Source organism: Platalea leucorodia (genome assembly GCF_965183815.1).
Source record: "Platalea leucorodia genome assembly, chromosome: 1".
Lineage (NCBI taxonomy): Eukaryota > Metazoa > Chordata > Aves > Pelecaniformes > Threskiornithidae > Platalea > Platalea leucorodia.
In genome coordinates, this window is record NC_138823.1 from 103782158 (window position 1) to 104058891 (window position 276734).

General features: G+C 42.1%; 1 protein-coding gene across 5 annotated transcripts; it reads left to right on the forward strand.

Moving 5' to 3' along the window:
• The first annotated feature begins 92363 nt into the window (after positions 1-92363).
• On the forward strand, positions 92364-213846 carry CTDP1 (CTD phosphatase subunit 1). Of its 5 annotated transcripts, XM_082322832.1 has the most exons (14): positions 92364-92775; positions 109396-109479; positions 112558-112651; positions 114110-114238; positions 115591-115741; positions 122003-122093; positions 123205-123371; positions 125007-126092; positions 136258-136399; positions 138780-139010; positions 144330-144439; positions 145517-145617; positions 172738-172925; positions 212907-213846. In XM_082322832.1, the coding sequence occupies exons 1-14, from the start codon at positions 92444-92446 to the stop codon at positions 213046-213048; spliced, it is 3048 nt and encodes a 1015-aa protein (XP_082178958.1). In that variant the 5' UTR covers positions 92364-92443; the 3' UTR covers positions 213049-213846. The 5 variants fall into 5 exon arrangements, with proteins under 5 accessions (XP_082178958.1, XP_082178959.1, XP_082178960.1 ...); XM_082322833.1 differs by lacking the exon at positions 144330-144439 and having other exon boundaries at positions 145517-145682; positions 212907-213845; XM_082322834.1 differs by lacking the exon at positions 212907-213846 and having other exon boundaries at positions 145517-145682; positions 172738-172870.
• The last annotated feature ends 62888 nt before the right edge of the window (positions 213847-276734 follow it).

The following is a 276734-nucleotide window of genomic DNA, read 5'->3' on the forward strand; positions in this document are numbered from 1 at the left end:
TTGCTTGGACGACAGTTTCTTTTGCTCTCCCTGGAACTATTTCTGAAATGCGTGGGTTGCTAAGGGTAGGCTTTGGATCTGTGGGCTTCGGTGCGGTAGATACAAGAGACATTTTTGTTAGGCTGGAGGCTTTTGTAGCCCAGCGAGGGGAGGGCTGCCCACAGACTGGCAGAAGGGGATGGCTTGCCACGAGCTGCGTATCTGATGGATCTGTATGATGGATCCCATCTGTATGATGTGTCCTACACTCTGAATCCCCCCGCTGCCCTGCCCCGAAGGAGAAGGGGCGACAGGAGGGTGTCAGCTTAGTCAAAGCTGGGCTGAACACGGGTCTGGGTGTCACCTCACCAGGTGGTGCGTTTGTATGTACCAACAGGTGACACCTGACGGGCAAATCATACAGAAACGCTGGAAAAACCTGAGCTGCTTTGATTTTTCTAGACCAAAGGCAAGTTATGAAGTATATAAGCACAACAGTATGCCTACCACAGCGGTGCTGATTTAGGTAAGCATTTAAACATTTCAAAAATTCGTCAAGGAGACACAAATCTGCATTTAAGCCTTTGTTGAATGAAGACCTCTCTGTGCCTTGGGTTTGTCCTCCTGTGAGTGGAGGGTGAGACACCCTGCTCGCTGTCACACCCGGCTTCCCTGGGGCTGCTACCCAATCCCTCGAAATTTAAGGAGAGGCAGATGCTCCAAGCCCATCAAAACCCAGATACAGCCCAGCTCTTCAGAGGTCGGTCAAAATGCCCGGTCAAAATTTCTCTGCTTCCCTGTCTGGAGGGTGGAAATAGTGATATTTACTCCTCATGTGGACAGCGTGAGCCATATTGTTGGTGAGGTTCCTGGAAAAAGGAAAATACTGAAAACTCAGTCACAAATTCCCTATGTCTCCTGGAGACCATGGCCTGATACTGTACCGAAGCAAAATGTCTGCTCACAAACTGAATTCATCCAAGCAACATACTTTGGTCATCGTGCTACCTGGCTTCCTCCGAGCTTCCTTTCCCTCTTCTTTACACACATCCCCTCCTCAAAGCACAACAGACCCAAACACAGCTACATTAACCACATCTTGACCAGACTTCTTTAGGCAAAAAATAGCCTTTAGCAAACTCCTAGCTGACTCCTTTCATTCATAACCAAAGCAGAAGGTGAATCCCACACATCCATCTGGTACTGTTTGACTAAATAGCCTTGCTGGAGTCATGCCTTTGAGATTTTTCCTTTCCAGCTGAAAATGGCAAATTTCAAGGAGTTAAATTTCTTGGACAGGGCTGTACTGCCTTGAAGCTAAGCTTTCCTTCACCATGTGTGTAATTTTATTGCATTCATCACTGTAAATCTATTGAATTTGTCTCAGTAAAAATAAAACAAAATCCCTCTCATCAAGTATATTACAGAGGAGTGTTAAGGTCAATGGCATAAGATCTTCTTGGTTTCTGTAGCTCTTTTTTAAACAAATGTTCTATCTCATAAGCAGTGACTGGACTGTTCATCAAACTAAAGCGAGTCCCATCTTCCCCACCTTTGCACACGCTTGCCCAATATGGAGGTCAAGTGTTTGCCTGTTTTAATTTGCCCATATTGTTTCCTCTTTCTCAGCAAGTTAATGTTTTTCTTCTTTGAGCCTCTTCCAAAAAAAAAAAAAGGTTTTGATTCTCTTCTTTTCAGGTAGCCAAATAATTTGTTCAGAGCAGATCGGTTACAGATTCTCATACTGTTGGCTTTAATTACAAGCCGTTCTTGATTCCAAAACCAGCTTTTTTTTGGCCAAAGAGACTGTATTTTTGGACCGTGCAAACTCGTGGAGCTTTAACAATTCAAATGGTTGCGTTTTCAGGATGGAAGGCAACTGGTAGTATACCTGGTACTTGCCGTCGCCTGTGGGCACATTAGCTGTTGTCACTTAAACTGAAAAGTTGCTGACCGTAGCGCTTCCTAAGCTACTTTCGGGGACAGGCAACCCACAAGCCACTCTTTGCAGATGTGGCAAATTCATTTTCAGTTGTTTTAGGAAATCCCTTTTTTTTTGAGCTCGGGGAAAGAGTTTCCAAAAATGCCATCAGCATCAGTTTCCAGCACCTCTTTTGAATTAGTTTCGCACCCACAGCTCCTGTACCCAGCCTGTTTCCAGCACCGCTGATGGAGGGCTTCTGGGTCGAAAATAACACAGAGCAAACACCGACAGTGGGTATCGGTGGCAGAGCTGTCCTAGCCCAGGGCTTACTCTCAGCCCGATGGCCAGTTCGCCGACTTGACTTCGCTGGTCCGTAGCTGCTCCAGTGGGAGCAGCTGCCCAGCGGGGCAGTCATGCACCGCACGCGCCTGGTTTAGGCATCTCCCTTGGCCATCCCTCACCCTGCCCGGCTGGGAGGTGGCCCGTACATGCCGCTGGGGCCACCACGTGCCCGTGATGCTGAAGGTGTTTGTAAGCAAGCCCTTGGTGGCCGAATTGAGCGTGGGTCTGCCTCCCCTGGCGTCACTCTCTTGGCTTCCCCACGGCGATTTTTGCCAGCTCCCGGACCGTCCCTCGCCCTCAGATTGGCCGGGATGGGGCACAGGGACTCGCCGGCAGAGAGGCTGTTTGTCTGCCATGCCAGGCGGTCTCAGGAGAACAGACTCTGCATTTTCAGATGCCTTTTTAGGCCCTGCACTGGTGGCATTTACAAACCTGATTCTGGGGTGCAAAATCTCCAACACCACCCATGGTGGGGGGGTCCCAAAATTCAATGCGGTGTTGTTCCCATCCAGCTGGGGGACATTGCAGTGACACCAGTTTCATGGTACTGGGGGAGAACAGAGACCTCTGGGCCTCACTAGAAAATATTTCAGTGCTTGGCAGGAATTTTTTAACTGCAAGGTTTGGGGGTTTTCTGGTCTGGTTTGTTTTGTTTTTTAATAGGAAAAATGACATTTTCTCCAACATGAAATCTTTTGCTCTACTTTTACTTACTTTTTTGGTTCTTTCAATTTTCTGCTTAGAAAATACAAACCACATATTATTTTGGGTCAGGTTGATCCAAACTGCACCTTCTTTCCCCCTTGCCCCTCTCCAAATCTCCAGGCTGGGCCGCTTTCCCAGACGATGGTTCCCCCTCCACCCAAGCAGAGCCGCACAGGCGTCACATGCATACTGCCGCTGCCCAATTTCTTGAATGGTTTCTTTGCAGGAAACTCCTCATGGATCTTTCCTGCCTCCCTGGCCCCCTTCCAGGGCTCCTGCCTGGGCTGAGCTGATCCAGCCCACTGCTCTCATCCTCCTGGCAATCTCTTCTTTTTATTATTTTCTTACCGTAAGCTTCTTGTATATTTTATCCCATAAAACAGATTGGCCCTAGTCAGATGATGACACTAAATTGAGCGCGCACCTTTTAGCATATTGAATGAGTTACTCCTGTGCTTTCCACCCGCCCCACGCACAGGCAGCCACTCCTCTGGTTTTTAACCCCGTCTGCCCCGCTGGCGCACCGGGGTGGCTCCTGTCCAGCGGTGAGCTCCTTGTGAGGTACCGCGCAGCAAGAGGCTGAGGCGCCGGCTGCACACGCAGAGGGGACAGAGTCCATCGCTGGGGATAAGAGGGGCTTTAGCTCAAGGCACCTCGTGAAGGACCTCGCCAGCCGGACGAGCAGTGCCGAGGAAGGGGCACTGAGCCTCTTGCTCTGACCCACAGCAACCGCCCTGCCCTCGACAAGGCTCCACACCCCGCCATGCCTTGTGACAAATCCTTGGCAACCCCATAATGTAGTGGTGGTAATGGTGTTGCAAAAAAAAAAGTGTGTTGGGGGGGTGAAGAGCAGGAGAGGCAGAGGGAGGAGGAGAAGCACCACGTGGCACTAACCTGGCTGCCAGCAAGGCAGCAGAAGCCATGGGCCTTTCCCGCCCAGCGACGTCGCGGGCCGGGCAGGGAGGGGAGACCCACCGCAGCACAGCCCACGGGGCCATGGCTGCACTGCCCCAGCCAGGGGCGAGTGTGGGCCTGGCCAGGCGTGGGCTGAGAACAGCCACACTTCAGCGCACCTGTGGAAACAAACCCTGTGCCAGCGTGCCCCTGGGACGTGCCCCAGGGAGACCGCCCTTCATCCTCCTTCTAGCAGGTGCCAGTCAGAGCGATTAAAGTGGGTTTATGGTGGTTTCTCCATCCAGCAGCATGGGGGAGACAGGGGCGAAGGGGCTCCAGGGCCAAGGCTGCACAGCAGTGGCGGTGCGTGGGAGGGAGCGAACTCTGCCTGACTCCCGGGATGAGTCTGTGCAAGTGGGTGTATGAAAGCTCATCTTCTTTTCTCTTTAACTTTCCAACTGAGCAGTGTGGTCTGGGCAGAGAAGCCGTGGGGGGGGAACCCCAGCACCGTTTCCCTGTCCCTCCTTGTCTTCGGGAGCAAAACCGCCCTTTCAGCAGGGAATTGCCCCTGAAAGCAGGAGGCACGGGGTGTTTTCGGGGTGCTCTGGTGCAGCCGCTCACATGACTCCCGCTGACCTCAGCCATGCAAATGACAGCCCGAGCATCTACATGAAGGCGCAGGCCGGTGTAGGAGTTTCTGGTTCAGTTTTCCCTGCAGTGCACGTTGCCATCGACGCTTTAGAAAGTTGATTTCAAGAGTGGTGAACAAGATCAGAAAACTCTTGCTCTCAATTTAGAAAGTCAGTAGTTTCAGGGTTTAACCCATAGAGTGTGAGCACACGGGTGCAAGCCGGAGGGACGGGGCGGGAGCCAGGTGCTGCTCTCCTCGCAGCGCTCTGTGTCCGCTGAACCACAGCGGTGAAGTACCTGGCCCGTACCGAGGGCCACCTTCATTGCAGATGATCGCTTGGACATCCCTGTGAACGTTCAACAGCAATGATCATCTTGCTTGCATGTAAGGTAGCAGGCACCGGAGACATCTGGCAGTGCTCACAGGCACAGGCTGCCTGGGCATCCCTTGCGGTCAGCCCAGCTTTCAGGGAGCGGGATGCTGCCTTTAGCAGATTAACCCCTTGGTACTGCTGCCAGCCACCGAGAGGGCCAGGAACCGCTGAGTTAGCAGCACGCATCGGTGAAGAAGGCCACCACATAGTAAAGAGCATAATAAAAGTTTAGATCCAGTAAAAAAATTTTGGTCTACACAACCCCTTCTAAAATACGTGGGTGTACCAAAAGATAAAAGTAGAGAAGTAAAACTTATTGCTAAAAATAATAATGGAAAACGATTGCTACATTTGTGGTTCACAGGTATGTGGCCTGTATGAGCTTTATAGGCCTAAAGAATTAAACAGCGTTTGACTGAGTAATAATATTAAATAACTTCTTATATAACACATGTCCCTAAACCATTTTTGTGGCTGAAGTATGCACATTTCTGGTGACTCAAGTACGCTATTTGAGCTCTAAAGCAGTGGTCAAGCACAGTGACGGCACATCACTTATCACTGCTACCTACTGCTCCAGCGGTTGACCTAAAACCCCAACATTTCCTTTCCCCGCAGCCAGGGTTGTGAAGTGTAGGATAACAAACACACCATATGCCGTCTGCTGACGCACTTCAGTCCCGATGCAGATTACAGCACGGTCTTGCAGAGTATCGCTGGGTGATGGAAAACACAGAAAGGCCTTTTCTTTCTAGGCAGATTTTTATCAGCTTAATGTGTCTGAACTGCTGGGGTCGAAAGGAAAGACACTGAGGCAGCCTGACCCTGGGGTTTGTGGTTTTACACGCTAATGCTTTACCCGGATTCTTGTGGCTACCTCAGCCGGGTGTCCCCAGTTTGAGGGCACTTCTCAGAAGAGCAGGAGGGGTACCCGTGTTTGCCTCCCGGTGCAGGGGACCAGTCCTGCCGCCGGCTCCCATGGACACACTGCCGAGTGCGGCTGCAGAACCGGCACGGTCCTGGCAGCTGGCAAGGTACTTGGTCAAAACTCCCTGGTAATTTTTTATCCAAGAAGTCAAGATTTTCAGTCTCTTTGGGCCTTTCTTTAATGTGCTTGGAAGGGCTGACTGCACATAAAGCCTCTCATTTACTAAACCCAGTGAGTCTCGCGACACAGCGCTGGACTGTACTATGTGAAGGCTCTAAATATCTTTGTTTCTAGGATTTTTCATGCTTCACAGCCATGCTTCATAACCATGACGAGGAACAAGTTTAAGCCTCTGTGGTCACACATGCAGTTAATCTGGACCGATACTCAGCTGGAAGATAAACCCAGTCAGTGCCTGGGGTTCCTCTCTCCTCCCGTCTTCTCCCACCGCGGCTGCCTGTAGCTTGGCACACAGACACACTTTGGCAAGGCACCGTGTCAACAGCTTCTCCAGTTCGCTGGCTGTGCTGTCAGCGCTCCGCACGCTTTGCACGCATCCCGGCGAGCTGCTGAGCGTCCAGCCACCCCCAGGCAACCAGAAAGAGCAGAGGAGGGTTTGTACTTCAGGGGGTCCTGGGTGCTGTGGGCATTGAAACCGGTCCTGCAGGGATGGCAATCACAGCATGACGCTGACCCTTGGAGGGCTTTTGGAGCTCCCAGTTGCTTTGTACCTTACTGAGCATGGTAGCATTAGAGGTCCAGGCCTGCATACAGAAATCTTGCCTGCTGCGATGCCGCTCCTCAGCACTGGCCTTCCACATCAGGATGGGAAAAGAGCAGTGTTTTTCATCTCTGTTTTCTGAGTATCCACTTGATATTACTCAACGGAGCTCAGTCAGTGCTCTTCAATAAGTGAAACCACACATCCCAGCATTTCCATATTCTGTCTTATAATACAAGTTGCCACTAGAGACAGTATCAATACTATTTTCAGCTGATGGGAATTTTCCAATTTTTGTTTTCTTCTATAAAATTTTGCATCATAATGCCAAATGTTTAGGTACCATGGGATTTTTTTTCCCCAAAAACTATTTTTTCAATTAGTTAAAGAGCTAGCCAAAAAAATATTGAACTTTGGGGGAGGGGAAAAAAAAAAAAAATCTCCTTTTTCAGCTAGCTCTATTGTTCACATCTTTAATTATTTTCGTCTTTCTGTAGACCACAAATTTTGCCCAGTTAAAAGGAACTGGACTGATTTCGATCTTCTACAAGTGTAACTGTAGTTACTCCTAAATTATGCCAGAATAAGTGAGATCAGAATTGGGCTCAAAATCCTGCTTCTCCAGAGCTTTATGATCAAAGTTATGGTGTGCAAGAAACACTGAGGGGGTCAAGGGAATAGAGGACAACCGGCTTATTGCATTCAAAAAAGGGGTTAGTGAAGTAGCTGCGCTACACCCACTGCACTTTGGCTGCCTTGCATGGTCCTCGGCCCCATCCTGGCTCTTTAGAGAAGGTGAAGTTGCATCACTCTCATCCCAGCTGATTTCCAGGCTCCATCTGGCTGGGTAGTTGGGCCCATAGATGCTGATTACTGGTGCTGCAAAGCCCATCAGCCTTCTGTCCTGACCTGGGACATTTGGCTGAACTTGTGGGCCTGCTCCCGCTGGCCTCCCAATCTGTTCCTCTTCCTTCAGCAGATCGGCGACTTATCTGCATGCCACAGGGAGCACAGTGGTGGCAATCCCATAATTTCCTGCTTCTGCTGGTTTGAACCCTGGAGAGACAAATCTGGAGGGAGAGACACCCTGTCCGCACACTGGGTCTCGGAGGGGTCTGGCTTCTGATGGTGCAAAGCACTGGGGGATGTATGCAAGTGGGGAAACCAGAAGCACCCAGTGAGAGGCTTTGACATAGGCTGCAAGGCAGGCAATAGATGAGTGACAGCTGTGTCACTCAGCAGACAGTAAGGTGAGGGAGACCTCACTGTACAGACCGTCACCAGGCTGTGGAAGACTTTCTCTGGCCAGTGAAGATCACTAGACTGAAGAAGACTTTCTGCTGCCCAAATGGACCAAACTGGTGAGGTCAAGTCCCATCCTTCTGTCGTTGCAGTGTCCCGGACTGCATCCTGGAGGGAACTGAACAGGGCAAAGCGGAAATCTCAGTGCAGGAGCAGTGCTCACATTTGGAAAAATTTGAGCAAAAGTATTTAGTATAAATGCTGCTGTCTCTAGTCACAGTATTGCAAGTTCCTAGACCAGATACTACCCAAGTCTCTGCCACTTGCTCCTGCACATAAATGGGTGCACCTCCTTGGGGGGGTCACGTCTCCTGCCATGAGGAATTGGGCCATTACAGGCTGTTGCCTTCTTCAGCCATCAGGGTCTGATGGAGAGCCAGGCTTGGCTCAGTCCGATCCTGTAGCGTCCGCTAGCTTTATTCCTACTCTGCTAATGCGTGCGGCTTGTGTTGCAAGGAGCTGGGATGCTTCACAACCTAGCAACAATACATATTCACACAGCCTCAAAGAGTCCCAAAGTAATCCTTGTTGAGGCTTTACTCACGGATAGAATAATGATAGAAGATTGAAAAACTAGAAAGGAACATGCCCCAAAATACATCTTGTTTTATTTTCTTTTTTTTTTCTTGTTGTTGCTCTTTATACTTGAGGTTGGTTTGGTTTTGCTCCTTATTTTAGGAAGATACTCTTTGTTAAGTTTTATATGTCTATTTTTTCAGTTATGCTGTGTAAAAATAGAAGTCAGCACTCACTATCAATATTTATGCATGAAGCAATTATTTCAGAAAGCCTGTAGCTACGGCACAATCCTTCTTCTCTATAGTTTCCATTGTGATTTCAAATGGCAAAAGGAAGCTTCACAAGGAGTTTTCTGTCCAGAGTTTCGGACAGGGAATGCACCCGGGTTCCCAGATTTAAAAGAAAGGGGGGGCAATGTTTCAAGTGGCTATGTAGTGAGGAAAACGGAAAAACTAGTATATCAGCCTTGGTTGCGTACAATGTTTACTGCCAAATCGCTGAATTTTTGGTTTAACCCTCCTTTGCTCCCGTGTAGCTGAACTTTACAGACATTACTGAAGCTCCAAGCAGTGCCTTCGTTGCCGGTGGTCTCGACTCCTCCTTGCCCTGCCGATGCCATTAAGCACGGTGGATCCAAGCTTGCCCTGATGGAAATCCCTGAGGCTGCAGGGCCATGACCCAAGCCAGAGCTTGCCCAGCTCAGTTTATGCCGCACTAGATGATACAAACAAAGGCCTCGCTGACTGATGCAACCGAGATGCAATGCCACCACCAACAAAAAGATTACATTCACACTAGGAGTTTTGCTTCACTTTAAATCGCCACCAGAGATTAATTTGGTTTAATAGTTCTTTCATGGCAAAATTTTCAGTATTCTGTTTTTTGAATGTGGGTACCTACATTATCTTTCTGGTCCTGCAGTTTATGGGCTCTATAATAATAGGCACTCGCACATCACTGTTCACTTAAAGTCCTAAACAGAAGACCTGAATATTCTGTTTGAAAATTTGGCTCAGCCTCTCTGAGGATAAATTTAATAATTTAAAAAAAAAATAAGAAAAGAAAGCAGCAGGGGAGGTTTTGGAAGGGCTATGTTACACTAACAGTCATAAAGCAGCCTCTGAAAGCAAGGCAGTGTCTGCCACTGCCAAACAACCGCATTTCATTACTTTGGAACCACGTTTTAGGGCTCAGGCAGCTTGTTTAAATACGTTTATAGTGCCCCACCACCACAGGCAGGCCTGCTGCAGCCTCACCTCAGGTCTCTGTCGTTTCTGTCTGGTGCTGTGGGGCAGCTCCCTTCCAGCCCTGTGCACCGGGCTGCTGCTCATCCCAAGGGATGGTGGAGACCACACACACAAGGATGGCTTTGCCATCCCCTGGAGCAGCAGGGTAGGGCTGCAGCAGGCATCCTCCATCCATTAGCGCACAAATCTGTTGCTAAAGAAGGGAAGTGAGGAACAACTCCTGCAATTAGAAGCGCAGAGGTGATTTTAAGTAGGTAAACTGCCAGATCTGGTGATGTGCCAGGATGGGATTTGGCCAGGACACCACGGCTAACACCTGCACGGATACAAGAAACGCCATGGGATCAATGACTTTGAGCGCTCAGAGCCTCCCGCCTCCTGTGTCGTCTCAAAGCTCTCCCCTCCGACGGCACAGCACTGAGGTGCAATGTCTGGTCTGCAGTTGACACCAGAAACATCATCATTATAGAATATGATTATGAACTGGTCCAGTGAAGACAGCCTGAAAACCGCAACCTAATGAACCTCCAGCCCCACACTGTGCGAAGGCTCTCAGCTGATCCGGGGATGATGGAGACTAATGGAAAACCTCCCCTGCACACTGCCAGGCTCAGCTATCAGGCCAGCTTGGTTACTCTAACATGTGAGCTCTGACAAGCAAGTAGCAAAAAAAAAGAAAGGGCTGACCACAGGCAGATTTCTTCCTAACTGTGTCACTGGTGGGTGCCGTAATTCCAAGCCAGAGGTAGGAGACTGGGTTTGTTTTTACAAGAAACCTGTTGATGGAGAAAAGAAAAATTTGAGGAGAATTTAGCAACTGGCTGAATTTGGCAAATAATTTCAGCTGGAGAAAATAGCTAAAATAGTTCAAACTTGGGGGGGGAGTGGGAGAAGAGAAATTCTGAAAATCTATTATTTGCACAGCTCTCCTCCAGAGAGCTTATATTATACTGCCCGCTACCAGCTGGCCCGAGATTTAGGTTGCCTAATATTTTCCGTTATAAAAGATTCTTTCAACATTTTTATTTTTTTAGAAGCCCTAACACCTCCATTGTTTGCAGCAGGCCCTTATAATTTGGCAGGGACAAAGCCCCTGGGCTAGAGAAGTGCCTTTTCTTTCATCCATGAAATTCCAGTCAGGTTTGGCTGGATGAAAAAAAAAAAAACTGTTAAAAATCACCATTTCCCTTCTCTCTCTTATGTGCCTCAAGAAAATATGCTGGCAGGCCGCCAGCATAGCAAGTGAACGTGAACGTTCTCATTAAATTGAGCCCAGGTTGTCACCAAAGCAGCCGTCCAGACTCTGCTGGGAATGTCTGGGGGCTTCCAGGGCAGCTGCAGCAGCAGGAGAAGAGTTGCGGGAGACCGAGCACCACTCCGAGGAGCTTCCCCAACAGGAGAAGGAGACAGAGAGGGGAAGGAGCTCCTCCTGCTCCTCCTGTCACTGATTTGAAAGGCCTGGCAAGCCAGTCTCTGTGCCTTGGCGCTCCTGCCCCTACTTAAGCTGGGAAGCGTAGAGCCAAGTTCTCGCTCAGCCAGCTGTGAAATAGCAACTGTAAGCCACGCTCCTCTTTCTCCAGCACCTTGCTCTTCTCCTCAGGAAGAGCAATCTTATCCTGCTCTCCCCTAGTGTAATTAACCCTGTGGTCTTAATTGTATCAGTCTGTTCTGCGATGCTGAACAGAGCCTGGGTTTGGTGGTTGTCGGGGGTTTTTTTGCAGCACTGAAGAGGGGATAGCTGTCTTGGAAAAGTTTCTGGCCTGCAGGTTGGAATGGGACCAGCCCAGAAGACTGTGCAGGAAGAGACGAGAGCCCAGGAGCCAGACTTACTAGGGAGGCAGCTTCCAAACGGTGGTCAGGAAATAGAAATGGGACCATGTGTACAGAAATGAGCCCAGAGAGCTAAAAGGAGTGGAACGGGAAATGGGAAAATTTGGACATCATTGTGTGGGAGACCTGGTGAAGGCCTGGAAGATCTAAAGTAGCCAATATAATCCACTCCTGGCAGAGGAGACTGTATTATGAAAGTCAACATTGAGTGGAATATAGCAACATGAGCACTAAAGCAGAAAGGAACATAGAAATATATCATTTGGTGGTCCCCTAGTCTAGTTTTTGGCCTCCATGAGTGGCACTGGAAAAGATGGCATAAAGAAACTCTGCAGCCAGCAAATTCCTGCCATTTGTGAAAATCCTAGTTCAATCCTAAATAGCAAGAAAGTGGTTTATGCTGCGGAGTATCAAGTTTTATGAGTCTTCCCAAATCTGTTAGTATTAACTGAAAATTGGATTGAAAGCCAAACATCAGAGTACATCATACAGAAAAAGTTCGGCTTGCCTGTGCAGATCTCTTCATTCCCATAGATGTGTAGCTGTCGAGAGAATCTAGCTGACTTTGCAGGGGAGGTGCTGATCCACAGAAAAGCTGGTAGTGCCCATTTAAAAGGTTTGGTTGCTGCCTGTAGACAACAGGGAGAAAAGAACAGAAGGTCACCTTAGCTCTGTCATCCTGCCCCTGCGCTGTTGGCCATGTGTGCTAGGTTCAGGCATGGTCTGACCCTTTGCTCCATCCAGAGATGGAGTTTGGGTGCTCTTTTAGAAATAAAACTCCACTCTCGCATCTGAACTCGAACAGAGTCAAATCTGTGCCCCGCAAGGGAAAGTGGCAGTTCAAAGATGGGTCTTGGTACTGCTTCCAATTTAAATAGAAAAAGACTGTCTTTTCCCCTTCAGCTGGATATTGTATTAATTAGTACGATAACTTCTGGAGTGCTACTAATAAACCCTACGTTCAACAACTTTGGCAGTAAAAACCATCGAAGCAAACATCAGCAATTCTTGAAGATAGAACATAACTACGAGTACCTGAAGACTCTTTCTTTGGATTGCAGGAGTGGGATAACTTGTCAGGAATGAGTAAATTGGAATCAAATATGTCTAGAATTCAGACTAGCTAAAGACGGAATAATCAAAACCATCAAAGCTTGGTGCATAATGGTTTGAGACAAGTGGTCCGGCAAATATTGTTCTAATATCATCTTAACCACAAGGGCTGCTCAGATGTGTTTCTTGAAGACGTTTAAGTTAGCAAAGAGTACTTATCATTAATCTTTTATAATGGCTTTTGGGAGCCACAGTTCATTTAAACATTTTACATTTTTATTACTTATGTATGCAGGGCAGCAATTAAAGCTGTCGTGGTCATATAATGAAGACTAATGAAAGCAAGATGAAGGCAGGTTTTCATTTTCTGTCAACCTGAATATCCATCTGCTTCTGCCATCTCCCTGCCCCCTCCCCCCAAAATATTTTTTTTTTCTTTGCTTGAAAGCCAGCTCCTCGATCCCTAGGTATTTAACCAAACACCCTCACAACTGTCCGGGATGAACTATGAAAACTAAGTGATCTTTTCTTTTCTTACATGGAAGTATATCTGTTGGTAATCAGACAAGTACTGTAAAAGGCTCAGTCTTCCTCAATGCAAGTAAATGTGAGTGATGCAATAACAACATCTTTATGGTATGTTTTCTTGGCCACTGTGAAGTAATAGTTTTGGAGGGGAGACAGGGATTAGTCACCCCACAATTAGTCATTCTGCAGTGTAGCTTGATACTTGAGAGATCTGTATTTCAGAAATGCGGTTCTGCAACCATAGGTCCTATTTTCAAGTGCTTTCTGCTTTCTCCCTCTTTTAATTGGGAAGAGCTTGTAGAAAGAAAAAAGAGCCACTCTGTGCTTCTGCGCTCGTGTGTCTCTATTTCATCTTCATACACACTTCACTTTCCCTTTCTTGGGAGCTTGCTGTCCACAGCGGCTTTCCCTCACCGGGCTTGCTTCTGCTGCTAGCAGAGCCTCCGTCCTAGCTTGTCTAAGGGAGAGCCCATCAGCCTGGCGAGTTATCCTAATGCTAGTGCTGCAAAGGAGGGGGCCGAACATGTAGGGCCAATGCTCCCATGTGTCTCCAGTAGCCTGGGAGCCCAAGAGGGGCCGGTGCTCCTCAGCAGTTGGCGAGGTGCGGAGGGGCTCCCGGCCGCTGCAGCCCGCATGCCTGGAGGGAGCTGTCTGGGGAGTGAGCCGTCAGCTGGGGCACCAGGAGGCACCTCCTTCCCAAAGGCAATTTACTGCTTTGGAAATAGTTAAGGACAGAGATAACTGAACTAGAAGGCTCCTCTTTCGTAACAGTCAGAAATTTTGCTACAGAAAATCGGTTCCCTTTAACTGGAATTCTTCTGCGTCAAAAAGGCAATGCAGATGTTTTAAAGTGTTAATCATAAATATCAGGGGAGAAGGAGCTTAATGGCAGAGCTCCCGATGAGTAATGACTTAATGTTTGGCCTCAAATATTTCAGCTGGTAAGATGTTGCATACTTCACTGATCTGTACATGGCAGCTCCCAGCTGTCTCAACCATTTTGTTTTTGGAGTGAGTAGTTGCAGTCTCGCCCGTGTGTCACAGAAAGTGTGCTACGTAGCCGGGTTTGCACTAAGCACATGTTTGTCACTGATCCAGGCACCTAGACTGGATCTAGTCCTCTCCTCATAAAATGGCTTGTTGCATCGAATCTCCCCACCACAGCAAGAACCTGGATCTTCTTTCCAACCAACCTTCCTCCCAGCTCCTTGGTATTTCTCTGTTGCCAAACTCTCGTCTCCCGAATGTATTCCATGCATACCAAAGCCCGCTTGAAATTTGGCACTGAGAGCCTTTCATAATTCTGCTTGCGCTGGTATAAATAGAGTTAATATCTTCTTGTTTCAGACACGTTGTTGTCATTATTACTTACCAGCCCAAACTCCAAACACGAAAATCAAATCTGGCAAAAGAAATACAGAGAGAGTCATGGGCCAAATTGATTTGACTTAAAACAGCATTGAAACAGATGAAATACTGTGTTTCATTTGGAAAAACAGCAGCTGTGTCTGTAGAGTAACTACTGTGCTTCTCCAAAGGGTTTTTCCCACATGCAGGGCCAAACTCAACCAAATGTAGCTTGGAGTTAGAAGGTAAAGCTCCCATGAAATTCCTGGATCAAATTGGTTGAAGATGTAAACAGGGTTGCTTGATTTGAAGTCAGCCAAAAGTGGTATGCGTTGCACCAACTATGGGAATTCAGCGTAACATCTCTGCTGATGGCAGTCAAGAACTAAGTAGAAAAACTCCAGCCCAGAGGGCACCAGCTAAAGACAGAGCCTTACTCCTCTACCCTTTCCTCTCTGGCTATAAGCAGATGCCAAGGTCTGTACTCTGCAGGATAGCAATCATCATAATTTGCAATGATTTAATATTAAAATGTCAGCACCGAAGTGCAAGGAATTCTGTTTCTCCCCAGTCCCAGTTTGTGGTAGCTATACACAGCTGGCATCTTCCCACAGCCCCGGTATGGCATAGGCCTCATACCAAATGAGCGCAAACACGCTACGATTACAAACTAAACTGTTTGCTGGTATACTGGAGGGCCCTGCTTGGTGCAAGCGTGCTGCATAGTCATCTTTTCACCCGTGATGTGGTTTAAAAGCTAAGCTAACCTGAAACAAAACTCTCTGAGCTGACCTAGGAGAATTGGTAGCTGTGTCTGTAACTCAGCCGGGAGTGTGGTTCTGTGGTGCTGTCCCTGGAAGCAAAGTCCCTCAGAGCAAGCGCGATTCAGACGTGCTCTCAGTGACACCTATACAAATGCTACCAGGGTCGGAGCAAGCACTTCCATGCCATTGTAACGGAAGCAGCATCTGAATTGATGGTTATCTTAATTGTGTTCTAAATTTTAAATCCTGGAGGTTTCTCTGAGAATGGAATAGCTAAAATAGCTTGTAGATCCCAAAGGTGAAGTTCCATTTCTTTTTGCTTCGCTGGTGGGTTTTGTGCTTCAGAGGGAAGGGGAGAAGGCAGTTTTCTGATGACACTCATAGACCTTGTTTCCCTTTACTCAACAGGGTGTGCGTGGCACGCCTGCGCTCCTGAAGTTGAACACTGCACTCAGCTGTCGTAGAGTCAAAAAATGAGGCATATCCTTGAGGCAGCTCCAGTCCTTTTACACAGGAATGATGCGGGGGAGAAAATCAAGGCAGATGCAATTAGTGAAAATCAGAAACTGGAGTGCGGCTTCTCTCTCCGGCTGTGTTCGTGCAGGGCTTAGCACAAACAAAGCAGCCTTGGACTCCTTACAGCCTAACAGAAGGAAGATCACTACAAGCACCAGGTATTTCTGTTAGCGGGAAGCCTGGTAAATGCTCTTTCTGTGCCAGCAACACCTCCTGTTGGCAGGCTTACTTGGCAGGCTCCAGGCACTGAAGCAAACATGCTCTCTGTTTTGTGAGAGTCACCAAAGTGGGCTTATTCCTGTCATGCCTCTCAAGAGAGTCTGAGGAGCCAGTTGTGGCCCTTCAATGTGAGGGAATGAAGTGGCCAAAAACATGGAACTGCCTGAAAAAGAGTTGCCCCTTAGTTATGCCAAGCAATATGGAAATAATTTCAGAGTGGGTTGTGTTTCACTTTTTTTTTTTTTTTTATAATCTCACTATATTTTAAGTCTGGGGTTTGATTTGCATTTAATTTTTTTCATAATCTCAGTGTACATTAAAAGAACAGAGATTTAGTACAGTGTAAAAGGGAGAGCGGGGAGCAGAAGACAGGATGCGAGAAGCCTAGGAGAAGCGGCCAGTTGGCCACTCAGTGGTACCCAGAGGGATCACAGGAGCATTCAGGCTGGAAGGGACCACGGGAGGTCTCTAGCCCAATCTCCTGCTCCCACCTGGGTTAGCCCTGAGATGGAGCTTACACTGTCTTCTGGGCTACCCCGAGCCCAGAGCAGAGAGAGGCAGGCTACCTGTCACAAAGCTGCTTCAAGAGGAATAACCCATGGCGTACAAGATCAACCCACCGGCATGCCATTGGGCGTGGGGACCTACCCTTTTCTTCCTGGCTTTTCTAGGGTCTGGCATGCCATGGGCTAAGAGGATTTAAGTTAGCCAGTTTTCAAGTAGCGCAAGGGAAGAGGGGTTGTTCCCCCACACCGAGAGCAGCTGGTGGTGAGCTGTGCTCCCTCTCACCTCACTCATGGCCATGCCCTCTGAGGAGGACCCGGACGAGGTGGCAGTGGAAGCTGCCATCAGCGCTCTTCCTTCAAGCACAAGTAAGAGCACTGAGGGCTTGTGCAGCCAGCAACATCCTTGGTGTGCCTGGCTTATGACAACCAGGTCTTCTTTAGAGCAAACCCAGTGGTGGTAAATCCATGCACATACCATTCTACCTTCTCCTTGTTGCTGCCTCCTCTCCCTTTTAATGCGTGAGTAAACAGAGGCACTTAAAACCCAGGTGACTTGCTTGAGATGGTCTATCCCAGTGGAAACACAGGGCCTATACCCAGCTGTCAGCAGATCCCTGCACAGAGCATCACAGAGACCGGGACGGCCATGGAAGTTATTCCAGGGGGCACTGCACAGGCTGGGACGGGTGCTCCCACAGTGCGGCATCCCTCCTCCGCCTTGCCTGGATCCGGCCTGGCTCTCCTCTGCCCGACCTGCCCCTTTGCCAGCGGCTGCCCAAAGCCAATGGACTGGAGCAGGAGTCACTCCGGCGCTGCTGCACCCAAAAATGGGTTATAGCTGTGATATACTCAACTTTGCCTTAGAGTTTGTTTGGGAAGGGTGGGAATTGGGCACGCACAAAAGAGACAGAGGCAAAAAAAACCCCTAGAAAAATAAACTGCAGACAATATCTCATTGATACAGTGGCTGGGGCTGGCACTGTAATTCAGGCGACACACAGAGGAGGGAGGAAAGCCCTGGCCCTCGGAGTAGCCTGCTATTTTCACTGGTACTGCAGGTGCTTCCCCACCTCCAGGCATCACCAGAGCCGACCAGCAAGGGCCACGAGGGCGTTTTTGCTTCTGCTGCTTTGCCTGCTCTCTCATTACGGTGAGACCGCGTTGCCACCCCTGTGCTGCTGCCGGCTGCTGGGGTGCTGCGGAGGGAGGCTCGGGACCGTGCTGCAAGCGCACCCCTGTGTCCAGACCTTACCCGAAGGGCTGGGCCGGCAGCCGCAGCCGCAGCCGCCCGAGCGGGGCCGTACGCACAGCTGGCTCCTGCGCCTGTTGAGTCACCCCACTGGCTACTTCTTTCTTGTTGCTTTAGCTAAATCAGGCGATCTGCCCTGCCCTCACAGGGCTACTTGGCAGCCGCTGAGGAGCCTGGCCCATGCCAGCCGTCGAGGGGCTTTGCTTGCTCTTGGGCTGGAGTTGCTACAGTCAAGAGAACGAGCGAAGCGCACACGAGGAGAACTGCAGCCTTGTATATCTGTCACATAAAACTCGGAGCCCCCAGTCTGGCTTTCTATCAATTATTAGCCTGCTGCTAAAAGAAGAAAACAGATTTCATAAGTGTGTTTCTGTTCCACACACCAGACAGATAGTCTGGCTAAATGATTTACGGGTGTGAGTTAGTGCGTGTGTATGTGTATATGCGCATATGGTTCAAATCCTATAAAGCAGAGTCCTGCCTGTGTGTGCGTGTGTGTGTATTTAATGCTTTATATGGTACATCATTCCTTTTTCGTGTGTGTCTGTCTGGTTTTCTTGGGCAGCGCCAGTTAAATTTCTTTTTCTTTTTTTTTTTCCCCTTTTTTTTTCATTTCACATGAATTGTGCGGTGGAAGCCAAGAGTGTCTGCCAACTCTGCTGTCCCAAAAATAAAAGTTGACACTCTTCTCCTAGAAACAGTTATCTCCCCAGTGTAGTCGTGGTCAGACACACCCACACCCATCCCTTTCTTGAAACTGAGGCCGAATTTAATAATGTGCTTGGCCACTTTTATTTCTGACTTAAAATGTCAAAGATTGAAAGACCTTTTTTTAAGAATGCAGAGGATTAAAGCGATCCCAGGACACAGCACTTACTATTGTAAGTGTGCACGGAGGAGCAGACTGCTCTCCTCCGTGCTGGCAGCTGGGAACAGCGCTGCAGAAGCCAAGGGCAAAGGTGGAAGCAGGGATAGGAGAGTCACCCCACCTTCTCTCCAAGTTAAAATTCCTCTCTTCTCTCATCTGTACATGGGGACATGTACAATGGGCGGGTACAATTTTCAGATTTCCTTGGATTTTCCATTTTGGTTTTTGAGGTTTGGGGCGCCTCCTCTTTCCACACCCCTAGTTTACTCAGAGAAAGTAAACAAACTTTGATTTCACCCCGATGATAAGTGCCACAAACAGAGTCTGAGGAGGGAAAGCTGCTCGGCTGTGAAGCCAGTTCACGTCCCTGCCTACCAGAATAGCAGGGAGGGGTTGGTAAGAGTCATGCAGGACACGTCGTCCACTCTTAAGTTATACTTGCCCTGTGCAACTTGTTTTCTAAGTCACTTGGCAGAAAAGTAGCTATTCAGTGTTGCTGCCATAGGTATTTCAGAAATGGTGCTTTTAGGAAGAGGTGGCAATAGCCCGTGGAAATGTCCAGTTCAGATAGGAAAACATAACTTAGAAAATGAATGGACAATCTGTTTTCCCGCATCACGCCCATTTCCACCTGTACAATACCTAGACAGCAAGTGAGGTTCTTTTAAAGCAACAGTAAGTCATGAATGCAAAGTGACTTTTACCACTGCTGTTGTGAAAAGCCATGACAAAATATATTCCTTCTTGGCTTACAGAGACAAAATATATTCCTTCTTGGCTTGCAGAAGACCCACATTTATTTCTTTCAGTTTAGGTGTAGTAGTTTCAAGCCCCCATAACATGAAGACTCTTAGGCTATGCTAAATAGCCAGTTCTGATTTTTATCTCTGTGAGTTCAAGCTGGTTGGGTATTTTTAAGCTTCCAGGCTTGAATAGTTCTCACTTACAGGAGTTGTTCCATGTGGTCAGAGCTGTGAGTGGTTTGAAACCAGAGGTCAGATGGAAAAGGGCTGACGTGATGATTGAAGAACATTTTATGTTTTTCACTGTCCAGGTGATTGCCAGCTGGGTGAGACCATTGGATGTAGAAGTCACCGACAACAGAGATTTGTCAGTCTAAGTACCTGAGGAGGGTCTTGCGATCCTTCACGATGGGTATCATCTAGTGGGGTGGTTGGTTCATTGCCTTTGGAGAAAAGGAGGTGTGTGTTTAAGCCTTTGGGGACAGCAATTAGTTCAGCATCAATGTCAGGATTTTTTTTTTACCGAGTGAGCATGTGAGAACAAAGGTCCAGAGCAAAGGGATGTCTTTTGTTACCCTACAAAGCAATATTTTCGGCACTGTAGGTGCCATCAGAAGATGTGCTTTAGCTCTTGTGCCTGTGCTCGGCCTTTGCAAAGGTAACATTAAGCATGTTGGATTGGCATTACTAATATGTTTTTGCAAACAGACAGGAATTGTGTTATGAATTTGTAAAAGTCAAATACCACGTTAGTCTTGGCACACTTAGAAACCTGGATAAATTAACCTTCTCAATCATGGAAGACTTGCATATTTTGTACAAGAAGCAGCGTGGATTCAAGGCAGCTCTCTGCCTAACTGCCTGTTTTGAGGACTGGTTGAACTGATCCGCCTGAGTTGTAAATTATCAGATTCCAGATATCAGATTGTGAAAATCAAGAGAGATCCAAGTTGAGATGAATACTGCAGTTTGACTGTAGACCAAGTGTCCTTTTAGCCATGCATCTATGCTCTGAGCTGCTGTCTGAAAATGTCTTTCTTTTTCCCTTTACAATAAACCTGGGCTTCTAACTGTGGTTCTGCACGGCACTCAAATTAGATGTCTGGAGGAAATGGTATGAGTAGTAGTCCGAATGTGTGACTCTGCATATGACTGTATAGCACAGCATCTTGCCTGTAGTGGATAATAACTGCTCATCTTTCCCATTTCCTTAATATCTTATTCACGTTTCGTAGACATTAAATATGTAGCATTTTTGAAGGGGGGTGTTTTCTTCCTCAGAACATGTTTGTTTTTAATGAAAGTGGTAAACATTGTGCTGAATGGGTCTGTTCATCATGGCTGGACTGTATCACAGATAGGGTTAGGGAGACCCCATGAGTATTTAGAGCGTGAGGATCAGTAAGCAGAATCTGAATCAAACTTTCAGTCCCTGAGAGATTTTCTGTGGCATTTTCCTGTGAAAGGTGTCCAATAGTGCTTTTATTTGGAGGTATGACTGTCTTTATATACCAACCCATCTGCATATTGATGTGGTTAGAAGGAGTATGGGCATTACCTTTGAGACCTAGCCCAACACCTAGAAGACTTCAAGTTGGTTTCCTGCTCTGGGGAATCTCTGGCAGTTTGATTACTCTCTCTACACTGTTTCTGTCCATCAGAGGACAACTGCATGAAATATGTTAAAGGCTGTGATTCTGAAGGTCAGCCAGGTTGTTGTCTAACTTCTCAGCACAAAACGTTGAAGAGAGGGCAGTAGGCATCTGAATGTGGCATCCCCCTTTCTGAGGTGGATAGCTAGGGCAGATAACCTGGTTGTGCCAGGAGGTCACAATAAAATAGAAATCAGTGATGTTAAAAGCTTTAGTGTTGTGGAAAGAATAGGCCTAGGCTAGCACTGGAGTCATAGAAATAGACTTGTACAGATAATAGTACCAACAAGCTGCGGTACCTCTTAGGTGAAGGCAGGCCTCTTGGACCAGCCACCCTCCAGTAACTGAACCTGGCTTACACTATGGGCTGGTGGTGAAAGATGATGAGTTATGAGCTTAGCCTGAGCAGGAGAGTCCATGCTATCAGTACAGTGAATTAGCTTCCCTTTGAGAGCTATATCAGAGTCAATGAGGTTGACTTTTTTGCAAGTTGACAATTTTGCAAGTTGCAATGTTCGCCCTTAACTTCAGGAAGCCTTTATCTAAGCAAGGAGGGAAGGCCACAATAATCAAAGTAGAGGTAATGCATAGGGAAACCCGCAATACTTGGAAAACAACTTGTTTAAAAGCAGTTTGAATACTGTGATACTGAGCTAACGCTTCATCCCTGTGCACTTAGGAGATGATTGCTGAGCTGCCTGCAGGGACTAACGCAAGAAACCACACTGGTGGGTGGGGTGGGGTGGTGGAGAATCGCCATGAGCTGAAGCTGAGGTCTGCCCTAGCAGTGCCGTGAGCACCTGCCTGCAAGGACGTGGGAATTCAGCAGATATGGGCTACTATGAGGGCCCAAGAGTTGATACAAAGGGTAGCCAGAGGAAAGCCGATTGCAATGCAAAATAATGCATGTGTTTTATTAATCCTGCAAAACCGAGGAGCTGCCTAGGATAGAGACCAATTGCTGGTGTCTCTCTCCCGGCATTTTATCTGTTAATAACTATTCACTTACAGAGTGATATAAAGCACTCCTGTAATGAAAACTGATCCGCATGGAAGGAGAGACTGCTGCTGAGTTGTGATAGCATCTCTTTTAAGGAGGAACTTTCTCTCCAGTTTGCAAATGCTAAAGATGCAAGCTTTCCAGTGTGTGTACGCCATATGACAAGCTGTTTTGTCACTGGGCTTCCCACTGAAGGTATTTTTGGAGATGGGCAGGTACTTACCAAAGATGTAGCCTTGTGTTGGTTTCTCATGATGTCTCATGAAGTGGTTAGTGAACCTGAAATTTTAGATTCACTAACTAATCATGCAGTTTATGGCTCTGGTGATCTGAATGAAGAACGGCATACGTGTGAGAAACTGAAAAACATGTGTCACTTCACCACTAAAATCCAGTGACTGGGGGAAAAGCCACAGTAAATGCTGAAGCCATGCTGAGACAGAGAAAGAGAAGGAAATAGAAAGCTCTCCAAAAATGGCAGTAGTTACACACTTATTTCACAAGGTATATATATGAAGATATGTATGTGTGTAATATACCTTGGCAACAAATCCTTTTGTATATGGAAGGTCTGCCTTGGAAACTATCAAATATCAATCTTTTCTCAGGAGCATACCTGGAAAAAGGGAGAAATGCAACTTCTAAAAATTGACAGAAATTGTGTATGCATCTAAGTTTCTAAGGATGATTGTCCCCTACAGCTACTTATTTTAACAGTCTGCATCAGGGTGCTGTGGAGTAAGGAAGATGTTTTCCTCCCATTTTTATAACTATTTTGTACTCAGATAAATACAAAGCCAGTCTGCAGCTTTAATACAAAGCTGATACAAGGTGAAATACTAATAAAAACCAATATCAGACTAATTTTTTTTAAAGTAAATATACACAGCCAGCACTTTGGGTTGCCATTTTTTTATTGTTACTGCACAGTAAAATCCAGCAAAGTTTGCATTCACAATCAGAATTACTTTCTAATGGGGTTGAATGCTGTGGCCCCTGCAGCTGCACAGCACCAGGTCATGTGGGGTGCACGTTCCTTGTCTAATAGCGTGGGCTATATATGCAAGGCTGCAAGATGGACATCCCTCTTAGTGACCTGTCTTTCAGCCATATTAAACATATTTTTTCTTTCCAGTTTCAATATTTTAATGAATTTTTGACTCACAGCAACAATCTTCATTTAAAAAAAAAAAAATTAGAAGGCAAAAAGTAGTAGATAAATCTAATCCGGGATTATCCCACCCATTCCTGAGTTGTGCTCTCAGGAGCTCAGTGTGTGCTCTTTGCTAATCAAACAAATTTGAGTCATAAGAACTCCCACTCACTCTCTTGCTGCTTTTTCTTTCTAGTGTCCCTAACATAAACAACAACAAGGGAGCACCTAAGTAACAGCAGGGGGTAAGTGCTGGGAGAGAACATTGCAGTGGAACAGGTATAGAAAAAGAAAATGCCTTTTTCTGAAGAATTCTAGTTTGGATGTGATCCTTGTGCCTCTTAGATCAGCACGAATCAAGAGAAGAGGCTCTTAGCATCATAATGTTGTATGCTATTGTACAGAACTTCAGGGTGATAAAAAAATCTCACACTTTATCTTTTTATTTGCATCTATCACAGACACAAGGAGAGTGGTTGAGGGTATCTGGGAATTGTTGCTTCCTTTCAGTGGGTTGCTAGGAAGTAGCAAGAATAAAGCTTTCCAAAGTTTAAGTTAGCTTTGTCCCCTTGGGGACCCAGTATGAATTTTATAAAAGGAGAGAAGGTTAGTTTCTGTTTGTTTTCAAGAGAGAAAGGAAATTAGAGAACTGAAAGAAAACCTAGGTGAGACTTGAAGCTACATGTTAAATGCAAGTGAAGTATCGAGGGCTGCTGACCAGACTGAGCCTACTCCCGCTACGGAACTGGTCTCCAAGGAGCTGCCACAGGTCAAGACGGCTGCTGTGGTGGAGGCCATGAGAGTCATGATTCACACGAAGGGAATGTGAGGTAAGTCGGTTATTCTTTGAGAGTTTCACAATGGCAAAGAATGGGAACCAATATACTGGCCAAGAAAACAGGCAACAATGGGTAAGAGTATAAACACGTAGGGCAGACGTATAGGGGGCAGGCAGCCAACAAAGAGGAAGGAAGAAGCTAAAATAAGCCGATGAATGAACAGACAGGAAATATTTAGCAGTGAAAGAGATAACGAGTGACTTAGAGCGAAATAAGAGGAAAGAGTTACAAGGTTAAATCTATAAAATAATACAGTGGTTATTTAGGGGAAAATTTTCTGATGTCTTGCTGCAAACAGAAAGGACAGAACAAAGCAGCACAGGGGAAGTGCTGTAAAAGTACTGGCAAACAGACAGCAGTGGCACCTTGCCCCAGCAAAGACTAGCCAACCTCTCTTGAACTCTGGCTTATCTTGAGCCATCCCCCCGATGCTTTATGCCCCCTCTCACCTGGCTTGCAAAATGCATGCTGTGTTTCTGGAGTCTTTCGAGCACCTCTTTGCTGCCTCGGGTCTAAATCACCTCTTGCCTGTACTTTGTATAGGGCATACCCTGTGCTCCGTACTCTGCTTTGGGGTTCCGGCAGGGAAGGCTGCTGGGGCTGGTAGATTTGTGTTCAGGTGATGTTCACGCAGAGGCGGACAGAAACAACTACCCAGCCTTAGCAAAGTAAAAAGGAGGTGAAAAAGCAGATGAGGCTACTGAGGAAAAATACTGACTGTTTCAAGCAGATCAGGCTATTTCAACTGCAGTAGTAGAGCATATCCAAACCCAGTTTGGTATCTCTTCTTGGGCTGGGAAGAAGTAACAGCAGCTCCTTGTCTCTAAGCCCCTGTAATGCCTCCAGTCCTGCGCTTTCCTCCCCTATGGATGCTATGGGCTGGTGGAACCATCCTGTAGGCTGGATTCAGGCAGATCAGAGAGAAAAAGAATAATCTGAAAGGCCTGTTTTTACAGGTTAGTAAATAAGGTAATGAACTTTTATAGTGGAAGAGAGCCACAATTCTAGGCAAAATTGCATGTTATAAAGCCTTTTTTTTTTAGACAACTTAATAGAAGAAACAGCTGGGTCTACACAGAACTCTATTATTTTAGCATAAGGCAATTCATGCAAATATGGGAGGGGGGTGTGTCTCTGTATGATTGGCCTCCCCCCTCTTTCTGCATTCCTTCACATTGACTTGAGTTCCAGATTTGAATAAACTTGAACTCATAAAATCTTTAAATGGTTAGGATCTGCATGTTGAATTTGTAGCATCCTGAAATTAAGTTCCGCATTGTTCTAGTTTTTTTGGATGTGGCTTTTTTGGACAGCCACATTTTGGGGAGATACCAGAAAATCATCAGTCTGAGAAAACTACTCATCCATCAAAGAGGAACATACGTTATCACACTAAGAAATAGGGGATGAAGATGCTCCAGGACAGCTTCCTTATTCAAAATTAGAAATAAGGAAGTGGAAAAGGAAAAATTAATGACTCTGCTTTGCTCAGCACAACACCATGATTTGAGTGCAGTGCCTGACTTTGCTCTGTTACCCTGAGAAATTCAGTGTGATCACAGCGTAAAAGTGGTAGGACCAAAATAAGACCTGTATAGTTCTCACACATGTTCCCATCTCACAAAGCCTTTTGTGTGGGACTGGCAGTGTGCTCAGTATTATTACCCAAAATACAAAGGCAGGCACTGATTTTTGGAGCTTACTGTTTAAATGCAAGCAGTTCTTTCTAGATTAAAATGAAAACCCAGAATAAGATGTATGTCGTTATGGGAGCTTCTTCTAGTCTTGTGCTTTCTGATTGCCTAGGGACAGGAGAAATCCCTGGCCAGGCTGCACAGGGTGCAGAAGGCCTGACATCTGTCTGAGACTGAATCTAGTTAGCCTGGGCAGTAAGAGTGATGAAGACTACCCCATAACCCAGCAATCAAAAAATCAAGGTCTGTGGGGCTCCGTGGTCCCGAGGAAGGTGCTGTGTTGTAGGAAGGTGCTGTGTTGTAGGAAGGTGCTGATGCTTTTGCCAGCATGTCTTAACTGCTGCTGTTATGTACAACTGCCAGACTAAAGCTATCACAGATATGTCTATCCACGCTGCAATCACACCTTCTTTTTGTCGCGTAGGCAAGCACTTGGATACCCTCTGTAACTGGTGGCAGTCTTCCAGCTAACAACGGCGTCTGGACTCTCTGCAGTACTACCTGCTGAGGTGTTTTCTACAACATGCCACTTCTTTCTTTACCCTTACTCCTGGCTCTTTCGCTTCTGACAGAGCTTGGCAAGCAGCCCCGTGGCCATTTTCTGCACTGAACATGTGCCAGAGGAAACCCGCTTGGATAAGGACTGGTACATTTTGACCGAAAGCAAGGTTGTGAGTCCCAATGGATATTCTTTTTTCATGTGTTTGTTAGCATCATTGCTTTTCCTATTTTTGCTGTATGAAATAGTTTTCTGTCCTTGACCAATACAGCGAGGTATTATTCATAAGCTTTTCTTACAAGTCCCTACTTTTTTATGGAGGACATCTGAATTCCCGTCATTAAACTTCCTTTGTTCCTTGCAAAACAATATAGCAAAATCTGTATGGCAAAGACTTGAATGTATTTGAAGTAATGCCTTCTCATTTGCTTGGGTTTCTAAAAGTTAATTGTTAAAAAATGGGTTTGATAGTAAATGGGTTTTAACGATAAGGTGCTTTGAAAAAAAACAATTCACAACTGCCAGGCCAGCTTGGTCAATCCTTGCCTACATCTGGACAGTACTTCATGTAGTGGGGTGCCAGCTTGAGACCTCCAGATGCTCCTCTGCAAGAAACAGTGCTAACAGTATTTAGTTGCAGCATAAGAAAAACAATGCGAATCACCCTTTTGATGAGTTACATATTGGTATCAAAGATCAAAATGACTAATTTTTTCATAAATGAATAGAAGAGTTGCTGTTTCCATTTTCTTTTTTTCAGATCAAAGCTGTTCTTAAAATCTCTGAGCCCACAGCGTGCAGTTTTTAAACTTTCATTTTCTTGTTTTCTTTTAAGAGATTCAGCTAGCAGACCCTTGGCCATATCAGCCATGTTTATGGACAGCGATATTTGCTTAAGAAACGGTGTCATTGCCGTACCTTGTGAAGTGATGATAAACATCCTGAACTTGTACACAGAAAAAGGTCAAAGATCAAACAGATTTCCTCACCAGGGAATTCTCCTGTAAAACACAATGATCCTGTTGTTTGCATGGTAACACGGGAGTTACGAACTGCAGACGATGATGACGTGGACTGGACTGAGAGATTTTGAAAGACACGTTTAAGATGTTGGATCTTTCCAAGACAAGAAGGTTGTTGCCTTGTCACGGTGGCCCCCAGGTTTAGTCCTTCTCGTGACAATGGGGTGAAAGGTGTGTGAAATGAATACGTGCTACTGGCCTAGGTCAGACAGCAGTGGAACAGTTCAGCTGGGTGACATATAATCTGAAGGAGGCTCTCCTCCGCCTCGCAGAATAAGAGCTACTTTCAGACAAAAGAAACTTCACCTCTAATGGTGTTACGCAGATGGCAGTGACTATAACCATTAAACAAACTAACGGCAAGTGCTGGGCTGTGTCTGTGTGCATTCACTTCAGCGCTTGCTTCCCTTTTGCTGACTTGATTGCCTTCAGCTAGCTGTTGCTCAGACGGGGGAACATGTAAAGTGAGACCAGCTGAGTGTGCAGACGGCGTTGAGGCGTTCCAGGGGAGCAGTTAACGTTAGTGTCTTCATAAGATTTCCAAGTTCCACTCAGCCTGGAGTTTGCATTTATTTTTGGGATGGAGTCAGCACTGGCTGGTTGGACAACTTCATTGTCAAATTAAACGTTAGTCCAAAACAACATTAATATTACTTAGTTCTGCTGCTCTGCTGACTGTTGTGTAGCCCACACAATCTGAGGTATGAGCTGCCTTTGCCTGTATCAGGAAAATTAATTTTTCAAGCAAGACAAAAATGTTACTTGCCCTATAAAAAAAAAAAAAAAATGAAGCCAGGATGTTTCTGTTTGTGTCTGCTTGGTGTTCGTGCTGTCTTTTGCTGTTCTCCAACACTTGTTCATCTGGCATTCTCATTATATCAAGGCACCATCCTATGAATATATACCAAGTGACAGCTATCTCCTCTGGAGCTGAAAATCAAAATTATTACATGATGTAACAAGTCGGTGTGATAAATGAGTAGAGGGAGTGGAAGAGAAATGATGAGGCTAGCAGTGACAGGAAACAGAGCTATATAGGCCGTGTGTAAAATTTGCAACTTTGCAGTACGTGTCAGGTTTGTTTCTCTAAGATACAAAAAGAGGAAAAAGATTGATGGTGTCAGTAGTTCCTGCTGGCCACCTGCTTCACTGCTGTGTTGAAAAGGTGAAGGTACATTCCTTTTATACATCAGGGTGCATTTTATGCTTTCTGTAACAAAGCATACCATGGTATTTTGCACAATTGCATTTTCTGTTTAGTTATAAGAAAATGAATCTGAGAAAATGGAGTAGAAGTCATGGATCCTTGAGCACTACGAGCCTCCTAATTTTGTAGTTAACAAATGACTAGCATGTTGCTTTGCATTTCCCTTATAAATATTTTCCAAAGGAGTGCTATCTCTTGACTAGACCATCTTGTGACCATTAACAGGGAACAGAGAAAACAGTGCTGAGTGCTGGGCTTGGATGAACGCCTGCCAGAACCAGCAGTACAGCAACACACAACACCTCTGCTCAGACTTTAAAGCAAACATCAGACTAAATAATCCATCTTTCAGGGGTGGGATAGTGGTTCAGCTGACAGTTACATGACAGAAAATGACAGAACATATACACAAGTACATATAATATAACTTTGTTTGTGTGAGGGGGGCCGAGGCAGAGATCAGACTGCCATTTTCTCAGGGAAATCTAACCATATATCAGAATATAATTTTGCTTGCATTTGCAGGGAACAGGAGTCTGTCTTTCCAAAAGAAACCGTAGGTCCTGGTTGTAAGGAGAGCAGGGAGCAGGACGGAGGGATGAGGCAGGGCCCCCTGAGGAAGGCCAGCGGCACCGTGCCCCAGACAGGCAGCTCTTTGCAGCCAATAGCTAAAATGCCTTCACTGAGTACATCGCAGGGACTGCCGGCTACGCCAACAGTGGGGACTAACCTGGGGATATGTAGCTCGAAGGGCACAACTCTCTGTTCCCCCAAGCTAGAGTGCCTCTGAAGCAGAGGGTCACACCATGCGCCCATCTCTTTCATTCAAGCAAAAAGGAGGAACCATAAACACTCTGGCCAGCAAAGTGGCCTCAGGGAATGTCTATGAAAAAAGCTGGAAAGTATGATTTCTAAAATGAGAAGTCTGATCCAGTCTTACACCGGTTAGGGTTAGGGGTTAGGGTTAGGGTTAGACACTTCTAGATTTGCTTTCACGGAGGATTAGGGTTAGGGTTTAAGGTTGGGGAAGTTAGGGTTAGGGCTAGGAGTTAGGTTTAGGGTTTATGGTTAAGCTTAGGGTTATAGTCATTAAGGTTAGGGTTAGGGTTTTAGTTAGGGTCAGGGTTTACAATTATGGTTAGGGTTTAGGCTTAGGGTTAGGTTTAGGGTTACAGTCATTAAGGTTAGTGTTAGGGTTATTAGGGTTAGTGTTAGGTTTAGCGTTATAGTCATTGAGGTCTGGGTTCGGATTTAGTGTTAGGGTTAGCTTTAGGGATAGGGTCAGGATTAGGTTAGGCTTATAGTCATTGAGGTTAGGGTTACAGTTTAGGGTTAGGGTTAGCTTTAGGGATTGGGTTTGGATTAGAGTTATAGTCACTAAGTTTAGTGTTAGGGTTAGGGTTAACATTAGGGTTAGGGTTATCATCATTAAGCTTAGGGTTAGGGTTAGACACTTCTAGAATTGCTTTCATTTTGGTTAGGCTTAGGGTTTGGGTTTAGGGTTTAGGATTAGGGTTAATGTTTAGTGTGTGGGTAATTAGATTTAGGACTTAGTGTTGGGTTTAAGGTTCTGGTTAGTGTTAACATTAGGCTTTGGTTTAGCATTAGGGTTAGTGCTAGGTGTTAGGGTTAGTGCTAGGTGTTAGGGTTACCCTTAGTGTTATAGCTATTAAAGTTAAGGTTAGGGTTAGGGTTTAGGGGTAGGGTTAGGTTTATTAGGTTGAGGGTTAGGGTTAGAGTTTAGTGTTCTGATTTGGGTTAGGGGTCAGAATCAGGCTTAGGGTTATAGTCATTAATGTTAGGGTTGGGGTTAGGGTTAGGAGTTAGGGTTAGTGGTTATGATTAGTCTTACGGTTATAGTAACTAAACTTAGGGTTAGGGTCAGGGTCAGGGTTTGGATTATTATGGTTATGGTTATTAGATTTAGGGTTAAGGTTAGGGTTTAGGGTTACAGTTAGGGCTACGTGTTCATGTATATGTTATGGTTATAGTCATTGAGGGTTAGGATCAGGATTAGGGTTTAGTGTTAGGATTTAGGGTTAGTGTTATAGTCACTAAGATTAGGGATTTTAGGTTTAGTGTTAGGCTTAGGGTTTAGGGTTAGCATTGGACATAGGCGTTAGGGCTTAGGGCTTAGGGTTAGCCTTAGGGTTATAGTCATTAAGTTTAGGGTTATGTTTATGGTTAGTGTTGGGGCTAGGGTTGGGTTAGGCTTACGATCATGAGTGTTAGGGTTAGACACTTCTTGATTTGCTTTCACATAGGACTGCTTAAGTTTCTGGACTCCTCTTTTATTATCTTATGTATTTTTGCACTACTGGAATTCTTTAAACAGTAGTTTATCTATTCCTTCTAGACCTCCTTGACCTCCTTGTCATCCCCATTATTGTCTTCTCTATTTTTAACGTGAACCATGCAGCCCAGGCTGCATGAGGGCTGTTTTGTTGTTGTACGTTTATATTCGATGAAGAGCTGCCTGCTCTACATACGAAGCGCGTGGTTCCTCATTCTTCCCATCATTTGACAAATTTTTCAGGATCTGGGAAATTTGTCAGTTTTTAACTGCTGTTGTAGCTTAGTCATTGGTTTGTGGTAGCACCTAACGGCCTCTGCATTAGGGCCTTGCTGTGTGAGGCACTGCACAAACACAGAGTAAGAGGAGCTGCCTGTCCCGAAGAGCCGAGGAAATCGGGCAAAGAAAGGCCAGGTGCAGGAAGAAATGTCACAGAGCGGTAAAGCAATCGTCCCGCAGGCGCAGCGCCCTGGGCAGCGCGAGGATTAAGAGCCGGCTTTCCTGACGCCAGGGCTCTACCCGGTGGGCCCTTCTGCAGGGGCGAGGTAACGGCCCTTGGAAGAAGAAACTTCTGAACCTCCAGATGAAAGGAGCAGCTGTTTACCAGTGATGCAGGACGTGGATTCAGTGCGGTGCTTTTCCTCACATGCCTCCTATTAATTTCTAATTAATTACATGCCATTAATTTCTTTTGCGCTTGGATGGAGTGATGTCCATGCATCGCAGAAATCTTTTTCTTCGTCTTTTTTTTTTTTTTAATCTTTCTCAAGAATGAAGCCTCTGTGGTAGAAATGACGTCTTGTGCGTAAAACAAAGCGAGTGGCTCAGAAGATGAAATGTTCGCCCCTAGGATCTTCCCCCCACACGTCGCAGCACATGTCCTCCTCGGAAGGGTTTCTCCTGGCACTCCACCTGAGGGGCTCTCCATTTCCTGACCAAACACCACATGGAAAATTAAACTTCACAGAAAATATATATAAAATCCAACACCTCTCTATAACAAGCTATATGGAGTGGCCAGATATTAAGTCGTTAATTCTTACCACCGTTTAATACACAGTGTATAATTACCACTACATAATACTGTACAGCACACGATTCTTTTAATGTACTGATCAAATTGTAATTTATTTCACTTTTTTTTCCTTACCTGTTCTGGGTCCTCCCTCCCACTTCCTTCTGACAATAGCTCTCTTTTCTCTCTCTGCCTTGCTTTCTGTGCAGTAACATGTGAGTTACGCAGCCCTGTCCCTGCAGTGTGTACAAGATTTCCTTAAGCTTACCAGAAGATGTACCTGGGACCAACTTAACTCAGAAGCACCGATATTGTTTTTCTGCCTCAGACCCCTGCGCAGGGCAGCCCTCCTACGTTCAGCCTAAGCATGGCCCCAGATCTCGCTCTGTGGGGGAGAGAGGAATGGGCAATAATGTGGAACAAAGTATAAAAAAAAAAAGTTACTTCTTCAGTTTCTTTTTGCTGTAAAATCTATTCACCTTTACAAGCTTGTGCATCTGGATGTATTCAAATGCGTGTATGCATACATGTGTATATGCATATATATATATATACATAGACGCATACACCTCGATACACGTAGCTTTTTAAAGGTTACTGCGTACTGAGTAAATGCCGCCTTCCTCCCTCCCTGTTTTTAAAGCCGTGTTTCAGATTCATTAGGAATCTGACCACGCTGATAAATGACACGTCACTGAAGGGCATTTGGTGAATTTTCTGCCGCAACAGGAGGATCGGAGCTGGCTACTTTTTTGTGCAGGGCTACTTCTGGAGAGTAAAGGAAAACAAAAGTGCTCGTGTGGGGAGGAGGAAAGGGGAACCCGGAGCAGCAAGACCTCCGTGTCTCACCGTGGCTAGCACGTGCCGGTGCCGCTAGCTCCGGGTGGTCGGCACCCCGCCTGCCGGGGGAAGGAGGGACGCCGGCCCCCAGCCCCGGCAGGAGGCGGCCGCTGCAGGCCCCAGCGCCACTGCCTCTCGTTTTGCTTTCGCCCAAGACTTTCTCCAGCCTCCCTTTTTACAGCTTTACGTAAACTCTGGGGTCCTGCCGGATGAAAGTGCTCTCTGTTTCGCAGCGGAGCTGTGGCTTTTGGATTTTACAGCCCCAAAATTACTTCACGATGATCCAGAGCACACATCACAGCCCAGAAACCACACGGGAGCTGTGCTGGTAAAGGAAGCTGAGAGTTGCTGAAGTAGCCAGACTGAAATTTATAACCGTGACCTGGGCCTTGTCAGGCCTTTACGACACCGTGTAAAGTGAATTGCTGCTTAGTCACCAATTTGCTTGGCAAGATTGGCTGGATTAGGAAATACATAAAAGGTCAGACAGTAGGAGTTTGTCTAGACATCCTATTTTGGATTATATGCTCTACATGTTTCTGTGGCAACCCCTGCAAAACATTCATATTTTAGCAATATTTTTGAAGGCTCCTTTTCTGTAATGAGCTACCGAAGCTTTTGTGAGCAAAATTAACTTGTTTCTCTACCGCCCGCGGGCCGGCGGCTGCCCAGCTACACCCTTTTAGGAAGCGCAGGGGAGCCACCTCGGCCGGGCGGCTGCCAGGCTGCCGGAGCACCGGCACCGCCGTCTTCCTCACGAAGGCAGAGGCCGTGCCACGGGGGCAGCCGGCGACCCGGGGAGGCCTGCGGACCCGCCGTCGGCGAGGGAGCTGAGAGATAGGGACCGCACGCTTCCCCACAGCTGCCAGATCACGCTCCATCACCCTTCACCATCCCAGGCTCCACGCTGACCTTTCCAGCAGCAGAGGGATGGGGGGGCACAGAAGAAACAGATAGATACTACCTCAGGTTCTCTGCTTGCAAGCAGCATGCTGAGCTCTGTGAATAAAAGAAGCAGCACCATCACTTGCCACCTGCAGCCGAGTCCACCAAGATTTGAGCTGGGCTGCTCGGAAGTTTTAACAAAGGCAAATGCAAAAAAAGCAAAGTATCGTAGTGAGAGAGGAAAACCAGCCAGCCAGGCAAAAACGGGCTCCATAACCAGGTTTTTTTACTTCCATGACATTATTGTTATTTATTCCCTTCCATCCCATCCCTCGTGCAAGTGAAAAGTGGGAACAATTTCAAATTTAGATCTCTGGAATTCTTTCTCTCGGCTCTTAAACTGGGGGGAAAAAAAAAAGAAAAAGTGAACTCCAGGAGTTTCAATGACACTAATTGGATTTGGCTGGGCTTTCTAGGTTGAATCAAATAGATGCCAATTTAAACTAAATAGAATGTACTAAGAAAGATTTTATGGAAACCAAGGGCAGATTTACTTTGTCTACTCAAGTAAAAATTAATGAATAAATAAACACTCCAGACAGCGCTTTTGACCAGGTTCATTAAAGTAAGCACATGCTTTAACTTTATGATTCCTATCATCTGATACCTAGAAAACTGGCTTTCAAATTCATTCCTGAAAGGGCTGGTATTTATTAGGACTGGTCAGTTTTCTTTCCTTTTCCTCGTAATTATCTTCTGAATAAATAGTACTGTGAAAGGGGTTTTGCATTGCTGTCTGCTGACATAGCCAGCACCTGGAGCCACGGTGGTGCTAATTCAGCAGTGCGGCAGACGTTCCTCTGAGAATATCATGCACCTTCCTTGGGCAGTGCTCTTCCTCACCTGCCTCCAAACCCTTCAGAAAAGTGGGTATCATTATCCCCACTCTGCAGATGAGGAACAGCTGGAGGAAAGCAGGGCTTAGAGAAATAAGCAGACAGTTTCGAGAAGGTGGGGAGTATTTGCGGTTTCCCTGATGCTCTTGGGGTGAGAGTGCTGCTTCTGTCACTGCTGGCTTTTCATACGTGTGTTGAGAAGGTGTGTAATTAGTTTACTTTGTAAATTAAACTGTAAAATACTGTACTGGGTTATAGCTGGAGTAGACTGAGTTGCTGAACCGAGCAAGATTTCTGAAGTAAGAGTGGAGGATAATAGCTGCTGTGCTGATACCCTTTGAATTTGAAACCTAATGCTCCGGCACTTCCCAGGCAAAGTGAGTCAACATGTATTCGTGGTTGTCTCTGGCACAGGCAGAGGGATTGCACATGAATTTGGGGAGTGTAGCAACAACCCCAGGGCTGAGGGTGTGTGCACTGATGTATGTACTTACATGTATCAGATTCTATGCTCTAAAATAATTGCAGGCAGATGCATATTTCATGGCCTACCTGTTCACCAAGGCTCCCAGCTGACAGCCTGTGAGTCAAATAATGTGAAACTGAAACATGCAGTGGAAGGGAAGTTCCAGGTTTGACCAAGCAAACACCTCTCTGGTCCTAAATTGTTTTCAGCCACCTTCCTTTGGTCATACTTCCTCAGTGATTTGCCTATAAAATGAGCTTTTATTTAATGTTTTGAAATACGGTGTTAATAAGAAGGCTATAGAACCACATCAGATATTTCTGAATTCCAGCACAAATCTGTTATCTATTATTATTATTATTATTATTACGCAAACAGCCCTGTTTAGGCAAAGGAGCGTTGCAATACAATTTGCCAAATGAGTAACAGGTCTCTGCCCTAAGGAGCTTACAGTCTCAAGGCAATTTTGGCAAGGTTTTCAAAGGTGCTGCATACCCACAGTTTACAGTGACTTCAATGAGAACCTGGGAGTACAATGACAACTTTGAAAATCATGCCAAATATAAATAATTACTTTTTTTTCCTTCTTTGATATCTGGAAGTCACTCGTAACTTTTTAATTACAAACATATTATCAAATTTTATTGTTTGACTTGCTCAGCCCCATCTCCCCCTTTCAGGACTGATCTTCATTTGGTTGATAGACATTTACCATTTCTTCCCCTACAAAGTCAAAGGAGCCTGATTGTCCTCCTAGGGATGGCTAGCCACCACTAGGGAAAATCCTACTAAATGTAGCAGCTATTGGGGTGAGCTACATTCCTGTATTTATAGGTGAATATAACTGGAAGGTTGTCTATTACTTGTAAAGGATAAATTGAGGGGACAGATTTCACTGATGTTTACAAATATGAGGGGCAAGTAGATCTGATATTTTAGATCTGTGAGAGTACACAGAAGTCTCAGAGTGTAGGGAAAGGAGGTTTTGATAGGTGCTTGTGCATAGTGGGGAGGATATTTTTAAGCAGTTTTTAAAAACAGGCTTTCTGTCAAGCTAATACCTTCAAAATGCTAGGGCAATATAATCTGTAGCAAAATATATCATTAAATTTAAAATTTAAGCAAGTTACATGCAGCTTATAATGTCTTCCACTATTTATAAAGATAGCTGGATGTAGGGCATGCACTGTGTATTGTGGATGACCTCTGATCTCTCCCTAATGAACCGTGCAAGGCAGTATATATTTCTAAAGTGGGGTAAAGGGAATTAGCAGATTATGCCTAGATTAAGAGGAAAGGTTGTTTTATTTTTCTGGGGACTCGGATGACGTTACTATCACTCTGCTATAGGACTCCATATTCTTCACTCTGCTATAGGACTCCATATTCTTCACTCTGCTATAGGACTCCATATTCTTCACTCTTTTACTTTAAAACTGGGCTATGAAATATCAGCATTTTTATGAAGTAGAAAAGCAAGTGAGAAGATAAATCTATTGATGTGATCTAGGTACTAAGCAGAACAGAAAAGCAATGTAGAACATGTGAAAGGCTTGAAAAATTAAGAAGAAAATTAATTCTGCTTACACAGGGTGAAAAGGTAATTTTAGTCACGCCCAGCTCTTATTTAGTGCTTTTCTCTTGTGGATCTCAAAGTACCTTAGTGAATCAGTGAGTACCACTACCTGATTTATGGATGGGGAAACTGAGGAACAGACGGGGAATTTCACATGCTCAAGGCTGCCCAGTATACCAGCTAGGAATAGCACCAATATCCTCCTGCTGCAGTACTGCATCCGCTTGTATTCACTACAAATGCTGATTCAGCTGAAATCCATGCAAAAGCATTGTTGACTTACCACCAATACTGGCGTGCAAACTACAAACGAAATTAGGTTTCTCTGACCCAAAATATGCCGTGAGAACGGTCTGTTCCCTCTGACCGTGACATCCTCGCTCAAACCTGCCATGAGGCTGGAAAAGGCAACGGGCTCTCTTGACCTGCTCAGCCCTTCCTCCTCTGCAGGTGAACAGAGGCAAAGGGCTTTGCCTCTGCTCCAAACTTTCCATCCCGCTTGCCCTAGAGACTTTCTGTTCCCCTTCAGGAAAACTGCTGGATCGTCTTCCTGGGAGTTTCCCTAGTGCCTGGCATACTGCCAGAGCTACGTTCTTTGGTAATCTCCTCCTCACCTTCACATTATCCACATACATGCATTAATAATGGTAACTATAGTTAAGTATTATCTTATTTTGGCAGCAGTTTTCTGGAAGATAAAATAAGAAATCTAGTGCTTTTGTTGATGTTGCTTATCTCAGTTGCCAAGTCTTCATCTCCTTCTCTTCTCCTTCTTGGGTCTTTTCCAATGTCTGTTTTGCCTCCACATAATTTTCCTTCTTGTTGAATGTTGTACTGTATTAATAATTTTTATTCCTATTTCCCTCTGCCTTTTTCCCTTTCCCACATTTTGTTTCTGTTCATGACCTCCATTCTGTGTCTCTTTCCCACATTCCTCCTTTTCTATCTGGTTCGTCCCAGTCTCCTCAGCCAGAAACAGATCAATCGTGTTGGGAGGTTTGGGGAGTTTCACAGCAAGTGCATGAGCAGCAGTTGGTCAGGCCAAGCGAAGCATATGCATTCAGTGGTTTCTCAGCCGTTTTTCATCTACCGTCTGCTTAGTCGGAGCATATGGAAGAAGGCCCAGCTGCCACATCTGCCGGAGAGGTGTTCTGTAGTCATAAGCGATGAAGACGTGATACAGCTGTCCAGAAACTAAAGTGCCCATGCCTTTTCACCCTGTTTGCCACAGCTGGATCTCACCTCCACTTTCCTTAGAGGTTTAGAAAAAAGTTTCGGGCATGAGCTAGGGCAGGGGTAACTCATTAAATACTTGCAACAACCCTCAAATCAGGTCAGTTTTGTGGCTGAACTAGAAGAACAGCCAGGTCAGCGATGTTTTTGGATTTAATACAGTGAAGCAGACAAACTGTTATAAAATTGCCTATGTTTAAACACTGCTTTGGTGATCATCTTCTGTGTACTTAGAGATACTGCCCAGTCAGTATCACAAAAATATTATTTAATGAAAAATATTAATCACAGAGAGGACACTTGTGTTTTTAATTGCCCCGTCTGAGTCAAAGATATTAAGAACAAAATATGTACGGTTGCCTGCCTTCATACCTAGTTGTCAGTCAATGCAGAAGGGCGCGTATGGCACAGTATCTTGTGACTGCTGTACAAGAGAATGATCACACCAGCATTGGAAACAGCATTCAAGCAATATAAACACCTCAAACTGTGCCTGTTTTGCAGGCAGAGCCAATACGAGCAGAGGATTCACCTGCTCCCCAGGACCGATGCCTCAAGCCCTGAGGCCCTTTTCCCCCCCAGCCTGCAGAAGCGGCCGCCACGGGAAGGATGGGGAGGCAGACGGTGCTTCCCGAGCTGCCGGCTTTTCAAGCACCATCCCGTGCAGATGTGCTCTCAGTGGGGACAGATGCTTAAATTGCCTGGGGCCCTGCCTACCCTGACTCCCATCATCGCTACTGCCAGTGGAAAAGTTGTAGACCAAAAAAAGCTTCATGCAAATAGACTCGTGTTTAAAAGCTTAGTGCCTTCAGCTGTTTCTAACTGAAGCATGTCAAGGTGTAGGAGGGAAACCCTAATGGCTTATGGGGAGCTGGGAAACACCAACTTCCGTGAAATGCCTGTGGCCAGCTTTAAATGTTCTTAGAGGTTTTATTTTTAACTGTTTCAGTAAGTAAGAGATCTCAAGTGGTTGTTTGGAGGATAAGTAAACGAAGTGTTGGTCATTCAATATCAGCTATGTACTTGGCCTCATAATTTTTCTCTTCTCTGTCTGTCAGTTCTTCATCAAGCCACAGAAACCAAACTTTAATCGTTGTCTCTTCCTCCAGACAACATGATTGCTTTTGCAGTTCTCTCTTTGACGAGCTGCCAACAGTGCATTATCATATACGCAGGATCTCACAAGACTTTTAAAAGCTGCATATCATCACAAGCTGTCTTCTTGGTAAGAAATAGTGTAGCGTTTGCTCTACTGAAACAGTAGTTAGCTGTGAGGTATAAATTTCTAGATGATGACTGCAGAGTTTGGATGGTGATGTAAGGGCTGCAGAGAAGGCAGTAACTCTCTGAGAATGCCTGCCCAGGACTCCTCATCACTGAGGAATGGCTAAATATACCATAAATTGCAGGCTGATTGGCTGGAGGAGACTTCAGCTCCTAATTATCTCCCGCTAACGCACACACTGGAATGAGACATCTAACCGAGTTACTATGTTGCACGGGCTATCCTCCAACCCACCTCCTCCCCAACTTTTTTTACATTCTGTTCTTTAATAAAAATGCTTACTGTTTTTCTCCCCCTTCTCAACTTTGCCTTTTTCCATTCTCCTCTCTAACACTCTTTTGAATGGGTCTGCCTGCTGTCTACACCAAGTCACTAAACAGACCACTTCACAGAAGGTTTCCAAAGGGAAACTGCCCATTCTCTTCATCTGATTGGTGAGGTGAAACTTTGGTCCTTGCAACTTCGCTCCAGCCAATAACACATCCGTCCCCCGACACATATACAGATTTAGTATCTGCTTCCTGTCGATGTCCGGCTAAGAGGCAGGTCATCTGGACTGCTGCTTCTGATGATGCACTTCCATGGATTTCAGCTATCTGTAGTGTGCTCAAAGGTTTCTTCTGAGGATAACCTCAGTGCAGTAGAAACATAGTTTTATACAGTTTTCTTTCCATAAAGTGGTTCCATCAGTGGAATTACAGAGAGCACTTCAGGTTTGCTGGATTTAGCTGTTACAAATCAAGGTAATTTGTCTCTTAGAATTTGACAGGATATCCCCTTTTAGAGTCATGTTACTTTCAGTAATTAAAAAAAAACTGAGCGGTTAACTATTGCTTTCAGTAGAGCAGAAGTTTGCTTGCTTTTAAATCTGAAATCTTGCCAATTAAGGTTTCTACTTAACAGTTAATCCCATTCATAATTAGGCTCAACAAAACCCTGGTATATCTTTCCTAGTCATCACACCACCAAAGTCATAGATTGGGATCCAGAAGATAAAAGTAAGCGGGCTATGTAATGGATATTCACAGGTAACTACAGTGCAGAGAAAGGAGTGAGTGCATGGACGAGCTGTCTTTGGAGTAGCGGATATCCAAGTAGCTCTAAGGATGTGGGCTGTTAGCTGTAAGGGCGTGGGCCGTCAGCCACGCACGCTTCGTCAGTCAGACGATGGGGAGCTACCTGCTGCCATCAGTTCCCTGCTGCTGGACTCCGGACTAGGCAGATCAAAGTCAGACGGGCATGGCGCTGACTCCAGGGATGGCCTTGCAGACCACAGAGGCTTGCAGACCGCAGAGGACAGGGTCCCTCCCAGCTCAGACACTGGGGTAGTCGTTCCAGGCTCCCCAGTTCAGGAGCCCACTTTCTGATGCTGAAGTGAGTCGTGTTGGGCAGTTTATCCTCGTTAAGAATGTCTCTCTAATTGGATAAGGGCACAGCCTAAACTGACGAATTAAAACATGGTGCCTAATATTTAGTCAGTTAAAACTAATGATCTGAATTCTGCACCAGTTTCGAACATTTCTTGTTTAACAGGCTTAGGAGACTAAGCCATGTTGTACTATTGGAAATGTTACATCCAGCCATATTTATTACCAAGCCAAGAGCTAAGAAGATAGTGCTGCTGTCTCTTCATCCTCTCAAATCTTTCCATGTACATATTTATTCTGTCACTGTTGGAGTATGTTGACATATGTTAACTAGTGAACCTTAGAAAGAATCAATTATATCAATAATTTCATGTATAAATACTTTCCAGGATCATCAAAATCAAGTTAATAGGTAATGACATGTTGCCTCAATCATGACCTCTCAGGCCTGAAGCCATGTGCTGGATCGGTCACCTCACGCATATTTGGAGTTTGCATAACTGGTACAAATTGATTAAGAAGCAGCATGAGATGGCTCTAGTTTCTTTGAGTGCCAGTTTAGTACCTGTTTCCAGTAATGGAAACATATTGTCAGCTGGGATGGAGCTAGCCTTACAGTTAGCACACAGTCTCCAAGACAGCTTTCTGTCTTCAGTCTTTTCCTGTAACTCTGCTGGTTTGCAGGGGGTGGCAAGTCTGACAGCTCCAGGCCTCCACTGCACCACTTGTGGGGCACTTGGACTCCAAAAATAACGCTACAAAAGTCCTCAAGACATCAGGCAACATGTCTTGAGGACATTCATTCCCCTGTTGTTCTTAAAAATATTGCTGAGGTGAACAATGGCAGCTGAGAAAAGCCTCTGTTTTCTTTTGCTCTTAGCTGATGGGCTCCATTAGCACTCGTGTTAATGTTTTTTGTTTTGCTGCTGTTTAAAAGGAATGCGTAAGGCAAGGATCATTTTAGCGTGCAGCTGGAGCCGTGGCTTCCAGGCGCAAGGTGCAGTGAGTGAGGGCCGTGATGGCACGCATCCTGCCTCTAAGGAGCTTCATTCGTGTGAGCTGCGGCTGTTAATTTGCATTTGCAGGATCAAGCTCTTCATCAGTCTCCCAGTCATTTCACTCGGGTTTTCACAAGTGAGCAGGGGCATTTTATTTTAGAAGAGGAAAATACTGGTAATGGAAAGTGCAAAATATTACTTGGAGGGCAGGGTTTTACCACCTGAAATGGCCTTGGCTCATTTCTTCTTCTTCTTTTTTTTTTTTTTTTTTTTTTTTAAACTTGATGAGAAAGTAGAAAAGGTTGTTCCTTTGAGTGTACTTTATCTTGATGGTTGGCTTTCCACAGAAATTCTCTGCTTTGTTTCATGGTTTTATCTGTGGTTTTGAATGAGTGAAGGAGCAAGAGTTAAAAAAAGTGCTTGGGTTTGAGAAGGATATAAGGCCAAATGTTGTTAGAAAGTTTTTGCCAGATGTCTGCATTCAGTTGTATTTTTTTAACAGAGTTGGTGTATTTTCTTGAAAAATAGGACATAGTTCTACTGGACTCTTTACACTAAAATATTTCAAACCCATTTCACCTAAGAATTCACCGGTTATATATACTTTTAATAAAATGGGCCAATAGAAATGGCCGGTGATTTATGGTAGATTGGTTTCTAGTCCTAGCTGTGACACGGGTAAGTGGGAAATGCTTTGGGAAGAGCTGAGTTAGTTTTCCAAGACAATCTGAAAAAACTAGTTCTGGTATTGCTACCTCCCAGTTATTCACTTACGACCTGGTGAGCGTGACTAGGATGGCACACATAGCAGGAGGAGAGGAGGCGAGGCATTCTTGCCTTATTTCTCTTAAATCAAGAGGTAAGGTGGGATGGATTTCAAGTTGTTATCACCAAGGCATAGTTTGCTGGAAAAACATTTTCATCCGTGATCTAAACTCAGAGCCAAAATTAAAAACTTCTGAAGTAAAGAACAAAAAAATCTCTCGGGATCCTATCAAATGTTTTCTTGGAACCAAGACTGCGAATTAGGCTTCTATTTTGTTCCACTGAAGGTAATGAATAATATTTAATAACCTCCTTATGTTATTGTTGGCCTGCCTCTGGAGGGGTTACCCTGACTGGTCAGTGCGGATAATGGATGTCAGAAAAGGTGCTAGACTATTTGTATATACCTTGGCGAAGATTTTACCATCCCCATTCAAGAGTGATATGGGTCTTTATGAAGTGTACGATTTTACAGCTTCTTTGGAAAAATAATCATTGTTGCTGCATTTAGGACAGATAGAATAAATAATTTGGAAGGTTGTCTACAAGATGCACCCAGGGGAAAAGCTGTTCCTTTAACTGGCAGAGTAGCCTAATCTGGATAGGTTTCCCCTAATTAAGATGGGGTTTCATGTCAGAGGGGTTGGCCACTGCCCCGCCAGCAGGGCTGCAAAGCCCCAGCCTGCCGTTCAGCACTTCCTCTCATCTCCCGTCGCCCTGCACCGTATCCACTGGCCACCGGTCATTCGGGAGCCAGGGGGCAGAGCCATGGTTGTACAGAAGAGCATTAGCTGAGTGCGCAGTCCCAAACAACTGAAAACCGCTCAGTCAGCAGCTGTGCAACCAAACCTCTCGAAGCTCCCTCTCTCTGAACGAACAAATAACACCAATGTCAAGTACCCCACCTCCGCTATTGAAATGGTTGCCTGTAACATAACCAAATGGCAATGTAAACCTCTAAGCAAATTTCAACCTCGGTTACCCCTCTACTGAAATTTTATTTTTATTTACAGGAAACCGAATTAAAGCTGTTCAAATTAAAACAAAATGTCACGATGATTAGCTGGCATATCGCATATTTTTCTTCTTCTGTTTTCTGCAAGTGAGCAAATGCATAGATTCTTTGGATAGCCCAAATGGTGTTTCTTGTCTCGCTATGGAGCTTCTGGGCAGCACATGTGAGGATATGGACCATTCCTGTTCCTTTGAACACTTTCATCCTTTGATTTAGGGCTACTTTCCAAATTTTTGTATCAAAAGGTGCTGAAAAGCGATAGCAAACTGTAACTGGTTTGCCCTCGTTTAGAGGGGACTTCTTATGGCTGTACTGGGGCCTGCTGATCTGTCGTCATATCTCCACAAGGCTGAAACTTTTATTTTTCATCTAAATCTTCGAGAAGGTTCTCTGCATTTCATCATGTTATCTTTTACTTATGTTGACATAAAAAAATTTGCTGTTTCAGTTCCCCAGTTTTTGTTGCTGATCCCCTCGCTACAAGGAGAAGGAAGCCTCTCTCAAGAGTTTCAAGCCTCTCTCTTGCCAGTATCTCCACGTATTCCCCTCCAAGAATCACCCAGCCTTGCAGCTAACAGAGGAATTTGTCCGGGGTCACATTTTTTTTCCTTTTTATTCCAAGCGGAATTTCCACCAGATTTTGCTAGTTTTGTTGTTTAGCGGCCAGAGGTCTCCAGAGCGGTCCTCACCGCCCCACTGGCAGCAGGTCACTCAGACGCCGTGGGATCTGAAGCCAAAGCGACAAAAGTTTCTGCTTTCTGCAAAAAGTTCAGTTGATTGGTTTGGTCAGGTAGAGTCAGTGAGAGCTAAGCACTTTCCCAGCAAGTATTAAGGGTCCTGTAGTTACAACCCTTTATATTTAAACCCTTAGAGGTGGAGCTATGCATGTGTCTCACAAAGCACATGTACAAGTTCGTCGTTGCTCCAAATATCACTGGTGACCGCACAGAAAGATCCAGCTGGGCCCAGGGCTTTACAGCCTGTTTAGTGGCTGGCATTTTTATGGGTACCTGATAAGAATTAGCACTGCGGGGTTTTTATCCAGGAGATAAAAGCCTTTTCCATAGATTTTTGCTTAGCGCTCGCTGGCCCCCTTGTCGAAGCCACCTGCGAGGTCCCCACGAGGGGCGACTCCACCGCCCCGCCGGCCGCGGGGCTCCTTCCAGCCGGCCACAAGCCGCTCTCTGCGTCTGCCAGCCTCCCCGGCCTCCCCGGGCAAAGGAGAAAGGGAAAATAAGAGGGTGTGAATGAGTAGACAGATAATGGCATTAGAAACTCCCTTCTGGCGGTGCATTAAATCTTCCTTAAAAGCTGTGGAGAGCTTCCTGAAAATATGAGCGCTAAAACATATGGCAGGGATGTCAAACCTCAGGCCAGCGAGCCACCATATATCACCCAGGCCAGGTCACTGATCCCGCATCTTTCTCTCAGCCAATCTCTTTCGCCACGGCTGCTCAAAGTTAGAGCGGGAAGAGGCTTAACAAAGTGTTTTGGGCGTCATTCGCTGCCAGCTGCCACCTTTGCAGGGTACCGTAGCCTCTCTGCTGTGATGTGATTAATATACAGGTGTTCCTTCTGACCCATGCTTATTCAGTGCAGAAAAGGGCTCCAGGCTGTAGCCGTAAGGGGCAACATGGCTTGCCACAAGACGACGCGTGGATGTCACTGGTGTACGGCTTGCCCTTGAGTGTCTAGGCCAGAGCTACTTTTTCTGTGAATTGGCAGCAATGGAATAAATGCCCCATAAACAAATCTTTTATTCTTGCAGCTGTAAAATTGCACTGCAGTTCACAGAACTGCAGGGACTACTACGATCTCTTGGTATTATGGTAGTGCTGAAGGGAAGTGCTCATACACAAGCTGAGTAAGAAAGACCGTTCCTTAGCCACAAAGCTTAAACCATCAGCAACTGAGAAGGTAAAACAGGAGACCAAAACAGACAAACAACTAGGCAAGGACTAGAGAATGGAGAAAAAAACCCAGTTGATTAGAAAAACAAAACTGTAATTCACAAAGCAGATGAGGATTTAATCTTTCTGCTTTCCTGATGGTAATAACTTAGAGGTGCACAAATGTGGAAATCGGTTCTTGCGTTGCAAGATCTCTGGGTCTGGTGGGGCAGCTGCAGTTCCTCACCACGCTGTGTCTGGGATGCCTGTGGGGATGGCAAGGAGGCACCCTGGAAAGCCCCTGTTGCTGCTGCGGCAGTGGTGAGGACAGAGCACTGCCCTTTACCCTCTCGGTCTTGCAAACTCACTTCACAAAGAACGTCCTTGCAAGACTGCGGCATGCTGACAGCACTCCGGCCAGGGAGCACCCTGCTCCCTTGCCAAGGAGACTGCTCTTGCAACTTGGTTTAAGCACCGACCCCTCCTTTCCTGACCTTCCTTTTCTGGTCTCTGGATAACTCTTATGGCTCAGTCTTAAGTTACACTGAGTCAGCCCCCGGCATCCCAGATGTGCACAGGCGCTGCACAGCCCAGTTTGTTAGCTCAGTGGACTGCACAACCTGGGAGACCTAATTCATAGTTGTTCTTTGGCTACACCCTTGTGTTCAAAACACATGAATCAGGTCTTGAAAAATCATGGGACTCGCTTAACGATCGTGAGATTTAATAAAAACAAACATGGGTTTCTTTTTATTTGCTTTTTAAAATTATTTCACTTTTATACTTTTAGGTGGCTCTCAGATCAGTGTTCAAAGCTCTTCTCCATACCCATGAGGGCTGCAAGCAAGATGTAAATCCAGGACCTGGAGTTTTAATTAAAAAATTGAATACTGAGAGATTTGGAGTTAAATCAGGAGCACTGGCAGCCTTGAAATCACATTGCTTCACACACCCCAGCCTCACAGCAGTGGTACCTAGTGCCATCTTCAGTGTAAGCAGAGGACCTGGGAAAAGAAAGCTAGGCTGGAACTGGGACCTCTGTTTGATGTCCCTGTTAAAGAGTGCAAGCCAGATCACACTACTGTCAGATCCCCTGCAGGTGCGATGCTGTTCAAAGATTTCTTTCTGACAAATCTACTTTTCTCGCCCAATACTTATTGTCTCTGCAATGCGAAGAAACCATCTAATATCTAAAATGCCATGAACACTGGTGTGATTCCAGGAGAGCTTGTTCCAAATGGGATATAGGAAGAGTAAAATTAATTTGCTTTTGTAGCTTTGTGGGGTGGAGAAGGGCAAGGGCTGTAGTAAAATGACAGTAAAAAAATGTTTTAAAGTGAAGGTCTCCCCTCTCTTTGGATGGACATCTCTACCTAGAGAAAATGAGAGCACTGGAAGTCCCAGTGATCTGGGACTCCTGTGATCCATCACAGGAGTAAGACAGGCTGGCTTGTGAATCACACTCCTGAGGTTCTGTTCAAGTGAAAATTCATCCAGGCCCTCAAATACAGCCTAATTGGAAGGTGGAATTTATGTAAAGCAACTTAATTCGGTCAGACAAGTTTCCTGGAAATTAGAAATGGGTTCAAACTGCCCCGTTGCAAGCCAATTTTTAAACAGTTCAAACTCTGGCCTAGTTGATCATCTTCTCTTTGTCCCCCTTCCTGCCAATCCATTAAAGATTTGGCCTCTGCAAGTGCATTATTAAAGATAGGAGAAAACTGCAAAATGCACATTTGGAACCAGTTTTGGCTTTTGGAAACCCTGATGTACTGAAATACTTAAACTCTCCTTGCTGAATACTTTTCACAAATTTGAGGTTTCTGATGTTGGTCGGAGCCTGGAGTTTGGTGACACAGAAATGTGAGACCTTCGCTTCATTCAGTCTTTGCTATTAAGTTCTTGTGAACAATGGGCAGACCCTGAACTCCTGCCCCTAAAATAGCAAATTTTGTATATTTTGAAGTTTGTAGAGTGATGCAGAAACTAGAGGTGAAAAAATCATTTTTAAGTACAGCCCTAATGTGAGTACAAAGACTGATTAATTCACATGAGGAAAGCAACCTAAGTTGGGTTTGGTGGTTTTTTTTTTCCTGTGGTCATTTCCATAATTGGCTAGAAAATCAGCTCTGATCAAGGAATGTTTTTGTTTGTTTTAACTATGTCCTACTTAATAGAGATGTAATAATTCAAAACAATTACATTAAGGTAATTATATTTTAATAAACATAAGCTTGGCGCTTCAGACTGGAAGTAGAACCTGTACCCTGAGCCAATTAGGAGCTGTGAAATGAATAGGAGACAGTTGATTGCAGTTTGCGGAGTGCATGTATTAAACCAGTAACAAATAATCTATTAATCTTTCTCTAAACATCAACAACATAAAAGAGTTCCTCACCTCAAAGTCGGTTGCATTAAATAATTTCACACGCACAAAATGAGATGCCAGAAATTTGCATGTCGGGATATGATTTATAGCATGAATTAGCTGCTTTTGTGTGATGAAGGGTATAATTAAACTCCAGCGGCAGCGTGTGGCCACAGCGAATGGCTTGGCAGAGCGCTGATCTCTGGAAGCCGGCTCGCAGGGAAAAGGGTTTGTGCTGCTGGTGGCGCGGGCAGGCCAGCGGGACAGCCTGCTCCCTGGGCAGGCTCCTTCCTACCTTTGTCACGCACAAAGGAAACGCGCGGGTTTACCAGGAGTGAGGCGAGCCAGAAGGCACTGTACATGCCCAGCGAGCAAAGCACAATAGCCTTTGTAAAAAACAGCAACATTTCACAAAGCCGTCTGACCCAGACTGTAGAAATATTGCAGGTGAAAAACGTAAAGGGAAGCGGTCGACTCAAAAACGGCGTTACTTTCTGCGCGTGTTATACTTGTGATGCTGGTGTTACCAAACCGGATGATACAGGAAAAGGCTTGTGTATTTTCCTTTGGCGTGCTTTCCTTCTCAGCCCTTTTTCGGCAGCCAGGTCGCCCGGCTCTCCCTGTTGCTTTTATTTCTGATGCAGCAAAGGAGAGAAAAAGCACTTTAAAAGCTGTAATAATGTGAATCTGTAGACTACACAGAGAAAGGGGAAAGGCCAGAGGCACCCGGCATAGGTGTCATTTCAGAAACTGCTTCTCACGTTCCCTCTCTGTTGGGCAGGATCTCTAAAGAGCCGGGAGTCAGCTAGCGGGGCCCCACGCTGGAGCCCCCCGAGCCTGCCAGAGCAACAGTGTACGCAGATAGCCAAGGCTTGTACGTGAAGCTATCAAACGTGATTATTTACAATCTACCTGCTCAAGTCGGTGATTTCTTCATTCATTTAACACCACGCAAGGACACACTGCTGCTATTGCCATTGGTATTTTCAAGATTTTATATGGATTGCTCTTAGCTCAATAAGACAAATGATCTCTTTCATATGGCAGGCAAAACCAAATAGCTTAAGTTTGTTCGTGCTGAATCACAAGCTTCTGATTTATTTGAGAAAAAAAATGAAACAATCTAATATTTTATTGGTCTGGTATACCAATAGAAATATTACTGGCTCTATATATGCAAGCCAATACATTTTCACTGGTAGCACCATTGCAAGTGAAACTTCAAATTCCCTACGTAAGTAACTTTCCTAGTTATACCAGTTCTCTGCCTTCACTTTTTCCTTCTCTAAATCCACATACTTTTGCCTATTTGATTTTCTTTTACTCTCTAATGCCACATGGTCTTTAATGCCTTAGTTAACAACCCTAGCATCTTTTTAGGGTCTCTCTATATCTATTGCCCAAAGGTGTGTTTCAGCAGAGGTGAAGCTGATTTGTAATAATCAAGATTATGGACTGTAATAATTTATGTAATTAATCCATTAACTGGATTCAGTGTATCATAGAGGTTATCAGAGCACTTGTTTTTTGCCTATGTGCCATTGAATGCAACAGGGGCTGGTGGAAGAGCAGTCAGGGATCCAGCAGGTCACCTTCACAGGCCCAAACACTGTTTTATGCTTGAAAGGGTAGCAAGCAAAGCTGGAGAGGGACATCAGTTTTTTGACGCTAGGAAAAATGCATGACATGTATTGCTTAGTTGAAAACCTAGGTTTCAAAAGATTGCTGAATACCTAGAAAACCTCTTTTATGAGATGGAGGTAGAGACACCTGCTGAGGAGTTTTAGAGGGACATGCTGACACATCTTGCAGAGAGATTTGGGGCCCTCTCTAGGGAATGATAAAGCTCCAGGAAAAGGCAGACATGCAAGTAGACTGTACCGATGTGTTGTTACGTATCGCTTTTCTCTCTCGTGTTTTTGTTTTTGAACAGCTCTGGTTTAGAAAGTCAGTCTGGTTTCTTGACTGCCATTGTCACGGCACCTACAACCACAGACGCTGAAGGTAAGTCAGGCTGCTGAGGCCGTCACACATCATGAGAAAGGGGTACAAGCCACGGCCCTGCCTGACGCCAGCTGAAGGGAACAGCCGTAGGTTAAGGTCTGAGCAGATGCAGCTGGAAGGCAGGAGGTGCAGTTAGCCCAGGAGCTGTGACCGAGGCTCTCAATCATAGCCTCAAGTTACTAGCTGACCGGCTTCTGGTATGAGCTGCTGGTGCCTCATGCGAGGAAATGGTTTTGTTAAAAACGGTGGGTTTGAAGGGGTAGCCAAAAACTCCATAACACGGTTTCCAAAAGAGCTGATCTGAGACCAAGAGAGAGAAGGTTTCATTATCAAAATTGTCATGTGTGGTTTCCATCTCTCTCTTTTAGGTATCTGTCATCATTTACTGGTTAAGACTTAATACCTAAAAGAGAGTATAACTCGTCACTCATTGCCAGAGCTCCAAAAGCAAACATGACTGCTCTTTTTTTAACCACAGACAGCAGATCCTTCAGAGCACTTTCCCCAGCACCCTCCTCTCCCCAGCGTCCCTTCTGCAGCGGGGCAGCTGAAGTATCTCCTACCCTAAGGCTAAGCCAAGCCTGCTCGTGCCCAGCAGCAGCGAGCACGGCACAGGGGATCGTGGCCGTGCTGCAACCTCCACGCGAGGCAAGCGCAGGCCAGCGAGCTCCGACAGCACCCTGGGGAAGGCAGGCTCACCCTGCAAAAACAAAAGATTGTTTTTTTTTCCCCTTGCACAAAGGTTCTAATGTATTTTAATCAGACAGCTACACAGATACTTTAGCCCAACAAAACTTTGAATGGCATGGTAAGGCTGTAGGCAATCAGAATTTTATTTCTAGGTCTGTGCAGCCAGTGGTAAGGAACTTACTGCAGCTTGATTTTAAACAGTCCCCAGTCCCCTCTGACTGCAAAATGAGCTAAAGACAAGCCTATTCATAGTTTCTGCTATCCTGCAAGTTCAAACCATGTGGTCAAGAGACTGGAGTCTCATTTAGTTTTTAGTCTCTCACGTGGTTTTCTTCCAGCAACTTAAAGAGGAATTCTTAGCACCCAAAACTGCTAATATCTGACCAAAAAAGCTTCAGACTAACCCAGCGACAACCAGAATCAATGGCTGCTTTCCCAAATATAGCCCTTCATTTCTCAGCAGCTTTAGTTGACCATAGTGATATGGAATAAAAATCTCACTCTGCCTTCTGGGATGTTGAATGGCAAATTGTTTAGGTGGTCAGTTGTGCAGACTCTATAGTGATGAATGCAATAATTGACCATACCCGTTTAGTGTTAGCATAGTGCTGCATCTCATTTCAGTTCCAGAACTTCTGACACTTTATCTTAATTTCGACTGGTCTTTTTTTGCCACTTTACTACTCTTATTATTTACATCAAGTGGATGCTGTGCTCTCTCCCTGCAATACAAACAATTAGTACAGTGCTATATATTTTGCATTTAACTGAGTTCCACATACCTCTAACAAGGCTGCTGATCTCATCCCAGTGCAGTAACCTCCTTGATATGAAATATCATTGGAAGAATGTTTTCCGCCTGAGAGCTGTTCATATATATGAGCTGCTACAACCAATTAAAACATTAAGGAACCTACAGTTGAATAAATATCAGTTAAAATATAAGAAGAACGGAGTGGTAGTTTTCAGCCAGTTTTATGGAAATTCAATAGGTATCCAGAGGTCCAATTACAGGAAACAGTTTTGCAGTATGAAATAAAATTATAAGAAATAGAAAAGTAAATGAGAATGTTATAGGCACCTAGCATGCTTTTGGTCCTGGCATAATGAATTAATTAAGAAGAATCAGTATTAAGTAGTAAAGATGAAATTCTGCTGTGAGTTGCAGCTCTTTGAATCTGGCGTAATTTCATAGACTTCACAGAAATCACACTGGATATAAAAGTGAGAAACACGGAAAACTCTCACCCTGACAAACCAAAATTTATCATCCCTTTGGGCGTAAGGTCCACCTCCCCCTGCCTATTTAGTGCAGTTCAGGGGCCGGTTCGGAAGCCAATGCCCCCAGTTCACAGGGAGCAGCAAGATAAAGGGCAGCATTTTATTTTAAAGGGCAGCTACTTCGGGGTGTCTGAGCAATGAGGCAGCTTCTTTCTTTAGCTCTGTGTTTCGAAAAGAGTGAGGAGGAATTCTGCTGTTCCTCTCCTAGATTCGTTTTGGGCCATACAGCCTCCCTGGCTTTATGCTTCTGCACTTTCCTCTGTTTTCCTGCAGCCAACCGGCCAGCAAGCCCTGTCTGCAGCACGCATGGGACGGGAGCGTCACCCGGCCCCATCTACTTGCTGTTTGCCTCATCAGCGCCCGCCAGCGCTGTTTGCTGTTCAGTCTCCAAGCTGCGCACCTCTAGCGCTGCCAGCCGCGCTTGGTAAAACCTACTGAGCCAGTCATTTAAATACTTGTTAAACAGGAAACTGCTGCTGGAAAGTTGAGTGCTATTTTATATTTAAACAAATAGTGGGAACAGGCATGAGTGTCATTTTGTGATGTAGTGGAAAATTTGAATGACTTGCATTATCCCACAAGTATCCTCTTGAAAACAAACCTGGAAGGCTGTTAAGGACCCTGCTCAAATCTGTAAGCTTTTGCACTGGTAACAGCACCGAAAGGGTTAACTTGCACAGTTCTTTCACTGCAAACGTAGGCGTTAAGGAAAAGTGATGCACACAATGGTGTAGCATTGGTGTTTCCCTTGTGATTGAAGGAAAGTAGTTATTAAGGTCAACCATGCTTATTTTTGGCTGACGTGGAGCCCCTTTCAGCCTGAACTCTCCTAAGGAGTGTACTTAAGGTCAAGAAAGTTGCATATTTTGTGAGTGAAGTAAACAAGGGAAGCAAGAAATGTCGGTGTGTTGAGTACCTCCTTATATTAGCTGTGGAATATTAAGGCTTAAGGTTTTGATTTAGCCTCTGTCTCCTGCAAAGCTGGGCATCAGTATTGTCAGGGATGCCGGCGAGGTCAGCCGCAGCTGTGGTGTCTCCAGAAAGTCTGAGGCATCCAGGGGGATGCCAGGTTACAGAGGCGTGGGAAGCTCGGAGATGCAGCCAAAGCACGCGTGGGTCGGGGTCATTTGGGCCTTCAGATGTTCTGGGAGGGCGTTGCTTCGCACCTGGGTTTTTTGCCAGCTCTTTCCATTCTGCAGGAGGTTTTTGACTCCTCTGCTCTCTTTGCTCATGTTTTGATAGGCCGTCATTTGTAGAAATTGTATCAGCTCTCGGAAGAAGGCAGACCTTCTCCTCCTCTGTCATCCAGTGATGGTGTGATAGCTACCACAGTGACACATGGTCTATTTTCCCCACCGTAGGCTTACTCCTCAACAGTGATGGTCGTGGTAGTTTGCACAGCTGATGGCGCCTGCCAAACTTCACAGCATAGCTGGGAGGGCTTTCCTGGGAATGCATTTGGAGTCATGCATTAGGCTATCATGGAGACACGTATTAAGGTGAAAGAAGGAAAGAGCCATACATTTTTCCCGAGCAACTAAAATGGTTAGCAGCCCTGGTCAGCTTCCCAGATATATCACAATATTTTTCTAGTCGTCATCACACTTCATTCTTCATGCTTTCCTATTTGCCTCTCTCACTTCACGTTGACAAATGCCATGTAAACTATCTTACTATTAATAGAAAAAATATATTATATTTATATATTTACAATGCATATATTGTATAACTTACTCAATTAGCATTTGAATTCTTATTTATAATTTATGCTCCACAAATGAAGATGGTTATTGACAGTCCAATGCCAAGAAAATACTTTCAATTCTAATCATTTTCTCATTACTTTTTCTAATCATTTTCTTTTTGAGCTTAGGCATGCACTGGCATTACAATATTTTGGAAGGATGCCCTTTTTCTTCAGTCTTAAAAATCCTCTCCATTTAACATTTAATACATTCTTGTCTGCCGGCGTGTTAGACTGAGCTCAGAAATGCTTTGCAAACTACAGGCTGAGTTATTTCTTCTGTGAATGCTTTAAAGCACAAAAAATGTTTTTCTGGTCTTGAAAATCTGGCCTGAAAAGCATGCAAAATGATCCTCCGTGCAGCGGGTAAGGTGTTGCAAAAGCTCGTCCGTGGCCAGGTGGCGTCTGTGGCTGCCAGTGGCGTGCTTCCTCCCGGCAGCCCGAGCAAGCGCTGATCCCTTTCCCCTGCGGAGCCCACCCTGATCCCAAGATAGGCAGGTGAGGTAATGCAGCTGCGTTTCATGACTGTGACCCAAGAGGGTGGTGGGTTTGGGTTTTTTTTTTTTTTGTAAGATTTTGCCAAAACAGAAAGTCAGAATTAGCGCGTACAAAACACATCTAAACAATGGAACACATACAAATTAGAGTACCCACCCACAACGCCTAATACATAACCAGTGAGTCATGCCCAGAGCCCAGTGTGAGAAATCTGTGTAGGTGGGTTTTATTTAGTTTTCTTTTTGATTGCAGTTGTGCTTCTCTCTAGCTAATAATTATTGCACTCTGAACTAATAAACATAAGGATCTGAGCTTTCCAACACATCCAAGTGGTAAATATTTCATTTGTTAGACTTAGAATTTGATCCCCGTGGAAATGCAAATGAATTATGTCTTAGGACCCTAAGCCCCTTGCTGCACATTTGAATTCAGGGATTAAAAGTGAGATACTAAACCACTGGGATGAACCCAGTTCAAGGTAGTAGTGACTAAAACAGCCGCCGTTAGCAAGTTATTCAATCACCTGGGCGAAATGTGAAATGAAACGAACAGCGATAGTCTCCTGTGGATAAAAGGACACATCACAAACATCACCAGCAGTACTGGCTTCTTTCTTATTAGGCTCAGCAAAGATGCCAAAGGTTTCAAAGGTGTGGAGCTTGAGCTGCCTTCTCACGCCCAGCGATGGTCCCTCCAGGTCAGGGCTGGGGCTCGCTGGCAGGGCAGCACTGGGAAGCGCGCGGTGCCGCTCCCTCCTCTCTGATCAGCCTCTGATAAACGGGGAGAAGCCCAGTCCACGGAGACATAAACTTGGCACTTTTCCTGAGCGCTGCACTTAGGAAACCAGAATAATGAAAGAGCGCATAGAAGCCTAAGCTGTTTGTAAATGCAATTCGACTTTTAGTGATTTCATTTTCATTATTCTGAGAAACAGATTTTTCTAAGGTCCACGATAATGTATATTTTCATATTATTTAAAACAAGTGAGTTTTCTAACCAGCCTCTGAGGGCCTCAGAAAGTTCCTGTAATTGCCGCTGGGTGTCTTAATGCCATAGACATCTGAGGTTTTCCAGAACATCTAAGTGGACACTGGCTGTAATTTAGTAGCCATGAGTATTGCTTGACATCATTGTTGCAGCAGAAGTTGTAAGAAAGCAATGAAATTCTAAGGTGAGGTTTTTTTTAGGTGCTCATTGCTAGCCTGACTCTGCCACCTCTACTTACTTTTGTTGCCAGCATCAATGGGAAAGTAATTACAACTTTTTAGGACAGTGAGGCACTTTTGAAAATCCTGTCCTTAATTTACTGCTTCTGCAGTGCTTCCACTTAATTTTTCCACTTTCTTCTTTACTTCTAATGTTTCCACATACATTCCCTCCATCTCTACTTTGGTATCATCCTTGCCTTTGATCTTAACGTCTCCAATTTTTTCTTACTGTCTCTCGGGGTATTCTCCCAGGGTTGTTTTCCTGTTGCACTCATTAGTGTCCGTAGACAATAAGGTGACTCATTGTGACCCATCCTCACGTTGTGACAAGCCACAAAAATCAATACTTCCCCGCCTTGGTTGGAGCCTCCTTCTTTTCACATCCTCACTTAACCTTACATTTCTGGGCTTATTTAATTGTTCGTCTGACCATTAACAAAGTCATAGAAAGCAATGCATAACAAAGAAGATTTATTTCTAAAGTAATTCTAAAAGTATAGTTGCTTTCTCAGCCACCACTTATTCCAGGAAACTTCAGTGAATGGATAGACTTGCTCATGTCTACAGTTGCAGCAATTCAGTATTCAATGAGATCAGGCTAAGTTCAGTGTTTTCTGACCTATGGAAATGCTCATGCAAGATACACAGACAGCGTTCAGGACTCCTGCAGTTCATGTTTAAGGTCTTGGTAAGAACAGCCCAGCTTCTCTGCTGGTATGGCAAATGCTGAGTGGTATGAGTCACTTAGACCCTTGACACACTGCAAAAATGCACATTAGAGGGAAACCTTTATTCAGTCTCTTGGATTCGCGCAGCTTTCCTTTCTTCCATCCTGAATAGGAACACAGCCAGGGCTGACTAGTGTTTCCACGCGGTCTCCTGAAGTCATGGTCTAGACTCAGCAGTTTTGGAATGGACCGTAAATTATCCTCTACTACCCAGCCCAAAGCAGACACCACAGCAAGGAACTTGGACACTGGGACTTTTAGTTCCCAATGAGATTTTGGTATTCCAGAAGAACTAAAATTCTTCCAAAGCAGATGTCTTGCATAGCCATAGCTCTGTGCATCCTCAAACATTTTTTCAGAGCATATGAGTTCAATGGAAATCTGATAACTCATTACAAGCTATGGAAGCTCCCTTTCATTTGAACACCTTTCACAACCAGTCTAAACCACTTTCTTCAAATAGCAAATGCATTTTCTTCCCTCATTCCACTCTAAGTGTTGTTTATTTTTCGGTCTTTTCTTGGAGAGAAGTGTCACCTAAAGGAAGATAAACACTTGGCAGCTTTCTCTTAGGCCACGACAGATAGCACTTCTGTGCGCTCGTGCAGCTTGTTTACTCATGACCTGCTATGCTCCGCATATTCAGAGCTCTGTCTGTTGTAAAAGAAAAATAACATCTCTGTTGTACTGAAAAATTTTAATTTTTTTTTTTTTTTTCTACTATTATTTGCCTGAAGAGGAGAAAGTGCTAGTGCTGCCTGGAAATCAGAAAGGTGTAGAACAAAAAACCTCATATGACTACATATGCCAGATGCAGTCCACAAGTAGCTCCGTTATTATTAGTTGTCCTCTCAGTATCCTCTCCCTCTTGTGCATAGAGGAGTGCTTGCATGCACCCGCTTCTCTGAGAACAGCAGGTAATTTAGCCTCCATGGTAGTAATAAGAAGCTCCTCAGCCACTAAGTGGGGACTTATAGTCCCAAGAGTCAATCTCATCTGGAGCACAGTTCTCGTTAAAATGAGGTGATAAGTTTAATGCATGGTGTATTAGACAGAAGAAAAGAAAAAAGTACCTTTTCCCCCACATCCAGTGTTTTCCAACTGACCACAGAAGCAAATGCAGGGAATAGGGCTCGATGAGATTATGGAGTGCTATCAAACTGTTCCAGTGAAGTGTTTTGCAGATGTGCTGAACAAGACTTTCATTGCCATGAGCTGATTATACAGAGTTCACTAGGTTGTTAAGGTTCAGATACTACAAATACAAAAGTTAATGGCATTTTTGCCGTTGATGTACACGGAAACAGAGTAGGCCCCATATTTGCAAACCACATTTTGCTTTCAGTCTGCCCAGCAACATTAGTGGAGTTTGGAAGTGGTATGTCACCTGAATAACGCTCTGTCTGGGTCCAGCCTGGAGGGATGCAATACCTCCGATGCCGGTGTAACGTCACACATGCGAACACTGGTGAGGCACAGAGCCCCAAGCCCAGTAGCGTGGGTCTCACTGATGTGGCATAGCTCCTCAAAACAGCAGCCAGCTAAAAGGAAATAAGCAGCGCCAAGCGCCTGTCCGGACTGCAACGTCTGAAAATTAGGTGTGCAGAAAACGACCCACGGTTTTAGTAATGTCACTAGGGATATGTGATTGAATCCCTCTCTGTGGACAAATACAGCTGCACCATCCATATACATTGTCTGTCCTCTCCCAAATCATCCTCCGACCTCGTGCACCCTCCAAGCCTCTTGTAGGCTGCTCTTCATTCCTGTTCTCACCTGTTACTTTAACTTTCCCAAACCCTGCTTGGAGCCGGTTGTTTCCACTGTGATGACTGCTGGAAGGGGCCAGCACAGCTTTCTTGCCTTCTCTTCACTGCCGCCCCTTTTGCTCCCTCCCAGCTGGCAGGTTTGGCTATATGCATTGCTAAGGCTGTGGGACCACCAAATACCTCCCACACTAGTTCACTGGCAGCAGAACAGATGTCACTCAGGTGTTTCAGCCATTTTAACATTTTCCTAGAGGGAATCCTGTGCTCTCCCACTGTACTCCGTCACTTTCTGTGACAGCTGGATGTCGTTTGTATTTAGTCAGTTTTTTAAATTGCATGAGCTCCCTCAACCAAAGTATTATTATTTAAGTGAAGTAGATTTCCAAAAGGCAGGGACATAAAGTCTAAAAAGTCAAGTAATGTTACTCTGCCGTTCATCACTGTTTAGTGTTTAGGGCTTCTAGGTAGCATAGTAAGTACTACTCAGTCCAGTAGGGTTATTCAGTTTGTGTCTCTCTGGGGCTGTTTTTAGAAGCAGCTGAGCCAAAGCCCAGATCACAGGATCAAGGCAGTGACCTGTCATTCCTGATGTTCAAGGTCAGCATCTGAGCTGGATGACTGGCATCACCAGCTACAAAAAAACCCATATATTCCAGAAGACTTTGGTAAACCAAGATGGTGCTGTTCCTGGTGGTCCCTGCTAGGGAGAGGATGCTGCCTCCTTGTTGTGCTTCTTCCCACCGTCCACAGAAGTCTTTCATTCCGCCAGCGCCAGGAGACAGTCTCAGCTCCAAAATGCTAGAAAAGTTCAGTAAATACAGGTTCACAGCATTGCTCAAGCACATTATTTCAGCGAGATAACACCTTTGAAGCACCCAAACCTGTTCCTTTCCTGATGGGAAAACTATACGGAAATTCTGAGATAAATGTCCTGGATTTTTCAACCTGCTACCCCTACCTGAGAGCAACTGAACTCCCTAATTTAGCCCTGATGGAAGAAAACTGGAGTAAGGCCTTAGGGCACCTGTGCAGGTCTACCAAAAACTTAGTGCCCTTTATAATGTTCCTCCAGCTGTTAGCGATCAGGCTCAGACTTGGCTGGTCCTGCGCAGAGGAACCCCCTACTTCTCTGGTCACCTTCCTTCCTGGATCCAGCCAGGAGATGTTTATTATGAGATGTGGAAAGGGTTGGAATGAGGGAGAGTCTCTGTTTCCCATCTGTAGGAAGACTATCCAGGGCCACTGAGACAGCCAGACCTCGTAGGAGGGAAGGATTGACATTTCCCATCTCTAGGGCAAGAATAGGACTGAATAAGGAAAAGGCACAAACAGAGGTGGGATCACTCAGTGGAAAGGTTTGGTGTCCATTGTCAGTCAAGTGCAGACGAAGAGAAAAATCCTGTCAGCTTTGTGGTCCCAAATCAACATTTCACACTGGGCTACCTCAGCCAGCTACATTTACCCCTATCACGCTGCCACTGCATGAGGTGGCCTACCTCAGTTTGTCCCTTGTCTCTTACAACATCTCAGAAATTTTAGAAAATACAGTGTCTTCCAAGTTTTTTACTGATATAAATATTTTTCTCCTCTTGCAAATTAACTACGTTTCCTGCTGTCTCTCCTACAACCCAAGTTAAAATATGAAACAAATCACAGACGCTTCCTGGAAATTTTAGCTCATGATATGCTCTGAGCTGCGTTTTGTTCTCCACTGGCTACTTCAATGTCATTTGTTCTAGACCATGACTCTCAGGTGGTGGTGAAACATCTTGGATAAAACACCAGGAAAGCTGCATTCTCATCTGTTTTAATTTTTTTTTGTTTGCTTGTTTTCATGACTGCTGCTTTCCGAAATGATTATTCTTCTAACATGATGGGGAGAAATGACAACTTGGGTAACCGCTGAGGACTGAAAGCTTCCTACTTGGGCAGAGCTCCCATTCTACATATTCAGTGGAACTTTATTTAATCATGAAATATAGGCTCAGACCTGCAAAGAAATGTAAATATGGGCTTGATTCTGCAATTAGGGCAAAACTCACATTGGCCTGAGATGAATTTTCACCTACAGAAAAGCTGTAGGGTTTTATTCTGTGTGTAAAACACATACAACAGCCCTTTCTTCCTCCCATTTAATCAAAACTAACACAGTGGTCTGAGTTCCTCTTATCTGCCTGTTCCTTCACCAGAATTCAGACTTTTATATACATTTTTATATATATTTTATACATATTATATATATAATGGAAATACTTTAGACCACCCTAGGTAGACCTCCAGTATTTTACTGATCCTGTAAGAATTACCTATCTCAGAGAAGTTTTGGTTGTTAGAACAAAAATCAGATAAAGCAGCACCGTATAGAAACAGTTGCTAAATAAAAAAGAACGGGTGGTGCCCTGTTCGGCATCCATGCAGCAAGTGACGTGTGATTCATTATTAGCGAGACAAGTAGAGGAGGAGACCGTCATCCCAAGGAGTCTCAGGCTACGGGCTCTGTCACGTGTTTTACTTGCTGCTGCTCCCACTTTCTGCAGGGGTGTGCAACCTCAAGCCCTGGAGGCATTTTGCTCGCGCTATGATGAGGTGACCAAAGTGCCCCAGGAATGCGGAGCAGAGAGTTTCTTCCTGCCGCAGCCCTGCTCGGAGTGTTTTTCTCTCAAAAAATGGTAACCAGCACTTCACGTTAGTGCGTCTGCATGCCAGCAGAAGCATGGAAGTGGGCTTTCTGTGCTATATTGTTTCCTTCTGTGCACCATATAGGAGAATTCAGTCCATCCCCACATTAGATGAAGTGGGCTCATTAAAATTCCTGTTAACATTTATGGTAAACTTCCTACTGATTTTAATGGGATGTGGATCAAGCATGGGAGGCACAAGGATCCAGAACTAGCAGTAATGTGATCATACATTTTTAGTTTCTGTTTATGTGCATGCATATAAATACAAGCCAGCAGAGAGGATTGTTAGTGGCAGCAAATTAGCTCAAGCTTTACTGACAGATGAAATATAGAAGAAGAATCCTGTGGTGATGAGTGTTATTGAAAACTCTAACGCAGGCAGAATGAAAGAAAACAGAAATGTAGAAAAACAAAGTCTTGGTCTGTGCGATTACTGAATATGTGCTAAGAACAACCACAGAGCGCTGGAGACCAGAGCTGACCCAAAGCTGAGGAGCAAAAAACACAGAGGCATGGACAAATGCCATAAATCACTCTGACAGACCTATCATTAGATCTGTAGGAAAGACCACCTAGAAGGCCAGAGGGAGGGACTCACCAAGGCTGTGTCTTCTGCTAGAAAGCATTATGGCTGGAGATATGCTGCTTGCTGTAGAACTGCACTATTCTGAACACTAATAATAGTGTTTCTTTCCAGTTAGTATAAAGCAGGAATTGTTTCCCATGTGATAGTGGAACTATTTAATTTACTAGACTGGCCTGTCATAACCCAAGAGCAAAGAGTTATGAGGTCATTTCATTATCACTTCAGTATTAAACTATCTTGATAAGCCAGTAAGAAATTATTAGATGTGTTTTCTCACAGCTTGAAAACATCATGTCTGTTCGCTTTTCTAGGAGTTGTTATGACCTCCAGTACAGATAAGAGTTTTCCCTGATGGGGATAAAACAACTTTGTTAGATCATGTATCTCAGCAGCATTTAAACAGGGCATTTTGGCAGAGAGAGAGACAGAGATTCTGCCTTTCCTCCAGTGGCAAAGAGTGTATCTGACAAAAATTTAATCCTCTTTCCGTTTCTCTGTTTCAAAAAGACGTCTATTGTCAGCTCAGTTTGTTTATTTACTTGTTTCACTGGGAGGAGGAATCATTTATTAAAAAGTTCACTTGGGAAAATTGAAACTATTGTAACTTGTTTACAAATGGTCTATTGACAACTGGCCATGCTTAAATTTCATGAATCATCCTAATATGCCATAGAAGACATACTTAAAGTGTGCGAGGAGACTATCAACCATGGGCTACTGTTGGTCTTTCTTCTTGAGGTGGTTGATAAAGCTGGTGTTGGTTTCTCATGATTCCTACAGGTGGACTAAGCCTGCTTATGGACATCTTGCCTCTCTCTAAAGAAGAGAACAAACTGCAAAATGCAGCCAAGGGAGCATCAAACTGAATGTTAATCTGATGTTTGAAAAGTTTAATGAGATTCCTGGTGTGTGGGTCATTCTTTATGCCTGGCAATAAAGTACTCCAGGCTGGGCTCTATATGGTTAAGCTGAGTGACACTCAACGTGGGTGCATAGCAAAGGATGAGGCAGAGCTGAATATTTCCAGCATCCTCATGTGTACATTACTCAGCAATGGCTTGTCCTAGAGTCTCGTGCTAATTATGACCTGAAAGAACGGGCAAGGTGATGTATGCTGGCTTTCTGGAGCATCAGACTATCAGTTTCATGGCCAGTTCTTCACCGTACTAACTTCTCCATTTCCAGAGTCAAAAAGGAAATGCATGTGACATATGCATCCAGCAGTTTTGTCTAGCAGTACTAAGTATAACAAGATTTTAAGGACAGTGTTTTATAACATGAAGATACTACTTTTATGTTTCTTTCACCACAAGTAGTGAGGGCTCCATTCAATACCAAACATAAGCTTCCCAGCTGGTGCTCAGCCCCGTGCTGCTGCAGTTCAAGTGGTAATGCTGTCATACCTAGCTAATTTAAAGGTAGCTCAGGTGTTGCTGTGCTACACCAGACATCCACAGAGAGGTTAAGTGACTGGCAGTTTTTTGTGCAGGAATAGAACTGCATCGTGCAGCCTATAATAATCCATTCAACATTGGTATTGCTTTTGCCAATGCCTTCTGCTAAAACCGGGACACTGGATTAGATGAGAAATCTTGTCAATAGGCTAAGAAGGAAACAATAGACACTCTGAAGAGTTGACTAAAACAACTTCCAGTTTAAAAAGGCAAATCAATATGTGAAGTAACTTCTGGTTTTGTCCCTCAGTGCTTAGTATAATGTTGGAGAAAAATGGCAAAATGCACTAGCTAGGAGGCTGTAATACCACAAAGAGTGAACAGGAAAGGCAGTTTAAGCCTGGAGATCAGCGGACCAGGATGGTTTTTCTTCATCTCTGCGACTGATCTATTGCATAACCCTAAACAAATCACTTCTCTGAGCTATCTGCTTGAAAAAAAGGATTGATAAAAGCCTCATTTCAGACATACAGAAATGCATTTAAAGGAGCTCCATAGACAACGATGATCATTTCTTCATTACTTTAAAGCTGTGCAAGCTTAGTTGTGTCTGTCTCAAGCACTGAAAAGCACCATTTCTATTTGATCAAAGGTGAAAATGTTTTCTCATTATGACAGTTCTCGGACTTAATCAGGAGTTATTTTTTCCATTTTGTATTAGTATCCCTTTAAAGTAAATGGTAGGTTTTGTTTGTTCCATGGTTTGTATCCATCCCTCTTTATCAAAGCAACAATCTGAGCTGGGGAAGGACTGCTCGGACTTGGGCAACCTATAATGCTTTTCCATAGCACGTGATTCCTTGAATCAGATGAAAGCCTCCTGCTGTTCCATGAAACTTGTACCTAAAGTCACAGTCTGCATACAACAGATCCTTTGTCATATGGACGATGGTTCAGTTTTTCCTCTGAGTTTCACAGATGCTGGGAAAATAGGATTTACCTATTTGACGTGTTTGAGGGCAATAGGATCTGCATGTCTGCCCCGCACCATCTGCAGTGATCCCCGGGGTTGAACACACCTGACTCGTGCAGCAACACTGCCTCGCCATTGACATCGGGCCTGTATCTGCCCAGAAAGGAGCTCCTTGGACACCAAGTCAAATCGCTTCTCATTGTAGTAGCTACCTCTCTTAATCCCTTCAGGAAATTCATCAGCCCAAAATGCTTTTTGGCAGTTGCAAAATGGTAGTGTGGTGCCTGGGATGTAACTTTGGCGCGCAGGAGGGGAGAGTGGTAATAAGAACTGAGTGCCCATCAGTTTTAATAGCAGGGAAGCAGTTAAAACACCAGTGTTTTAAAACTTTTACTTCAGAGAGCAGTTGTTGTAGGGGTTTTGTACCCCAGAGAATATCTGTTGCCAGCCACCACTTCCTACGTGTATAAAGTTAAGCTGAAATTGTCCACAGTTGTGAAACTGTGTGTTAGTGTCAGCAGGTAAAAGGGGAGGGGAGAAAAAAAAAAAAAAGGAAAATGGAGAACCAGCCCAGAGACTCCGCTTCTGGCTGCAGGGGCCATCTGAGCTGCCAGCCACAGAGCAGCTTGAGCAAACTGAATTCAGCATGTGCTCCTCACCACTTTACCTGCACTCAGCCCATCGCGTTCCTCTTCTGCTGGACTACCTCTAACATCCCAGACCTCAAACCAGCACCAAACAGCAAGCTCTTCTTTCCTCCAATCAGGCTGTTGCAAGAAGTGTTGCTCTTTTAACCAGATTCAAAATTTTCCTTCTCAAAATAATAGCGACTTGAGATTTGGGCTGGGAAGCATTGAAACTGGGAGGAGAATGACAAAGCTAAGACCTGCCATCTAGAAATGAATACTAGACGGTGAAAAATACCTCTAGCAAGTACCTAGCAAAGCTCCTCTTTCCCCATAAACGTAAAGCATTTTATTCTATTTGTAGACTAGACTTCAATATCATAGAGAAAAAAAATCTTTTTCTCCTCTTTCGCTCTCAGAGGGGCAGTTTTATGGCACGTGTGTCACCTTCGCTTCCTGGGTGTTTGACACACCACATTCACCCTACAGCTCAATTTTCAACTCTGGGAAGCCAAAGGGACATTTGGCATTGGGGCGTAGTGGGCTCTCCTGCCTAAACTATTTGTGGCTCCAGCATTCTGGAACCGCGTGGGCTTTCCCGAGCTCCTGCTGGGAACCTTTACACCATCCCTTCCTGGATCCGCACTCACCGCTTCTGTTTCCTTGCCTCACCCACACCCCTCTGCCATTTATATATGTTGTAGGGCTGGCAGCTGAAAGTGTTTATTGCTGATGTTTATCTTTGTGTACTGATTGTTGTTCTCTCCTCATGTAATTTTATTGTTTTTCTATCCTTAACGCCTGTTATTTGTTGGCAAAGGAGAGCTACTGAAAGAGCAACAAAAAGTACTCTAGCGCAGAGAAGCGTGCAATGAAAAGAGGGATTGGACGGAGCCTCTTGTTTACACTCAGTGGGCAATGGCTTGCAGTAATGTGAAGTGTGGCATTTTTCCCATTGCTCTTTTTCAAAAGCACATCTCGGCAAGGAGCCGGGCACGGATGCGGTGGCCGCTCCAGGCCACGGGGCCAGCGGGGCCCCTGACCATGGCGGCGCTCGGCAGGCGTGGGGCGGCTGGCGGCAGCAACACCCCCCAGCAGTCCTAGTGCATGCTATTTACTTAATGCTTTAACATGTGGGCTACTTACTTGCACACGTAAGAATGGCTCAAATACAGAAATCAACTCCCAACAATTTTTTCACATGGTCTGACCTCCAGAAACGCCAAAAAGGAGAGAAACTGAGGGCAAAGGAGAGAAACAGAGGGCAAAGGACAGAGCCTGACAGAATGGGAAAACATACTGCCACACAATTGAGACTGGTGTTTCTGATAAGGAATGACAGACAAAAAACCTCATTGTGCATTTTCATTTGAACAGCTTTTGAACAGCCATAGGGTGCAATGTTTGAACCCAAACCCGATCTTCCTTGACGTTCAGAGGCAGTTGGTTTAAGACCGTCTTTGACGTCTAAAGCCTCATTGATGTTTTGTTCAAAAATTTTGGTTTAATCTCATCACTGCTGATCACTCCAGCCATAACCAGTAAACCCTGTCAGCATATATATGCTTAACTGCAAACAGATACGCTGATGCAGAGTTTGCAGCAAGACCATCAGAGTACATTGCAGGTTTGACACAGTGGTGGATCAGAGAGTTTATTTCAGAAGTGGTGGAAGACAGAAAAAGAAAGTTAGAAAAGGGTACTGGAAATTATTATGCAGTGACAGACGGTGTTAAACTACTTTGTTTCCTGTTCACACCATGAGCTTTAGCCTGCTGCCGATGTGAACATTTGGGCATATCCTTAGGTGATGGACACGAAGCGATGGAAATCAGCCAGTTTATACCAATGAAGATTATATGTTTCCAGTAAAATTCCTGATCTTGTTTTCTGTTCGCTGGAAAGCAATTTTCAGAATAAGAGGTAACACCACAGCAGAGTGTACTGAACCTTAAAGTTGTCAATAGCAGCTTACTTGTCTAGAAAAGTCTTGCCCTGGCTCATCCCACAATTTCCTGCTCTGGTTAGGCTTTTTATTTCTTAACATTTTTACTCATCAGCTTTATTCTGAATCCCTGATCCAGCCAGATGTTCTTGTAAAGAATGAACCAGAAGCCCTGAAAAAGCCTGTTCCCCCTTAACAACGCATCTAAGTACAGGGTTGATATTGAGCATATTAGTAATTTCATGGGTAACGGTACATCAACTTAAGAAGTCTTGGCCATGATTCAGCGACATATCCCTATTCAGCAAAACATTTAAGCATGTACTTTAAATTCTATGGCCTTCAATAAGATTTAAGCCTGCACTTAGGAACCTAAACATTTAGATAGTTTTTTTTCCTTCTTTTCACAGCAGGGATGACTTACTTAGCCTTTTAGTAATTTAAGATGGAAAAGACTGTATAGTTCATCGTAGTCCACCCCTATGCGGGCATGCGAGAGATTAAATGGGGAGGCGACACAGAGCTAGGATCTCGGTGAACTCACCTTTATTTCACTGTGCTCCAGGGGCAGGAGGCTGAAGCATCTCTTCCTAAGTCTTCAAGTAATCTCTTCATCATCCAAACACCCCATTTATCAACAGGCTTCATGTGTCTCCCAAGACCTTGATATAAGCAGAATTTTATTGTCAAAGCCATTTGAAGTTGAAGAGAAGTCATTTCTCACTTTTTTAATAAATAGAGATACTGTTTATATGAATAAAAGTGAAAAGTACTTTCCCTAGATACTTTTGAAGCTTCCAAAAATAGTCCTAATGCTCAGCCAAAGTTACTGTTGCTGAGCTTCCCCAGGAGAGCATCAGTACATGGTACTGCTGTGTGAAATATTCTCACTGCCAGTTAAACTGGTGAGAAATCACGTTTTGGTGGTTTTGTAATAAAACAAAATATTTTGTGGCCTGGCCCCTAATTCTTGGCTCATTTCTAAAGAAACAAAAGGCTATTTCCATAGCTACAAAAATAGGGAAACATCTCTGTAAAAAATTAGGCCGCAGTTTAAAACTAAGAAATTTCACAATTTTGCCCACAGTTAAGCAGTGATTCGATCTGCAGAGAACCTTGTTCTGTTTGCAGTAAAACACTGGACTGTTTGAAAGACGTGTTTTCCTCTTGATCAGATACGAGATGTGTAGGTGGGCAGTTTTCACATGAGTTACTGCAGAAGCACGCTCTATCACAGGACATAATCCTGCAAGGTGCAGAGTGCTCTCAGCTCCTAGTGGTGTTAGGAGGAGGAGAGGTCACACAGAACCTAATTTTTTGCATTTTTAAAATTTTTTATTCTTTTATTTTGTATCAGAAAGAGCTAGATTTTGGACTTGCTTCTGCATTCCTTACCTACCTGAATAATCCCATAGGGCAACCAGATAACAGAGTAAAAGCTGTGGTAATGGATCTTTTACTTTTGCAATAGCGATAACTGTGAACAGGAGAGCCATTCGGACAAATGCTATGGACCAGGGCATGCAGTCAGTGATACTTGCTTATTATTTTCTGTAATGGAGAGACTATTTACAAGCAAAGTAGTCTTTAAGGCTGGGTATGTAAAATGTGGAAAAATATTAAGCCGATTGATATAGCAAAGTAGAAGGAGATCTGCCAGGCACCAGTATCACAGCCATCAGTCTGGTTTGAATGACATGTAACTTCTAATAGTAGGTAGTCGTTGGTAAAACCATCTGTGTGTGCCTTTATTTTCAAGTACCATATTTATCTACTCTCTCTAAAAAATATAGCTTTATGAGTGCATGCTCGCATGTGAATACATAACTATTTGTTAAGCAGGAATTTTAAAAATCAACACATTCTAGTGTTTTAAAGTGTGTCTTTAACATTGCGATGTATGCTTCTATGGATGCGTAAGAAGCACAAAAGTTACCAAATTATAGCACCTTCATGAAGCCTCAGAGCACTGCAAAGAAGAGTGGTGGTTCCCCTTTAGAGAGAATGCATGATTATTTTTTCACAGACATGATGGTCGCTTAGGGCAGAACAAGGGCTGCATACTTCTCGAGCCTTCTCAACATACAGGCTGAGACGATGGGAACCATCTCCTCCAAACCATCCAAAGATCTTATGAAATAATTTCACACTTCAGTTCTGCTTCATTACGAATGGGGTTTTGTTACAGCTGCATCATGATAACGAGGTTCCCCTGCATGCGTCGGCATGCGACTGCCACTGCACCTCGCTTGTCGCTGAAGAGAAGCCCCTTTTAGGGAGCAGAAACCTCCATTATTGCTATCAATCAGTTCCTGCCTTCCACAATGGCCTGAGAATTGTTTTTAACTCTATTGCTACTTCATATTCAGGACTCTCCTTCAGTAATATGCATCAGTGCATTTTCTATTAGCACTGTGGATGGTAAAATCTAGTATTATAGCTGGGGTCACTTACACAATTCATTTACTGCCAACATACAGATGCTTGAATGTTCGGCCATTTCTAGCACCCAAGAGAAAACACTGCCTTATAACTGGACTTTACGTTAACTAGCTTAGGTCCTGTTTTTCCACAGGCCAGGTTTGGAACAAGCACTCAGTGCTTGTCTCTTGTGTCCCGTTGACTTGATATTGACATTTCTCATTGAAGCACAGTAATTAGATTTGCTCTTTAGTACTTTGTAAGGTAAAATAGAGGTTTCGCTTAGATGGATATGTCAAGCCTGCAAGTACAGTAAGCCTGCATCTCAGGTGCTAACTGCAAGTGTACTTTAATCTATTTCAGATATTGTGGGTTTATTTATAAAGTGTGGTGAAACCAGGTGCACCTATACTAAGCTTTGGAATCAGCTCTTTAAAGAGAAAAGCCAGTTGATCCCTCAGATCATCTTTCTCCAAATTCTTAAGAAAAAAATATGAGCTCAAGCAGCACGTCTGGCAGTTTAGTGCAGTGAATTGCTGAGCCAAGGCGGCTTTGGCAAACCATGCCCCACTGGCAGCCTTTGCTATCAGCTGAGCTCCCACCCAAATGCCTCTGCTGATGGCCGTCTGGTAGCGTGCTTTGAGGAGAGAGCCTGCATCCAGGGTTTTAAAGGTCAGCACCAATACCTTGAATCCTGCTGGCAGCCAACGCAGCTCGGAGAGCGCTGGTGTTACGTGCTGCCAACTTAAGCTCTGATTAATATGTGACTGGTGCATTCCTGACTTGCTTCAGACTCTGAATGATCTCAAGCGATAGCCTAAAGCAAAGCACATTACAGGAGGCTAATCTTGAGGTGACAAGACTGTGAAGAAACATTGCAAGTTCCATTTAGAAGGATTTTGTTTTATTCCAGGTGGATCACAAATTGTAAGATGGAAATTAAAAAGTGTACGCACCTTTCGAACTGCAGCACGTGTGAGGGATGGCTGTTAAGTGCATTGAAGTGATTTAATGTTCGACATTCTGGGGACAAAACGAGTAGTATTTCATTTTTCTACAACTGCTATGAGTGTGCTCTGACTCCCTGTACGTACCTACAGTTTCTTCCCCTTCCTTTTCGACCCAGTGTCAAAGGGATTCTGATTCCCAGCCCGGACAGCTAGTGAGCGCTCTGTTTCATCTTTCCTGTCTGCAAGATGGATGCACAGAGATTTTATTTGGGTCTCGATAGCGGATTGCTGCTATTGTTCCAGCCAGTTAGAACAGACACTCAGAAAATAATATATTAAGTCCACTCTAATAGACTTGTATGTTACCCACAGCAGCAGATGAGTTGTGTATAGAAATGTGCATCTTATGTTACATGCAGCTTTTTTGGAATATAGTGTCCCACTAATGTTGGCTCAACTCCAATATTCATCAAAGGCCCCTGACTTTTACAAGATAAATGGGGATTTAAATTCTAGGAAGCAATTCGCTGTGTTGCATGAAAATTAATGAAAATCTTGCTGCTTCAACAGTGGTAGACAGAATGGTGGAAAAATATTTAGCTCTGGGACTAATTAATAAACCAAGGGATTTTAATGCATTGGGTAGAACTGAGCCAGAGATTAATTTGGCCCACATTACACATACTTTGTGTAATGAAGGATATTAAGCTCCGTTATAACACAGTGTTGCAGGATTCCTACACATTCAATATAGGGCTGCACCAGTTTCCAGAGCTGCACCAGTTTCCAGTTGCTCAAAACTGAGCCTTTTGCAGACATGGTGGCAGACATACGATGTGTTGCTTTTTTGCTTTGTATTGAATTTTGTCTATGGTTTTATTTTCTTCTAACACTTTATGGCCAGAATCTTCTATCCCTTCTAATGATGAGCAGTATCTTGCCTTACTGCTTTCAACAGAGCATTACACACGGGTGTCGCTTCAAGACTGTATAGGTGACAGAATCTAGTCCCTAAACAGAAACTCCAGTTAATCATAACCTAAATATTTGTAGAAAAATCTGCAAAATGCCAAATTGTTGCCAAGGCTCTTTGCCTTGTTAGAAGTGAGCTGGTAGGAAAGAAACATGCTAGTTTGCTCTAGAGACCTGCCCCCCAGTGGCAACACAGCCTAGCCAGGCTGGAAGAGAAGGGGAGGAACAGAGGCACAAGAAGAAAAAGTCAGTTTTCACAGAAACAGATGATGCCAAAATTAAGTACAGCAATATAGCTGTTGCATGGCATTAGGTAAGATCCTTCGGTTATGTCTGTACTCACAAACTATGGGCCAAGGCGTACTGTGAAATTATCTGTGGTGCATTTTGACCTGGGCCAACTAACACTCTCCCAGACAATTCGTAGGCATGTTTTGGGGTATAAACAGAAGCTAGGAATCATTCCCAGTAGGTAATTTGAAAGCGGCCACCCTGTTTTGGCTGAAGTCTTTCACCATCTGTGTGGACACAAAATACGTTGTGGCAGTCATTTCTGTGTCAGGAAATGGGCAATGGCCCATTTTATTATCATTTTCTATTAATATAGAATTATTGTACACTAGTTATTCTATGTCTGTACTAATAGGATGATTAGTATAGGCATAGCCTCAGAGACCATTGTGCCTCACTTCATTCATTCTGTAATACAAGGATAATAATGTTTGTCAACCCGCCTGCCCAACAAGGATGCTGTAAGAATTTGTACTCTATTAATGGTAAAGCATTGAGGATCTGGGGACAGAAGAACAGGACACACATTAAATAGAACTTGCTACTTTTCATCTAACTTTGGCATTGCTTATAATTATGCTAACAGCAGCATTTCATGCCTAGCACCCAGTAATTTTGGTTTCCTGATACTGGGTGAAGGGGAAGAGCCCTGGTTAAAATTATTAGGCCCTCTAAATGAGAAGTAATTAATTTAAGAATTAGTCTTTTTACTCTGCTGGAGAACTGCTACAAAACTGACTGTCTCCAAAGCAAGGATGTGGTATAGTGAATTTGCCTTTATGAAGGATCTAACACGTAGGCCATGGGTAGAGGGACAGGCACATACATATCCCAATATACAGTAAGACCTGCTCACGTAAAGGTCACATAACAAATATTAGCTATACAAAATAACAAGTTGGCTATCAACCGTCCCTAGGGTCAACATTCTCCAAGACCTTATGAAATCAAGTTGGCAGGGTATGAAAGGTACGTTGTTGCTCCCACACGTCTCATGCAAAACTTCAGGAAATTGCATTCATGTTTCTTACACCAACACTCACAAATGAGATTCACTTTTTCAGTGCAAGGACACCGAGAAAGACATATTAAAGAACTGCTATCCTCATCCACTCTGAGATTTCACAGTATTAAGTATTGTCTGGAACAGCAAAACCAAGAATATTGGAAAAACACCAGGAAGAAGAAGAGGAGGAGAGGGCAATTCGTTTGCTGAGGATGAGAGAAATAGAAGAGGAGCGAGACAGCAGGTCAGTCTGTGCAGACAGGCCCAGGAGAAAAGCCCTGGTGTTGCCCTGTGTCAGAGCAGGACAGGGCCTCTCGGGAAAAAGAAGGCAGGAGGAGCTCTAGCAGGAGCACGGTGTGTGCCCATGCCTTGTGTCGAAGCTGGGGGAGAAAATACGTTAACGCTCTAGAAAAGGCATCTCCATTTCCTAGCATTGTTGGAGTGCTTAAATGTGCTGTGGGCTTTGCATTTTTCTTTTTTCTTTACAACATCTTATATCTACCTCTACTATGGCTTAAAGGAAGAGCAAGTTGAACATTTCCCCTTCCCCACCCCCACAGATATCACAGATAGTGAGAGGAAGAGTCCCTTGTGCAGAAGAGATTATGTAGAGTAGAAGAGACAGGCAGTCTGTTGTGTGTCCCTTCTTTCATCAGTTCAGGGAATTATTGCTTTCATTAATTCAGTAATCATAGCTTAAATCCCCTAATGCTGATGCTGCCTTGCTGATGTTTTTATTTTGGTCTTTTAATCTAACCTCTTCAGGTAACTTTGATGGTCCAGCAGATGAGTCGTGTATATTTCATCGCTGGAAAGCACTGTCTGGAAATTATTAATGGTATGATCTTGCTCAGCCTTGGTGGTTTTTTTCTTTTGCACTGAAGCAGACACAGAGTCCTCATGTTGCCAATGATGCTACTCAGATAAGGAGCAGTAACAAACCAGTGAAGCAGGGAGGAGAGATTAACTTAAACTGCACCAGCTTAGTTGGTGATGCACATCATACACTTATACTGCACGAAAAAAGAGGTCTTTGCCATGTGAAGCTAGGTTAGCGTATGGCCAGCACGTACCCAATTGAAATCGCTGTCCCAGTCCAAGGACTACTTATACATGGGAGAAGTTTAGGTCTGTGCTTTAATGCTGAGGTGGGGACAGCTGGCAGAGGTAGCTGTGGAGTCCACCCGTTCCTCCGCTGATGCTTGAAGATCTCTACGCACTAGAGACGAAGCCCTAGCCGTCTAAACGAATACTCGCGTTCAACTTCAGTGATGGGGTCCAACACAGAGGTGAAATCTGTGGCTTAGAGGCCACACGGGATGATGATAATTGTTCCATTTACCCTTCAAAAATCTATTAACTGTAAAATTTTTCAGTCCCTAGAAACGCTTTAGGAGATTGATTTGTCATGAAGACTCTGCCTAATGCACATGAAGTCACACGCACCTCCTGTTGCTGCCGTGTGTGGATTGCTTATCTCAATCTATTGAATTGCCTGGGTTCTAACGGAGCGCTCTCCTTTACCACAGCACACAAGCTGGGACAGCCAGGCTCAGAGATTATGTGTTTTGTGCCAGTGGTTTTGTTGGTTTGGTTTTTTTAGGGGTGCTGACTTAGGAAAAAAAAAATCTTACCGATTCAAACACTGGATTTCCAGTCTCAGGCAGGCACCTGGGGGACAAGCTAAAGAAACTGGTTTCTAATTGTCATTTGCTGATGGCAAAGCTAGGAAACAAAGCGACAGTGCTGGGTGTTCAGCCAACTGCTAACTACAGCCACGCTGAAAAGAGGCTGAACCACAAGAGCCAGACTTAATTTGCACACCGAAGGAGGCCACTGAGAATGGACTGAGGGAAACTCGAGAAAACAAAACACTATGATTTCATTTCACAGCCTCGTTGTAAAAGAAGCCTAAGAAGTCACTGCTGAAAGTCAGCCTTGCCTGGTGAATTTTTTCTTGTTGAACCAAGGGCGATGTAGCACCGGGCCTGAGTGACAGGAAGAGGAAGGTTTGAAAGGTGACTCACTACCTTGTTTGCGAGCAGAGGCCAGCACTCGGTAATTACGGGGAATATGAAATTAATACCTAGACAGCCTCGTTGCTGCCTTTTAATAATAAATAAGAGTACTTCTTCTGGTGGCATAACACTGTGTATTTGAATCAGCTGTCCTACGAGGAGTCTATGCTTTTCTCCTGGTGTTGGAAAGACGCTGCATAATCATCATGTAGCAATACATGTTCTGAGCTTCTGTGCTTCCTGCTCGTAACAGACACAAAAAGGAACAATCAGGGCTAAGTATGACTGCTAGTAAAGAAGGGATTCATGCCTTAAGGCCTGTAAGTGCTCAGCTCAAATATAATTAAAACCAAGAGTTTAAAGGAAAAAAGCAGCCTGGTCCAGTAAGCAGAACGATCATAAATTTACCCTGCCCGTCTAGGTAGATACAACCTTTCCAGAGTATGTGAATATGCTTAAAATAAACCCCTAGTAACCCTACAACACACTTAAATACCCTTGGTCTTTAGCTCCAAGCAGTTCATAGGCAAGGAGAAAGGAATCTGGGCTTCTTGTACATGTATGTGGAAACAGCACGGTTAAAAATCACTGGAAGTCAACCGCGTGGGTTCGGACTCCTGTCTTCTCAGGGGGACCGTGCCAGTGCTGGCTCATCTTTCAACTCAGCTGATCTTAATCACCACAGTAAGAGGCAGGTCAACAGGCAACACCACCGATTTGCCTGATATTATTTTCAGTTTTGCATGCTAAAATGGTTGTGAACTGTGTTTGCTGGCAACACTATGAGCGGCAACTACTTAGTGCAGCTTTCCAAGCAGTGCCGGCACTGCTGATTCACGGCCAGCGTGCTGCACGCCGTCATCCGGTCACGCTCGGCACCGCCTGCGGTCTGCAACGGCAGCTCCACGCGCGCTGCGTTACAGCAGCCTGCTTTACAATAATATTAGATGTGAACTCCTGTGATGGGATGGGAATCGGGAATAAAGGCCATATCTTCCAACATTTTCAAGTTGAAAGAAGTAGTTTCTGACCATACCTGAAATTTGCTCCCATATTCAACTGGTACATAGGGGAAAGAAGACAAAAAGACAACTGTTTTGAACACTGGAAGTCCTCTTGTGTCAAACCACTTGCAACAGGAGGGACGCCATCACGCAAGCGACAGCTTTTAGACGTGCTCCTCCTTAAGCCATTCCTCAGATTCATCGGGTTGAATTCAACTGCTTGACCCCCACTGCCGGGTCTTGGGCAGGTGGCAGAATGCTACAGAGAGGAATGGATCCCATCCAGCCTGGCTAATTGATGCAGTCAGGTCATCAATATCTCATGGCCATCAAAAGCTACCTGCTAGATATTGTATTACCTTTATTGAAAGTTGGGTCTTGAAAGTTATCCCAGTCATTAGCTTTTCTGTGCCAGATTGTGGTCTGAAAACAAAGCAGCCCACAAGACACGCTGTCTTTTGTCCAGACACTTCTGGGATTATTTACCTTCTGCTTCCTGACTGCAAAAGTAATCCATAGTTACCTCCTGAGAACCTGGGCATGGTTTGTACAGCAAGAAGTGACAAGCGGCATAGTTCAGATAATCTGACCCTCTGTCCTATCTGAAGGAAACATGATTTGACAGAATTCATCCACCCACTGAAATATGTACCTAAATTTCCAAAACGCTCTCTGAACACTAGAGACTTTGTAAAGGTGCACAACTGTGATCTTTAACGTGCGTGTCTGCACTGTCAGAGCATTTGCCTACCATGACTAACACCTTGAGGTTCTTTCCAATATTATGGAGGGTTTGGTGCAATACTGTGAATGCATTTTCTAGGAAAAAATCTCTTTTCTGGTTCTTCCAAAGTTCTTTTCAAGACCCTGTCAGAAATTCTTGAGAAAACTAGATGGTGATACCGAGAGATCGTCAAATCGTTTTATCTATGTTGTACCTACCTGTACTGGCGCAGACAAGAAGTCAGTCTTCAGAGCTGTCAGCTTTAGTCATTAGAACATTATTTAGAGAAAACTAAGGTACTAGGGGAAAACGTTTGGAAGGCCTATGTTTCTTGCAGATAATCAATGCATTTGCTGCCTTATGAGTGTGTATCTTCATTGCCTGTGATTATTGTGCACATTAAACAATGTAAAATTACACACCTAAATCATCATCTGCATGGCTAATCTCCTTGTCTGATGAATACAGTTTCAGACCTAACCCTTCTGCATATAAAAATGTTTCCTTCAGAATGTATCTTCCCAAACCACTGTAGACACCTCCATAGACTAACCCATGACACAGACGTCATTTTAGTTCCTCTTCATAAAACTTAAACAGTAGTCATGATGATAAGGGGTTTCTATGACTGATGTGCTTATTAGATCTTTCTTTTTTTAATTAAAAAATCTCAATAAAAATGGTGTTTAAAAACCACCAGGGACTTTCCTTGTCTGAGTATTGTAGCTTCTCTTACAAAGACATTTCAGCAACCACACAGAAAACTATTTAAAGAAAAAAAGGAAACAGCATGTTTAAAGCAAGATGAAAATAAGCGTGATTGATCTGAACTTCTCTTTTTTTTAATTCAAACGTTTGTCCTTCCCATATTGTTCAGGAAAATGCATCTGTGTGCAAAAGTATATGATGCCTAATTGGTTCTGAAAGTAGAGTTCATCTGTAAATACTTCAGCGGGTGAAGACAGTGACAAATCTCCCCCGTTACTCATCAGGATAGAGCTCTTGCTGATTGTCAGTGCATCGTTTCCTGAGCTATCACAATTCTGTTGGTTAAAGCCATATTTCCAGAGTACCAGGTATCTGTTTCTGTACTTAATTTAGTACAGAATATAGCTAGTGGATACGTTAAGTCTGAGAGTGCATTTTCTCCTGCTGGCATTTATGCTAGACCAGAAAAGGTGGGGGGAGGGAAGCAGAAAAAAGAAACCTTAACCTTTTAATATTTAAAAGCAATATTTTAAAAGCAAAATTAGGGAAACAGTTAACAAAAATAACCAGGGGAATATAACATTTAAAATGAAGTAAAGGAAGCAGATTTAGTAACATCTTTCAAAGACAGTGGAAAGTCAACAGAGTTGCAGTATGTATCTCAGTATTGCATTTTTGTGGTAATATTTTTAATAGGTTTTCTTATGGCTCAGTGTCTCCCACTTTCCCCAAAATTCACCATATGGGGAAGAGTCAGGGTAGTATAAGGGGACTGGCAGATAAAGATTGGACCCATAAAGTATTAAGTTCAACTCAGTCAAAAATTTTTGAGGGATCCAAACTCTTGTCTGTCTAAAGACAGTTCTTGCATCCAAACACTTTCTCCCAAATCTCTCTCTAGTGGCGTAACTTGAGGGTGATATGGGTACCAAGGGGTTGACTTCTTTCCATCTTTCCTGTTGGAAATGTTCCATTTCATATGAATTATTAACTACTAGTGGTCTAGAAATTGAAGTAGAGGGAAGAGAGCTGGGAGCGAGAAGCCACCTTGACACTCTAGCCCATTAGTTGGGAAATACTGCAGAGTTCAGAGTTCAAATACTTTCTCAAATAAGTACTTAATTATTGATATTAAGTGGAGCACCCCTCACAGGAGAGGATGAGAGAGATTTATCCCACATTAGCCAGTAGCCTCGTCAGTCACCTAGAATACAAGAGACCAAGTTCAACTCCCTGTTTGAGACCAAAGATATGAAACTGGGGGGGGGTCACATTCAGGTACCTAAGCTAGGAGGCTAAGTTAGGCTCTATGGGCTCTAAGTTAGGGCTAAATTAGGAATACCTAGGTTAGCAGGTACCCTTGAGAAGCTCAGCTGTTGGCCTGTCTTAGTGTTTTCCTGAACTCTTAATAACTAAGAAAAGGTTACTTAGACAAATACTTTGTGCAGTACTGGAAACACTTTTTAAAACACATACCTCATGAACTATATGCAACATTAAAAATATTTAACTAAATAGCTACTATCTACTCTGCAAAAAATAAAGTTCAATGGGTCAGACAATTTTCCTGCAACTGACATCTATTAATGCTGTTCTGGGTATTCCCCTGGCATGAGGAAGTAACTGTCATCTTGCTACTAAGGATGTATTCATCATACTCATTGACCACAAAGAATGAGTGTAAGACACCACTCGGGTACCTACATGAGGAATCTTTGTCTGGAACAGCAGCTGGATTTATATATATACACACACGCACACATACACGTGTGTATGGTTTTTTTCCCAGTGATTACAGAATAAACATCCACTAAGAATTAGAAACTTGCTGAAGTACTTCCAAGGCATCATACTTACCATATGCAATAGGTAGAAACAATAATTCAGCCTACCGCTTGCAGATCTGAACCTGTGAATGTTTATCAAGAAGGTCTGTTCACTGGCTAATTGTGTTCTGCCAAATGCTGTTAAAACATTTTTTATAATGCATGTAAAATGTAAAAGTGGGGGATGTAATGAATTTCTGTTTAGATCCCAGTACTGAAACAAATGACAGGTACAAAAACCTCTTACCTTTCTCCTCAAAATGTTTGAAATTGAAGGTTAATGTAAAGAATCAGATAGCTATTGGAAGGAGACAACAGATATACATGTTTCAGCTGATCTACGCTTGCACATAAGAAGAAAGATGAGCCAATGATAGGGAAGGGAATGAAGCTATTAGTGGATTGTCAAAGGAAAGGAAGTGCTGGAGAAGAGGTTTTGGAATTAGGAGACTGATAAACATAAGTTCTGGTCAGAAAATTTGGAGAAGGGATTTCCCACTGGAAAATTTATATCTTTCAGCAGAGGAGTGATAACTTCAAAACTGTGATCTATAAATGCGACTGCAGTATCTCATTATAGGCCAGAAGTCCCACCTGCCTGAGCAAGTCTCCCCATCAGCCCGCACCTCCCCTGGCACGGTACGGCTGTCCCCAGCATGAGCACGGCTCCCCCGGCACGACGGGAGCTGAAGCCAGGATGGGAAACTTGCTCATAGAAGAGAACGAGGAAAAGAAAGTCACTGCATTACATTTCCTGAGAGGTACCACTGTGCCACATTCAAGTGAAATCATTTTGGCTTGAATATGCCAGCTGAAATGTTGCGTTTTCTTATATTTTCAGGCACATTTCCTTATATTTTCAGGCACTCTCTTTTTCAGTTACAGTCAACATTGGCCATGGTAAGCAGATGCTCTTCTCAGGTCTACGCTGCACATGCACAAAATAAATAACTCCTCAGTCTTCCACTGAAAACAGATTTGAAAATTTTCAAGCAAAAATCAGATTTTAAAACTATACTTGATAGTAAATTATGAAGCACTTCTATTTTTCAAATAATTTCTGAAATTTTGGTTAATCAGTTAGCAGGCTTCCTGAGGAGCTGAATCAATGACATTTCTTGCCTTTGTAAAAAGCAGCAATCCCCACGATGGATCCTTAAGGTTAGTCAGTGAAACCAACTTTCTCTCTGATTATCTTTCTACCTGCCTGGCACTGACAGAGAGAAGAAAACAGAGAACGTGGCCTCTGAAGGTCTTCAGTACATCATGTGCTCAACCCTTAGGCATCACTCTAGTTACCTTGGAACAATCTTGAAAAAAAACAGTACAGAAAAGGCAAACCTACTTTTGTTCCATTGACTCAAGCATTTGTACATATGTCACCTCGACACTGAATATTGCTAATTTGTCATTGGATCATTTCATCTGATACTTGTTTTTCGTTGTTTGGAGCTTTGAAAGTCTCAGTGAGAAAAATGTTTATCGCAGAAGTAAGCCTTGCCATTGAATCAGTACATGCTGCATGGTATGTTTTGCAAAGATGTGGCTAACGTGGGGGCGGCAGGAAGGGGAAGCAAAGTTGATATTTGTTTCTTTAATTTCTTACACGGTTCCATCAGAAAAGCCATCTTGCTCTAAAGTTTCCCCTGATGTTAATCTCCTAATAGCTTTGTTTCCCTCCACCCCATTGATTCATTGGTCCAATCTTTCTTCAGATTTGAACAAAGAAAAAAAAAAATGTTTTCCCATCTGCAACAGAAATTCCTATGCTGGTTCTCTGCCTTTTACTATCAGAGGCCTACGGGTTAATACTTGATAAAAGGGAAGAGGTAGGTATTTGTCTCTTGCCTGGAGAGAAATTCTTTGCCTCTTTGCCAGGGAAAACATCTGATCCTGTTGCAATGATTTTTCTTTTAATTGGAATGCAAAGATCTTATCTTTTTATTACTCCTTTATTGTTGATAACCACTCCACTTCCTCACTCTCCACAAATGTCCAGCTTATATATACAACTGGGGAAGCAGCTCATTTTTCCTCCTTTTTAGCTTTAATCATTTGCCTAACAACTGAATTGTGCCAGAGTGGTTCATATATCCCTTCCCGCGCTGCAGTCTCTTTCTCAGATGCCTGGTCTGTGTCTCTCTCTCTCTAATTTCCAGGCACAGATCGGCCCAGTGACTGCCTCCTGCTCTAATAACTGCCTGAGGTGTGGGAGACCACTTTATGGGAATTCAGTCACACGGGCCTATGCAAAAATAACAGTAAATGAGAAATTTGCAGTGAAAGGGAAACATTGCATGCAAGTCATACGCCCACTACTCTCTTAATTTAGTTTCTTTGTGGCTTTGCGTCGCCATACGTTCTGTAATGTCAGATTAGTGCGTGGGGAAGCGACGGCCTCGTGGATAGAGCTGAGGCGCAGGAAATCTGGGTTTTATTCTCAGCTCTGCCCGGCTCCCGCAGATGCACGGCTCGACCTGCCTGCTCGCCAGCGGCCACGGAGAGCCTCGCCGACGGCCGCCCGCCCTGCCGATCCACACCGTTGCTGCAGCTGAAGGGTGCTCTGGGAGAGCAGCCGTGGGCACCCCCAGGGCCTCAGGGTCCCCACAGCAGCTCAACTGGGTGCAGAGCAGGAGGCATTTGGGGCCTTCTCCTAACCAGGACAGCCCCAGATGGCTTAACCCTGCTAGCTATGCGAGATAGCTCCCCTCCTCCAAATACCCATTTTCTGTCAATTCTGACATGCGCATGTGCTTGTGTACAGGCAATACCACTTGGTCTGCTGCTCTTTAATGATTGTTGCTCTTCAAGACCCCTCTCCCACCACTGTAGGTCCTCAGCCAGTATCTTAAGTCTCTGTGCCCCCTGTGTTTCCTGCCCTCCTCCCTTCTCTTTCTTCCTCCTTCCCATATTCCTCTTCCCTTTGCCCGTTTTCAGTTCTGGTTTTGACCATCTATTCCCCTCCCCTCTTCAGCCCCAAACTGCTCCTGCCAAAGTGTTTGGAGAGAGGCACCGTGAAGTGCGTGGACGGGGGTGAACACGCATGCAAAACGGTACCTGCCAGCGGGGGACAGCCGGGCTCCAGCTCGAGTAATTAAAGGTGTTAGAGGCAACGGGTGGTGTTTGCCCATGCTTGTGGTCTGCCTCCAGCACCACCGCTCAGTGTCTGCGCCCTTCTGACCTGGGGGGCTCAGTGCCGTTGGCTCATCTGTACCCCGATAACTACGCTGCAGCCCCCAGCCATGCTACTGGTCTGCTCTCTTTCATACTGCAAACTCTCCAGAAGAAGAATAACTACTTCTACCTGGGCTTGTAGGACAACAAGCCTAGTGGGACCCCCATCCTAACAGTGATTTACAAGGAGGCTGCCCCGTTCCCCTTCTGTCCCTGCTCCCCCACGCCGCACCCCACGCCACCCACGCTGTGGGTCACACGCTGCAGAATGGCTCCCTGCTTCCCCGCTCGTGCTGCGGCTGCAGCCGGCCCCGCCGCTGGCTGCTGTGGAAATACATATCATCACCATCGGGGATCGAAATACTTCCCTGTGCCACAGGGGTTCTGTGAAGCTTAATTCTTTACAGGCTGTGCGACACGCTCGGGGTCTGTGCAGTTGTGAACTTGCAGTGTCTCTGTTTTGGGATACTGCATCCTGAAATACATGAGAATATTAGCTGTAGCACTAAAGGTTTGTTTTCGAAGGGTTGCTGCAGTTGCACACACACATGTACTCTTTATCACTACGTGTTAGTGTTTTCTATGTATGAAAGAAGAAAATCCAAATTATATCATGTCTGGAAAAGAAGGGAAAAACTTCTATAGTTTAGAGTCAACAGGTAAAGGTTTTTTCTCTGTTCTATTTAGACAATGTAGAATGTAGCCACATCTCATACTAAATGGGCAGCTCTGTCCTCTTTTCAGTTATCACTACACCATTAGAAGAGATGTAGAGGAAGGGATGTCCTGAAAAAAAAAAAGAAAAATATTCTTCTTTTTAGACAAAAAGGAGATTTACCTGAAGTTACCCTTCAAAGAAAAATACCGGATTTCAGAAATGTTACTGATATGGGCTGAAGTCTAAGACTGACACTCAATGTAAGAGTAGTATTTCTCTCAGATATAGCTAAGACTGCTGGGTGCTACTAGCTATGGAAAATGCATTTTTCCTCCATTAAGTTTTCCAGTGTAGACTCCCGCTACCCACAGGCTGGTTCTGTATCAGATCACATCAGTCATCCCAGAAACCTTCTGAAACATAAAACTGCCCTTTATTGGGAAGGGGAGAAAGCAGGAGTAAGTGCTGCTCTGCCGCGTTTACGTGGAGCCTTTATGACACCTCGAGCAGCACTGCTGAACTGTATGTTTTGTTTATCTGTCAGTGGACTACTGGGACTACTAAACACATGTACCTAAGCTTTAAAAAGTAGCAGCACTGACAGATAGCTGCCACTTGAAGAACCCTTTAGCTTTTGTTTATCAAACTCTCTGTCTCCAGCAGCAGCCTGAGCAAACAGGTGAACATTGCCCGTGCCCTGCTTGCGCCTCTCGGAGCTTTTGCTCGATGAGAGCGGGAGCGGCAGAGTTCAGAGCTGAGAGTGCCCAGCATTCACTTCTCTGCATTCAAACCGAGACCCTAACCCCCCTCCTCGCTCAGCCGCTGGGATGATGTGGGAGGGGAGAAACGACAGGGCTGCCAGTCCCAAGGATTAAAAATCATAAAGCAGGTCCCCAGCATTCAAAGCATTACCCTAAAGATGATGGATTTACAAATTAAATGCGCCTTCATGTTTTTGAGCCAAAGAGTTCATATTTTCAACTCTTCTCTTGAACTGTGAAGTTTTTTAGTGATGAACGAGGTTCTCATACAATCATAGCAGCTGTGAAATTATGACAGTTGTCAATACGGCATGCAGTCTCCGGGAGCTCACCTGCATAGTCTTTTTGTGGAGATTCAGCTGTGCAGTCAGTGCCGCTCGCTGGCGCGGACACAGGCATCAGTAGGAAGCTGAGTGTATGGGTGTGTTTCAGCAGCAGTTCAAAGCAGGACGCGTTGTTCAAATCCTGCATTGCCCTTGGCATTAATATAGCCCTGATGATACTTTACTGTATTGCACCCTGACAAAAATGTCGCGGAGCAAGCTACGCCATCAGCATTTCACTGTGAACGCCAAACCAGAAAATAGCACCGGCGATGGCAAGCCAGTTGAATCAACAAGCAGCGGAGCCCAGGCCTGAAAGCTTTCTTCAGCTCTGCCATCCCATTAACCAGCTTAGGTATGAGGTGCAGCTGGAAGGATGATCCCAAGCTCCCTGCTGCCTCCTCTTGCCGGTGCTGGCACCCAAGCTGCAAGACAGACGGGGGAAATAATCAGATTAAAAACTAACTAACTGTTTGGTTTTGTCAGGTACATTTTCAGACAAACCAAATTCCCTGATTTGCCTCGCAAAAAGAAAATGGGAATGTGAAGCTGGAGACAGAGGAGGGAGGCTGAAATAACCTTCTGGCAGCTGCTCACAGCTCTGTCGGCAGAACGGGCTTTGGGATCACACCGGCAGGGAGCGGGCCTTAGCGTGGAGGCCAAAGATCCAACTTTAAGACACTAGCTCCCTGAATTCAAAAGCCACTTAGAATACATAAGCTAAATGACCTTTGCAATATAAGTTGTATGGGGGGGAGGTGTAAATTAATTAAAAGCATAGTCGGCATAGGAACAAAGCTGAGGTGCGTTTCTGAAACACGGCATTTATGGCAACACCTCACGTGCAGCAGCAGCAGCATTGTTTTCTTATTGGTTCTCTCTTTTCATAATCCAGCTCTGTTTGAAAGGAAACTAGTATATCTGTGTTTTCAAAATGGAAAAAAAGCACTACTGGTTTTAATTTTCTGTCTAACTACGCTGTCACACAGACAAGGCACGTACACATACAATAGAAACAGAGGCTGAAAATTAAAATCTTGCACTGCCATCCTGTGGTGAATGTCAGGAAAACATTAGGTTGTCCGGCTCGTAGAGACAGGGTTACCCTCTGAAACGGGGAGGTTTTGCAGCAGAGTTCACGCCACCTCAAGGACCAAGAGTGGTGCCAGCTGTCATGCCAGGAAGCAGAGAGCAGAACCTCAAATGCCCTTATTTCTCGCTATTCTTCCTGCAGTGCAGTATCTTCCAGAGACCTTTCGGAAGACACGCAACCCATCCCCAGGACCATAGGTTCCCTTAAGAGAAAACATTCATGGTGAGCAAATGGCGAACAGCATCTACGACACAGCAGGGCAGGTGAGGCAAGCGCAGGCAGGCTGGAGGGGAGTCCTTGGGAATCACTGGGAACTTGAGACAGGGTCTAAAAGGCAGGCTGGGGGGTACTGTGGGGGTTGACTTTGGCCTATGAAAAGTATAGTGAAGTTCACTTGTAAATAGGTCACAAATTCCTGCTCACTGGCTAAATGGATTTTTTCCCAGTGAATCACCACTAGGCTTAAAAAGAGAAAAAGGGACAAGCCAAAAGGGCACAAAGTCAGCCAACAAGGGAAAGAGAGAAAAGGAGATGTCATGCAAATAGTGTGCAAAATATGCAGCTGAAAAGTAAAATGTTTACCAGAAAGTCTTGATCGCAATCGAATTCAGCGTGAGGATGGTTCTGACTTGTGCTATCACACCTGAAGCTTGTTTTTCTACTAGACTATGATTTTGCTACTATAAAAATGTGCATTTATTATACTGAACATTCCCTCCCGGACACATGCCCTATTCACTTGCATTTCTAAGACAGAGGCATTTTTGTCAAACTGAGATGGATGCAATACATACATTTGTCCAAAAACCAGTGACCGAGTACCCCAGTATACTGTGGCTTCTTAGTTCTTACTATGTCTCCTGCAGGGGACTACTCTTGTAAATGACTCCATATGCTAGGACTGTGCTAACTGAGAGCTGGCCTCTCCACCTGTGTGATGCATCAAAAGCCATAAGAAGCTGGCACCTGGAGCAGAGAGGATGCTGACTGAGGTTCCTTCACGGATCATCATTAGGAGCTCCTTTGCTTTAAAACTGCCCATCAGCAGCGTCAGGGTGAGTCCAAATTTTGCCTTCATGAGAACAGAATATAAAAATGTCTCTGCCCCCAAATATTCCTGAAATAATGGAAAAGAAAAGTCTCAGCACCATCCATACAGCAAGCTTTCAGATAAAGTAAAAGGAGAAAAAGGATTTAGCTCTCAGTTTGTGCAGACACCCACATTGTTTCTGCGTGTCTCAATGTATGATTATGGGTTTCTTAGTAATGCATACGGAACTCCACTTTCGCCAGTTCAGACGCTCACAACTAACGCTACTACTATAATTTATGGTTTGTAAGATCAGCTTAGGAAGCTACCATGTTTGTCTCTTATGCTAACACAGTATACGGTATGTCTTCTTTGATCATTTATGTGGTTGTACCATCTTCCCCCTTCTGCTTCAGATGTACTTGTTTTCATCCCTGCTGTGAAAAAAAAAAAAAAAATTGGCGCTTGCCTCACCCTGTTCTCCCCTGCTAATGACTTCTGTCTCCAGGCACATCTTTCCTCAGCAAGGCACCAGACCAAATCATTTTTTGTTGTCACTTGTCACATCAGCAGCTCCGTTCTCGATCACTTTTGATTCTGCTTATCTTCTTCGCAGTGCTATGATTTTTTTCTTTGATTAAAAATCACTGCTGACAGCTTCTTCCTTCCCCCCTACATTCCTGCTTGGTTTTCTGAACTTTTTCTGATCTACCATAAGTAGGAAAGTATTACCTTAAATCCTCTTCTGAACTTTGAATCTTACCTGTTACGTTTTACCTGTGCCTGTGCAGATGAAACAACACACTTTTCATTTCCCAGTTGAGTGGGTTTTTCCCTGTTTCTCTAAATAGATCCCACCCCCCCGTTTAAATAAGAGTTGTCATACTCAGCATTTGCAACACCATTTCTCCTCACGGACCATTGCGGCACTCTCTCTGAAGGAGACCACAGAGAACCGTGAGTCCTCCCGGGCTGGGGGGGCCTGGCTCTGCCGCCCGGCGGGGACAGCAGGCAGCACCGCCGGCCAGCCTGTCGCCAAAGCGGGGTCCAACACCCCCATTTTTTCCTTGGGCTGGAGACTCATGGCAGTGGGAAGGGGAAGGGGAAAAGGGACGGGAAGGGCGGAAAGTTTTAGTCTGATAAAAACCTTTTTTAAAAAGACGTTTTGGTCTTCCATAAAGGCAAGGGCAGGGTAAAACGTTTTCATCTGAATAAACTTTTCACAAAAGTCCAGTCAGAAGAGCACGTGTTTCATTATGGCAGGGCTTTTCGGCTGTTTGCTGTTTTTCATCTCTATACGTTTTCCAGTGGAGGTGAGGGAAAAAAGTGTCTTCCTCAATCACCGTCCATGGACTCACCAGCCCCAAGAGTCTGCTGAGCACAGGCTGAAAACCACCACTCCAACGTTTTGCAGTCACAAACAGCTTCAGTTATAAAAATTGCCCGTCCTGTCTGGTTAATGGCCCGGTCTAGAGCTTGAATGAATTTCTGTTGTGATGGCACAGGAATCTGTCATCAGCTTCTCTTCTGAAATGAAAATGTTTAGACATGTTCTCCTTCTGCAGAGGAGGGAAGGGATGCTAAGTGGTACGCAGCCCTGCTAAGAAAGGGAGAAGTGTTGATTCACGCTTCCGAGTCATGCATTTCAAAACTATGTGGGCTTCAAGATGTGAAGCGTGACTGTGAAGGCACTGTGGGAGTAGCCCCGACAAAGTAAATAATGGTTTACTTTATGAGTAAGGATAGCTACCTGTAGGGTTTTCAAGGGCAGGACCAGAAGCTTGTGTCTGTGCTGGGGTATGTATGGGCAGCCACACTCGGGTAGGTGCGTACGCGATAGTCTCTTGTACAGATGAGCTGGCGTGAGCCAGTTTGTATACTGTTATACAGAAAAATACCCATCCAAAAGTATTTGCAGTGCTCAAAATACACCTGTGCAGATCCATCAGTGTAAAACTAACCCCACTCGCAGAGAAGGAGCAGCGGGGAAAATGTAACTAACTTTCACAGATGCTTTATTTTTTGTATCCTTTTCTTTCAGGTTGCCCAAGAAAAACAAAAACTGAGAAGCTAAATTAGTCTCCGCTATATTTCCACTGAAGAGCACAGAGTTTTGCCAAAGATATTTGCCAGAAAAAAAGATCTTATGCGAACAGAGCATGAAAATCGCATTTTCAAACACAGAAAGCCAGGTGATGTAAGAGCTGGTGACAGCACAATTTAAATTGCTTGCTAATTGATTATTGTGATGCTAAGAATTTGCATCGTCTTCTTTTGAAGGCAATTGACAACACTTGTGATAGTTCAGTGCGAGTGGGTCAAGCCCCAGATATGCATTTTATTGTATTCCGTGTGTTAAAGTCATTCCCCGAGTTGCTTCTGTAAAAGCCAGCAGAAACCCTGGCAGAAGGTCCTCGGCTGAGAAGTCAAGAGTCTAGAAACAGGAAAGGATTGCCACAATGGAAACTACCCAAACTTCTTTTACATGGGGTGCTCATGTACGGCAAAAGCTGCTCTCGTTTCTGATGGTAAGTCCTGCTGGCTTTTGAGGAGGGTAAAGCTTCCCTTCCTACTGGAAACGCTCAAAAAACAGGGGGAGGGTATTTCACTTCCCCAAGTGAAATCTGTCACTGGTTATCACAGTGGATGCAATGAGGTGCCTGGGCACGGAAGAGCTGTGAGATCTTTTGAATGTCTCCGTCTTTTGTTGTAATATTTAAATGTGGTACCGCCTTGCAGACTTCTTGCGCTGAGGAATTATATATCAATAGCTATAAACTCCCCGCCATAGGGACTGGCCAACCTGTGACTCTTGAACAACTTCTGCCTCACTTCTGAGTAGTTCAGATACAGCTCTCATAATAACATTACATCATGTAATTGGCAACAGGGCTGTCTAGCACCAGGACGGCTGGTTCATTCAAAACCCCAGCCACAGGGGAAAGCCGAGAGGGACTCTGCCCAGCCGCCCTGCGCCGCAGCTGCACGCCCAGGCTTCGGGCTGGAGCGGGGTCCGTGGGTCGCGGGTGAGCTGCTGCCACGTCCTGTCTGCAAACCACCCCACGGCCCTCCTGGGAGCGGTGAGGTATACAGCGTGCGCTTCGTGGCTCTCGCCCATTTGCAGATTTCTGTAAGCTGCTTGTAGATTTTGGGAGGTTGGCCACCTTGTGCTCTACAGACTCCTGAAAATTACGCTGGAACAGGTATTAGTGTGGATTAAGTACGCTGTGACAGGCTGACAGCATCCAAGTCATCAGTCTGAATAGGAAAATACTCAGCCAAGTCACCTTTAAGAGGCATTATATAATACATTTTGAATTTTCATTAAAGCCAGAACACCCAAAACAGGGTAGTGTGTGTTTTATCTTAAAAGACGTTTTAGCCAGGCATGTTTCAACCTTAAGTAAATAAACCGTAGATTATCTCCTTTATCTTCTTGGAAGTTAGCCGTACCAAACGCATGTATTTTTAAAAATCTATCACTTTCAAGAAATGCTTCCTCACAAGGCTATATCTACCACCCCAGTGCTTTCACTCGACAGTTATATGAAGCTGATATCTACAGCATATGCTTTTGTTCATGCTATGTATTCGAATACAAAGGCGTGATTAAATTCTGATGTCCTTTTTGAGGGGAAGACTGGGGAAAACATCTGCCTCTTGATGGAGGCCATCTGGTATAACCAGACATGAAGTCAAGCATTTTAACACAGTGTGTTCCTTAGAATTATACTTACTTCAGAGAATTACAGATTCTTCCCCTAATGTTCTCATCACATACCATCTCAGGGATTTTCCCTTGCACCTACCTAGGACTGATCAGTGCAATTCTTTTGTAAAGCTTTGCCTCAGTGCAATCAAAGTAACCAGAAACAATAATAATTATTATGTAGATTTCTGTTGTTGTTCTCCCGGCTGAGCTTTTCATCTGCAGAATTGCAGGTGCAGAGAAAATCCCAAAATAGTTGCTGTGGAAGGAGGGGCTGCAGAAGCTTTCTGAGATCAGCAGTACCGTAGAAGCTGCAGGTTTGTTCCAGAGATAAGAGGGTTGGTAAGGCGAGGTGAGCTCTCCTGACTTCATCCTTTACCTGTCACATTGCCAACGCTAGCCCTGTGTGGCCATGCGGTGTCAGACTTCAGTCACTCGGCTCTTGCGTGCATCAGACCTGCCGGTGAGGGATCAAATATTGTCTAGCCTTATCCATCCAAGGAGGTCTGGTAGGACAGATACGATGTCGAAATATATAAAAGCTGTGTGGTAGGCCAGCCTTCAAGAAAATGGCAGGCGTTCAGAAAGCTGCATGACCTTAAACGTATGTCTTTGGGTGAGGGAGATTAGCAGGCAAAAGGAAAACAGAGTAACCATTGGTTTGGGATATTTGTAGGGCAAACAAAGCCACATCATTTTTATGACATGGTTCTGCTCTGCTGCCAAGGCTATCATCTCCACATACGATACGGGGACATTCAGTACCAACAAATACAGTTTGTTTAACTGAGCTAATCTTCAAACACAGGGCAAGATTACACTCAGGGAATGTGGAGAAAATAGGCAGTCTTTTCTGATTTCCTTAAAGAGGGTATTCCCTATGGCAGGATGGAAATAAAAGACATTGCACGAGTATGAAGCTGGTGCCTGGCGCTTCATGTTATGCTAGGAGTCACTAGTCACTGTCACTAGTTATCCACTCACTAGTGGTTTGCCCAGGGGTCAATATTGGGGCCAATACTGTTTAACATCTTCATTAACGACCTCGGCGATGGGGCAGGAGTGCACATTCAGCAAGTTTGCAGGTGATACAAAGCTGGGAGGAGCGGGTGACAGGCTAAATGGTTGTGCTGCCACCCAGAGGGATTTTGAGAGCCCGGAGAAATGGGCAGAGAGGAACCTCATGGAGTTCAAGAGACGGAAACGCCCCTGGGGCAGTGCATGGAAAGGAGCTCTGCAGTAACGGCCCTGGGGACCCTGGTGGACACCAAGCTCACCGCGAATCAGCAAACGTAACCCTTGCAGCAAAGCAGGCAACAGCACGCCACGCTGCATTGGGAAGAGCACCGTCACTGGGTTTGAGGGAGGTGCTCCTTCCCCTGCACTCAGCACCAGTGACGCCGCATGGGGGGTGCTGGGTCCAGGACGAGAGAAGCACGGACGTACTGCAGCAAGCGCAGAAAGGGGCCACAAACATTATTAAAGGGCTTGGAGCATCTCTCGTATGAGAAGAGGCTGAGAGAGCTGGGACTATTCAGCCTGGAGAAAAGAAGGCTCCAGAGGGATTTTGCCAATGTGTATAAACACCCGATGGGGGTGGGGGAGGGTTGATAAAGAAGATGGAGCCAGACTCTAGTCAGGGGTACCCTGGGAAAGGACAAGAGGCAACGGGCACAAACTGAAACAGAGGAAATTCCACTTAAACGCAAGAAAAAGCTTTTTGCACAGTAAGGTTGGTTGAACACTGGCACAGGTTGCTCAGAGAGGCTGTGCAGTCTTCATCCCTGGAGATACTCAAAACCCAACTGGACACGGCCCTGAGCAACCAGCTAGTTGCCCTGCTTTGAGCTGGGGAGTTGGGACAAGACAATTTCCAGAGGTCCCTTCCCACCACAGCTACTGTTTCAATCTTTCCTTGACTATCATGATTACCACTCTTGATGGAACACAGTTTTGCTAGACTTGGAATCTTATAAGAGTTTTAACAACAGGGAAATCCCTCACGAATTCTCCTGCTTTTTGAGGCTCTCTCTTCACCTTTGCACTCTTGAGGCAGGCCTCAGCCTGCTGCCCCTGAGCAGAACATTATCTGTCCACCCCCCAACAGAAAGAAGCCTGGGTGCAAGCTAAGAACACTGGTCAGATGAGAGCTGAGGAGAAATGCTGCAAGTCAGCCCTTCCCGGTGGAGCTCCACGGTGGCCTCGTCAGTGGTCACTGGTGGTGTACACTTCAGTTTTCATCTGCAAAAGGACGTGTACGTGTTTCTTCAGTGCTGATTATTTTTATTTCAGATTAAGAAACAGCAAACAGAGCAACCTATGTAGTAGAGAGATACTACCAGTCTCCCCAGTGAGAACCGTGCAGCCTTGTAGAGGAAGGAATAATATGGAAAAAGGAAACTACTCACCTTTTATGATGTAGCTTTACTACATGCACACGACAACATTAAAAGAATATTATTAAGAATAATACACACTAGGGAACGTAAGAAGCAAGGCTGCTAGTCAAAATACAAAGAACAGCTGGGGCTCACATAGCTAACGTTCAGTATTCAGTGTTAAATCCAGTGTTCAGTGTGTGGCCTTATCCTCTACTTATTTCCCACTGTTCAAACCCTGTTAATTGCTATAATAACAAAATTTCTTGTAAGTAAATCCCTCCAATAAGGGCAAGGTGGTATTACCCCCTAGTCACATACTCCAGGCCAGAGTACGTACACAAACACTTTCTTAAGAAACTGTGGCTGAAGACACTTGCCTTGGACAAGAACTCTGGAGCAGAAAGAGAATGAGTAAATACCATTCTCCTAAGCAGCGTCCAAATGCCTTCACCATGAAACTGAACTATTCCTCTCACAGTTCCTTAGTCCCTTTCGTAACGGACCTTCCACCTTCTATAGCAAATGGGTGGAGGACTATACCGTCAACAGCCTCCTTTATCGTGTAACCTTGAGGCTTCCCAAAAAGCAGCTCCCTTCAGCTCATCGTACAAGAAAGGGATCTAGAAAACATATGCGATCATGCAACGTGTCATTCTGCCTGCGCACCAGGAGCTGATAAAAGATGCACGGCAACTTTCATTCAGGAAGTTCCCCGTCTCTGGTTGCTGGCGATGGTGGCCGCCTCACAACCCAGTCTTGTCGCGAAGTTCACAGCAATGTCTTGCAGGCCAAATTCCCAACCGGTCCACACTGCCCCTGCGTTAAGGTATCTCTACCGACATGCTAGGAGGAAAAACGTCAGGAGAACCTGCTGCCTAGAGACCGCCGGCAGACGGTGCGCTGCCAGGCTCTCCCGTCCACATTGGCTTCTCCCTGCCGAAATCCTGGCCGCTGCCCCGTCAGCCCAGCGCTCCCTGGGCAGGAGCCCTCCTGGGGCCGCCCGCGCCTGCTGCCCGGACCTCCTAGCTCCGGGCACGTTAGCGCTGGAGGGCCAACGAGGAGCAAAGCTGTGGCGCGCCGGCTACACGAGTGCGGGGGGACGCCGGCAGCGCCGCGTGCCTCCCGGGCACGCTGCACGCGGCTGGGCACGAGGAGAGGTAACGGCGCTCTGGGGGGCGGGCGGGAGCGCGGCCGCGGCCCTCTGTGACGGAGAGGCCTGCGCGCCCCCCGCACAGCCCGCGCCCAGCGCCGGTCAGCGCCGCCGGCCCGCGGCGAAGAGCGGGGAGGCGCCCCCCGGGGGCTGCCTGCGCCGGGGCGGGCAGCACGCGCTCGCGCTTGCCCGCCGCTGAGCCCGCGGCTGCCGCCCGCCGCCCGCTCCCCCTCCTCCCCACCCGCCCACCGCACCGCCGCCTCCGCCCGGGGGAGGCGACCGCGACCCCGACCCCGAGCCCGGGGAGGGGCGAGCGGAGAGCGGCGCGGAGCCGCCGCGGGGGCCGGGCCTCAGGGAGCGGCGCCGCCGCCGCCACCCCGCCCCGCCCCGCCCCGCCCGCGCCGCCACGTTTCCCGCCCGCGGCCGGCGGGGGAGAAACTACAGGGCCCAGCGCGCAGCGCGCAGCACGCGGCGGCGCGGGGGGGCGCGGGGCGGGCGCGCGGGCGGGCTGGGGCTGTCGGGCCGCCCCGCGCGCCGCCTGCCGGGAGCCGTAGTTTTCGCGCGCGCGCGCCCCTGCAGCTCGGCCCACGCGCTGGGGCCGGGGCGGGCGCGCGCGCGGATCCGGAAACGTGTTTGGGGTGGGGGCGGGGCGCGGCGCTTCCCCTCCGCCGGAGCGGGACGGCGCGAGCGGGGCCACCTCCCCTCCCCCCGCCCCCGTCCTCCCCTCGGCCCCGCCCCTCCCGCGCCGCCTCGGCGGGGCGCGCTGGCCGCGCCTGTGCCTTTAAGGCCGGCCGTTGGCCCGGCGCCGGCGCCTGCGCAGAGGGGCCGTGACCTCGCTGCCTGTCGGCGCCGACGGCGACTGTTGGGGCACCCCCGCACCCCCCCGGCGGCGGCGCCAGCGCCAGGCTCCGGCCCCACTGCCGGGCCCGCGGCGGCGTTGCCATAGCGACACCCCCCGCCCCGGCCAGGACGATGGAGGGGCCGGCGGAGAGGGGCGGCGGGCCCGGCGGGGAGGGCCCGGCGGGGGTGATCACGGAGATCCGGGCGCCGGGCCCGCGGCCGCTGCGGCTGCTGGAGTGGAAGGTGTCGGTGGGGGCGGCGGTGCAGATCGGGTCGGTGCTGGCGCTGTGCGCCCCGCTGCCGCCCGCCCCGCGCCCCGCCGCCGGCCCCGCCGCCCCGCCGCCCGCCGCCAGCGGCGCCAGCACCCGGCCGCAGCGGGCCGGCCCCGAGCGCAAGCTGAAGGCGGAGCGGCCCGGCGTGGTGCGGGAGCTGTGTGCGCGGCCCGGACAGGTCATCGCGCCCGGGTGAGTGCGGGGCCGGCGGCGGGGGGCGGCCGGCCCGGGCGGCGGTGGCGGCGAGCCGCCGCGGGAGGCGGGCCCGGGGCGCGGGGTTTCGCGCTGCTTCTGTGGGGGCCGGGCCGGGCCCCGCTCCCCTGCGGGGCGCCCGGCAGGACGGCGGCGTGCGCCCGGCCCGGCCCCGGGGCGCGGCGGGGAGCGGGTCCCCGCTGGGGCCGCGCCGCCCCTGCCACCGGCGCTCGCCCCCCCCTCCCTGCCGCGGCTTTCTCCTCAGCTCCCGCGGGCGGCAGCGCTGGCCGGGCGGGGCGTAGCAGCAGCCCCGTCCCCTCCTTAAGCTCGGCTGCCCCTTCGCGGCGCTTGACGCGGATGGCGAAGCCCGGCCCTGCCCTGGTCCGCGTCTCCCGGCCGTGTAACTGCCGGCAGGGACCGGCCCTTCCTCCCAGGCTCCGCGCCGGGTAACGCGCGGGAAGCAGCCCTGCCCGGGGGGGGGTGGGGGTGGGGGGGGAGGAGGCGGCCGGGGAGGTGCGGGAGCTCCGGCTCAAGTCCCTTGTGACAGAGCCGCGTCCTTTGCTGCGAGCTGAGCACCCCCTTCACGTGCTTCGGGGTTCTCTGACCACTGCTCTTACTGGCAAAACTACTCGGAAATGCTTTGGGTTTTTTTAGTTTGGCAGTTCACTTGTAGGTTGGTGCAGAACTCGGGTAGCAAAGGGATCGTTTCCTGCTCGATAGGAGGAATTTTAATGGGAAATCAGTGCTGCGGCAAGGCATTTTTAAATTACTGATTACCATACATGTAATATTGGCAGCCTAAATGCTTTTAATATTGTAGATGTTTTAATGTATAAGGTTTCACAAATATAAATGAGGTGGTGTCATTTGAACTGTCAGAAGAGCAAGGGATTAAATGAGAGAGCTTTTCCATAGTTTAACAATGGCTTTGTCTTAATAAGACTGGATGTTGGTCGACTTCTAAATTCTTAAATGGCTAATAGACAGCGCCTCTCAGATTTCTGCGTTAAATTGGACTAATAGCTTGCTACCCTGTACTTCAAGCAGATTTTTTTTCTCAACAGGAAACCATTGAAACACTCTACTTCCTCTGTTTTATGGCAGCAAGTTATTTTCTTTTATTGCAGTTCTCTTGATTTTTTGGGTGGGTGCAGCCAGGCCTAAACTTTCTTGATTGAAAAATCACCAGTATATGCAAGACATCTGTGTATGGGGGTGCTCACAAAGGTTCAGGAAAAAAACAATCTCATTCTTTTTTTATCAGTCAGTAATATAAGGTGCTACAAAAGAGACACAAGCTGTGTTTTTCTTGCTACAGAGAGTATTATTCTTTCTGAGATAAGACTGTGGCTTTCCTTTCGTGCCACATCAGCGTTCTGCTGTTGCATCTGTTGCAACATGGACAGTCTCTTAATATCTGATTTAGAACAAAGGTACCATAAATGCTAGGTCAGACTAAAAACATCTTAGAAATACAGACTAAAATTTTAAAACACCATATGCGTGATGTAATTCATCTTGATAGTGCTGAGTAGAATGGGAGATAAAGTTATCTTGTTGTCTTTTCATTATGTTAGCTAAGCACTTGGGAGGAAAATCAAAACAAAAAAAAAATTTAAATGGTAAATGTAAACGATTTAAAATATGCTGGGTCTGATGTAGCAGCATTTTAGGTTTCACTTTGCTCAATGTAAACTTTAGAACTTGAATGCACCAATTTTTATACAATGCTTTTATTGGATTTGGCTAGTCTTGATTCACTTGATTATAATTAGCAAGTCCTTGCTTTGAGACAATTAGAAAATAAATACTGTTCTTTATTACTGTTGTTCTTGGCTTCTAAAACATTTGTATCTTATATTGCTAAAAGTTAGCTCTTAATATTGACCATTGTTAGACATTACACTTCTGGAATTCTGACTGTTCAGCGTGCATTCTCTGTTGCATGCTGTAATGGTATTTACTGGCTGAATGTAAAACAAAAGTTCAAGTGAAGAGATAGAAGAAGCATGACCTAAGGGTAGTAGAGCTGGTCAGCAGTTGAAGACATAACTGCATTTCTTTGGTCACTTAAAAGGTATTTTTGGTGAGCGTTTAATCTCTTACCTGTGGCTTCCTATTTTGTGGAATGGAAATAATAACATCTCACTACCTATCAGCAATATTTAAATATGTGTTAAGGTTGTGCAGTATTAAAATACAGGTGTGATTAAGGTAGGTAACGTAGCTGAAGTTTATTCAGCATCTCCAGAAGATACAGTTCTTTCTTAAAATCCAAACTATCCAGGGTGGTAGGTGCCATTTGCTGCCTTCAAGAAAGTGGGTTTGGTCAGTTTAGCCCCAGATTCTCTATAAACCAAAGATATGTGCAAATATTTGTCAGGCACTTAAACACTGTGGAAACACTGTTTCTATTCCAAATATTTTTGCTTTTCATTAGAACATGAAAAGATAAGTTGATTAAACCTTTTTATTTGAGGATAAATAATGTGATGGGTGAAGTTTTTCTGTGTCAATTTGGTCATTGTTATTTCTGAAAATAATGGCATCTTTTAGCGCAAGTCTCTCCCTCTTAAGACAATACATTTCTAACTTCTGGCTATTTTTCTTTTATATCAGGCATGAGATGAAATCTTTCGGTATTTGAAAGTAATGTTCCCTATATATAGCACTTAATTTTCTTGTAGTTTGATTACCTACTTTTTGGCACTGGCAGTGGTGTAAACTGTCGACAGGGGAGGAGATGGTATGGGGCAGGGGTGACAGCCCAAGGCAGGCAGGAGGTGGCTTTTGCTTATACTAGCAGAGGGAGGCTTGCATCAAATGACAAGCTAGGACTCAAGAGAGGAAGGTGTTTGACCTGTTAGGACTGCAACTAGCAGGGATGACAGCAAGCAGTTAATGTAAGATCTTTGATACTAATGAAGCATAATTTCTATGGGTGGCAGGAGCAACAAATAAAATTCCAAAAACTACTGCACAGCTCTGTGTGTTATTAATGCCGGTTACCCATCAAGGTTAATTGTTCTGAAGCTGCTACAGGATTCTGGTTTGAGTCACTATTTTGTTTTATGTGAATATTGACATAGGCATTTCTAATACGAAACAATTGTCCCGTTTCAGGCCCTACTGATGCGATAGACCACTGAAAGTCTTTTGTTTGGTTCACATTAGTAGTCTTTCAAAATACTTGTTACCTGTACATTTAAACTGGGTATCTTTGTGTCTTACTACATAGCTTTAATAGCTAAAACTTGCATTCTTCTACAGAACATAAAGTATATGAGTGTTGCAATAAAAATCTTGTTTAAACCTATCTGGATTCTAGTGAAGCAAAACTATTTTCTCTTTTTGGGGAAGACAGCAGGAAAGAGGTGGGAATTTGTTCTCTAAAACTGTAGGTTTTTATGTGTTGTTACTTGGCATTTTTTGTATCAAAAACTTGATTATATATTTTAAAAATATATCTTCCTTTGGTTATCTAATGTCACAGAGCCTCAGGGCCTAGTTTACCACCCAAGATGAGGACACTTAACCCTGGACCCCAATACCTTTCATCTTACAGTCTTCAAGGGGAATAAAATGCTGATGAATTACAGTTTATTTTGAAGTGATGACACTTACAATAAACTACAAGAAAAACAACTTGCTGTTTCAGTTAGACACAAATGTTTTCATAATATCCTGTCAAATATTTAACGGGCTTATTAGAGTCTGCAAAAAAACCTCATTGCCAAGCACTGAGGATTGTTGAATAGCACTGAAGAATCCCGGCTTACTACATCTCTCACCGATTGCCTTTTTACCCTTGGATTCATTCGATTATTCTTTTTTTTTTATAGTAAGTTTTGGTATGCATCTTTCTGACCTTTTTCCTGTGTATCTTCCCCCTCCTGCCCCTTCCCATCATATGCTGTGATACTAAGGAAGCCTGCTTTTTAATGCATCTGTCTTGTATTTGGTTGAATTTGATATCGAAAAAGATCCGAGTTCTAAATGAGCGGTTTCCGTCCTTACTGCATTCTTTTTTTTTCCTCTTCCTAGTTCTCTGGCACCTAACAAGTTGGGAGATCAGACTATAGCTAATAGTGCTGAATGGTAGAGTACAAAGTCTCTTTTCTTTACGTGACCATCTGTTTTCACAAAATTTGTAGGAACTTCCATATCTAAGAGAATCAAGCTGCTCAGTCAGGTTTGGTTGGAAAAAGGCATCAGGCTGAGAAGTTACAAGTGGTGTGGTTGTAGCAGCCTTGTATCTGCAGTTCTTCTGGGTACAGCTTCCTTAGGCCATGGTTTCATGATTGCTTCAGGCTGATGTGAGAGTTGGCTGGAAGGGATGCTCACACTCCTGTGTGCCTCCAGCTTTGAGTTTGGTGTTGGAAATCACGTAGCTAAAGATGGCTTGGTCTCTCTTTTTGTTTTTCCTTTCCATCCTTCCCACGCAACCTCCTGTGAAACGGTCCATACTGATCAATTCCCTCACTTTGCTCGGTTGCTGCGACAGGAGTATAGTGTAGGGAAAGGGAGGGTGACTTATCCTTTCAGCAGCAGCCTGTATTTAGGTCAGATCAAAGTGGTTGTGTAAATGCCAGTGGAGTCACTAGCGGGAAAAATGATGTTGACACTGGGAAATAACATTATTGAGGTTGTATACGTCCCATATGGCATTTTGTATGATAGTCTTTAGTAACACGTTACTTTTATCCTTACAAGGTTTCTCCCAGACCAGGGGATTTTCTGGTCTCAGAGTTCCTACTGTAAGTTGCTCGCCTTGAGCTCAAGGACTTTGCTGCTGGATGTGAGCGTATGCAGAATCCCATGGGCCAGCAGCCAGAGAAGGATAGCTCATGGGACTGTTTTATGCATCCTGTTGTAGAACTACAAGCTGGTTATAGCTCTCTTTAAAAAAATGTGTATGTTTGTAGATGTCTGTGCTGGAAACCGATTTTGCTTTTACCCGAATTGTAATGGATTTTTATTTAATTGCAGTCTAGTTTCTTTACTGTATTTTTGACCTTCAATACTGGAGTTGTTTAGAAAACTATGACCTTTTTCGAAGGCAAAGGTGCATGTTATTTCTTCTCTCAAACTGCTGCATGATTTTCCTTAATTGTGGAAAAAAATAGTCTTCTGAAGAGAAAATGTATGGACAAAAATTCTGACTGGAGGACTGGAATGAGACCTTTAATTTTTGTGCTGTACAATACCTAGCCCCTTGAACTGGAAGGGATTGGGAAAGTTTGAAGAAGGAAGAGACAGACAAGACTTCTACTTTGAATTGTCTTAAAAGTTTCTATCTTGACCTAAGAGGTTTTTTTTTTTCCTTTGAGAACTCTTAGTAGTACAACTTGCATGCTTGCCTGGACCTTTCTGATTTGATGATTGTGTGTCTGGTGTTAACTGAAGGGCTGATGCCAGTAGGGATCCCAGCCATTCAGATTTTCAAAGTCAGTCTGACCCAGTGGAAGACTCCCCTTAGGTAATTTGATAACTGAACATATGAATCCGCTAAATAAAAACGAATATGGGGTGATGGTATTGCAAATTCTTAAACATTACCAAAAGTATATAAAAATATTTCCAGTTGGGACTTTCTAGCGTGAAGGTTCAGTAAAGAGCTACAAGCCTTTCATTTTGGGATCTCTTCTTGAGAATGATAATAGACAATTCATTGCAAGTTGTCACTTATTAAATATTCTTATTAATATCTGTCTTCTCTAGTTAAAGATGTTAATTAAAGGTTAATCTGAGGTCTTCTAGCACATGTGGATAGTTGAATTTGCAGCAGTTGCCTTTTGAAGTATATAGGGGAGCATAAAATGACTTCCTGGAAAGCAGGTAGTATTGCATTACAGGTTACAGTTCAAGGATCTTGATTATACATTTTGTCTAGGTTTTGTTTTGCTGAACCTAGACCTACAGAATTGGAAATTTCACCCTTGGACTGTAGGGGAAGGATAGATACTGTCACTAACAGGAGAGACTTCAAAAGACTTTGGAAGATGGAAAGGTTCCTGCTTTTTTGGTGTGGACAAGAAAGTGCTGCCATATGTAATGTGTACTGTGAAACTTGGGTGAGAATCTCTTACCATATTTTGTAGGGTGTTACAACAGTGCTCAACAACTGTGTGTTTTCCTTCAGAATCTGTGTCCCTACTTCTAATGAAGAAGGGCTGCTTGTCCGAAAGGATGAACTGTTGTTTCTGGTCAGTAGAAACTATGTCTGTTGGCCTCAGACTAGCCTGTTGATGAAAAGGAATTAACCAGAGTGAAATACATATGCCATTTGTGAGAGCACACTGTATCTTTTCTGATGTTTTCTGAAACACTGGTCCTATTGAAAAAAATAAAGAAAAAAAAAGCCAATACAAAAAACTATTTTGGAAATAAAGAGCAAAGGTTTTGTGCTCTTCCCAGTGCAATGGGAAGGGAATTTTTCTTTAGTAATCTGATGGGATTTAGGATAACCCTATTATTTAGGATAATAATTTGGATTTAGGATAACCAGGCTGATGCTGAATGACATAAGTCATTATACGAGATATCACTCATCAGAACCGTCTAGATCCAGAAGGACTTTTTTTACTTTGTGCATTACTGTTTAAAAGGTGACAGTATACCATGTAGATTACTTCTTACAAACACATCAGTTTTTTATAGCATGTCCTTTTTAAGGAAAGGATGGGATATTGTCAGGCCACTAGTTCACTAATAATCTTTTTTTTTAAAAATTGCCTTTCTGCAAATGTTTTGAGAAAAACTGTAGAATAAGACAGTGATGTAGACATTTAGAGTAGAACTGAATAATGCCCGTTTGTTTGCATTGTGCTTCCTAGTTTAAAAATTACTTCTAAAACTCGGCAGCATTCAGCTGGTGTGCAAGGCACGAGATCTCGGCCCAAGCTTAGTGGAGTGAACTCTGTGAATCCCCATTCACAGGAGAGAGGGTAGGTGAGCAGTTCCAGCCGAGGAAGGCATTGCTAAACAAGACGGGAACTTAATTAACTTTCCAGGTAACTTTACAGCTATTTATAATACTTCCCCTTTATGTGCTGAACAGCCTTCTAAACTGTTGTGCTCTGCTTTCGGAGTGTGTGTTGGGGTTCTGGTCTCACGTGATGCTGTTGGGTGTCCCAACAGCGTGCGATGCCAAACGTGCAGCTGCAGCTTATGACGGTCTTGTTCATAATTGCTTTTAAGGGTGTTAACAGTTATTACATTTTCCTATAGAAGTGCGTTCATTTGGCTTAGCAGCAAGTCCCAGAGGAAAACATATGCGGAAGGTAGTGTCAAGGTAAGTTTGCCACAGTATCCAAAAGGGAGGGGAGGAAGCTGTTAGACTTGAGGGTTCTGCATCCTGCCATGAGTCTCTTCCCATCTTATTCATTGTTTGGAAGTAACAGACAAAGGGACCATGATTGCTTAAGTGTCTCATTGTAATGGAGAAGGTGATGAGACATTTGGAGAAGGTGTAATGTTCTCTGTTAATAGATGCAGCTTTCTAAGGCAGAGGGGGAGAGATCACACAATCCTCCCAGATTTCTTACGCGCAGGAAGAAGCAAAAAACACGTATATAGCTTTGCTGCCAGCTGTGTGTCTGTCAAACTGTCTCTTAGTCATCTTTCTCTGCTTTGGTGTCCAGGCTGTTTTGGTGTTCATCTGTAGCTGTTTCTCTAGATGTGGGCCTGCAGGTGCAGAAGGCAAACCAAATCTGTTCAGGTAGTCACAGGTGATCTTGGCTTGGGGGTAGGAGGAATGCACTGGTAAGTTGGTCTGAGATAAGGGGAAATTATGTGCCTTTACGTGAAGGAGAGCTGAGGGATTTGAGAAGGTATACACCTGAAAAGAACAAAAAGGAGTCAGAGATGGGATTAGTCCAAGACTCTTGTCACCTGGCTTTGCAGCGGTTCAGCTATGACTACTGTTCTTTAGTAACTGATGTGAAAGTTGAAGTGTGGTTTGAGAAAACGGCAGTTTTAGGTTCATTATTGTTCTGTCAATTGGAAGGATGTACAGTCGCCACTCTGCCACTTCGACTTTTTGGATAAATGCCAATTAGGTTGGCAGTGGTCATCATATATATGTATATACATGCCATGTATAGACTTGGATGACTTAGATTTTTGATCCTGCGGTCAGATGGATGTTACTGAGCTAACGCACTTGTCTTGAAGTGCATGTGCTGAAAAGCTACACTTAGTAGTTTAGAAAAAGGATCCTGGGATAATGTAAGCTTTGTAAAAATGTTTCTTTTGAAAGCTGCAAGTAGATTTTCTTAGGAGCTGTACCATGCCTCATTCTTCACTTGCCAGCTTCTTTTGTGAGTTAAGTAGTTTCCTTATTTTAAACCTGTATCACTTATTGATTTTGCCCTGTGATTCTTATACAAGCGGGTGCTGATGGCAGTGGATTCATGAAATGCTGAGAGGGGAAATCATAAAAAAATGAAACACCTTCTTTAGCGTAACAATGAAAATCCTGGGTATTCATATTAAAACCACAGGTTCACTGTTTTTAAATTTGGACACATCTTAAAGCTACTATATTTTAACTATTTCAGAACATCTTTTATACCCTGTATAATTCTTACTTTCCTAAGATGTATTATGTGGTAGAAGGAAGCTGGTTGTGATATGCGTTATGTTTCCAGCTGTAACTGGCATTAATTAGACTATTGCCGTGATGTTTGTGTGTAGAATTTGCAAATACCTCTTAGAGATGCTGTCAGCAGTTTGAAGTCCCATCGGGCTTCTCCAGTAATGTTTCTGTGGTTGGTGTAAAGTTCTGATGTTAAGTGTAGTCAAGGAGTCAAAGGACATGTGTTCACTTTGATTTTACAGTTACTGCTTCAGGTGATAGTCATCTCTTCAGTTAAGAAAATGTAACCTGTGTGTGAACACAAAAGTAATTTTCCAATCTTTCTGGCCCTGTGCCGTTACACGCAGTTCCTCAACTCCCAACCGGAGTTGTGCTGCAAGTATTTGGGAAGTGCTGTGTGAGTGCTAACACTGCAGTCAGAGAGAGGTGGCAATAGAAACGCAAATGCATAAAACAGTAATGTCCAAAGTTGACTATAATGATGGGGGGGATGGACTGCAGAACCATTTGCTGCTTCAGTGAATTACTGAGATGTTACAGACTATTTTCTTCTGTTATTGTTAGAAGTATCACTTAATACTAAAGGAACAAGTTAGAAAGACATGAGCTCTTAACTCTGTATTTTTTAATTCATTCTGTATGAACTTCATTATTTTGAGGGGGTTTTATGTAAAAGTATGGAGAACTATATTCTTACCTCTACCTTTAAAAAAAGTAGTTTTTAATTCTCCCAAATAATAAGATTTTAGTTAAAAATGTTCTAAAAAAAATTAAAAAAAATTCTAAATCTTTGAAAGATTTACTAGATTTTATGTAAAGGGCAGTGTGAGCTGGTTTGCCTTTTTTTGCACCTTTTTATTGTACATTGTTAACTTTTAACAGTGGCTTTTTGAAACGTGTAAGAAGCTGCCCATAGATCTGTGCATGGAAGGTGGGAGAGTGTAACCTCCTTCCTTGTAATGCCAAACTTTTCTCCAGAAAGGCTTGCAAATCATGGAAATAGACTTACTTCATGCTTAAGATGTTTCTGAATTTTATTTATAATCCAAAAGACTCTTGGTCTCAGTTTCTCCTGGTATTCATGACCTATGTCTAGCCCAGAACAGATATCTTGTCTGAAAAGTAGAAGGAAAATTACTTTTCAGCTTTTCTGTTCTAAAATGTTTTGAAGTTCACACACATTTTAACTCATGATTGTGAATAGCTTGTGCTTAATGGTGGGGGGAGGAATCTCAAGGCCCATGATTTCCCCATTAGCTTTGGAGAGTTGAGGTGATGCCTTGAAGTGTGAACCGTGCTTCCTATGAGCTACTGCTCACAGCAGTTGTTGTTATATAGTTGCTGTAATTACAAATCTGTCTTTACCCTGATGTCTGCATCATGCTAGGATAGGGCATGTTTTGGGGTTTTTTTTTTGTTTGTTTGGGTTTTGGGGGGTTTTATCAAAATGGTTGACTTGGTTGAGTGAGGCCTTTGTGGCTCACACGTATTTTGAAGTACAGCCTTTTCTGCTTGCTTGTCCTTGAGTGTAAGTCAAGTGGCTTCTGTAGAGAGCTGATGAGACAAGTTTCTTGCAACATCTGGAAGAGGATGTAGGCCATGGGTTGCCTGTAGCCGCAAGGGCCATGTATACTTGCCATCCTTGGTATTTTTAATCAGTTATTCAAGGACTCTTTCTGCCTCTTCACACATATTGATGAGGGTTAAATAAACAAATCCAATGGTGAAATACCTAAAGAATTGCTTACTCTTGCATGGTGATTTCAAGATGATTAAGGCTTTGAAAAATCCTTGCTATGAAACTGGAGTCCTATGTAACAGAGGCTGTGATTTGATGTAAACTGGGCTTGAGGACTCTTTGTAGTGGTTCTAAATGCTGCAGCCACATACCACAAAATGTTGTTCTGGTATAAGCTAACAAAAATGTCACTGTTTCACAGATTTAAGTAAATTAAACTGTAAAAGCAGGCTTTAAGTTGAATCAGGCTTCATCTGTCTGACCTTCTAGTCTTATGACAGCTAAAAGATTGTGTACTTGTGTTTGTTGTAGATCAGTTGGTTGATTCAATAATGGTTATATTAATATTCTATTAATTATATAATATATTGATATTACTATATTAATAATCATTGATCTGAGATGTGTTCATTTGGTATTTTTATCCCTTGACAATTTGCCAATAACATGCCCTTAAGTATGCTGCAGAACCTGGGGGGGGGGCAGTGGCTTTAAGTGATCACAGTGACAATTTGGGGTATGTCACTCTTGTGGTATTTGATATCTTTCTTTATCCCTGTCATGGTTTAACCCCAGCCAGCAACTGAGCACCACACAGCTGCTCGCTCACCTGCTCCCCACCCTACCCTCCCCCCAGTGGGATGGGGGAGAGAATCTGAAGAGTAAAAGTGAGGAAACTCATGGGTTGAGATAAGAACGGTTTAATAATTGAAATAAAATAGTAATAGCGATGATGATAAAAGAATATACAAAGCAAGTGATGCATGATGCAGTTGCTCACCACCTGCTGACTGATGCCCACCCAGTCCCTGAGCAGCAGCCCCCGGGCCAGCTTTGCCCCAGCTTTATATGCTGAGCGTGACGTCATGTGGTACGGCATAGCCCTTTGGCCAGTTTGGGTCAGCTGCCCTGGCTGTGCCCCCTCCCAGCTTCTGGTGCATCTCCAGCCTTCTCAGTCAGTAGAGCATGAGAAGGTGAAAAGTCCTTGACTTAGTGTAAGCACTGCTCAGCAACAACTAAAACATCAGTGTGTTATCAACATTATTCTCATACTAAATCCAAAATACAGCACTATACCAGCTACTAGGAAGAAAATTAACTCTATCCTATCCAAAACCAGGACAATCCCAAACTGCTGGCTTTCCTCAGATCAATCTCTTGGCTTTTGGCAGATACCTGTGAGATACAAGCAAGTGCAGGGTAGTAGCTTCCTCTTGTAACTTTGGTCTATTTTCCCATTCACACATTTGGAAAATGGCTCTGTGTTTTTCTATGCCAGTGCATGGTTCCTTGAAACAGACTTTGTTAAGATAATAAATAAAACTTATGTCTCCATGGCATGGAGATGTTCAAGCTAGTCTTGAACAGATATGTAAGATAAATGCTAATGAAGTGGCCTCGTTACTGTAGGGAGAAAATGTGAGTTGTTGAAACTGCCTCTGTCCTCCCCCAATCTTAGCCCTGTTTGTAAAAACATTTGCACTATTGATCTTTTCCCGTCAGTCACCCTTGCGGGACTCCTCTGTGAGCTGCTTTGACTTTCCAAACCCAGCAGCAAACCCTGGTAGGGCTGGTCAGTTCTTTTACCTCCCAAGGTACTGAAATCGTCCTTTCTGGAAGTGCCAAAGGAGGGGGTGGGCTTTTAAAAGAAACATGAGAGTGGGGGGGGGGGGGGAAGTAAGCAATTGTCTTTCTTTGGCAGCAAACCATTGGAGCAGTTGCCTCTGGAAGTGGAGCCAAGCTGTAGTAGAAGGCCACGGCTAACGTACACTCAAGTTAGACTAGTTCTGAATGACTGAGGTAACCTATCTGTTACCATGTTATGCTGGGTACCCTTAAGGTACAGCTCTTTGTAGTTTTCGTCAGCAAAGCTGTCTGAGGGCTATTGTACTCATGTGCTGCAGCTGGCTGAGCCCCCCGGCTGCAGGTAGGTGTTCTCCGTGATAAGCTAGCTCAAGAAGTTCTTGCTCCTGTCCTCCTGTAACTCCTGCACTTGCTGCTGTCGTTCTTTGCTGCTGAAAGTGTTAGATCATGCTGAAAATCCAGATTTAAAAAATAATAAAACCTTTAGGGGATTGCTTTTTGTTTGTAGTGGGTTTGCTTCAGTGATCCAATTAACTGGTTGCTACAACTGAGGAGTAGCAAATCAAATCATAGATATGAGAACTTTATGTGGTGGTTTTCCCAGGGTAATTAACCTACCGGGAACTGCAGCCGTGGTTGTGCTTGATACAAAGTTCTTATATTTGGAGTCGGCACTGATGACCAGGCCTTAGAATTAGCAAAGGCACTGACTTCCTCTGTTAATAAGAGCAAAATGCTCGTATTGGACTTCATGAAAGCTTTCCTATTTTTCCACCCCACCCCCACCCCCACCCCCCGCTGCTGATTGAAAGCAGATATTGTTAAAAGACTTGTTTTAGAAACAGTCAAAATGTGGAAGTGCTGGGAGAACAGTGATGGGCTTATGATCATCTGCATCCTGAGGCCGTTAATAAATGTTTGTCCCTATTCACAATTGTTGCAACAAAAATAAAATTTTGCTATAATGGCACACCTAATGTCTCTGTTTCTTATTTACAAGGACATCTGGAAAGAATGTGAATAAGATCCTAGAGTGGGTTTCCTTATTTACTTGTTCAAGTTTCACTTAAATACCATTGTATTTTGTTACTTAAAAGAAACCACGTGGGCAGTTTGCTGTCCCGTTGCAGTCCTTTGGCTGTCAGGGTAGGTATGGGAATGATCTACCTCCTCCACAGCCAGCCCCAAAAAACCTGTGCCTTTCACAGCCCAACAGCTCTTCCCCAGTACCTGGCTCACGTGCACAGTTGTGGCAGTTTGTAAAACTGTAAAAAGATATTGCATCTTTTGTGGCAGTTTTCCTTGGAACATTATTGTTGAGGTAGCTGATGAGCTCTGCTTGTCACCACCACGTGGGTCCTGGAGAAGTTTGGGGAGAAAGATGCTGTTAATGCTGCCAGCAGTAGAATGTATTGTAATTCTTCAGATTGGGGGAGGGGGGGAAATCTGTTTCTTCTCTCCAGAAATGGAGTAGGGAGTGGCTGTGTTCTTTAGGCGCGTTTCACTCATGACCCGGAGAAGAGAACAAGCAGAAACCCGAACCCTATTTGGTATATGCAGCCATTTGAAAATAGACATGCACACTTTGATTCAGCTTGCTGTTGTCTGATAATTGTCTTGGATCTTGGCCATTATATCTTGAAAATCTGTCACTTCAGCAGTAAAAGGAGTGTTTCCAGTTCTGAAATTCACAAAAGTTATTTTACTTGAGTTCCATGCTTGTTCTTCCACAGTGTATTCCTTTTTAGTAATTAAAGCATATGCGCTAAAATTTAAGTGAGTAAAATATTTAAGTATGCTTAAGCCTTAGTAGAGTTCAGGCCTTCTTTCTGCAGCATTAAGTCGTATGTGGGTTGTTTGGGTTTTTCTCCTGGGAGAAGTCTGCTTAAGATCCTGACAGTTGTGCTTGCAACTTGACCAGCTTGGTTGTACGGTACTCAGAAGTTTGCTGGTGCTCTGGAGTTCTTCCTCCGTCCTTTGGGTTAAACATCATTTCAGAGAATGGTATGACAGAGGGCTTGGTCTCATGTATGTTTTATCTCCAGCAAGCATCATAAAATTAGGTGTTCTGGTCATATTTAAATGTGCAGGGGCAGAACTGATATTTAGTCATGCTGTTTGGTGTGTGAGAAGGTATAGATGTGCTTTTTAGGAACAATATCGATGAATAATTTAGAACTCTTATTTTCTTGTAAGAATCTTTGCTCTGTTAAAATCAAAAGGAAACTCTTGCATGTGCTAGTTTGAATCATACCTCAGCCGAGGAGTATACCAGCTCCTCCTGTTGCATTCCCGGAGTGTGACGTTACCTCGGATGCGAAGTAGAGAATGCCTGAAGATATTTTGGCTTCTAAGCTGGCATCAAAAGACTTTTTTCCTCAACTATTGAAAACCAATTTGTAAACTCCCATGCACATCTCTGTAGCTTGTATCATGGGGGTTGTTTTGGCCTTTTAGGTGTCTAATTTCAGGTTCATACACTGAACACGGGTTTGAAGATGAGCAATTCTGATACTGTCCTTAGTGTGAGTTGGTAGCCTAAAAAGAAGGAACTTAGTGATGAATCAAGGTAAAACACAGCAAGACAGACGTGCTGTCAAAGGGAGGGGGGAGAGTAAGAGTCAAATGAAGCAATACAAACATAGGGGGATGAGAGGAGAACTAAGAAATCAAACAATGAATTGCCAATAGTGAAGGGCCACAAAAATAGCTTGTCTTTTGTGCAGTTCTTGTACAAAAACCAGACTATTTATTATTTGCTTTCTGTGAAATACGTATCATGTTTAAAAAAGGATATCTAGAATGCTTATACAGGAAGAGGAGGTGTAATTTCCAAGCAGGCGATGACTGCCAGTGAGAAGGGAGTAGATCTGCACTTTTGTAAATGGGAATACTGGTAGTATGATGGCTTGTGAAGACTTTTCTTTAAATAAACCTGGCCTGAATCTAGTTTTTGCTCTGAGAGGAAAAAATCCTCAGTATGGGTATCAACTGCTGTTTTGTTAGTAGTGTTATCAGTCTTCAAGTCATGCAATGAGTGATGCGTTGGAAGTAAGCAGTTGCAGGCATCATTGGGAAAGTGGATTTCCTTTTGGAATTCCCAAATGCTTAATAGTCAACTATATGAATGAGAGATCTGAGCGTGCGAAACAGTTTTTCTTCTGGTCCTGTCTGCTTATTGCAATGAAGATTTGAAGCCAAAGAGAAAACACTACAACCAGCTTATGAAAGAGCTTGGATTTTGGTTTTTTTAGCTGCTTGACACTTTTTATTTTTCTATAATATTTGAGAGACGCTGCATGGTCACAGAGTTGCGGAAGTTTTGTAGTAGTTGAACTATATCTACTTATTAGAGGTTTGGTTTTTTTAAAAAAAAAAAAAAAGCTTAGTCTGAAAGATCAACTCCTTCAACTGTATTGAAGAAAATGGGAGAAGTCTCTCATTCAAGTATTTGAGAGAAAATAAATGACGATATTTTCAAGACCCTAAATTTTGAGAACTGAATTTGAACAAAGGAGTACTTTAGTTGGATCACTCAACTGAGAAGCAGACTTTGCCTTCTAAGCAGTTTGGAATAGTAAATGTCACACTTCTGCATTTCAAGCTCTAATTTCTGGTTTGTTTTAGCCATTGTTTGGAAGCAAGAATAAAATATCCTTTTGCATGTCTTTATTTTAAAATGTGGCAATCCAAGGCTTGAGGATCAAAAATTAAAATATTTCTGTGAGAAGACTGAAACAATATATGTTTCTGCCATGACACAAGAAAATAATAAACTCAGATGAAAGCAGTATAGAACTTGTACCCCTGTACTCGGCGCTGATGAGGCCACACCTCAAATGCTGTGTTCAGTTTTGGGCCCCTCACTACAAGAAGGACATGGAGGTGCTGGAGCGTGTCCAGAGGAGGGCAACGAAGCTGGTGAAGGGTCTGGAGCACAAGTCTTATGAGGAGCAGCTGAGGGAGCTGGGGTTGTTTAGTCTGGAGAAGAGGAGGCTGAGGGGAGACCTTATTGCTCTCTCCAACTACCTGAAAGGAGGCTGTAGTGAGGTGGGGGTCGGTCTCTTCTCCCTAGTAACGAGTGATAGGATGAGAGAAAATGGCCTCAAGTTGCACCAGGGATTGGATATTAGGAAAAATTTCTTCATTGAAAGGGTAATCAAGCATTGGAACTGCCCAGGGAAGTGGTTGAGTCTCCATCCCTGGAGGTATTTAAAAGACGGGTAGACGTGGTGCTCGAGGACATGGTTTAGTGGTGAACTTGGCAGTGCTGGGTTAATGGTTGGACTGGATGATCTTAAAGGTCTTTTCCAGCCTAAATGATTCTATGGTACTAAAGTTTCCATATTTGATTTTTATTGCTGTGTAGGTCTTTAGCATATTAATGGAGAGTTGTATCTGATTGAATGTAAACCGTTTCTGGACAAACAATGCTTGTTATGTTAATACACTGAACTTCTTTGCTAAACTAAGCTTAGAAACTGACATTAATGTATGTTTTGGTGACTTTTAAAGGTGTGAAATTGAATAATTTGAATACTTGGTGTCTTTTTCCCTGTTCGGGCAAAAGCATATATCTTAAGGAGCTGGCACTCAAATCATAATCAGAAATTATTTTTTGAACTCTTTCAATCTGCAGTCATTAATCTAAGTGTCCGAAATCAACCTACAATAAATGAAATGACTACATCTTTTTCAGGGGTGTCTTGGTGAGACTGGAAGGATGCAGCCATCCTGTTGTTATGAAGGGCTTGTGTGCAGAATGTGGCCAGGACTTGACTCAGTAAGTATTCTCAACTCTTTTTTTTTTTTTTTTTTTTTTTTCCAACTTCTCCTTGCTTGTGTTTAGGGATCCAATCTCTTCCTTCTCTCATTTACTTCTTTGCTTCTCCATTTTGAGTCTTAGTAGTTGTGAATCATACCTATAAGGGTAACTGAAGTTTTAGATACTAGTAGGGAAGGAGAACAGTATTCATACTGCCTAACTTAAGTAGGTCCACTTGAAAAGGTCCTATAAGGAAAGTTGAGAGGGAGCTTCCTCTAAAAGTTAAATTTCAGCATAAAGCTGAATTTCACGTTTGCTTTTTAAAAAAAAAGGTATTGAGATTGGCTCATGAAATTGTTGCTTAAAGTTTAGTGGTCTGCATATATTAATTCTTGATCACATTATTAATAGTTGTAATCATTTAAGTATATTTCTTTACTGAAAAATTGCAGCTTGTAGGCAGGAATTGGTATTCCTTGTGGATAAAACCAACACATGAAGAGGAAATAGGCAGGATCTGTGCCGCTGTTGAAAAGTGTCTTAATTTACTTTTGCTATTTACACAAGGCACTTGTTTTGTCACCCTGAAATTTTCAAATATGTGCCCTCTTTCTCCTTATCTGTCACTCTAGTCACAGGTGCATTGTTTACAACTATATTTCCTTTTAGCCATTACAGGGATTCATAACTAGGAATATGGGTGAATAAGATGCTATGTGGGTTCTTGAGTTACAGTTCACGTTACAAATTTATGACTTAATAACTGTGCATGCTCTGTTTCTGCGGAGATAAATGTAAGGTAGCTTACTACCTTAAATAGGAAATGTAAAGAGCATGCATACAGACATAAATTCTCATCGCAGTGTATACTACTTTGCTTTTTATGTACTCATAACTGAGGTTGACAGTTGTAAGGTGTGTCAACAGTGACTTAATAAACCTGAGAATTTTATCTGTGCAGGTATAAACAGCTGTGAGGTAATACCAGTCTCATTCATGTGACCTTGCTTCATTTGTACTGTGTCTGAATGGGAGCTAGCTTGTTTCCAGTGCTTTCAATTTAAGGCTTCAGAACTGTTTTCAATTTTTTTTGTGAAATATTCTGCCATAGAACTAAAGGAATTTAAGCCTTAGGCCAAAAAGAAAGCAAATGCAAAAGATTTCTCTTTTGCTCTGTCTCATTGCTAATACGGTTGGTAAAGAGAATGTTTCTTATGCATATCAAATTACTAATTCAACAGCTGTTTTCCAAAATGGACTGTATAGTAGCCTTGATTTTAGAAATGAATGTTGCATGCTCATTTCAGTTGGAAGGAAATACTTTGGTTTCATTTTAATTCATACTCATTAAGAATTATTTTGTGAGCATTATCCCATAAACCAGCACAAGTGGACTGAATATTTAAAATGTTATGCAATAGGCAGCCCAGGTAATGGTTGGATATAACTTTTAATGAAAAGTTGACTGTTAATATTTTGTAAACAAGTATTATTTGGCAAAACAACAAACCTAACAAAAAGTTAGCATAATAGTGAATATGGCTTTGCTTGCCCTGAATGAATACTTTTTGAGGTTTGAATACGGTCACGTCTAAATATTGCTATACTGCTATTATTTCATTAAATTCTAGATAAATTCAGGGTATGAGGTTTTCTCAATTAATACTCCTTCAGATAATTCCTTCATTTTCTACAAAATGGCTTATACATCTGGAAGAATGTGTTAGGTCTGCTGAGCCTACATCAGAAGGCAATTCAAAAGCATCAATGCTTTCCTTGCTTGAAGAAAAGCGAGTACAGCCAGTTCGCTGCCAGCTTGTTGGGTGTTAGTGGTGCATCCTTCCTGTTAAACAGTTCTTATGCTCATTCAACAAATGGTCTGAAAACAGTTCATCTTTTTGAAAGGCTCATTTAAAATACTGTTCAGTGTTATATATAAGAGGTGTTCTGAACTCTGAAGCAAAGGATGTAAGATGCGAAAATGTGAATGTAAGCTTTGGACCAAATTAAATATCTGTCTTTTGTTTCTGGGTATCAGTGCTTCCAAATACTGTGGTACAGTAAAAGCATATCTGTCTGTGATTGTGTCTGCCTCAACATAGCTCATAACTTTTTTTTTTTATTTTTTTCTCAGAAGCTTGCTTGTCAGGAAGTGAAAACTGGGTGAAGTTTAACTCTGACTGTAGATCTGATAGCAAATTTTGTCCTTGGTAGGACAGGTACTTGGGAGAATTAAAAGATGTGTGTGTGTCACATAGGACAAAATTTTTACGGTAGTATTTTTAATGCTGGTGAACCATAAATAATGTCTTTAAAACTAGATTATCAGAGTTCCCAACAATTGATGTGTGTAAGCTGGAAGCTAGCGATACTGACGCTATGTGGGGTTACTTGGTCAGTTTTCAAGGAATTTCATACTCGTATGTACACATGCAGTCTCTCTCTTTATATATATATATAAATGAGGATGATATGTATTCTGTATGTATTAACATCTATCTGTATATACATGCATCTATATATCATACGGATATGTATACAAGCCTGTATGTGTGTATAATATACACATAAATAAAATAAATACAGGCACACGCATATGGTACCTCATTCTGTTTGTGCTGAAGGGAGAAGCATGCTGTACATAAAGAGTAACTTTGCCTATCCTTTGCTTAAATTTATTTCATAGTTTGGCTTGGAGAAAAGTAGATAATTGCATGCTGAGTGACTGCAAAAAAAAGGAAAGGAATAGTTTTAAATTTGAATGGTTTGGTAGTTATACTTAGTTTATAACTTTTCTAATGCCAATCAATACATAGATGTCTCTTTCATCTTAGTGTCATTTTTTCATGAAATAATTATATGGAAGTATAACTAATTACAGTGACTTTGCAAGGTTTTTATGGTGAGCTGTTTTGATCTCTATCCATTTTGTTCAGTAACTTACATTAACAAGAATTTGAATGAGTATATTAGTCAAAATAGATCTTTTTAATCATAGTTTTTTGGTGGTGACTAGGTTGATACTACAGATTTTAGCGTGTTCAACTTTTCACTAAACTACTACTCTCTTGATGCTTCCTTTCCCTGCGTGATTAGGATACGAAGCAAGAATGGAAAGCAGAATGTGCCATTATCCACAGCAACTGTGTCTATGGTTCACAGTGTCCCAGAACTGAAAGTCAGCTCTGAGGTAAGTACCATCATGCTTTCTTTATTCATACCTTTCACTGTAGCTCCACAGTTGAGAAGCTTAATTATAGGAGTTTCTTCAATGTTGTATGTACTTCATACAGAAAGTTTGGCTTCCCTTTGAAGAGGAATTTGGTGTTGAACATCAGTAGCCCAGGGGTTTTGTGCGTTTACCCTAATGCAGATTGATTGTTATTAGGTTTTACAGTGGTTTTTTGAGCTGTGCGCTGAAGAGATGGCACTTCTATGACAGCAGTCTGAAAACTTAGTACTTTAATGTTTTTTGTCTCTAAGAATAAGCAGTTTCTGGAAAGTTTCATTTCCACTAGCTGAAATGTGTTCAAAGCTTGCAAAGTCTTTGAAACCCGCTTCACCCTTCACCTTGAAATTGGTCCTACTAGATATAGTAAAGCTAGTTTGTTTGCAGCTTACCTGGATGTTAAATTTATTTCATTATTTTTCAAATATTCCATTCAGCTGAGTTATCAAAATATGTTTGTTCATCCCTCAGTTTCTTTAGAGGAAAAAGCATGTTTAATTTGAAGATAAACATTCTATTTATCTTCCTTAGCAACTTGATCCTTTTTATATTGCTGCTGGCTCTTTTTTGGGTTTGGGTTTTTTTTGGTAATTCTTCAGAGAACACCAATGAGAAGAAATGTGAAGACAAAGCAGCTAGAAGTGTCCTCATCATAGAGGAGCGTTTCAAAGGGCAATTTGCACTTGACTCCTGCTTCTTCATAATGCTCCACTTAACTTTGCTTTTAAGTGTAGCTGTCTTGTGGGTAATACTGCAGTTTGCTATCAGAAGTGGTTAAAGTGAACACAGAGCTTAATGTAGTTCTTTGAAAGCTTGTAAATATGTACAAGAGGAGTAAACTTCAACTCATATTTACTGGAGTATAAGGTCTTTGATATCGGTGCCCACGTAGGACTATATAATCTAACTATTTATGTCTGAAGGCATATATTCTTTAAGTTCAGATTGACAGATATAATCATAGAACTGTCATTAGCACCTTCAGTTTTATACTCAGTCTAGTGTTGTCAGCCATATTGTACCTAATTGATACAAAACTGCTGAATGCAGCAGCCAAAGTTTTCAGACCTACTGATGAACTTGTCCTTTGTGTACCCCAAAGCTACTGCTATTTCCTCTCAAGACTCTTGGCCTTAAATCAATTCAGTGGTTGGTTACTTCTTAAATTTGGAAGTTGTTGTGTTGAGTTTATCAATTTTAAGAGTTACTAGTGTCACAAAGATCCAAGAGTAGACTTTAGGAATATTTTTTTTCTGTAGAAAAATTGCTGACAAAGCTAGCATCACTACAGTTATGTTGAAGCATCATTTCTTATGCAGGTAGTTTGTAGCAGAACTTCTCAAGTTTACAATACACAAAAGGCAATAAACCTAATTTGTTTCTTCTAAGCTAAGCTTAGTTGTGAATATTTTGTTACAGCAAGCTGAGCAGCTAGGAAGAGAAGATCAACAGCGACTACATCGAAATCGAAAACTGGTGCTCATGGTAGATTTGGACCAGACATTGATCCATACTACAGAACAGCACTGTCAACAAATGTCTAATAAGGTAGATATGTTAACTTTCAAGCCAAAGTAACAACAGGAATATTTCTAACAATATTTAAAGGATCATTCCTTAAGAAAACATTCTGTGGTTAGGTAAAATTGTAGTTGAAGAACAACAGAAAATGAGAAACAAGTCTTCTGAAATATGTTCCTTTTTTATCTACATTTAAATTGACAGTTTTCTTTCTTACATTTCTGCTTTCCTGCACTTTTCCACTCCAGTCACTTTAAGCGAGAAGTTTCAGGTAGCTATTTCTAATCTCTGTTTTCGTTCCTCTACAATTCACAAGCTGAGTACTCAGTAATGAGACTTTTTTCCCCTCTAGGTCTGAGGCAGATATAGTGAATTACTGTTTGAAGTCTGTGTGTTACTATGTCTGTCATTCCATGAATATGTCTAGTGATTTTTTTTCTTCAGTTTAATTTGGGGGGAGGAGTTTGGGTGTTGCTGTTTAATGTCTTCATGAAACACTTGTCATTAAACGGATAGGGACTATTGGCTTGTAATATTTCCAACTTGGAAACTTTAAAACAAGAAGGTCCAACGTGCTTCTTGTTTTAAAGTTTCTAAGTTGGAATGTGTCTACAGTGTCTTGTACGGGAGGATGCAAATTCAGACTCCAGTGTCATGCAAACTGCAGTTGCTTCGTTCCTCTTTCTTTCCTCTTGCGGTTCTCTCATGTCCAGTGGGTTCAGCATGTGTTCGCACCTGCTGGCAAAAAACAAGCTGTAAATGTACTTTGCAATTGAGAGGAAAGGGAACAGTGAATATTCAGCTTAAAGGTTAAAAAACCTTGTGTATTTGAAAGGCTATGTCTTCATCTGTATAAATGCATGATTTGAAGAAAAACCTTTTTTAAAATATCTTGAGATTTTTAACTGGGATCTTTATCTGCAAACTTCCTTCCTGGTTTGCTATCTGATGGTATGTTTCCATAGACATATTTTTTCATCCAACAAAGTCTCTCTGAACTCAATATGTACTGAAACTAATCTGCGTGAAGTTCACTGAGTAGTACTGACTCCAGTGAGATCCTGAACTTTCTGAGAAATTTCTCAAGTTGCTTTCTTCAGATTGGTTTGCTGTAAGTGAAGATTTGAATTAAAGGTACCTTGGCTGTAAGCTTTTCAACAGTGCAGCTTCCTGCATTTGAAAAACTTAGTGTTGGACTGCCTGGCCCAGAGCAAAAATGCGGTTTGGATTTTATTCATCCACATAATCTCTGTGGCCGAAACTTGCTTTAGCCTAGTCAGACCGAATAAAAGTGGTGGAAGTGATGGAAGAGGGCACTTCTGGAATGTTGGCATTTTTGTTTGGTACTTTGATAATATGAAATATGCTTTTTCTTTTAGGGAATATTTCATTTCCAGTTAGGTCGAGGTGAGCCTATGTTGCATACTCGTTTGCGTCCTCATTGTAAGGAATTCCTGGAAAAAATTGCCAAGCTGTATGAATTACATGTTTTTACTTTTGGCAGCAGACTGTATGCACATACAATTGCAGGTGAGTAGTATGTTACATTTAACAATATGAGTATGAAGGCCGATTACGTCAATATAATTAGTTTTCTTTCTGTGGTTGTTTTCAAGTGTTTGTTCTTTGTGTTGTGCAAAACCACTTCCTAAATAGTCCTATAAGCAGAATTTTTAGCTTGTTTACAAGGCAGTGCCTGTATGGCATGTAATTTTAGAAATAATCCTTTTTTCCCCATCAGACATGCTTTTTTTGGTTCCCTGATGGTTAGAGAATCAGATTGTGACATGACAACTAGTGCCTTCCTATTGAATTAAGTAAGAAATTATGCTGATGGGCTCTAAAAATGATCTGTGACATCACCTGTCTTAGAAATCTAAAGCAGCAGTTCCATAAAAATGAACAACATGAAATTATCTCCTCCTATGGGGAGCCCCCCACCACTGTTTCCTTTCACCAAGGAATTTTGGCTGCTGTAAATCAATTTACAGCAGTTCTGTTTGTGGCCTGGAGCTGAGATGCGTTTATTTGAGGAAAAGCACAGATCTAGCAGTATTTTCACATATTCTTCTCAAGAACTTGAAAATATTTTTTCCTAGTAACTGGAAACTTGCTTTTAAATTATAGCAGTAGTAGTCTATGGTGTGGGTCACTGGCTGAAATGTTTTCTTTTTTCCAACAAGCATAAAAGAAACTTACCCTGTTATGCAAGGCTATGAGTCAAATTCATGTGAGGAGTGTGACCATGTGTTTAAACTGTAAAATTGGCTTTCACCCCATCTTGAGTCTTCCTTGACAGAATAGCATTTTCACATCAGACTTTCCTTTATTAAGTTTGTCAGACTAAGCCAATATAATTAACAATATTTTAGGTTATGACTCTGCATGACAAACTGTCCTTTCTGCTGTTTTGTGTCTCCTAGCTTTTTTTTTAAGTTGTCTTTCACATCTGCTTTTTTTGTCTCATGTTGCCGTGAGTGCCTTGAGCAATGCTATCCCAGTGATCCTGCTCCTTCGCAAGAAAGGAAGATTCCAGAATAGTTAGAGAGCTGGCTGTCCTAGTTTGCTCTATAACAGTTTACAAAAGAATTTTGTAATTAGAGAATTCTTTATGCATGTTAAATAAGCCACAGAAGATGCTTGTAATGACCAATATAAGAGACTTCTGTAATCAGAAAGCAATACGTATTTGTGGTCTCCAACTAATTGTCCTTGAAAGAAAATTCAGGAGAGGCGTATCCTGTCCTGCCCATCCATGTGAACATTTCTACATTACTCAATATTTATTGGCTGAGTTGTTTGAAGAATCTTCCTAAAGCTTTGTCAGTCTCCCTGTTGGGTCATACGTTGTGTGCTGCTAATGCATTAACACTTTTGTACCCTGCTGTCCTCCTTAGAGTGTGGTTATTTCTTGTGTAGCAAAAGGGGAATGGTTTTCTCATACACGAGGTCTGAATACCTGGTAGTGAGAAAGTGGGTGGGCAACCTTCCTCACTTGGATCTATGTGCCAAAATCTGCATGTGGCCTAAGGTCAGAAGATATATACCAAATAAAGTCAGAAGATGTGTAGCAAGTAGCTTCAGTGCCAGGGAGAAGAATGAGTTGCAGTGGTAAACTCATGATGTGTAAGTGTTTCCCCAATGACCGATCTTCTCTCAATGTGTAAGTTGGTCCTGTGTTTGCTCATTTTAATCTCTGAGCAAAAATTTGGATTACAGTGCAGTCCCCATGCTGGCGCAGACCGATACTTAAAATGTGACAAGCCTTTTTGTGAGCATCATACTCGACCTGCTCCATCTGGCCCTAAAGGAAATACCCTAATTTGCTCATTCGGTGGCTATTGCTGCTTCCTGACATCTCCAGACTTCTGGATTTATGCCTGAAGTTGTCTAACCTCTTCAAAAGCATTCAAACTACAAGTGGATTACTTGTACAGTGATAATGATAGCTTCAGCTGAAATATGTTGGTATGGAAAAACAGTTGATACAGCCTTCGGTCCACATACTCACCTGTGTAACCAAGATGCAGTAACAGAGATATACATAGCTAATACATGTAGAGAACACTTGATGGCAGTATTGGTTAAATGATTTCTCACAGAGAGCTGTCAGTTTGGCATTCTACCATTATCCCTATGTTACATAAAGGAAGGACTTGTAATAAAATGCTGGGAATCTTTTTCATAAGAAAAATGTTGCTTTCTTAGGTCCTCCATATACATTCTATATTTCTTTGTGAAATCTGAACTCTGAGCTGGTCCTTCCGTGTCCTGGAAGGCTTTTTCCTCATTTTGCAAACAGATGACATCTTGTCAGTCCTTTCCTCTCATCCCAACTGACTCCTATCAGCTGTTAAGTGGGATTAGCCAATACTTGTAAACACCATTTATGTCTGCTGAAGTCATTTCTCCTAAAACCCTTTCTTAGTCTGACAGATTTACAAAGTGTTTTCTTGTAGCACATTTATGAAGATGAGTTTTTTTCCTCTTCTACATACTTATTTTGACCAATTGTTACTTACTTTCTTTTCCTACTCTGCATAAGAGAAGTTTGGCGCATTTAATACTGAAGTCAGCTTAAATGCTGGTTAAAAAAGTCAATGCCACTGAATTTTGAGTTCAGAGGCCACTAAGCAACAATAATGCAATGTGAAATCACTCTTAAGATTTATAGAATTTAGAAAGCAGGACTAAGTTGAGGGCATTCATATGTATGGTTTGTTACAGCAAGTATATTACAGTATGTATTTCCATAAATAATTGACAGAATATGTGTGTATATGTAATCACCAGTGTCTGAAGGTCTCCAATGCTACTGAAAGATTGGGTCAACAGTGCTCTTTGCAGGTTCTAAAGTAGGACCTGAAGTGTAGAACTGGAGGTGACCTGATTCTTCAGAAATTCAATCTTAGATTTATTTTCAAAAGGACTTCTTCAAATTCATGTTGGATCCTACTATTATATCACTTCTACTAGGAATTGCTATTTAACTCAATCTGTCTCTAAGATTTGAGACTTCCCCAATATGAGTTAGTTACTTTTGAACATTGCATCTTGTGACAGTTTCTTAACTTAACTTTGCAAGTTTGCTTTTCTAAGAGAGTCTATATAAGATCAGGTAGCAAAGCTTGATGGGACTGTATGTGTAAAGACCTAGTCTGAGATACTGGAAAACAAACAACTGGGGGGGAATAGTCTCTGCTAGATAAGTCTACTGAATAGTCCCTCATAATATGGCAGTCCAAGGATAATGATGGCATCTTCAGTTTGCTCAAGAAACTACTTAGAGGTGTACTTAGCACGTTGTCTAATTTATGAGAATAAATGGAAGCTCAGTTTTGATTTGAAACAGCAAGTCTGCCTTCAATCATTTTGACTTCTACAAAAGGCTTTGATTTTTTGTTTGTTTGTTTGTTTTTTAAACATGCTTACAAAATGAGAAATTCATCAACATTTGTCCTTCTGCTGGAATGATTTGTGCAAACTGATACTTCTACAATAAAAATATTCTGTTAAGAAAAAAATTCCTTATCAACACCAAGGCAGCAAACTGTGACCATAATAATTTTTCAGGATATGGTGGTGAGAAATGGATAGGAATAAATGAAACAAAGTTAAGAGTACATCTCAGGACCACTTTGACTGTTTCTATGTACTTGGTGCATTTATATATAGACCTTTTCATTGCTCTGAAGTCATAGAAACTTGCAACAAAATGCCCCAACAGAAAAGTGACATCATCTAAACAGATGCTTTTTTTGGTGGTCTCTGTTGAGTTTTCTTAAAGAAAAAGCCACCAGTACTTTGGAAGGTATCATCCATTTGAAACTTGCAGCTTCATTATTAAAGGTTAATATCCAAACTGTGTACCATCATAAAATTCTAAATCTTTCAATATGTATGTTGTGAAAAGATTTTTTTTTTTTTTATTTTGAAGGTGGTAGTTTTTCATAATAAGGGTTTCCCAGTTTTTTGTTACTGACAGCAGTATAATAATGATTTTCTTTTTTTTTTTTTAGTAAAGAAGTTAAATCTTAACCTTTACTTAGTTTTATGTTGGAGGGCATATTTACATCTACTTATTTTTAAACTGTAAAGTTTTTATTTCTTCAGATTGATGTTCTATTTGCAATCATAAACCAATTAAAAGTTAATGTTTTAACTAACAGTATGTGATCTAGCCACTGGATGTCTTGTTTGCTCTTGCATGGAGTAGAATCGCTAAATAGGTTAGTGAAAAGCCAATAGAGCCTTTTCAAAGATTTAAAGATGATATTAACGTACTATTGAAGAAAACAAATGATGTGTGACGAACGAAATGTTATCTGTCATTTCCCTGAAATGTGAAAAACAGCAGGATGATGTCTGTGTTATTGATTCAGTTGGTGAGGCAGCATCCAAAAGAAGCCAAACAGTTTAAAGCACGTAAAGAACTTTAAAAGACCAGTGCTGTTTTCTGTATTGCTATTCAAGTAGCTGAGCTTTGAAAGACCTGACTCTCTTCAGATGGGCTTTTATCTTTGCAGGTGCATCTCTGATGAGCTGTATCCTCAGTGTATTTTTAGTGAATTATCAAGGGGAAAAAAGTATTGAAATTAATAAGTCTTTACCAAAGCGTTATTGAAAAGCTCCAGAACACTGCCTCATCTCTAATCCCTGGCAGCCAGGGTTTCTGCATTTCGGCTTTCTTAGTGCAAATTCCCTTTTACAGTTTTAGCTAGACAAGACTGAGTGCCTCATTGTGATTTTGCTATTTGATCAGTACACTCCTGTCCAATTTAGTGTAGGGAGTCCCTGTGTATTCAGATAATTAGTAGAAGAGAATTTGACTGGGGAGAGCAGCAACTTGTATGACAGCTTATGTAGTTTGTCAAAATAATCTGTGTGCACGGCAATAAATCTTTGTAGCTAATTCTCTCAATTCATTATGCCTAGGTACTGCAAGGGTCTCACTACAGGGGATGATTCTACGAGTTTGCAGCAATTCTTAAGCATAGTCGGGTGAGTTAAGGTTGAACCTCTGTCCTTAACTCGGAATTTTCTTGCTTTTATGGGTTTTAAGTTATTCCAGTTACACATTAATATTAAATACATACAGGATCAACTTTTCAGAAGTGATGACTGATTTTTTTTTTTTTTTCCTTTTTTTTAATTTATACACTCTGTTTTTGAAGACCCAACTTAACATACTCCTGGGAGCTGGACTTCTAAAAGGAGTTGAACATGTGTTCTGTGCGAATCTCAAAGCTCCTTCAAAGAAAATTAAAGTTGGTCCTTAGAGACTGTAGTCATTTTGAACTCTGGTTCTGGCTATAAGATGGCCACCATTTAAAATAAAATAAAGTAAAACTTTAAAAAATTGTTCCTAGATAAGTATTGACTGCCTTGTATTAGTCATAAGAATAATAAGAAGTTGATGCTAACCTCAGTGAAAATTCAGTAAAATGAAAATTCAGATTAGCATGTAAAATGCCAGTTTCTTTCTAAGCAATTATGTGGCTGTGATCTGCTCATGAAGATGAACTTCGTTATTGGAGGCTAGGTTCAGAAGCATGTGCATGTGTGTTTGTGCACCCAAGTCACCATTTTCCTAAATAATGGCATTTTATCTTGCTTTAAGATCAGCTAGCACAGCTTCTCCAGTTTTGTTTTTGGTTTGTCCTTTTTTTTTTGTTTGGTTTTTTTTTAAAGAGCGCAGTCAGAAAAGTTACTGCAACTGGGCCTAAATATTTCTAGGTATCCCAGGATATATTCATTATATGAAAATGTATTAAAGTATTTGTTAGAGGTACAACTTAAAACCTACAAATGCAAGAGCTGCGGCTGAAACTGTCCCTTAACTTGCCCATTGTGCTTAAGTATTGCAGCACATTGCCGACTCTTGTGAGACTTCTCTGCAGTCCCTAGGCATAATGAGCTAAGGAGAGCACTTAGCTTTAAAGAACCACCTATAGACAGATAAATGTAAGTTGCAAAAATCATGTGTATCTATCACCTGCTGTATCTCTTTCAGCCTAACTTATTTGGCTGTCACAAATTTAGTTATTTTAATTTCAGTTTTGTTGCTATGTTGAAAGAAAATGAGATGGGATTTTTAAAAGTCAGTTCCACTGCATTAGTTACAAATACTTGATCCACTGTGCTTACCCTTTCCTATATATAGTATCTCTTACCTTAAAACTGTCTGTTAGTTAAACTGTTGTTGCACAGATTACAATAGCTCAATTATATAGAACATAAACAAGGAACAAATATCTTGAACGTTAACTTTTTAATTTCTTCTTTCAAAAGGATTTTTGGACCCTGAAAAGAAGCTTTTTTCCCATCGGATATTGTCAAGGGATGAATGTATTGATCCATTTTCTAAAACTGGGAATCTTAGGTATGTATATGGGTCTTATGCATTAAACAGAACAGGACAACAAAGAGACAGAATATGCTAAACATAAAAATTACTCCCTCCATACTTAACATGTTTATAGTCCTTCCTTATCTGCCTCTTAAATATCAACACCATCTCAATAAAACCGAGATGTTAGGTATTGCAGCATTTCATCTACTTAATGCGTTCTGTGGTACTAGAACAGTAAGAACGGGCAGCAATGGCATCACGTTTTCAGTTATACTTTGTTCTTGTAATAACTTAACCATATTTCCACTTTATGGCTTCTGATCTTGTATAATGACTTGTATGTCGTGGGTTTTTTTTACTTAAACCAAAATTCTCAGTTTGAGGTTAATTCATATTTGAATATCTAGTATTCTGGCTTTCAAATGTGCTATACATCTAGCAGCTTCTCTTCTTCAGTGTTTCTTTGAAATTAGGTCATCTAGATCCTTGAGTTCATATTCTAGTCTAAATTCAGGTTCCGGCAAGATTTTTTCTAAAAGGCAGATATGTTTAGTATTTCATAAAGCTAGATTAAAAATTATTGCCCCCACCCCATCTGACCATAGCAAATGAGAAGCTTTTTTCTTCTCTTGCTCTGTTTTCATATGTATGTGTATATCTTAAGTACTCTACCTCCTCCACCTAGGTGATACAAGTATTAGTACTTTTTGCCTCCTTTGTCTTAGATTGAATGAGTCTACTCTTTAAAAACTGTTCTTGTGTCTTTTTCCTGGTTATATATAGATAGTGTATTGTCCATGTGAGAGTTGGCTTTGGGCTGTTCGTTGACCTAAACTGTGAAAACTAGACTGAAATGTTGTAATGTTTTGTTCTTGCAAAGGCTTGTTGATTCCTGCTTCTAGCCTCTGGTATAGAGATTTAAAAATAGCTGTTTTTTTTTTTTTTTTTATTAACCTTAATTAGTTCGAATATTGTATTTTGAATTCTGTAATTTTAATATTGCTGATTTTTTTGTAAGTTCATATACAAGCATGTCCTGCAGACATGCTCATAATAAACCAGAACATCAATAGAAACTACCTTCACTGATAGTATTAATTTCTAAAACTGGATTCATTTTATCAACTGTTTTGTCTCTTAGAGATCTCTTCCCATGTGGGGACTCCATGGTTTGCATCATTGACGACAGAGAGGATGTTTGGAAGTTTGCACCCAATTTGATAACTGTGAAGAAATATGTATACTTTCAGGGGATAGGAGACATTAATGCACCTCCTGGATCAAGGGAAATTCAAATGAAGAAGAAAGGTAATTATATACACTGCTTTTACAGCTTTTTCTACATCTCAAACATGATTGGTGTAAGTCATTGTGGTGGTCTTACTAGTATTGCTGTTGCGCTCAGATGAGCAGGCTTAGACTGTTGTAGTTGACAGAGTGCTCCTGCAGCACAAATGCAAGTAGCTTAGTAAAACTAGACTGTTCTTGTTGATAGCTTCCCTTTTGGTGGGTGACCGCAGCAGAAGTGGAGTACTGGTAATAGCATTTTGGCTGTTAATGGCTGGAGAGCTGATGTAGCAATACACCAAATTGTTCAAGAACATGCAGAGGAGGACAGTTTCTTTCTTCCCCCCCTCCATGTAAAACAAGGCGGTTTTTTCTTCTCTGTAGGTGGTCAGGGAGCCAACTTCCTCTTCTTTCTCCTTTTCAGTCCCCTTCCCTGCCCCGCTTTGGAGCAATAGTTAATAAACTCTGGTCTTGACATACTGCTGAAAATGAATGTTTTGGTCTCTGCTTACCTCCCCGCCTAAATCAGGCTAATAAAATTAGTGTGGGATTTTTAGTGTCTACTGAATGTGGTGTTCTGGCATTTGACACGAGAACCTTATGTTCAGCAGGCTCAGCAGTTTAATATAAATAGTGGATTTAGAAGGTATACATCACTATGTTAGTATTAATTTGGGGGCAAAATGTATTTGAAAGGCAATGGCTAAGAAAGAATTACCCATTTTTTCCAGTTCAGCCAAGGGGTTTTCTTAATTTAATATATGTGACATCGCTCCTTTTCCCTTGTTGAACTAGAGATATCCAATATGGAAACAATAATAATGTACTCAGACTGAATCAGGCCACTGTGACGCGGAACCTCTATGCTTGACTGGTATTGTTACTTGCAGGGCAGGGACATGCACACAAAAGAGACAAAATAGGGTGACTTCATCCAGCGTTCCTGATGAAAGTCTGTGTGCAAATTTCTGGATGTCTGCACTTTCTTTAATTGTCTCTTCTGCAGACATCTGAAGACACATCCTAAAACTGTCTTTCTGCCTTTGAGTCTGTTACCCTTTACTTGCATTCCAGCAGAGTCTCAAATGAACCTTGAACAGCATCTTTGTATTGCTAAAACATGTATATCTTTTCAACTATTAAAATACAGTTATTTTGGTTACGAAAAATAGGAAATATATGAAAGCCGTGGAAGTTTATAAAGGAAGTTCTTGTAGTTGCAGTTCTGGATTGGGACCTTCTGAAATGAATTCCTTCCTATCTTTTTTTGTCTTCTCTACAGTAGTTTCATTGCCCTGAGATGTAATGATAAAATTCATGCTACAAGATAAATCCTTTAATGTTTACATAGTTAACAAATAATTACTTATGACCTGTGTGATTTAAAAAAAAAAAAAATAAGAGCTGCTTACACAGGTTCTTTACAAAAGTAAAGTTTGTTAGGTCCGCCAGTTCTTTCTAGTAATTGTTGATACCTGAAGCATCCTAACAACTTGAAAAGCCTAGTTGTCATTTCTAAACATAGTGAAGTCTAATTGCATATATAAACTGTGTGTTTAAGGAAAAAGAAAATTACATTTTGATTAAGCTTTAAAAAAAAAAAAAAAACCACAGAAAATATGTAGGTGTTTTATTTCTTTCTTTCCTGTGTCTTAGTAAACCACTCTACAAAGCCAGAGGCACTGGATTCAGCAGTGACATCGGCAAAAGATGCTGAAGAAATAAAGAATGTTACATGTGTAGGAGAACAAAGCAATGGTCTCAAGAAAGCTACAAAGGACACTTGCACTGCAAATGGAAGCGCTTCTGTAAGCAGTGAAACATCTGACTGGGATATGAACTCTCGCGATAAAGTTAATGCCCAGGACTCCTTAAATGATAGCACTGATCACAAAATGGACAGTGAGGTCACTAATGATTTGACAAATACAAAAGAATCTCAGATTTTTTCAGAACAAGTTGATAGAACAGTGATAGAGAAGCAGCAAACCCAAGACAAGACAACAAATGACTTGGACTTTGAACTGTCTAGTGACAGTGAAAGTGACGGTGGATTGGACACCAGAAAGTCATCCACTTCTGTATCAGATAGTGAGAATGAGGACAAGAGAAGCTGGAAGAAATCCAAACAACCTCTGCAGGATGAAAATTTGCAGAAAGGGAGTTGTACTGATGTGAGTGAGAAAAAGGATGGTCTGGTGAACCATTCTGGGGACACGCAATCTCTACCTAGTGAAAATATTCATGACAAAACTGATCTTGAAGCACAAGAAGAAAGTGAACAGGAAAGCCTTTGTGATTTAGGAAATGGGTGTGCAGACAAGAAAGAAGCTGAAACAGAGTCTCAGAATAGTGAACAGTCTGGAATTACAATGGGTGAGTCCTTAGACCAGAGTATGGAGGAAGAAGAGGAGGAGGATGATACAGATGATGACGACCATTTAATATACCTCGAAGAGATCCTTGTGCGGGTTCACACTGATTATTACACAAAGTATGATAAATACCTGAAAAAAGAGATTGAAGAAATTCCAGACATCAGAAAAATAGTACCAGAACTGAAAAGTAAAGTGTTGGCAGATGTAACCATAATATTTAGCGGGCTTTACCCAACAAACTTCCCCATTGAGAAAACACGGGAACACTATCATGCCACAGCACTTGGAGCTAAAATTGTGAAGAATCTAGTACTGAGTGCTGATGATCCTGACAAAGCAACGCATCTCATTGCGGCAAGGACAGGTAGGTAAATGAGACTCGAGTTTCCCATCAGCTTTTTTCCTGTTACAGTTCATTCATGCCTTGAGCTGTTTTTTGTATAACTGACAGGCTTTAATGTAACTGAGATTAGAATTGAAATTAAAGGGAAGATTCTTCCTAAAATGACTTAAAAGCCTTTTTTAAAGGCTTTTTTGTTGCTTTTTGATCAAGTGTGGCTTTTAATTATTAAAAGGAGGACCTGCTAAATAACCTCTGATGTAATGTGTCATGTCTCGCTTCTTGGTTAAGAACTGGCGATACCGAGTCTCTGATTATTAAAGGTGTTGAACAGAAACTTTAACATTTGTGTCAGAGAAAAGTTTATAGTGATCTTGCTATAAGGTTATAGCAATGCTTTCTTTCTCAGTTTCTCAGATCTCACCTCTCATGGTTCAGTTTCACTTTGTATGGAATTCAAACGACTTAAGAGACTGGAATCTGATGATACCCTGTCACCGCTTTGTGCGTAGCCTGTATATCTTTGTCATGGGAGATGTAAGAGAGCTTAGCCTAACTTTTGATATGCATTTCACAAAGCTACCTGGTTTTGCATAACTATAGTGGATAGGAATGTACCATTGGGTAGCTGCCATAGAGGAGCTAACAGGCCACCACTAGCTTGTAGTACAAATTTTTCGTGTGCACCCTGACCGTTGGTTTCCTCCTTGTTGGCCTTTTGAAGTTGCGTGGAATCTAAATATCTGATAATCAAAATAATGAAATCAAAAAGTAAGACTGCATGGTTTAGATCATCTAAAACTTCTAGGTAGTTTTAGGACATCTTTAGATGTCATAAGCAAAGAAATACACATCTGCCACCTATCGAATTATTTTTTTTCTTGACTGCTGTTCATGTAAGCTTTCAGTACATTAGAAGCATCTTTGTTTCATCAGCTTGTATTATAAAAGAATGGAGTATATTTTCCCTGGCTGTAGGATAGATGTGTATACTTTTCTTGAAGTGTGTGTGACTTAAGAAATGGAATGAGATATTTCTGACCAGGAATCATTTCTACCTGTTGAGGAGGCAGTGATAATCCAAAAAAATAATAATAATAATAAAAAAAAAAAAAAAAACCAAGAACAACAAAAACCCCAAACAAAAAGAACCTCCAGTGTTTAGTTACTAAAAAGAGAATGTTGCAGTTCCTCAATTTCTATCCCCTTAAATACAAGTAGAGTTAAAAATCTATGGATTAAAACCAGCCAATTTATCAGTATATTGTGATATACTAATCGGCTATTTTTTTATATATTAGCCTACATAACAATAAGGCTGTATATTTGCTAGGCTAGTGTAAACTTACCTCACTTTCCAGTTGTCTCAATGTATGGTGCTAGTGACAAAAAGCACAGGTAGCTTTTATTAAAAGGTTGGTAAGGCCAGCTGTAGCAAGAAGGGGCTGCGGTACTGACCTAGTCAAGTAGCATCAGAATAAAAACTGTACCAAGGGACCTGCAGTGAAGTAGGAAGTTTGTGTTAATTGTCCTGATGTAGATATGCATTTAAGTAGTAAAAACAACCTAAAAACCAGAAGAGGCTGAGATTAGTTTCATCAAGATTAGCCGGGATTCTGATTTGTGATGGTGTGAGAGTTGAAATAGTGAATGGGAAGTGTTAAAATCGCTAGATACGTCAGTTTGGGACTGTAGTTTTACTGCAGTTGCTGAACAGCTCTTTTAAAACTGCAGGAATAGCAATGCTCCTATCAGCAAAGAATTACACAAGTTTGTCATACTTCATTGGAGACTTAAGAGCTGTCAATATAACTTTCATGTTTTTCCAATTTCAAAGCTTAAAATACTTCATTTCAAAGTTACTTTGTCTAACTTACACTAGATGGCTTCTGAATGTAGTCAGACATTGGATAGAGCTATTGTGTGATGTGGGAAAATTGATAGGACAAATGTAAATGAACCCCCCCCAGACATACGCATTTCTCTAGAGGAAAAAAAATGTTGAATAACATTATGTTAAGGTACACAGCCTGTGATAATGAGAAGCAGTTGAGGCTTTCTTTTTTCCTTGTTTTTGGAATGTACAGTTTGAGGGGGGTTGTATGTTTATAAAGATACATATAAAAGTAGAACACAAGGATGTGTATAACAAATTATTCACTACCTGCATGTTCTTAGTGAGTCATCCACTAATGTAGATCTTGATATGAAAAACTATTTTAACCTTAGGTTTTGATTACATTAATGTGCTTTTACAGTATTTGAATTGAGTTTGTTAACACATTTGAAATCATTTTCAGTGCTCCGTAGAAAAATAAATACATTTCAGGGTGGCTCATATTTTTCAGAGTTTTTGTCAGGACCTAGGCTGTCTTTCAAAATACTCATGTAATGTTGGTGTTGCACTTGGTACTTAAAATATATTCAAATATTGCCTGCTAATTAAAACAAGAAATCACAAGAAGAACACTATTGCTGAATTGCTGGGGTGAAAAACCTTTATTGACAGTATGCAGAAGCTGCTTTTAGTAAGAAAAGAATTGCACTAATTCTAAAAGAGGTAACTTGGCAGTCTTTTCTGCCTAATGAGCAAGGCTATTGTCATCTTTCATCATCACTTAGTAATTATTAGTAATTATTTCTGTAACAACAGCAATGAAATAAGGTGATTTAGAGTGAAAAAGCTATATTCTCCAACAACCCTTTTGTGTAACATTCTCGTGGATTGCTTGTGGTTTTGGTTTTGTGATGGCTTTTGGTTTTGTTTTTTCAACTGAAGACTATTTTTTTTCACCTCTGGTTAGATGGGAGAAGTTATGCTGCATCATCCTAATTTCATGAGGGAAACTCTGAAGTGTCATCAGAGATTTTAAGGATATAAACTGTGTCCTGTCACAGCTGGATTTGTGATAATTCAGCTGTCAACATGATTTTCATACTGATTCTTGTGTGGTTAGAAAGCAAATTCTACAAGTCTATTACAGCCAGTAAGCCATACAAATATTGCATCTCTGGCTCCCTTGGCAAACATCTGAAGCACTGCTTGATGTCCAGTTGCTGGTGAAAGGGGGAAACAAAAGTATGTCCTTTTATGTGATTTTTAAAATGTACGTGTCAGGTCGGTATTTCTGGATGACCCCGCTAACAACAGCAAACTTAGGACTCAGACAAGCAAGTTCACTTTCGTGTTTACTTTGCATTAGCTGAGCTGTAGTAAATGGTATATACTTAATCTGCAGCAGCAGTGGGGGTAAATACTGTTAGCTTTTTAGTTTTGAAGACTGAGGAAGAATTTATCAGAGGAAATAAAAAGGGAAGAAGTCAGTGTGAAACAGAGTATACCCGAGGTCTTGGAGGGATGGGTTTTCTCCCTTGTCCTGATTTCGGCTGGGACAGAGGTAATTTTCTTCCTAGTATATGGTATAGGGCTGCGGTTTGGATTTAGTATGAGAACAATGTTGATAACACAAGGATGTGTTAGTTACTGCTGAGCAGTGCTTACACAGAGTCAAGGCCTTTTCTGCTTCTCACCCCACCCCAGCAGCGAGGAGGCTGGGGGTGCACCAGAAGTTGGGAGGGGGCACAGCCAGGACAGCTGACCCCAACTGACCAAAGGGCTGTTCCATACTATATGGTGTCATGCTCAGCATGTAAAGCTGGGGGAAGAAGGAGGAAGGGGGGGATGTTTGGAGTGATGGCGCTTGTCTTCTCAAGTAGCTGTCACACGTGGTAGAGCCCTGCTTTCCTGGAGATGGCTGAACACCTGCCTGCCCATGGGAAGTAGTGACTGAATTCCTTGCTTTGCTTTGCTTGCACGTGCATGGCTTTTGCTTTCCCTATTAAACTGTCTTTATCTCAGCCTGCAAGTTTTCTCCCTTTTACTCTTTGATTCTCTCCCCCGTTCCATCGAGGAGGAGTGAGTGAGCGGCTGTGTGGTGCTTAGTTGCTGGCTGGGGTTAAACCACGACACCCCTGCAAACTGACCACATCGTAGCTTGGTGTATGGAATGAACAGCTAGTGAATACCATTTTAGATTGTATTTACAGTATTCTTGCCAGCCTATTGCAGTAAATAATTTAAATTTCTTTTATTCTTTGTATATACTTGTCTCTTTCTCTGCAGATAGGCAGCTTGTTTCTCTGCAGACACAGATACTCTGAATTCTGAAAATAAATAAATCCTTGTTCTTGGAGAAAATTAGGAATTTTTTTCATTATATAGGGAGGAAAATACCTACCTGAATTACTGTAGACACAAGGGTCTTTGTATCATCTCATCAGCTTTCATAAATCTGAGTAACTGAGAAAAGGCTACCCTATAGTCCTTTCCACTTACCTGTGGGCTGCATAAATCTTACCTCAGTTTTTGAAACGTCTGCTGTTTGCTTTAAGCAACAGTAAACTGCACTGGATGATGAGTTGTTATAGCTGTGTACACACTCAGCTAAGCAGTTACCACAGTATTTCATAAACCTTGTTATGTTCCTTCCTGAACAAATGAAAGATACTGTAGTTGATTTTTGTATTGAGTTTTTGCTGGTGAAGCAAGGAGATAAAGCTGTTCGGGTCACTTAAAAATTATTCTAGTGGGGTAGGAGCAGATACATGTCAGTTTAGGCCCTAAATTTTTCTTTTCTTTTTCAAAATATATTAATTCTATGTCTTTTCCTATACTTTGAAAGCTATATAGGAATAATTTCCTTACTTTTGGTGACTTAGCCTATGTCAAGTCTTGCTTAATACCATTAAATATCAGGTTGCTTGAAATACCAATTGTACTATGAACTATGGCTCCTTTTATTCATCCTGATATACTGACTTTAAAAATGCTTACTCCTGAGGCTGGCTCTGATGTACTGAGAGAGAAGAGAAGGCTGACACCTGATGGTCTTGTTAGCCTGTCCTATGACTTGGTGTGAGGTTTTCACCAGACATAGCTATGATCTGTCCACAGATTTTTTTTTTTTTTTTTTTTTCCTGAACAATGTTTTCAAAGGCCATGTCTTTAGAGCAGTGCATAACTGGATTTTTTTTTTTTTAAACTCGGGCACTAACCAGGTAAGCCTGTTGCATTTGCTGGCAAAGCACAGTGCAGTGTTAAAAGCTGAACTCCAGATGTAGCCTGTGAACAGCACATCTCTCACCATTTCATCATCACTTAATTCTTGTAGGACAAAACACTGAGGTATGTACGGCTTGCCTTAGGTTAACATGGTTGTTGAAGAGCTTCAGGATTTATAAGTCAAATGGTCTGAAGAGAAAAACTTCTATTGATCTGATTTTGCAGGCAATGTCTGGCAATGTGGTTGCAAGCTGTCCTAAGGATCTGTTGACTTTGGTGTGTTGGAATCGGGAGAGTGTTTTGAGAGTGACTCTGGTGGTCACTTCCCATCGTGTAGTTCGGTTCGCCCTGCCGCAGCCTTGAGCCCACACACTGGGTTCCTCATGGGTGAGGTTGAATTGGAGGGCGCAGTCAGCTGAGCCCTCACAGACGTTCAGCCCACAAGACTGGGCAGAGCTAACCCGAAGCAAAACTCCCTGAAATGCATATGGGGTGGGCATCGTTCCTCCAGCACCCTTTTGCCCTGCAGATCTCCCTGCTGGGCTGCACTACTTGGTAATGTGAATGTAGCCAAATTCTTCTTAGTCTTTGTAAACATACAGCTTAGGTCTCATTTATCTATGTTGCTTCAGTGCCTAGCGTGCGTCATACTTTGGATTAGACAAAATAAACTGCTGTAATGAAACTGTATGTCCTGGAGAACAGCTGTAGAAGTTTATTGTTGCATTATTGATTTTGGTCACTTTTTTTAGTAATGAATTGTCAAGATTAATAGGAGGCTTTTTAGTGTTTTCAACCTTTGTTTGAAAGTTCAAAAGTAGAGTTGAGTCCTTTCCCCAGGTTTAGAATAACCTTTTCCTGATATTATGTGCTTCAGGCTATGTCCATTAGAGGGTAGGTATGATGAATTTGGACCCTAGCTGCTTCATGTGGAAAGGCTTGTGTGCCTTTTTACCTTTTCGGAACAATTTTAAACTAGAATTTGAAGTAGGGAAGGGTGATTAGAGGAGAATAATGTAAAAAAAAGTAGTCCAGAAAAACAGTTTTTTCTCTAAGTGATTTGTAGCCCAGCTGGATGACTCAGATATTCCTAACTGCATCAGAGGTACTATTGCTTGGATGGATTAAAATCCTTTCTACTGTTTCTTCTTAATAAGCATACTTCCAAACAGGGAAGCTACACTGGTGAAAGGGAGAGGAAAAGGCAAGGATATTAAGTATTGCAGTACTATTTCTCCTACCCAGTTAAATTGGGTGTTCCACCAAACCTTGCTCTAAGAACATCGTATGTATGAAATCTTGATTTGTGAAGATGTCAGCTAGAAACAGAAGGCAGCCACTGAGATGAGACAGTTGTACTACCTCATGCGATTTTCAGTATGCTGGAGCGTCCGATAGGCAGTTGCGCTTTAGAAATGGGGAGGAAACCGAAAGCCTTGGTGTTGCGGAGGTGAGAGAGGTAAGGCTTTTGACCCTTGGGAGGTGAGCTTGGTTACACATTGGTCTTCATGTCGCCAACTTTAATTTTATGTTAATGGCTTATACCTTTCAGAGCTATTGTTTCAGAACCATAAGAGTTTCATACAAAATAGTGCCATTTTGGCTTTCATGTTTAAGGCTTCCGTTGCAATCCTGTTGACTAGAAGAAGAATTTGCTTAGCTCCTCAGCGTACATCTGGTATGAAACGATCGAATATGCCTGGATGCAGAACGGGTACGTGTGTGGAACGGGCAGCAAGATGCAGCACCTGAAATCATCAATGCAGAAACATCAGTTTCAAAAATAGTTGGAGGAAGCCAGCTTCTCACATAACTTCACAGATTTAATCTAAGATGAAGGTGCAGTTTTATGGTTTTGTTCAGGTTCCCCTGATGAAGTCCAAAAGGAGAAGCAATATCTTTAGTTGGGCAAATGGATGTACTACAGCATCAGATAACCTTTTCTTCAGGGTATTAGAAGTACAGACCGTGTATCCAATAGCACCACCAAATCTGGTTAACTGTTCTGTATGCTTACTAGTGAAATAACATGCTATTACTGTATGTTTTATTCAGTCAGCTCCAGAGTTATGTGCAGGACAGTATTGCTAGCCATGTCTGATATTTGATTCAGTATCTAATACCAGACACAAGTACCTAAACTTCCACTGGACTTCTTGTTCTTACTGCTTTTTTTCCCTGAAATTCCTATGCTTAGAGGTGGTTTCAGCATCCTCTTTATAACAGCTGTCTTCTTACCTCTTTGTTCTTATTATGTTGTTGTTGCTTTTCCCCTTTATTGTCAAAAGAAAGCATTTTCCAAGCCAAGTCTTTCACTTTTTTAATCCTTTTCCCCCCAGATCTCTTAATCTGATTCTTCTTCAGAACCTCTGCTTTCTGTCCTCTAAAACATACCCTGTCTATAAATTAAATACAGCTTTGTAATTATCTGTTTCTAACTGCAGGTATTTCTACCATTCCTATTGAGGTTATATAAATAACAATAATAATAATACCTCTTGTGGAAGCTCCTTCTGGCACTGTAAACTGGCTCATTTCCAGCAGCTGTTGCATGAAAGTGCTCTGGGTCGCTGATTACTTTTGTAGCTGATGATTAACTGAAAAACAAATTTCTTGTATCAGGGGATGAATGATCTGGGTGCACTGACCTCCCTTCTTAAAGAGTTTTGCATTGTAACCAGTTAAAACCTCTTGAACAGCAAAGGTGTGCTGGGATTAACATGGTTGGAGTTCTAAAATTGTTTTCATTAAGTGTTTGTTGGACAGTGGTTTTATTTTTATTTCATGGCAAAATTTAAAATCTGGCATTTCTAAATCATTTCTGTTTTGGAAAGGACTTTAAATGCTCGTTTTCGTGTTTGTGTTTATCGTGGATTCTTAAATTAATGGATTTTTTTATTGCAAAGATACTAGGGTGGAGAAAAGCTTTACATTTACTGTACAGCTCTTAAATCCTGGACTGTGGAATTGCTTGCATTTGCTACTGAAAATAGAAGAAATGTATTTGTGCACAGAACACTTTTTTTTTTCCTTAATCTAAATCCAAGAAAAAAGGTATTTGTATCTAAAGACAGAGGAAAAGGTAGCCCTACTCCTGTATTCTGTTGGGTTTGGGGGAAGAAAAGTAGGGAAACAGAAGCTTTCAGCACTTTGGTAAAGGACAATGATCTCCTGCCCTTTCTGTTTATTTAGCCTTTTAAATTTACTGAAGTCTAGAAACTGTCTTAACTAGTTAGGTCAATCCTCTAGTGCATTTCAGTTGATCGGTCTAGCCCAGTAGATGCTAGTTCAGGTTGTACATGGGCCTTTTAGGTATTTGCTTTTAACTGCTCTCATCTTCAAATGATGTGGAGAAGTATGGGTGTTTCAAGACTATTGTCTTAATTGAAACAAGTAAAGTAGTGTTAAATGACAGTCATGCAGATAAAACTCCAAGGAACTATGTTGAAACTATCAAATTAATTTACTGTTCTTGCTTCCTTGTAAGAATTGTTCTGAAATTTGATTTTTTTTTTTTTTTTTTCCCCCTCCCCTGGAGGCTTAATTCCTGAAGGCACGTGTGAAAATAGACAAGGGCTCATAAATTTTTTAAAAATTTATTTAAAGTTAGAATTAAAAACTGTACTTAGATTTTGTTGTTGGTGTTAATAAGGTAAACTAGACTGGAGTATTGTGTTTATATAAAAACATCTGCAGGAAGAAACCCCCAGGGTCTTTGTGCAGCATTGACGGGCTTCAACAGGAGTGGGTAGTGTTTGAAGTGACGTATTCTTCACCTTCACTTCTGAGAGCTCTGCTCTTAACCTAGAGGAGAGGACTAAGTTGTTAATTGAACTCCTGCCTTTAGTTCTTAATGATATCCTTTTATTTCGCATTTCTAAACAAAAAATGTAGTGCAATATCAAGTGTATTTAAGTGTCTTTGCACCAAGACAGAATATGGACAAATGATTGGGTTTGATAAGCACTTTAAATAATGTGTAAATAAGATGAAATGCTATAAATTATAGGGATATAACAAAAGGGAAGAGTGATGGCTTTCAGCTATGAGACAGACTGTCAGATTGGTGAGAGTTCCTTTATCACGTTCCAGCTACACCAGTATTTGTGCAGTGTGAGAATACCATGTGTAACTGGCAAACATAGATACATCAGGTCAGAATCCTTGGGGTTTTTCTCTATTGCATTTATATTTAATGATTTATTGGCAGATTATACAATTATTGTGTTGTCTCCAAGTGTTCAGTCTCTCCATCGATCTCTTTGATAAATGCTGAAGAAGTACCGTGATTGGTAAAATTAATTTTTCCAATCAAATAGAAGAGAGACATTCTTGAAACACTTGGACAGTCAGCTGTTTCTGGGAACAGACTACACTTCAAGGTTAATTTCAATCTTTATTTTATCTGCTGCTTTTTGCTTACTGGTTTTGATACTTTCTTGGCAAAGATTTATAGCAACTTTACTGAGTTTCTCTCTTGTTCTGGCTTCTCCAGAGGGTGCAATCTGAGATCACCTGTTACTTGCATGCTGCGTTGTCGATGGTTTCATGTGGACTTTGTGCTAGCTTGCCGCGTTTAACTTCGCATTCGTTGTTTCCCTTTGGCACGAAATAATCCATATTTCTGCTTTGCCCCTGCTTCTGGCAAATGGAGGTTGAGTTGGGTGGCTGGCTGTTAAAAGGTAGCATACTGTGTGTACGGGGGACTGTGCATAAGAAAGTTAATACGATAAATTAATGTTAGGCTGTAACAGCATTGAAGAGTCGCTGCTGCTTAGACTCTGACAAATAGAAATGAAGGAGATGAAATACAAAAGTGCATTTGTATTGTTTGTTTAGCTGACATGGAAATGTAGAGGTTTTCCGTATGGATTAATTTTAGTGGACTACTTCCATGGTGCCAGTGCTTCAGGAATTTACAAATACCTTCATCCAGCTTGAGACTGAGGTTATCGCATCTTATTTATTCTCGCCTTTATCAGTTGTGATTGTTTTGTTGGATTGGGGAGGGGTGTTTGGTTTTTCTGGAAGATTGATCACAAAATGTTCTTCTTAAACCAGTGTGTACTTAATACTATCTTTTGTGTTTCTGGGAACACTGTAATGTTATGTTTGACTTCATAATAGGCACAGAAAAAGTACGGCAAGCTCAGGACTGCAAGGACCTCCACGTTGTAAACCCCGATTGGCTGTGGAGCTGCCTGGAGCGCTGGGACAAGGTTGAAGAACAGCTCTTTCCCTTGAAGGATGACTACATCAAAACACACAGGTAAGTGGGAATTTGGGGGAGTAGGGGCCATGAAAATAAATTATTCATAAAATTATGCTAACTTGTTAACGCAGCTATAAAATCTGTGTCTGACAAATTCAGCATGGTGTGCAACGCTTACTGATTTTTACAAAAGAATGTTCCGATTTTGTCCGTTTCTATGCTGTTTAAACTGAAGACTGTTAAGGGATTGGGAGTCAGTTCAGCAGCTAGCAGAATCAGGAGAAACCTGTGGTACCGGTAGTTTCTTTAGCAGTTGTCACTGTTAGCCATCTTCGGCTGGAGCAGTTGACCTTGTCAGTTCATCCACAAGCTAACACGGGGAATGCCACCAAGGCGCAGGATCATTCATGCTGCCAAATGAATTAAAAATGTACATACTCCCACAGCATGAAAAACTGGTAAAGTATGGCTTTTTTTTTTTTTTCCTGAGACTTGGTAGGGAGGAGGAAGAAAGAAACAGAAAAATACAGCAGAAAAATCTAAGAGGGGTTGGAAGGGATGAAGGTAGAAGCAAAAACTGGAAGAAAGGAAGTAGTGAGAGAACAGGAGGTTTTGGCATGATAAGAAAGTGTTGAAGGAGAAAGCCTTGAAAATAATCAGTACGCTAGGATGACAGCAAATAGAAGGGACAGCCAAAAACTGTATTAACACAGAGGAAGTCAGGGGGCTATTAAGAACAGTCCCTTTTAGGAAAGTGCTGTGGCTAGAATAACTCATGACAAGATACTGTAGAGCCAGCTTCTGCTTCTTGACTTATCTGTTTCGATAGACTTTACATTAATAGTGTATTGCAAGCCTAATGGAGGACCTTCCTATCTTCAGGCAGAAAGCAGCATAGCATATTGGGTTTTCTGTATTAAACTGATAGTGGTGTGATTGACTGAGTAGGCTAGAGATTTGCTTTTTGCTTAGAAGACGCTAGCCCTTTCAGGGCAGAGTGTGCGTCTGGAAAGTCCTTATATACTCTGAAGACACCAAAAGTAGAAACGTCTGGAAGTGAGATCACTTATCAAATGGGAGACTAGGTAGAGACCCAGGATCTCTAAAACTTAGGAGAGAGATGTAGCCTACTTATAACTTGACTGGAATACTTTGTTTTTTAAAAGTGCTATCAGATTTTTTAATCAAACTTTTTGGAATATCTGTATGGGATGTTTAACTTATCTCAGAGGCCTGATAGTGCCAAGTTCTCAGTAGAAATCTGGACAGTGACTTGTAAGCATCATTTTTTGATGTCTAGGTGAGTGTTGGTCTTTCTACTTATCTTAATTTACTCTTCCATTTTATTGAAACACAATGATAATTGCTCCTATTTCTATGTTTCAAATGCAATATACCTTAACTTCATACTTTCCCTCACTTCCCCCCCACCCCCCCTCCCAACCTTAAGTCAGTAAGACATCTATCTTAATGCAAATACTTTTACTCTATTAACCTAACATGTGCAACTTCTTCGGAAAAGATTTTCTCCTTAATGAAGCTGCCTGAAATAGTCCTGGTCCAAAGCACTTATGAACTTGGTGAGGGATGAACTCTGAGAAAATATTGGCATATAAAATGAGCTGAAGAATAGCAAAAAAGAATAAGTAAACTTGAAATTGGTTGACCTTAAGTATTGATGCTACAAGAGTATATCAGAAATGTCCATGAAAGCATGTGGTAAAAACTCTAGTTTTATGGCACTTCTAATATTTGTTACAAAATAGTTTAATTGTTTTTTCTATAGCATCAGTTTCATGGTGCATAACATGCTGGTTTATTTGATTATTTTCTTAAATGATTCGATTTGCTTCCTTTTTTTGTGGCACTTCATCATAACTGGATAGTATGCCATAATAGTGATTTCTGCAGGCTGATCTCTGAATGTTTCTGCTGACACATCTAAAATTATGTTTTAAAATAGAGAGATCATAGGCAGCTTAGTATTTTAACAAATGAGATTGGATGACTTGCAAATTAATACCGTGTGTTTATTTTCTGTTAGAGCCAAGTTGGAGAGTAAATACTAAAATCTGATACAGTAGTGTGCTTTTCTCTTTGTTGCATATATGCAGATTATTATGCTACTCTAGTTGTGCAGTTGTTACTACCTGGAAGCAATTTCAGTAACTTCGTATGTTAAGACACTTTTTAAGGCACATTTAATATTTTTTTAATAATGTAAATATGACATTATCTGTGTCTTTGCATTTTTCTGTTTTAAATTCAGTGAGACTATAATGGGGGTGGTGGTGAAGAAATGTTTCTTCAGAAATCTTCCAAACCATTTTTTCCCCCACTTTCTCCTTTAGAAAAAAGGAATACTCATTTTTTACATCCTGATTAGATAGCTCATTTAAATTTCTAAAGCAATTTTTTTCTGAACTTCATCCAACAGAGAGAACAGCCCTGCCACGTTTCCTGATACACACAGCACATTTCAGACAGCTCTGTTTCACCCAACACCCATCCATCCAAAGTCTCAACCTGGTCCTGAAGTTCGACTTTATGATCCTAACACTGGAAAGCTAATCAGGAAAGGCGCTCAGACCTCTGGCCAGTCGATGTACATCCAGTCTCCAGCTCCTCCCATCACCTTACCAGTCCACGGTGAACATTCGTCCTTCAGGTACCTAAAGCATAGCTAAGAGTCACTTCAGATATATTTTCGGATGCTGTAGTAAATTTAACTCTTGTTATCTTTGCATTGGATCAAATTGTCATCTTTGCTTTAGTTACTTTGTTTGCTTTCTAAAAATCCAAGGAAATGAGTGAAAGTGAATAGTCAGCTGAAGTGAAATCAGGGTGCTAGAATTCCAGATGCTTTTTGTGCGTCACCTACGTATGACTAGAAACCTCAAAACAAATAAATGCAGCGTGTAGTTTATGCACTCTAAAGAATATTGGAATAACTCATCTCTGAAGTGAGACAGCCTCCTGTTTTTTAATGAGTCTTAGAACACTGGATTGGTTTTTTGTCTATAAAATATATCTGATAGCATTTGGCTTTTGTTCGTAAAATTTTCCTCTTCACCTAATTCCTTCAGATGGGACACGAGCTTTGTGTTTTGTTTTGAGGAATATCAGAAGTGGTGGTGGAGATGTGCAGCTAACTGAATATTATTAAATAAGGCCATATGACTGAGTGCTAGTTAATAATCCTTAGATCACTAAACCAAGACACTAACGCAGCAGGAGGAGGAGGAGGCGGCCTGCTTTTTGAAGTACAAAGGCTAACATCTGAACTTTGTAAAAATTTGTGGATTTGGTTAAGCTACAAAGACAACAGTTGTCTCTTAAGGATGCATAAAATATCTAAAATTCATCCCTAAGTATCTACATAAAAGATTTAACTTTCTGGAATGCTCACAACTTTAGCAAGGCTTGTTGACTCCAGTGGTAAAGTATCCAGTTGATGGTGAAGCTTTTCTCTTTGTAAAATGTGATCAAAATTCCTTTGTACAATGTGATCAGAGTATAGCAGTTGTTATAAAGTGATTCAGTTTTCCAAACAACTACAAAAATACAAAACACAATTAGAAATGCATGGAGTTTCCTACCCTTCTTCTCCATCCCCTGCCACTTTTGCAGTGTATCACTTGTAAAGGTTTTGTATAGTAGTGTAGCTTGTTATGTTTCTACTCTATCTTCCTGTTGCTACATTATTTCAACCTATGTTTTTTTTCAGTTGTCATCTTTTTATAGGCTTTTTCTTATTTTGGCTTCCTTGTTTCTGTCAAGACAAGTTTTTTTGAGTCTCTCTTGTTTGTGAAGACATCTTGTTTTCAGTTCCTTTTTAACTGTGTCTTTACTATGACATGTTAAATGAACAGGAAAAACTTTAAATAATCAAGACACAGTATGTATCCAGAGAGGAGCTGAAAAGCTTTTGGTTTTGTTGTCAGTTTTTGTGGAAAGGAATTTGTCTAGAAATAGAGCTGGGAAGGTTGCACATGTATATAATTGCCATGACACTTCTAAGATGCTTCAGTATGATGGTTTATGTTGATACTAACGCATCGTTCAATGCTTTAAAAAGACTAGGCTTTGATATTTGTTCTACCTTTGTCAACAACTTAATGAAGAGTTACATCCACACCTAAGGCTATTTTTCTTTAATGCAGAGGTACTTCTTCACTTGAACATCTTACGGAAAAGGAGAGAAATATACTTCAGCAGTCCTCTTAGCTGAGTTTCTCAGAGTCCCAGACAGGGGTGGAGCGAGTATCTCCTTTCTACTCCCTTATTTTATTTCACTTAAGCATTTTTTTGACTATCAATGCTCAGGGTTGAGATGCTTTAATCTAAGGAAGTGAATCCAATTACTCAATGCTACACCCTCACCCCATAACTAAGCAGCTGTAAGAAAAGAGATTAGCATAAGATATATGCAGGGAAATAGTATTTTCATCATAATTTCCTGTTGATTTGGTTCTAGTGGTAAAATTAGTGACCTGTAAATACTGATCTCTCAATTGGGGCATGTCTGTATTCCTCAGAGCAGTTCTGCTATCTTCTATTAAGATGGTGAGGAGTGTCTTGGTAAAGTCTAGGAGGAAAGTAGTGCAGTGATCAAATACTGCTTTAAGTGCTTTTAATGGGTAGGAAGTACAGTGCAGGCAGAGCCCAGAGGCTGCAAAGAAGTAACAAAAAGCCAAATAGGAACAGCTTTGCTGTGTTTTGACTGAGCAAGAGCTGAGGCAAAAGTACCGTATCATTGCTGTGCTTTGTCTTAATGCATACATCAATGATAGCTTTTAAAAAAAGCTTCACATCCAGTTTAAAATTTGATGTGATACTTTAGAGAAAATGACCTTAGTGCAGCAATTTCTTGGTAGAGGGCAATGTATTTTGTGCCCTGACAGACTTCATGTGCTCATATGTTTGCCTCCTACAGAAAGATGAGAGTATTTGTAACTAAGCCATTGAATGTAAGCAGAGTTAGATAAAGCTGTTAACACTCACAACTGCTCCTGTTGTGGGTGAATGTAGTCAAAGCCTCCAATAATTTTCTTTGATCGTTTCCAAAAACTTCATCTGAGTCTGAATTTCAGACAGCGGGCAACAAAATTGCAGTGCTGCGAGAGGAAACCCTTGGGGAGATGGGAGCCATACGTGGCATAGCAATGGTACTCGGTCTCTCACTGTAAGAGTAGACCTTAGAAGATAACCTCTTGCAAGGCTGGCTACTGAAAAGGGCTTCGAGTTATCCGAGTGCCATTTCATAAGAACTGTTTCAGTTCTCACTTTTTTATTTTGGGTTCAACGTTTTTTAGCTTCTTTCTGGGGTTCCCCTTGAAACATAATTTAAAATAGGGTATGGTTAGTTTAAATATCTACACACAATTTGCAGTGAAACTGCCACCAGTGAATTACAGATGGTTCAGTTAATTTGGTCAACGTTTCATGCAACAGGCATGGATCTTGCAATTGTCCTCGGCTCTGTGAGACCTGAACATAGGCTTTTTGTCATGGCTGCCGCAGCCTGAGCGGAAAGGTGGCCAAGGGTCTGCGACTGTACGAGAGGGGAAGAGAAGGGAATGTAGTGCTGCTCGGCGGCTGCTGGCGGCCGGCAGGAGCTCTTCTCTGAGAACAGAAAGGATTCCTCTTTAAAAATAACCTGTGTGTCAGAGCTTTGACATGCCCTATGTATCTCAACAATTTGCATTTTCATATGGAAACAGTATTCTGCAAACATTACAGTAAACAGTAAAGTTGTAACATGTCATGAGATGTGTAATGTAGTGTTGTCCAAAAAAAAATGCAAATGCTAATGGCATCTTGGACTAGAATAAAGAAAAAATATTACAAGTTCAATTCTAGTGAATGCTAGTAATACACTAACAGATGCAGCAAGGCTTAAAATATGGATATAATTTACATGTGGGAAGTTAAAAGTGGCACTCTGGTTTTAACTAATGCTAAGATGCACCAAATGTTTGGTTTGAAAAGGTGTGTCAAGTAGATGTTGGTGGCTGAAGCAATTCTTTAAGATTCGTATAATTTCACTTATAACATTTTTGTGTCTTAATTTACATGCTCATTGTTACAATTTTTCCTATCTAATGTTATCAGTCTTGTTATAACAGCAAAAATACAAAGAACCAAACTGAAATCATCAATGGAATTTAAATATTTTCAACATTTTCATGATGATAATGCTATTTTAGCTTTTGCCCTGATGCTGTATCAATGAAAGTGTTAAAGATGCTTGTTACTTCCACGAATGCTGAACCCACATTGCATGTGGTGAGTTCTAGTGCACGTGCATGTCCTTGCGCGTGTAAGACTGGCAAGCGCCAACCAACCCGTGCAAGGTTGAATATGGTGTTATTTTTGGAAAAAGTACTCGTGAATCTCACCTGATTAGAAATAAATGTAAATTCCTGCATTTGTATGTTTTTTTAAAATTTTAATCAACGTAACAAGCAGCTGAAAATGTAAAGCTTGAAAAATGTCTTTAAAATAAAAATGTTTATTACAAACCCTAAAGAAGTCTTTGTTTTATATTGCTTTTTGGAATGCTTTGGTGAGAAGTCCTAGTGTTTCTTATCTAGTAGCAGTTGGAAAATACTGGAAAAAAAAATCTGACAAAAGCCTTTAGAAACTATTAATATCGCTATTTTACAGTTAATATTTGTGTATAATAATATGGTCAAGGATGATCTCACATTTTATTTTTGAGGGGGGTTTATTTTATTTTTTTAACAATGGTGGAGTCTTTAAGACTAACCTGAGAATTGTAATATTTCTGCATATTATTGCTTCAAAGTAAGGAAGTTCATGGCTATGCCTAGTCTTGGATGCAGTATCTCCAGAATTAAACTGTCAATACAGTTTTTATTTAATAATGATGCAAAATAATTCCTGCCTTTGCCACCAGTTGAAGTGAGGGTGATGTTCTCTAAAGTGTTCAAATAAAGAATATAAATAAGAATACAATGATACAGAAACTGCAAAAGGAGGAGTTCTCGCTCTCATCAGTATGATAATGTGGTCTTAAAAAATTATCCTAGATTTATTTCTAGTGTAAGAAAATCTGCCTGCGTGCTACATACAACTTGTGTGTAATTCTTGGCATGCACAAGCTTGTCGTGTTTTTAATGCGGTTGTGCAAGATGCTTATACCTTTTGTTTTGTCATTCTCTGTTTTACTAAGAATGTAAATAGTGTCACCACCTTTCTCTTGGCTAGGGTCCCTATTAAAAAGGTGTGGAAATCATATTTTAAAAGATCCTTTTGGAAAATATAGTGGAATGCTGTATTTTTTTCCCCTCTTTTAACTATGAAAATTATTGTCTGAGCACAGTTTAATAGCAAAAGAAAACTCTGTGGTCTTGTGAAATAGAAAAAATTTAGTGGAGGGGAAAAAAACCCAAAATAACTCTTAAGCTGTGATGAAAAACTCTAACAGAAAAACAGTTTGGTTAGTTCATTTCCACAACAGCTGAATCGTTGTTTTGGCTTCATAGGAAATTCCAGTGTACAGAAATGACAGACTGCGAAGGGGAACACTTCTGCTGTGGTGCTGAGTAGTGCTGAGCTGATGGGGGTCTTCTGCAACAGATAGCACAGTTCTGGGAAGCACAGCAATGGCTTGGCTCTCTTCCGCCACCACCATTCATTTTCATTCAAAAAAAATGAATGCACATCTCCTGCACCTATCCATGGGATCTGAGAGGAGAGAGAGATGTATTTAGGAAATATGAGCCCTCAAAAAGAGCTCGATTTGACAGCTTTGTGTGGCCTTCAGATTTTATACGTTCTGGGATTGAAGTACTGAGGTAGAAAAAAAATCTTGATATTTAGATGGCCTTCTTAAGAAGCTGTCAAGTTCATGAGAGGAGAAATTATTTTGTTGAACCTTACTTGTGACTGGATTTACGTAATTTAATAATGGGTGTTTTGGGTTGGTCTGCTGATCTAAAGCTGTTTCTTGAAAATCTAGGCTTCACGAGAAGCAGCCATCCTGTGCTGAAACTCTTGTCAGCAGAGACCACGCTGTATCCTTTCTTAATCACCACCACCCTCAGAAACAGCTTGATGGTGTCTCACCTGGTAGTTACAACTTGAAATGGCTTGTGATTTTAAATAGTCACTTTTATCCTTGCTTGTGGTAATCATTCCACACACACACAATCTTGTGGCTAACATAAATAATTTGTGATCCATGAGCTTTATGACCTGAGATCTTTGAATAGGATTCTGGTTGGTGCTGAGCTGCTGTAATGTGTTCCAGGAGTTCAGTGTGACAGCCCAATACTCATAGTTAAACTGTATTGTGTAGCAGTTCTAGCTTATCCAAGTCTTTAATAGTTAAGTAATACTCATAGAAAAAAAGTTACCCAAGAAAGGTGGAAGTCTCCTGCTGTTGTTCTAGATGTAGTCTATCTTTTTGTTACTATTATAAAGCAATTCCCATGAAGATATTATTTTATCCATTTTTATGAACATATTGACATTCCTTTTTGTATCTGTGTGTTCTGGTTAAATACAGTAACTAACAAGGTAATAAAATACAAACTAAGAGAAAATGCTACCGTATTTGAATACCCTAGCCAAAAAGAAATACGGTCCATTTTGCATCTCATCTAGGCTTAGCATCTGGGTAAACGCCTGAAGATTGAGGCTGCAGAAATGAGCTTTCTACTTGCAAACCTCTTGTCTGTAAGGCTGAGAAAGAAAGGTATACCTTGAGATTCAAGAATACAAGCATAACATAGATCAGGAAAAATATATTAGAATGTAAAAATTGTTTCCTGAATGGTAAATGTGCCACGTGACGGATGAACTCCACTTGAGCACAAACTTTAAAGTATTTTAAGGGCAACACATCTGCAGCTACTGAAACCTTTGTCTTCAAGAAAGGTTTGATGGTTACATACAAGAACAGTGGGAAGGCATGAGAGTGAGTACCTTGTCAAAGGCTGAATAAGAATTTAAGCCATCAGACTGAAAATAAAAACAATCATCGGGTGACTTGACCTTTCTTCTGTTGATGAACACAGACCCCTATTAAGCAAAGTCATAGATATTCAGCATAAATTCAGTCATAAATTGTTTATAGGACTTTATTTCTAGACAAGCTGTAAATCAAGTAAATCTTTCTTATGTGGGACCCCTGGAATTTTTCAGAGTTGTTCAACCACATCAGCAGCAGATGTTTGAAGAAGACGACCTACCAGCGAGTGAAAATGAAGAGCAGCCTGGTCCATCTAAGCGGAAACGCCAGCCAAGTATGTCTGAGACAATGCCCCTGTACACCCTATGTAAAGAGGATTTAGAGAGTATGGATAAAGAGGTGAGCTTAACTAATTCTGACAGGTTTCTAACATAATGATTGTTAGTTATGCATAACAGTTTAACTTCTGTTAAATTATGCATGTATGTGAACTGACTTTGTATGCCACTACAGTAACTTGAAACAAAAACCACAGCAGACTAAGTAGTACAGTTCAGTCTAAAATGCAGTTATGTTCCGCAAAGCAAACTTGAATTAAGGAATGGGAGTGCTCTTGCGTGTAAGCAGGCCTTTAAATCAGGACTTCATTTAAGTATAACTTTGTCAGATGAACATACTACCACATTTGCTGTGTGTTTAGCTTTGCCTGGTGTCACTTTAAACTTTGTTTTCAAAGTAAATCTTCAAATGATCTGGACAAAATCAGTGGCAGGATGGGAGAAGAGAGGTCTGTGGATGTAAAAGGGACAGACTGTAGAGAAGATCAGAGAGCCAGAGGGGAAGACGGGGCCTTGTTGTCCGTAGACATGTAATTGCAGTGCTGTTAAATCATAGCTATCGTGGTTCTGCAGGTGAAGGGAGCTTTCTGTTAGAGAGTGAACTGTACTTTTCTCATACAAAGGCACATTATTTGAAATTCATTGTGAACATCTATCAGCTCTTTATTCTTCACTTATCCTTGTGTGTGCTTTTTTTCAAATGAGCCACCATTTTACATAATATTAAATGATACGTGGAAGAAAAAAATACCTATCATTGCACACTATATTTTCATGAATTCGTTACACTGTGTGTGACTTTACTATAAAACCTAGTGACCCTGGAGCTTAAATTAATCTTTGAGTTTAGATTATTCACTGGGGTGGGGGCAGGAGAGTATAACTTGCCAGCTTCTGGCAGTAAGCTGATTACAAGGTTCTAGCCATAACAGGCCTCAAGAGTTATCTTCAGAAAATATAATAAAAGCGTAAGAAGGAAACTGCATATTTCACCAAGGAAAGAAAGAGTTTATGTATACAGCATAGCGTAATTTTGAGATGTGCTGTTGCTAGAGAGGTCCTAGAGGAACTTTGAGCTGGTATTCTAGGGAAAGGTCCAATAACTTTCAACCACTGTGATTATTTAATCTGAATTTCAGATGAGTGCAAGCTTTTAACTTTACCTGGTAACACTTAAGAGTTGATGACTTCTGATTTCTTTTGCTTTTTGTTCCAAAGTATTTTGCTCACTTGATCTCAGACTTTCACAAGAAATAGTATTTCTTCTTGATGATGCCAGTCCCTGAATCCATCTGTCTCTTCCTTCTGTGTTGTCAGTGGTACTTAAAGCAAATTGTTATTATGTGTTGTTTTTACATTTTGGTGTACTAACACTTTTCTAATGGTGTGGCTTTTGGAAAACATTAATGAATTGCTGTTGCAATGTGTACACTGAGCCAAAAGAAAGTGTGCGTGTTTTCCAGAATTACTGCATAAAGTATTTATTGTTCTGTTTTTAAAGATACTATTTAGGGACCTTGTTAAAAATCTGAATCTTCTCGTATTGTTTGTTTTGTGATTGAGTACTCTTTACGCTGCTACAGTTAGACCAAAGAAATTAAAGTTTTTCTACCTACCCTACAAATATAAACATCTTAGGTTGCGATGATTTGTTTTTAAATTATGCTTTTACTTAAGCTGCATATTATGTTTGGAAACTAGACTACACGAACTTCAGCACAAATGAAGCCCAAATTCCAATGGCTTTTTTTTTTTTTTTCCATAGTTGACTTAGCTTTGGTTCCAGGAGTATGATGTGAGATTATAGTTGCTGCCAAAAGGTTTGCCTTCCACCAGTCTCTGTTCTCACCCCTGTCTTTATTAAATTTACATTTCTCTGATCCTCGGGCAGCTGAACCAATAGAAACTCTTCACTTGTTTTTTTTTTTTTTTTTTGTATGGGGGTATGTTTTGAGTTTGTTTGGTGAGGAAGGGGGGTGAGAGTTTCTGGTATTTTAGCTCCCGGACATGGTTTGATCAAGGATCAAACATTAGCACTGACATGGAGAAGGCTGGACAGAGGACATATACTGGGGAGGTTGAACTGGACATGGTAGTGCCAGCAGGTTGTCATCTCCCGGGAGCTGACTATAGAGACAGCCAAGGGAGACTAACTTTTGTGGACTAGCCTCGGGACTGCTAGCATCACCTTGGTAAAGATAATGTATTTATGTACAAGAAATGTAATGTAAGTAATAAAACAGGATTTGATGGGGTTGTGTGCGAGGACACTTGTGAAACAGGGGGAGGACCTGTGGGTGACCTAGTCCGTAAAATAAAAAGTTCAGTGGAACATACACAGGAGATTCTGCTGTCAGCAACGTTATCAAATAAAATGAAAATAAGCTTGATAAGCATTGCTGGTTACTGCTCAGTTCACTCTGGTGACGCTGCGACTAGTTGTAACTTCCACAGAAAGGTGTTTGTCCCCATCTCATTCTTTATCAAAACATGTTAAAGGGCAAGAACCTTTCTGCAGTCATGTCACTAAGAGGTGTGAAATTTCTGCTTTCTGCCACAAAAATGCTTTTGCTTCATTTGTATCCGTTCTAGTGGCTATGCCAGCCACAAGATCTACAGCTGATTGCAGACTACCTTGGTGGAGCAGCGGAGTCTGTTTCATTCACAACAGTGACGTCTTGCTCCACAAGTGCTGGTGCCGAGACTGTCGGGGTTCGGAGCACGTGGTCCAAGCCGAGTGAAAGCAAGTTACAGCGTGACTCCGCTGCAGTGTAAGCCACCCCAAGTCTCAACTGCTGTGTTCCTGCCCCTGAGCCAGCGTTGATAATCGTGAGACCGTACAGCAAGCCAGTTCAAGGAGCTAGTTTAGTCAGAGAAGATTACTTTCCAGGTTAATCTTCATCGTTACCAGCTTCCTGAAATAACTCCCAATTGCCACTGCATGAGTGCTTGTGCCCGCAGAAGATGGGAAGAGCTGGGAATGAGCAGTGAAGGCAGAACTGCAGCCCTCTAGCTTTAAAACTGCATCCTCGGTATTTCTGCTGAATTCCCTGGCAAATTCAGATGAGGATTTTTACTAGATCAAAAGGAGTCTTTTAGCTTTAGGCACTGGGACTTTTTTCAATGAAATGAAATAGGAAATGCAAGCGTTTATATATACCGTTTCTGTGGATATAACAAGCAATAACTCCTTTTCGCTTAACATCTGAAAGGAAATCTTGCTTTTTTTTCGCAAAAATTTCTGAAAAGGCCACACAGCCCCAGGCAATACAGAACTTGCATGTAGTTCATATGTGGGAGAGTTTTGTTAGAAGAATCAAGATGGAAGCCAGTAAAGATAATTTAATTACGATTTATTCCAAAATTAAATCCCTTTCCACCCTTAACCTATTTAAACATCTGTTTGTATCTTTTCCTAGTAAAAAAAGCAGTATCTCTTCCGATATTCCATGGGGAAGAACTGCCATGGATAGGCATCTCTGCTAAAATTTGATCTGACATGCATTTTTATCTTCTCGTATTATTTTAGCTGTAGTTGTGCTATGGATACCAAATAAGTCAAAGGAAATGAATAGCATCCTGGCTATTGGGTTGCAGTTTAAGGTCACTTAGCCTTTTGTATCTTTTTCAGTGCCAAAGATCTGGGAGAACAGATCCAATGGTAGCTTCTTCCCTCTCTGACATGAGGGACTGTTTGAACTTTAGGAAAGTGCAAGAACAAAAGTATTAAATGTAGTAGGATTACTGTTCAAACGGCGGTTGCCAAATCAGAGTAAGTACATAAGGAATGGATCGCTGCTTGGGAAATATACAGCCTGCTAATGCTGCTGCCTCACAGTTGAGAGAACACTTTCCCCCTTTCTTTTCTGTTAGCTAGACACAGATTCTTTGCAACTGGTTGCTGTTGTTTGTCTCTGCTATGGAATGGTAAAGGGAAGCAGAATTAAATGCTGCCAGTTAAATTAGCTTGTTTATACTCATTTTTAAAGGCCTGGATAAATTTTATTTCTAAATACCTGGTTATCTGATATATAACCTGCAAAAGATTACTCCATAAAAATGCTGTTTATATCGGATTGTATCTAGTATGCTGTAATCTTCATGGTGTGTTGCTGGTTTCACCAAAGGGCAAGGATTTCAAGCCATCTTTTAAAGAGGAGGTTCACAAACAATTAAATGCAGTCAATACTAACTAACTAGAAGTATCTCTTGTCCATAATACCTGTTCCAGTGTGACTTTTGTTGTCTCAAAACCAATAATCTCACTTACAGGGAAGGTATCTACTTTTCCTTTCGTTGACTGCATTGGAAAGTAACTGTTGCAGAAGCCTGTCCTGTAGGGAGAGCGAGCTGGGCTGGCTGCAGCTCTTTCCGTCCCCCCTTACAGCAGGGGTCCACTTGCCCGCCTGCTTGCCGTAGAGGTACAAGACCGTTCACTGCGTGCTTTTGGCGTGATTGTGTGGAGCCCTCGTCCTTCCCCTGGGCTAGGTGGAAGCTGCTGACCTACCAGTCACTACGATGTTGGGCAGCTCTGCTGTAGTTTACTGACAAAAACCAGAAAGTGGAGTCCAGGCTTCAAATGACTCTATTCATTTCCAGAAATAAGATTTATTAGCTAAAGCAAGTTGCGCAAAGGAAGGTAATGGCATACGAATCATGTGGAGACATACACGTGTCTTTCCATTCATAATTGATTATCTCAGTACAGGGTGACGTGCAGTTCTCCTGCCCGGAGGTTACTCATGGATCACCTTGTTGAGGACATTGCTTCAGAATTCATTGAGAACCGCTCCTGTGAACTTCTAGCATATTGATTCCTTTCTGCACTGATACAATTACTTATACGTTTAAAGAAGGCCAGCAAAAATGACCTATGATCAATATTTAATAAATTTTGTTAGTCTTGCTGATTTAGAAATTGTTTTTATTTCATTTAAGCTACTGTTAATTCCTTTTTATTAAGGATGGTTCTCTTCTGAATTTGTATTCCTAAATGATATTTAGAGAGAACCTTAGGCAACTGGGCTAGTATCATGTACAGTTCCCTAGTCGAGTTGATCTAATTTAACACTGTTGTGTCCTGTGTGCTATAAATAAGCTGTGTTTGTTTTTATATACTAATTGTTTCCTGATGGACCTTGACTTTCTTTTCTGTAAAACTTATTCTTTCTTTGTGGATATCTGTTGCAGAACCAAAAGGTGATTTTTAACCCTCTGCATTGTGCTAACTTCTTTTAAAAATGTTTACTTGAATCAGCTTTATATAATCTTAAAGATTTTCCCTTTCGTAATCAGTGTCCCTTTCATAATTAGGTTGACATTCTTGTGTATGATAAATCATTTGTCCGTGAGATAAGTAAGCAAGGTCAAGACTTTTCAGTCCTCTCTTCCTTTTGGCTACAAATTATTCTCTTGTCTGTTCCTTTAAGAGCTGTGGCTGGCAGTACGGTTCCCTTATTTTATTTTTCAGGTTCTTTGTAATTCACCAGTTCGTGTAAATTGTAGAAATGCCTAGAAAGATTCCAAGATGCTGCCTTTTAAAATGCCAGCGACAAAGGAAAAAGAAATGACCCTCTTGTGCCTCTTTCCACACGCACCCCCCCACCCCCTGCCCCCGCTGTGAATTACGAGCCTGTGCTGAGCTCAAGATCCAGTTCCCTCTTGCTCATGTACAGGCTGCTGCCACATCCGTGGTAGACTGGAAGTAACAGTAGGAGACAGCCAGCCATAGGTCTGTCACTGTCAACACTTGCAGGACCAGTCCTGGGCAGATACCCAGTACGGGCTTCGGTGACGGGAAGTTCAAAAAGGAACTTCCAGTAAGGCAGAAAGATTCCTAATTATGTTTTGCAGTGCCTTCTCATCCAAGATGGCCTGGGATTACTAATGTCCTGGAGCAGCTGTGCACATGTAGTCTACTAGTTGTATGATCCTTATGCTTTTGTGTTTATTACCGTGTTTTTGTCAGGGTGTTTGAGAGCAGCATCTGTATCTTGTCAAGTGTCATCATCTCTGCTATCTAAGGTAAAATATTTTGCTGGTTTAAATTCCTCTCAGTTTGGGGCTTGGGAGAGGGGAAGAGAGGGAGTGAATCTGATACTGGTCAGACCTCCAGCTTTCCCATCTCTCACTTGAGTTAGTGGAGCTGCAGTGATTCCTACCATCTGCCTGGATATGTACTTAGCAGCTGCAAACTGACCACACTGCAAAGGTATGTTCTGTGCATCAGTGCATTTAAGTATACAGATTTTTCTTGAGTGGGAATTGCCTAATGAACTGCTCTTGCATCAAAACGGTTCTGTTGATTTGGTGCATATTCTGCACGTTCTTTTGCTTTTAACGAAGTTGGAATTTTTGTGCCATATGTAAAGACTGTAATTACAACATTCTGCTCCTACATAAGACCATTTTGTCACTCTGTGTTTTGCTTTCATCTAAGCAGATTTATCCCTTAATTTCTGTTTTGTATTTTAAGTTAGTGGCTATACCATGCAGTAAATTAAGAGGCAGTGTTTTTCTCCTTCAGTTTAGTGAAAGCTATTATCTCAGTAAGTGGTTAGCCTCTTGGTTAGTTTAAAAATACAAATTAAATGTGGAGGATGTGGTCTCTAGTGCAAAATAATAGCTGCTTGGGGCTCACGTGGACACTGAATTGCACATTCACAGTTCTTTGAATTTCCACAACTACATTTCTCATACAAAATTTCTTGTGTGACACCTTAACATGTAGCATGTCATAAATTGTACAGACGCTAAATTTAGTTAGCAGTCTATTCTTATAAATTGTAGCCTTTTTTGAAGTTAAAAGAATGAGCCTATGCGTACACTTGCTGTTGTCAGCGATTGTCATCCAGGCACCTTGGCCCTTGGAAGTTACGGGGTCTGCTTTAGAATCATAGAATCATCAAGGTTGGAAAAGACCCTTAAGATCATCGAGTCCAACCGTTAACCTAACACTGCCAGGTCCATCTGTACCATGTCCTTGAGCGCCACATCTATCCGTTCTTTAAATACCTCCAGGGATGGAGACTCAACCACTTCCCTGGGCAGCCTGTTCCAATGCTTGACCACCCTTTCAGTGAAGAAGTTTTTCCTAATGTCTAACCTAAACCTCCCCTGGCGCAGCTATTTACAGTTATTAGACCCACTCCCCTTGAACTGAACTTTTAAAAAAATTTTTTGAGGTGACTATTGGTGAAAGTATACATACGGAGAAGTATCAAAGGTAAATGTGTTACTCTTCAACAAAAACTTACGAGACAGTAAGAGCCTGTACGAAAACAGTTGCCCAAAATGTCTTGTGGCATAAGCAGACCTGAGGACACGGGGACTGGCTGGCCTGGCTCCGTCGGGGGCCTCGGCGCTTCCCGCTGCTGCCCGCTCCCTCGCTGCGGCCCTCCTGTCGCCCTTCTTCACGCGCCGGCCCCCGGGCTCTCACCGGCTTCTCCCGCGCAGAAGAGCAGGTAGCGTGGAAGCTGGAGAAACCCCAGTTCCCCAGCCCCGTTGGCTTTTCATTTTCAGTGTGGAGTGCTTATTACCGAATGGCTTAACCCAGCAAGGCTAAACGTGTCGCTCGCTTTCTTTCACTCTGAGATCGGTTTTCTGGAGTGAAACGGTGAGGCTGTGGTGCTAGGAATCAGGATGCTGGTTTGTCTCCGTGGAGCATTTGCTGTGGTGTGGTGGCTGGCTGATGCACCAAGAAATGTTGCTTTGTTTTGTAAATGATCATAGCCTAAAGCTGGTGTAAAACAAGGAAAGTATTTTTACTGCTTTCCCTGTTTAAGATTTTGACATTCACCTGTCTCTAATATGGTTAGATAACACAGAAGTAATTGAACATTAAAATATTATAATGTTAAAGCAATTATTTCCACCACATCTCATCTGATTAGTAGAGAAAACTAAGTAAAGTTGTCCAGTACTATTTTTAATGGTTTAGCAATGAGAGTCAGCAGTGTAGAAATAAGAGATCAGTACAGTGGGATGGAGAGAGGAAAGACAAGCACTTAAAGGAAGCTGAATATCAGTCATTTGTTTCTGCCTTTCTTTATGTTTTGCTTTGAAGAATTCTTTTTCCACTGAAAAATGGAAACAATTCTAAAAAGTAGCAATGCATTTCTATTTATTTTTAATTACAGAATATATAGACATATTCAAAAAACCCAGTATTGGTCCTGTCCACTCTTGACTGTTATTCAACTAATTGAAAGAAAACTAAAAGAAATGCAGTGTAGATAAGGCTAGTGAAATTGGAATGGATTATCAACATGTGAAACATATATTTTCCTTTTTTTTTAGTCTGATATTTATCTGCAGACCATTAGTTTATGCACTAATTGCACAGAGCTGGTTATCTGCTAGTTTTTGTTATTAAGAGGGCATAATGGTCCAAGCTTGCCCTAGCAGTTTCGTTTAAGTTTTTGCAAAGAGGGGTTTTTTTTATGTAATGTCACGTTTTATAAGGAGACAACTGATTACCAAAGTAGGAAAAGGATTTTTATCTAATTTGGTATTATCTCAAGTAGGCAATCGATTTTGGACAGCTTCTGTTTTCCTAAACAGGTTGCTTAGAAAACATTATTTAAGGACAGTTTCCAGTGTACTTGGACATCTTATTTTCATTTTAGAGTTATTTTTATAAATTTATATGGCATGAGGAAATATGGGAAGCATATTGGAACCTTTTGGCATTCAGATGGCATGCTGTATAAATATCTGCATTTTGTAGATAAAAATGGAAACTACCTATATATGTAAGGATTAGTTTAATGGCACTCATGACAAGTTGTTAATTAAAAGGTGATATTATTATATAGAATCTTGTGCAAAATGAACATGATCAGTCAAATTCTTGGCTGCTCGGGCTCTTGTTAAGAGAAAATAAAAGAAAACATATGATTGAGACTGATTCACTTTTACTATGCCCAGATATTTTAACAGGTGATTTAATCATGAGATAAGTACAAATGGTTGTGCTACAACAGATGTTATTAATGGGCTTCACCAAATGGACATCAACTAAAGAAGCAGTCCCACTTACTTCAGAGCTGACCTCTTTTTGAGGTATCTGATAAAATTTATAGTGATAAGATTGCAGAGTTTTATCTAGATTTCGCTGTTTATTCTATTGACAGTCAAAAATTGATTTGATTTACTTGTCAACAAAGATGCTTCTGCCATCTTACGTATTCTTCATACTTTTCTGATGCAATCAACAGTTGATTCAGATCCTCTGCCATTCTTCCAAAGGTGTTCTCAGAAATGTTTCATTGTAAGTCATCTTGGGTTTTTAGAGGATTTTCTCATAAGTTATTGAGAAAAGTAGCTTCTTTTTACATGTTGCTATCATTCTGCTAACCACAGAGTGAGAATTATTATGCAAATAAGATTAAATCTAAGCTCTGTGTGTTTCTGTAGACATGAACAACTTCTTTGGCTTTTAAAGTATGCCTGGTTATATAGCAAATGCATTATTCTAATGTTATTCCATATGAAATGGAAAGTAGGTCTATAAAGCTTCCACCTCTGGAATGTATGTATAAGGTGTTAAAAAAATGAAGGTTGGTTATTCTATAGGGAAGAAGGCTTTTACCATACATTCGGTTTGGTTTTTCTACCAATGCTGATAGTACGTTATGTATTTGCAGCCTTCTCTGCTTGGCCTTAGTAAAGAGAAACTGTAAGCCTTTTTCAACTGTTTGCTTGCTCACTGAAAATGGGGCAAAACTTCTTTCAATAGAGTTCAGTAACCTCATTTTAACATATGTGTCTACCTCCATATTCTAAATCAAATGCAGCTAGGCTGTCAACACTAATTGGCCACACTTAAGAATGAGTCGTCTGAGCCATGTTAAACAGTTTGCAAGGTGATCCCTACCATAATTCTGAGCAGCTGCATATAGGGCCTGATTGAGCCTCATCACAAGTCTAACATGTGTTTACATTTAAATTGGAGCTGTTATTCTCCATGAGTGATATTTAAAAGTATCTGCTCAAGTCCTGGTCTATCTGAACTGTTTCTTCGTAACTATTTTTTAACCAAGATGCCCTGATGCTTGTATTTCAATGTAAGAATAAATACAGCTATGCAATATAGCCTAAGACATGTTAAGTGCTATGGAGAATCTTTACGAATACTTGCATAATGCTAGTCTGCTATAATTATTTACAGAGTTAATTTTTGTTTGGAATTATGGGGTTATAAAAATGGAAGTCCATTTTGGTGACACAAAGGCCAAGTTATTTATAAATGCAGCATTGAGTGACAGTTGTACCATTACCCTTTAATTAGCTATTTTAAATTGAAAATTTTAAATTGTTTTAAATTTAAATAAGGCATAATTGCAATTGCTCACTTCTAAGACATCTTTGAGATAAAATATCTTTCCTTTGCGTTGGTAGTCTTCGTTCTTGTCAGGCGCCAGCTTCAGAGAGCACTGAATATAGCCACTCAGCTCTGCCTCTGTGTGATAGTCCTGCAGCTGCAAGTGTCGGCATCACCAAGAATATTTCCGTTCCATGTACAGCTTTAACAGAGATTGTGGAAAAGCTGCAGAACTAGAGCCCCCTACTGATGTAAAAAAAATTCCCTGCTGCAATGCAGTCACAAAATGAGTAATTACCTGAATGGCCATGCTGCTATAACTTTAATGTCTACAGTAGTGGTATTAATTTTAGATTTTGAGAGAATGTCACTGTTACTCTATATTGTTATGGTTTCTGTATATGAGCTTGCATTTTCTCTTTGCCGGGGTCACAGTCAGCTGTAGACAATATTCTGTGTCGCTCCTCGTAGCAAATACGATGATACCGCTTTCTCTGAGATGAACACAGACAGCTGCCTATCTCAGATATTTTAGTGCTCCAACATCAAACTTGCTTCACCACAGAGGTATTGAGGACTGGATATAGCTGGCATACCATGACACCGAGGTCATATCAGAACCTGCATAGTATTCATCACCTTGACATTGAGCTTGTTGTGGAAACGGACCACTCTTCAGCTGCTGGGCTTATCTTTCACTGTGTTTTGGATTGGTTTTTTCTTTTTTTTTTTTCCTCAACTTATTCTGTGCCTAATTGTGGCTATTGAGTGGGCTAGCTCTGCAGGACACCTGCACGTACACAGTGCTCATATTTCTTCACTACTTCACTTAAAATCTGCATGTTTGATTGCACGGAGTCTGTTTGCAGTCCCCTTGACCAGTTCACCAGAAGCCATTTCAAAACTGACCTGTCTTCACTGTCATCTTTAAGATTCTAGTAAAGCCCATTCAGAAACAGTTTTCCCCAATGCTCATTACTTGAGGTGGCTTCGTTAGCTGGAGCACATTGATAAATGTCTCTTGGCTCTTGTGATAAGGAGACGAAGCTAATCAGGCTTACTGAAGAGGGAAGTTCGTTGACAACCAAGCAATGCTTCATGAAGCCAGCTGATGTCTGGCAATGCTAACGCTAAACTTAGGTTAAAATTATAAGTTGTGGCAGATCCAAGCTAGTCTATAGCTGGCTTTGATCAGGGTGGGTTTACTAGCTTGTTTATAGTATGCACAAATAAATCTATACTGAACACAGCATATCTGTGTTTATATAGCAGTGTTTTTGAGCTAGTAAGCCCTACTGTATCCCAGTTGTTCTACACAGCGGTAGTTTAAGTTCCTTTGCAGCTGCGATACCTGCAAAAACCTGCACTTGCAGATAAATGAAAGCAGATTTTTGCCTGTCTTTTGGTCTCACCTTAGTATTTTCAATTTCACTTAATAGACTGTGACTTCTGAACAGCTTTATATGATGCTGAACAAGAAGTTCAGGAGTTCAACCTTTGAAATGGAAAAAAACATTTTTCTCTGAAATATATATGTAGGGATGAATATTTATTCAGTCTCCCTCAGTGAAAAATATGCTTTCAGTTAACCTTGGGATGGTAAAACCTAGCACTGTGCTAATAGAGTTGTTAAAACATCTGGTAACAAGGATTCATTGTGAGAAAGCTTTGAAACAGTTGAGATGCAAAAAATACTTTTTTTCTTTTTTTTTGTCTGCATATTGTGTATACCTGAAACTGTTTATGCTTGTACATATCTTCTTTTCAGGGTGAGGATTATTTGGGTTCTTGTATCTATTGGAGTAAAGTCCATAGTTGACTGTTGTTCTACAATGTTTTCTGATCATAGTACTGTTCAATAAGACTGCATTTCTGGTTGCAGCATTTCCAAAGTTTGATGGTTGCCTCTGAGCTGAAGCACATTAGACCCTTAAATGTAATCTAAATAATCTGTAATTCAGGTTGAAGTGATTGGAAATTAGTTCAAATCAAGCTCCCTCGCACTCTTGGATTTCTTATTTTCGTGGAATAACCAAACTGGTGAAGCCCTGAATGATTTTCAGAAGTTTTCAAGGATAATATGCTAAGTGTACTTGCAGGTTGGCTACAGCATTAACTAATGCCTTTGGGGATGACTTGAAAGAGACTATGTAGATAAGTATCCTGGTATTTTTTTTTCAGAAAAGCTGAGATTTTCTATTTAGAAGTAGAGGCTGCAAAAACCTGTATCACTTTTCATATTAAAAAAAAAAAAAAAAAAGATTATTTTAAACCTCTTCCACCAATTCAGCAGATGTTGCCAGATAAAATAGTGAGTATATAGAGAGAACTGTCCCATTCTCTTTTTAAAACCAATTGGACAGACAACAAGCTGGATTGATGGAGGAAACCTGTCCACACCTGTTCAAAGCTGCCTCTGTGTGTCAAGAAATGTGATATCAACTGGGCCAGAGTGGGAGTGAGTTTTAGCAGTGGATTACATTTTGTCCTAGTCTTTGTTATCTAGGAATCCCATTGCTTTTTAGGTTTGGGCAATCAATACGCTATCTTCTACAAAATGCTCGTGGAGGTAAACACCATAATAGATGTGTTCGGTGTCTATGGATTTTTTCATTTTTGTTTTGTGTTTTTGAGTGGAACTTCGCAAGAGCAGATGCTGTCAAGAGGGCAATTGAACATATTTTGATGATCAAAAAATTTTTGTAAAATTAAGCTTATGTCCAAAGAAAACTTGCTCTGAGGGAATGACTAGAAGCAATAAAAGTAGACTAAATTTTTTTTTTATGCTAAGTGATTTGTACCCAAATTTCTATTCTTTTTTATAACATAATATAAAACCGGATTAGGATCTCAGAAATTGTACAATCCCTTGATTCTAACGTACTGATACCGTGCTGCCCTCAGCAATTCATTTACATCTTTCTACAGATGTCTCCTTGTGGCAGTGAAATGTCAGAAAAGATTACTCAGAGCCTAGGCGCTGTGCCCTCTCAAATTGCCATGTGTCGTTTTTAATAGTATGTTAAGATTTATAACTTAATGTGTCAGCGGTATTTTGTGATAGTATCTAAACATCTTTTGCAAGCATTCTTTCATTAGCAAATCAGATTAATTTATGTTACGAAAAAAAAAATCTTGATCACTAGAGTGTTCGTGCATGTCTTTTGCTAAATCTCTAGGAATAAGAAGAAAGTTATGACGTCTGGCAAAACTGTGCTTCAGTTAATAGCCAGACTGACAGCTCTTAGGAGAGACTTGCAGAACTGTAAAACAAAGCTGCTTCTTGCTGCGTATCCGGAAAATATACTTTCTTTAAAGTAGAAAGGATGGCTTTCAGAACAAAAAGTATCGTGATACTGTCTTGTTTTAAAACAAGGGTGAGCAGCACTACCGTGAACCGTTACGACTTTTTAACATAGGGCTATAAAGGTTTACAAGGTGGGAGCTATACTGATACCTGTTTGCAGCAGGCTGAAATCCCTGAAGTGTCCACCTGTGCTACCTTTTTTTTGTTTAACAGGTATGGATGCTTCTAGTCTTTACCAGGCCTTTTTGTTGGCTAGGAAAAGATTGCATTAATGTTAATCTTTGTTCATTTTGCACACCTGAAAGTTAATTTCTATTGTTTAAAGGTCATCGAAGGTCTAGTTGTATAAGAATTTTCTCCTTGCTCCTTTCCCTTCACTCTGAGTTTGTGTACATTAGTATTCTATTTTTATAGCATCAACAGACTCTCTAGGTTTTCCAGTCTCTGGATATTTAGTCAGTCTTGTCTCTACAAAAACAGCATAACAGAATTTGAGTACAACATACTATTATCTGTGGATTCACTCACTAGCTCATTCCTTTAAGATGAAGGTTTGCCTAAGGTGAAATCAGGACACTTAGTAAAGTGTGGCACTTAAACTTGAGCATGCAGCTTGGGTTTCTGTTCCATGGCAGTTTGGTTTTTTTCCGTTTTGTTTTTTAAGATTAGCAGGTACAGAAAAACTTGCAAGATTGCCCGGTGATACAAATTTTGTGGTCCGTAAGAGAATCTACTGATAGTGCCAGTAAGCCACAATATTAGCAGACAGTTTGGTTTATCAGTTTACGAAATTCTATATTGGCCACAAAAGAGCATATAATAATACTTTTAACATAACTTTTCCAAGTCATCAGTCTGCTTCCTGTTGCAGACTTACACTATTCAGGTTGTGGCTACCCATTTAATAGAGGTGCTTATCCAAAGTCTATTCTCAGTGGTTTGTTCCTGCTGTCATGTACTGCTATGGCATAGGTGTTTGTGTAGACATAAAATGAAGTGGGACAGGGAACTGGTATAGCTAAGCAATAAACCAGCTGAAAAAGGTAGACTGAGGTAATTAAGCTGTTACTATCACTGAGATGTTGCTTATCAAGCAATGAGGTGGTTTTGTTACGTGTAGTCCAGTCTAGCAGCGGCGTTGCTGAAAGTGGCAGCCCTCCTTCCTTCTTGCTTCTGCTCATCTTGCAAGACCAGGAAACCCTGTGTTTAAATTTAAACCTACCCACCTGTTTGTTGAAGGTGTACTCATTTGTGTTTCTGCTTGATGCTTGGTAGTGTTATGCAGGGGAGGAAAAAAAAATTTGTATAATCTAACTAAATTCCTCTTCCCTTTTAATGCTCAGTTTTTGTCCTGTAATTTCAATGTTCTTATTCTGGCTGTCTGGAGAGAAAAAAAAAAAAAATTTAGAAGTTTTGAATTTGTGAAAATAAAGCCAAACTCTAGCATGCTACTTCCCCTAATTTTTTTTTTTAAATTCATGGTCTTGATATTTTTATTTCAATTGTCATCAAAGTATTAGCTCTTCAGAGATCAGAAGTGAACGTTTTAAGTTTAATGGTTGATTGTCTGTCCTAATAGAAAAAGCCATGCAATATTAAAACAAACTCCTGCTTAGAGCCTCCCAAGATCCAAACTAGTGTTTTTCCTTAAAAAATATGCACCATTACAAACATGGCAACTCATTTAATGATGATGATGATGAGACTTCAGTAGCAATCAACAACTGCATAAGAGCTTGGAGAAGACAGAGGCGGACCCTTCCCAAAGGGGCACGGTGACAGGGCAGGAGGCAACAGACACAAATTGCAACATGGGTTACTTTGACTGTATACAAGAAAAAAATCTTTTCATCTTGAGGGAGATCAAACTTTGGAACAGGTTTCCCGGAGTGGTCGTGGATCTCCACGTTTGGAGAGACTCAAAACTCTCCTGGACAAAGCCCTGAGTAACCTGATACAACTGAACCTGCTTCAAACGGGGAGCTGGACCAGGTGACCTTCAGAGGTCCCTTCCAACCTAAATTATTGTGTGATTCTAGATATTTACAGACTAACAAACTCTCTTCCATAAGGTGTGGGGTTTGGTTTGGTTTTGTTTTTTAAACAGGTGGGGTAAGTGAAATAAAAAAAGCAAGATTAATAGTCTGCTTAATGGAAATGCTGAACACTCGAATGGTTTCCATTTCCTTCAAGCTTGCAAGCATTGAGCATGTTTACTAGTCAAATTCTATGATTTTCAGTAGGGAAACCAAGACTGAAGAATATGCAGTTTGTGACTGAGTATATAAACGTATAGCCTTTTTTCTGACTAGCTTTGGTTTCACCAGCTGTTTCAGCAGAACGCGTTTTAATTTAAATTTAGTGATCCAAGCCATGAAAGTCAATCTCTAAATGAATTATGTGTGAAATAAATCTCATAAAAGCTTTTTTCTAAGGTTTGGTAATATTCCTTAAACTGTTTACAGCAGTTTTTTTCTAATCTATCAAAGTAGATATAATAGCACTGACAGACTTGATATTCTCACCTGAAGCATGCCTTCATCAAAAACAGGATAGTACAAAGACAGTTTTCAGTGTATGGAGACTTAAATAGAGGAAACTTTTTTTTATTTTAAATTATGAACAAGACTAGGTTTTGTTACATTTCTGACTTTACTGATTCACCACCTGCTCAGATGAGCCAGTGGTAATTGTGATAGAGAACAGTACAATCTGCATTTGAAGTGCTTGAGACAAAGGGGTGTTGAAGCACATGCATAAATGCATTATGTGACTCTAAAAATCAAGTCAGAAATTTGAAAGGAAAAAATGCTCTCATGCCTAAGATTTTCTCTCTTCTCTAAGAGAGAAAACAAATGAAACAGAACATGAAAGGCAAATTTTTCTGAGGTTACTTGGAAGAAATGGGACTGAGTTATATCACACATTCTTCCTTAAATTTCACGTACCGAGGGATGCCTTAACCTACTTCAGACAGTTTATCCTTCCAGTGACATCTTCGTAGAAGAAAATATTTTGTTTCAAAGTGGCTTAAATTCAGCCCAAACCTCTTAATATAGACTTTGTGTATTGTAGGAAAGTTTAATTGTTCACATGCATTATGTCATAACATCACCTCTTAAAGCATGTTAAAAAACTTGCTAGCTTTTTTGAAGACATCGGTGGTAATTTCTTGCTCCTCGGATAACTGTTCCTAAAGATTCAGGTGGTAAGAATATACATAAAAGGCTATCCAATTCATTGAGACAAAGTGAAAAGTTTTCATGTACAGAGGAAAAAATTAAGATCAAAGATAAGTCAAAAATTGTTAGATTAGCTATCATATTTGGAAAAAAATTTCCTGATGTCCAACTAAGTGGATTCTTTTCTGTCCAGTAAGAAACGGGCTTGTGCTGCAGCCCATAACCGCTTATAGGTCTGGAAGTTAGCAGAAATTAATACTGTTAGCTCATTTCAGCCAAGCTTAATAATGGACTCAGAAATATTGGGAAGAGGCACTGAGAAATGCAGAAATCCAGGCCCAAAATAGGGTTTTTCTCCTATTTAAGGTCTTGCAGCTGAGCTATGCAAGTGCTGCAGAGTACATCGAAGTAGTCTAGTCAGTGAGGTTTCAACTGGTTGCTCCTAGCATGTTTTTGGTGATCACCCAACTAAACGTGGAGAGGAGGAGAGGGTCTTACTTGACTGTGTCTTACCACATCTATGTTTGTTTAATGGTATGTAGTTGTTAATGACTGGGTAAAGTAATACTAGGCAAACCATGAAAATGGTGTTGCAAAGCGAAGCTATACAGTGTAGTAGAGTAGAACAACGTTAGGCAACCGAAAGGCTGTTTGCTACTGAGGCGGCAGCATTCCCCTGGTGTGAGCGGAGGATTGCTTCCCTGCCAAGAACCCCACAACAGACCCCTTCCTACCACGGGCTTTTTGTCTTACCTAAAGCCAGAACTTTTCCTAAGTGATGGTCGGTAACACATCTAACTAAAACCACATTCTTTCTTCGAAGGGTAGCTGTAGATCATCCTCTTACTCACTGGCCTTTAACTCATGTTGTTGGACCCTTTTCTGGAATTTTGGCATGGATATTTTCAGCAATCTAAATTGAAGAATCACTGCATTTAGCAGCCAGGGAGCTCTTATTTCTGTTAGGGTATCATTGTTTTAGAAATGCTGCAACCAAAGAAACAGGGCTCCACCCTTGCTGCCTGCAGTAGGCTCAGGCTATCCTTCCTCTCCATCCCAATCGTAAGCTAATGTGCAGTCAAGGCAGAGTTGAAATGCTGTTCTTATTTTCCAGTGATTCCCATCAAGTCTGTCCTGTGGGATAAATGAACAGCTGTATTCTGGCTGTAGGTATTGTGGTAATTTTTATTTTATTCTCAGACTTCACCATTTTAAAAAAGTTATAATTTAGATTTACAGGCCTATTACTATTTAATGAACTTTTTGGCAGAAGATTTCTTTTGAAAACAGAATAAAGGAAAGGAAGATTAGAGGTATGGATGGCTTTTTAATTGGATAAAGTTGTAGCTTCCAGGCTGCAGCGATGTCACTGACTCAAGAAGGCTTTGGAGAAGTCGTTGTATTATCTCCCTTGAGACATTTTCTCTTCAGAGATTTTGAATTAAAAATCATTGTGAATTTTACAATTAGTAACTTTTAGTCCGTGCAAATTTATTTTATATTTCAGAAATTGGTAGTTAGGAATGAGCTTTTTTCCCTCTTTCCAACATCATGAAGCGTTACTGATTTAATTGAAGAAAGCAATTTTCATTATGCTGATAATAATGTTAATGTTTTAGAAGGACTGCCTGGAATCCTTAAGTCAGCACTTGAGGCACCCTAATTACCAAGGAAAGACTTGACCTCATGTTTCTTTCAGAAGTTTCAAGTATTTGTCCTAAAGATCTCAAGAATGTTTATGAAGTTTCTACTCAAATCTAGGCACTGCTTTCCAGATGGGAAATTCAAAGGTATTCAGAACTTCTAAATGGCATCCTTTGAAGGATTAAGAGCCTCACTTGATCATAGGCAAGGATACAGGATTGTTATTAGTGTTGCATTTTAATAACAGTATCAGTATGTAATCTCTAAGTGACATTTCATTTCACTTCTAGTCTAAGTACTGACTGCAGTAGTAAAACCCAAATGTAGCGAACTGTACTGCGGTAGTCACAGTTACCTTGCCTTTTCATTTGCAAAAGTTAAGTGGTCAAATTAATATAGGCAACCTGTTTGGCTTGTCTGGTTTTCTTCCCTGCAATATCTGCTTTTTAGGAGCACGCTGCATTGCCCAGGGCTGCAATTAAAATGTGTGCGGGCTTTATAGCCAATGTTGTGCAGCAGGGTTGCAAACTACAGCTATTGGGACTGCCGTTGCCACTGTTCATTCTCCAGCAGAGTCCCAGTGCGGCCTCCAAGGGTTGTCAGTGGGAGCTCCTCTAAGTAAATTCCACATGGTATTTTTGAATTGCTGTTTTTCAAATATGAGCATAGTGGCTGTGCTCAGCATAGAGCCAAGGGTTAAAGCTTTTTTTTTTTTTTCCCCTCACATAATTGCTTTTCATCCTAAAACTGGTAGGTCTTTACCAGAGGCTGCTAATATTTCTACGTGCAATTCAATAATAGTAGACGAGCAGAATTCCAGACCACGAGTGCTAGGAAGCACACGTTACAGGTTTGGTTTTGCTCTCATTGCAAAGGCCTGACTTCTAATATAACTCAGAAATCTGTTCATTGCCTAAACTAAAAAAAGCTATCCATGAATAATGCCCCTTCACAGAGGAAAAAGGCAATCACCTCCCACTCAAAAATATACCATAAGATATTTAGAAAAGCAAGGTGTATTTTAAATAATACATTTTGAGAATGAAGATCTCTTGTTTTGGGACTTCTGCTGCTAGGGAACAAAGCAGTAATGTCTTTGAGTATTTCATTAATACTGTTGTATTACAAAAACACAGTAAAATGTTTTAATGATTCCTTAATTGCTAATGAAGAAAATACTGGGTTGGGGGGGGGGGGGGGGGGGGGGGACGACTTTTTTGCTGAAAGGTAGAGAGAAACAAACAAAAAACTGGGTTTATGAATATAAGAACAAAGAACAAGAATAATTAAATACAGTAGATGGTAAAGATTATGAAGAAAAATAAGTTCCATTATTCTGAAACCAATTGGATGTTCTGAAAGCTTGTCATAAAACCATTTTTAAATCATTAAAAACAGGTTCTGCTTTGAATTTTTTCACAGTGTGAATAACTGTGGTTGTCTGTAATCATTAAGATAAATTCATTTCAGGTATTCTTTTTCTCTTTCTATAAAAGGTTTGTTTGCTTTTGGAATTTCAGTAGAACTCTGTCTTTAAGTGTAACTGTTTTCTTTACACTTCAGTGTTGATATTGCTTCTTTTTTGCTGTTTGGCTTCACTAGAAATTAAAAAGATTTTATAGGTATATTGCTGAACTCAGCCCCTTCTATCAAGGATACAATGTAACACAAATCAGTTGCCTTTTAAAGTATATGTAAAAACTAGATCAATGCTGTGTTTGGTAGAAGCCAACTCAACATTCAAATAGGCAGCCATCGTAGAAACCTTACTCTGACATATCAAGTTGCTTAACTAACACCTGATCTTGCTTGAGTTTTACATATGGGTAAAATCTGGATTATGCTGTTTAGCATAGAACCAAGCAGGATTTGAAATTAAAGATGGCTGCCTGCAAAAGTGAAATGACCCCGTGCTTGACTTTCTGCCTCGTGCTCATGAAGGTGCTTTATCAATCCCATCACGGCCTCTCACTCTTCTTCTTTGCAAAGGTGCTTTTTTTTTCTGTGTCAAGGGGTTAAACTTCCCGAGTCACCTGCACAAACCTCATGTCTCCTGCCCCGCTCTTGATAAACCTTTCCTTGCTTTACCAAATGCCTAGCGTATGATTTGAGGAGCTTGAGGAAAGAGAGGACAAGCATTTGTGAATGTGCTATAATAATTTGTCAGGCAATTGTATGCCGTCTCAGTGTCGGCAACTAGGCAGCCTTGCTTGAACCTTTTGAAGAACATAACTTCTTTAAAAAAAGTTCTTAATCTTATCTTCTTTGACTGTGATGCTTTGCCAGTGAAATATTCTCAGTGACCCGCATTGCTGTGGGACAGCCTATGGCTTGTTTGCGTGTTCAGAAACATTGCTTCCAAATTACACGTACCTGTCAGCTGGCATCAGCTCTTCCAGGACTGCAGCACTGTGGTAGAGACTGTTGGGTGACCTCTTTGTAAGCTGGGCTATGGGAAGATGCCTGCACCTTCTTTAGAGTTATCAGTATTGTATTAATTCCTGCTAACTACTTAGTCATGTGGAGTTACTTAGTTTTTACAATATTATTTCTATTTATTTTGCCACTGACAGAACAGTTTTGTTTTTATACCTCTGTGCTGGAAGGTTAGAAAGTTGAGTGCACAACTCCAGGAAGATGGAGCCACCACTCTCTGATTTGATTTCCAATCTAATATCATCGTTCACTGTTAATTTCACAGGCTCAGAAGTGCTTTTTTAGTTTGTAATTTTTAATGTCACTTTTCCCATCTACTCTTTCGTTGTCTTCTCATTTTACTGCTGCGTTAAAGTTCCTGAAATAGTCTGCTGATTCCTCTAACATTTCATGTAAAACATGTAAAAACTCCACTGATCTACTAAAAAGCAACAGTCTGGGACAAAGCAGAAGGGAATGTTGGAAGTGGAGGCAGGGGTAAAGATTATAGGATCAAATGGAGAATTAGGGGAGCTTATAAAAGCAAGCTCTCTGTCCTCTAGGGAAACTTTTCATATTCGACAAACAGCACGCACACCAGTTCTGCTGGATAAGCACTGAATTACGTGGAAGAGCATCTTTTGGCAGTATTGCTAATGCACTGCAAAGCAGTTAGGATGTTAGCGGCATTTCGAAGGTGCCCGTGTTCCAGGGACAGCTTTCTAATGCAGATGTGGCTTAAAATACTTTAGATGTAATTGAGGATAGAATTAAAAAGCACTGTCTTTCATGTTCTCTGCCTGTTTGTGCACATTTACTTGATAACTTTTAAAATACATGCAGTATATTTACAGCCTTGAGCAGTTTGTGTCCTGTAGTTTAGAAGTAACCTGTAATGCCAAAACACTAGCTTTTTATTATTTGTTATTAAAAAAGTGAAGTAAATCTTTGTCTAAGTCATGCAAGTGTGTAGGAGATCAGTCCCAAAATATGTTTCAGTAAAAAGAGAAAATGTCAAGCAAAACCAACCCCAAACACTGAACTGTTTTGGTTCTTGAGAACAGTTTTGAGCACACTGGGATTTCAGGATGTCAGCAATGTATTTAAGTATATTCAGAAAAGGTGTAGTGTGCATTTCGTAATTAATTTTTTCAAGACTACCAGCCTATTGCATCTCAAGTAATTGTACGCATACAGTTTGAGATAGTATTAAAAGAAATCGGTATTGATCATGTTTCCGATATAGGTATATCATCCTGACCAGTAACGCTGAGAGTCAGACTTCTTCAGCTAATTGAAAGAACACTAAAAGAAATGCAGCGCAGATAAAGCTAGTGAAATTTGAATTGACATGTAAAACATTTATTTGCCTCTTTTAGTCTGGTATTTGTTTGCAGAGCGTCAGTTTACCCGCTAATTGGATAGAGTTGGTGGTCTGCTAGCTTTTATGTTTAATAACTACTAAGAGGGCATCATGGTCGCTGGCCCCAAACATGGTAGCATTTTAAAGTTTTTTTTGAAAGAGTATGTTGAGGTAATACCATGTTTTACATGGGGATACCTGCAATCACTGGTGTACTTGGACATCTTATTTTCATTTTAGAGTTATTTTTGTGAATTTATACGCCATGAGGGAAATACAAGGTATGTATTGAAACCTTTTGGCACATTCAGATGGCAGATTATATTAGTATCTGCGAGTTCTTCCTAAGATGCAATGTATTCAACACAATCTCAAATACGTGCTTAGGAGACACAGGCTTTATGCTGAAATGCAGTTGGTTTTTGTCAATACCGGTTCAATTGTTTCCATTGCTAACAATGAACGCTCATTTTTGTGGCAGTAGAAACAAACCTAAGGAACTCTTTGTAAATAGTTGGGTTTTTTTCTGTTTTTCCCTTAACTTACGCAATCAATTGGACCAAAAGTATAATTGGTCTATTGGGAAAGATGGGAGTGAAAAAAAATGTGTGTATCTTCCATGCAAAACTGGAGCACAAAATGAACAGCTGTCCATCAAACCTATTCTTTTTGTAGAAATGTCTGTAATTCCAGTAAAGAATTGATTCAAAGCATTCTACTGCTTTTAGAAGAGATCATTTAGGTAGTTACACGTGTTGTACTGTTTCTGTATAAGGTAGTTAGCTTCTCAGTTCTATTAAAACCTGAATTTTTAAATACTTGCTAGTTTAAAAACAAGAATTAAAGTTTATTCACAGCTCCTTTTTTTTTTTAATGTTTAGTTTATGTTACTGCATATGTAATTGCTTCTTCCAAAAAAATGTAAAGCATCACGATGGGTCTCTGTCATATCCATAATGCTGTCCCAAAACATAGCCTGTAAATTATCTTTCTAACCAGTTGAGGTGGCTCATGACAGTTTCTTTTTTGGTGTTTTCTCAGAGTAATGATTTATTTTGAATGTATAAACTCAGCTTCTGGAGTAAGAACATTTTCCAGCTGACCTGGTTTGTTAATTACTACAGAAGGTTTTGGCTTTCTTTTTAACAAAGCTTTAGGTGCTTTACAGCTCATAATCAGAGAATATGAGACTGAAAATCTCATTGCTCTTTGGTCTCTATGTTTTGTCTGCATGAGTGTATGCTGTGTTCCTCCTAAATGAGAAATAAAATAGCTTTGTCAGCTGAGGATTTTTTCTGGCTTTTATAATCAGGTGTTTAAAAGAATTGTCAGACTTTTCATTCTCTTGCTAAATGGAACAATTTGTCATCTTCAAGAGATGAATCATTTTTCTTTTTCAATGTTAATCATTCTTGCTGTGTTATAAAAGTCTTTATGTATTTTAAAGATAGCTGCTATGGTAATGTTTAAGCCATAAACATTCCCTCGCTGTATCTTATCAGTAAGATTTGGTATTACCTGGCATTTTCTTCTGAAGTGTTATGTGTTCCATTTGTATTAATCATATAAAATATAATGTTGTAAGCAGAAGTTGTACATCAGTATCTGTCTTGGTCTGAACCAGATTGAAAGTTTCTTCTGTTCTTTAAGCGTTTTTATTTATTTGAAGTTAGTGATGTGTCTAGATAGATCGTTGCTGCTTCAATATTAATGTGCTTTTTTTACCTATTAATTTGTTCAAGTCAAGGGCTTAAATCTCGCTGCCTCATGGAAAACATAGTTTGTTTTCCATTTCTTTTGAGAATTCTGGAAGATGAAGATGGTAATCTTTATGTTTCTCAGCACAATTTGCAATTTAGTCAATAGTTAGGCAGGAATCGATTTTTTGGGGAGCCTTTCTAGTTAAATTGGTTTGTAAGGACCATCCTGCATTAATTGTTTTCATGTGCAATGATTTTCAAAATTGGCCATATTTCCATGATTTATACGTGCATTTTAAATGCTCTTCTACAGAAATGAGGCATGTATGTGTAGAACTAACTTGGTAATTCTAATATTAAGTGGCATTTGGGCCTTCAAAAGAATAATGTCATCTTTGTGCAGAGTGAGAGAAGAAAGACATGGCAATAACTAGACCGCTAGTCTGTCAAAACTGTTCACACAAAGTAGATTTTTCAAAGACTAAAAGTTCAGTTTGCGAGAGACATCTGTGACACTGAATGTCTATCAACCTAACTTTGTCCTTTGAAAACTTTAACATATTTTGTAGTGAGAATGTAGTTTTAAACATACAACTTTCTGGAAAAGCATTGCTTTTGGAAGGAAGGGATGTAATTTTAATTGTAAGACTTGCTGGAAAGGAGTTGCTAGAGCTGTAGATCTGTGCTGCCATTTGACTGTCAATTGCTGGCCATGTTGGCTACAGTGAGTATCTTCTAACAAAGCTATACAGGCATGGGGTTCCTGCCATCCCATCCCAAACTGTAACACTTAAACACTTGAGACTTTCTGTGTATTCTGTACATACCAAAAAATCCCTACCCTGTGTACTTTCCACACTTCTGCCAGGTTCACTGTTGGCTTATCTCTAGCTGCCTTTTCAGTCTCCCTCACCCTGGATTGTGTTCCATGAGTCTTATTTTCCATGCATATGACAACTTCTGGTCATGGGAGAAGCATTTTTGGACTAATGTAATTTGATTTGACACAGCAATTCCTAAAGTTTCTACCTGAAACTGTCATCGGTGTTTAGATGCACTAAGCTGGTATGGGGTTCCTTTTTTATTATGGTTTCCTTACAGCCTTCACAATGAAAGAGCTGGGCATTAGACAGCAATGTTTCAGGTAGTAAAAATGTACGGAGACAAGGGCAAATGGAAAAACAGCTTAAACTGTAGATCTAAGAAATTTGCAAGTTACTTTTCATTTTGTATAGAAGTCATTCCATCCAAGGGTAGTATAGCCTGGATTTTTAAATCCAGTTTTAAACCTTGAGTAGTAGAACTCTGAAACAATTACATATTTTTTTCACAAGTATACTTTGTAACAAGTTCCTTGCTTTCCCTTACGCTGGCTAGTCTCCTCAAAATTATTATTTTAGGATGTTTTGAAGTACTACTTACATTTTGGGGTTTTTTTAATTATTATTATTCCTTCTACATCATTTCTCTTTTGCAACAATATAGATTGGCAGAATCCTCAGTGGAATGTAGCACAAGATAAGGAAGAAAAATTATTTGCTACTACCCTCAAACAGGAATAGCTGAGTGAGGCTTGTAGGAAGGTAGTAAGTCCCACAAATCCATCTGTTTAGCAGAGGACTGAAGACAAATGACACATACCCCATCTTTCTGAAGTCACCGGGAGTGTGATGGGAGTCACCCACGTGCTTGGTGAAATTGCCCTACGGTGCACCTCCATCATCTTGGGTCACGCGCCTTTTCTCTCTCTGTAGGACATCAGAAAATAGGTCTTTCACTGTTACCAAACTTCTATATTTTCTATTTCCTCTCCCTCCTTGCTTGCAAGCTCTCCCTTGAGTTCCCTTTCTCTGAAAAAGGTATTTCAGTTACCTCTACCACATCTCTAGTAGAGTACTGGCAAGGTGTAGATCTCTTGCATTTAGTTTGATAAACAGAGGGTAGCTTTGACTTTCCTTCCATGCATATCAAGATAAACAAAGAAATTGGAGGTGCATTCATGAAGGACCAGATATAAGTGACTTTCTCACAGCTTTCTTCTAGCTTTTGGGATTATCAGTGTAAACGCAGTGGATGAGCTGTGTAAAATCTTTTGGTCCATATTCATATACAGGGTCTCTCTTTTTGATAAAGCAGGTGTGGCACTACTGAGAACAGAGGGTTGTTGTGAAGCATATTTTAACTTATGCTGAGATGAGCTTATTTTATTTTAACTTATGCTGAGAAAATTTTAGGAAAAAATCTTAAATATCAGTAGAGAAATACTCACACGTAGCTTCTTTCCATGTCCTCTGCCATTCACAAAAATAGAGAGACCATGGGATCTTCACCTATGTTTTCTCATGTTTTCATCTCTTTCTGGAGGTTGAATGCTGGCTCAAAGAGAACATAACCTTTTGAAGCTCAGCAGGGTAGCTCATGAGTATGATTTGCTTTTAATGATGGTTTCAGCAGTTCCAGACCTGTCAGAGCAAATGAGCATGTTTTTAGAGGAGTATCAAATCTCATGCTAACTTTTCAGAAGTGAAGGCCAAACAATTATTTAATGAAATGTGTAAACGTTTTGAGAGATTTGCCTTTATTAATTAGCATAAATAGACAATCTGGATAGAATGGGATTCTGTACATTCTGTTCCATTCATACTGTATTATTTAGGAATACACTTCTTTAATGTTATATATCTATCAAGGAATAACTGTAAATATAAGAATACTTTTTAGCTAGAGATTTTAATATGCCTTGCCCAAGTGATTCTATATGTTATAATAGTAAAAAAATATGTATAGTATAAAGTATATGTTATTTTGTGTTACAATAGTATAAAACATCTATCCCTTTAATGTCATAAGACAGCACTTTTTTCATAATAGTTTCTTGTTTACAGCTGTTCATGTTGTTATAATAAAGTGCAAACAGCTTCAAATGTGGCTGTATCATGTATGTGAGTATATGTATATCAAGTTAAACATAGACTAAATATACTTAATTTGAATAGAATGTTGTTAGAGCTGTTACAGAAACTGTGTTGAAGACATTGGGGTTTAATCTGAATTTTCAAGGAGAAGGTCAAGGAAAGTTGAAGCATATTCTTAATGATTATTCAAGAGCAATCCGATAATTATGAAAGATTGATATAGAATAGTCTGTTAGCGGATACACTGACACTCTACTCTTTGGCAGGTGGATGACATCTTAGGAGAAGGCAGTGATGAAAGCGATAGTGAAAAAAAAAAGCCAGAAGAAGAAGGTGAAAAACCTCAGACTAGCGCAACAGAGACTCTAGGAATGAAAACAGATCAGAGACCTGGATCATCATCATCGTCATCATCATCGTCAAGTGAACGAAGCTTAGCAGGCAGTGTACCCAGGTATGAGTTTTTCAAATGTAAAAAGAAGCGTTAATGACATTTCATTGTGTTCATGCACTGTTCAGCATGCTTTTTGGCAATGCAATCTTTGTTGTTGTTAACCTCTGTATGTAGGTAGCTTTTTTTTTTTTGTAACTGTGAAATTGTCGTGCTTACCTCTGCAATGTTTTGGGATTGATTTAAGGAAATGATCATAGTTGAATGTCTGTTGAGAACCAGGATATCGCCTGTTTTGAAAGAATTGAAGGCCACCAAACTGCACTTATTTTAAAGTAGTCTTGATCCTGAATCAGATATAGGGCTATGTCCTCTGCAGTGTTACTTTAAGTAAAATAAAGCAGAGTTTTGGAAAGCTATGGTTTTTTCATCCTGAATTTTTGAGATATTTTTATATGGGAAATTCATAAAAATGAGGTTGTTGAGATGATTTTCTGCTTTAGTCTCTTAGAAAGAAATTTAAACTTGCTAGTCTCTTCTACAAAAATTATTTTAGTGTCCCACCATTGACTGTTGAATTATGACTATCAACTAGTTTGCTAGTAAAGTAGAACTTGATAGAATATGTGCATATTTTACATCTTAATCTGCAGCCCCTGAATAGTTTTTAAGCCTAACAATATAAGGTGAAGATTACAGCAGTTTTAATTTAGAATTGCTGGGACCATTATCTTGTACCACAAAGTGCTAAAAGTGCAAACATGACTCAGATGTGCATTGTAGTTTCTTTCTGCTCTCATAACCAGACTCTGTTCTCACTCATAAGAATTTAAGCTCTAATAGTTTTTCCTTAACGGAGGATAAGTAGTAGGACTTAAGCAACTTTTTTACATTATTTTAACTTTTGTGAGCTTTGTTCTAGCATACAAAGAATGTATGAGAGAAATTGCGAAACCACCACAGAATGCAATATATAAATATTCGTGAGGAGATTTTGATTGGGGTAGCAAGGTTGTTGTGTGTCAGTTTACTGGAGAAAGAGCTATGTGGGAAGCTTGCACAGGCCTTTTAGTTTATCATGGGTACGTCTAATCATTGAGAATCTTCAGAAAAATGTCAGTCTAAAAGGTATGAGAATTTAATCTGTCTCACATAGATAGAAGAAAAATTCCCTCCTAAATGAAGTTTGGAAGAGGAAAGGCAAGCCAGTGATTAATATTTTTAGAGTACCATTTGAAGCAGCGAGGCATGGTGGTGGCATGTCACTGTTAATTCATCCTGATACTGTGATGTTTTGTTGTTCTAGAAAATACACCAAATTCTGAAACACAAAAGGCAAAAAGAATAGTACTAAAGAGTATTGCTTAGGGGGTTATTGCTAAATACTGTTCCCCGTGTATGGTTTACAAAGATAGAGCAAGTACATTTGTAACTAACTTTTGCTCTATATAGGAAAGTTCATAAGTAAGCCTGGCAGTACTTCTGCATTCAGAAGCCATTTAGAGGTAGTAGTGTTGTTGCTAGAATAAAGTCTTTGAGAGGGCTTCTTAAGTAACTTTTCTATTTTTGACCTTTCTACCTCTTAAGAGTTTCCCTGTCAGTTTGTTAAATTGCATCCAGGATTGAACCTGAATGGAGTGCTGGAAAACATACTCGCAAAGTGCTGCTTCAGATGCTTGACCCAGTGTCTGCTAGGCAGGAAATTCTGCATGATAGAAAGGAGCCTCCACCCGTCATCCTAATTCCATTTTAAGGTTGAAGTTTTAAATTGACGTTTTCGTGCTCAGTCAGTGTTGTGCGTGCTAAAGAGACACCGTACCAGAGAGGTAATGTAAAAACAGTTTAACAACTGGACAGGATTAACAGCAGGATTAAAATCTCCAGGACCTTAGTCTACTCCAACACAAATACTAGCTACAGTTTCTGGGGGCCACATTTCTAAAAGCTAAGTGCTATACAAGCATATATGTCCCAACAAGATTTCAAGTTCCTTTTCTGAAAATTGGAGTCTTTGGGATGTTAGGAGCATCATGCGGCTGAACTTGTATTTAATAATTTTAAATTATTTCTGCTCTGTCATGTAGCCTGAAGTTGCGAGTTATTTGTTATCATGAACACCATCACCTCTTGGCACATTAAGAAAACAGCAGCTTTATATTCTAAAGGCCAGTCCCAACTATTCATTATGTAAATCCACCCTGGACCAGCTGTTTAAATCATTATTTCTCAACTTGTTGTGATCACCTTGATGTCCATATTTTAGTTATTAATGTTTCCAGAAAACAAAAGATGAACAAGAGAAAGGCAGTCCAAATATGATCCAGTACTCTCATGTTCTGGCTCAGCTCATTCCTTGCAGGGAGAGGCCTGCAGAGACTGTAGGTTCCTGGTAAGCAATGCTCCATTACACCTTTCTAGTAGTTGCTGACACTGAAACCATAGCACTTATAAGATAGAAATGTAGCACTTCTGTTTAATGTTAGTCTTCAACTCTCCGCTGGGTTAAAAACTGGCTGGACGGCCGAGCCCAGAGGGTGGTGGTGAGTAGAGCTAAATCCAGTTGGTGGCTGGTCACAATTGTGTTCCCCAGGGCTCAGTATCGGGGCCGGTCCTGTTTAATATCTTTATTGATGATCTGGAGGAGGGGATCGAGTGCACCCTCACTAAGTTTGCAGATGACACCAAGTTGGGTGGAAGTGTTGATCTGCTGGAGGGTAGGAAGGCCCTGCAGAAGGACCTGGACAGGCTGGATCAATGGGCTGGGGCCAACTGTATGAGGTTCAACAAGGCTCAGTGCCGGGTGCTGCACTTGGGTCACAACAACCCCATGCAACGCTACAGGCTGGGGGAGGAGTGGCTGGAGAGCTGCCTGGCAGAAAAGGACCTGGGGGTGGTGGTTGACAGCCGCCTGAACATGAGCCAGCAGTGTGCCCAGGTGGCCAAGAGGGCCAATAGCATCCTGGCGTGTATCAGGAATAGTGTGGCCAGCAGGACCAGGGAGGTGATAGTGCCCCTGTACCTGGCACTGGTGAGGCCGCACCTCGAGTGCTGTGTTCAGTTTTGGGCCCCTCACTACAAGAAGGACATGGAGGTGCTGGAGCGTGTCCAGAGAAGGGCAATGAAGCTGGTGAAGGGTCTGGAGCACAAGTCTTATGAGGAGCGGCTGAGGGAGCTGGGGCTGTTTAGCCTGGAGAAGAGGAGGCTGAGGGGAGACCTTCTTGCTCTCTCCAACTCCCTGAAAGGAGGCTGTAGTGAGGTGGGTCTTTTCTCCCAAATAACAAGCAATAGGATGAGAGGAAATGGCCTCAAGCTGCGCCAGGGGAGATTTAGGTTGGAAATGAGGAAAAACTTCTTCACCAAAAGGGTGGTCAGGCACTGGAACAGGCTGTCCAGGGAAGTGGTTGAGTCTCCATCCCTGGAGGTATTTAAATGACAGGTAGACGTGGTGCTCGAGGACCTGGTTTAGTGGTGGACTTGGCAGTGCTGGGTTAACAGTTGGACTTGATGATCTTAAGGGTCTTTTCCAACCTTAGCGATTCTATGATTCAGTCTTGAAATTTACAGAATACCTTGATCATTTCTCTGACTGGTGCCACTTCTAAAATTCTCGTAGATGGAGAAAAAATAATCTTTGAGAAATCTAAAAAAATAATCCTTGAGAAATCTAATAGCTACTTCTTGAGAGGGGGAGGGGAAATGCAGCATCTTTCCTACATCCATTTACTTTTATGACTTTTGGTAGGTACCATGCAGTTAGGTTGCCATTTGACAGCCTAGACTTGTTTAAAAATCCTGTCGTCTTATGCAGCTTAATAAAATGCTTGCCTTTATCTCACATGTCATGTTAAAAGGGTACTGCATAGACCAAACAATGAATGTGAGTTTCATACTGTGTGAAAAGATGAAATAGAAATTAGTAAATTAAAGAAACCAGTTGTTTATACTATTCACATTTGATCAGCCTCTTGTGATTATGACCAGCATAACAATAAAATACATTTGCAGCTTACTTTTATTTAGAAAATCTAAAGGAGGTAAACAAGTTTTTATTCTTAAATAGTCTTGATCTTTGTGTAGATAGCATTTTTCTGAGCTGCTTCTTATCTACTTTTTTAAAATAAAAGAATTGCAGTTTCGAGCTCTGATCCAGCTTTTGCTGAAGCAAAGAGGAGCCTGACTTCAGCAGGAGCTGGACTTGAGCTCCCTCACAGTTCTAAAATTTTCTGCTTACTGTGAAATTCCACTTAATGTAGTTGAAACATGTCACGCATGAAACTTAGTGCTCTAAGTTATGAAGAAGGAGTTATAAATCATGAAAGTGCACAGGTATTAAGAAGTGTTAGTAATGATTAATGATACATAATATGAAAAAGCTTTTGAGACTAGTAGAAATAGAATTCGTTCGTAAGAGAAAATTGAAAGTTTAGCTTCCATGGCACAGTATATACCTAGCAACAAGAGGTGTCTAATTAGTTGAGATATTTCAAGCTTTACGTTGTCAGTGCACAGTTTGCTTTATTTTTCAAGTGCATTTTGATTTCACTCTGCTGTCTCCACTGAGACTTGAGTGATAGTGAACACGTTTGCAGTTCTCATATTTCTCCTTATCTTAAACTTGCATATTGTGAAGTAGTTGCCATAATAATGTGTATTAAACAAATATACTCCATGTTAGTATGCTCTAATACTGGTCTTTGTAGGATGAGGAAAAGTCAGGTGAAAGGCTGTGGCAGTCTCAAAATAATCTATTTGGTAGAAGGATGGATAGGCACATGAAACAAATAATGCTGTTGAGAAAATTAGGTTGGGGTTTAGGTGTCAAAGGTTGGGGTTCAGCCTCTTTCATTTTGTAGATCCTGGAAATTTCTAGTGGAGATGTGAAGCCCTGTACAGCAAATGTAAGTGTGCTCTGTGCCTATTGACTTGCCTATTTTCTGATGCAGAGCAGACTTTGAAAATAGTTAATGAAATGCTTCTGTTGTATTACTGAAGCTAGGAAATCAGGTGCACTTCATTTAATAAATTGAAATGTTAAAGGAATTGGGACAACAAAACAGGAATTTGAGATGTGCTGTCTCTATCGCTGTCTTCCAGTGGCATGCCATATATCTGTGGCATGTGGTCTCCTATAATACACCTAAAATTTCCCTTAAGATATTGGAAGTATTTAGTGGTGAGTGGGAGTTAGCAGAAAAAAAAAAAAAAATCACATAATACTAATTTAGTTTCTGAGTACTTACATTTGTGTGAGATGCTGAACTGATAGTCCAATGAACCCTTCCATTTCTGTGTTCATGTGTTCTAGTGCAGGGCTTGCAGGCAGGTTCTAATTCTTGAGGGAAAGGATGTGATGGGAACCTTCAGATTTTTGAAGGATAGCTCATGCTGCAGTCACCCTGGTATGCAGTATCTCTTTATGTGCCTCACTTGTGCCTGAGGAATTACCGTCCAAGCAGAGAGTACTTCAAACAATGGGAAATGAGCCCAGCAGTGGCACTGAAGTAAAAAATAATGCAGTTTATTTACCTATGCCATAATATTAGTTTTCATGGAATCAATGCATTGTAATTTTTCATAACTTAAGTAAGAAACGGAACTGTTGTAGTAGTATTGTATTTGCTGTTAATAGTCACTATGGTATGGAGAGTCTTCCTCAGCGATCTCCAGTTTCTAATAAGCTTACGGGCTTGTTATACTGCAGGAAGTTGCGGAGAAGTAAAGGAGTGGTGGCTGCTCCTTCGTGGGAAAGACTATTTGGGTGTTGGGACTACTGAAAGCTTCCAGGTCTCGCACATGAGGCCTCCCTGAAGCACAGGGGGTTGGAGGCAGCTTGCTGGTTTTGCATCCCTCTGCTGCCAAAGCACAGTTCACAGCACCTCCATGGGCTTTTGCAGCTTGGTGTTTGGAAAAGGGCAGCTTCCTGGTGTGGGGAGGTGCGTTGGTTTTTTGTTCTAGTTTTTGCACAGGTTGGCCACCAACATGAGAGACCTTCCCTTGAGGGTGAGCAAGAATGAAGGAGGAAGGTTGCAAACATTAAAAAGATTGATGCGGTGATGCAATGAAGTGTTTGGATTATTTTAGTCATGAAAGGTTACAGCTAAAAAGTATGGTGGTTATTTGAAGTATGCTCATAAACCACACTTCTGTCTGTATCTACTGTTAAGCAATTAACTTTATTCAGACTTCACGTACATCAGACAGGTTTGATCATGTATTCACTGAAGACCTGTATGGATTTTTCATTTGATTTTCATAGGTTTTGTTCATGTTCCCACTGTGCACTTTTTAATAAACTTCTTTCTGAATGCTCTCAATTCATAGTGCCAAGGCCAGTTTTTTAGTGTTTAGTTCCAGTCTTGGTAATTTCAGCTTGTGTAAATCTGATGTAAGGGCTAACGGTTGCTCTGCTGAGAATTTCTTTACTTTGGAATGGAAATTTCAATACTTGTGTTAAGACATCTTTTTCAGCTTAAGAAGGAGGTATTCTCCTCTGAATAGCTAGTGAGAAGAAATCTTACAACTAGAAGTCATAGCTAATCTATTAGCAACAAAATTTTGCTTGCAGAATTTGATCCTCCTTTATAAAGGTATAGCTCAGTGAAATGTTTTCTTTAGCAAGATTTCTTAGTGGTAACTTCTGCATCAATCCCGAGTAGATTATGGTTTTGACTGGAGAAATCATAATTTTAAGAACAAATGGGTAAATTATAAAAGATGTCTATGAAATGGTACTTTATGCTTGGACTTCAGCTTATTTTCAAAACATCTGAAATGCCTTCTGCTTTTGTACATTCACATTGCGAGTTTGATACGTATTTCTTACTAAATTCAAGAAAAGCATTTTAAGTTACTTTGCTACAGAGTGGTATTGATCTGAAGTGTTTCAGGGAGCCTCCAGTCTTTGAAACCCTACATAGAATAAATCTTTGAACTCTGGTTGAACTAAAGGAAATTATTTTACTCATTTTTGGCTGTCTGATCAGAAAGAGTCTGCATACTAAAGCTGTCCCTTGAGTTCTTCCAAAACAGGTTTTGTCAATCTGTCTATTCTTTGTTGTCCTAATGAATGAGAGTAGTGGTTTAATTTAAAGTATGGCTGTGTTAGACGATTCACAAAGTAAGGTAAAACTTCAGCTATCTATAGAAAGGGCTTGCTAGTTCATAATCAAGGAAAACTGAGCTCAGAATCTCAGAAATCTCTCAATTGTCTTTTCTGTACCCATTTACTAGACTTTGTAAAGGAACAGTGATATTTTATGTACTACCTTAAGAATGTCGTCAATTCTTTTAAGTGTTTTCTTTTCTTTCAAATATAACAGCACTACTTTTCCACAGCTAGGAGACAGAAATTATAGTTTTGCTTTCTTTCTTGCTGCCAGAAAAGACTGCTGCAAACTCCTGTGCAAAATTTTGTTGATGACACCTTTCATCCTAATTGAACCAGTATATTCACTGTCACTATAACTTTCTTCCAGTTCCCAGTCTTGAGACACTCAGCTTTGAGAATCTTGGGACCTAAGTTTTTACAGCTCAATGCTTCCCAGGCTGTCAGCCTTGCATTTGTTATTCGTAGTAATCTGAATTTTTTTCAAAAACCATTTCTGTGACAACCTATTCAAAATGTATTAAGGAACTACCTGGTAGATGATCAAAGTCTTGTTGAAAGTACCCTTAATAGCCAACAGCACGTCTCAAATATGTCTGACAAAATAATTGTGGGAATTCAAGCATTTTGCCAAAGAATGCTCATCCTCTGTTTTTTCATGAAAGCAACTCATCACATTGTTTCATGAGTAAAGTCTTAGTGTTATTACACTGTATGGTCTTCCAGAATTCCTCTCTAAATGGTACGAGTATGCTGTTGATTTGATTTTTACAATATAGAAAAGCTGAAGATATAAATTTAGAAATATTGGTGGTTTAAAGTCATCCTTTCCTGCCTCCTGGATTGCTTGCTGCATCAGCATAGCTCACTTAATCATCAAGCAGTCTGCCTGGTGAAGAGCCTCTCTGTAAGGTCACCCTAGAGAGAGAACACATTGCGTGAAGATAATTTTAAGAATTAAATCTTTCATTAGCTCCTTTCTCTTGAAGTAGATTTTATTTAAAGGGACACTCAGTATGACTAACTGCAAAATGAAAAGGGGATCGATATTTTTGTATTTGGTCAACACTTGGATGTGCAAGAGAACATCATGCTTAATTCTGGAGAGAACAAATCCTAAAGTAAACAATTACTCGCTGTTGTATGTAATTGGAAAATTTTGTTTGTCTGAAGAAAAATTTAACTTTATTTTGCTCTCATTGATATATCTCTTCCCAAGTAATTGCTGCAGATGTTTAATCTGAATCTCTGTGGTGTGGGGTTATTCTGAACTACTTAAGTTTCTGGAGCAGTAGAGTTTAGTCATGCATGATACCGAGGTCCTTTTGTAAGTCTCCCGTTCGGATCTCTCTCTATAAGAACTGGAGTTAATTCTTGGAATTGGCCCAAACTGTAATATAAGCCCATTTCTAAAACTGCACTGTGGTTTTGGCTGTGGGCCTGCCATGTCAATGGCTGTGGGATTACAGAGGAAAACGTCTCATCTTAAAGACTCTGTTCCCTCAAAACGTGTTAGGTCTATCTTTGTGTTGCAGAAGCAGCACTTCAGTTAAGCGTTGGTGAATTAGGTTGAACCTTGCAGCTTGTTTGGGTGGTTTAAGATCTCTGCATGGAATTAAGATTGCTGGAAAACTTCAGAAAGCAAATACAGCCCATTTCTTGATATTGGCAATGAGATAATGAATCCACAATCAAACAAAATATGTTTGATAGGAGCTGCAGCTCATTATTGTTCCTTGATGTAGCCTGGTATATAAATACAGTTTTCCTACTTGAATACTATGTGTTAATAAGCATGTCGCTTCATTTTAGTGAGATCCAGTAGGTCTCGTAGCTGAAGGAGGAAACCCACTCAGCCTTGGAAGACAATGAATAATCACTGAGCAGGGAAAAACACAGACCTAAACTCTACAAAATTAAAGATCACTGACAGGCAATCACCTCCTCTCCCAGTTGTGGGAAAAGCTGATTTGCTTTAAGAATTTGCAGTGAGAGGTGGCATTTGTCAGCTTGAAGGTACTTCCCTGGAAATTCCTGTTTTTAAGGTGGAGCAAGTAAAGGAAGCTCAATATAGATGATGTGATGGTTCCAATTCTATAGACTGTTAGGCTTCTGAAGTTTCAAGTTGTTGGGAAAAGTTTGAGGTTGTTTCACAGAGGACAGCCCAAATTTCTCTCTGTAATTATTACCGTGATTAGTCTAATTTCTTATAAATTCGGTCTAATTCAACATTCTAAATTCAACATCTGAGAAGAAAGCAAGCTTCAGGTAATAAGAGCACGTGATTAATACTTGTTTTATATAACAGAAAATTCTGGTTAAAAATTTTGCAAGGTGACCACAAGTACTTTTTTCTTGGCTTTAAACCTTAACTGATATGGGTAATACAACACTTGAACTAGCTAGTGTGTTTCAAGCCTGTGCAATACCCTTGTGAAGAGTTTAGGCAGCTATTCAAGAAGGGTATTTTGAGGCATTAAGAATTGAAATTTCCGCCAACTTCCTTTTCCCAAAAAGCATTGATTGAATTCAACTTGCGAAGGGGAAATTTTTGTTGTTGTTTTCTGGTGATACAAATTTTTCCTGATAGAACGGTAGTTCTAATAGTTACAACAAGGTAAGAGCATGTTTAAATGACTGAACTGCCTTGCATTTCTAACAGTTTGGAAGTAAACAGACTCTTTGTACGTAGTACATATAAGCAATTAAAAAATTACTGTAGCTTCAGTTAGGTTTTTTTCCAGAAGCAATGGTGAAACACTCCAGACTGAAATCCAGGATCAGCTTCTAAAGACAAGCGCTCCTGTTGGCAGCACATCTTGCTGTTTTCACATGAGCCGGCTGTTCTGCAGAATTTTAATGTTGCTTCTGTTTGGAAGTGATTTTGATGAAGACTCTAAGAAGGAAGAGGGCTCTGGGCATGCAAAGCATAAATTTGCTTCTGCACTTAACTGTCATTATTGAATTGAGCGTCCACTGTAAACATTAAAGATAAGTTTCCATTTAGGAATGGTTTTGCTTGAAAGCTCTCGTAAGACAAAATTAATACTGGGGCAATAACAGCTTTTTGTAGCCACTTTAAATAAATCAATTTGTTTCCTCCAAAGGTGATTTTTCTTTTTTTGAGGGATTTTGGTTGTTTGTTTGTTTTTTTTTTTTAATGTTTCTAGTCCCAAATGCTCTACCTTCTGTACTATGTTGAAGCAATCATTTTCACTGATAGGCAGCTAGAAAATTGTAGATCCTGGTTCCAGAAGGTTGAGTAAATGGAAACAAACAAAAAAAAACCAAAAAGCAGAAGGCATTGATAGATTCTTAATTTAAACAATAAAATCAAAAACGCACAGGAAGTGAGTGTTTGATTGTTGATACTACGGGGTTTTTTCTTAGTACAGGAATTTTTTTTGAGTTTATATCCATTTTCTCATAAAGAAAACATTATTTTGAAGTATCTATACTGTATCTATCCCCCTCTTCACCACACTTATTCACACTGTTTCTAATATGTTAGAATCAGAATATATTCTCAGAATATTCCTAACTACTTTTATTTAGGGTTGTAATGAAATACTTATGGATATAAAACTAACTGCTGATGTGCACACAGTTGTCTTGTAAAAATGTATTCTAGTGGTGTGAGGAGGTAGGCAGCAAAGAGTTACTGCATACTAATTGAACTGCAGCCTGGTAAAGATTTTTTTGTGTGGGGGGCAAATATCTAAAATACTTATACAAGCTGACCTTTTTGCTGTTGTACCAACTAGAAATAACGCTGCTGTAGTGCCTACGAACCTGTTACATTCCAAGTCCTTCTGGACTTACTTAGCTTAAAAGGGCTAAAAAGCAAACTGGGCAGAATGGAGGCTTTGGCAGGTGATAAATTGTTGTGATGGAAGTCATTTGTTTTTGCAGATGTGGTTCTCAGGTAAACGTTTTAATAGGTGGGATCAGTAGCATTAAGTTGCCTGACACTTCCTTCTTGCATAACTCCATTTTACTGGCTTTAACTTTGCCAGACATAAACTGCTAGAGCTAAAATACTCTGACTACCTCTGTGCTTAACACTTCATTGCTTTTGAAAAAATTAAGTAAAAAGATTCAGTCATTTAAGCTGGGGGGAGAAAGTTGGTTTTTTTTTTTAAAAAAAAAAAAACAAACAAACAAACAAACAAACACTAGTTTTCCAGTATTGAAAAAACTGTTTGTGGCTTGGTAACCCTTGATTTTGGAGTGCTGGATCTCAGGTGACAGGTTGCATATCTATCGAGGATGTGCCTTTTTCAGTCCCTCTTGAAAACTGTCCAAATGTGGCAAAGTTCCAAGTATGTGTGTTTCTCCCAGCAGTTTGTTAGGCATGTGTTAGCCCATCCTTATTCACATTTTATGCGATTATAAAGTATCTCCTGCTGGAGAAATGAAAGGTGCTGTAATCCAGAATACTTAGGATTCTAAAGGTGAAGACATATCCTAAAAAGCAAGAGTCCTTCAGCTGTAGTCTTTGTCTGATTCGGTAAGGATCTGATTAGTGACCACCTTCAGAGGTTGCTTTAGGCAACTGGAGCGCATCCCATCAACATTTAACCACATTCTTTAAGTAGTAAGAACATTATTTCTTTTGACAGTTGATACTTTTGCTTCAAATATACTGTTAAGGTTGATTCTCAGCTCTTTATCTTTGTGTCCCTCTCATATTCCTAGTAAAACAGACCTCTCCAAACTTATGTATATCCGAATCAGTCGTTCTATCCCCGCTTCTCCTCAGAGAAAAATAATTAGTTTGAGGAGATAGTTTATTTCACCGACTTTGAGTGTCTACACTTAGTCAGGTAAATCTCACCCTTTGGTGTTTCTTGTCTCTGTTTTAAGGCACAAAAATTTATTTTTAAGAGCAAACCATGCAAAGGATAGCTATACTTGAAAAATGTGGTTATAGCCCGTGCTTTGTTTCCTTTGAGTAGCTTTGTTTCATGAGAAGTAGATTTGATTGAAGTGAAAGACTGTCCAAGCTCTTAAGTGATTCCTTACTTATAGCAATCTTTTATCATAAAGCTTTAGTATGTACTCGTGAGTTATTCTAAGCGTGTCTTTACTCGTTGATCTCTGCAGCTTTAGCTGAAATTTGAAAATTAAGTGGATTTTTAAGCAGAAAAGTTCAACAGTATTAGAATGTAATTGCAAATGTCTAGAGAAGTCACTGACAAACTCAACTGTTATAACACCATATTGGAAGCATTTTATAATTATGAGTGGAGAATTAAAAAATGCAGAAGGAGGAATCAAGAGAGCTGGAGATCTTACTCTTAAAATGGCATCTACTTGCCAGCATGCCTCTCTCTATCATGCCACTTACTGTCGTTAAACTACATTTCTTTTTTTTTTCTTTTTAAAGATGCCAATCTTATCATTTGACTGTAAACATACTTCTAAAAATCATTCTTATGCTATGGCCTCACAAATAATATATATATATAATGGGTTATGCTTCATTTGCAAGTGTAAGTAACATTGCAGTTTGCTAAGCCAGTCTTTCTTTAGGAAGGCTATTTGAAGACTTCTACAACAGGGAAAATAACTATTTGGATGTCATATAAGTTTGTAAGTTTGAATGCATATTTTCACCAAAATATTGCCTCTGAAATTTCATTTTGATGATATAGAGGGTTACACTGTACCTGCGTAAAACAGAAAATCAATCATCTTAACTGCCTGAAAGAATTTCACGTTTAAATTTTGCCGTATATTGCTCAGTGGACTTGAATCACTGTAGAAGCAAACTTGTAGGCTTCTTAACAAATTGGGAAGAATTTCCACTGTATTTATATTGTTTAAAGCTTTTCCTTGGTTTTAGTTGTCATTTGCCTGTTAGGTAACTGCTAGTCTTTCAGTCTGTGGCTGATGGTGCAAGTCCTGTAACAGCGCAACCAGAAAGACGGGGAGTTCTGTCTCCTCATTAATGAGGTTAAGCATCATTGGTTTTCCTCGTAAAACACCGAGTTACTCGATAATTAATTTAAAGCTATTACAGTATATAGTTTTTAAGCTGTCTTATTAGAGAAACTGCTTGCTTTTTTTCCTTCTGATGATTAGAGCAAAATGGAAGATCCAGCATGACTTCTGCCCCGAGGAAGCCGCCAGCTGCAGGCAGTGCCTGTCTGCGTGTTTTCGCAGAGGGGAAGGGCAGGGCAGAGGGGTTTTTTTCCCCCGACCACGTGAGATCATTTTGTTAGAGCAAAACTACTTTTCACATCGGCAGCAACCAAAAGAACTGTGAGGCTCATTTGTTACTCCTGGCTTGGAAAACAAGCTACTACTCTGACTGCTTGCTGCTCTTCAGTGTCTCCTTGTATCAGCAAAATTAACAGTTAAGGGTTCAAGAGAAGTATTGTTACGGGCAAGTCACTTAGGCAAGCAAGGGGAAAGGAGGGCTTCCTGCGGGGAGGGACTGCAGAAATCTTTCTTCTTTGTCAGCTTAATATTCCGATGTTTTTCCACTGGGAAGACATCTACCTTCTGAAAAAGCTACCAAACAGAGTTTATCTTTTTGCCCTCCAGCAAGGTTTGTCGGGCTCAGCAAAGAGGGTTAATGGTATGAAGGATCCTACCAACTCCTTAGGTGCCTGTGCCATCGCACTGGTCCGACAGGATTCAGCCTCTGCCTATTTTTCACTATTTTTCACATTGTTCACTTCTGTTTAAAGTCTGCTTTTGTTCTAGAGGTTTTTTCTTATCTGGGTAGAAATACTGCTTGCTTTTAAAAGAGCATGAGGAACGCACAGATGATTTGCTAAAAGTCAGTGAGGGATTCTCTCTTTTAGTCTACATTTCAGGTGACTTAGGGAGTTCAATATGTATTTCTATGCCTGGTTTGTAGACACACACACACACCTCCATGAAAACGTTGAAGGATCTTGTGGCTTTACATTCGTGTTATTTTTCTATTTGAAAAATATATATGCTGAGAAGTTCAGAAGTTTTCTGAATTTGGCCAGAATAGATGCATAGAAAAATTAGTTTGAAAATATTTTTTTTGTTAAAGGTTAAAGGTGTTAATGCTACATGTTATCTCAAAGCTACTTTACTGATTGAGTTGTCTTTTCTTAAGATTTAGAGAAATCTTCTTGACTTTAAGATTGAATCATGTTGCTCTTTTATACACAATATTTGAAACAATAGTATTTGCAAAATAGCAACAATATTCTACTCCTTTGCTGTGCCTGAATTATGTCATTTAGCTAACTTGTTCATGTGTCCTTTCTTGGATGCACAGGAGGAGTTGTAATGCTTCATAGATTTCTTTTCACAGAGGATTCAAAGTTCCATTGCTATGAAAGGATTATACCCAATTTGCTCTGCTTTGTTCTGTATAATCTCCCTAGAAAGTTTTTACTAACAGAAAGGTCTCTGTAAGTCCTTCTGTGCCAAAAATTTGATTTTCAAGTTTTTTCAATATTAAATTAAATTAGGTCTCCAATCTGCTATAATGAGTGCCTGATAAAACTAGAGGGGTTTTGTAGCTATGGTATGTTATGCCTAGGGGACTAACTTTAAACCATATGGAAATGTTGGGTTGAAAAATGGGTATGTGTTAGTTTTATCAGGGTTTTGTGGCATTGGTGTGCCAGTAGCAGGTGAAGGTGCAGAGGAGTGAATTTTCTACACCCTTGTAAACCCACAGGTGGATGGAAAGATGCTGAAAGTTATTGGTAGGTAGATGTGCTCCAAGGAATAAAAATGTGTGATGCTATTTTTAATATGCTATTTTATTTGATAGTATGAAAAAAAAAAAAAAAGCCAGGCATGCCTGACTAAATTGATTAACGAATATTACACTTCTATTTAAAAAAAGAAAGGGGAAAAAAAAAACCTAAAATAATTATTTTCTACAAATGAAAGGGTATCTGGGTGATCTGCCACAAAAGAGGACAACAGTGGTAGAAAAGGAAGTTTTCTTTCTAGGAAGACTGAATGGAGTGTTCTAATACAAGTATTTTGAGTTTTTTAACTCAAAATTATCATTTCAGTGAAAAACATTTTTCTTCTTCAATTGCTATTATATGCTATCTGATTGAGGGAACTGTTCCCCAGGGGGATTTTTGAGATATAAGCTATGCCATTTTGCTTGGTTTTTAAAGAGAAGTTATCTTTCTATTAATATCTTAAACCTTCAGAGCTGGTCTGTGTGTCCTTCACTTTTAGCTTTTGTGTTTAGTTTTCTTCTGCCACTGCAGTAAAGAAGTTTTTTATTCCTAATTTAAAGGAATTAAGCTTTATGATCTCAAATGGAAAAATTCATGTGGACAAGTCTAAAAACTCATAAATCATAGTTTGGACTACTCTAGCTGTTCAGGAAACAAAATTAGCAAAAGCATAAAATAAAATAGTCAGTAATTGGAGTATAATTTATTTCTCTGTTGGTTTTGAAGAATCTTCTGTTTTATTTCTGTATGTCATTCAGCTACAAAAAGAAAAAAATAATTTGTAACACTGCTGCTTGATAGGCTATCACTTGAGCTATGCAAGATTTGGCTCCTTTGTATGCTTTCAAATCACTTTTTCAGCTATGATTTCATTACTTTACTATAATAAGCCATACTCTAAATGTACTAACAGCATGACCAGCCAGCATTATAATAATGCATGATAGAAAAATATTGCTTTGTTCAGAAAATTCTAATACTCTCCTGTTTACAAGGGACTTTACAAAATGTAGGTTATTTTCTCTGTGGAGCTATTGGATGTTTTTCTTTTTACACTTGGCTAATCTCAGATTTAATGATTTCCCAGCAGTCACACTTCCAAAGTTGGTGTAAGCCAGATGAGCATTAATGATGGTGATGTGATTGGGTGAGTAGAGATTCTTGGTGGATTAAACCAAGAGTACTGGAGTTGTGCGGATGTATGATTTCTTTTAAATTCCTTCAAAAATAAATCAGACAAGAAACTATAGCACACATGATGCTAAATGTTCAAAAAGTTGTGAGAAATGAAGACGCAGTCTCTGTGTATGTAGTAGGTACCCAGCTCTCGGCGGAGAAGCAAATAGTGGTAGTGAGTATGCGCTTGGGTTCTTAGAGGTTGTATCTACATTAGTGTTTCAGCCCAGGTCAGCAGTGTGCCTTCGAAGCAATGCTTTGGTGTGCCTCCCAGAGGGGTCTTAAAGTTCACCCTTTCCTTTAGGTCAATCTAAGCTGAGATGTAACTCTTAAGAGCTTGCCTGCTGTGCTCCAGCCACTAAGGCACCTTCAGTTCACAGGATGACCTTATAGCTCGTCTACACTAAAACTCTATTTCCGTCTTTAATCAGCCATATGGTCCATGTGCCAAATGTATTTTCTTGGTACATACATTGTCAACAGGGCAATAGTATATAAGTCACCTGGAGTGACTTTTAAACTTTTGTATGCTTTCAGGGTTGGATTCCTTTTCCGTTGCTTTTGATAGTCTATATACCTAGACAGTGTTCACAATTTTGTATTATTTCTTCTTGACCATTTAAATGTTGGGACATTGCAGTGTACTGCTTTATTTTAAAATTTCAAGTGGTAAATTACTTAAATTAGAAGAGTGGCACTGATGAATGGCAAAATCAGCTATATAACCAAATGAATGCATGGCTTAGTTTCATATAGAAGCACTTAATTAAGTAGATGAGACATTCATATCCTCAAGCTTGTTAATGAATTTAATGGCCTAAATTTTCAAGCTGTTACTAAAACTATACCTACTACAACTTCAGTTAAGTTGCAGATTAAGTTACAGTTGTGTTTTCAGCTGCTGATTAGCCTTGTTGGTACACAGTGTGCATGTGGATGTCAAGAAAATCATAAGAAAAATACTGACAAAATGAATCTGAATATTCAGTAAGTGGGGGACAGAAGTGGTTGCAGTTTGCCTTGGGTTTTTTCCAAAGAAGTTTTCTCTGCAATTTTACAGTTGGCTTTATTCCTATATGATGTTGTGTGTAAGAATCTACTGTCATCCAATTACACTGAAAAATTATAATTTATATTAGAAAGTCTTCTCTTGGCTATGTGTATGAATTATATTTACAGCCTGCAGGAAGATTTAAAGGTGAAAAGCTTCAATAATTAAAAGTCAGTTCTCCATAAACTAAGTTCCTGTTTAGGATGCTTACCTAGGAAAGCAAGTAGCCCACCAGAATTTTGATGTACCCAACAGAAACTAGAAATCAAATTCACATTGTCTGTATATAGATGGGCTTCTAAGCAGATAACAGCATTGCTCCAGAAGAGGAATATCTGTCACAAAAAGTAGCCATGTAAGTGATTTTTATACTTTGAACTTATAGAAGATCCTAGAATTTGGGTAAGGCATGAAACTGGACTTAAGTCTGAGATGGCAAAGAAACTGAGAATCAGTACTTTGCTCATTCATTCAAGTAAGTGTCTTGCACTGTTCCCGTTTCCAGACATCTTCTGTATCAGTAACCAGCTGGGCTGGGTCTTGAGATGAGAAAAGAGAGTGCTGTAACATGGCACATTTCTACAGTTATGCTTTTATTTTGAAGTTTACTTTTGGACAAAGCTTAATTATCTGTAATGCGTACAAACATTTTCTTATACTGGAATATTGTTTTATGAAGTCAAGTTAAATGTTGATTTCATTATTTCATACATATTAGGCTTGATTATAACGTCATCTTAAAAATCTGACAGTGGCAAAGCTGCATTTTATTTCTAGCCTTGAATCTGTTTGGATCTAGAATTTAGATCTTTCTGGAAAATGTTAGATTTGGTTTTCACAGGGCCAGTACTTCTCGCTGGAGATAAACTTGCAGTGAGGGCCTTTTTTTCTGACGGTGCACCTCTGCTGGCAACTTTCTCACTGTGGCTTATGACTTCATGGACAGCAGGAACACTGTGAGCAAACACTCAGGGAAGAACCTAACAGGGAGTTTGCACTATCTTCAGTTCTAGATATGTGAGCTGCTGCTGCATGGAGAAAATCAGAAAGCTGGATCTGTACTGATTCATTTATTCACTCTGTTCTCTGTAGAGTCTTAGTATGAATTACCATAATGTCATTTTTTTTCAATGGTATAGTGTTGTGTGTTCTTTCTTGAAATTGTGTTTTATCCACATACAGAAATGCAGGCACAGAACTAGATATTTGCTAGACAAGTCCAGGTGAGCAAAGGGAATGTTTCCCTTGGAAAGCAAGCTGGTGGAAGTTTGTGGTCCTTGGATTCTGTAGGATTTTGTTCCAGAAACCTTGAGTAGCCCCTGAGAAAGCTTTCTCCTTTCCAGAACTTTGCAATGAACTTCTCTCCCAAATTCCGAATGAAGACAGATAAGACTCTGGAAGCTTTTCCAGCCACAAGAAGCCATGCTGGTTTTCTGTCTTTTCCATGGTCTTCTGGTATGATGAGTTGTCAGGGACAAGGAATTCAAATTTTCAGTCGGTTTGCAAAGATAGATCTGTTAATACCTTGTTGTTATAATGTATAGCCCAGGTTTGTTTAACTGCGGTCCTTTTTTCTCTGTGAGAGCTGATGCATCAGTCTGTAAAACACTAGAGACTATGCAATGATTGATTATGATTGGTATATCCACACCTGGGAAGTATGTTATGGATGGTTTTGAGTGGTATTTGAGACAATGGAGGATGAAAATGATGGGAAAAGTAGATATCATTATAGCAAGTCATCTAGCTGTCTGTCCATCTCTGTGCTCTAGTGCTGTTGTGGAGGTAGGACCAGCGTGCTCCTGGTTTTTCCAAAAGATTTGGAATGTGTGTGGGTGGAGGACAGGGAGAACAGGCAAGGGCAGGGAAGCACCAGAGGTGAATACTGCCTCCTCAAGGTCTGCTGGCCCTCAGATGAGTGCCAAGGTGCTCAGCACTGGAAGCACCTCCCATAACAAGGGAGATGAATGATTTCATATCGCTGCAGGTTCAATCTAGCATTTGTTCAGCATCAGACTCTTCACATGATCATAAAGTTTCTGGTGTTTCATGACTGAGAAGCATGAAATACTTATGTGTAAGACAGGAGTTCTCAAAGAGGCAAGGTGGTAGTGCTGCAGTTTTTACTATCTCCAAGGATGAAGCCTCAACAGCCTTTCTGGGCAACCTGTGCCAGTACTTAGTCACCATCACAGTGAGAAAGTGTTTCCTGATGTTCAGATGGCACCTCCTGTGTTTCAGTTTGTGCCCATTGCCTCTCGTCCAGTCACTGGGTACCGCTGAAAAGAGTCTGGCTCCATCTTCCTTACACTATCCCTTCAGGAATTTGTACACATTGATGAGATCCACACCCCACCCCTGCCCCAAGCTTTCTCTTTTCCTGTCTAAATAGTCCCAGCTCTCTCAGCCTTTCTTCATGGGAGAGATGCTCCAGTCCTTTAGTCGTCTTTGTGGCCCTTCGTTGAACTGTCTTCAGTATGTCCATGTCTCTCTTGTACTGGGGAGCCCAGCACTGAACACAGTGCTCCAGGTGTGGCCTCACCAGTGCTGAGTGTAGAGGGGAAGGAGCGTGTCCCTCAGTCGACCTGCTGGCAACACTCCAGCTGCAGCCTAGGATGCCACTAGCCTTCTTTGCCACAAGGGCACATTGCTTGTTCATGAACCAGGGGTTCAAAATGGAGTCCACCAGGAACCTCAGGTCCTTTTCCACTTTTTAGCTGGTCAGCACCCACCTTGTACAGTTCATGGGGTTGTTCCTCCCAGGTGCAGGACTTTGCACTTCCCTTTGCTAAACTTCACGAGGTTCCTGTCAGCCCATTTCTCCAGCCTGTCCAGGTCCGTCTGGATGGCAGCACACCCCTCTGGCCTATCAGCCACTTCTCCCAGTTTTGCATCATCTGCAGCCTTGCTGAGGGAACACTCTGCCCCATCATGCAGATCACTAACAAAGATGTTAAATGGGACTGGACTCAGTATGGACCCCTGGGGTACACGGTCTAGTTACTGACCTCCAATGAGACTTTGTACCACTGATCACCACCCTTGGGGCCCGGACATTCAGCCAGTTTTCAGTCCACCTCTCTGTCTGTTAATCCAGCCCCTACTTCAACAGCTTCTCTATGAGGATTGTATGAGAGACAGTGCAAAGGCCTTAATGAAGTATTCTCTGCTTTCCCCTCATCTACCAAGCCAGTCACTTCATTGTTGGTTATCAGGTTGGTCAAGTACAATTTCCCCTTGGTGAAGCCATGCTCACCACTCCTGATCACCTTGCTGGTGTGCCTGGAAACGGTTTCCAAGATTAGCTGCTCCATCAGCTTCCCAGGAACTGAAGTGAGGCTGGCCAGCCTGTAGTTCCCTGCATCCTCCTTCCTGCCCTTTTTAAAGATAGGAATAACATTTGCATTCCTTCAGTCACCAGGCACCATGATCGCTTAAAGATTGAGAGTGGCCTCACAGTGGCATCTGCCAGCTCCCTCAGCACTTGTGGGTGCATTCCATCAGGGCCCATGGACTTACGTATGTCCAGTTTGCTTAAGTGTTCCCTGGCCTGATCCTCTTCCACCAAGGGTATGTCTTCCTTGCTCCAGCCCTTCCCCCTGCTCTCTGGGACTCCTGAAGGCCAGTCTTGCTAGTAAAGACAGACTGAGGCAAAGGTGGCATCCAGTACCTCAGCCTTTTCCATGTCCTGTGTCACTGGGTCCCCTGCCCCATTCAGCAGCAGGCACACGTTCTCCCTAGTCTTCTGTTTGAGCTTACTGTAGTACAGGACCTTCTTGTCTTTGACATCAGCATCTCATGGTCACTGCATCCAAGACTGCCTTCGACCTTCACACCGTCAACAAGCGCCTCCTCATTTGTGAATATGAGATCCAGCAGAGCACCTCTCCTCGTTGACTCATCTGTTGCTTGGATTCCGTGCTGTGCAGTACTGCTGTAGGCATTAGAAGGAAGGCTGGAGCCATACTGTGCAATGAAAGAGTAGGGAACGTGGGCTAAACAGTATTTGAGCAACATAACTAAGAGCTAGATACGTAATCATGGACACCGAAAGGCTGAAGCTGACTAGTACAGTACAAATTCATGTCCAACACCTCCAAGCTGCACAATTTCCAGCAGGGCAGCCACTTTTGGATAGCTTATAAACCCCCCAGAGCTGAGGTGGCTCCATGCTGTACAAGTTGGATGTGTCCAGGAAGATGTTTCCAGTGTGCTATCTCTGTGAAGGTTTGGTTTGGGTTTGCTTTGGTTTTTTTTTCTTTATTCCACTGATTTTTCATGTATCTGAGAACTTCTCTGGAGTTGCAGTACATGTGGGGGCTTGCAGTGCCCCAGCTTCTATCAGTGATCTAAATTGTGCTTGGTGTTTCTTGCGCTGTGCTCCAATTCTACCTGATAATACTTGTATTACCTGAGTTTCCTATTGTCAAGGATAACCCAGCACACAGAGTCTGGCTGCCCGTGTTTTGTATACCTGTAAAACCAAGGAGTATTGCAGTCAAATATGTTCTTTGGAAGGATAGTTTTCTGTAAAAATATTTGATCAATAGCAGCCAGTTATTAAAAGCTGTTCCCAATAAAAATAGCTTTCTCTAGATGCTATTGACATATTGCATCAAAGTATGGAAGAAAGGAGGGGAAATTGCATGTTCTCCTCAGTAGAAAGGTTCATCTTCCAAAAGAGGTCGACAACAGTGACACAAATGCAAGCCTTGAAAGTTTTCCTTCACTCTACCAATTAAAATTTCTTTGATATTTGCTGTCACCTTCTGCAGTTTGAGCATTGCTAAATTTTTAATACTAAAAACAACCCCTCAAACCCTTACCATCTCCTGTGTTCATTAAGTTCTCCTTCCAGCTCCTCATATGGATTTAACCTTCTTCACTGTTCATAAAGGAAGATATATGAGCTTTAAGCTGATGCTTTATTTCCAGAAGCTAAGGGCACAAGTATAATTTATGAGGTGAATATTAGGTTGTAATGCCTGTGACATCCATATTGCTTATCAAGGAATGTCGTTTTCTTTCCAGCAATGGAAAAATAAATGTGTTTTTCTGAGCCTGGTCTCCCTTGTCCATTTCATCACCTTTAAATTTTTACATGGCCGCATGCCTTGGCAAAAAGGCGCGTTCCTTTTGTGAGGATGAGGGAGAATTTGAATTAGAGAAGAAAAGGTACAAGAAGAAGAAAGGAGGGTACAGATTTTAGGGAAACTAATAGAAAAGATGTGAAGTGCCAGGGATGGTAGCTTTATGTAAGGAACCGGATAGTTCTTGAAGGGGGCAGAGGGGAAAGAACAGAGCAAAATCAAATCCTGAAGACAACGGAGAGGAAAATATGCTCTTGTAAATCAAAATCATGTACTTTGGGTGTAAAGCACCACATAACTTGCATGGCAGTGTCGTCACTGGAGTTTCTTCCTGCTGTGGTGCACCCTGTCTGTGAGCAGTACAACTCTTTCAGGGATCGCATTTTCGATTAGATACGTTTTTCAGTGTCTCCCAAGCTGGAGGAAGAGAAGTTTCTGAATCATACTCTTAATGTCTTAAGAGTTCAAGTACAGCAGTGCCTGCCTTAGATATTCTCTGTCAGTGAGTCCTGCTGGTAGTATTTTAAACCCCTGTAATTGATCGGACTTCCTATTATCTGAAGCCACTCTTCTAGATGAAAATGCCATAGCATCTTTCTAAAAATAAAAATGTGAATGAATAATTCCCATGGGCTGGCGGAGGCTTTTATACTCCCTATATTCCTGATTGCTTATTTTCTCCCTTCAATATCATCTGTCATCTTCCTTATTTCCTTAGGCTTCAGTGCTGTCAGCTGTTTCCATTACAAGAGAGAGGTAATTTTAAGATTTTCTTTTTTTTTTTTTAAAGGACAATTGATAAAACCCTACTTTGATTTTTTTAAAAGGAGACTGTCAACTCTATTATGCCCTCAAAATGGCTTCCTTTTAAAAATCACAGTCCTTACTGCATGTGTGTATATGGTCCATCCCAGCTGCAGATCATAAGATATGGGAACGGGAAGACTGAAACCCATTATTTCCTGAGCATTGTGGACATAAAGCTATGTTCCACACATAAATTTAAATAACAATCTGGAATTGTTTAAATAACAATCTGGAACTGGGGAACTCTCCCCAAAACCCAGGCATCAGTTCTGAGGGATAAACCTGGGTCTAATGGAAGGATCTGTGCTGCTCTTGACCTGGGCAGTTTTGCCCTGAAGACTCATAAGTGAATTTTGTAGGAAACTGACTGTGTATTCTTATTAAAATATATTTTATATGCTTGTCTGGAATATAATCTTATGTATTCTTGTGCTTAAGAAGAAATTGATGAATAGTATGAAAATTAGAGGATTGAAGAAGGGTATATTGCATGATTAAGCAAGCTTTGTGCTTGCAGCTTCATTTGGGAAACGTATTACTTTAGTTTTCTTCTAGTATGATTCTTAATGGTGACATTTTTCTTATTTATGTGGTAAATTAAGAGATTAAACAACAGTGTTGACAGCTATTAACTTTAGTTTTCTTCATAACTTGTATTATAAGTTTATGGTAGGATTCTATGAGGGAAGAAAAACTGTAAGAAATTCTTCATGGATTCCTTACGGAATACTTAAGGGAGATTACCTTTTCCTACAGCACATTTGTGCCTACTGAAATATTACATCATGTTTCAGATGAGGGTACTTAGCATGTATTTGACAAATGGGAGAAATGTGTAGATTTCAGTAATCTTCAAAAGCAAAGTAGTGAAAAGAATACGGTCACTAGAGAGGAACAAATATGAGGAAGCACACACCAATTCAAAATATACTTTATTTTTTTCCCCTTAGGGTATCTCAGGTTTTTCCAGCCAGCGTTCAAGGAAGGAATATAATGTTTTTAAATGAAAATAGGAAGACAACATTGCAGATGCAAAGCTACAACTCATGCAGAGCTAGATGCTACTCATATTTGTACATTTCTTTTCTCCTTCATATAAAGCACTCTTAATCCTGTGGAAAGCAGGAAACTCTTTAAGTGTAGATTTGTAATTGCTGAGAAGGTACGGTACCGGTGGAGTAATGGAAATGATGTGTGTGCGTGACTAGCCCTCTAATGTGTCACTGTCCGTGCTGTGATGGGAAGGATATAAGCACAGAGTAAACTAGTTTTCATAGAGTGATACAACCCTTAGAATGACATAGTAATTTTTTTCTCAAGTCCCTTTTTGTTTAAAAAAAAAAAAAAATCTCTTTATCCTTGCTGTTATGTAGCATGCATAATAGTAATTCCAGAATAAAGGCATGGAAAATGTGCAGTATTTAAAGCGCTCACCTAGATTTGAAAGTACTTTCGTATGATGAACAGATGAAAAGCAGCTGCTTGCCATCCAGAGTTTGCAGTAACAAAGTCAGTTTTGTAAGAGGCTAAGGATTCTGACAAATGGGTTGTCGGAGGTAGAAATTTAGGGGTAGTAACATCTTCATCCTATTCTTCTGGCATAAGTTACTGCTCCATAATGAAAGTGGTTGAATGAAATATGGATTCCTTCAGAGCTGATTGTTGACATCTGGCCCTCAAACTTTTGTTTTTGAAACTTCAAGTTCAACAAAGAGGCGTTTGAATGGGGGTTCTGTATCAGAAAAACATGGAAAATTCTTCAGTAAAGCTTTTCAAACATGATACAATTCTCTGAAATTCCAGTTTTCCAGTTACTGCACTAGGCTTACTATTCATGTCAAAATGGAGGAAAAATATATATCTGTATCTATATCTTCTTGCTGTATTCTTGCATGAAATTCTACAATTCTCTTTTTCTTCTTTCTATTTGTCAGAGATGTATCCTGAATTTTTTCTTTCTCCTTGATAAAATAGTTTTCCTGTGTTGAAATTAATAATGTGCAAAGAAAGGAGAATGGGATTTCACCGTGCAGGGCGATGTCGAGATACTCAACTGGTTCCATCTGCATTTACAGTAAAATCAAAACACTCAAAATTACTGAAAGATTACTGAGAAAAGATGGGTCTAACTAGGTCTGTTGTATGTTCAGAGATGCATAAATCAGTAGGGAAACAAAGGTATGCTTATTCAACTGTTGAAGAGGAAGGTCCTTGTTCTAAGAATCCAGGCACACGTACGTCATTGATATACGTAGCGCAAGAGAGATGCAAAGTCTGCTTCAGGAGAAATCACAGGACATCGTTACTTCATAGCTGCTGCTTACAGATTCTGAAATACTTTGAGCTGCGAACTGATGAGTTGTTGCCAAGTCCTAATACAATATCAGTTAGTTAAAGAGGAACATGCATTTTGAAAAGCCTCAGATCGTTAACTGGGTAAGAAGAAAAAAGGTCACAGGAGAGAACAGTGAGAGTGTAAACTTTCACACATTTAGACTATTAACTAGAGCTAAAATTAACTAAGGTGCTGGTTCACATTTAGATCATGAGACTGAAATGATTTTGTATTTCTCTGCATTTCCTACAAGGAGCAAGTGCACAGCTTGTGCATGTTTTCTGAAAGTGTCAAGCTGCTAAGTTGCCGTTGCAGCATTTTTGCCTCCTCTAAAGTGGAGATGCTCATCCTCCTAGAGGCTTTTAGAAAGCGAACTGTGCAATCTAAAAGTTCTCTGGCCCAACCAAGCAAACCTTGGCACAGAATTAATGCGAAAAGTAACAGCTTCATTATACTGTGGACTGCCCTAGAGCCTGGGTTAACCTCAAGGCAGCTCGTTAAGGTGTAGCCAGCTCTTTAAGGTGTAGCTGGGCCATTCCCACAGTCCTGAAATGGCAAGTGTTGTAGTTACATATATTATATCCATGGCACCTGTCTGAAGAGCGCTGGCTCCGCTCTCTAATGTGCAGGGTCAGTGCTTACTTGCTCTCTGAAGGCTGCTTGTGGCCTGCTCAGAACTGCAGTGGCAGAATGGAGTGCATGCGAGTATGCTGCTGACTATTGTTGTACGGTCAATGATGGTGATCTTGTCCTTATAAACTTCAGTATTATCACTAATACACGGGTTTTTCCATAAATCTTGCATGGCAGGTGCCACAGCTGAACTTCAAGGGGACTGACTGGTTTGTGCTGGTTTCTCCTGGGATGGCTCTTTCTGGAGAGAATACCTGAACTACTTCTCTTGTACAGTGTTCCTAAACAACTTGAATAAATTGTTTCTCAGTAACATTCACATCCACAAAACATTAATTTTTTTCAAATCAAACCTATCAAATATAAACAGCAGCTGAATTTTTTTAACCTTCTTTCCTTTTTCTAAGAGATTTTTTCCCAAAGTCTCTCTCCATGTGGATATGATGTTGCTTTTTTGCCAAGTTTCTTTAGCATTTGGTGGTATAATAAGTGAGGTAATCTCCACTTTAACTATCACCTAAATCTAATAAATTTTACATTAAGAATAATGTAAGTTGTTGTAGTTCTATAAATATTTTTTTTCATTGTTCACTAAATAGCTGAACAGTGGTACTTTGAACTTGTGTGAGATATTTTAACATGATTCTGTGGTATCTTCACATTTCCCACCACAATATGGAGGATTCAAATCATTGCAAATTGCTAAAAGGCATGTAAACTGCACAAGACTGCTTTTCTCACAGAGTGGTGGTTTATAATACCTGTGTTCGTGTTAGACCATGTCAGATGGGAAGCTTTAAAATGCTTTGAAATACAGTCTGGTTAGAGTGACCATCTGCCTTCAGCTTCCTTTACTGTCTGCTGTGAAAATACCTAGAAGTTGTTTAAATGCAACAACATATTATCCAGTCCAGGTGTGTCTGTGCGTGCAGTTAGTATAACTTGAATTGCACGTGATACTGAGGTTATACCTATTAATGGACACAGTGATTATGCAGTTGAGATCAGGGAGTGTCTTTGAAAAAGTGAAACATAGCATAAACTTCTCTTACACTAAGTGTTTTCAGGAACAGATTTGAAAGCTAACATGCCTTAGTATATAGAGAATTCATTAAAAACTAAGTTGTCAATACAATTTCTTCTTAATGGGTTTTCCTACTTCCACACTGTGTGGCTTAACTGTGTAAGTCTACATGACACTTAAGTGCTAACAGTTCTAATACTTTGGGGGAAGGATAGATGGGCAATTAAAAGTCTGTATGCTAGTAGAATTAGGAAAGTGCTGTTAAAATATATCTTTATTTTCTCAATTTACTTTAACACTAAATAGGCTTCACTTGCACTTCCCATAAGAAGTGTGTTGGTATCTGCAACATGAACTGAGAATCTAAGATGCTACTTTTTTCTAGTTTATATAGGAGCAAAAGTTTGGAACTGTAATGTAGGTCGTCAGGCATAAGAGTATTTACCTTGTTCTCCTTGTCTCCTTAAATGTGCTAATAAATGCTAAAATATATGCAGGAATTGCTGTTATTCTTACATTTCTCTTTTCTAACTCTTACTGTCTGTAATGATTTAGTGAATCTGTGTATACCTTAGAGTTCTGGGTGAAGTAATGAAATTGATTTCTCACTAATGCGTCAATGTGTTTGAAGTAGAAGTCTTTCTGCAGTCGTTGCCTTTTATCACTGCAGAGCCATTAACTAATAGCTTCCATCCCGGGACAATGGAGTGGCTAGAGCCTGAGGGAAAATAATTTTCTGTAACAGATCTGCAAGAAGCACCAGTCTACAATAGCTGGATTTTGTAGAAGCAGACTATAGAAACCAAGTATTTGTTACAGTCGTTTTAGAAAGAGTGAGGGCTGAAAAGTGATGAGAGGCATTCACATAATCAGAAAGAAAGAACAGAGAAAAGAGACGTGCTTTCTAGCAGAGGATTCTTGTTTAACTGTGAGACCAGCTGAAGAAGTGCAAAAGCATTGGAAAACAACGCTTCAGTTTGAAGAAGAGTCTGTGTGCAGCAGGCAGGATCCTGGCACCCTTGGAGGACCCTGACCTTAAGCCTAAGGAGAGATCTAGACTAGGGAGAGGAAGAAATTAGGTGAATATGTTTGTCTTTTTATCTAGCTCTGTGTTTCTTGTGCTTATGCAGTAAAGATGAGTTTGTCTCAGAATCAAGAATGAGTGTTTTGTTTGCTTTATCACCATTAAGTGAACTGTAAAATCAGCATTGCTGAGGTCAGAGTTGGAGGAAAGAGTATGCATAAGCTACCTGGGGGCGAGAAGAGCCCTGGGCAAGTCCTAGGAGCCTACAGCAGAGGTGCATGTGGTGAAAGAGGAGGAGAGCCTGTGCTGATGAGATCCCAGCCTAACCCCAGCCCAGGGAAATGGGAGCTGGCTATTGTCCCCATCTGAGGAGCACTCTGGAGATGTAATGCTACCCCTTGAGATTGTTGGCTATGGGACTGTTCAAAACAACCTCACAGATAGGAGTGGAGAGTTTTCAGAACAACGCACAAAGGGCAGTTATCCGATGCTGGCTCTGTAGCCCAGCTGGGAGAGGTGCTATTGTGTGAAACATTTCATTTAGGTATTACCTAGATCCAAAACATGCCAAGAGTGCAATTTAAGTTTGAAGAAATGGAGGCTGCAGGAAACTAGGATAATGGGAAATGAGTCGGGAGTTCTTGACTTGATCTGCTTAAGGGTCTGTTACCTGTTCTGCCACCTTACAGAATCAGCAGCTCCAGCTTGGCTCCCGTGATTGCCAGAGCAAGAGGGGGAAAACTCGAAACCTGAGCGGATGTGAAAAAACAGAGCTCTTGGTGTTCACTCACAAGGGGAGGAGTAGGAAAAATATTTCACTGCTGTCTTTGACTTCAGAGCACTTGTGCCACACACAGGGGGCAGTTCCTTCCTCTGATGGGATCTGAATTCAGACAAGAAACTCTAAGCATCAGGTTGTTTTGGAGTTATTTCTGTTTCTCCACAGGAGCAATAAACAATACCAAGCTCCAGTATCCTGCTCCCACTCACATAAGAGAGAGAGTTCCCCCAGCACTGGGTAAATATTACCACCACCCCATTTCAGCAGCTCATAGATATTAATGTTGTTTTGCATCTGTGGCTTTGAAGGAATGGAGCGGGGTAAGGAAGACATAAAGTTAGAAGTTCAGGGTGAGGAAAAAACTGGTAACATAGGTAAACTGAAGCAGTATCAGTGAGAAAGCTGGCATGAAGACTCTGAAGAATAGCCTAGCATTGTCCCTAAGGTATTTAAGGCAGCATTTTTTCCACTAGTCAGGCTGAATGCTTTAGTGCAGTTTATAAGCTATTAAACAATGTAGGTTTTTCCTCAGTAGGATGTATGGATATCTAAATATCTCTTGAGAATAAGGAAACCAAGTAGTACATCAACAACTGTTAGCGAAGGTTTTTAATCCTTCATTCTATGCCACTATTGAGACCTAGGCCATTAGCAGGAATGCTGTAAGGCATCATTGTTCCCATCAGGAAAAACAGCTGATATATTACAACCCTCTAGTTTCCCTAATGAATTCTGAAAGTACTTTAAATTTCGCATAATAACTAATATGCATTAATCTTGACCCCTGCAAGTCTGTAATGGCTACTAAACAGCAGTGTATATCAACAATTAAAATGCCTGCTTGAAGCATGTGCTAAAAATGTTGGTAGAAGAGAAGCAGTGCTGCTTCTTAATGCCGGGGGCTAAAACAACCCAGGAATTAAAATGGGTCCACCTTCCCATTTGTGAGTAGTTTATTAATCATTTGAACTCCTAGTAGTTCTTCCATTGGGAAAAACTCGGTCAGATTTTGTAGAAAACTTGAACTCATTTCAGAAGTCTGTTGTATCAAGCTGATTGTGGAGAATTGTCTCTGCATTCTTACCAGCCAAGCATGTGAAAAGCAGAATATGGATGTTTTAATTCCCCGCCCCATGGTAGATGTCACAGCAGCAAAAGCGTCCTCAAGCATATTGCCACCACGTTGCACAGAAGGGGTCCAGGTTCACTGGAGGTAACATCTCCTGTTCAGAGCCTCGTTTTGCCGTTTCTCAAACTACCAGCGTGGCTGGAATGTGCCTTCAGCTATCCCAGGAAATATTAACTGGAAAACTAAACTGAATATGCGACAGTATTTGTTTTGCCAGTTACAGTGAAATAACCCATCAGACAAACCAGATCACGTTAAGTGCTCACACAAAATATATCCCTGCTAGGCAGAGGACCTGTAGAGCTTGCAGACGCAAGCAGCAAAAACATAAAAGACACATCTCTCGGCTGACGTTGCTGTTCACTTCAAACTGCTGTGTCTGGAATGGTAATATCTGAAAGTCCGACAAGAAGGTTTTTGGTGTTCAGGTGTTAACAAGGGTGGGTAAACTGCACCCGAGCTGGGGAGCCAGAACTGCCTGCAAAATCTTCGTACGTGGCCAGGCTTCTCCCCTTTGCTACAGCTGCGCACATGCCCTGCCCACACAAGGGTAACCTTGGCTGCGCAGGCCGGGAGGGAGCAGGGGTATATCCGAGTGAGCCCTTGCTCCAGACAGTTCAGCTGCGGAGCATGCTCGCTCAGTTTAGTTTATTCCCGAAGGCACACGGAGGGAAGCGTGTGGTCTTTCTTCCAGTCAGGCCTCTGCCTGGCACGTCAGACCTTGCTCCTGTCCCTGCACCAGTGTGGCTATCTCATTCTCAGATAGCAACTAGGATAACAAATTGTTGCAGTTTTGGTTTTTGTTAAATGTTTGAAGTAGCGTGCCTCTTTCAGTATTCATTTGGGGCCCAGAGAAACACCTTTTCACGCATTACTCTTGTGTGCATCCTTATATCCACGTAACTTGCTAATCGTACTTTATATGTGCCTATGGCTGGTACCACTACATCAGGAAGACCAGGCTCAGTAGCAACCTGTCACTCTGGATTGATAATAGGTATGAAGCATCTTCTCCTTCAGATGTCTTCTTCATTAGAGGGACGCGAAAGGCTGCAGCTGAACCACACAGTCAATCTGGGTTTTGGACCACACCATCAAAAAAATTTGCAACTGTACAACAGAAAGTACAGATCAAGTATAAACTGCCTTTGCTAATTCAAATTTGTTCCAGAAATATTGACAGAAAAAATTGTAGAGCAGACTGTAGATGGGATCAAGTACTGCTAGTGAGCAGAGCTGTGATCTGCAGCACTGGGTAGTTGGTCGTGTCTTAGCTAGTGTGAAAACAACAGGTACGGTGAATTCTCTGTGGTGTCATTTGATTTGGCAGATAGCCTGGCATATGCCAGTTTGATCCAGATTGAATTTGTGGTGCTCAGTGACCCAGTATTGTAGAGATCCAAATTTAATGAACGTAGACTCACTTTTTAGGGAGTTTGTTAGTGTTGCACGGTTAAAGATGGGTAACATTGTTTTGAACATATTGCATGTATTGGTATGCTGTATATATCATTTACGCAAACCTTATAAAACTGATGTAGAAGTCATGTAGTTCTGTCAGATACTCTCACAACTTTAATTCATATTTTTCTTGATTGTAAATCAAGCCTTGACACCACTTTCCTTCATTTCTCATGGAAACTTAGCAATTTCTAGCCCAAATTTCTAACAAATTTAAGTTCAACATTTCTTCTACCAAGAGGTGATTTGATATGAAATGCCTTGATGTCATTTCATCGTGTAATTTACTGTTTTTTCTAAAATATCTTGAAGCATACTGGCATGTCTGAAGCAAAATGTTGAATTAAAATACAACATTTTAATGCTGATAAATTATTTTCTAGATTCTTTGTAGCTTTGCATTTCACTGCTGTTGTATCTCCAAAACAAAGTCTTCCCAAACCTGTTCTACTGAATGGAAAAAGGACTTATTGTGTAAATTTTCTACCAATAAATAAAGAAAAATCTGAGCTGGCAGGGCTGGGAATCTGGGGAAGGAGGAGGTGGGGGGATTGGGAGTGCCAAGATAGCATGTCTTGCCATTGGGAGTGCTGAAGCTTTCTGATAAAGAAACAGAAGTAGCAGAGGAACGTAATATTCCAGGAAAACGTTGTATGATACAGAGGAGCAAATCTCGCAGCTGATTGCCAGACAGGGCGATCTCACTCCCATGTTCCTAGCAGTACCACAGTATCACCCGCACCCTCACAACAGCTCTAATGCCCCAGCACCTGTAGGTAAGGTAATACTCATTGAAAGCTAACTAGAAAGACAGTGGACAACTTGCTATGCTAGAGGATTTAACTGGCTTACCGCACCGCTAGGCAGGTAGCAGAGCCAATGAACTGAGGGAGTATCCAGTTAAATCATCTGGGAATGTGAGGAGGATGAAGGACTTCCCTTTTTTGGCAGTACGTTTTATGAAAGAATATACTTGCATGGAAAGAATGTGCATGTTTTACCCCCTTGGAGTGCAACATTTTAAAGGAATTTTAAGTCTTTTTTGTGCTACAGCTGAGATGGCAGTGATACCAGTATCCGTACAGAGTCAGTGACGTGTTTTGTGTTATTTTTGGTATTTCATGATGAAACAGAGGTGTTCTTAGTTAATATTCTTGTGAGTAAGGCCGTTATTCAGTGAATGAGCATCCTAGAAGGATGTTGGGTTTAGCTATTTGCAATTTAATCTCAATAATTTATTGAAAACAATGACAAAGTAATAGAAGAGGTAGTAAAAATCAGAGTTAAAAGCTTTGACAAAATCATCTTAGCTTTTAATATAACTTAGTGTAGCCCATAACATATGTATTAACATACATATTAAGATAATCTGTGAATATCTAACTTTAAAAGCCACCGCATAAGTAAGAGAATACCAAATCCTACTTCCAGCCTCCTTGGTTAGCACAGTCAGCGCGTTATGAGCTAAATTATATCTTTAGTTGTTAAGATGCCCAATGATGCATCTCAAAGAATGTTCTCAGCGTTTGGGCGATGCTGGCAAATCCAACCAGGGTGACAGGGCAGGGGAATTCCAGGCATTACTTTGCAGCACTGGGTCTTCAAACTGTAGTTGTACTCCGCTGTATTGGCACGGGGTACCTCCGCACACCCAGTGTGCTCCTGTGAGAAAAATGAAGGTCGTTTGACTTTTCTCAGAGAAATCAGATGCTGTTTCTTTTCCAGCTCCTTATTTTGTTTTGAATTTTCTAAATTGCCCATATATCTTACATTTTTTGCCCACTTTTCCTCTTAATTTTTTTATTGCATGCTACCATCTTTTAAAACAATAGCTCATATTTAGGTCTCTAGTGAGGACGTTATTCTTTATCGTTATCTGTGTCCTGCAGTGCTTCCTGTAACAGAAATGAATTTGATTGACACCATTTTCAAAGGACTTTTTACAAACCAAATCCAGGTAGAGTTGCTCTACTGTACCCATTAGGCACCGGTGAAGGAAGGCTTGAAGGTTCCTTTGCTCACTGCTGATCCTTGGTATCTCCTGTTACGGCCTCCCAGAGCTACCCAGAATCTCTACAAAGCTATAAATCTACCATCTGATATTTGTTGTCAGAATGGGTAATATTTGTAAACTAGAAGAAGCTGAAGAGAGAACTTGATGCAAACAAGAAAGGCCTGGTTTAGCTTTAAAAATACGGATATGTTGATGGACATGTATTTTTTGTCTGAATTTTGGCTTGTTCCCCATTGGGAGGTTATGCGAATGCAGCCATCTAGAAAGGGGGTGAGATTGCTTGGGAAAGGTAAATAGATTGTCGTGTGTCTGTCTGTTTACAATAAGATTAAGAGATGATATGCCAGAGTGCATCTGTGCATTTTCCATTATGGAAGTGTCAGGTAACAGTCTGGCATTCCACATATTGAAAAGGATATTTAATTTTCTGTTGTCTTCTACAAGTCAGTGACAAGCGTATTTGTTATGTGATATAAAACTGCCGCTGTCATATCTGCCTTTTGAAGAAATAGTCAATGTTGCGTGTCATAAATTTCTTCTTATAACAACTACGTGGATTATTTTTAAACAACTTGAAGTTAATAAAGTAACAAGTAATATTTTAGAGGCACAGTTTACTTATCTGTGATTTAGTTATATAAGCAAAATTGTAGATTCAACTTTCAGTTTTGCATGATCTAATTTAATTATTATCTGTATCTAATTACTTCAGTGCAGAGAAAATTAGTTCAGTGCGCAGTCTTTCATTTTAAAGCTTTATTGCTACACTGTTTGTTTTTGAAATATCCCAACCAAGTGTTTAATTGTTAAGAAATAACCGTTTTCAATGCGTTGGGGTGGGATTTTTGATATTAAACTTTCCCATCAGTCTAAATATCAGGAAAATACAGCCTTGCGAAATGGACGATTTTAGCAAAGCTTACAAAATATCCTTGTTGACACATTGTAGGGGTTTCTGAATTTATTTTAAATTTTCTATGACTTGCTGACTTTAAAAACTTTCTTTCAATTTAGATATACATTGAGTGTTTACTTCAGAGAACTATAAAGCTGTTAAAATAGTTTTAAAAGTTTTCAGAATAGTTTCTCGCTGCTAGTGTGTTAGTGTGCAGGTGTGCTAAATTTTAAAGCATAAAGACACTGAAGCTGTACGGAATTTAATTAGATCTCACTTTACCGTTGTGTTAGTTAAAATACGTTTTGGAGCTGTCGGTTGGAATTGCTGGATTTCTGCGAAGACGTCTTTGTGAAGAGCGTTAAAAGCATGCTGTTCATCCAACTGTAGGATCTCTTTCTGCACGCCGGGGCTGGGCAATAAACATTCTCTGTGCATTTTTCTGCATATTAGATTTCTGGTTCATCATGTAATCCCCGAGACGGCACTGAATGAGTTCATGAGGAAATACGTGAGGTGTCTGGCATTTGTTCCTGCGACGCTAAATATTGTCCTGTTTGTCATAGCATGAGCGTAAAGTAAAAACACACATTCCAGCTTGCCAATATGGGGCTAGTGCTATTTGTTGCTCTTAAGGCTGTGTGCTTGGCAGTGTGCTATGCCGGGGCCAGGGAGGAGCACCAGGGCAGAAAATTCAATGTTCCTGCACAGATGTATGAGACAAATTGCCAGAGGGTAGACACCTGAGTTTTACAGGCCTACTAAGGACAATTGCTCACTATTGTATCAAGCATACATAAAAGATGTTGCCGTGTATCCCATGTTAAGAAAATACAACTGCAAAATTTGGAATATCTCCCTGAAAATTTAATCATCTTGTCTGTCCAATGTAATGTGTTAATGCCCACAACATTGATCTTCAATCTATGTGTTTTCAGATCTCACATCCTTTAACCTTGTTAGTCAAGTACTAGGCTGGCATCTGCAAAACTGGTTGAAGAACAGTTTTCTGGTTTACCAGCTCTAATCCATAACTGAAGGACATTGCCACAGAACTAGTTTATCTAAATCAATTGTTGTCGTAGTCAAATTCCTATGGAAGGGAGTCAAATTCCTGTTGCATTACCAAACTCAGCATCACCCCTCTCTCCATGATGGAAGGCGTCTACAGCAAGCTGTGGGCTGGGTGTGTATGTAGGCCTGCGGGACAGACCTTCCCCATCAGACTTCAGGGGTGTGCCTGGGGCAGGCGTAGGTAGTCTCGCAGGGTTGTAATGCTGTTGGAAGGCAGCAAGCTGTTTCAAAATGCCCTTTACAAACCATTGCCTTCCAAACTGCTTACAGCTGCTATGTGAGTATTCTCTTTAGAGGGTAATTTGACTGTATTTGGTACCAAATTTAAGTCCTGATTTATGATGTCAATGCTGTAAGCTGATTGCTTGTAAAAGACTAAACACATTTAGTCTGCAGACTCTACTTTGTTACTGTACCAATTTTAGGAGCTATTGAAAAAAATCAGGTCAATTTGTAGTAATTTAGAAGTCTACTTCTTATTAGAGTAGGGATGGGCGTTGTGGATATTTGGAGTTTAAAGTGTACGTGAACATTTATTTAAATACGTGCTGTAGTTTTCTTTTGCAAGTTCAAAACAAGATTTGGAAAAGGTTTAGGTTTGCTTTGTTTAAAACAAGGGTTATGTTGCCCGTTGAGTTCCTTTGCTTGTTCGATGTTTCTATTTCAATATAACACTGTAATGCTTAAAAGGGTGCCATTGGGATGCAAAACAGACTGGAGACAATCTGCTTTTCAATTAATAGAAAAAAATGTTTTTTCCAACATTATTTATTTTCAGTTAACTATAAATTAAGGCCTTAAGATAACAGAAGCAACAAATACTGGATACTTTTTCACTGCTTTGTTCCCTATAGCTCTTTCAGTGAACTGAATTTAAAGTGAAATTATAAGAATGAGGTTTTCCTTCAACCTATAGTTGTACTTTCAATCACATATTAGTGATTATTTTAACAGATCAAGAGCTGAATAAATTTTTATTTTCAATAATTTTTCCTGTGCTATTTTTCACATGCGTACACCGTGCTCTACTGCAACTTTGTAATGTCTTCTCTTTCTGTCTCTTCATATGGAATATCACTAAATATATTTCTCATTAGCATTCTGTAGATGAAATTTTCCTAAAAATAACTTTTATACATTTGTAATTACAGGTGTGGGGTTTTTTTTAGTTTAATATCATTATGAATTACACTTGTAGTTTATTTAAATATCATGATAATTCATTTAAATACATGGGTTTTTTAAATTTAGTTCTATTTTAAAAAGGTTTCTCCATCACATGAACAGGTGGGCCTCCTAGTACTGGGTGTTACAAAGGAAAAATATTTAATGCCAAGGCAAAGGAAATAAGAATTGTATAAGTTTTTCACAGAGTTGTCAGATATTTAAAGTTCTAAATTCAGTCTTTTGGAAAGTTTAATTGTTCGTTTATGAGGTTAAAGATATTTAGTTATTATCCATATGTTTGTTTTTTAACAGCAGTCAAGCAACGTTCCTTTAAAAATGCAAATCAGGCTAACAGAAGCCTGCAACATACTGCTGAATCATTTTTTTCTAAATATTACGAAGGAATCCTGTATGTGCTTAACTTTTCCACTCAAAAGTGTTATGCACTATGGCTCTGAAACTGGAAATGACAAGGAGTGGGCACAAAATAATGAGGAAAATATATAGCTTAAGCTGTTGTTATGTTAATAGATGCGCTGCCATGGGGATATACTGCTTTTCCCTCAAGACAGAGATGATTAATGGGATGTTATCTCTCTTTTCTGAATTTGCAAATAAAAAGTGCACCACTATGTTACTGATGTTCTTCCTCCATACTTCTATCAGAGTTAGCTTTGCCTTTGATTTCATAATACTCGTTTAAATGTTGTTGGAATAGCCATGAAGCTGCAGTTTGCAGTACACAGATAGTGAAAGGTGTTTATATCTTGATAAGAACAATACTCACATTCTCGAGATATTTTTTGTTTCTTCTAGCAGAGGACTAATACTTAGTTCTGTTTTCTTTTTTGTTTTTGACGGCTTTTTCCTCCCCATGAGCGAGGAAGTTTTCATATCTAGACTGAATAGAGCTGTGGTACTAGCCTTCCCAAAAGAGCAAGAACTGACAAAGTAGATCACATTCAGCCTTTTGCATTTCCAAAGGTACTGGTTAATACAACCGAATGAGGGATGAAAATATGTCAGGACTGTCCGTTAAAGTTCTCTGGAAAGCCTTTTTGTAGATTGGAACCCCATTCTTTAATTAACTAGTTACACTGAGTATTTCAGGTCCCCGTATGATTGTCCTCAGGGAAATCTAGTTGCTGTGGAGTAGATTTAAATTAAAAGGTGGCTTTGTTGCATAAATTAGTAATTTTGTTAGTCTTTGCCTTAATTATTTAGTAAATAACCGTTCCTCACCTTTAAGAAATGATCAACTGGCAGTGAGAAATTGTTTCTTCATAGACCTTTTTTCTATGCAATCTTTACTATTGATTTAGGTCCCAGCAAACTCACAGCATCTGGGCTGGCTCTAGAAACCTGCTTGTCCTGCCACGCTCTTTAATACATCATCTGCGGTTGGGTAGACGTGTTTCGTATGTGTAAATTTGAGACTGTTCATTTTATTTTTCAATTGGTAGATACCATCAGTTTTCATATATGCAGTGTTACAAACAGGTGAATACAAATGTTTTCAGCTGTGAACATTGTGCTACAGATTCCCTTCATGTCTTTATTTATTTCTCAGTTAGCACTACGTGTATACTTCTTATTCACTACTTGTTAAATACGCACAACTTTTTTCTTCTTTTGCCGAGTAAGACTCTTTCAGCTTGCTTTAATTCCCAGTTAGCTTTTCTCTAGCTAATAGTATCATTAATGCCTAAAATAGTGCCATATCTCTGAAGGCTGAAATCATCACGAAGTGAGCAAGTGAAACTCAAGCTCCATACATTTGTATAGCTTTTAATGGAAATGTGCTAAGATTTCTTCCAACTGGGCATTTTTAGTCTGAGTGCTTCCTCGTCCAAACTGTGTGGTAATGTAGGCTGCATGGAAATCAGTGTTATGCCGGAGAAATAGCTTTTTATTTTGTATTAGGCTGCATTTAGTGTCGTCGTCCTCTAACTCCCTCAGCAGGCCACATTTGAGTTTCAATAGCAAAATATTCAGGAAACGCTTTCACCCCATCCCATTATTCCTTGTTAGGGGTTTAAACCCCAGTCTGAATCCCAGGGCTTCAGCCTTACCTCCCTGGAGTGTTACTCCTACCACCCTATCCTGAACAGAAAAAGCCACCCAGCAGCGCTGTGAGGAAGCGCTCGGAAAAGCAGCAGCAGTGTATCTTTTGGTCCCCCTGGGGCAGCAGAAAGGAAGAACAGGGTAACACAGTACCGCTGGCTTCCCGTTTTGGTTGGGACTCCCCTCCGGACTTCACATCCCGTCTTGTCCATCTCCCTGAAAAGCTGAGAAAAGGGAGCTCAGGTGTCACTCAACCAGCTTAGGCGGCAAGCAGTCTGGGCTGCTAAGAATTAATGTTTCTGGGAAAATGGCAATAGGAATGTCTGTATATATAAAAATTGCTTTGTATTTCAGCGTTGCTTACAAGCTCACAAGTTTGATTGTTAATCTTTGTATTTATTTCTTTTGGATATACAGACTTGTAGTCAGTATTTATCGAAAGGCTTTCTTGCTAGATGCTACTTCTCTATACTCTCAGAAGTAAAGGGACCATTGTTAAATTACTGCTTTTTGCTAAAAGATAAAAGATCATTTTATTAAATTTTCATGATTGCAAGTGGATGCATTTTCTTCTTAATGAAACCCCACCTGGTAACAAAAAGGACAGTTGTTTAAGAGCTACCCCCTTCGCATATATTTCTCTGCTTGAAATTCAATCAAATGATCAAGGAAGGATCTTGAAGGTGTTTCTACAGCTCATTATGAATTCTATGCAATGCAAAGTCTCAACTTTATTTTTGTCTCAGAAGTACATGTCTGATATAAAATTCCCTTTTGGCAAGGAAAAGAGATTTTAGGATTCCACAAATCCAAGTTCTTTTGCTTATGGCTATGTCCCAGTTGAAGCGTTAGATTTTCCTTGGAGATCTTTCACAACCGGGAGCATGATTCTTTCAGCAGGGTTTGGTGCACATCAGCTTCCTGTTTAAACTGGTTAATTCTCCAGGGATGCTAAGAAATGTGTTGTTCAGCCTGGCAGTACTAATCCAAAGAGACATAAAAGGGAAGAATGAGACCCCTACGTTTGGAAGCGTGGAAGTGTAGAAGCTGGTGCAGTGAGATTTGGTTAATCAGTTAAGGATTTATTTTTATAAAAAAGCAGAAACTTGAATATTTCAAAATCATGTAACAACATATAATGTATTTTGGTAATCTCTTGTTCACACAATGGATTTCTTCTTTCTTTTGGGACGTGAGAAGAAAGTAAATCAACTCATTATTTTCAAACAGCCTTATACTTTGTTTTCATTCCTTGTTCAGAAGAATGGGAGAAATAAAGGTAACAGTACTTTGTTCTTTGCACCTACAGCAGACAATATATAACAGCAATTAAAAAATAAATTGTGTGAACTAACTACTGTTCATCCATTTAAAAGCAAGTGTTGTACTTTTTGTCTAGACCTGAAAAAAAGTTGAGTCCTTTAGCCCCATTTTTTTTCTCCTGTTAAGTAGTGGCCTCTGTTAATAAGCAATGAGGTACCTCAATTCATGGACATTATCTCTGTCTACCCTTCCAGGGGTCACAAGCGCAAACTGGATGAAGATGATGCTGCCAGTGAATCCAGTAAGGAATCTAGCAATGAAGATGAGGAAGGAAGCAGCTCTGAAGCGGATGAAATGGCGGCAGCACTTGAAGCTGAATTGAATGACTTCATGTGACATTCATGCAGAAGAGGCAATTTGTAATTATATTTTACTTCTCATAAACAGATCGGACTTCAGATGAGTCCCTTATGTCAGTACTCAATGTTTTTCCAAAATGTGTGTGTATATTTTGCAAAGCAACACAAGAGGTGACACATTATTTTACAAAATCGGAAATAGATGTTTTTAAGGTGTTTTACTAAAGGAAAATATACTTTTTTAAACAAAAAAAGTATTAAATGGGACTTGGTGTGCTATGCCAAAGACATGTTAGGAGCTCTGCAGAACCTTCGTATACAGGACAGTGATACAAAGATTTGTGATTAAACATACAGCAGCTTTTTAAAAATACTGCAGTCTGTGGTTTATGGGTAACGGTCTTCAAGCAAAAGGAGATAAAGGAGATGGAATTGTCTGGGTAGTACAGCAGGAACCTGATGAACTGGTCATCCTTTTCCACAAATAAATGCTATCAAATATAAAAGGATTTTTAAAATAAAAAAGAACGATTTATATTTGTATAGAAACAGAGAATGTGATATGCAAGCTTTGTGAACTCTGCACTTGACCCACCTGTCATTTGCTTCTAAGAGAAATCATAACGATAAAAACTCATGTTTTTAAGTTACTTTGTGGAATAGTTGGGTTCTTTAGGGACATTGTTTAGATTTTTAACTTTTCTTCTCTGTAACCGGAAATTTAGCACAGCATCCTGTGTGATCCTGTACTGCCATAAAAAGCATATTCACCCATTCGTGTTGTCTTGGAAAGAACGAGTGCTACTTCAGTCTAGATAGGTTTAATTTCTTTGACAAGAGATCTGATGTAAAGTTTTTGTATATTCTATTTCATATTTGACCCACAAAACAGATTTTCTTTCATTTAATAAAGATTCATTTTGTACGCTTTGTTTCCCTTTCCTGTTCATTTGCTTCCAACAAATACAAGGCACCTTTCCGTATTATCTTTCCTTTACTTCACATGAAAACAATGAAAAACATTGAAAGCGACTGCAAATTTGTACATTCTGGCAGGTAACTGAGGTAGCGAAGAGAAACGCTGGCTCAGAAGATTCCCTTTGGTACGTGAACTCTTACGTTCTGACATTTTCTCGGGTCTCTTTGACTGGCCTCTGAAGATACTGAAAGAGTTATTGCTATGGTATTGACTTTCCGAGGCTAGAACTATGGTTTATTCTCAATTGTTAGCAACTGGAGAGACAAATGCTTTTAAAACATGTTAGCAAAAGAAGACTCATTAATTCAGATGTCATGGTTAAAAGGAAGTACTTCCTGGTGCAGAAGTACTTAATTTTGCCACTTAGCGGTGAAACAGAGAATATTTCAACAGAATCTCGGCTGGTTTACAGAGAACAGCCTGGTTTTCAAAGCTTCATAATGGCAATGAAAGGAAGACTGAGAAAACAGGAGAATCTTTTCAGATTAATTTTCCACTTCATAATGCAAGGTCAGCATCCACAAGACAAAAATAGTGTTTTCTGTGAGAAAATGTTACTCCTCTTAGACATTTACACAGGTACCGCATAGCTCAAGTCTACAGCCACCTGCCTGCTGTAGCTCTCCATGAAAACAAGCAGGGTGTCTCCAAGGGAGTTGCATTGTATAACAGAAGGAAAAGACTAGTGCTTGTAAAACGGGAAGGCAAAATACTTTTTTTCAGCAACTTAAATGCAGCCCCCCCAGAAATCAGAGGATGACTCCTTGCAATTAAATGTTAAAATGTCAGGGGTCATTAGGTACAGTTTGTGTTTTCTTAAATTAAACCCAGTTGAAATAATTTGAAATAATACCAACTTTTCGGGTCACTGTGATGCTGCAAGCGACTTGACAGCACAAATTTCAGCAGAGGTTCCTTCTGGCTGACGATCTCCGCCAGTCACGCAGCTCTGTGGCGGCGTTCAAGCCCTGAATGTAAACACAGCCAGCGAGCAAAACTGGGTAGGGTTGCTGTTAGTTCCGCAGTGTTCTGCCTTGGGTCGAGCGGCCTGCGCGGTGCCGCGTTCCCGGTGCGGCAGCTGTCTTGTAGTGCTCGTGGAGCGATGCCATGCACGTCAAGTTTGAGAAGCTTTTTGGTGCGAAAGGCTGTAACCTCTTCCCAGTTTTATTTCATGGCTGCCGCTCTCCGTTTAACTGGTGGTGCGTGTGTCTGGGCAGGAGTCCTAAAAGCGAGCAGCACTCCGCTAGACCCAATATCATCTGGACCCCTGTGTAAACGCCAAGTGAGGGCTCTCCACCAGACTGAGAGCTGCATCCATCTAGGGGTCTGGTGCCAGTGGAGGCTCCTCCGCCTCTACCGCAGCTGGGAAAGCCTGCGGCTCGTGCTGTACACAGAGGCCCAGGGAGCAGGCAGCATGCTGCCAGAATTAAAGTCAAGCAGTTCTCTAACGATCTTTACTGCACAGACAATTCTTATTTTTACATTAATTATTCTGGTAGCTTTCATAACCCCTGTTCTCCGGTCCTCGGGGCAGGGGAGGACCTAGTATGGGGCGGGTTGAGAGGCACCAACCCATTGCTCGCTGCCAGAGCAACCCAGCAGGCACTGAGCCTGCTTTCCGTCTGGAAGCAGACTCCTGCTCATTCAGGTAGCTGTGTCTGGTAAACTGGTCACCAGCCTCTCTGACTGCATGGGCAGGAGAGAGAAATGGAACCTGAAAATGTAATAGATGATCAGTTAAATGCCCCGGCTAACCTGCCAGCAAGAAGTCTTTTGATGTATGAAGTTGTCGCTCACTCCCGCTAACTTACGCTTTTTTCAAGATGCAGGAGCATCCTAGGAAAGGCAACAAATGTGCTTTGTGAAATGGCTTTTAACTCTTTTATTAAGTGACCCACATCTCTTGACTAGTTGTTTTATCCTATCTTCTTGACCTGCTCCTGTACCTTAGGTAGCTAGCAAGGACCTGCTGCCAGGAAGGGCGCTCTCAGAGCAGAAGCAAAGACTGGGCTCCTACTGAGGCTGTTGAACTTACTGGGCAGCGCTGGTTTCTGAAGGGCTACCAGTGAGCACAGAAGGGGCATACAGCGTGCCTCGCTTCATTAAGCTTTCTGAGCACGTACTATTGCTGCTGTCCAGGAAAGACGGCTCCTAAGGTCCGACGATTGTTTAAAAACAGCTAAGAGCAGTCATTTCAATTTAAAGACCGGCAGTTTTACTTTTTCCATCTCAGTTTGCCCTCAGCAGTTGTTAAGAGAACGGGAAGACAGCACAGCTCCGTGTAGGGGATTTAGTGGGACCCGTGATAAAAGCAAAAAGCATCGGGTAGTGGCCAAGCTTTTCTCTTTGTGCGTGTGTGCTGGGAAGGGGGGAAGACGAGGGAACGGTGTCGCTTGGCGCCGAGATGTGGAAAACACCGAGCATGCAAATACTTCCACTGTCGGGTTGGGTGCATATGTGGAGTGGGCCCTCGAGTCTTCTCAGTGTTAGATAGTAACATCCTCTGCGGAGGGTGGAAAGTCTCAAGTTTCCTTCTTGGCACTACTGCTTGCAGAATAGGTGACTCTCTTACAAGCGTGAAAATCCACACGCACAAACCTGGAGCTGTACCTAAAGATTTCTCAGCTCTGCCTATTTTTACTACAGTGATCATTGCAGTAGATGACAAGTTGAAGAATGAATATATAGTCGTCCTGTTAAGGAAGCGGAGCTCTTCATGTAGCTGAAAATTCAGCATGAGAAGTCTCCCATAAATTGTTAAATCAGGCTCAGCCAAAAGGAAAACATTTGTGAATCATTTTTAATTAAAAAACAAAAGCACACATAGAAGTTCTTAAAACCAGATTTTTTTAAAGTGAAAAAGTTCCCTGGTAGCTAAGCCTTCAACTCAAATTGATACTGAAAAAAAACCAGATGTGTTCACAGGATACAAAAGTTAAAATAGGGGGAAGGCTGTGCATTATTTCTTTTGCTTCTCTCCTCAGCAGAGCCTCCAAATCCTCTCTCTTTTCCTTGTCTAATTCAAGTCTATGTGCACCACGTGGGCCACTCCACACCTTGTCTTGGCTTGCCTCCTCTAATTCTTCACTGAACCCTAGCCATCATGCGCCCAATTCCATCACTGAAGTAACATTTTCCCATCGCTGTCTTTATCCGGTAGGTCCCAGTTCTCACTGCCTGCATGCAAGCTTTTTATACATTTGTTTTTCTTGCCCAATACCACCTTCTGTTGTCATTTCAGAAGTGTTTGGAGCCTAGCACCTGGCACTGCCTCCTCTCCCCTCCCTCTCTGAGGAACGGGAGGCAGCAGTATCTGATGCCCCCCAGCAGCATCACCTACAGCAGGCTGGTTTGCTGCAGCTGCATCCCCTGGGCTCTTCCTCTTGATCTGGCCGGGTTTTTTCTGCACTTTCTTTCTAATGGGATCTTTCTTCCTACTTGCGCATCATTAATAGTTGTTATTTTATCATATTGTTCTGATCATACCAGCCTTTTCCCTCCTCATCTAAAGCACGCTAAAAGAACACGCAGCTTATGCAGCGCCTCTTCTTGCAATCACATCACCTACCTGATCTCCCCATAAAAATTCCAAAACCAGCACTAGATGTAAGGTTTCCTCCCCCTGCACAGCTCCATCAACAGGGTCCTCCTCATCCTGGCATGCTGCTGGTCTCTCAGCTGCCAGCCCAGCAAAAGCCTTGTGTTCCCCAACCGTGAACCCAGCAGATACAGAGGCAGCTCTCAGGCATGGCCCCACAGGTAAGGTATAAAATCATCATAGAATCATAGAATCGTTTGGATTGGAAGGGATCTTTAAAGTTCGTCTGGTCCAAGCACCCTGCAATGCACAGGAACATCTTCAGCTGCATCAGGTTGCTCAGTGCCCCGTCCAACCTGACCTTGAATATTTCCAGGGATGGGGTATGTACCACCTCTCTGGGCAACCCGTTCCAGAGTTTTACCACCCTCATCGTAAAAAATGTCTTCCTTATATCTAGTCTGAATCTACCCTCTTTTAGTTTAAAACCATTGCCCCTTGTCTTATCGCTACAGGCCCTATTAAAAAGTCTGTCCCCATCTTTCTTATAAGCCCCTTTTAAGTATTGAAAGGTAGTCCTGCTCAGGAGCAGCAGAAGGATGAAGGACCCGGTGCTCCACCTGCTGTACACACAGTCCTTACCTGAGGTGCCGGAGGCTTCACAAAGCCCATCTGGGTAAGTCTCAGTTTCTTCCAGGCGGGAAAGTAGCTACCATAGTTGTTTTAATTAGGAGTCTTCTACTGGGTTTATTTTATATATATGGACTATAGTAACAGAGCAGTAACAAATAGTACAGGTGAGTGAAGCCACTGCCTTTCTGCAGGGTGGGTGTGAGTGCTTCCGTGTGGAGGGAGGAACATCTTTCATCTAGGGAAGCTTTATTCCTCACTGTCATACAGCTCATAACCATAAATGGAGGAACTCACCTTTGCTTCTTGTCTGGGCTCCCATGTAAATCTCTCAGCTGGCTCATTCCCAGCTGCTGTAAGGTCATGTTCCCCAAGAGCTAGGCCAGCTGCTTTCCTGGATCTCCACGGGGCCCACATGTCCCCCTGTGATCTTCCTCCTCCAAGGAAAATGACTGAGTCTGTTGTCATCACTACATGCATATCAACAGAGAAATTCACAGAATCACTGAATGGCTGAGGTGGGAAGGGACCTCTGGAGGTCATCCAGTCCAACCCCCTGTTCAAGCAGGGAGTGCCACCTACAGCTGGTCGCCCAGGACCATGTCCAGTCAGGTTTTGGATGTCTCCAAGGATGGAGACTCCACAGCCTGTGCTCGGTCACCCTCAGCAAAAAGATTTTCTTTTTGAGGGGTTGTGCAAGGGAAAGCAGAATGAGCACAAGGAGCATGATTGCTGTTGCGTACGTCATACAAGCTTCTTAACTACCCCGTGCTGGCTAAGGCAGAGGAGCCACAAGGCAGCTGTTGTCCTCACTCTTCTCCAAGAGCTGAGACTTTTGGGTGAATGATTGCCAGAAGCCTGTTGTCTTCCAAGTCCAATACTAGCCATTGTACTGGAGAATTCCCTACCACGTTAAGGAGAGTGTGGATTTTAATATATATGTTTTTTGAGCCATTTGAGATTTTCATATGGGAACAAGGTTTGAGAAGGATGCCAAGCACTGGGAATGCAGGAGAAACAGAGACGAGCTAAAAGCCAAGGCCCTGTTTTGCACAACCTGTGTTTCTGGTACAGCCAATTATCCCTTTTGCACTTCTTGGTTTTCGTCACTTTCTCCTTCTGGAGGAGCAGAGATGACCTGCGGTCCGATCCCAGGGCATGGTGGGATTGTTCATATACCCCAACCCCAGAGCACTAAGATGATTTACTTGGCGGGGTGGGGGCTGATTTTGACGCAGATTCTGTTCAGTGTGTGCTGAGCAGGGGATGGGTTTGATGTGTTTGCATCACTCTACATTGCTGACATGCACTGGCGCTTTTTAAACCCCCTGGAGTTGTCTCACCTCTGCAGGTCTCACGCCCACAGAGCCTGTGATGCCACGTTAATGAAGCCAAGCTGCCCGCATAAGACAGAGCTCCCTTGGCAGAGGATGGTTCCCCTGTGATGAATTCTGTTCTTTCCACCCTCTGTCCTAATTCTGTTTCCTCACAAGACAGGGAGCCTCACCCGGTAGGTATAACCATGTATGGCACTTCTAAATGTCTTCATCCCCAGAAGAAGCTAGAGTGATTTAGCCATTGGGTAGGTCTAGAGGCACTTTAAAGGTCACACAGATGCTAACCTGTAACACCAGAGGTAAGAAAAGTGCATTTTGCTGCCATACCTGTGGGATGGACAGCTGTGTCCACAGCTTGCTATGGGCTGCCCTCTTGCGCTGAGCCATCCTCTGGGAGTCAGTGTGTCTCGCCAGGAGACTGGGAAGGGGAAAGGAGCCAGACGTTCCTCCTGAGTCACCCTTCTCCAGCCTGCCCGCTGCTCTCTTCCTGAGCCAAACTGTGGCCAGAGCTGGCAGACAGTAACTGTATTGCAAAGCCACGCAGGTTTCACAGGTGAGGACAAAATGTCCCTCCTTCTCTAAGTTTGTTGTGGGACATGAGCGATGCAGATGTTTTTCCTCTGTCCCTTCCACATCTGCCACAGAAGTCTTCAAACAGCGAATCGCAGTGCCAGGTCTGTCCTCGCGGGAACCATAAGGGTTCCCTGGCCAAAGCCCTCAGAAGGGCTGCGTCCTCCTCCCTTTCCTTTCTCTACAGGAGACCAGTGTCTGTAAGTCCCCAAGAATGTTTGCCTGCCTTGTCTGTCAGATTTTGGATGTTGTCGCTCTTTCACAACAGGCAAGCTGTTCTCACTAAAGCACAACCTACCATTGCTGTTGATCAACTGTCAGCAGCAAAGCCCGTAGGCAACAGCCTCCTCCTCCTCATGCTGCCTTCAGCCCAAGCACCGGTGCTTTTTGGCAGGGAGTACAGCAAGAAGTCGGAAAAGCTTTTTGTCTTTTCAGATCTACCACTATGGATATATATGACCCTTTCAGGACACAAGTATTAAATGTGTCACTTAGTGGCAATATAAATGGTCCTTGGGAAGTTCTCTGTTTTAATTAAGTGGATGTGTTTGGTCCTTGGAGAGCTCAGCATGTACTTGGGTGAATAAATGTTTTAATAATTCAACTTTGTCTCTCCTAATCTTATAGCTGCAACCCACAGAAAAGCTTTCTTCTCCTTGACACTGAATACCAAATGAGGAATGCTCCATTTTATTTCTGGTTTTTTTCCTTTCTGTCCTTAGATCCAAGTTCTCAGCCATCCTCCGAGACCACAGGGGAGCCCCACCGCGGGACCCGCGTGCGCAGCAGCCCTGTGCCGGCTCCCCAGGATGCGGCCATCAGCCGGCATCCTCGGCTCTCCCTCGGGGGCTGCCCGCGGAGGCAGTGCCACCTCTGAGCCTATCTCAGAGTGACGGCTGCCTGTCTTCCAGCGTCCGTCTGCTTCGCTGACCGTTCCTTTTCTTCAGTGGTGGAAACGCCCTTTCAGCTTGCTTGCGTGAAACACTCCCAGCTTCCCCCGCAGCTGGCTCCTCCTGTCAGTAATTCAAGCCACTTTCTAGCACTTTGTTTTTGCATTGTGCTTAAAAATCTCTGTGCCTTTTTAAAATTCAGAAGGCAGCTAAGGAGGTGAAAGCAGGCCCCAGCAGTCTAAAAGTTGTGCATTGCCAGAAGAACTCGTCTCTCGCGACAGAGACTATGGTTGGCGTGCATTTAATCTGAACGTCCACATTAGGCAAGGCAAGTTATCAGGCAGTCATTTTTCCAGCTCAAGTTACAATCTACAGCTATTCCTGATGGCCCTGAGATGTGCATTGGATTTAGCACCACAATTTTCTGATGCTGGTGTTATTCTCTAAGGTTGTACGGTTGCGATCTAAAATAGCCTGTCCACAAAAAACGTGTTTTCTGGGCAAATACGGAACATACGCCCCACTCCTCCACCCCGTGTCCACCCACATTTATAAGAAACCACAACACAGTTGTCTGCCTGTTACAAACCTGGGATGCTTTTAAGGACAGGAGGAGAAGGGGAGATCTGGCGCTGTGAACAAAGGCAGGGCACTGTTTCCTTACGTGAGAGGGTCATTGGTCTAGAAGGGGCAGGAGGATGGCAAAACAGCAGTTCATCAGACTTGAAATTGTCCTCTACAGCATGTGCCCAGGGCTGTTTGCAGCTCAGTGGGACTGTATCAGCCCAGCACCTATTACTGTCCTTGTAACTTGAACCGGAGCCCATGCACAGGCCGTTCAAGCAGTGGCCCCTCATCTGCTTCATTACAGGAGGGTGGCTCTGCTCATCTGCGTGCTCTCCGCCTGCCGACGGGTGCAAACTGCTGCATGGCAGGGGTTAATCTCGGCCGCGACCTTACGTAACTTTTACTTTTAATTGCCCACATTTGACATCTGTGAGGCTAAGACACTAACAGCCGCAGTGGAAGTGCTGAGGAATAAGTCCGTGAGTAATTCCTGTTTTCTCCCCAGCTTGTGTCATTTGCCTCATTATGGTACTGCCTGCAGCCTTCAGCTGCTCTTTGCTTACTCAGAGTTAATAGATTTCACATGCCTCTGTGCCACGTCCCTCTCATAGCCAAACTCTCCACGTAGGCACACCAAATAACTTCCCTCTGTGTCCACTGCTGGTGGGTTAGCGTGAAGACAACCCAGGCACTCTATAACTGGGATGCTGCAGCTGCGTGCTGAAAATTTAAGCCGTTCAAAGAGCAGCCCCTGGCCACGGTGCTTTGCTGTGATGTAGCACACGCCATGACATGCGCAGCAATGCAGAAACAACCGCTGCTTTCAGAGAGCAAACACTGAGAATGCTGCCCGTGCAGGAGAGGACTGGATTGCAACTGAGCTGCACCACAGTTGCTTTGGGCTGCGCCTAACCTCGAGCAACCCCAGAGCAGGGACATGCAAACAGCCCCAGCACGCTGGTCTCTGTCGGGGTTTGGGTGAAGAAAGGCCTTGCTGTCAGCATGAGCTGCACGCTTCATCACCCTGTGCCTTCGTCTGGAATCCAGGTGGCACAAAATGCGTTGCTTTTTTAGATCTCCCCGTTGCTTGTTGTCTTTGTGCATGCCCCTAGTGCCGCAAAGGGCTGCAGGACACCACGGGGCTCCCAAAGGGGCAGCTCCTGCCCGGTGGAAACTGCCATGGCTCCCTTGATGTGAACCGTAAAGCCCTCCAAGGGGTTCACACTGGCTGAGGAGGTGCTCTCTGACACCTCTGGAAGCTGTTATGGACCAGTTTCTGGATGAGAAGTAAGAATTCAGAACTAATTCAGGATCCTCTTCTGGGTCATTGTGGAATCGTGGTCTTTGGAAACCTGGAGAGCACAAAGGAGGAAACACCTTCATTGCTCAGAGTTCCCTGATGTGACGTTGAAGGCTCAGTGCTTGTAGCTCTCATGACGTTCGCTTGGCTTTCTGGGAAGATATTTAGCTAATCAGTATAATACATTTGTATCTGTAAATATAGCTGCACAACTCTTGTAACACACTTTTGCTACAAAGCCTGCTGTTACCAACCCTCTTTCCATTTAAAACTGTGGTTTCTGGAGTCTGCTATCTACAAGAGTTTCAATTTGCACTTTAAGAAAATGGAAATTTTTTCTGTATTCCTTCAGGTTGTGAAGCAAAGTTTGAAAGTATATGTCTTGGCTGCACTGTGAAAAAGCACAGCGCCAACAAGTATACCTGGTGATTTTTAAGCTAAGCTCATGGGTTTGTGAGGGTTTACGTGCAATTTTGAATGTGAGTGGCTATGAATAATAATTGGCTATGAATAATCGTGGTCTTGAGGCAATGAGGTGTAAAGGTGTAAACAATGTGAGATTTCCCCACTGGCTTGAAATGAGACTCCTTCAAGTCTTTTGTGAAATTTTGACACAGCTAAAAGAAACGATTTCTGAGCAGCATGTGGGCTGCAATATTGGGAACAGGTTCTTCCAGTGTTAACGAGCAAGCATCCTGCCTCAGAAATTACATCCAAGCATTTTCAGAGCAGAGGATCTTATAAATATATTCTTTATGTTCTGATATGTGAGATCGGGCACTGGAGGATGCATCTGTTTTCCAGCAGAGAGGATCTGAATGATGTAGTTTGAAGAGAAGAGTTAGAGTTCAAAAATAAAGTCTCACTATGAAGTATCCTACAAAACAAGACGGCTAGACCAAGATTCAGAGATACTTGGGGTGAGAGGCATGCAAACCACCCTAGATACTGATGACTTCAATATCAGTATTGGGTGATGAATATGAGTCCCTCACAAAATTCATGAGCATCCTTCATGTTTCAGACAGTTTTTGCCGCCATAAAGACTACCCGAGATGCGGGCTCTGAGTGAAATTCATCTAGGGCAACTAGCCCAATTTCCACTTGCTATTTGCTATCCATTACTCAGGCATTTTGGGCCAAATGTTTTAAAATATTTTTAATGTCCTGTCTTGAAATCGTCAATATGCAATTCTTCACCAGTGCTCCTGATGTTTTTCCATACCAAACTGCATATGTACAATTGCAGGTGGAGTTCGTGTCCTTTAGCACATAAAGGCCTGGATTGTTGTATAAATGTTCATAAAAACAGAGCCGCTACAAGGCACATATAATAGTTTTTACCTACTCCTTCTCCTGCTCAATATTCTCTTGTAATAAACTTCTTAATGGTTTGTTGAGTTAGTGGAAAGAATCCAAAATAATGACATTAGCCATTTCCTTGGAGTAATGTTTTGCTGGAGTGGCCTCCAGCAAACTGATGTCCAGGAAACTTTTCCTCCCAATATCTGAACGATAGTTTTTAGGGGTCAGCTTTGCCAGCTTTTGCTAACCTTGCTGCTTGCACTTCTCAAATGCCACGAATGTCACAGCCACAAGCACTTCAATCTTTTGTGGCTCTTCAGCTCCCAGGCTTTGATAGGAGACGCACCTCTGTGATCACCTTTAATCGCTTGCCTTCTGGGTTTTGCTCCCAACTTCCCAGCTTCTCCCTGGTAGCATAAAGCCAAGAAATGGGGACTCCAGAAGCGACACCGCTGGGCTCACGCAGCGTCCCTACCATAACTCCTCTTCCAAGTAGTTCATGTGGCTCAGCCGTACTCATGCCACCCGTTTGCCAAGGCAGAACTGGAAAGGGGTTGGTGTAAATCACTAAGTGAGAGGATGCTTCTCTTTCCCTTGCTGAATGAGTTGATGTTTCAAGCATCCAGCCCAACCTCGGCTGTTGCCTTTTAGCATCTCACTACGCAGCAGACCTGCTCCAGCGGCTGCCCCCCAGGTGGCCCTGCTGACATCCAGGTCCTGCGTTCGGCCAGGCCACGCCTCACGTGGTGGTTTCCTCCTGCGGCATTGCCTCAGCGGGGTGCAGGCACCTAGCAGTAGGTCGGGTGGCTTGTGCCCATCACGGTGCCTTTCCCAGTGCCTGGAAAACTTTATCCCTCACCCATGTATTTCTCTTCATTCTCCTCTGTCTCAATTAGTCATGCTCCCCTTTTCACATGCACACTCTTTCCATGCAGATATTACGATTACGCAAGCTGTAACGCACTGGAAGATTTCTTTTCCCTCCTCCACAAATATCTAAACTTATCCCTAACTACCTAGCTAATCTGTCTATCAGATCCAAATGTCCCCAACATTTGGGGGTGTTTGGGTTTGGGATTCTGATTCAGGCTTATCTAGAGAAAACATTGAAAGGTCACTGCATTTTACTTCATCCAGCAAATGAAGCTGAAAGCCGTTCAGCGCTACTGTACGAATGTACTGCCTGAAACCAGTATCTACCTGCAAACACAGTGTGACTAATTTGGGTCTGAAAGAGTTTTATGTAAGTATTATTTTACTTTTAATGTTCTCTTTACTTTTCATTGCTTCTTTAAATCCCACCGAAGGCAAGCGTTCTCACAAGATTATGTCTTGGCATTTTCACTCAACGATATTGACTTCCTAATGGCAGCGGGGAAATAAAACAGTAGATTAAACTGTCCAATCAATTGCCCTCCTGCCTGTATTATGTGCGTTATTTCCCACTGTACATATTCAACATTACACTCTATGATCATTAACACAGTGGGTGCTGTTAGACAATGAAAGCCAGCAGCAGCATGCTAATAAAAGGCGTAATGAATAACACGATACCCTTACCAATAGCCATAGAAAAGTTGTTTTAGGGAAACAGGAACTCTGTGTTGGGGCACATCGTACATGAAATAGGGTCGTCTGCGCTAATAAGCAAATACTGTTTTATCGCAGGGCTCATGGTCAAATGCTGGCCCCGAAAGCAAACTGAGTTTGAGGGAAATATCCCCTTGGATGAGAGAGGTGGACAGAGCAGACAGACAGTACCTCCTAGCAACTCGCTTTCTATGCTATACAGCTTAACTGCTCAGCAGGACATTAATGCCAAGAAATTTAACAAACATTTTTCGGATTTCAGCGCTGCCAGCTCGCTGAGCCATAGCGGCACTCTCTGCTCCCCAAATTTGCCATTCAAATCATCTTACCTGCTGCTCTCCTCTGCTTTGTGAAACAGTACACAAAGCTGCACTTCTTCCCAAAGAGAGGGTCAGCCTTGAGCTGCCCATTTAGGGCTTCTCATTCCCAACTGACACCCTTTCCACTGATGCTCCTGTACTTGCCAGGCTGAGAAATCCCGTTAGCATCTGCTGGACAGTCTGGCTTGGGCATTAGCTGGATTTGCAAACCAAACAGTGCCATTCTTCCAGTACAGACTCATTGCGTGACCAAGAAACACTTGAACCAAGGAAGGAGAAGGCTGATTTCTGGTAGGATGGAGGTTAATTCATGGCCGAAAGAGTCTCACAGAGAATGAGAGGCGGTTAACCAGCCGCGGGCAGGGCCGGAGCATAAGGGTAGCACCAACCAGCATCTTGTGACATCCCTCTGGTGAGAACTGAGGGGCCGAGGGAGGGCAGGGGAACATCAGTCACTTCTAGTGGGGCAGCCAAATCCGCCCACTCCTGGCTGTCTTCTCTTGCACATTTTTTCTCAGGTTTTGAATGGGCCAAGCGAAGTTTCTTTCCTTATTTCTCCTGCAAGATCACCGCGCAAGCTAACAGGGTGTGCTGTTAGGAAAGGGACTGTTGACACCCAGTCTGAACTCCTCCTTTCTTAGTTTCACCTATTTATTTATGTTTGCTTTGAATTTGCTAGTTAAGTCCCTTTATCTACATTATTTATAGGGTTTATGTGTTTCAAGACTGTTCCTTTGTTCCCAGCCTGTACTTGTTTCTTAATCTAACTAAGCTAATAAATTTTGAAGTCTTTTCATTCTTCCTCATAAATCAGACTTTGGACCTTGATGAATCCGTTTGCTGCGCTGATCTGAATTCTCTCCCATTTATCAGTTCTTCTTCATCTGATACAGAAATGAATAGGCTATTCCAGGTGTGACTGTGGAAAGATTATATATTCCAGCCTCATTATATGTTGCTTTGGCTATTTTACCTTGCTATCCTGCATTGCAAATACAGTCCCCTAAGATTCTTTCCATGTCATTTCTTTGCAGCTTTATCTGATTGTGCATGTCTTAGATATTGTTCTTTCCCCTTGTGAATTAGAATATCTTTTCATTTTGATTGGGTTTTATTCCATAAATGGTATCTCATTTTCTCACTTTCTCCCTGTATTTTTCATCTGGGCAAGTTCTTTCCTATTTTTTTCATGTCTTTTTTGTATTAGTGATTTCCCTCAATTTAATGTATCTGGGACTTGCATTAATATGTTCTTTATCCTCTACTTTAGATAATTAGTAAAACCATAAAAGAACAGATGCATGTTATTTAAAAAATATCTCTGCTAGTGTCCCTGTTGACCTATAAGTCATTACTTCAACCATTTGTTTATAATGTTTAATTTTATTTTTAAAAGACATATGGTCATCTCTTAACCCTAGTAAATGATGCTGAGATGAAGATTCAATGGACACTCTCATAAAATATGCTACAAATAACTCCAAATATAACAGTAGGAGGAGGTCATATGAGATGACCATTGCAGTCTCTTTTGTCTGCAGAGGCTGTATTACATATGTTGTTTTCCAGAGCTGTTTGTTTTGTAATTTTGCTGTTACCTATTAACCTGCACAAAAAAGTGTGCTCAGAAAGACATGACATTTCTGTGCTTTGCATTATTGACTCTTTTTTTTTTTAAATTAAATTCTCTGGCTCTGAAAGGACATTACCTTTCAAAGGAAAAAAATAGATTGTCTTCCTTCTCTGACAAAACTACACCAGACTACTGGAAACTAGAAATTACTTTTTCTGGCCTCAGAAGCTCAGCAAAGCCTTTTCATTATTATTTGCATTTCCAGTGAAATTAGTCAAAAATCTGGCCCAATGCTGACTGCCTATGGAAATCACCTTCATGAAGGGTAAAATCCTGGTTTTTACAGCATAATTGGGGCCCTCCATATTTTTCCCTGTTTCAAGTCTTGTGTACAAGAATAAAAAACATTTTGCAATGCAATGTGAGCAAACTGTCCCAGAACTGCAAAAAAAGGGTCATTAAATCCAAGTGCTTCAAGGGGAACAAATTGTCCCCATTTTCCCATTTACCTTTGTATTTTCCTAACTGGTGGATAAGCAGTTACATCACTTTAATTTCTCTCCTTGTGTTTTTGTGGCACTCCCTGCTTACGACGTCCCAGCCTTCATGCTATCAGAAATGCTCTCCAAGGCTTCCCAGACCTGCATGCTTGCACAGAGAGTGGCCGTTCCTCTCTTGGTGTTCATACCATACCATACCTGGCCAGAGCAGGACATCAGACCTCTGCTGAAAATCCTGTATGGTTTTTACTGGTCTTTAGCCTTCTAGAAAGCCTTGGGCTATGCCAAATTTGTAATGTTTACATCAGTGATATAGAGAGTTAATTGGCCTATACTACCAGAGCCCCGTTGGGTTTCATTGACTCTCACTGTTTAGTGGGAGAAGAAGGACACTCTCAGACCCCTAAGACACTCCCTCCCCAACACTGAAGGACTTCTGCAAAATCTCTAGGTCTTTGCAAATCAATTCCTTATCAACGTTTCTTTTAATAATGTTTTTCTCCCTGCTCACTTAAACAGCCTAAAATAGCCCACACATCTCACATTACCATAGTTTGCTTATTTAGAGATCACACCGGCATTTTGTAGAAGCACTGTACATATACCACACCTTTCCTTTGTCTGCTTTTCTTTGTGATGGAAGATTTTTTCTACGCAGCTATTCAGCATCTCAGCCATACTCCATCATTAATTTCAGATCCCTCATAATTTGTAAACGGCATTGCAGAATTGCTCACCCAAACACTGTAAAAAAAGATGTTTTAAAGTACGTAAAGATCTCAACTGGGTAATCCCTGCCTGTACATATAGTTGTACTGACAGTAGCTTTGTAGGCCCTAAAACACCATCAAAGCAGACCTGATTTGTTTCTGCAAAATCAAACTCACGGCAAAAATGCAGTGTCAGAAGTGCCTTGAATTAATCTAAAATAAACAATGACACTGAAAAAATGTTATAGTGGCACATGACTGGCAGTATACAACTAAAGTGGTCCACAGGCAGTGAGTGGCTGTCAGTGTACATGTATTTGTTTGAGCCTGTAATTACATAGACTAAATGGATTGGTCTGACGAAAACAAACAAACAAATCTTCTCACTGAATTCAGTGAATATTTCCTGCTGAAGAGAGATTACTAAGTGATAGTGCATAATTTTGCGAGTGAAACTTGAACCTTGTGCTTGTTTCTCCCTGGTAATAAGCAAAGCCAATCTATCTCAAATGTTGAGCTGATGAGTAACAGTTTCTTTTAGGAACCAGTGATGTCATGTGCCTATACACATGCCAGCACTTTCTTAATCTCTATTAATCATACAGAGACCAATGACAGTTGACTCAGTTTTGTTGTTCAGTAAGCTCCACATCCAGTAATTTCAGGTGGTTTAAAGCAGACCTTACACAAGATAGTAAGACTAAACAACAAAAACTCAAGACTACTCCATCAATTAAATCTGTAATTAAATCTAATGATTATACAGCACTAGTGCAAAAATGTAAAAGAAAGCTTCATCTTAGCCTTGAAAATTGTTTTTAAATTATGTAAGTTACAGTTTATAACACAGAACCCTTAAAATTATATCCACATTGTAACTGGAAAAAAAAATGTACTATAAAATCACAAGCATCTATACCTATAGCACATTTTCCTAAGAAGAGTTTCTGAGGTTTATTGACACTTTCTTCTATTTCCCTTACCATAAAACAGAAGCAAAGTGTTAATTGCACTAAAGACGGATCACCAGAGAAGAGTGTTGTTCCCACTAGACTGAAGAAACAACCCCCTGTATGTCACTTAGACCAAAGCACATCAGCATGCAGTACAGATGGGATTGCACATAGTTTGGTCCGGGCTCTGCTTCTTCACAGCCTTGGAGCTTTGAGTCCATCCCAAGGGCTATGGTGATGCCCCCGAGGAGGCTGACACACCCTTTGGGGCACCCAAAGCTGGCCACGACCTTGCCATGCCTCTACTCTGGCTGGACCAGCTCTTGTTTAAGGGCTGCCTGAGCTTCTGGCTGCAAATCTAGTCTTGTCCTCATGCGTCAATGCTTTGCTCAACATGTTTCTACTCCAGTGCTAGTGCCGCCCTGACTCCTGGCCGAGCCCTCACCCGCCCTGGCTGATAGATGCGCCTTGCCCTCAGCTCCCACTTGCCTTCCTGCAAGCCTGCCGCGGCTCCCCAGATCCTCACCCCAGTCCCTTCTCCACTCTCTGCTCTGGTGGCAGGAGCCTCTTTGAAGCCCGAGAGCAGCAGGCATGGGGCAGTCCTGCACGCCACGGTCTCTGCCTGTGCTGCGTCCTGCCTGCGGCTCAATGAACAGCCCACGCCGGCTGAGGCCAGCAGACCATACCCTTAGATTGCTAAAACATTGCTCGGGAAACAAAACGACACTCTAAGTTGAAGCACTAGCTGGAAAAACAGCCACACTGCACACAGACCTGCCTAAACCTGTGCTGAGCTTCACTCCCAGCTCCACGCAGCTTAATGATGGATTTGATTGGAAATCTGTATCCATCTGCCTCTGAGGTGCCATCTCACCCGTCTCGAGGCTGCCTTGAGAACGCAAGCGCTCTCCTTCACACACAAGTTTTTTATTGCTCACACGTTCTCCTTTTTGAAAATAATAAAATATTTAAGCTAGAAGAAAGAAAAGAAATGGAAACACATTCACTAAAACTCCAGGGGCTGGCATGCTTCATCTTGTACGTCGGCGGATGACATTTCTCTGCTTACCTCTACTGCGGTAGCTCTCTGGTAGCACGCAGCAGCCTCATCTTTTCTCTTTCAAATATGAAATCCTCTTCTGGATGCAGGGTGTAACTACTGGCCAATATTCACTTGGATGGCATTTTCTGACAGAGCTGGCTGCCAGGGTCTGCAAACGCCAAGTCAGAAACGCACGTAGGACCTCGGCATGTGCTTTAAAATACAGTGCGTGTGCAAGTGCTCTGCTGACCTAGAGGCAGGGAAAGGAGAGTAAGGATCACAGAAAGCGAGACTTTTTAAATGCAGTTGGTAACTTTGCATTGCACTGTGTCCCTCTGCACACAGAAATGGCTGGTAGGTCCGGCATTCCCCCAAAGGACGAGGTTGTGAGCTGCTCAGAGGCTCGCTGCCAGCAGCTGCTGCCTCCCTGAGCTCCTCCGTTAACTCTTTGAAACCAGCAGTGAGCAGCTTTGGAAGTTAACAGTCAGTTAACAGTGCCGTATCAGTTGCCCTGGCAGTCTGATAATTACGATGGTGAAAACTGAACCAGGGAATCCAGGAGGGTTTCTGAAACAGGCAGGCAAATTGGCTTTCGGCAGGTTTCCGACTCCTATTGTAGAACACCTTCGTTATTCGCAAAAGAGCTCTGCAACCGAGCAGTGACCTAATTATCAAACACTGCTCTCGGAGGCCCTGCCTCCTGTTTGCTGTTCAATGTCTTTTTGGTGAATTCTGCTTTAAAGGCATTTTCTTTCTGGTTTCTTGAATCACTACTCTGGCTTTGTGCTTATGCCAACAGCCCTCGGGCTCTGTCTATACGGAGTCTGGAAAGCTTTCCTTCCCCTCTCCCCAAGCCAACCACGTTCAAACACAGTGCTTGTGGAGAGGTGCTAATGTGTTTCCCCTGGCCTCTTCAGACACGATTTAAGAGCTGGTAGTTAAAAGCATAATGTAGAAAAATGCATTTGCAAAAGGATACTTTTTTCTCCCACTTTTTTTTTTTTAAGCAGAACTATCTAATTTTCTCTGAGAAACTGAGCCAGAATTCATTTTACTTTGTGCATATTTGGTTCTAGCTGAGTTACAATTTAATTGCAGATGTGTTTTATCTTTTTTCCTTTCTTTTTTTTCGGTTCACTGCTGTTCAAAGGTCTGTGATGGCTCTTCTTCAGACTTTACCTGGGTCACCTAATGTCCTCTCCACCATGGATCAGTAATGGGAGTAATGTGCGATGCCTAATGAAATTGAAAGTGGTTTAGATTCCATTTGGAAGATGGTGCCTCCCATTTTAGAAATAAAATATTTCCCTGATTTTTCACTGGCAGTCCAAGATTTTCTATACTATCCAGCTCTTCGGACATTTTGATCTTTCTTTTGATTAACTCTTTCAGACCATTCATCTGTAATGAACCAGACCAGACCAGACCAGACCATCTGTAACCATAGTTTCCTGTTTAACTAATATCTTGGTATTCTGCAGAAGAATGCTATTTTATGGTCAAGATTGCAATTTTCAGAGATGAAGTAACCCATTCTGTCTTACTCCACTGAAAGCTTGGCACTTACTTAAACGCCTTTCTTTCATTCTGCACCTTTGAACGTGCCAACACCATTTTTCCTGGGGATGAAGCTCTCCTCTTGCCCTCTCCCAGCCACTGTTGCCCCTGCCTCTCTCCAGCTTCCTGATACATTGTGCTGAGAGGTCAAGCCAAATGGCCACTTAATGGCATTTGTTTTGGTGATTTTTTATTATTTTCGTACCTGCCTTTAGCACCTGGACATAGACCACTGATTCCTTTCATATCCAGCCATTTGAGTCAATGTATTGGTGACTCACTACTCTCTTATTATGGCTAATCCAATGGATTCAATATAGCTCAGGCTATGCTGGAGCTTGACCCAGTGCCTATTAGAGCACAAGCATCTTGTGTCGCCACAAGCAAATCACTTATGATGAAGAAAATAAGACACCTGTATGTTTAGGTGTCTAAATCCCGGCATGAAATCCATCAGCTTTAATCCTTAACTCAACCCTCACTGAAACTCTTCCTGCAAGAAGCAGGTCTGAAGATAACTTCCAGGGTCTGTAGTGAAAAGTTAAGCTGCAAATGTTGTTCTAACACTTTCCCTGAGACTAGTTTGATCCAGGTTCTTGAATATGTTCAGCCTGGAATAGAATAGGTTGAACTTGCATATTAAACACTTTCTAACATAAAGTGGAACAGTTTGGAGTAAGTGCCATCTGTACAGCCTAGCCTGAGAAGTGAAGGCGCAGTATCTTCTTGCAGTCCCTGTTTCTGTAAACTTGTTAATCACCAGACTTGTCTGGCTCTCTGTGAATTTCCCAGGGTGACCTCATTAGGCACGTGCTTCCACCGCCCCTTTTCAGGTGGCTACACGCCCTGTACGTGAGCAGATATTTCTTATTTGGTAGCTAATGACCCATAATTCATATGCAAGAAAGAGCTACTACAATGTATTGGCAGATAAAAATAATCTTCTTGTGTGCTGTAATAAACTGCATGGGTTTGTATCACGAATAGTGCAGTGCTGGGGAGGGCGCCTTAAGTATAATCTTTTCACACAGGTATCTTTGGTTTGATAATGGTCGAGAGGATGTTATTCTGGGGAAAAAAAAAAATTTGCTTTGTTTAGTTTTGTCAGTAATTTACTAAGTTAATTTGCTTCCTGCATATGAACATGTTCATGCTCCTGGGCAATTGCTATACTATTATAAATCAAATTAAGCAGTAGGATGAAAAAAGCATTTGGATGGAGGTTGCTTATATGTGCAGAGCATATAACAATCTTGAGATTTATTATGCTGCATTCTTTTAATTGATGTCCAAGCTGAATGGTTTCTTTTTCCCACTGACAAGCTGGTTGCTAGATGCTGTAGTAGTGCGAGAGCGAAGCCAGTGACGGGGCTCTGGTGCATGATGTTCCTTCGATTCACCAAGGTGGTTTCTCTCCAGAGCTTCGAGTCAGGGAGCAGATTAACAGCTGGCAGACTGACGGTGGCACGAATTCCCAGTCAGACAACTGGGACCCTCGGCCCCAGCTGCAGGAGGTCTTCTTTTCCCCCACAACAGCGTCCCATGCGGAATGACCTGCAAATGAACTGGGGCGGGGAGCAGGTAAGAGCTGGTCATGTGGAATTGATTAATTTGGTGTTCGAAAGTCATGTAGAGTGCAGAGGAGTAAGAAGGTTTTAGCAGCAAGGGGAACAGCACAATCAGAAATGCACACAGAATTGGTATAATTGCTTGGTGTAAGCTCAGAAAAATGTGTTGGCTTCAATGGGATTATAGCAGACCGTGGCATTTTTCTCAAAAATAGAAAATTAAATGAGGAATAGCATCTTTGGCAATATCATAAATGAAAAAAAAAAAGTAAACATATTTCTCTTAAATAGAAATTATAATTAACTGTGGCTCTTCTTGGAAGAAGCGTAGGGAAGACAGGTAGAAGGAAAAATAGTAGCCCTGGAAGGCAACTGTGTTGAGGCTGTCACCTGATGGCCAGCTGAAGGCCAGCTACTGTAGCTACTTCCAGCCCTTTTAAGCAAGAAGGTCTGAACCTCGGGTCTTTGTAGTGACGTCCTGCGCCCCTCCACCTCCCCTGCAGCTTGAGGACTCTGTGGGGCATATGGTGAGCAAAGAGTGTCTTTTTTGCTGTGCTGCACCAGTGTAGCTTTTTCTCAGTAAAACTTCAATGTCTTGTTTTCTTAGTATTTCAGCTTCAAAGTTAGTGGGTACCAAGAGGTTAAAATGCAATTGTTTGCTATAAAAAAAAAAAGCCTGCAAAAAAAGAAAATGGGAGGAAAAAAGAAGATGGAGCTAATCGGTCTACCACCTGCTTTCCTTACAGCTTAGGAGCCCCATGGAGAATAAGATGAGGGTGTCTGACTAGTACTGCCTTGAGAAAATAACATAATTATTATTCAGGTTTTTTTTAAATGCTACTGTTATCCGGAAAGTGTTAGATTAATACTTTTTGCAAAAATGCTAATGAAGAATGCACCCAGGGAACGGTCACAGAAATTACAAATATTTGGAGGACAGATGAAGAAAGAAAAGCATTGTCCTTGTCCTGCTGTACTGACTTCCCTAGCGACATACATAGAAAATGTGTGCAGAACTTCAGACGGCTTTCTGTTCTGCACTGGGACAAGACTAATACTCTCTCAAAATCAGCAGGGACAGGACTGCCGCCCCAGCAGAGCCTGCAGCCCACCAGCTAGGCATTGATTCTCTCTAGGGCTTCGACCTGAGATGTCTAGCCATCCCGTTTCATGTGTAATGTGGGAGCAAAGCCTGCTTAGACTTCCTAGTCAGCATCTTTGTAAATGTGAACATCCTTCTCTGGACTCTCTAGGGGTAGAGAACCTGTCATTAGGCGAAAATTTTTTAGAATAAAGTTTCTAGCTTCTGAAGCTACTCATTCTCAACTTTCATGTAGCTTTTAGCAATGTATTGAGTGTTTAATCAATTTTAATTCCTGTTTGGGCTTTGAAAGGGTGCTGTAAGGAAGCAATAGCACCATTGAACTAAAATAGTGAAATAGGATTTAATAGGAAATTACTCATAATAAAGATGAGTCTTCTGTGTCTGCTGATTTGCTCAAAGAGCTATTAATTAAAAGTGCAAAGATTGTTGATGACATTTAATCTGTCACCTTGGTTTAACTGAAGACGGATAGCTAGGAGAAGGAGAGATGTCCTGCTGTAGGATGACCTTCTTCAGTCAAGCAAACTCCCTGTTTTCACGCAGTACCCAGAGCTGTCTCAGCTGGCACTCATTTGAATGTTTCAGGCATGCTCTTGGGCTCTAAATGAGCTGCCACCTCCCCATTTAAAAAAAAAAAAAAAAATCCTGGCAAGATCTTTGTGAACAGTTCAGCAAAGATGCCTTCTCAACGTGCACCATCAAACAAAAAGGCATAAGCCCATAAGGGATGTGCATTTCTAAAAAAAAAAAAAGGGCTCAGAAAACAATATGAAAAGGATCGTTGGGTTCTGTTTAAATTAATATAAGCACATCTCCAAAGTATCTGAAAGAGAGCAATGGAAAATGAGTGAAATTTTTACCTGCAGTGGTTCAGTGCAAGAATGCCCCAGCACAAAGCACAGTTTGATCAGGCTGCTGTGAATGCTGTCGGTCAGGTTATAACTTGTATAAGGGAGTCAATCTTGCACTCCCCAGCAGTTTCATCCCCATCATGACCATTATATGACAACAAGCATTTCACAAAGAAGTAGCCTCATCTTCCAGTTCAGGTTAATTACTGGTCGAGGAGGGGCAACCTGCCAGCTCCTAAGCAGCCTAGCACCTACTTTTTCCAGAGCTACCTTCCTCTTCTGTGCTTTAGCAAATGAGCCAAAGGCAGCCAAGATGGCTGCTGCTCCTTGACAAGCTGCCTCCCTCCCTCTCCTTGCTTGTCCGTCCTGCTCTGCGGCAGTTCCCCCCCGGTGCAATTGGAGCAGGTTCCTTCATCACAACGAGGGAGAAGGAGCCGAAGGCAAACGGCTCTTTCGTGACACCTCCCGCTGACGCAGCCCCCGCCAGTGCTTCCGAGCGATCACCTCCGTCCTGGGACTTCTGAAAATCCTTTTTGCCCCCCCCGCCCCCCAAATACCACTGGCAACTCCGGGCATTCATTACGTGGTAATGCAATCACCCCACTTTCCTGACAATTTTTCGTTTGTTTTCAGCAGCTCCACTGCTATTAAGCAGTAAATGTGATAAGCAGTGTAGATAGGACATCAGTCTTGTTCTCATCAAGACTAAACACTGTGAGAAAAGCCCCAGTCATCACACAAATCTGCTTAAATAATTCTGCAGGTACCATCGCTGAAATTACTCATGTTCTTCACTGCAGTGGTTGTGTTCTGCTTCACACTATAGTTCAGCCACTGGCATTTGCAAAAAAAAAACATCATTCAACTTAACAACTGATGTAACATACATCAGACCTTCCTTTGCAAGTCTTAGCAGCATCTTACTTTGTTTTTAAAGACACACTGCTAATGTGAGCCATGCCAGAATTAATGGGGTAATTGCATTCCCTCCTTCTCCTCCAAACCACCCTCCTCTGGATGTCAGCATCCACACCATCACCTGCAAATTATAACTCTCCCTTTTTTTTAAGATCCATAACTGACAGGGTTCACAGATGACACGATGTGCATCTTGCTGCCCTAACCTTCCCTTTCCAGCAGCCATTCCCACCTCTCTCCCATGTGCTATTGCCATGTGTAGGAATAGGCTAGCATCCACATCAATAATTTACAAACAGCCCACTGGCCATTCAAAAGCAACCTGAATCCCAAAAGGTGACTGTGCCTTAGGTGGATATTTCAGGTTTGTGTACAGCTACTTGGGACCCACCTGTGGCCGCCTGTTTTCCTCTCAATCTTAATTGCTATGTAAAGAGCAAAAGCACACTTGCCGAACCTCACAGTTTTCTCTAATTTATGTTGCAAGCTGCTGGAAAGGCAGGTCTGTTGTTTTCTTATGAAAAAGATGCCACATATACCAGCAACGTGACATTGATCGCAACATGAGCACCTCATTTACCTGAGTCTTTTCTGTTTGGTGGTAAGTGGATTCAAGGCCAGAAGATGATACTCACAGCAATGTACATAGCTAACAAATGCAACACTGAGGTCAAGAATAGCACATCCCTTCCCGAACCCTGAAGTTTGTTTCAAAAGCTCTGCAGTAACTTCAGCTTGCACAAAGAACCTGAAAATGTTATTAGTAATACAAAGTCTTTAAAAAGACCCGTTCAAATTCATTAAGCCCACTGGCCTCTTGCTTAGTGAATTCTGTGGGCTGCATGCTCATTACATACAGGGGTCCGGTGTTTCTGATGCTATTTAATGTATTGTTTCTCATGGCAAACAGGCTGGGGGAAGAAAAGCTTCAGGGCCAGTTCTCAATGCAGTCTTTACAATGTGGTTTTCGTAACGGAGTGCTGTGCATGTTCCGAACAAAGTCTCTCTTACTTCTGCATCAAGTGCTGTGACAGCCTGAATGGTGCCATAGGCATCAAGATGAAGAGTGCTTTCCTGCATCCTTTTTTCCATAAAATGGAAAATACCAACCTCCCTGCTAACTCAGGGAGTCCCCCAGCCACCCTCTAGCAGGTCTCCAGGACACCGGTCACCCCAGACACACAGCGCGGCCAGGCTGGCAGCAGACTAGCCCTTCTGCGGAAGCCGTGCTCTGCTTGGGTAGGTCTATCCTAGCATTGCAGTTCAGATCAGGACCGTGCTTTTGAAAATAGTTTCTTGACTCTCCCCATTTACTGTGCTTGGGTTCACGCTGCCTGACCCAGGGTCCTTCTGCAGGAGCTAAACTGAAAGACGTGCTTCAGCTACTAATGCGCATTGAGTCCCCGGGAGCACACTACAGCTACTCCGAGGGGAAAATTCCCGAAACACACAGAGCGCAGATGTTGGGCCCTCAGCCCTACTTTGCCCCTAAAGTAGACATAGCCATCATTCACTGTTTGCGCTCTAATCCATTTTGTACCCAAGTGCTGCAAGCTGTATGACACATAAATTCCGCTATATGTTTATAGAGCAAGTTACTGTGAAGTTGGTGAGCGGGACTGTAAACTTACTGTACACTAGCACTTTCTGTAGACCACTCCTAGTGGTAGTTTACTCTTCCCTGAAAATGGCGTATTCTCCTTCAATGAGAATTTAAAAGCTACTTTACAGCACATTAAGTTTCCCATGCTCATAAGCCTCCAGATGACAGGAATGCTGGATGATTAAATATTAATCTGAATCAACTTTCAGAGTCGTTTTGTTAAACTGTTTTAAATTTCTGTGTATTGACATTCAGAATTAAAGGGGATCTACTTAATTTTTTTTCCAAAACAAACTACAATTTACTGAGAAAACCTTAGTTCCGAATAAGAGAGTCAACACAGGAGATTAGCTTGGTTTAATGACCCATTTTAAAAAATATGAAACCAGTCAATTTGGATTAATTTTTTTCTGAGAACCACAGTGTAGATAAACACTGCAGAGATCATCCTGATATTATTCTTCTCTCATGGTCCTTGATTTTCAGCCAAATGGCTTAGGAGAACTCTTCAGACCACAAAGCCTGTAATGCAGCAAATATAATACTTTTAGGTGCGATGTTGAATTTACACAATGAATTGTATTTAAGAAGCATTAACCCTTAAGGTTGAAATTTTGCCCAAAGCAGGGCAGGATCAAGCTTAACACTTTTGGATTCTCTTTCCATTTGTTTGGCTGCCTGACCATGTCTTTATTCAGTAAGTATGGTTTCATCTCGGAGCCTCGGGTGCTTATGTTTGGTTTGAGAGACAAAACCTAATTTCCAAACTGCTTGCAGTTTATGCTCTGTATTTCTTCCCATTTATAGAATGGTTTTGAGTGGGCAAATCCCAACGCTAGCAAAATATCTTTTCAGCCTGAGCATGGCTGCTGGGATTTGTTATACCAACACGGAGGCGGACATATGCTGATTTTTACATCCAAACCCTTTGTAGACAGGGGATTTCTGAACACGTGGTGTGGTCTACAATCAATCAGGACAGTGTTGCTGCCGGGGAGGGAGGTACACTGCCAGCCACCTGGCTTTGGCAGCTTGGTCAGATCTCTACACGGGGACGGTTTACAGTGTAAGTTTGCATCTGCTCTGGAAAAAGTAGTTGAAATCCAACTATACATGTTGTTCTCATAAGGTTCCTGTTTTGATAAATGCTGTTAATATGTATACCCGGGGCTCATTTTCGAATCGAAGAGCCAAGTAGCTAACAGTTTCTTTCTTGGCAGAGTTACTCTCCCCTCCACCACTCCCAAGACTCTGGAGATAAACACAACAAGAAGAAAATAAACACCTTTGTACATAACAAGCTTAATGAGGTTCCTGTTTCAGGGTAGATTTGCAGATACTACCCTTAAATTGAGTCTAGCTTTAATTGGAAGGTGGCTTGTATGCTGTTTGTTACGACTGTGCTCTTGCAACTGGATACAGGAGATTATAGAGACCCGAATTCATTGCTGTGACTCTCAGCAAAGCTGCAGTAACATAACCTGATGTCTAATAAAAGAGGAAATACCAGCGCGGTAACTCAGAGCAATATTATTTCCACACAAAAAGGCTATGGAGTGTTTATAAGCCATCACCACAGTAGCTCGATGATGTCTTCTGTGACTTTCTTAATTTCCTTTATTTATTTAACTCTTGTGATTTTCCAACCTGGGTAATTTCCCTGAAATAATTTGAAAAATTGGCTTTAATATGAAAAGTACATCCTGCTTGCAGCAGGTTATATAATTTCTATATATAGTTTGCAGAAAACTCTAAACTCTCCTTCTTCTTATACAAAAGAACATAAATACACACAAAATGTTATATTTATGTAATATATACACATGGCCACTGTTATAATAGATCATTAATATTTTGCACATGCACCCGACCACTTTACTCGCAAACGACTGGAGGGGAAAACTACTGTATTTTCTCCACTGCTGTCCTTGATACAATTATATTATCCTTCCCCACTGCATTGCTATCTGCAGTATAATTTCTTAGCTCTGAGAACTTTGTTTGCATCAACTGCCCTGAATGGAATCGGCTGCAGTCACGTATGTAGAAGTTCAGCTTAATTATTTTCCTGTTTGAAAAATCACTCTTACCTGAAGCAAGCGATGCTTCATTTCCCTTTCTTGTTTTTCCCCCATGCTTTTCCCTCCCTACAGCTACAAAAATAATTATCTCCATGACAGGTACCAAAATTTTGCTATCTGCCTCTCTCTCCCTTCAAAAGCACACTCGGCAATACTTTGTGACAATCGATCAAAAATATTACAATAATAGTTTTCAACACTGTCTTCACAGACACATTCACTTACCCATCTCTGGGATTTCTGTCTGCTATGAGAGCCGAGGAGTGGGAGTGAGGCTTCCAGGGGCTTCCTTTTATCCCTCCTACTGATTCCAAGAAGCGAGTTTCGACACCCGTCTCCACAGTCTACACACACCCCAGGTGCCCAAAATTCATGGTCACCAGCACCTTCCCTCCCTTTTTGCGATTCCTCTTTTTACATGGGAATAACAACACAGAAACCTCAGTTTCTGCCTGATGCCACTGCTTCTAGGCACGTTCTCTGCAAAGGCTTCCCATTCACCACTCGGCCCCTTCCAAAAAGATGGAGACAACTTTTTATAACCCAGTTTGCAGCTAAATGACTAATGCTACCTATCCCCAAAGAGTCCTGAGAAGCTGAGTATATTTGAAGAGTGCTTTTTGACACTCAGCTGAAACATCTTATTGACCTGTAAAATCCTTTCTGGATTAGATAACACAAATCCTCAACCAAATTCATCACGGCAGTAATAACAACGGAGATGATAAAAGAATCCAAAGAAATCAACAAGAAAGCAATGCTGAGAGTCATCCTATTGCAAGTCTAGAGGAAAAGGTAGCCTTTGCCTCTTCACAGCTCTGAGGTAACAGCCCAGCTTTTCTCAGCTTTCAGATAAAAAAACCTTTAAGTATTACACTTAAAGCTGCTTTTTTTTCTTTATGAAAGTACCTCTCAGTGAGCACTGCAAGCATATAAAGTGTAAGTGCTTTTAAGTTTATTACTTTTTTAAAGAATTTAAACGTATTTAAGAAATTTTAAATTGAACAAGTTAAACTGAGGTGCAGCCTGGCTCCTGTGTTTGCCCTGTTGCTGCCATTGCAGCTGCCATCTGTGGAAGAGAAGCAATGGCAATGCTAGCGGGATGGATCAGGAAGAAATGGGTAAACACACCTGAAAAGCATTTAATCGTACTCCCTTTGACATAATTGGGACTTCAGGTGGTGATTTCATTTGGGGTAGGAGCAGGTCCAACTAGAAACCGGCCTTTTTAAATTAGAAGACTGATGAGGCTGCACCCACACTCCCGTGTATCGATAGCTCCTTGCAGAAAACCATAGAAATGTCTTTTTAATTGCAATAGGAAGGCTTGATTGCAAACAAAACTCAATTGCATTTACTCCAGGCAAGCCCAGGAACAAGAGTAAGAAGGAACAGTAGCTATGCCACTCTTCTACAGGCATGGGCATGAAACAAAGCTTTTTACATTTTACCTTTTGGGCCCAATTTTGCTGCCATGGTCTTCAGAAGGATTGGAAAGGAGCCTGTAGCCTCACTGCTGCAGCTGCGGGTGCTGCGTGGGGCGGCGAATGGCACAGATGAGGCGGCCGACAAGGAACATGAGCACAAAGCAGCACAAAAGCAATGTCACTGTGTGAAGAAGGCTGGAGCCAGAGACTCGGCTTTCAACATCAGTTCTGCCAAGAACGCACAAATATGATCCTGCCCAAACCAGTTAACTGCTCCATCCAACCTTTTCTCCATCTGTTTGAAAAAGCAGAATTGTATTATTTTGGAGGGTAAGTGGCATGGACCCCATCAATGGTATTCTGCTATTGATCTTCACTATCACTCTTCACTATCAGAATTATTGCATCTAGTAAAGCATTTGCAACTCAGTGGAACTGGGACACACACACACACACACACACACGACACTGTTTAATACTTTGGGCATATTCAAAAGTGAAATTACACCTGTGCAGTCATGCTCACCATTCACTTCTGGGGACATGCAACTAACCACACACAGCAGGGCTTGATCTAGTGCAAGCCAAAAGGTACCCTCTGAAGATGACAGTACCACATCAATTTGTGACCAGAATTGGGCTCCTAGTCTCCATAGCCTTGTCAAATGCCTGGTTAGGAATTAGAGGGTAAAAGAAGAAATAATAAAGGTATACCTCGGTGTATGGTAACACAGAACGTTTCGAGGAAATGCAAGCTGTACACAGGTGAAGGTAAATGGACAAATAAACAGAGCAGGCACAGAAAAGTAAATGCATGAAAATCCCATGCCAGTGGAAATATGTCCCAGGCTACGTGTGCTGTCAAGCAGTAAGCAAATTAAAATAAAAAGATTTTGCTGTATGAGCAAGGCAAGTGGTTTCAAATAGTTCTTTAGTATTGGTAAAAACAAGGTCAGGTATTGCTATGCCTGTCTCACTTCCACGGACTGTAGTGGGAGAGCTGAGGGGAGTGATTCATGGAGAGCACGCAAGCAGCAGCGCCAAGACGGAGCTGAGAAGGGCATGAGCAAGATTGAATGGGTGGTCCTGTTTGTTTGTCTTTTTGTAATGCAAGAACAACAGAATATGAAATTAAATTAGAAGGCGATATGTTTAAATTGACAACTACTTCTTCAATGTTACCTTGAAAATCAAATAGTTCAAGAGCAATGAACTGTTCCCTTGAAACCTGGTAGATTTGCTAGTGAATGAAAGCGATAATCAGTAAAAGCATGAAATGGGTATGTACGTACAACGAGAACCTCCCTAATACCTACAGGCACTATCAGCAAAACTCCGTGCTGCTTCCTCTGCGGGGTGCAGAGACAAGGGGCTCCTTGCAGAGACGAGGGGCTGCCCGGGACTGGCGGTTTTTATCAGGTTTGACCCGACATATTCTTGCAGCTGATCCACTAGGTGAGAAAAGACACTAATTAATGCGTACATAATCTTTGCTTCAGTCTTAAGAGGCAAAAATCACGGCAGATGCCAGAACTAGCCAGAAGTTTCCCCAAGGCGGGGAAAAGAAATACTTTAAAAAATTGGAATGAACGCCAGAATACACAGTAAATAAATTAGACGGTGTAAAGACGGACAAAAAACTGGAGCCAGATACCAGCCAGAGAGACATTTTGAAGAACCTGGCACCTCAGGAAATGTATTTCGGTCCTTCAATCCTTGCAATTAAGTTGCAGCTCGATGTCGTGCGGGGCGGGGGGGAGGGCGGGAATCCAGCAGGACATTCTCCTTATTAAAACGATGAAAGTTCCAAGCGTGGCGCTTCCCGCTTGCGCGGCGGAGCGGCGTCCTGCGGCCGGGAGCAGCCGGCGGCTCTCCCTTCTCCCGGCAGCGGGCGGCCGCCGCCGCTCCCCGCTCCGCCCGCCCGGGGGTGCCGGCAGGCCCGGCACAGGCACGGCACACCCCACCCCACCCGCGGCCGGGGCAGGGTCTGCGCCAAGCCCCCGCCTCGCCCCGCACCAGCCCCTGCCGGCGGGGCGGCGGGGCCCCGCTCCCGAGGCGGCTCCGGGCCGGGCTCCCCGGGCGCCCGCAGGCGGCGGCCGCACGGAGCCGGGCAGGAGCGCGGCCGCGGGGCTCTCCCCGCCCGCGGGGAGCGGTTCCACGCAGCGTGGGCTCGCTGGCAGCGCCCACCTGCCGGAGTCGGGCTGCGTCTGCTGCACCGAGCCTACGCGGGGATTTTGGACGGGTAAACTTAACCTGAGACCAGCAGCGCGACCGGGACGAGCCCGTCGGCCGGGGGAGCGCGTTCACTTTCTGGAAGTGCGTTAAATTAAGGCTCGGGCTTCGTTTTCGGGCACCCCGCGCCAGCCGCTTGCGGGCGGGAGGCTCCGGCCCCGGGGCGCGCCCTGCCCCGCGGCGGGGGCCCGCTCTGCTGGCGGCCACGGTCACCTCCTTCCCGCCCCGCCGCCCCGCAGCGCCGCCCGCCCCGGCCGGGACGCTGCCCCCGCCGCCGCCGCCCCGCAGGGGGGGGTCGGGGCCAGCGCTGCCCCCGCTCCCCCCGCCGCCCCCCGGCCCGGCGGGGGCCGCCCCGGCGGAGGGGCCGCCTCCCGGGGCAGCGGCAGGGCCGCCCCCAGCCCCTGCCCCCGGCGGCAGGCGGCGCTCCGCGGCCGGCGCTGGGACGCGGCGCGGGGATGCGGGGCAGCCGGGTCCGGGCGGGGAGCCGGCAGCGGGGCGCAGCCGCGATGGAGCGGGGAGCGGCCGGCGCCTTCCCCGGCCCCGGCGGGGAGGAGGCGGCGCCTGAGGTGAGAGGGGGCTGCGGGGCGGGCGGGCCGGGGTCACCGGTGGCCGCGGGGCTGGGGGCGAGGGCCGCGCCTGCGCCGCCCGGCCGGCTCCGGCTGGCGGCAACTTTGCCGCTCGCCGGCGGCACCGGCCGCTCCCTTGCCGGGTCCCCTCCCCGCCCGGAGCCGTGCGCCGAGAGCGGGGCGCAGCGAGAGCCGGGGCGAAGCGCGGCCGCCCGGCCCCGGCCCCTCCGCCCCCGCCGGGGCTGCGCGGCGGGCGCTGCTGGGCCGCCTCTGCCCGCGCCTGCCCGGGCAGCCCGCCCGGCCGCCCCGCCGGCGGCAGCCGCAGGTAGCGGGTCTGGCGCTGGCGGCAGGGGTCGGCGGCGCTCGGAGCTGCAGAGGGGGCGCAGCCTCTGCTCCAGCCTGAACCGCCCGAGAATGCTTGCTTGCTTGGGTGTTTGGGGTGGCGTTTCGGTTTAGCTACAGAAACGGGGTGTACCGAGCTGTCACTGAAATGGCGATGGCGTGCCCTGGCGAGTCTCTGCACGGCAGCCCCCGACCCGGTGGCTTCTGCTTCGGCAGAGCTCCCGCTGGGGTCCCGGGTCTTTCTCAAGGTTTACACAAAATTAAGTCAGGTTGCAGCATCTGCTAAATAATATGTATAGCTAATGCGATTATGAATTTCCGTTTGGATCCTAAGCAAAATTTGCTCTGAATATGCATGTCAGTCATAGCTAATGTTTGCTAAATGCGTTACTAAAAATTTGAGTGCGTATTCTCAGTAAGATCAGACCATAAATTGTGAAGGAAAATCAAGGGTCTGTCTTGATTCAGAACCACACCGTACGGTTTTAGTGTACCGGCTTCCGCACTGGCCCGAAAGCGGGGGTTAAGGTTTGTCCCAAGGAAGAAGGTTCTTGTCCGTAAGACCCTTGACGACCCCGATCGCTTCTAGCGGAGTCTTTCTGAAGAGGCGAGCTCTCCTTTCTGTGCAGTGCTTGTGCTGGAGTTACTTTTGCAAGAAGAACTTCTTATCACATCTTTCTCCCCAGGGGAAGATTGGCTGGGTCCATAAAAAGCGGCAAACCTCCACCTGGGGCCATGTTTTTAGTTCAGCCTGCAGCACCGAAGTTATTTCAGAAGGAAAGGTGTCTTTTGAGTCTGCTTATCCCCCCCCTCGCCCCCCGGCTATTTCCATGGTTCTGAAATGACTTGAGGATGACCTTCAGAGAAAGAAGTCAGCTTTGCTCAGGGGATTTCAGACCTCTTTTATTTGCTCTTCTTAAGGCTTCCCTAAAACAAACAAGCAGAGCATTTGGAAGGAAACCTATGATTGAATATTCAGCGCTTCCTTTCCCTTGGGTAAAAGCTGATAGACGTTCCCACTTGTTTTTTGAAAGGTTTCTAGCCAAGCACGAAAGATCAGATTTGACACTGCTGAAGTAAAACATGAGGTAAGGCAAACGAGGGTAGTCCTTTTTTATACATCACCCCGTCTGTGGGGAAAGGGGGTTAAAGACTAGGCAAATTTTTTCAGATTTTTTTTCCATGACACTTTTATTTTGGTGGGTTAATCAGTGTATCAGTTTTTGTGAAAACTCAAGACTTCTGCCTTTTAAAAAACATTAGCAATATCACCAGATATTCTCAGGCAGTACGTATCTGAGACGCTACTGCACTTGCGAGGAGATTAACAGCACTTGGCCTTGCGCTGCTGGTCTTGTGCCTAATAATACATCGCGGGAGCACTGCATTAACTGTCAATAAATGTCTGTCATCTCTCTGGGCTTAATTATGGAATGGTTTTAAAACGGCACACAAAGGAAAGTTTTGGCTTAGCTTTTAGATGTGATACAGCCCTGTGTATGAATAACTCTCGTGGTGTCCCCATTAATAAAGCCCTGCTTTGTTTACATGGCTTCGGTTTTGAAGCCCCTAAAATGTATGATTTTGTTGTTTTTGGGTTTTTTTTTTAGCCTTTTGGCAGCTCCATGTTGATAAAACAGATGAGAGAAGAGTTGCATTTCTCTGCTGAACAGGATGCTTAGGCAGGATTGTGATGGTCTTTGGATGCTTCTCGTCTTTCCCTTTTCTTTGTTGTCGTTGTGTTTGATGCTGGGAGAAATCCTTTTAAATGCCTGACTATGATTTTGGGACAGTCTAAGAAATTGCTCCCGGGTAATTGGATTGTGCCTTGCACTGAACCCAGTACTGCCTGCAATCAGACAGGATCAGTAATCAGGCTGGTGTTGGCTGGATTTTTATACGCTGTGGAAACCCTCGTACTTCTCTAGCACAAGACCTGTCTGTTTGGAGAAGCAAGAGCCAGAAAAGCTGGTGGGAACTGACAGTGCTGTAGCTGACCTGTGCTAACATCGTGCACGGGTGCTGTTGGTGCAGGGTAAGAGTACTCAGATGGTGAATTATTCCGGAGTATTGTCTTCTGAATGCTCAGCATAGCTTTTAGCTTGTGAACTTGCATGTAGACAGCTATTTGATTGCTTGTTTTGAGAAATCAGGGGAAAGACTGAACTGGATGTGATCACTGTGTCCTTAGATTGTTTGTTTGCAAGGCAGAAAGAGAGGCAGCGTTTTAAGACTGAACGGATGATAAAAGTAAATGTTCAATTTGAATGGTATTAAGAGAAGAAACAGAAAACTGGAGGTAGTGGAAACTCTTAAACATTTTCTAAAGGTCTAAGTGATGGAGGGGCCTTTCTCCTATTTTAAAAATGACATAGGCAGTCAAGGACCAGAGTGTTAAATTTGTGATACAGCTGGGTCTCAGTACGGGGGTCAGAAACTTTGTCAGATGTATGTAAGTGATAAGGATTGAGATTGTTTCTTTTCAAATTTTTTGTAGCTCTACTAAAAAAAAAAAATGAAGAAGCCATATCAGCTCTGGCCAGGTACCTCTTTAAATATTCAGTGTGCCTTGCATTGCATCGAGTAGCTTATTTGCTTAATTAAGACATCAGTTGTGAGTTATGTCATTTGCATGTTTCTCTACTCAGATTAATGTCTTCATCAGATTGATTATGACACCTTTTATAATCAATGGACCTTAATGCTTTGTTTGCATCAGTACATTTTTAAGTACCTGTTAATTAAACCTGACAACTTCAAGTTACTTTTTACTGCTTTCCTGGTGTATTCTTATTCTGCATCACAGCTGAACCTACATCCCATTTCAGGAGGCAGTTTTTCCATACGGAAAGTCAGACTCTGTTGCTTCTGTTCCTCTGGTGTAGTGTGTGTGGAAGAGCTTTTCCTCACTCCTCGCTTTTTCCTTTTTCAGTTGGACTAAGATACCAAGGCAAATTAAAATTCTGCGCAGTGTGGTTAAATGGTGAGCAGAATAAAAAAAAAAATAACATTTTTGAAGACTCTAGTGCTGGTCATATTGGCTGATGCAAGACGAGTGGCTTTCCCCTGACTTCCCAGCAGAATGGGTGGATGCTCCCCATGTTACTCGAGAGAGGGGCCAGAGTCCCTCTGCTTTCTTAATATTGTCCTTCTGCCCTTACCAACTCAAAAATCATCTGTGATGTCTTACTGAAAGCTGCTGTGCTTTAGGATGAGTGCTTTACATTTTAAAACTTCCAGTGCTTCCGCTAACATTAGGTGCACGTATTCCATTGAAGAGCAATTTCTGGAGCGTTATTATTCTTATTAAATATTTAAAATCTCTTTATGTTTTTTCACCCTGGAAAAAGATGAGAAGTATACAATTTCCCAGCTTCTTAACACGAACTGACATCTATGATAATCATTCAGATTATACCAACAAACTTGCCATTTCAGAACCATTTGGTGATAAAATCTAAAACTTTAAAGCAAACCAGAGGCTTGTGGTATTTTTTCCAGATGACAGAAAACCAAAGGAAGACTTTAAATTACTGTAATTGAATCAAGTCACTTTAATGCGTTCCTACTCCTGAGTAGAAAAGGTCCCAAATGATCTCTTTCTCATTGTCTTTCAGGATTCTAAATAACTACATTAAAAATAAGGATAATTAAGACTGTTAACTGTGGTGCCAGCTATTGGTAAAAATAAATGTAAAGCCACTATGTTTACAGGATATCTACACAAATAATAGTTCTCCATGCTCTCTGCTATTTGGTTAACTAGTGTCTTTCGTTTTCCGAGCTCTCTTGGTAGCATTCGTGAAGCTTGTTGAAAACAAGGGATCCATATAAAGAGTATTAAATTAGAGTTCTGCACAACTGGCAGGTGGTAAATTGATATTAGACAAATTGGAAAGAACGCGAGCATTTAAAAGGAAAAATGTTGTACTCAAGATTCTAGGAATATTAACGCAACTGAGATGAAACAAAAATAAAGCATTAAAAATGTATCCTTTCAGTGTTATTTCAAAAGGTGAAGAATTACATGTGCTGGTGATTATGGAGATTATTCTTGTCTTCTTTTTCAGAGCTTTGTGTTTCTTGAAGAAACAAACATTGCTGAGACTGAGATGGTACCCACTAGCAGCACTTTGTAAATATTCATGGTGTGGGGGTTTTTGACAATTGAGTTAGAACCATTTGTCTCAGCCTTCTGTAAATGGCTCCATTAGCAGAATAAACAGGCGGATGTCAACTGGGCAGGGAATAACGGGTAAGATCCAGCATTGTCTGTGTGCAGGGTTGTCTCGTGCCAGGATGCCCACGGCTCACCCTTCAGTGAATGGGAGCTCCGTGGGAACAGCTGTGGGCCTGCTGGTGATGCCCTCCTCCGCCTGAACTCCATCACTCCCCAGGTGGAAAGGGGTGCTGACACATAATAGAATCATAGAATCATTTAGGCTGGAAAAGACTCTTAAGATCATCGAGTCCAACTGTTAACCTAACACTACCAGGTCCACCACTGCGTTGGCTTTGCTTGGTGCACCTGGGCTTTGAGCGCGGTCCCCTGGGAACTTTGGAGAGAAATGACAAAGTTATTTTATATATACTTATTTTCTGAGAAGAGGCATTCTGAATGTGCATATTTCTTGCCATGCTGTGATTTTTTTTTTTTTTTTCTTTAAATGTTTCTAGTCAGACACATTACTGGAATGAGCTGAAAATGAGGTTTCTCAGATGTACTGTAAAGCAGGCATCGTGTGTTGGCTGTGAAGCAGATTCCTCGCACGTGTCATCATTTTATGCATATTTACCCCACTGTCTGAATTACAAGACATCTGTAATTTTAAAATGTTTAAGCAGCGACTGGACAGATGAAGGAAAAAGGAGAAGTAAACCAGTCAGATTTAGGATAAACCATCCTCCAGGGATTTGGCACAGGTGTGAGAACAATTTTTTGTGCCAAGCCTTGTACCCCTGAAAAATATATCTAACGTCTTACAGTCTAGCTTATTTCTGAGACTTTGGGATTTTATCTATCCAGGGTGGTGAACGGAACTGGATCCTGAGTGGGAAGCTCATTTCCACCCACTTTTTAATTTCTCCAGTTAGAACTGGACCTAAGCTATTGCTTTTAAATCTTTGTCACATCAAACCAGCTTTGAATCAAGGAAAATACTGCTTGGGTACCCATTTGACTGAAAACAGGCAGCTCTTAGGGCAGATCTGCTTACTATGGTGACTCCGAAGGTGTGAAAATGTGTATCATCTCACCGTCTCTCCCTTTCGCCTCCCCCTCGGTCCCTCCCTTGCCGTGGGGCTCAGCAGCGCATAGATGATGAGCCCTGGTTTCTGTGCGTTATACTGCTGCCGGTTCAGGTGGGTTTGGGATTGCTGCACTGTTACTGGCCTGAGCTGGAAGGATTTCCTTCACAGCTAAACTCAAAATTTGGTTACAGCTGAAGCAACGCTGAATTGGGTGAGCAATAGCGCAAGAACAGCATATTCAGCATCAACAACAACGAGAATGTGCTGGTTTAACCACAAAAGTGATGTAGGTTAATGAAGGAAACGATACGTGATTCCCATTATGAGCTGAGGTCATGTTGCTTGCATGGGTGGTGTGAAGCAGTGTCATCCAGCAGCCCGGCTCACTGTCTGAAGTTGGTTATCACACTGGTGGATGGATTATTCAGTGTGTAGGAAAATGTTCTAGGGGTTTTTTATATATCTTTAAAAAGAGGAACATCCTGCTTTGGAAATGAGATGGAAACAATTGCTAGAGAAAGTGCATTGTCAATACTGTAAATCATTGAACAGTCAAAATAATTGGATAAGGGATAGACAGAGCTTGAGGGAAGAAGAGGGGTTTTTGAACTTCTCAGAGTGAAGTGCAAGAATCCTAGGTACTCCGTGCTGAACAGAGTGTGATGGGCAGCAGGAAACACAGTTGTTTTCCTTCAGATTATCAGTGCAGTGTTTTTAACTGTTAATGCCAGGAAGCCGGAGCCTCCATGGAGACTCTGCAATCGCAATATAAATTCATTCAACAAAACTCTGAGTGAAACCCCAGTCTCTTTAGTTTAGAGCTTTTCAAATATTATTCCAAGGCTAAAGTCTGTATGGGTTAGGATTCTACTTTATTCTGACCTGCTAGGATGAAATTTTTACTTGGCTCTCAAGAATGAATTCTCTTTCCTCACAAACTGCCTTTGATAATGTTATTGAGTTAAGGAGGAAATACTTTAAAAAGCAGATACTTCCCTGGACATGGAGCACAGCCTCAGAAATTTTAGTTTCTAATTCTGACATCAGAAATGATTGCTTCTGGAGGTCACTGTAGTGTGCTTCTAGTTCATGAAGAATATGATAGACCATCAAGACTGATGCCATTTTTCCTTATTTCATGCTTCCTTTCCTCTTTTATTTTTTCTTGTAGTGAATTTGCAGTTATATTTTGATGGCAGAGACCTATGTGTCTCCACAGACAGGCTAGTACCACTTTGTTACCGTTACTGGACTTTTTGCCATCTTGTCAGGCTGCAAGACGTTGTTGTTCAGCTGGGCTGTTAAATTTGTTTACAATAACACATGTTGACCTAGTTCTGAGCTTACCCCCGTGCTCAGAATAATGACCGGTCTTACCTGCCAGGCCTAAGCAATCAGTGAAGCCGCAAGAGGCTTGTTTGTGGTTTCTATTGATGTGTATGGGTATGCTTTGCTTTGAACGATATCATTTATATGATGTCTTTTAATATCCAGAAGCACACAGTAAAATCTTGACCCTGTTATGTTTCATCATGAGGCATGTTAATATATTCAATCTTAGTTTCCAGCTAAGTTTTATGTGTCTTTTCCAGCTTGTCATTCAGTTGAAATTGTGTTCATTGATTCAGGGAAAGTCATGCTACCACATCAGTGCCTTCGGGACATCTCCACTCTTCAGCCTACCAGAAGGCAGGAACACCTCCAGTCATACTAGTTCTAGTTCAGATACAGTTGATTTGCTATAAGTTCTCTACCTTCTTGCTGTGTTCTTGTCTCTCATGTTTTTCAAGGTCGTTTATTCATGTTTGCCTTTGAGCTGTAGTTTTTAATGTTACTAGATGTCTGTAAAGTCATCAAAGGTGTTTCAGGAAGGACTTTTCTGAGTATGACTCTAAAACCTGTGAAAAGCTTTGAAAATACGTATGGATAAGGGAAGCTGATCAGGGTTACATAGGAAAGAGAGAAATAAGAGAAATTTAAAAAGTCTTTTCATGAAAAGCTGAAGTAGTCCTGAAGCAGGTATAAGGCTCGATTTTATACCTACTGATTTAGAAACAAAAGGTTGGGTCCTTTGGGGCTTGGAAATGCATAGTATGCACAACCTTTTCTTTATCCGCCGAGAGCAGAAGCAGCATATCCTCCACGCTTTTGAGAGTCCCAGCATTTGATAATTGTAGATTGCGAATCTCCTCTTTTGTGTGTATATTCTTCAATGTAAATGTCACTAAAATATTTCTCAGTTTAGTATTAAATTTAGTGTTTCCCTAAAACCCTTATTCTGAGTTCAGCCTCTCCTGGTGGCTTTATGAGGCTTCATGCTGTGAAAGCTTCCTCTGGCTGCAGAAAGACTCAAATTTGTTCTGCTGACTGCTGCTAGGGGCTCTGCAATGGGAGCAATTCCTGGCTAGATGGCAGGGAAATGTTCTCCTTGGCTATGCTGAGGTAAATCAAAGGAGCCCGTCCAGATCTACCTTGGTATAAATGAGAGCACATCTCGGTCCTAGATGTTTGTTCTTGTGTTTCTTTGTACTTGTACTGTGGTCTGGCGTTTAAACCCTCAGAGTTATGGATTAATAATATATTGCCCTTGGGCTAAGCAAGAGTAGAACTTCTGATTTTATTTCTTTTCTAAATTTAAAATAAAAATTTCTGAAAAGAGCTTACATTCAGTGCCTAATCCTGCCAGACTTCACCCTCTATGAGTAATTCTTATTCACACAAACAATCCTACTGAACACATTGGTGTCCTCAAGTTGATGGATTCATGTAAGTAAGGGGTTTCAAGAGTGGGTCCTTACAGAACATTTAAAACCCTTTTATTTATCAAATCGCATCCATTCTAATTACTAGTTCACAGTTTGTATGCTTTGTCATGTTAATAAGTGTGGTGAATCATTTTTAATAGCCGCTGTGTTTCTCTGTAAGCTCTGATAGCGTCTGTGGTAGACTGTGACAAATAACACCTGTTCAAATGCTGTACATGTGTATGTGCATGCTTCTCAGAAATATGCTTTTTTGTTTCATATCAAACATGGCCCCTTGTGCAACAACCTACTGCAATTCTAAATGCTGAGGGTTTTTTCCTTTTTTTTTTTTTTTTTAAGATTGTCTAGGATTAATTTATTCCCCAAATGATGGGATCCACCTTTAGCTTAAGAGAAGAAGGCGACCAGTGTATGATCCAAGACTCATACTTCAATGTTTTAATGAACTGGATTGATTGAGCTGCTTATAAAAAAGTGTTATAAGGGGGGCACATTGCTATATGCATGTATTAGTGTGAAAAAACAAAGTCAGATGAGGATTTGTTATGTGCAATGGCAGCAGCCTGATTCTTTTCTGAAGCCTCTGGAGTCAGCATTTTCCTGGCCTTTTCTTGCCTCCTTCTTGGTTGAGGAGATTTTTCAAGGATGATCTAAAGATCAAAGAGAGTTGGTGACATGATTTTTTTCCCCCGCTTTTTGCTTCCTTGGCATCCTTTGTTCTGATTATTCATGCTTGAATATCCTTGCAAAAAGGACGGTGTCTATTTGTTCTTCTTTTACCCCTGGAAGTATGGGTAAATTAACCAATTATAACTATACGCTAAGGGTACAGTTTGCTATAGAAGGCTAACAAGCACAAGGAGTGAGATAAACAGTAGGCTCAATGGTGGCATGTGCAGCTGGTGAGCTGTGCAGATTAATACCTGTTTAAACTCTGATTGCATCTCCCTGGAGGAAAGAAAGAAGCCAGTTACCACCATCGTGGCCTTCATGGTGTTAGCAGTACCTTAGGCAGGATAGATTTCATCTTTCTTTCCAGTACTCTTTGCCACCGTCACTTCGGAGATCTCTGCAGGGTCCTGGCATCGTACGCTGCAGTCCTTGCCTTGAACTTTGCCACAAGAGCTATATGAGGCCCGTAATGACCTACTTAGCAGGATTTTGATAGTGCTTTCCTTCTCAGTAACCTAGTTATTGCCTGTGTACCTTCCTTAGTTCAACCAACCTCAATTGCAGGCAGAACTGTTGAGGAGACAGAGTACAGACCTCAGAGGAATTCACAGAAATAATTTGCAATCCTGACAGCAATATTTTCTTAATTATCTTTTTCCGTGAATCTCGAGAATCCACTGGAGTATGTCAGTTGATACCACTCCCGGCATTCTCAGAAGTGGACCATTATTAAAAAGAAAAAAGAAAAAGTAATTGTACCACAGAAAGACCCTACTCTACGATTTTTAACTTATTCTATGCATCACTGGAGATTTCAGTGCAAAATAATGAAGCAAGAGACACAGCTGCAGTTATATTAAATAGCATAGAAAGGTATAAAAGAAATCAGACCCTTTATTTTCAGAATGTAAATGAAAATGCAGTGTTTGGGTTTAGGAGCAAACTGCTCCTAAGAGCAGAATATGTCATGATTGCGCATTATAAAGTTCCTTGAGCCTTCCAGTGACTTGTGTTGTATTAGCCACTGATTTTTCCATCCTATTTCCATTTATGAAAGCTAGTAGATGTAGTCTGACTTTGAGCCATTCATTGCTGGAATTTCAGCTGGCCATTAAATATATTCAAATAGTCATAAGTGTAATGATCCACTTTCACTTTAAAATAAGTTAATGTAAAATTGTACAGACTGGTATTTTGACTTAAAATGGTAGCAGGTCAAAGTAGAACAACAGTGTTCAGGCTGTTTATCTGTACATCTGGCATTATTTTCTGTCCTCTTGTCATGAGCATGAGTTTTGTCTCCATTCATTTTGTGCATTCACTTACCCATTCACAGGGCTAGCAGGTGTCTCAAAGAGCCACCTGAAGTGGCTTCACAGTCATCAGCTGCATATTCATAGGGCTGTCTCTGAAAAAAGGTGTAGGTCTCTACAAGCTAGGCTCAGCCATGCCTGACTTTGGGTTTCTGAATGAACTCCTAAGCCCCAGGTTTGGTTCCTGTGCTGCCCTCACCGTGCACGTGCATTACAGGTGAGTCCCTGAACGGATCTTTTCTGTGACACCCTCCTGTCCTGCTCCCCAGTTACTCAAGAGTTTCGTAGCATGACCCAAAGCTTTTCTGCAGCCTGCGCAGCTGAGTTTCCGTTCTCTGAAAACTGGAGTACTAGAAAGTGTGGGAACAGGCAGGAAAACAGACATCTAGATATCTTTAGCGAAGATTCAGGATATGGCTAGGCTTTGTACCTGTTTGCAGAAAGGCAGAAAGTGCTCCAGACTAGACATTATCATTATAATTTGGGTGTTTTTGCTCTGCAGCAGTGTTTCTGAACCCCTGCCATGTAGCCAAGGCTGAGTCAAAGCTGTGAGCAGGTACATCCCTGAGTCCCATTAAAATGGGACGGTCTTCAGGGGTAGTTGCCTTCAGTCCTTTGAAAGGCCAGAGCTGAGCCCGCTGTTTTCTTTGGAAGGGCAGTGAGGTGGTTCAGCAGCGCCCTTGAGCTGGAGCCATGAGAACTGAGTTGCCCTCTGGAGTGAAAACACCTGGGGCAGTGCTCTGACTTCTTGGCTGGGTGTTCCCTTCAACTCCCATGCTGAAGCTGTGCCACAAACTCTGGGGGCTGGATTGAGAAGGCAAAGGTGAGCAGGAGCATGATACCCTGCCCTGTATTGGCGGTGTGTGGCTTGCTTCTCATCCAGTGAGAGTGAGGATGAAAGGTAATGAATGAATGTGATAATGAATCTGCCACTTCCATGATTTCATCCGAGCCAACTGGTAAGTGTTGGAGTGCCAGGAAACAACATGTGGGTTTTTAGGGATCCGAGGATGGATTTAAAAACATTTCTATGTTGCTTACTCACCCATGTTACATTTCTGCTGCAGCAGTGCATTCTCACCAGCACAGCAATAAGTACGATATTAATACAGTAATTATGTAAAAGCGGTTTCATTTATCAGTTTTTATTTCCCACCCGCATTTTTTACTGTGTGTTCTGAGATCTTTTAAAGTGTCTCTGAAGCAAACAACATGGTAGCAGTAAAGGTGGTTAAATCCCTAGCCCTAAAGGAAACTGAACTTTTTTAACAGAAAATGAGACAAAGCTCATTAATGAAATGTGTGTTTGTGTGTCAGACTGGGGGCTTTCTTCCTTGCAGTTGCACTTACTGACTGATAGGGTTCTGGCTGCTGCCAGTGCCTGCCTTTCCCTGGAGGGACGGCCTCACTGCTGCTTGGGGCAAGAGAGGGAGGAAGGATGAGACCTGACCCTTGACTTCCATCCTTTCTTTTATTTTCTTGAGTTGGAGTGGCAGGAATGCGTGTGAGAGAGAGAGAGGGGCAAGTCCCTTGGAGCTTTGTGGAGGCAAGATGTGTGCGAAGTGATGCCAAAGTCGCTTTGGAGGGGAGGGCAAGGCAGGCAGCCAGGGAGGTGGTGTTAGGAGTGCCTTCTGCGGCTTGGCATGCAGGACATGGCAGGAGAGAAGGCAAGGTGAGGTTGCAAAAGGGAGGGCTTGGCTGGAGCTTCCATCTCAAAGCTTTTTGAGGGCAATAGGTTTATCGCACCTGGGAAGGGCTGGGAAGCTAGTGGTTGCGTGTATGCATGGCTAGAGAAGATAGGGACCAAGCTATAAGAGCTTTGAGTATTATTGCACTGGACAGTCCTGACTCCTTATGGGCATTGGTGTTGTAAAGCACTTTGAATAGCCTGTCTTTACACAGAAGGTACTGCTCAGCATGATGACACATAATGACACGTAATGAAGCCGTTGTTTTGTTATAGCACATGTTACAGGGATAGATTTAGGCTAGGCCTAGCAGAGCTTTAGCTCTTCTCCCACTGCGTCTCTCCCCTGCTCCCTTGATGCAGTGCGAGGGAACCGGAACAACACCGTGGCTTCCCTCCACCTCCTCAGCCCCATGTGCTACTCACAAGGAACCAGAGACAAAAAGACAGTGTCACACACGGAGCGAGAGACTGTCGCTTCTCCCCGTCAGCCGCTTGGTGCCTGTGACTCAGCCTGCCATGGGCCCCGGGAGGAGCCTGTGTCCCTGTTGCATCACCTGGTGCAACGCGTGTGGAAAAGATGCATCTGCTCCTTCCAAGGGTGCCTGAAACGCTGAAAACATATTTCAGCACCTTGGGGTGGGGTGAGAAGCCATTAGCCTGCAACTAGGCACCAGTTTTAAAGTACACACAATTTGGGGGAAGACTGAGCTAGTGGACTGAAGTATACAGAGCTGGTTTCCTCCAGAGAGGATGCGAGTGAAGGGGGGGTAGACAGCAGCATATGGCAGTTTGGCTCTGTACAGGCGCTGTGCAAAATGGCACCTCCTTATTTAGCAGCTCATCTTCCTCTGTGGGTGCCCTAACTTGATTTTGTAGAAGACCTAATTCTTTCCTTGATAACTGAATGGATTTGGTCTGGAAATAGAGAATCTCATGGTTCTTGTGACTGAAGTTTTTTCCAAAGTGGAAAGACACTATCAACTTCAAGGCAAATAACATATGTTGGAGGAGAATTTTAGAAGGCAGCATACCAAGATTTTAGGCCAAACCCGGAGAAAACATTTGGAACGCACTTCAGAAGTAACTAAATGCAGAAGAAAGAATCATGGAAAAAAAAAGTCCATTTACTTTCATCTGCTCCTGATCTGGACAAAATCAAAGGAAAATCTCTGCTTAACCATGGACACATCTTGGAAACATCTGCAGGCTGATGCTTCAAATAACCTCCTTCCTCCTGCTCTGAAAGATCTGCAGGCTGGGAGGGGAAGCACAGGTAGGAGGAGACGGGGACTTTGTAGAAAGGGAAGAGAAGTTGTGTTTGGTCTGGCGAGTTCCACATTTTATTGTCATTTGAAACTACCTTAAGCTCGATCTCATGCTCTGTGGAAGTCATGGAGCACTGCCACGAGCTGGTGAGCGAATGGTAGTAAGTCACTGCCATAACGAGAGTGATGTGGTTGGAGTAGAGCCAGAAGGCCAGCTATGGCAAAAGTAGCTGAGCGTAACCGACGGATTTTGTTTTCCAATATACGTGGCCCTTTTATGGCCACACATGGTTATTTCTCGTGTTTCAAATGAACGTAAGAGATACTCATTTTCAGAGCAAAAATTAGAGCAGGAGGCCTCTAGAGTATTTGTTTGAACTTTGACTTTCTAGCATGTTGGTAGTCTGGTATAAAATTTGCTGGCCTCACCCTCCTGAAGAAAAACAGAAATTAAAGAGATGTTAAAATAATCTCTATCCATCTACCTTAGGGAAAGCAGTCAGATGGTGTGATTTCACTCCAAGTAGTTGGAGTATTGTAAAAGCAATGAGGAGAAATGTTTGTTATTTGTTTATTCATTGACTAGGAAAGGGAAGGAAATATCTATTTTTTTCTAGGAAAAGAGTGCACTTTTGGTTTTATGGTTTGTATAGTATGCCCCAGTTTCACTTCTAGGCATTGAATGGCAGATGAAATAACACTAGTCAAGGCTAACTAGAGATGTGTGCTCCAAATTTGTCATTATCTCTTGTCAAGGTTATAGACTGTCCTTATGTCATCTTGCACCGGTATTGAATTTCAGCAGACCAAAGTTTGAAAGTTTTTAGAACTGCCAGGGGTAATCGATTGGGATAAATCTGTGGAGGGAAAAGAAGTTGAGGGAAGATGAAAAGTGCTGACAGTTAGTTAACTTAGTAAACCATAAGCCTAAGGGTTACACGTGCCATCTAGCTGTGAGCAAGAAGCCTAATAAAAAGAAAGGAAATTTGATACCCGTCATAGTCCTAGAAGGTAAATGGTTATATGAGAAAGAGGGACATATGGAAGGTTAAATGTAACTGTTGCAGATACTTACTGCAAGTTTCAAGCAATAGAACTTGCAGAATTAAACAAAAAGAAATGCAAGGATTTAAAGCAACATTTATTAGAGCATAAAATAACTCATAGGAAAAGATTTGAAGAACAATAGGAATATAAGTCAGTAAAACAGAATGACTGAAATAAATTGTGAATGCACCAATTATACAGGCTTGCTTGTTCTGTTTGTGGGAGCTTTTGACATTCTGAATTTTGTAATAGTCTCTGACCGGATTTATTTTCAATGAATCAAGTGTGATTCTTTTCATGCAGAAATGTATAAAGGGATACCATAACAATAATTTATAATATTAAAACTTGGAATGTGTTACTTAATATGCATATCCTCTAGATTAAATAGCCGAATCTTCAATGAGCTTCTGGTTTGTGTGTTTACAGTCATTCAGATATGAAAAATCTACATTTGAGCATACACAGCTGCACTTGAAAAGGCATTTGAATAGCTGCATAGCTAATTAGCTGATACCATTATGTCGGCATGTTTTGTACATACAAACAAGGAGGCGGTGCAAATATAGCCTTAAATATAATTTATTTTTGTCACTGTTTTGATAATTAAAAAAGCTATTAGTCATTGCTTATTGAAAGCGTCAGGAAAATTTCATTTGTTGCCCACATATCCCCGGTGTGGTAATAGTAACTGAGCAGCCCTGTTGCGTTAGAGCATGCGGATGTAAGCGAGGATGGAGAGCAGGTGACATCAGTGCACAGGGCAGCGCGCGAAAAGGCAGGGTGAACCTCAACTTCTGAACCAAGTACCAAAGAAAAGTTTGCCAGATGACAAGGTAATTTAAGCATTGTTTCAAAAATCAGTTTCAAGGCCTGTGGGGATGAGATCACAATAGCTTTGAAAGTAGGACTTAGGTAAATAAATGCCAAATTACTGTTTCCAAAACCCGGTTTCAGTAATCCATATTCAGTCAACTTTTGACTTTGTGGCTGAGATTTGATTGCTAGAAATAATTGGGATGAAGTTCTGTGGTGGATAACAATCGCAGGTGAATTTTTTTAGAACGTATGACCACATGATAGGTGATTTATACATGCCATACCACATAAATGTAATTGTGCATGTCTCTGTGGAAGAGAAAATGGACCTGGTAATGAGGAGCTGGAACTGCAGTATGGTGAACTGATACTGTGAGACATGTATTTGGGGTGAAAGCATCCTTAAAAAGAGGAAAAGTAAGTTGCTCTAGTGGAGAATAACTTGGAGAGAGAGTAAAGGAGCTAGTTAAAAGGAGAAGAGATTTGCCAGATTATAAGAAGGAAGAAAAGATACCACAAGTGACTCCTTTGCCTTTTCATTATGAGGGAAGTAGCGTAAAGGAGGCTAATAGATGAAGGTGTTTTATTCATGCTTTAGTAAAAGTGGAGCTCAAGAGTTGGTTGAAGGGAGCGCGCATTAAGCGCTGGCAGGGGTGTAAGAGTGGATGTCCGTAAGGGAGGTGCTCAGCAACGACTACGACACATCCAGGAGAATCTGGAAGGAAAATGTCTAATACCTATAAAATTCCTCCCCACTGTCTGTCTGGGACGGCTTGGCTGGGGGTAGCGGAGCTTTCACTGCTCCTGCCTTTCTTGGTTGGAAATAAAGGCGTTTAGGAGTGTGAGATAGGGTGGAAATGAGGATACATGTTGTCTGTTCTCTCACCTTGTCCCCATCTTGTCCCTACAATTTTGGACTCCGTGTTTGGAAAGGCTCCTTTGTCGTGGTTTCTAATGCTTTGCTTTATCTTCTTCCTCTCGTTCGGTGGAACCACACAGGATCCAGTAGGTCTGCTGGAGCTGAGGAAGCACTGGTTCTCTGTGTGCAAAATAACCATTAGTCTGAAAATCTTAACAGGTTTACATGCAAAAAGAGCGAGGACGTTCTACTCTGTTCTGTATCCAGAATTAAAATGAGCCTTCTTAATTTAGATGGAAGTAGGCTGTCCATATTGCAAGACTGCATCTGCAGTTTGGGCATCTTTATTAGCTGTGTATTTATAACATTTTATGACAGTGTGACAAGCACACAATATCCAGGCATTCTGAAATAGCTACCAATTAATGCTCATGTGATACCTGTACATATATTATGAAAAGTAGCTTGCTTTACTGTCATGGACTGGTGAATTCAATGACCCTGATTTTCCTTTCATGGTTACAAATTCCCAATTGTCTTAAGTCAGTGGGAACACAGAGTATACATAAAACAGAGGCAAGAGACCAAAAGCATGAGATCCTAGCATATGTATTACAGAAGGGGATATCTAGGTGATTAGCTTTACTTATTTTTTATAGCTGAGCTTTGGTTTTGTATAGATATAATGAATAGTAGGATTTGTAGGGTTTGGAGGAAACTGGCATTTTTGTATTGTGATTCCTTGAGAATGCAGTTTTTGTTTAAAATCCATCTGTCTCACTTTACCAGTCCAGGATCAGGAAAGCTATTTACTATTTTTAGACAACGTTTATCCAGCAGCAGAAGAGGTAACACCAGCTGACATTGTTTGACCCTTTCACTGGCTTCTCTTTTGCCGTTTGGCTCTCCTGTGTGGGTATGTGCCTTAGAAGGGATGCGCGAGTACTCTGAAAGGAAAACCACAGCCCATTTGTTACGTGAGGATCGTCAGGTTTTCCATAATGCCATTGTGTGACCAAGGTATCTCCCCTCCAAAAATAAGGAATAATGTGCTCTGTTTTTCAACTTAGATACACATTCATAGTTATAAATAAGCACATACGTATTTCCAGCTGGTTCCCATCACAAGTGCCTTTGTATGAGCAGACACCTGATCAAGCTATGGACATTGGGAATTTGCATGCACAGGCTGGGTACATGCAAAACCAGTATCTGCAGTGATCACATTTAACTTGAGAATTAAGAAGTTGTGCTCTGTCATACAAATTGTTGAACGTGTTCAGCTTAGATAAAACAGGAAGCATTTAGTAATAAATATAGCTGCCTAATGTGAATCTTATGGAAAGCTTCTTCTAGAATAGCACTTAACTTTAATTACAGAACGTTTCAGGTTTACACGCACCACAACACGGTAGAAATCCATTGATTTTTTTTTTTTTTTTTTTAACAGCACTTCTGCTGTTTCGGTGAGTATCTTATCTCCATGGAGAGATCAGTTGATACACAGTGCTGACTTTTGATGTAAGAGTGCCATACTTTAAAAAGTTATGAATATGGAGGATCTTTTGCTGCCAAGAAATTAAAAATAAATCCCCAAAGGCTCTGTGTGCAGAGATTTTCAAAGGACCTAAAGGACCCTGCTTACCTAGGACAATTTTGGTTGCCCAAAGATGGGCATCCAGTGCTCTTTTAGATGTACTAGCACATCTTGCTTGGCATCCAGCTGTTGCCGTTGTGTCACATCTGCCATCCTCAGATATCCCAGGGTGTCTCAGATTGCATTAGGTGCCTCTGTGCAGGCACCAGGTTCGAGCTCCTTGTTTCCACTGGGAGCCCGTGGGAGCTGGTTTGACCCTTGGTGCTTCCTGGCCCTGCACTCCTGAGGGTTGTGCTTGAAGACCCACAAGCATTTCATGTCTCAGATCTCATGTCTGTCATTTCCCTGCCTGTTCAGTATGGGATATATATATAGGGGATTCCCCATGTATGGGATATATGTAGGGGGGAAAATACAAATTTTTATAGGGGAGTATTTACATATATTTATATATATTTAAGCATGGGCTTAGTACCAGTTATGCATTTACTTGGTAATGGGTTTTTTAGGTGATATTGCAGACTAGGGTCCTGATTCTGAGAGAGGCAGAGAGCTTCTTACAAGCTGCTTGGCACTTGCTAACTTACATGAAAAGTGAAGGGATTCAGCATATGTTTGGATTAGGCTCTAAAATAATGAAGTATCTGCTTCATACCATACTTGTCTCTATTCAAAGCCTTTTATCCTTCACTCCTCTTCCTTCACAGTGTTTCAGAAAATTACATATTTCTTTTTGACTTACTAGTTGTAAGCATAAAACCACCAAGTAATCTTAGTTCATTATCATATTTTATCTGAAAACAGTACAATTTACATTTCTTTGTTGACCACAAGAGGTTTAGCTAAGTGCTTTCTCTCTCCCACTCTCTTTCTGTAAACCCATCTGTGTTTGCTCATGTCTCATATTTATTTCACACTTTGTTTCCCTTCTAGATCATGCCACTATACAGCCACAAAAAACATCCCTATAATGACTACAGAGACACAGAAATTTGTGTTATGAACTGGACTCACTGTATAGTATTGGGGTGATCTTTCCTGCTGACCAGTTCTGTCTGGCAAGCCTTCCCAGAGGTCCCCTCTGCTCCAACCCCTCAAAAGCCTGAGGATGGATCTCTCTAGGAGCCAGTTTCCAATGCCCCTTCAATTCCTGTTGACTCAGTTGAAGCTAGGGCTTGTGGAGTATGATGCCATGCTTCAGCACAGCGTTTCTGAGACCAAATGAGGCTGCAAGTTGCTATCAGGGTATAGAAGTATTCAGCAGCCAAATACTTACTTCGTGTAGTTGTATGGGATTGAGTTTGGATAGCAGATTTTCTTGTTGGGAAGGGGACTGAATGAACTGGAGAGCAGCTGCTTGATCAGAGCCTTAGCTAAATGGTTCAGAGTGAGCTACTGAGACTGCTGAATGCATTAAATAAAATGAGGTCATTTAAAGTGTAAAATAAATAATACAAAAAGAATTATGCAGTACAAATCAGATTACATGCTTTCCTTTCAAGCATCCTCATTAAGTAGCTGTTAGCTACTTATTTACCGATCTTTACTCAGATTTTTAGATGCTGATATCCATGTTTACTTCTACCTTGATGAGAAAGCAAATGGGATATGGATTCATATTTTATGAGATGTTATTTATTGAAAATTTTCAGGAGGAGAGAGAATGAAAGTTATTTTTGTGCATGTTTCTTCAATGGCTCTTTTGTGTTAACAGTAGAGGTTGGTTGTTAGCAAGAAAACAATAATAAAACAACAAAGTTTTGTTTGAAAGTAATGCCCTAGGATAAATAAAGTTGAGGTAGCTAAATCTGGGGTGTTCTGTATCACCAAGCTGTTGAGCACGTAAGCTTTGTGCCTTAGAAACGACTTATACTCAGTGCTGTCATTATGGAGGAAGAGGAAAGCGTCTGTGTAGAGACCAGGCTCTATATTCTTTCCTGGACAAGACATACCAAATAACATCAAGCTTTTCTTCCCCAGCAATGCCGGTAATGCAGTGCTCCAGCAACTGTGACATGATGAGCTAGACCAGCTTATTCAACTGCAGAGCACCTTCTAGGGAGCCTCCTTTGGCAGTCAGGAAGTGTAACGTGAAAGAAAAAGGCATCCAAAATCATTCCTACACTTGTCAGTCTACAGCTTCTTTGAGAGCCTGTTGGAGCTTCTGGCAACACAAGAAGATTAGAGCAGTTTTCCATTGCTGAAAGTGAAATAGTCATACATATCCTCTTAGCTGCATAACGAACTGGCTAGCTACTATGATGGCCCATCAGGTAAAGGTGGAATAAAGAAGGAGCAAGCATCCTGGAGTCGCAGAGTGGGAAGAGGGCACTTACAGAAGCGACTTCCTCAGCTCTGCTGGCCCAGATCACCACCTTGGTCACCTTCCTCTTTTCCACTGGTAAGGGAGTTGCCACGGGCCTGTCATCCTTTTGTAGATCTAGTTGTGAGCAAAGGCATCAGGGAAGGCACTCGGAGTGACAGTTCTGCACAGATATCCAATGTAATCCAGATGCAGGCTAAATTGGTTTGTGTGGTTATACCGCTTCTGCTGATGTAAAGCCTGTTTGTGTGTCTACGCAGCGCCACACAATAAGCCTACCTCTCCAGAGCTATGCAGTATGAACGTTGCAGTGGGAGGTTAGAAACAAGTGAAAAAGCCACTTCACTGGCAACCCTGAACGAGCCCTGGATGCTGTAGTGAAGTCTTACGCACCTCCTGAACAAAGCCCTCGGGTTAATTACCTCCTAATTTTCCATTTTTAACTCGTGAGCACCACAGACAGTGCAGCTCATGGAGCCTTCCTCACGGAAGGGGAAGGCTGGGTGGCAATGAACTGAAGTAGCTTGACATTCCTGGTCATCTTTCTGATGGTAGTAAGATTTAAAGCATGACAGCACAGAGGAAGAAACCAGCAAGCTTGGAATGTGCCATAGATACTGGGATCTGGCAGAGTGATTTATTGTTTGTAGCACTTGCAGAATAATGTATGTTTTATGAGTAACAACATGTCCTTTTGCAGCATGAAAATAGCTGCTCAGAAACAAAACCCTGTCAGTAGTAGTGATGCTGTAAAATGAACTCCATAGCTGCATTTTATCTTGACGTTTCTGCGTATCTGCTGGCATTGCACGTAGAATGATGGTGAGCAATCTGGCAGAAGCTGAAGGAGCTCTAAGCAGAGGAGAACTTTCTTAAGAGAGAGCATGGCTGTTCACTTGCTAGCCCAATTGCAAAAACAATTAGTAAACAAATAACAGCCCTGAGCATCACCCAAAGGCCTGGATTGTTTTCTTAACTTTTGTACTATATTCTTACCCACTTTCATTGCCCCAAGAGTTCACGTCATTCAGTGGTTTATATAAACCTGTTTGGTCAAAAACTTCTGGACAGGAGGGACTGTTGAACTGAGCTTCTCGCATCTCTGTCACTGAAGCGGTTCTCTGGAAACATTATATCAGAGTGTCTGATCATGACCTCTGGTCTACCAGCCTTCTCCAGCAAGATGTCAGTGAAATGTTTTCATCTATTGCACCCATGATTAATTAGCCGGTCAGCCTACCTCTTGTATCTGTTCCAGTATTTTTGAAAGGGGAGGTGATTTTTGAAGGATTCAGCATGACTGTTGAAGATACGTACCTGGCAGGGCAGACACCAGGATCAGGCAGGTGGTTTTCCCAGGGCGAGGCTCATCCCCTGCACTCTGGGCATGCTGACCCCTGCGATTTCCCCAAATGCAGGAGACCCGACTGCATAATTTGTGATAGTGGGGGACTGCGTTTGCGCTCTCCCCTGGTTTTTGGCATTGGAACAGGCTGCCCAGGGAAGTGGTGCAATCACAGTCCCTGGAAGTATTCAAAAAACGCGTGGATGTGGTGCTTAGGGACGTGGTTTACAGGTGGACCAGGCAGTTAGGTTAACGGTTGGACTCGATGATCTCGGAGGTCCTTTCCAACCTTAATGATTCTATGACTCTATGATTCTATATTGCACATAACTGGGTCAGTCATATTTGACTTGATTTTAAAGCCATCATCTTCGCAGTGGAATCCATTCATTGCCACTGCATTGCATAGATAAGTCCATTGAAAGTACAAATTTGTAGAGAACAAGGTCTTAAAAATGCTAACACCCTTGCTCTGGGAGCTCTGCAAGCTGACTAAAATAATTGCATTAGAGAAAATGCAAAGTTTTCTAATCCTTTTGATTCATTATTAAACATTAAAACTGAATTCTGATAACATTATCAGATGATCCTTTAAGTAACCAAGCGTGTTTAGTGAATTTAAGGGTTTCTCTACTGAATGTCGCAATGGCAATTCAGCGTAGGGGGAAGTGGGTTCCTGGTTGGAGAAATTACAGAGATGCCTTGGAGTATTTTAGGTCATTTTCATCCCCTCCAATAGCAGGGCAAGAACGGGGGAATGCATCTGTAACCCCAAACTGCGAAAGGCCTGTGCTATCACCTGTTTGAGGGAAAAAAATCCAAACCATCTCCTGCCTTTCCAGGAGCCAGAAGTATCAATGCTCCCCCCCAGAAGCTCTGGCTTTGTCCCGTCAGCTTCTGTTGGGAAGGCTGACGTTGCCATCACAGGCATCTGTCTAGGAGGAATGCAGAATAGAAGATGTAATGAAACTGAATGACATTTCAAAACAGAATTTTGTGTTAAAATTAATATAAATACATGAGGGGTACTTTGCTAGTTATATTATTAATTTTCATATTTAATTCAGCAAAAACTTTAATTTTTTAATTTACTTCAAGCTGCTGCAGTATTTCCAGTTCACCATGACTGAAAGCTGCAAAATGTAGGTGTTCCTGGGTAAAGACTGTGCAGAATAGAAGTGAAGGGCTCTTGGAGGTTTGATCATTGTGGAAATGCAGCTTGTGTACAGGGAGAGATCTGGAGCACCTCCTCATTTAAAGACATGTCTGGAGGACAGGATTCCTGAATTCTGCCCACAGAGTGTAGGACAGGCAATGCTCGCTGCATCAAGCAGCAGTTATTAGCCTTTTGTCATTATTCCCAGTGCTCAGTGTGTGGCATCATGCCACGGAGTGAAGAATCCCCCTCTGTTTAAAGGTCACCTCGTTCAAGGGCTCTGAAACTGCAGCCGCCTTTATCTTGTGCTAAAATACGCGTGTCCCTGCGAATACGGGTAGGGTTATTGGGACAAACAAGGCAGAGGTGAGCAACAAGCTCTGGAGACAGAGGAGTCTAATCCCAGATTTTTTTGATGTTGACAAGATTCAGCTAGTGCACATGTGTCATGTATGAGCATGCAGGTCTCAAGGTTAAAATAATGATTTGGTAGTGTACCGATGGTTTCAACTGCTTGAAATTTCACTTGCCTAGTACATGGGGTCCATTACCTCGAAGGGCAGTGCTAGCATTTAAAAACAAGTTTGCTCCTGTTACAGGTACGTACCTAGCACAGGTGGCTTAACTGGTATATGTACAGTCTGCCAAGCTGGAAGGGCTGCCACCTAGCTTTTTTTTGTCTGAGCTGGCTTCCTTGAAGTGGTGTTCAGTAGAGCTTGTACCTGCTGTGCGTTTCATGGATGTTGGTTTTGACTTTGCCAAGCGTCGAGTGGTTGGATGGCATCTAATTACAGTCTTCATTTGTTGCTGCTTTTTCTTGGAGGGGGAGGAGGTATAATCTGCTCACAGCAGAAAATGTAGAAAAAACTCGTATTTTCACAAGTCACTTGAGAATGATTGCTGGGAAAGAAGTGTGAGAGGGAGAGCAAGGCAAAAGGGATTGGTACGGTGAAGAGGATAAACAGAGATGGGATGAAGGGGAAGACAGAGTAGAAAAACTGGGAAAGCTTCATTCAGGTCAAGGGCATAAGACAGGGTCAACATGTGGATGAGTTAGGGCAAGTGGAAGAGCTCGCTTGTCAGTTCCAGCTTCTCCTTTTCCTTGTGGACTGGGATCTGGCAGGTCCTGTCGACCTGAAGCTGTTTGAATTCCCTTCCAGATCCCCAAAGAGCATAGGATTTCAAGTGCACGTACTTTCTGGAGAGTTTATCTGCTCCTTTCTTCCTTCTTCCCTTTTTAAAAAATGTGTTCTAAGTTTCCCTGCTCTTTCAGCCAGGATTTGGAGGAGGGAAGGGCTTAGCATTTCACGGCATCTCATCCTTCTACCTAAGCACATTTGGGTCTGGGAACCTTCTTCCAGTCCTGACCTTCCCAGCCATGATGTGAGTCAGTGCAAACCTAGTGCTTCTGGATAGGGAATCGAGACGCAGCATTTTGGTAGCATGCATCTAAACATGCAATGCAGAGACTGGAGTGAGTGCTGAGACCAAGCATGCGTGATGTCTGTATCAGAGGCACTGGGGTGCTGGCACAGAAGAGTGGATTGGAAGTCCCCGAGCTCTGTGTTTGTCAGGCAGATGTGATCATTTCCATAGCAGGTTGTCATTCAGCAAAACAGCACTGAGGTGAATGGGCTGCTTTGGTAGGACCCCAATGGCAGATATGTCAAATGTTGAGTGTCTTCCCAAGGCTTCGGGTTTTCTTTTTTCCTCCCCTGCTTCTGCTTTCTCTTCCCCTCTGACAGAGCCTACCTATTCTCTTGAACCTACCAATTATAGCTGGAAGAATGGGAACTATTTTGGTGGTAGCTTTTGGTCCCCTGATGCTGAATGATTCCTGCTGCAGGACTAGAGTTCTTGATTTACCATGATCCTTTTTGTGGTGTCCATAATATAAGTTGTCTGTACCCGGGCTCGAATGAAAAGCTGAGGGTAATTGGACAAGTCCTCAGCGGGATCCTTATGCTGTATAGCTGTGGGCATTTAATGTATGAGTCAGAATTAAGAATGCAGGCCAAGCCATAGAGGCAGTGGTCGGACAGTGACTTCCCCAAAATCAAGTTTCTGAAAACACAAGCTGAGAGTTTGCTTCTCACTGACTACACACAAACTGATCAATCTAATATTAGGCTACTGAAATACGTGTCTGAAATCAGAAGGTGTGTATACCTTCATGTGACAGTAGCAGCCATTTGTATATCGTAATGTTTTGACATCAAAATGAAGACTTATCATAATCACCTTTGGTTTTGTTTTACTTTCTGTTTTTCTTTTCCATCTCACCTATGCTTGAATTGCATGTGGTGTTTCTCTTCCATCCCACTCTTTTCACTGTCTTTTCTCTGGCCTGTGTTCTGTTTTGTCTGTGCTCCTCTGCATTCGTAGCAGTCAGAGAAATGAGAGCAGTAGGATTGCAGTCCCTTTGCTACATGAATCTCCACTTCTCTCCCCTCTTCTCTTCATTGGAGGGGGGCTTGATACAATAGAAAGAGTAGACTGTGAGATGGATTATCATGGGGTGGGTTCACTTTGGAACAGCTGTGTGGCATCCCTATCTTGCCCGTTTTGTCTCTGCGCTGATTTGACACCCTGCTCAAATGGCTGAATTGGAAGAGTTCACAATGTCTTAAAATTTGCAGTGCTTTTACAGTGTATTTCAGTGAAGGGAACTGACTGTATCCTGAGCAATAAAAAACTAGCAGAGCCTGCAAAGATCAGGCAGAAAAGTTTTTTTGCCACAGAATTGTCATTACTTACAATAAAAAACAGAGCATCATGTTCAAACCATGCTTTATTTGCTCTAGGTGTATTAACCCTCATGTGTTTGTAAAATGTGCTTTCATCATTGGTTCCTATTTCCTGAATATCTGAATAGAGACACCAGATATGCATAAAGCGAGTGATGGGCTAAAGCAAACAGACTTTAGACCAGGAGCTATACTTTAACCAGAGTCTGAGGAGATTAGATTGCACACAGAGTTTTGTTTGATCCAGTTCCTGTTAACTGCAACCATGAATTAAGTATACAGTCTTAAGAGTCTAAAATTAAAAGGTATTCTATGCAATTATGTTAATAATTAACTAAAATCATGTTGAATTCAAAGGTAGACTTGTGTTTAAATAGAGATGGGAATATTTTTGAGGTCAATGCACAATGGACTTATGAAACACACATGAGAACAAGAACGGCATCGGCAAAAAAAGCAGTGAAGATGCATAAAACCTAGTGGTAACTAATTAAAGCTAATAAAAGGAGCAAGATGCATCCGTATACAAATACAATTTATCTCCTCTGGAAAGGGTTTCATGTAGAGGTTAAAAAGCCTAGATCTACATCTAAAACTTTTATAAGCACTTGATAAAGGCATTTATTCATAGAATCATAGAATCATTTAGGTTGGAAAAGACATTCAAGATCATCGAGTCCAACCGTTAACGTAGCACTGCCAAGTCCACCACTAAACCATGTCCCTAAGCACCACATCTATGCGTCTTTTAAATACCTCCAGGGATGGGGACTCAACCACTTCCCTTGGCAGCCTGTGCCAATGGCTGACCACCCTTTCAATGAAGAAATTTTTCCTAATACCCAGTGTAAACCTCCCCTGGCATAACTTGAGGCTATTTGCTCTCGTCCTATCATATTCCAACATTTATATCTAACAACCATTCATACAAACCTATGAATGGCCCCAAAAGACATAAGGACAGGTACACCCATCCATTTATTAGGAAAAGTACCCCAGCAAATGGCTGCACGGCTAGAAGGCGCGTCCCCTGGGTGGTGGATAGGGGATCCCTCTCTGGAGGGTGCACTGGGTAAAATTGAAGAAGGTGCCGCGAACCAACGCAGCCTAAGGGAAGGCCACCCTGACAGAAAAACCACTGGCCCTCCAAGTCATGGGGGTTGGGCAGGAGGCCAACTACCTCCTCCCGGAAAAAAAAAAAAAAAAGTTGCAGAAACGATGAGCATCAACTCAGAGATGGAGAAAATCAGTAATGAAGTGAGGAGGAGGAGATGGAGCTGGATCGGTCATGTCTTGAGGAAAAAACCAACAGAAGACTGCGCTGTGGCCCTTGGGACTCCAGAGCACGCAGCCGCAGACCGATCGAAGTGGAAGAACGATGTTCGCGCCTTGTGTGCCTCCTGGCACTGAGAGAATTCAGATTCAGACCCCAGCAAATCATCATGAACATCTGAATGTGAAACTGGGCCAAGACTGGCATCACACAGTCAAACCTTCTTATTTCCAGACAGAAATCTAGTTGCTGTATTTTGTACTAAATCAAGCATATTAATCATTTAGGTGGGAAGCTGCTAAGTATAGAACTGCAAAAATCAGTGGGGTGGATCAGAAATAAAAGATACTGGTGTCAGTTTTAGCGAGGGAGCAGGGCTCATACTAAAATCTGCTTTTCCTCCCCGCAGTGATCTGCAGATCCACTGGAACACCTGAATGATAATTCTGTGATTTGCAAAGACACCATAACTTGTATGGTTTATCACGCTTCCAGAATTTTGGCAACAGAAATGAGACAATCTGTTTAATTTCCCTGGCGAGAGGAATAAACAATGCTGTTTTAACATACTACACAGTCTGTCACTTTTGCATTTGACAGTGCCATTCACATTGTACCTTAGGCCAGCTGTGGGCGCATAATCGTGGCTGGAGCAGATATTTTAAAAACCGGATTTTGATGATTGGCTACTCTGGAATACAGCAATCTAAGGACAGGGAAAGAAATACTTCAGCTTGGCAACTAACACCATCATGAGTAGCGAAGTTTAGTACCATATCTGAGTCTCTTAGACTGGTTGATTAAACAGGATACTAAAAGGATTAATCGTTAAGGCTCCTAAAATAAACTTGTGTATGATTCACAGAAGGGTAGCAACTTTACCATCTAGTGGCTGCCCGTATTCAGGGTCAAAGGTACCCTGTTAGCAGGGTTCCGTCACTGACCAAGCAAGTGCAGACAGAACACATTTAAATTTTAGACTCTTGAGACTGTATACTTAATCCATGGTTGCAGTTAACAGGAACTGGATCAAACAAATCTCTGCATGCAATCTAATCTCCTCAGACTCTGGTTAAAGTATAGCTCCTGGTCTAAAGTTTGTTTGCTTTAGCCCATCACTTGCTTTGTGCGTATCTGGTGTCTCTATTCAGATATTCAGGAAATATGAAATGATGAAAGCACATTTTACAAAAATGCATTTTTCTTGTAACTAAATGAGGGTTTAATACACCTAGAGCAAATAAAGCATGGTTTGAACATGATGCTCTGTTTTTATTGTAAGTAAGTCATAATAATTCTGTGAGGAAAAACTTTTCTGCCTAATCCTTGTAGGATCTGCCTAAACCTTGCTGGCTGTGCTAGTTTTTTATTGCTCAGGATACAGATAGTTTTGTTTAGTGAAATACACTGTGAAAGCACTCTGTATTTTAGGACATTGGTGAAATCGTGAAGCTCACTAGCTTGAACAGAATTCTGTAATTCTGGGGAGAATGCAAAAGCAAGCAGTGCTTCCTCTGTCTGTCCTTCATCTAGCACGGCTGCCTTCGTCTGCCGGGCGGCTGACGTGTGCAAATAACTTCATGGAAACAATAGTTAAATTCTCTTTAGGGCACAAAGATAAATGGGCACTGAAAGATTGTGGAAGTGCAGGAAAAGGTTGTTTTGTGCTATGAAGATACAGGTAAGGATCCCATACCTTCAGGTAGGTAGTTGGACCAAATCTCTGATTTCTTAAAGATGTCACAATGTTAATACTTCCACTATACAGCTGTGGCAAGTGCAGTAAGACTAGGTAACTCGTAATCTGTCTAATGGAGACAAATAGCTATGGATGCATGTCAGAATAATTAGTGTTGAGTCAAGTTAATTTGATTTGTTCATTTAACAAATTGAATTGTTGCAGCTAATTACATAGCATGGCATAAATGCGATGAGGGATGTTCAGAGAAGAAAACTATTCCTTTTTTCTTCCACTAAATTAATGAAACTATTAAGGAAAACGTACACTCAGAGTATGCAAACAATGTCCAGCTTCACATGCTGAGTTTTGCAGCCTCCGTTACAGTGTGACTCCTCCTGGGCTTCTTGTTGGACTGACCGAGGCAGCATCCTACTCGTTGCCCCAAATGACTCTCTGGAGCAGCCTGTCTTAGCTATTCTGCTCCACTACTACACGAGGAGCCTGCCTTTCTCTGTTAGATGGGGCCATCTCAGCTAGGTGCGTAAGATTGCGCCCCTGCCTCCTGTAATTCTGATGAAGAAATGGACAAAATGAAGCCCTGTTCAAAATTCTAGTACCTTTTCAACTTCTTGGACTATTGCCTTATGTAAGTGGGAAAGATGGTGGCTTGAGAGGTTAGGGATATTAAAGTTTACTGATAACAAGTACAGAAATATGTAAAATTCAACTTTTTGTGGTTACATAGAAAGTACTCTTTGTGAAATCAACCTGACTCCCCTTTGTCCTTTGCAGATTATCCTTTTATAGATTATAGCAGTTTTACTCTGTTCTAATTTTCATTTGGCTTTTTTTTTTCTTGAACATTTTGAGAGTGAAGCTGGCTACATACATAGCAAACAAGTTGATTTACATGTCTTCATGATTTTTAAAACCTAGACTCTTTTCAAAATTGCTTTCAGCACCGATTCCTTTACTTCAGAAAGCTTGCAGAAGAATGCTTTGATGCTTCTGGTTTAACCAATTTTACTTAGTCTCACTTTCATTCCTTAAGAAACAACACTTTCATGACATAAAAGTAGCAAAGCGACAGGCAGAGTTCAGACCCCTGTTGTGCTTGGTGGAGTAGAAATATGCTTAGAAAACTTGAAACAAAAATTTGAAGCAAAGTGTGGGAGAAACACTGTCCATATCTTTGTATAATGATGCTTTAACATAGATTGGAGTGCTGAGGTAGAAAGTCTTGAATCTATATAGCTGTGGTTGACCTCTTCCCAGTTTTGTGTTCAAGTTGTAGTCCCCTGTTAACCTCACTGCATATGTCTTGGTGTGTACTTCGTTTCTACTTGGACACATGTTGCTTGGTTCCCTTAGCAAGAGAATCTGAATATAGACATGACACGGTTGCCAGAGGTAGTGTAATGCAGTCTTTAAAGTTATGAGTGCTCTGTCTGCATGGAAAAGTGTCAGGCTGTGCAAAGATGCCCATGTCGGGTCCAAATGTGTTAACTTGAGGGCAAGAAGCAGTAGGGTTGGATACTGTGGTGCCCTAACCGGACTAGTGCAGCCTGCTTTTTTGTGTGGCCAGCAGGACCAGGGAAGAGATCGTCCCCCTGTACTCAGCACTGGCGAGGCCTCACCTCGAGTACTGTGTTCAGTTTTGGGCCCCTCACTACAAGAAGGACATCGAGGTGCTGGAGTGTGTCCAGAGGAGGGCAACGAAGCTGGTGAAGGGCCTGGAGCACAAGTCTTATGAGGAGCGGCTGAGGGAGCTGGGGTTGTTTAGTCTGGAGAAGAGGAGGCTGAGGGGAGACCTTATTGCTCTCTCCAGCTACCTGAAAGGAGGCTGTAGCGAGGTGGGGATCGGTCTCTTCTCCCAAGTAACAAGCAATAGGACGAGAGGAAATGTCCACAAGTTGCACCAGAGGAGGTTTAGACTGGATATTAGGAAAAATTTCTTCATTGAAAGGGCAGTCAGGCACTGGAACAGGCTGCCCAGGGAAGTGGTTGAGTCCCCATCCCTGGAGGTATTTAAAAGACAGGTAGATGTGGTGCTTAGGGACACGGTTTAGTGGTGAACTTGGCAGTGCTGGGTTAACGGTTGGACTTGATGCTCTCGAAGGTCTTTTCCAACCTAAATGATTCTATGATAATGAGTATGTAGGGAGCCATATTCGTGTTCAGTGTGGACAAACTCAGAAGCTAATTCCCCCTAATCAGGTGAAGCTAATTCCCCCTTCTTGCTAAGCTATGTCTGTTTTATTGTTTCCATATTCTCCCAGTCTCATTTTCCTTTTTTATTTTTTTAAATCTGTGTATTGGTTGCACCCCATCTGTTCTGTAGTTTGTAAGCTTCATGGGCAGGTGCTCTCCTCTCTTGATGTTTCCACAGTGCCTGGCAGGGACTCATAACTGGGAGTCCAGGTTCTACCAAAATGTAATAAGTACAAGAGTAACCTGGATCTCCTAAACCTCTTCATCCACAGTATTAGCTGTAATACCACCAAATGTATGGTCAATTGCATGTGTAAGCTTTACTATTAAAATAATTGAGTGTGTTGTAAATTATAAATCATGTCACAATAAGAAGTGGGAATTGCTTTGGTCCTAGGCAATGTCAGCTTCCAGCACACCTCTGACTGGAAATGGCTGAGCACTGCAGAATGACTCAGCTCTCGTTGGACTCGAGAGAAAACATCTTGTGGTCACCCTAATCTATGTTTCATGTCTGTGGCTTTAAATTATGACACAATAACCTGTTCTCTGTCAAAGTGTGTTTCATTTCACAAAGAAAATCTTAAAACATTAATTACTAAAAAGCCTCATGGCTTCCTCTTGCTACTGTAGTACAAGTGTAAGCCCTCAGTACTTTGTAACTTACAGCAGCAGTTAAACAGAGACTTCACAAAATCACGGAGTAGTGGAGGTAGGAAGGGACCTCGGAAATTCATCTAGTTTAACCCCCACTGCTCAAAGCGGCATCAGCTAGAGCAAGTTACTCAGGACTGTGTCCAGATGGGTTTTGAATATCCCCAAGGATGGGGATATTGGCATCCTGTCCCAGCGTTTGACCACCCTCGTAGTACCAGTTTCTTAGGTGCAACTGCCCACAGACATCTGAATTCTTCCTGTTTGCTCCCCTGGCTGCATGCATTAGCATACAGGCACTTCAGAGGCACCCAGTCATGGTGGTTTCCCAGAAGAGGTATGAGCGCTCTGCCCGTGACACGTTCCTGTAGGCACACCCTCCCTCATTTATGTGCGTACACTTGATGTGGTCACCCTTCGGCCCTCTACCGATCACGAGGTCTCTCCTGGCCATGGCACCCTGCACCCTTTGCTCCACCGCTTCCTCCCCATCATCTCTATTTTAAAGCTCTCCTCACCAGGCTGGCCAGCCTGTTGGCAGGGATGCTTTTGCTCCATTTTTCATTCTTATTCAAGGCAACTTGACACCAGTGGAGCCACATGCAAAACCATGTATGACTTAGATGTAACAATACTGATAAAACGGGATGATGAAGAAAGTTTGTGTGAAGAACGGTGATGGGAGCAGGCAAGGTGAAAAGGCAGTAAGTAGGGAAATAGCCCCCTCTCCATTGGCAAAATAATTCAACAAAAAGGAGAATATGAAGCAGTTGTATGCTTCTGACATTTTTTAATCTTTAAAATCTTTGATGAGAAATACCTGTATTTTAAAGATCTTAACTGTCTGCTGTTGACAGCATTTGGCTGAACTTGTGTGTGTGCGTGCGTGTGCATGTGTAGACACACACATATGCACACATAGATGGCCAAAGAAAGTACTTCTTAGTGAATAAAAATTGTTTGACTCTACTTAAAAAAGAAAAGAATCCACAATATGTATGA

Bases quoted from the DNA above. Each gene is read 5' to 3' on its own strand.
- CTDP1 (XM_082322832.1), top strand. From the start codon at position 92,444: ATGGAGGGGCCGGCGGAGAGGGGCGGCGGGCCCGGCGGGGAGGGCCCG. The intron at 122,094-123,204 runs GTATGTATATGG...TTTGTCTCTTAG, and splicing joins TCTAAAACTGGGAATCTTAG to AGATCTCTTCCCATGTGGGG. The intron at 123,372-125,006 runs GTAATTATATAC...CCTGTGTCTTAG, and splicing joins AATTCAAATGAAGAAGAAAG to TAAACCACTCTACAAAGCCA.